This window comes from Cryptomeria japonica, chromosome 3, assembly GCF_030272615.1.
Source record: "Cryptomeria japonica chromosome 3, Sugi_1.0, whole genome shotgun sequence".
In the NCBI taxonomy this organism is placed as follows: Eukaryota; Viridiplantae; Streptophyta; class Pinopsida; order Cupressales; family Cupressaceae; genus Cryptomeria; species Cryptomeria japonica.
The window spans coordinates 645,840,104-646,089,502 of record NC_081407.1 but is presented as its reverse complement, the minus strand read 5'-3'; the positions used below and the strand labels follow the sequence as shown (position 1 = coordinate 646,089,502).

Here is a 249,399-nt window from a genome sequence, read left to right as displayed (position 1 = left end):
AAGGTGGAGAGGGAGGGAGAGAACTAGAGGGTGGACAATTAGATAAGTGAGAAACCTACAGAGGGAGAGAGAGAGAGGTGGGTTTGCACGTGTTTCAATGAAACTAAAAAAAACACCATAGTGAACTCGAGCTCTCTCTTAGCTATCCAAGCATGTAATTATTTTCTCATTTTGATTTCGTTAAGGTTTTCATCTATAATTTATTTTGTTAGTGTGTTCGTTTTTTGTCAAAAACCAACATACACTATTTTGAGTAAAATTTTTTACATGTTCATTGGATTTTGAAGAAACTTACATTTCTTGAAACTAGACTCCATTCTACACAATTAAAATAAAAAATTGATTTTGGATTAGTTTTCAATGATTTAGGGGGGAGCATGCTCAATTTTTTTTTTCAAGATGTGTCCATTTCGAAAATTAGTAAAAAATCATACACTCATTAAAAAATTAGCTGAAAAATCCGGCATAAACTACAAGGTGTTGGCTAATTTCTGACTAAAGCGTTTTTAAAAATTCAGAAAAAAAAAGTTTAACATTTTAGGGGGGCCACAACAAACGCTATGTTATGTTTTTAGCATAAAAATAGGACCACTTTTTGTGGCCCCCCTTTTTGAAGCCCTTAATCTCCACCATTTTCAAAAAAAAAATTGTAGTTTAGAAAGTAGACTCGAAGCACTCTGACTCTTATTCTTGTTGCATCTTCAAATTTGGAGTGTAACTATTTTCAATTTGTTGTTGAAGTTCAAACTTTTTGCTAATTTGAGGAAAAAAAAGTGCCATCTTAAGACCCCCTTTTGGTACTACAACTTGGTGCACATACCCTTTGTGAATAAGACTTGTACTTGTAAAAGCATATAAAATATATAAAATGTGCCTCAATGTATTATCAAGGACAAGGTTGTATTAGAAACTATCCCTATTCAAAACCTTCTTGATGGGTGTTCAGGGTCACTCTTAAGTTACCAATAAATTATAGGCCTAATAGGCAAAAAATTATTCAGATTTAACTATGAAAACCCCATTTATAAATCATCAAATAAAGTATTAGAAAAACTCTTTGAGGTAAATTATACTAGCCTTAACTAAAATTACTATCCTATGGATCTTTGTTATATTCAATAATTTGAAGACTTTAATAATGCTATAATAATTTTGGAATTAGGTAAAATTTTAATGTTGTTTTTAGTTGTGTTTGTCCCTAATTACAATTGGATGTGCTTGTCTCTAATCACATTTGTTGGGTGATAATGATTGGATATGTTTATTCTTAATCATATTTGTCGATTATGATTGGATGTGTTTGTGTCAATCATAATTACTATGAATAGAAGTGTGTCCTATTCAAAAGTAATGATAGATAGAAGTGTTTGCTCCCATCCAAAATTTGTGTATGACCTCAAATAGATGTGTTTATCCATATGCTTGGTTATATGAGTATATGTGTTCTTCTCTATCCTTGGACGAATTCCAATAAGGTCAATCCTATTAAGGAATCATAGTGAGGGTAGATCCACTATTGCTTGCCACAAGTAGTGTATTTTTAATGAACTAATGAATGTTTCATCAAGTATTGTTAGTCCACTTATCCCCATTGGAGAATGATGTAATAAGGGAGGTATTGGGAATATCACATCATTTCCATTGGTTTGTCATAAAAATATTTTTTGAGGAGTGCTTTCTTGTATTATGATTTTTAAACAACTCATCTATTTTCCTATAGTATAGGAGATAACAATTGAATAATTGAATAGGAGTACAAGATTGTTTTATGCATTAAAAAAAAATTGACTTCTATAAATTCAGCCCAAAATCTTAAACAAACTTGGGATTCATTGTTCTTTTTGGAAATATGGGTTGTGTATGCAAGAAACACCATGTTTCTAGCTAGCTTTGTAAGATATTAGTTAGGAAAATGAATAACATAATCCCACATTATTAGGATGGTATATTATCTTTCCAAGTAGGTTTAGATGTTTATTTGGAGTAGTATATGGTGAGCTTCAAAAGTGAATAGAATAAGTTTGTGGTAAAAATCAGTCATTGCATTATTCAAAATAGTGCAGAAGGCATATAGACATTGATTAGAAAACTTAAGGAACTAGAGGAGGAGCATGTTATGGAGTCCACCCTTGCTAGAAAAATAATGAGGATCGGAACATTAAGTAAAAGGGTAAACAAGTGCAATAGACTAAACAAAAAGGGTCAAGTTCTTAGACTAGAGGCCGCAAGAAGAAGAATTTTCATGAGGAGAAAAATGAGCAATTAGGCTTGGCAAATATTCCTAAAAAAACTTACCAATAGGAATTAGAGTAGAAATCTTCAATAAATGTAGTAGGGCTTCTTTTTTGTTTTTTCTTAGGTTATTTAGTCTCTTTTTGTTTTATATAGTTCAGTTACTATTTGGTTGTTCCATTTCTTTTGGTAGCATTTTGTAAAAGGGTTTCAAGTCCCTTCAAAACTCATTTTACCATTAAATAAATAATGCACAATCACATTTATTTCAAAAATATTTTATTTCTTTTTAGCTATTTGATAACATATAAACCACCTAGCAAAGGGTAGCTTACTAGACTATTGGTTTTCATACATTCTCCATGATTGTCCTACAACACAATTTGCAACAATCGTGGTCTAATTAAAATAATTATATGATCTCTAGCATATAACACAACTTGCTAACCATACCTACCTTATCAAAAACCATCTTTTAATCTTTAATCTTTTTTCACATCTACTCACTCCATGCTATCTCTTCCTAACATGTTTATCTAGAACTAAAATGTTTCTAGTGAAATACCCAACATAAAATATCAGTTTATGCATAATATCTCAGCTATTTTGTAGATTTTCTCCCTAGGGACATCTCCACCTAGATAGGAGCATTTTCTCCCTCTACAATATCCTTAGATAAAATTTTAAATGTCAAGTTAGTTTACTTTAGCTGAAATATCCAATAAGATGCATATGCTCACTAAAGTGTGGGTAAAATGTAGTGTCAAAATTACACACCCCTACAATTTCACATGACACAAAATCTCCTATTTAGCTTGGAAAAACAATAATATTGCATTTATGTTATGACGACATGAAAATGATAATTTTGTAGAAAAATATTCTCAATATGTAGTTTTTGAGTCTCATTTTCCTAGATAAAAGCACCATGTGCTTATGTCTATGTGGCACACTAACATCCCATAAAAATGTGTGGCTTAATTGACATATGCGTAGCACACTAGTGTCCCACAAAAATAGAAATATTGTATAAATTGATATTTTCAATTATAAGTCTTTAAATAGGAGATAAAGCAAATTGTCAGGTAATACTTTATTTGTTGAGCATGGAGCAAGAAGTTAAACTCCCATAGAAGAGACTGATTTAATTCACTATGCTTAGATACAATGACGTATTATAATGCTCAATGTTTATCTTTTTTTAATACAAACTAGGGAACAAAGGGGTGTTACACCCTTCTTTAGTCATTCTTTAACTTCCTAATATTAGTTCACAATTTTAAGTTGAATTTTTTAGCACCAAAATGACTTGGCATGTATTTGGCCCTCTTGTTAAACAGTAAAGTTTCTCCTGAATCTCAAGTCAATCACCTTCTAATTAATCAACATTCATCATTTGTCATGTTGAAGCATTTTAATTGTGTTTAAGTCAAGTATAAGAGGACATCAAGGTTAAGCCCAAGACAATCACACCTTATTCAACCCATCATCTACATATTTGTTTAGAGGTCAAAGTTTAATTTCTACAATTTAAAGATCATTTCAACACAAAAATCATTTAAGAGAAAATTTGATACAATTTTGAATTATATTAATTAAATCATATTAGTTGTAACATTTATACAATATAATTTTAGTAAAGACATTAAATAAAATCATTTTATTTTTTAATACAAATTAAACTTTCTCTAAATTTCCTCATACAAAATATATTTTATTTGTTATAAACTTTTTAAAATATATTCTAGTTGTTATAAATATTTAAAATTTATTAAAACACTCAAATTTCTTTAATCTAAATTCAGACTTTCACAAAATTTAACAAATAAAATATATTATTTTTTTTAAAAAGCTATTTATAAAATGAAGTAAGTTGTTTAATTGCATAACAATTGTTGTAACATTTTTGCAAACATTCAAATAGAAAAAGAAATCACAAAATTTAAGATAAATATATAAAACATATTATCAAAGATGCTATCACTATCTTTAAAAAGAAAGCCTCTTCAAATTTCTATATGATATATTTATTATGTCATTTTTTTAATAACATTTATGCTAAAATCATAACTAACAGCTAAATTATTATTAAGAAAACCTAATTCCCTAATCTTATCTACATATTTCACAGAATATAGCAACTAATATACATCGAGATTTTCAAATATTTTTAAGGCCTGCAATTTTCATAATTTAAATACTTTATATTTCATTAAAACATCACATTTCATCAGATTTGTAGTGATCTGATTTTATTACACTGACAATAAATTATTCAAACTAAAATGACAAGAAGAGAAGGCGAGTAAAATGGTGTTGTAATTTTATGGGAAGGAAAAATGACAAAGCAAACAAACATTAAAGATGAGAAAATTATAAACAGCTAATGATTTGAGAAGCCAATACTCGCTCCCTATAATTCTAAGTGAATGAGTCGCAGAAAAGGACTTGTGATTTTTTGGGTTAGTGAAAACGAGCAGAGTCGTAAAACAAACGTTATTCATGGTATAATCTGATAGACTTTGAACGAGTGCAGAAATTTACAGAACTTTAATAAACACAACAAATTTGAAAGATCCCTGATGGATCCCCTTGCTGATCTGCTGTAATTTTTAAAATAGTAAACTATATTTTCCTATGATTTTGTTGATGGTCTTACAGAATAGAGAGAAGTTGCAGAATGTTTGGTTTCTTTTTGTATTTTTTTGAATATATAAGCAAGTAATGAATAAAGAACAACAAATAAGGAAGGAAGCTGAAACAAGTAAGAGCATTCAATTAAATCAGAATTGATACAAATCATACCAGGCAGATTTCTGATTTATAATATCCAGATTATTCCCTACGCACTGGGGATGTGCTTACATCCAATAATGGCGCCAACTGAAGGGTAGATGATGAATACAAACCAAGAACACCAGCTATGGCTGAATGAAATTTTTCACCACTTCCAGCATTTACGCTGTAATGGTGGCATCGAGCTGAAACAATCACGCCCCAGCTGGGAAATTCAACCACCCTGCTGAAACCCTCGCTAAGCAATCTGAATCTCCACAAGGAATAACGCATACACTCTGACCAATAATGCCAATGCCAAAAGAATCCATTGCCAATCAATAGTTGAGGGCTACGTCCCAGCCAGTACCAATCTTGGGGTTTGCGTCCCAGATTGAAGAATTGCTCTACCAGAGCAATATCGCACCAAACAAGTTTTCAATATGTAAAAGATAATGAGAAGTTAGGTTTCCTTCTCCTTATATCTCTTTCCTTCCAAATCGAACCCTAAAGATATATGAAAAGTGTGCTTTAATATAAAGTCATATTTCCCAATATTGGGCGCCCAAGTATAGAAAAAACACCACTTTTCAATATAAAATAACTCCAAGCGCCAAAAGGACCCTGACAAGTGAAAATCATTTAGAAAAGTTCAAGACCTTTCCAACCAGCTATAACACATGGGCATACGAATCCAGATGAAGCTCCAAAATGGCTATAGACATAGCCTTATTTAAAATATTAAAACGCTAACTTAGGAAATATTTAAATATATTAAAAATATAACCCAAATAGCTACAGAAAGCTCGAAACACACCAAAAGCCTGAAACTGAACCTGTCACCTGTCTGTGTCTGATGTCGGAAATCATGGATCAACTGGCAGTCTCATCCCTAAAATCTAGGGATGCTCCTAGAAACTAGGAAACACACCCAAATCTCCTGAAACTGAAACCAAGGAATGGTCTCATGGAACCCCAACCCTAGATGTTGTCATAACCTCCTAAAAGTAGGAACAACCTCCTAAAATGTAGGAACTGCCTCCTAAAATCAAGGAACTGCTCCAAGTTGGTCTACTACTGCCAGAAATACCAAATCCAAACATTGAATATCCCGACTGAGTCTCTATCCACCATTGCTAGCCTACAAGACTCCATAATAGGCTAACTCACATGTCTTTACTAGACAGAGCTAAAGAGGGGACATGACAAAATTTGTATAACTTCATTAAACGATATTCATTGTATTATCCGATAGACTTTGAACAAGTGCGGGAATTTGGAGAAATTTAATAAACGGTATTCATTGTACTATCCAATAGACTTTGAACAAGAATGGAAATTTACAAAACTTTAATAAACATCACACATTTACATAACTTCATTAAACACCACAAATTCAAAGAAGTGTGGAAAATTGAATGGACAAGATTTCACCCCACTTTCGTCGGTAGAATAAATGTAGAATAAGTTTCGAGTCTTGGGAGTAATACTATTATAAATCAACTTTATTTTGCTCCTCTTCTTTACTGCATTCTCCGCTTATCTGCAAAATTCTTTCGTCTTCCATCTCTATTTTTACCTACTCTTTCTTCAGACCTGATAATTAAAAAAAAAAAGTTAAACCCTATCAACACAATGCAAGTGCAACGGACAAAATATAAGACTGAAAATAAAGATAGAGGAAAATATCCTAACGAAATCGCTACCTGGTAGATCAGCCTTGAAAATATGAGCATTGGCAGTCTCTTTCCAGTCGATTTGTGTATTAGCAACAACACCTGCATTCCTCGCAAATTCTAAGGAAGGAACCATTTTCTACACATCACCCATTTTTTCTACAAACATATAATTCCCCTACGATTATCATTTCCAATCTCTTTAGAAAATGTGATAAGTTGAAGAATGATGAGATAATACCTGAATTTGAGGCACCCGATTGGTGACAGTAAAGTTGCATCTTTGTATATTGGTTTTCCTTTCTCTCATGGCTTTCCTTTCATCGCTGCGGCTTGCATCACAAATGGGAGAAATATTTTGAAATAGGTTGAGCGGGAAAGGAATTTAAATTAGGAATTTCAGTGTTGTTATCTGTTGTTCCAGCTTGCCATGACCGTGAAAGCGGTCGGAAAATGTTAGCTATGTGCAAATGGTTTTCGTCAACCGCAAAATGACAATATTACTCCATGTCATCAAAATCCTGATGGTGGGTCCCAAACGTGGGTCTCATGGTATCATGCAAGGGCATGCAATTTTGGAGCCAAAATAGCTACAACCCTCGTAGAAGGCCATACATCAAAGAAAACGTTAGATCAATCCTAAGGAGAATCAAGGAGTACAATAGTGACATAAAACATGGTAGGGTGGAAAAATTGACTTTGGGTAGAATAGTCTTTTTCATAACTAGCATTATATGTACATTGACAAGGTAAAGGCATTAGCTAAAGAGGAACATTAGATAAAGAGACATAAAGTAGGCCATTAAAATTATGCAATGCAAGATAATGTTTGGAATATTAGTAATGTTTGAAGATTTGTGGATATAGTATATAGCATTAACATACATAGCTTTAAGAATTAACCGTGTGAATTTTTTGCTTAATGTTTTAGATCAAATTTCATGATCCATCATCAAGAATAATAAAGAAGAACAAGAGAAATAGAATGAATTGTATACGGAATTAAACTAAATTATTTGTACAATTGTATTTGACATCACTAACAAGTAGAATGGAACATTATACAAATTCGATTCAAGATTATTTTTATGCCAAAAGCATTCCCTATATGAAATAGACAACCTATTTACTGAAATCAATGGATCACAATCGAGAAGGATGTAAAGCGATAGACTTAATCTCATCATTATGATTATGATAAAAAAATAAAAAATACATATTTTTAATATTAATTAGGAAAATAATGCACATTAAAAGAAAAATCTATTTTTGACTATTATATTCTTTTGATAAAAATACCTTTTAATGTTATCTTCTTTTATTAGAATATTCTCTCTTGTCTTTTTTTAACTTTAAGAAAAGAAAAAGAAAAAATAATTAATAAAGATTTTTTTAATCTTTTTATGAAATTATAAATAATAATTAAGAGTTATTAGAATTGATTTAATTTAAGATTATTTTTCTTATTAAAATTTTAATTATTGTAGAATAATTATTTTTTAAATTAAATATATTTTATTGCTATCTTCTTTCGATAAGAATATACTTTAATGTAATATTATATCATTAATATATTCTATCTTGCTTTTTAAGTTTTGAAAAGAAAAATAAAATTATTAAAAAAAAGAAAGAATAGTTTTCTTCTTCTTCTTCTTTTACGATATAAGTTAATATTTTATTTTTATTATTTACGTCTTTTCATGGAATTACAAATAATAATTAAAAGATATTAGAATTAATTTAATTTATATTTTTTGTCTTATTAAATTTTTATTTATCGTAAAATAATAATTTTTGAATTTGAATTTGAATTTATATAATAAAATAAATCTAAAATTATAATCTAAATGGAAATTTTAGAGCAAGAGAGAGGGAGAACACACTTTTGATTACTCATTTCATGCCAATAATTCAAGGATAGCATGTGTCCATCGGGATTCATGCTTAGGTTAGCATGTCATTTGATTTGGATATAATAAAGATCTTTAAGACATATTCAATGTACCAATTGCACACTTAAGGAGGGAAATGTGTGTGTGTGTGTGTGTAAAGAGAGAGATGGGGGAGGGGGGAATTGAGAGAGATATGCAGAGGAAGAGAGAAGGGAAGAAAATATAGAGAGAAATAAGGGAGAGAGGAGCAAAGAGATAGAGAGATAATGAGAAATGTAAATATAGAGATGAAGACAAAGATATAAACCTCTCTCTCTCTCTCATTTGATTTGGATATAATAAAGATCTTTAAGACATATTCAATGTACCAATTGCACACTTAAGGAGGGAAGTGTGTGTGTGTGTGTGTGTGTGTGTGTGTGTGTGTGAATTGAGAGAGATATGCAGAGGAAGAGAGAAGGGAAGAAAATATAGAGAGAAATAAGGGAGAGAGGAGCAGAGAGATAGAGAGATAATGAGAAATGTAAATATAGAGATGAAGACAAAGATATAAACCTGCCTCTCTCTCTCTCTCTCTCTCTCTCTCTCTCTCTCTCTCTCTCTCTCTCTCTCTCTCTCTCTCTCTCTCTCTCTCTCTCTCTCTCACACACACACACACACACAAAAGACGGATTGTGCCCCGAATGCTGAAATCTAAAGCTCAAGCTCAACAATCTCGTGCAACATGGAAACGCCTTCAAGCCTTAGGTCGCTCATAACAAAGCTCTCTCTCTCTCTCTCTCTCTCTCTCTCTCTCTCTCTCTCTCTCTCTCTCTCTCTCTCTCAAAAGATAGATTGTGCCCCGAATGCTGAAATCTGAAGCTCAAGCTCAACAATCTCGTGCAACATGGAAACGCCTTCGAGCCTATAGGTCGCTCATAACAAAGGTCTCTGTGTTAAGACGGATTGTGCCCCGAATGCTGAAATCTGAAGCTCAAGCTCAACAATCTCGTGCAACATGGAAACGCCTTCAAGCCTATAGGTCGCTCATAACAAAGGTGAATCTCCAGATTATGGGTTAGTTCCCTTCTAAAACACCTCAAACTATTGAAGCCTTCTTGGGAAAAGGGTAGAAAGATTGATTGAATTGAAAAACTACAACTATTTGGAGGTGATGCACCTAAAATAATAAGACTTTCTTGCAACCTTGACTCACAATATTACTCAAAAGAAGGTTTAATCTCTCACAATTCAATTGGAATCATGCAACATAAATATTTCACAAGGAGGATTCAAATTTTAATGTTTGCTTGAAGGAAAACCATTTGCTTTCACAACATTCAATTCACTAAAATCAAATATTACACCTTATAACTCGTATCAAACATGATCTTTTATGTTTCAACATTGTTTTGAATGAGACAAAACCAAGGATTCATAGACAAAATCACAAGAGTTTCATCAAATCACCCATCCATAACACCAAAACAAGAAAATTCTAAAAAGGAAGACTCTTTTTCTTTATTGAAAAATAAAGGAGTTGCTATTCACCCCTTTGGTTTTCTATTTCGTCTGGAATCATTCTCCTCTAACCTGAGTAGCCTTTCTCTAGTCCATTGGTCGATCCCCTTTCTCACCATTGCACACACACCATTTCCTCCAATGGGAATCCCTATTAGCCAAGGTTTGCCATTGCAAAAATATCAACCTATTAATTCCTACTACAAAACCATGGGAGGTGGTTAAGCCATGTTGTGAATCCCCAAGGGCAACATTGAACAACCAAGGGGATGAACAATGCGCACCTTTCGAAATTCCCCACCCAGCACGACCAAGGGATTAGAACCCATGACTAGAGCTCTGGTACCATTTGTTAGCCAAGGTTTGTCGTTGTGCCAAAAGATTGACCTATTTACGCTTGATATAAACACCAAAGATAAACAAACCATGAGAGGTGGTTAAGCCATGTCGTGAATCCCCAAGGGTGGTGTTGAACGACTAAGAAGATGAAGGGTACACACCTTCCAACAATCCCAACTCCCTAATTGCCTCAACAAAATCTCCAAAACAAAAAAAGAGTGTAGGTGTGGGATGTGAGAATCTCGCCCAATGAGACTTCCGAAAACTTTGACAACATGTCAAATAAGGAAAAAGAAAGACAAGTTGACTTAGGAACTCAACAAACCAAAAAAATAAACAATACACCAAAACCAAACAAAATAAATAAAAAGAGGGTTGGTGTCGTTGCATTAGGCTCCCCATGGGACCAAAAGCATCATGATCTTTGACTCATGAGGTCATAAATGCAATGACCGTAGATATATATCTCAAGTGCAGACAACCAAGAGGCTCCCTCCAAAAGATGATTCCTCCATTTCACAAAATATATGAAATACTCTTTTCTATGGGACTTCTCTAAAAATTGTTTCTCCATAATGCATTCAATTTCTAGTGGAGTGGGCTTGGTCACTTCTTGTTCCCAGTGGATTTCAACTCTACCTCTATTGTACCTTCATCCTCAGAACCCATGTAGTGATGCAAATCAGCTACATTGAAGATAGGGGAAATAACCATGCTTGGAGGAAGGTCGATCTCGTAGGAATTCATTGAACACTTCGTGAGAATCTTATAGGGACCTATATTTTTCATTTTTAGTTTGTTGTATTCACCCATAGGAAATCTTTCTTTCCTAAGATGATCCAAAACAAGATCACCCACTTGAAAATGAACATCTCTCCACTTCTTATCAACATACAATTTGTATTACTAATTACTACTTTGAATGTCCATTTTAACCTCCTCGTGAAGATCATAATGACTTTTGTCTTCTCCATCTAAACTTCTCTTGTCTAAATCACCAAGATCTATGATTTCAAACACACCACTAGGATGCATTCCATAGACAATATAAAATGGGTCGAAACCTGTACACATGTTTGGAGAACATTATAGGAAAATTCAACCTGTGCCAAGGCCATATCCCAACTTATAGGTGTGTTCCCAACAAGACACCTTAACATATTACCCAAACTTTTGTTAACTACCTCAATTTGGCCATTTGTTAGGGGATGATAAGAAGAACTAAAAGTAAGATGTGTACCCTACTTCTTCCAGAGGGTTCTCCAAAAGTGACCCACAAACTCAGTGTCTCTATCCAACACAATACTCTTGGGTATTCCATGTAATCTCACCACCACTTTGAAAAATAAATTAGAAATATATGTTGCATCACTAGTCCTCTTGCAAGGAATTAAACGAACCATTTTAGAGAACATATCCACAACTACGACTATAGATTCATTGCCTCTTTGAGTCCTAGGATAACCCATAACAAAATCCATACTTACACAATCCCATGGTCCAGATGGAAGTGATAATAATTGGTACAAGCTAGTATTTGACTATGCCCCTTTGCATGTTGGCATACTCTACATCTCTCCACATACTTCCTGACATCAACCTACATCCTTGGCCAATAATAATGTGTGCTCAATTGTAGTTAAGTTTTATCCCATCTAAAATATCTTGCTAAGTTGCCACGATGTTTTTCCTTCAAGAGATTCTCTCTCATTTACCCTCTAGGTATGCACAATTGTTATCTTGCAACATTAAATCAATCTAGAGATCCTCTATTTTTGTTAACAAGACTGAGACAAGCTTCATATTCCTCCTTGAAATCAAGATCATCCACATTGATCCTTCAAAATGTCAGAACCAAAACTATTAGCTTGAATTTAATAAAACAATAGACTTCTTCGATTCAACACATCAACAACCTATTTTTCTTGCCCACTTTATGTTTCAAAACAAAAATAAATCTTTGAAGGTATTTTACCCATTTTGTATGTCTCTAATTCAATTTGTGTTGGTTGTTAATGAATTGCAGCTCACGGTTATCTGTGTAGACTACAAACTCTTTAGGAAGCAAGTAATGCCTCCACTTCTTCAAAAATTGTACCAATGCATCAAAATCAAGGTCATAAGCTAAATGTTTCTTATTAGCATCATTTAGTTTTTCGCTAAAGTAAGCAACTAGTTTTCCTTCCTAAGGACAACCCCTATTACTAAACCACTAGCATCACATTCAACCTAGAATACTTTGTTAACATCAAGTAACACAAGTATAGGTTGTTCAGTTACTCTTTGTTTAAGAAATTTGAAACTCCTTTCAACTTCTTGAGTTCATTCAAACTTTCCTTTTGTGACCCTTGATTATTTCAAGTATGGGAGCAACTATATGACTAAAATTCTTAATAAATTTCCTATAGAAACTCACACGCCCATGAAAACTCCTTACCCTAGATACACTCTTGGGTGTAGGTCAATCAATAATGGCCTCAATTTCTCCTTATCCATTTTTAATCCATCCTTGGATGCCACAAATCCTAGATAGACCAATTCAATCTACATAAACACACTCTTTTTGAGATTGATCAATATCCTTTCTTCATGCAATCTTGTCATTACCAACCTTAAGTGTTTTAGATGTTCTTCCTTAGACCTATGAAAAATCAAAATATCATCAAGATAGACTATAAAAAAAATTCCTTATAAATGGCTTTAAGACTTCATTCATAAGCTTCATAAAAGTGCTAGGTGCATTCATGAACCTGAAGGGAATAACCAACCATTCATAAAGTCTATCATTGGTTTTATATGTTGTCTTCCACTCATCCCCGGGTCTAATCCTAATCTGATGATAGCCACTTTTCAAATAAATCTTCAAAAATACATAGAAGCACTCAAATAATCCATCAAGTCATTTATTCTTGGACTAGGGAACTATATTTGATAGTAATCTTATTAATGGCTCTGGAATCCATGCACATTTTTCATTCACCTTTCTTCTTAGGTACTAGGAAAGTAAAAACAAAACAAGGGCTAAGACTCACTCTTATCAAACCTTTTTCAAGTAATTATTCCACTTGCTTCCAAATCTCCTCATTCTCCTTAAGAGTCAATCTATATGCAAACTTGTTTGGAAGGATAGCTTCCAGAATCAAATCCAAATGGTGACTAACACCCCTCATTGGGGGGGGGGGGGGAATCATTAGGACAATTAGCTACCACAATTTTCATGTTCTCTTCAATATATCATTTATCTTCTTTAGTAATCCATCCATCTTCGTAGACGTTAGCATGACCTTGGGCTTGAGTACCAAAGCAAATCTCACTTCTTCATCCTTCCTGGGGGGGGGGGGGGGAGGGGAATCATTAGGACAATTAGCTACCACAATTTTCATGTTCTCTTCAATATATCATGTATCTTCTTTAGTAATCCATCCATCTTTGTAGACGTTAGCATGACCTTGGGCTTGAGTACCAAAGCAAATCTCACTTCTTCATCCTTCCTGGTATGTAGATGTTGGGATCCAAGAACACTGAGAGGGGGGAGGGAGGGTGGTGAATCAATGTTTTGCCGAAATGATTAAATCTAACCTTATTAGCACAACAACTTAGCAACTGGTAAACATAAAAGCATATAACAATAAGTAACAATGCAACCATAAAGATGAACACCATAAAACCATAGATTTATACGTGGAAAACCTCAATGAGGCTATGCTTAGTCTATAGAGTAACTTCCTATTAGGTACATACAGTGATCCTTGGAAGAATGTACCTACTTATAAGAGCATACACATTATTTAATCATTTTAAAAACAACAGCTATATATCCCAATTGCACTCAAGCTACTTAAAGTATGGTGGTCCTCGCTTGAGGACAATCTTACTAAGAGATCTATAAATTGGAAAGGTTATGCCATCTACAAGGTGAGTGTAGAATCACGAGGGTCCAACCTAGACCCTTAAGTGGCAATAAAAATTTAGAAAAAATAGAGTTAAGCAACTTCACATTAAAAATTGAATATGTCATTAACATAATTTGGAAAAAATGTAGGAATAAAATTTGTAGCAAAATTAATGAAGTTTATAGGCTACTACTTATTTATTTGAAAAAAAAAAACCATTTGGTGAGAACTTAAAATTTTAGTGCACCAATTCAAAAAATTTGAAAAAGAAAATAAAAAGGTGTATGTCCAAACAACCAAAGTACAAGCAAATTTTTATTTTTTATGAAACTTTCAATATAAATAGAGGACACATCTCAGATTTGATATGTTTCTTTGTAAGTTTTTTGCAAATAAATAATTTGTTATGAATTTTTTATAAGTATTCTTTAAAATTATTAAAAACTAATTGTTTAAACACCCTAACTGTGTCAAAGATTTATGAAATTCAAATTACTTTTTTTCTCACTATATAATTTGTGAAGCATATAGTGTGATGCATCTTTTGGATTTGAAAAATGTGAAACCATTTGAAAGTTATTAATGTTTTTCAATCAATCTATCAATCAAGACTTTAGACATTATGCATGTCGCATGTCAAAAATCTATAATAATAATCTATTAAATTCAAGGAAAAAAAAAAGAAATATCTTATATTGGTAGAAAGATGACATTTCTTGAATAAACCCTTTTCATTTCATCATATTCAAATAAAAAAAGTCGTCAACACATGGTGAAATCTAGAATAGAGGATGAAACCTCTAAACACATTGGAGCCATTGACCTTTTAGGCTTAAGCCTACCAAGCTTAATTCCAAAACTTTCCCAAGGTAAAAATGGAGGGAGAAATTTATGTCAGAAAAAATGGATACCCATTAGTAACAAATGTTTGTTTTTTAAATGTCAAAACTAGATCTTTGTTTCCTATTTTTTATTTTTTTTATGTTTTCCCAAAAAGGATATCCATTTTGAAAAGCTCAAAAAAGACATTTTAATAAAATGGGCATAACTTTTGTGTTTCTTATCAAAATTTTGATTTTTACAGGCGTTGGAAAGGTGATTTGAAGCTCTACCAATGGAATAGGTAGTGTTTCTATATTATGCATAAAAAAATAGTTATAATAATTTTAAATTCATTTTTTATTTGTGAAAAATCAAATACTCACAATTTTTGCATATGACGTCTCTTTTTCATGATTTTTTTGTAGCAATCATCTCAAAATACTTGAAACATTAAAGGAGTAATCAATAATAACAAAATTAGACATTTTACAAAGGCGAGTAATACTCTCTATATATCGTCATCTCCCCTCTCACACTCTATTTCTACCTACCACTCCCTCCCTTCCTATCTCACTCTCTCCCCTATCTCTAGACATATATCTCTACCTCTCCCTTCCACCCTCCTTTCCTCTCTCTTTGTCCATGTTTAGAGCTCTTTGTATTTTAGTGAACCCAATCAATCATATACAACCTAGTCTTCTTCTAGGGTTCCTTATGCATATTAGGGTTCCTTAGATATATACTTTAATGATATTTACATCTCAATTTCATTAGAGACTCTTCGCATTACCATTTCTTAATTGATTTTATATTTATTTATTTTTTATTAATAAGTAGTGTTAACTAGGACGTCCACTCTTTAACATAGTCAAAGACTATCAACAACACATTAACAACAAAAACCTGTCTAACTATCAACAACCCAAACCCAACTCAAGGAGGGGTAGGGACACCCAAACCTTAACAAGGAGGGGTTTGGGGCACGGGGAGAACTTCCCCTTTCGCCTGTGACAAACAATAGTCCAGGCGATACTTTCATTGGGACCATCAAGAGAATGATCAAGCGGTAAGGACCCTACTTGGATACCATTCGTAGAGTCAAGAGAGTGTGGCTGCAGGGTAGGAGTCGACTGCTACAGAACAATAGGGGGCTATTGCAAAACAACAGTAGGCTACAACAAAGGAGCAGCATCAGGAGTAAAACCAGTAGGTGTAGAGCGGAGCTGCAAGTCAGAGGTGCCAAGAGTTGAATCCAAAAAAGGAGCAATAGGAAGTGAATCCTCATTGACAACAACCTGTAAAAATCATTTTGATGCTAAATGACCCGTGGTAAAGCATTTTCTGCAACGAAAGGGGATGCCCTCAAAATCCCCCAGTTGAGTCCAAGGCCTATCCCCCACATTCCCAAGGAGGGGCGAGGAGAAATCAATATCCACTAGGATACGAGAAAAGGTGGATTGGCCCATGGAAGTCTTGAGATCATCAGCCATCAAGAAATGGCCAAAAGAGTTGCTAATGGCCTCATAGCAAGAGTGCTCCCAAAAATGAAAAGGAAGATTCAAAAGTCGAACCCAAACTAGATGCACATTGAGTGGTTCAGTAAGGGGGTTGAAAGAAGTAGTCAAGGGCTTAACAGAGAGGGAGTGAACTCCCCAAGCCCACATCTTGCCCAAAATCTGGTCACAATCAGAAGAATTAGTAAAGGGTTACATCTTTTTATATTATCTTAATTGTGAAATTTATTTTACTTTATCGAAGCCCATCCTTAGCAACCACATTAAGGTTTTATTTTTAACATTTGATACAACATTGATATTTCTACTTTTTCAAGTTGAAAGCACACATTTGTTTATGTGTGTGTGTCGCTTACCCTATGTATATCTCGATATATCCCTAACACTCATACACACCCACTCCCTATTTCTCCCTCCCTTCCCTAGCAACAAAAGTTGCAAGGGAAAGCGGCCCCACACTGTTAGTTGAGAAAACATCTAAATCAAAAAGATAATCAAGCTCCATTATCGAGAGAGAGAGAGAGAGAGAGAGAGAGAGAGAGAGAGAGAGAGAGAGGAAAAATATGGAGAGATAGAGACTCTATATATATATACACACATGCGCACACACATCCCTCTCACTCACACGCCCACCCACTCCCTATTTCTCCCTATATATGTATATATATGCACATACATATATGTGTGTGTGTGTGTGTGTGTGTACATATATATAGTCTCTATCCTTTGAACCCTATCAGTCCCTCTCTCTTCATCACTTTCTTTTTATATTTCTCCACGTATCTCTCTCTCTCTCTCTCTCTCTCTCTCTCTCTCCTGCACGCACGCACACATCCCTCTCACTCACATACCCACCCACTCCCTATTTCTCCCTCCCTCCCCTAGCAACAAAAGTTGTATGGCAAAGTTGCCCCACATCCCTCATCAAGAGCTAAGATTCAAGAAAACATATAAACTAAAAAAGTAATCAAGCTCCATTATCGAGAGAGAGAGGGAGAGGGGGGGGGGAGTGGGGGGTGGGGGGAAATAGAGAGATAGAGGTATAAAAAGGGAGAGAGAGAGAGAGAGAGAGAGAGGGGGGGGGGGGGGGAAGAGAGGGAGGGAGAGAGCCTAGGATAGATAGAGAGGAGGTAAATAGAGAGATAGAGGTATAAAAAGGGAGAGAGAGAGAGAGAGAGAGATCAATACGTATAGATGGGGAGAGAGAAAGATTGGTATATATATATATATATAGAGATAGAGAGAGAGAGAGAGAGAGAGAGAGAGAGAGAGAGAGAGAGAGAGAGAGAGAGTACTACAAATGGAGGGAGAGATGGAGTTTAATTGTAACACACTTGAAATCTTTGAATCTACACAAAGTGACAAGTAATGAAAAGAAGTGAATACAAATTTGACCCTTGTATTGTTTGCTAAAAATTAAACTATATGCAATCCCTCAATTATCTCAAGCATATACAATACACATTTTTATCAATGTGAAAAGATTTAGCCCATGATGCCAATAGCCCCCTTCATTTGGTCCAAGATTAAACATGTTTTCCACTTCCTTGAACTTGTAAAAGAAAATATATATTTCATACTCTTCCAAATGAGGGCCAAAAGTGACCAATCTAACTGTTTTTACAAAACCTTGTAACCCATCATTGAAGCCACAGTTGAATGGTCTTCGAATGACTGCAAAAGAAATAGCAGCATGAAACTCGTAACACTTGGGAAATTGCTAGCCTATTCTTTCATGTCTAGCTTTCTTGAAGAGTCGCAAACTTATTAAATAATCAAAGAAAAATGGATCCAAGAAGGAATCATTGATTTCATAGAAGATAAGTTGAATGCAAGCAACAACGCCTTCTAGGGCTATTCCAAAGGTGTATCTTCATTTTTAATAAGCTGAAATGGTTATTACATTATAAACTATGCTAGAAACCAAAAGAGACTTGAGTGGTTCTCTATAGGTAGATTCTCATCTGAATTCAACGAGATGCAATGAACTCTCATCGCAGCTATAATTTTATTTCTTCAAATCCATGTTGTTGCAGCTTTGGCTGCCTTTTAATCAAATGGAGAATCATGTTGCTGTAATAAAGAGGGGCACTCAGGAAAGAATCCCTTGTAAAAATAAAGAAACTATCAATATGCTTTATATAGAAAGTGTATTTTTCGAAATTAGTAGACTCTTCAATGCATCCCTATAGTCTACACTCATAAGATAAATACTAGAAGGGTCTACAAACTGTATGATTATGCAGCCCTTCCATAGGAATAATGTGATTGTGAAGGAGCAGAAGAAACAAAAGGTCCCACAATTAGCTGATTGAAGGTTAAGAAATAAGGCCCCAAAATTTGAATAATGTATACTAGTGAAATTTGTATTTAAAACTCCCGGCTAGTAGTATATATAATGGTAAGCATGTTATAAAAACAAAAATGCTCATATCTGAGTAAAGAATGGTTATGCCAAAGCCACAAAGTAATATGACAAATAAAGAGACATGCTATAAACAAGCTCCGCTAAATGTCTCTATGGCTTCAAATTGTTAAAGTGGATCAGATTTATATATATTGGTAATATTAATTGTAATTTAATAATAATGAACAAAGAAGTCAACTGCTGTATGTGCAATGATAAGGACTGCTGAATGTTATTGCCACAATATTAATTGCTCCTGCTTATTACATCAACTGCAGATTACAATGTTTGGAGTGAACGTAATTCACACACAACTATTTCCACAGCAGTCTCTCTTTTCCACCTGTGAAAGACTATCGATATTTTTTTTATCTGTTTTCTTACATCTTACTTCCGTCGACAGCATTGTATATATAACCGATTGTGGTCCACAAAGGAGTCACTACTCCTTGTGGAACCAACATGATTCCTCAAGGAGTCGTGACTCCTATGTGGAGTCACATCGGCAGTCTATGACCAATGCAAAACCCACGATCATATCGTCGGGTTCTCTTGCAAACTAATCAGTTAACTAAATCAATAAATATATGCTATCATTTACAACGAATCGGTAAAGTAAATAATGAAATAATATGATTAATATTATGAATAATTAGTAACACAAGGTTGTTACTAATTATTCATAATGTTGATTATAATATTAATCATAATATTAACCGATCAATAAATAAATGGTTACATAGATAAATATATATCTATAAGTGATCAGAGTAATAAGGATAGATTTATGGATGAATACAAGACAAATGTAAGGCCAATTAGACATTTGGTTCATCCAACCGATGCTATTTATTTTAACACTCCCTCTTAGCAAGGGAGGACAATAGATTCATCTATGAGAGAGAGAGAGAGAGAGAGAGATATCACCTCGCTGTGATATTAGGAGATATGGCATATCCATGGATATCACGTCTCATGATATTCACGGAAATCTTTCTATCCTTCAATAAGTAATAACACCCTACACTAGTTCCATTTATTGTGTGTAATGTCCCCTTCTCAGACCTGATCTTTGACTTGGTCATTATTGGCTTCAGGGCATGATTGAAGAGTTAAGTTGATATATTTAATTAAAAGGTCACGTTTTAATATTATATTCGAACGTTGACCCCTTGGCCTAGTCTATTGACTTTATGTTGTTTTGAAAAGTGGGCTTTTTGAGGGTGGCGCCTTCATTAAAGATTATTTTATTAATTTCCAAAGTCAAAGCAAGCTTAATGTGGGCGCATTTATCAAGGTATTGAATTTAATTAAAATATCAATATTAAGCTTGAAAGGAAAAGGATGCCATCTTGGAGAAAGGATTAGGGTTTGGATATTGAAGTGGATTTTAGGGTTCGTGAAGCCAATAGGAAGTTATAAAAGGAAGACTTTGAGCATCATTTCACATCTTTGGTCTACAGTACTGTTATGTTGCCGGTTTGGCTCTGGGTTTGCTTCGAGGAATGAAGGCCTCCTAGCTCGGGCATCGCTTCTTGTTTGTAAGACAACAACTAGCGGTGATTTTAGTCTAGTTTGTGAGTTCATTGAAATTTGTGCATTGTAATCTGCATTTGTCTATTTAGGTTCAGTTTTTGCATATTAGAGGTTTCTGGTTTTTGGCATTTTAGCTTCAGTAGATTTGATGTTTTATTCATAAATCCAAAAAGACAAAAAAATTCATTGTGGGTATTGTTTATTTCCTTCCATCTTGGCTAGGCGCCCCTGTGTGCAAATTTGTAGATTTTTTGAAGAGGATCTGAATTTTAAAAAGCAAAATCGCCCCTGTGCTGGGCCGTACCATTTATGGTGTCTTGAAATTCGTGCATTTCATGTAATCTGCATTTTAAGTTTGTCTTATGCTCTTAGTTTTAGCGCCTCCCTTCTATTAGTGATTTGCAATTGATATCAAGCAGTTTGAATGAGAAAAGAGTGAGTTCCGAGCATTTCAAGGAATCCTATGTTGCTGGTTATTTGTTGAAAGGTGCAGGTCTGTTACATCAGTTTGGAGAAATCTGCACTTTCTTTATTGGATGGTGATGAGAGTTCTTTTAAAGCGATGTGGATGCTTCATTGAAGATTTGTCCAAGTCTGGAGAAAACGTTGGATCTGTTTAATGCCATTTCCGTTAATCTTACTTCTCAGCAAAGAAACTCACTAATATTGTACATCTCTATTTATATGCTGATTTGTATTGTTTGCAAGATCTCATCTTTCATAGTGTAAGCTGGCAGTAATACTGACAGCAAATTATAATCTTGCTTTATCCAATTGTAATACTCATTCTTCTTTCAGTAATTATTGTATTAGTTACATCTCCGCCCTATGGTAGCTACTTTCCCAGTTCGGGTTAGAAAGCACATTCTAGGTGTTGAGTCCCTTTCAGCAATTCAGTTATTTCATTCAAGCATTGTTATTTGTAATTACTCCGCCATATGGTCGCCCCTCACTCCACACTGGATTGGGTAGCACATACTTGGTGTCGAGTTCCCTTTCAGCATTTAGGTAGAAGATCCTCTGACCATATGCTCGCCATCACCGGCGCCATTCTTGGTTAGAGTTCTTGCATAAGCATTTTGTTTTAGATCCTCTGACCAATGCTCACACCTTGCCCACATCGGGATCCTGGTGTACATTCTGGTTAGAGTTGCTTCAGCACGTTTTGGTTTAACCTCTAACCTTAACGGGTGCATTTATTTGAGTTTGTAAATTGAAAAACCAAAAAAAAAATTTGGCTCGGAATATTTTATTGTGAGGGAAGGATATCACCTCACTATGATATCAAAAGTTATGGCATATCCATGGATATCATGTCACATGATGTCCACCATAAATATCTTAATGTAATGTCCACCATTATGGCTTGTCCACAAATATCACGTCTCATGATATCCACCGTCATGGTATATCTAAAGATATTACTTCATGGCATGTCCACGGTTTCACGTCACATGAAATCCACCATGAGTATCTCTTTATGTAATATCCACCATTATGGCTTATCTATGGATATCACGTCTCATGATATCCACCATTATGGCATATCCATAAATATTACTATAGAGATATAAACCATTATGACATGTCCATAGATATTACGTCCCATGATATTCATCATAATGGTATGAACAATCCATATCGCAAGATCGTCACCTTACAATAATGATCAGATGTACAAGTGTTCACTATTGAGAGATCGTCACCTCACAATAATGTTCACAGGGGCTCATCAAGTACTGAACCAAAATTGTCATGGAGTCACACACATGACATCCACCATGAACCATATCAGAGGGTGTAGATAAGGGCTTTCTCCTTAAGTCTCTCTCAAGGAGAAATGCAATCACAAGAGTTTACACTTTAAAACATCTTTTGAAAAGAAGAATACATTGGTGAATAGTATACATTTCCACCATGTCTCTAACATAGTGATACTTGATCTTCACATGCTTTGACCTTTCATGAAATACAAGGTTGGAGTCTGCATCACTCTTGGTGTATTCCAACCTCACCAAGTACTCATCTATCCAGGAATATCATGACCTAGAAGTCAGCATAAAGACCTTCCAGCCTACATAAATGGGACTCCATCTCATGAATCATAGTCCTTTGACTGATCACTAGAGAAACCATCTCGACATGGTTCACTCCCTCTGAACCATTATAACCAAGATCCTCAAATATCAATAGAAGCACATCCTCTTAGTTGCTCCCTCTGTCACGGAAGCATCCCCTACTCACATGGTCCCAATCATGGAAGATATCATTCTTTAGGAGACTCTCATCATCTAGTATGATCCTCATACGGTTGGAAGTGCTAGATCCAAAAACCACCATGGATCTACTCTCATAAGATCAAGCCCTAGGAAGGAATATGATCATCTTGAGATTTAGAACAAAATCCCCCTTCAGTATGCTCCCTCTCACTGAGAAAGCCCTCTTGTCTCAATCTTGGCTTTGAACCCTAGATGCTATGTGTCTCTATGACTTTGACAAGTGAACTGTTGCACCTCTGCAGGTAGATATTTGTTTTATAAAAAATGGAAATGCAAAATCTCAGAATCTTCACTAAAGTCCTCTGCATATTCCTCCTGAATTTTAATCTCTTCATCACAAATAAAACTTCAAAACTCTATAGCCTGAAAAACAACAGACTGTGATTCTAAAGATGTCCTAAATGTAAGGGACAAATTTCTCATAGTAAATTGAAGAAATTTAAAGCACAAGATATCCAAATGCAGTTGTCGTAAGCGAGCATCTACTGACAAAGTTGTTTCACAAATAACATGCATAATGTAATTACATGAATTAACAAAAAACTACATATTAAATTCATGAACATTATTCAACCAAAAACAAAGGAAAACTTATCTCTTTCAAATCAGAATATGAATCCATCTAAATCCTTTTGTGGAGGAGTTTTACCAACATTCGCAATGGAAGCTTGAGGCATAGTCCTGGTTGGACATTGCATTGCATAGTGACCATATTTGTCACATCTAAAGCATTGAATTTCTGAAATATCCTTCCTTCTTTTGAATGTAGGAGCACTATTAGATTCCTTATCTTTCTTCCTTTTAAATTGTCCTTTCTTACTTTTCATCTTTGTGGAGTGGGAGGCAAGAACATGAATATCTTCATTTATGGACCTTTGGCCAATGCCTCAGATAGCCAATCTAGACTCTTCTTGAATGCAATCTTGCTTTAATCGATCAAACTTGGGAAGTTTTGATCTTGCACTTATCCCTTGAATAAATGCCTCCCATGAGGAGGGGAGACCATTTAGTGCCAGCATTGTTAACTCTTTGCTCTCTTTTGTGTGACCTATAGTAGAGATTTGATCTTTTAATTTAGTAATCCTCATAAAGTATGAGATGATGAATTCGCCTTTTGTCATTTTGACATGATAGAGTTGTTGCTTTAGAGCAAGAACTTGGCTTGTGTTGTTTATCTCATACATGTTTTCTAAAGATTTGAACATGCCATAGGCAGTATCCATCTTGGAGATAATTGGCACAATATGATCTTTGACTGAGTCAACTAACATCTTCATGGCTTTATTGTTCTTTCTCATCCATTGAGGGTTTTCATCTTCTTCTAGTTCCAGTGTAGCTTTCTTTACGAACTCATCTAATTCGTTTTCTCTTAATGCAAGCATGATCCTAAACTTCCAAGATACAAAGTTGGAAGCTCCTTCAAGTCGATCCTCAAATCTAACACCATTCACCATTTTATGTGTAAAAGGGAGTTGAAGAAATTCGAGAAGATATAGAGCGTAATCTCACCTATATAAGTCTGATCGGATCTTTTACTTATGCTGGCTCTGATACCATGTTAAAGTGGATCACATTTATATATATTGGTAATATTAATTGTAATTTAATAATAATGAACAAAGAAGTCAACTGCTGTATGTGCAATGATAAGGACTGCTGAATGTTATTACCACAATATTAATTGCTCCTAGTTATTACATCAACTGCAGATTACAATGTTTGGAGTGAATGTAATTCACACACAAGTATTTCCACGGCAGTCTCTCTTTTCCACCTGTGAAAGACTATTGATCTTTTTTTATATGTTTTCTTATATCTTACTTCCGTCGACAGCATTGTATATATAACCGATTGTGGTCCACAAAGGAGTCACAACTCCTTGTGGAACTGACATGATTCCTCAAGGAGTCGTGACTCCTATGTGGAGTCACGTTGGCAGTCTATGACCAACGCATAACCCACAATCATACGTCGGATTCTCTTGCAAACTAATCGGTCAACTAAACCAATAAATATATGCTATCATTTACAACGAATCGGTAAAGTAAATAATGAAATAATATAATTAATATTATGAATAATTAGTAACACAAGGTTGTTACTAATTATTCATAATGTTGATTATAATATTAATCATAATATTAACCGATCAATAAATAAATGGCTACATAGATAAATATATATCTATATGTGATCAAAATAATAAGGATTGATTTACGGATGAATACAAGACAAATGTCTAAGGCCATAAGGCCAATTAGACATTTGGTTCATCCGACCGATGCTATTTATTTTAACACAAATGAACATTTCATTGACCATTTATGACAAGAAAAATTCCATCTCAAACAGCTAGTGAAAAATGCTAATTTTCCTTTGATGTTCAAGGCATTTTATTAAGAGACTATATATTTTTCGAAATACAATAAAAATCAATAGACATACCTTCCTAAAATGTTTCCTGACTCTTAGAATGGTAAGATTGTTGAAGAATCAACCCTGAAACTAGCACTACAAATGAAATTGATTAGAAGTTTTAGTTGGTCTTGGTGGCAGCAATATGAAATGCCTAAACCACAATTCCCAAGTGCAATTGCTTTTGCTTGTGGTTGTGTAACCTTTTCTTATTGAATGCTTATGGCAGTGAGTTCACTATTACAACAATGTTTAAAGAGTTTGGCTTTACGAAACATCACATATAGCAGAAGGCGGGAGAACAGATGAGAGAATGTGCATAATACAGCTGTCTACCAAGACCTCATGAGCACTGTGAATTTGAAATTCCTAACATGAACTGCAGTACTACCTAACAGAAAAAAGGCAGTAGTCTACCTCGACACAGTGACACTTGGTAAGGGAGATGGTGTGATGTGATATGAGGGGATACATTCAACCTGCCAAATAGGAAATAGTAGGGAGTACATGGTAAGAGAATTAGCTTACTATGGTGTAAATATCTAATTCATTCCACTCGACTCTTAGTCTGCCTCTATAGCTTTTATCTCAATGCATATAGATTGTGAGCACAAGGCTCAATACACTCAACCCTTGACAGAAATCTAGTTCAAAATTGTTCTTCTACTACATAAAATGTATGATAAAGCTAATGTGTCTTGATTGTCTACAACAAGGATAGTCTCTAGGTGCTTAGATTTCTGATAATATTTAGAATGAGTTGGTACATGATGATGGGTCAATTAATGCAACCCAAAACAGTGGGTTTATTAGTCTTTTGATACATTGGTCATAGCCAGAATTGAATTTATTAGCAAATGTACCAACTTAATTTGCATTTCAAATGATAAAGACTTACAGATTTTCCTGTAAGTTTTGGATGAGATGTATAGTTTTATTTTTATCTATTGTTTCATCTGAATGTATTCTCCAGTGGAAGTTTGTAAAAAAAGTCGGCATTATTTGGTGGTCTTGTTAAGAGACTACTATGATAATGCCTTTGCAAGAATTTTCTACCTAAATATTGCTTGATATTGTAAAATTATTTAATAAAATTAAACTCAATAGTACAGCCAGTAGACTTTTTCAATTAAAAATCACAATTTATCCACAGCATGGGGGAACTCTCATGACAGAGTTGAACCTGGGCCATCGCATGACCGAAACCTCTTTAGCATTAGGCCACTAACAAATGGGCAATGCGACCACTAAGCATTAACATCAAGAAACTTCAAGCTTCCAACAATTAATGAAAAAATGTTTGACAGAACACATTTTATATGCAGTCCAAAATTCCAAATCTTGGGTCCTTGTTTGCTTACCTCCAAGCTTTTTACAACAGTTGAGTTAAATTCTATCCACTTGAGTCAAATCATGGAACTAAACTCCATTTAAAAGATATTTGTTAAGAAAATGGGGTTTCAAGGAATAATTACATTGAAAAGGTTAGAATATTTCAGTCCACATTTTGTGGTTCATCATCAAGTCAAGGGAGGATTACAGATAGGAGCTCCTAATACAGATAATCCTGTTATAAAACAAGAGGTAGAGAGCCCTTAAAATAAAGATATGAAAATAATAAATACTACAAACAGACATCTTTCGGATACAGTAAAATACTTATTAAAAGTTAAAAATGCAGGTAACGGAAGGACTAGAATGTCTAAACTCTAAACACAACTATGCTAAAAACATCCTTTGATTATGAAAATGCCAACAATTTGGATGACAACAACATACAAACATGATGCACATATCTCAATCTCATGAAAAGTTAATGAAAATACTTTATCATTAAGTCATTACTGTGAAAAAATTTAAAACAAATTTGTTAACTTATGTTTTTTGTGTACAATTTAATATTGAGGAGGAACAGACGTAAATATGCTTGAAAACAAAGGTTCCCCTCCATTACTCACCATCATCCTCAATTTGGTTCACTTTATTAGAACTAAAGTCATACTTGACCTTTGCAAGATAAAGACCATGAGCAGGTGCCATAGGTGGTGCCACCATTATTGATCGTGCTTTAAGAATTCTTTCAACTGCACAAATAAGGAGGTATGTGTTTTAGACTCAAATATGGACGGTGCAAGGCTACAACCATCCCCAAAAATCAATCACAAAATCAACAAAAAAAAGAAAGTGAAAAAATTATAATATGCATCATTTGGAAAGGATGTGATTCAAATTCTGCACTAGCCATTGTCACATGCTTCCTCAAGAATATCATTTACAAGTAGAAAACTCCACTAAAAATTTAGACAATTGATAACAAAATAAGGAGAAGAACACAAACCATCTTCAACCGACAATTTTCCAGTTCCAACACACTTCAAAGCACCAACAAGTAATCGTACCTGCATTCAGACAACAAATATGTCAGCAGGTTGTGTAAGAGTAATAAATTTCCAATAAAGTGTAAAGAAACATCCAAATTTAATAGGATTCCACCCCTTGATATTCTAATTTCTAAATGCCTCACAATTTGCATGTTGAATCTACTTGGCTCCTTATATATCTTCATTTGCCATGTTTATTATAATTTGCATGCTTGAAGCTCTGTTATTCTATAAGTGACTAAATGGCATCTCAATTTTGGTTTAAACCACATGTGATAAGCTTCAAGCCTTCAACACTTCATAGAATTGTATTGTTTTTTAAGTTTAGCCATCATTGCCATCAATCTCTTCTTATCCGGCATTACTTTAATTTTTTTAATTTTTTTCTTATTGTAAACATTATTTCCAAAACCATCAAATGATGGTCTGATTCTCCACTTAAATTATGCAACTAAAGCCATAAGAATGCAATTGATTTACTTCTGGCACAATCCATTGGAATTGCAATATACAATCAAGATGTGATCCCAACCAAGATTTGTGGGATTTTGCTTCCTCCTCCACACTTCTGTTCTCCTTCACATTAATGGGCAGACTTTAGCTTGCTTTGTCAAAATATATTCAGCACGCTGTTTGTACAAAATCCATGAAGTCATGTGAAAGTTTTTTCTTTACATATAGATGCTTATTTTGTTCCTGTGTGAAAGATGGTCTCAATGCCATTAACCTTGTTAGAGACAGATCTTTGACCAGACTTAATTTTTGTTTTGGTCTGTGGCAATGTTTAGTGTTTTAATTTAGATTTTGAGCAACAGACAGGATGCAGAGGGGTTGCAGTAGGTCTGATGTAGCATCCAGAGAAACACTCTCAGGCCATTGTTTGCACCGCATTTTCAACATAAAAGATTATGTATCTTTGGCCTTTGCGAAAGAAATTTTAGGTGCTGATGGGTTGGAAAATAATGGAATTTTCAGGACCGGAACTTCTATTGCAGCAGACTTTGAATCCAAACTCACTGCTAGGGTGGAAGTTCCAATGGTTCATGAGTTGATCCTTCACTCTTTCTCTCCTTCCTCATTTGGGTATTGTTATCACAAAAGCTTGCACCCTTGCTGAGCTATCAACTCAGCAACCTTGTGAAACATGGAAACAACCCCGAAGTGTGGGACCTTGCGCAAGGGGGTTGAATCTCCGGAGAAGGCCTGCTTCCTTTCAATCCAGGTGCAAGTGTTGAACCAACTCAACATTTCAAAACTTACTCCTAAGCCTATCCTAACAACTTGCAGAGGAAAAGGCAAGAGATTGTTTCTCTCCCTACCCGAAATGACACAAAGAATCAACTAAAATGCCCAAGAGATGCACAAACTTCAGTCGTATGAGTGACCTGGATGCATGTATGCAGGTTAGAATTCACTGAATGTCAAGAGGGGAGAAGGTTTCCCACAAGTCACACCCAGAAATAGGTTAACACGACATATATGAGAGAAAAGCCACAAAACATACACCTATGATGAAAGTAAGGAAACATACACAGCATACACAAGTTGAAGAAAGGCAAGAATAGCAATTTCAATTCATTCAAAGGCCAATGGCCAAACTTACAGTGGCAAAATGCAGAATAAATACAAGAGAAGTGGGAGAGCATAGAATAGCTCAAGCCAGCAGGGAGAGAACCCTTTACAATGAGGCTTAACAACCTTTATATAGAAAATTGGTTACAAGAGTGATCATGACCCTTGTGTGTGTAGGGAAATGTTAGTCTGGGAGTGCAGGGAAGTGCTGGCACTTGACTTTCTGTACATGCAAGCAACCTAGCCCTACCCTGAAAATGCAACCCTGAGAAGGGTGGATTGACTGACCTTCCAAAGTCAGAGCATGCAGACATGACATAAGTTACCACAACAAGCATGGCCCTATACCTCTCTTGATTGAAATCCTGCCAAAATCATTAAATGCACCCCTGTGGCTCCACAAAAGAAGGTGCACAAGTCACAAAAGTCGTCGGAGCATTTAAAGCTTTGAGTGTTGATCACACCATCCGAAAGTGTTGCAAGCCGGAAAGAAGTTTGAGGAATTCGGAAACTCTAGTTCTTGAAGTGGGGAAGAGGTTCCGGAGTTCCGGGGAAGGGGAAAGAGAACTTCGGAACCTCGGGGTTCCAGAGTTTTGGGAAAGGGAAGAAAAGAATAAGCAAAAGAAAAAGGGGAGACCTAGCAAAGGAACTTCGGAACCTCGGGGTTCTGGAGTTCTGGGGAACTGAAAAAAGGTTAAGGAAGGAACTTCGGAACCTCGAGGTTCCGGAGTTCCGAAGAAGGCAAGAAAAGGGAACTTCGAAACCTCGGGGTTCCGAAGTTCCGGAGAACTCAAGAGGAGGGAGAAGGAAAAGGAGGAACTTCGGAACCTCGGGGTTCCGAAGTTCCGAGAAGAAGAAAGGAGAGGCAGCAAAGGGAAGGAACTTTGGAACCTCGAGGTTCCGGAGTTCCAAGGAAGGGAAGAAGACGAAGAGGGAACTTCGGATCCTCGAGGTTCCGGAGTTCCGGAGAGAGAGAAGAAGAGAAGGCAAAGAGGAGGCGTTCCGGAGTTCTGGGGAACATGAAAGAAAAGGAAGCAAAGGGAACTTCGGAACCTCGGGATTCCGGAGTTCCAAGGAAAGAAGAAAAGGCTAAGAAAGGAACTTCCTCCGGGCAAGACAACACCTCACACTTCATAACTCCTGTAAATGATGTTCAATTTACATTCAATATGCAAGTTATATTCTATTATCTAATTTGGTATTATTACTTTCTTATTGTATATATCTAACTATCTTCTTGCTTGTGGCAGATGAGAGGAACATTTAATATTTTCTATGTCCTATCTCAAGAATGCCACTTACTATAAGTATATGACAAATGAGGCACGGTCAAGCAATGCCTTGATCGGTCATGACCGATCAACACATTACTTGATCGTGCCTTTTTGTTTATACTAACTAACAGCATGTTACGTAAATGCCAATCGGTGTGGAGTATGACCAAAGATTATCGGTGTTTACCAAGCGCTAACACCCGATAGTATATCGGTGATTGTCAATGCTAACAGCCGCCTTGACAACCGATAACTATTGGTGTAGACTAACACACTGATAACTATCGGTGACTAACATAATACCACCCCATATGCATTCCAATATATATTACATGCACCCTGATATAATATGCAACCCGATCTAATATAATATGCAATCCGATAATATATTAATCGGTGTCATCATTAATTATGTTTAATCGATATTCATCTAAATACAAGATTCATTAGATAGATGAACATGAGGAAGATACATAGTATGATTAATCAATAGTTTGTCCATATGCAAATATAGAATAACTATCAAGGATGAATTAATTGCTTGATGGTTTTATCATAGTTATCGATATGATAAATGATTGAATGAGAGACTTCATTTATCTCTCATTCAATCATTTATCTTACCGAAGCTATTATGCATTAACACTCCCTCTTAGCTAGGTAAGATGAATGTAGACAATATATTCAAGCATCATAATTTAATTGATAGTGATCATTTAGTCATCCATGGGAATCATACCACCTAATCATTTGGTATGAAGTATCACCTAAACACATGATACTGGAGTTCATTATATCAATCTTGCAATTGACAGGATATCACCTAAGTATGTGATATCAGTATTGCCTACACGCAATACTTAAGGATAATCATATGAGAAAGATTAATTTCTCACCTTATCCTAGTTGTGATAAGTGCACTAACACTTTTATACAAATGTTTTATCACAACACAATCATGGCACATCCATGACAAACCAGAGATCCAACATGATAACTGGCTTGGACGCTATAAGATCGTCACCTTATAATGTCCCCATACAAGCGTTCACTATCTTGAGAGATCGTTACCTCTTAGATGTGAACCCAGGGGATAGAATCCAAAAATTTGTCCTAACATGACAAAGAGGTTTACACATTAAACATCTTATGGGTATTCAAATATAGATTACAAAGCAATTTACCTTTCTGTCATACCTAAACCTTTTATGAAGTGATCAACCTTCACTCTGGAAAGGGGTTTGGTTAGAATGTCTGCAGTTTGATCTCCTATACAAACATATTCCAATTGGATTGCATTCCTATCTACCATATCTCGCACATAGTGGTATGAAATCTCAATATGTTTGGATCTGTCATGAAACACTGAGTTTATTGAAAGTTTTATGCAACTCTGATTGTCACAGTGTATAACAGTGGGTTTCATAGGTTCTCCAAACAATCCTACAAGCAACTTCCTGAGCCATACTACCTCTCGGGCAGCCATAGAAGCTGCAATGTATTCTGCCTTAGTGGAACTTTGAGCTACAAAAGACTACTTCCTGCTGATCCAAGATATCATAGCTGAACCTAGACTGAAGCAACACCCTGAAGTGCTTTTCCTGTCTGTTACACTTCCAACCCAATCTGAATCTGTAAATCCATTTAAGTCTATCTCAACCTTCTTGTATTTGAGACCAAGGTTTAGAGTACCTTGTAGGTACCTCATAATGTGCTTCACTGCAACCAGGTGTATCTCCTTTGGTTCACACATAAACTGACTTAGAGCATTGACTGCATAACAGATATATGGTCTTGTATTTACCAGATACATCAGGGACCCAATCATCTGTCTGTATTGAGTAGAATCAGTGGGTTGTGACTCTGTTGCTGCTTCTTTAAGTTTATGTAAGTTGGTTTCCATAGGAGAGGTCATGGGTCTACAATTTAGCATTCCAAATCTCTTCAAAATATCCAAAGTGTACTTTCCTTGGTTTAGTATGATGTTGTCAGAATTCTGCCATACTTCTAATCCTAGGAAGTAATGAAGGAATCCTAAGTCCTCCATATCAAATTCTTTAGATAGATCATTTTTGCATTGTTTTATAAGTTGATCACTTCCTGTGATTAATAAGTCATCAACATATAAGATCAATATTAGCATATCATCTCTATTTATTTTGTAGTAGAGATTAGGGTCTTCATCATTTTTGGAAAAACCTAGTCCTAAGAGATAGGTGTCTATTCTTTCATACCATGCCCTGGGAGCCTGTTTGAGCCCATAGAGAGCTTTCTTGAGTCTACACACATGAGACTCTATGTCATAAATTTCAAAGCCTTTAGGTTGCTCTAGGTAGACTTCTTCTGAGATCTCGCCATATAGGAAAGTTGTCTTAACGTCCATTTGGTGTACCTTCCATCCCTTTGCTGCTGCAATGGCTAATATAGCTCTTACTGAGGTATACCTGGCAATTGGTGCAAAGGTTTCGTCATAATCTATTCCTTCCCTTTGTGGGAAGCCTTTAGCTACAAATCTGGCCTTGTGTTTTTCAATACTACTGTCTACGGCATGTTTGATTTTGAACAACCATTTAGATGAAACCACAGATTTCTTGGTTGGTCTAGAAACAATCTCCCAAACATCGTTCTTCATAATGGATTGATACTCTTTAGACATGGCATCCTTCCATACTTGATGTTGAAGTGCATCTGATACATTGCTTGGTTCAGCTTTAGAGAGGTCATTCATAAGGGTAACATAGCTAGCAAATTTATTAGGCCTTTTGCTTTCTCTGAAGGTTCCTAAGGGAGCAGCAAATTTCTGAGCTTCTTCTACAATTTTGGTGGCCCATAGTGGTCTTTTCTTGAGGTTTTCTCTAGGTGGACTTAAAGTTTCACTCATCAGGATTCTCCCTCTGAAGCTCAGGAGTAGGATCTCTATCTAAGTCGGGGTTAGGAATATGGACTTCAGGATCTAGAGAGCTTTGGGCTCTTTTGAAGGCTAAGTTTTCCTCAAAGATCACATCCCTACTTAGTTCAATGTTCTTTTGGTCGGGTATATATATTATGTAGGCTTTGGAGGTTTCACTGTATCCTACAAAGATTCCTCTCTTTCCAGAGGGTTCTAATTTTAATCTTTTCTCCTTAGGTACATGAATATACACTGGACATCCAAAAATCCTAAGGTGGCTTATATCTGGTTTTGATTTTGTAAAGACTTCTTCAAGGGTCTTGTCTTCAAGATGAGAGTGAGGACATCTGTTTTGAATGTATACTGCAGTGCTGGTTGCTTCTGCCCAAAGATTGATATTTAGATTCTGATCAAGAATCATAGCTTTGGCAGCTTCAACGATTGTCCTATTTTTCCTTTTTGCTATCCCATTTTGTTGAGGGTTGTAAGGTATTGTTAACTCCCTCTTAATCCCTGAATTTTTACAAAACTCTTTAAATAATTTTGATGTGTATTCCCCCCCATTATCAGTTCTAAGGGTTTTAATTTTGTTTCCGGAGTAGTTTTCTATTAATGATTTGAATTCTTTAAACCTATTAAGGATCTCTTCTGATTCTTTGCATTTCAGAAAGTAGATCCAAGTTTTCCTAGAGTAGTCATCGACAAATATCACATAATACAAAAATCCCCCCAATGAATTTACAGACATAGGTCTACATACATCAGAATGATTAATTCTAAGACTTTACTTGTTTTCCTAGTACTACTCTGAAAAGCACCCTTAGTATTTTTGCCTAGGGCACATCCTGTGCATGCCCCTGAATGATATTGCTTTAGCTTAGGAAGACCTGTGACAAGGTCTCCCATTGATGATAAAGCTCAATAATTTAGGTGGCCTAGTCTTCTATGCCAGATTTCATTGGCATCTATAGTTTCATGAATTAGGGCTAAATTGGGCTCTGTGCATAGCTCATATAGGTAGCCTTGTCTTTGACCAATTGTACTAGCTTTCTTGGTAGATGAGTTCTTTGGCCAAGCCAACACTTTGTTGTCCATGAATGTCACTCTGTATCCATTGTCCTCCAGTGCTATATTGAGACAAGATTCCTCTTAATGCCTGGAACATATAGTACTCCTTCAAGTTGTAATGATACACCTGACTTCAGTTTGATGGTGCAGTTTCCAACTCCTTTGAAAGAGTGTGTGGAGTCATCTCCGATGGTTACCTCTTCATCATTTTCCTCTCACATAAAGTCTAGTACTTCTCTAAATCCTGTGATGTGTCTAGATGAGCCATTGTCGATTACCCAGGAGTTCACTTTGTTTGATGTTTGATGTGTGAGTGTTGAATAGAGCACATACTTCTTGGAGTCCTCTTCCCTTTTCGATTTTCCTGATTTGGCAAATGTGGCTTGTTTAGCTCTTTCTAGACATTTGACAACATAGTGCCCAAATTTGTCACATCTGTAACACTGAATTTGAGAGAGGTCCTTTTTGAAAGAGTTCTTGCCGTGACGACTCTTTCTCTTCCTGAATTGCTTCTTCTTGCCTTTTCTATCTGAGTTCGTAGTTAGAACTTGAAGATCTTCATCTATATTCTTTTGTTTGATTCCTTTCTTATTTTGCCTTGATTCCTCTTGGAGACAGTCAGCCTTTAGTGTATCGAATTTTGGAAAGTTGTCCCTTGCACTGATGCCTTGGACGAACGTTTCCCAGATACTAGGTAACCCATATAAAGCAATGGGGGTTAATTCTTTGCTTTGGATCTCATATCCAAGGGTTGCTAGTTCGATATCCGCATGAAGTAGGCGTTGACTGATTCTCCTTTCATCATGGTTATATGATTTATCTCTCTTTTTAGAGCCAAGGTTCTACTGCCATTGGATATCTCAAAAGCGTCTTCAAGTGCTTTGAACATGTTGAAGGCTGATTCGTGTTTCTTTATAATGGGCATAATATTGTTCCTTACCCCATCAACTATTATTTTGATAGCCTTATCATTTCCTTCTCTCCAAATTGCTTGATCAGGTTCAGTCTCAGGTTCTTTAGATTCAGTCTTTACGAATGATTCAACTTTGTTATCTTTTAGTATAATTTGAATTCTGAATTTCCATGCGGAGAAATCGTCACCTCCTGCAAGTCTGTCTTCAAATCTAATAGTGCTGGCCATTGATAGGATTGTGATGTTGAATATATACTTGATTTGAATTTTACGTAAAATTGAACAGCCTCAGGTTCGATTTAACTATAGCTCTGATACCATGTAAATGATGTTCAATTTACATTCAATATGCAAGTTATATTCTATTATCTAATTTGGTATTATTACTTTCTTATTGTATATATCTAACTATCTTCTTGCTTGTGGCAAATGAGAGGAACATTTAATATTTTCTATGTCCTATCTCAAGAATGCCACTTACTCTAAGTTGCCGGTACGGGTACGGGTACGGGTGCGGGTACGGGTACGTGGGTACAGTACGCCGGTACGACAATTTTTGGGGGGGCTGGTTTGGGTACGTTTGGGTACGTCCGTACAAAAAAATGTTAAAATCATAAATATATACATATATGCAGCGTAAAGAGCAGAAATAAAAATTAAATTTAGAATCCCAAATATCATCCATATGCTAAACAAAACTTGGGAAAAAATTTATACAAATATATTTGGAAATTTTAAATATCCATTTGTCAAAATTTACTTACATAATAATTAATAATTTGACATTTTAAATAAATCATTAACATTTATGAATTAATTTTAAAATTAAATATTTAATATTTTAAAATTTAAAATTTATATAAATATAAATCATTAAATAAAAATAATAAAATTATATTTCAAAAATTAAAATTAAATTGTAACTTCCTAAACCAAAAAAATAAACCTAAACCATAAATGATAAAATCTAGATTTTTTAGCTTATTATAATAAATAAATAAAATAATTTAAACAAACAAACAAATAAAAAAATATATATAAATCGTAAAACTATAGCAAAACAAATTAACTCCTACATTGTCGTGACCTGTCTCTCTACTGGCGTTGAGCTTTGCCTGGGTCGTGTTGGGCTGTGCTTGGTCGTCGCTCTTTGTTCGTGGCTTCTCCCGCGTTCATCATCCTTCTTCGTGGCTTCTTCGTGCTTCTCCTGCATTCTTTTCCGCCGCCAAAGAGAACCACGCATATTAATTGTTGTTTTGCTTTTCGCCTTAAGGTTTATATTAAACCCGTTTTTCAGACTAAAAGCAAAACAAAAAAAACCCTCGAAAACGTGACGAAATCGCCACATCATTCCAAATTCGTCAGGATTCTTGGTTGGAAAACTGGATGCGTTTCCAGGGCTAAATGAAGGAACCCTATTCGATTCCACAAGGATTCCAGGACGATTCAGATTCAGAAATGAATCGTACCTGGAATCTGTAGGAAAAATGGACGTACCGGTAACTTAGCACTTACTATAAGTATATGACAAATGAGGCACGGTCAAGCAATGCCTTGATCGGTCATGACCGATCAAGACATTACTTGATCGTGCCTTTTTGTTTATACTAACAAACGACATGTTACGTAAATGCCAATCAATGTGGAGTATGACCGAAGATTATCGGTGTTTACCAAGCGCTAACACCCGATAGTATATCGGTGACTGTCAATGCTAACAGCCGATAGTTATCAGTGTGTTAGCCTTGACAACCGATAACTATCAGTGTAGACTAACACACCAATAACTATTGGTGACTAATATAATACCACCCGATATGCATTCCGATATATATTACATGCACCCCGATATGATATGCAACCCGATCTAATATAATATGCAATCCGATAATATATTAATCAGTGTCATCATTAATTATGTTTAATCGATATTCATCTAAATACAAGATTCATTAGATAGATGAACATGAGGAAGATACATAGTATGATTAATCAATAGTTTGTCCATATGCAAATATAGAATGGCTATCAAGGATGAAATAATTGCTTGATGGTTTTATCATAGTTATTGATATGATAAATGATTGAATGAGAGACTTCATTTATCTCTCATTCAATCATTTATCTTACCGAAGCTATTATGCATTAACAACTCCACTATCTTTCTCTTTGATCAACAGGGGCAGCGTTGGTCCATGGAACATATCTCTGATCGGCTCTCACTGATGGACCAAGGGTGTCATAAAATGACAACAGGTATCAGATGGAGGTATTTCAGATGAGGTGCAACAGATGTTGGGCCAGAAGCAGAATCATTTAGACAAGGTGGAAGCTTTCTTGGGGACGGCTTGTCTCAAGTGGTAATCACATGGTCAATATGGAATCATTCTGTGTGGAATTAGCTCTTTATGTTGACAACTTGAGGGTGATTTTGCACAACAGTAATTTAAAGATCTCAAGTTCATTTGCACTCCTTTCATTTTCCCAGGAAGGTGTAGTACAAGCAGTTCAAAAAGAGTTTATTGAACAAGGTGTGATGGTAGTGGATAAAGCTTAAGGGTCCACAATACTCGGCACTCTTCTAGTTTTTTCTCCATATTTTCTGGTAACTTTTTCTATATGCATGTTATAATCCGTGTTGCTTATGTTTTCCCCACGTGTGTGAGTGTGTTTAGTGCATTGCAGATAACCAGAATATGAAAATATACACAGATGTAGACAAATAGATGAACTCAATACTGCATTCTCATTGATAACATGTGCCAGTACATCAAATAACATCAAGCCTGTACTATTGTACCACAAACTAGAAACAAGGACGACTATATAGGTGTCAGCACGGTTACCCGATGCCAACTGCCGGCAACCGTCAATTAACCGCCAACCTTTAACACAAAAATTAACACATAAGTAATTACTCGACAACATCATCCCCCCCAAAAAGAAGGGTCGTCTTCGAACGACATACAACCAAAATGGGAATGATGTAACATATACAGCAAAAGAAACTCAAGACGGAGGGGGTACAGAGGACGTCTCTGATGAAGAAGGGCCCGCTGGTGTGGCTGCCATCTGCTCCCACAGCTGGTACACCTGCTGTGTACGGTGGCGAAGATCCCTCTCGGTGACCAATTGCCGCTCCCTCGACCGCTTCACCATATGGACAACCTCCATAAGCTCCTTTTGTTTCCCATCAAGCTCATCCAGGGCAAAAGTGAGTCAGGTCTCCAACAATGCTTGCTCACCCATGGCAGCTGCCAACTCCGCCTTCACCCGAGCCAACTCCTCCAAGCTATTGACCCTAGCTCGCTGTTGGGCAAGCTCCAACTCAAGAGGTGGAACATGGGTGGCCAACTCCGCTCGAGTTGCCAAGGTGGCCACCCGCGTCGTCTCTGCACAGTGCTGAGTCTTCTTGACCTGATAATAACCATCTCGAATAGACTGCTCGACTCTCCTAAGTAGGGACTGCATCCTACTCTCTCCAACCACCCCCGAGCGCTGCCACTCCTCCAACATCACAGGGAGCGCAACCTCAGGCCAACCCTTGTCCTCAAAACATCGCCCAAACGCCTTGGCGCAGCCCTGTTGTGACATATTCACACATCGCCCCATTGCAAATGGGGACCCCTACTTTTTGCTTTCTAAGGTTTGCTTTCTAGGTCTTTTAGGGTTTTGTCTGTTAGCCTTTGCATTTTGAGTGTCGTCAAGGGGATCGTTGAGATGGCAGGCTCTGCTTGAGCCAGGGTGAGTCAGTAGGTGCTCCAGGTTAGGGTTTCTTTGAAAGTCTTCCTTAGGCCTAGTTTTTCTTTTGTTGCTAATAGTGTCTTGCTTGAGTTTCAGGAGGTCAACGAAGCTTGGTGAGTGAATATCATCCTTGAAGGTCTGAGTTGAGCAAATTGGCAAAGATATGGAAGGGTATGCATCAAGGCGTGAGTCTAGGCCAAAGTCAGGTCAATTTCAAGGTGGATTAAGCCTAGAATCGGGAATTTTGCTCCTGACCCTTCCAAAGGGTCCAGAGCGAATTCCTCTTTAAGATACTCTGCATTGCCCCAGACTAAAACCTAATCCATTCCCAAGCTTGAGTAAAAGCAAAACACTTGTTTGGACAAAAGAGATGTGAAGGATGGAGTCAGGATTTGAGCCTAAGAGTGAATTTCACTCCTGACCCTTCCAAAGGGTCCAGAGCGAAATTCATGTAAAACCCTATTTGTCATAAAACCTTGAGCTATATGTCGACTTGAGGAGCAAATTTGCATGATCATGATGGAAGGAAGCCTAACAAAGTGCGTCCAAGGCACGAAAAGAAGAAAGGAAGTAATAAATTAGCACAAAATGAGAATTTCGCTCCTGACCCTTCCAAAGGGTCCAAAGCGAAATCCTCATTTGACCCTCAATTTTGGCCTAAGGCATTGAAAATGAAGATTTTGGAGCCCAGTGGATGGCAAATGGGCTTGGATGTGGCGAGAGGAGAGAAAACTTGATCAAATTTTGAAGATGGATTGGATGAAAAAGGTAGGAAATCAAGCAAAACTAGAATTTCGCTCCTGACCCTTCCAAAGGGTCCAGAGCGAAATTCTTAGAAGAGACCTTTTTCCTCTTTGTTTGCACTAAAAGTCTTGTTCCTTGGACATGGTGGAGGTAAATGATATATCTTTGCCTTTTGAAGTGATAGAATGTGAGAGAATAAAGGAGTTTTGACCAAGACAAGAAGTTCGCTCCTGACCCTTCCAAAGGGTCCAGAGCGAAATTCATATTTCCTCTATTTTGCTCTTTAGCTTGACCAAGTTTGGAGCTTCTAAGGAATGGTTTGGAGGACTTGGATGCATATTTGCCTTTGAAAGGAGGTTTGAGGTGATAAAATGATGGAAATCAACCTAGAAGATGGATTTCGCTCCTGACTTTTCCAAAGGGTCCAGAGCGAAATCCTCAATTTGACGTTCTTTTTTGCCTTAAGCCTTAGGTTGACCTTGTCTTGAACTAGTTTGATGGTGGATTCACTTAAATGTGGAGAAAGGAGCTTGAATTTGATCAAGTTTGAAGGAGAATTGGATGAAGGAAGTGGAAAACCAACCAAGAATGTAGATTTCGCTCCTGACCCTTCCAAAGGGTCCAGAGCGAAATCGCCATAGACCTCATTTTCTTCCTTGTTTTGGCCAAGTTCTTAGTTTCTAAGGCATGTTGGAAGGTGGATTGACATATTTTTGCCTTAGGGAGTGACTCAAAGTGAAAATGTGAAGGATTTTAGCCTGAAATAGAAATTTCGCTCCTAACCCTTCCAAAGGGTCCAGAGCAAAATTCTTGGAAACTCCTATTTTCTTCTTGGATGAGGTCAAGACAGTGGTTCCTATGGCATAGGTGCAAGTAGAGTGGTGTATTTTTGCCTTACAAAGAAGATTGGAGTTGAAAAGATGAAGAGTCAAGCCTAGAATGTGAATTTCGCTCCTGACCCTTCCAAAGGGTCCAAAGCGAAATTCCCCAGAACCTCTCTTTTCTCTCAATTTTATGCCAAAAAAAGTGTTGGTCAAGGTGAACTAGGATTGGAGATGTCCTTGGACATGACTTTGAGTTGCTAGTAATCAATAAATGTGAAGGAATTGAGCAAAAAGTAGGATTTCGCTCCTAACCCTTCCAAAGGGTCCAGAGCGAAATTCCTAAGATCACCTATTTTCCCTTCAAAACAAGTCAACCTTTTGGTTTTTATGGCCTAGAGAGGAATGGAGTAATGTTTCCTTGACCTTTGAGGTGAATTGAAGTGGAAGAATGAAGGAATGAGCCCAAACACAAGGATTTCGCTCTTGACCCTTCCAAAGGGTCCAGAGCAAAATTCCTAAAACCTATTCTATATTCCAAAATTTGTGTCAAAACAAGCCTTGATCAAGATGATATAAGTTGGGAGATGCCCATAGGATTGCCCTTGAATGGATTTGGCCACCAAAAATGAAGATTTTAGGCTAGGACAAGGATTTTGCTACAGACCCTTCCAAAGGGTCCAAAGCGAAATTCTAAATAGGTCATGTCCTTGGCCTAGGTCCAAAGCGAAATTCTTAAAACCTCTATTTTGCTCCAATTTTGCATCAAGCCTAGTGTTGATTGAGATTAAAGGCATCCTTAGACATGCATTTGAGCAAGTTGTGGTCATAAAATGTGAAGTTTTTTTCCTAAAATGCAAATTTTGCTCCTGACCCTTCCAAAGGGTCCAGAGCGAAATTCTAAATAGGTCATGTCCTTGGCCTAGGTCCAAAGCGAAATTTTTATAGGGCTTGTCTCTGGAGAGTATATTGAGCAAAATTCCATTTTGATGTCTTCTCATTAATGATTTAAGGTGGAAAATGCTATGTTGAAATGAATATGTCATATGTGCTTAATCATCCTTTGGTTTATTTTGCAGATGGGAGGAGACCAAGCCAGGACAAGGACGACCTATTCCAGTCCATCCTCATCAAGGACATTCCAAGAGCACAAAGATGGACTCAAGGTGTTTTGAAGCCTTGGAAAACTACAGGTGTTCAAGAAGTTGCCAAAAACCTTCACTTCGCCACGCTAAGGAGCCACATGATGACAAAGAAATGCTTTGCCAGCACTATAGGGCGAGATATGCTACTCGAGAAGGAAGACTTGACAATAAAGAAGCCTCATCAAGCAAAGGAAGTACATCATTCATCACGTCAGAAACAAAAAAGGATCAACCAAGTCACAAGCATTAGACAAGGTGGCATCCCAGTCATCATTCCTCCGGTCGGATTGGTCCACCTCAGCATGACCAGATTCAATGTACCTAATTTATCGGAGGTGGCACGAACTTCGATGTACCTACCCCTGCTTCCTATTGGTCCTCGCTCTGGGAATGTAATTTTCTAATTGGCTAAGGAAGTTTGTTGTAACAAACCCTAATTAGGGTTTCTATCCTTTAATCCTAGCCATTGATTCTAAGTCAATCAGAGCCGCCTGTTTGTAAAGGGTTCCCTGTATAAAGCCTTGGTTCCTCATTTGTAAAGGTTAATAGTTAGCTAATAGTGAATAGTCAGAGATTAGTTAATAGTTAGGAATTAGCAAAAAGAGATAGAGATAGCATTTTAGAGTAGAGTAGAAAGAGTAGAATTTGCAAAGATTGTTGCAAAAGACATGTAAACTTCATTGAAGGAATGGTGAATTCTATGTGTCAATTCTACAATTTGCATGGTCTTTATACTTCTTAAATTTAATTTCATGTTATCAGATGAATGGAAGAAATTTGTATGATCAATGGTGAAAATTGTGTATCCATACTACTAGCGGTTTGTTGATTGCAAACTTGCCTTGCGTAGTCAACTGGAATCATCCAGCTTAAGCTTAACTTCAATTATCGCTTCTTCATTGATATGCATCAACTTGACGGTGTCTATGCTTGTAGCAGTGATCTGAACATCATAAAGCTATCCTTAGAAGATCACACTAACCTTGTGGAGATGATCACAGCATGTTAAAGCAAGACTTAGTTAGAGTTTCATCAAAGGTCATCAATTGCTCCTACATTTTTAGTGTTAGAATTAGATCCTTCTCCAACCCTTATCCTTTTCCCTTTTTTAAAAATCAAGGATCAGTAAAGACCCACGTTCTAGTGATATCCAAAGCAAATCAGACGCTTAGGTCATCGAATGTAAGTCCCCTTGTGATTCTAGCAAAATCACATCATACCGCAAGAGCTTATCCACACGTAGAGAACCTACATATCAGAACCTTGGAGTTGCTCCAATTGATCCTTCGGCGAGATTTCAGCAATCGGGGAAGCTTTGTTCAAGAGAGGATAAGATACCTTAGTATTTTATTTTGTGTTCGCATGTGCATAAAAAACACATCAACAGAATTGGCGCTAGAAGGAGGGCATGATTGCAAAAAATGCCTGAACAGCTGATAGAATTAGGAGTGTATGACAGCGAATGCTAACTCTTGAATCCAAGGAAGATCAGTGGAGAGCCTTTTCTTCAATGCTCGACGAAAGTGGTACAGAGAAAGGAAGGTGATCGCTGGGTTGTCAGTTGGACTTGCGAAAAGAAGGAAGCAAGCTGGAACCAATTGAGCTTTCGAAGCTAAATTTGAGATTTCAAGATCTCTCTTATTCCAGAAAATCAAAAAAAAAGTAAAGAACCAAAAAATCAAAAAAAATGTGAAAAATATAAAATCAAAAAAAATCAAAAAATCAAGATTTCTCGATGGAGCGACAACAGTTTCACGATGAGCAACAAGTTGATTTTCCACAACTTTGGTGGAGATTGGATACACAGCTTTATCCACGTAGATTGTCTGAGTTTGCAAGGCCAGGGCAGTGTCGAGTCCATGAAACAAAGGAACATGATGAAATGCATTGTTTGAAGTACTTATCAAGGATAGAATCGACAGCGCAAGGAAAGATCTTCTTTTGGGATGTCCCCAGACCAGAGGCAGAAGAAAGCAATTTTAGTGTCCCAGAAACCAAAGATCCTCTTCTAAGCTTCTTGTGGATGATCGAGAGTCAGCTTATTTTGAATGGTGAAATGCGTTTAGAAAACATATTAATTCCATTGTGGTGTAGGATTCACAATTCACCTCACTCTGAATTTACTTGCTCGGTATGTGAAATGGCCATCAATCAAGTCAGAAATCAGTTTGGAATAACAACTTTGTCCAGAGAAGAGTGCATCGTGAACAAATCTTGGGGTGCACATCTCGCAGCTGAATTTAGGAGAACCTATGAGCAAGACATTGCTCCAGCATCTGATTGTGAGGACCAGTTGTACGTTGACGATACAAATGCACCTAATGATCAATGTATGGATAACTCACCATGCCTTGCACCTGAGGAAGAATGTCATGAAATAAAAGTTCAAGGAGCAGTTAGATATGCTCAAGTGGTGATAAAGGAAGATCCAAGAGTTGAACAAGCAATCCTTGAAGAATTCTCATTTATGCTACAAAAGGAGATCCTTCCTTGAGAATGAATTACAAGAACTTTCAAATAGCACCCTTGGAGAGCACAATCAAGTTGAGCTGTTGGACACAAAGCTACAAATCATCATAAGTGAGCCTAGAAATGAAGAACAATTTGAGGGGGCACTCAAGGACGTCCTCACTCTCATGATATTTGAAGGAGCACTGAAGGATCATATAGAGGAAGCACAAATGGAATCACTACCAAAAAAATTTCAAGATAAGCAAGTTACTATGAGTGAGGTGGTTCATCACCAACTCCAACCTCCCGAGACCATGCATGAAGGAGAAAGGCCACCAGAGATTATATTTGATCAACTAGAGGAGATGTTTGAAGCTCAATCCATCAAGGAGACTCTTATTTTTGAAGATATGCTAACAGAATTTCATGAAGATGCTTGGTTTATGCAAGATGTCTCAATGAAAACAGAGAATGTTGAGCTATTCAAAGGGGCACTAAGCTTTTCAAAGAAGAACTTGTATGTAAAGATCAACATGTTGTGGATGCTCGTGGAATGGTTCATCATCAATGGTGACCTCCTGAAGCAGCCAGTGACCTTGCTTCCGACAATGCAATCCCATCTGAGCCTGAAATATCCCAGGTTGTCTCTTTCTTAATCCTGGCCTTGAAAGTTATTATGATTTTGATTATGGGGATTTTGGGAAAACAACTTGCATCTAGATTGATCATGGTCCTAACGAATTACCTCAGTTGATCATTTTAAGTGAAAACTTGCTTGAGTATGAGAAATGCATGGTGAGAGTTTTCTTTTCTGTATTTAAGGATGAATTTGCTCGACTGAGAACCATCACTTTTGCCATGCTCCTATTGCACTACCTAAGAAACCATGTAAAGACATGTACATATTTCGCTTCCTTGAGTCGTGTTGAGTCTGGGAGTCTTGTATATAGGTTTAGAGTAGGTTTTCCTTTCGTGTGTTTTAGATTAGAGGTCTTTTGAGCCTTGTTCTTAATCTGCTTTGAGTCATTTGACTCATGATCCTGAGTGGCTCAGGTAGTTTAGTTGTTTGCTTTCTTTAGATAGTTTTCTTTTTGGTGTGCGCTTTATCTTAGTTTGCTTTTGGGTTAGTCGTCTGTTTAGTTTAGGTGTCTTGAGTAGGAGCCTCCATTCGTGAGAAAGGTATATGTGCTCACACACTGGCAACATCTTGGATCTTATATCAGACTCATTTCTTAGATATCTATTCATGAAGTGCTCGGAATCCGAGGTTGTTCCTCTCCAGCTTTATCATCTGATCAGGACCTGTATTTGACTTGGAAGGGAATCATTTTTTGTATCTTGATGCCGACATCTGTTGATTACTATATCTTTACATATTAATAGACTCTGAGTCATTATGGTTTTCAGACAAAGCTGTGATTAGTGAAAAATCCAAAATCTGGCTTCAGCGCCACCGCAATCCTCAAACCCTAGTAAGCTTCATTGCTTACAAGCCAAAGGAATTGACAGAATGACAATGCAATATCAAAAGAGAAAAAAGAGAAAATGAAAGAGAAAAATCAAAAAAAGAAAAAATGAAATGAAAATGAAATATCAAAATTGGCTAATGGGAACATGAGAGTAACTCCATCGGGGCTATGCACGCCCGGCTGGCAATGGAGCAATGTTCATGAGATTGCGGCGATAACCTCATCGGGACTATAGGCGTCTGACTGGCAGTGAGGCTCTATCTAGGATGCTTATGAAGTTTAGATATACTACATAGCCAATCACAGGGGAACCTGAAAGTCATAGTTGTCTTGTTGAGAGGAATGAATACACTTGCACACACCTGGGTAATCAAAGACTAAGTGTCTAGATCTGTTTAAGGATTTTCCTTTCGCTTTGAGTGCATTTTCTAATCTCTTGATAAGTTGGGTTGAATTTTTCGGAGGTTCTAAGTGGCAATTGAGTCTTTATCTCTGAAATGTTCAGGAATATTTATTCAAGGTGGCACTAGATGTTGTGACGTATTCACACATCGCCCCATTGCAAATGGGGACCCCTACTTTTTGCTTTCTAAGGTTTGCTTTCTAGGTCTTTTAGGGTTTTGTCTGTTAGCCTTTGCATTTTGAGTGTCGTCAAGGGGATCGTTGAGATGGCAGGCTCTGCTTGAGCCAGGGTGAGTCAGTAGGTGCTCCAGGTTAGGGTTTCTTTGAAAGTCTTCCTTAGGCCTAGTTTTGCTTTTGTTGCTAATAGTGTCTTGCTTGAGTTTCGGGAGGTCAACGAAGCTTGGTGAGTGAATATCATACTTGAAGGTCTGAGTTGAGCAAATTGGCAAACATATGGAAGGGTATGCATCAAGGCGTAAGTCTAGGCCAAAGTCAGGTCAATTTCAAGGTGGATTAAGCCTAGAATCAGGAATTTCGCTCCTGACCCTTCCAAAGGGTCCAGAGCGAATTCCTCTTTAAGACACTCTGCATTGCCCTAGATTAGAACCTAATCCATTCCTAGGCTCGAGTAAAAGCAAAACACTTGTTTGGACAAAAGAGCCTATCAATAATCAGTAGGCTCCTATCAGCATTCTCTAGCTCTCTCTATTCACTCACTTTATTTGACCCAACTTCTAGACCTATCTATCTCCCTATCACTCTTCCTCTATCCCCTCTCTCTGCCACTCTCTCCTCTCTCCCCCAAGATCTAAACCTATCTCTCTACCCCTCTCTCTCTGGCCCTCAAACCCCCACGAGGGGCGCTACCCTTAACCTCATTTTGGCGAGGTGGAGAAGCCACATTAGACTCCTAGGACTAGACCCTCTAGTTCTATCTCTCACCTAGTTTTCGCTAGAGCTGGGAAGAGAAAGATGTAAAATGTTTTAATGTAGTATTTACTCTTAGTTTTACAAAAACAATTTTCTATTTTATTTCGTTTCAGTCTATCAACCCTCAACATTCCACAAGAGGATGCTATTTTCTACCCAATTTGCATTTAAATCAATCAAATATATCTAGACTCAGCTTGTTTCTTTTGTGTACTCATTTATTGACTCATTGGATGCATCTCCTCACTGAATTTTGCAAAAAAAATGCATTTCTAATCAAATTTAAACAAATTTTTAAGTTGTTGAGTTTTTTTTCAGGCCTTGGCGAGTTTTTATTTTTGGCGAGTAGTTCAACTATGTGCATTACTATTCATCAACTCAAACAAAGTATGAAATGTCCCACTTGTTGGCCAACCTCAAAACTTAAGACCAAACCTCATGTCAAAGTGAAACAACTCAAAATGAATACCAACAAGGAAATAACTCTTAACTGAAATCGTTAATTTGCATACCCAAGTTACCTTCTAATTCCTCATGCAATAAGGAATAATGATGCCTCCTAGTGTCATATCACTCCCTATGCAAACTTCATATGTCTCCTCTTTTGTATATTTCATATCTGGTGGTCTCCCAAGAGCATAACCAATCACCTCATAAGGTGAACTTAGATCATCACCAAGCTGAAAACCATACTCCAACTTATATTCCGAATCTTCTCCTAGATCCCATAGCTTGCTATTTTCACCAAGTGTAATGCTACAACCAAGAGTTGTTCTATCATCCAACTTAAAAAGAGGGTTGTCAATTATCTTCTCGACACCCATCTCAAACAATGGGTTATCAACAGATACCACAAACTGATTTTGCAAAGAAAGTGAACTTCTGCTATGATGAATACCAAAATCAGAACTATCATGCCTATCATTAATGATTACATAGCTGTCCCAAATCTCCTGTGCATCCTCATTATTCTTTTCAGTAGTATAATGTGGATTCAAGTCTTCAAAGTCCCTAAACTTCTGCTCAAAGTCAATCCCATGCAAAGATAAAAAGATTTTTGTTTCAAGATCTTCATCAAAAAATTCATCCAATATAGAGTCCTCGTCATATTTAGGAGCTAACACACTTGGATCCCAAGTGTCAAGGAGCTGATCACCCTGTTCAGGAGAAATGTACTCACCGAACTCCTCATGAGTAGTAGACTGTGAAAGAATCACTCCCAAACTCACTAGCACTTGTTTACCTCACTGGGTAAACAGGAAGAATACAGAAATTGAACAGCAATGTACAATGCAAATATAAAAGTACCAGAATAAGCTTTCCATTAATGTCAAAGGATGTTCATATTATATCCGTCGTTAACAATACATCTGACACGACTAACATTACACACCACAACACCCAGAGGTGATACAATATATGATTGCCGAAGGGGTGCGACCCAACCGTCGCGACTCCAACTACCTACCCGTCGGCTAACTAACTATTGATAATTAACATTACTAACTATACACTTTTTCCCGATAACATCATCCCCCCCAAGAAAAGAAGTCGACTCCGACGACTTAATACAAAATAGAAATGAATGGCAGGAACTACTGACGCTAGTCGGGCCCAGATCTTATACACTTGCTGCGTCCTCGCCTGAAAACCTTTTCTGCTACCAGCCAATGCTCAAGTGCGGATTTCACCAATATGGCTTCCTTGGCCATCACAATCCTCCTGTGCCTAACCCAAACTTGTCTGCAAAACACGTTTTTCAGTCTCAGCTTCCACCCACTGCTACTCAATTGATATGGTCTCCCTAGCCAATTTGTCCTCGATAGCCACCCGTGCTGCTCTCCCGGCATCCAACTCCTGGGTACACTGAACTAAGTCTCACGCGACTATTGCCTCCAACCTGGTGGTCAGCTCCTCCCGAGCCCTCTATGCATCCACCACGGCAACCTCACGTCCCGCCGAGACATCCTCCGAGTTCCTCAAAGCGTACCAGTCATGCCTGGAGGTGACCACAATCCGCTGGCACAAATGCTAGGAGACACCTCAAATCCGCCATCACACTCCCCAAAGGCTAAAAACTGAACTGAATAACTCCCTGGTGTCATACAACTGTGCGGACCTGCAATGCCTTCCCTCAAACTCTGTTTGTTCCCAACCTCCAAATCCGTCTCCCTCTACGGCTTATGGCATTCCCGCCAATGCTTAGCTGCAGGCTTCCTTCTCACAGTACGGACAAGCACAACACTTCCCATGGTATTCTGTAGCTCCAAAATAAACTGGGGGTCTGGGGGCAACGCCCCCAGTTTTTCCCGATAACAGCACTAATGTCATCATGAACACTCCTCTCCAAAGATTGTGTATAATCATCCAACCCATATCCATTTGAACCACCATCACTGGAAATATTCAAACTCAAACCCAAGGCTGTGGTTTTTTTCTTTTCTTCATGCAAAACCTCAACCACAATAGCTGCACGCATGACCAAAGAGTCATCATGAAGCTCTGTCACAAAGTCAGGTGTCAAAGCACAATCTGCATCATTTATCTTTGGTTCTAACATCTTATTTTAAGACTCTTCCTTATGTTTGAATTTTATCACTGTTTTAAGGTACCCAGTGATGTCTGGGTCCTTCATAAGTTTTGAAAGTTCTTGCATCAACTCAGAAATAGACTTACCAACAGTACTCATCTTTTCAATTTTGTTATGCAACAATCAAGAGAGAGTTGAAAATTAAGCCACCAAAAGTGTCATGTAAATGAAGACAAGGAAAAGCAACCACAACCAACCAGCTGGCAAGAAATCCAATGCTTTGATAGCACTGTAATGTCCACCCCTGATTTATTTTGAAGTATGTGTATGCAAGTTTATGAACAATGAAGTAATTTGTTGTTTGTTTACTTTCAGATTGTAATCAAGATGAGTAACAAGCATACAAAATGAAACTTGGCAACATAACATAGAATAACAAGTGCTGAGTATGTTGGTTGAAAATTTTGTACACCTGGGGGATGTACAAAATTGTGGTTTCAGCCACAATGTGTGAGTATAAAACTCTCCTAATTTAGGGAACGCTCCCCCTTTTCTCTCTTCTTCAACAATTCAAAAATAAACTCTAACTCTAAATTTATTCTAAATCTGGGTGAAACTCTGTCTTGTTCTCTTTTTTCAGAAAAGACACTTAGTCTTTTCTCTTCTTTTAGAAAAGAATCACAGCTGAAAGCACAAACGATTAATGAAGTAAACTAAATAAAGAAGCAAAGTTTCCATAAAGGCACAAAGTCCTCCATTGCTTCTTCAGGGCGGGAAAATAGAAAGAAAACTCAAAATCTTTAACTATCTAGTCTCCTATCAACCTTTTTAGATGATTTTCTGGTAAACAAGCACAGTATGTAGCAGCTCAAAGCCTAACTACATGATGCACCTCTTATGCATAAACATAGAAAATAATAGTAGCACAAAGTCTGCAAGTTACCCCCTTTGCTTAAGCTTTCTACACTAGCTTTAAACGTGACAAGCAGCTCAAAGTTTGCAATATCAAATCTTAAAACCAGTCTAAAACTCCAAATGCAATAAGCAGCTCAAAGTCTGCAAGAATGAGCTTGAATCCCTCTTATATAACACCTCAAAACTCACAATCAATCTCCAAAAAAATGTCGTCACACAACACCTTGAATCAACACAAAGTTTGAAAGCAATTTGCCTCTTTTAATTGACTGCAATCTGATTTACAACTAAGCTCAAAGTCTTAGAGTGTACATACAAACTGGCAGAGTCTTGTTGCATTGCCAAAAGATCTCAATTACAATAGACCCCCTCAAGTATTTATAGGAGAGGAGCCTTGAGAAAAAGGTGGAAGGATCCCAACTAACTTGAGAAATTCTCTCAACCACCATGACCAAAAAATCTACAATCCTTATTTAACTCAACTTGTAGTTGTTTTACATGTAATTACATTTTACAAAAATGCAAGTAAAAGTGACACCTGCAATTACAAAACTTGTTTTTACATGTAACTTGTCAAAACAAAATTACAAATGCATAATTGAAACTATTCTCTGTGTCCAAAGACACGACTCTAACTACATCACCCTTTGTCTGTGATGATCTTCATGCTCCTTCAGGATCCTAGAACTTGAAGTATTCAAGATTGGTGAAGACAACTCGAATCGGAACGGGAATTTGCATCCTTAATGATCTTTGTGTCCTTGGCCAACAAACTTCAATCTTATCTTCTTGCTTGGGGTACTACTGGCTTTCCAGGAGGGAAGTTCTTTGCAAGGCTCAAGTAAGAAGCCTATCTCTGTCCTGAAAGCATTCTATGCTCTCAATCATTCATATCACTTATCCATCTCCTTGTGTGGCTCTGTCATGTTGTTGTCCTTTCTTTGTATCATCCCCCAATCTTGGAATCTACTTGCAAAATAAGGCCCATGACTTAATTTGTTGATTTGGTAGGTCGTATGTGCAAACAGGACTGACCTGGATGAGACAAAGGGGCTACAAAAGTGGGGTCAAAGCTCAATTTCAGGTCCTTGGAGGCTGATTGCAAGTGTGGAAAAACAAGAGCATTGACTTGCAATTGTGGAGAACAAACGTGCAACTTCATATGTGTAATGGGAAAATACAAATTTGCACTTGTAATTGGTTCCTAGAGACTCATTTTCAAGTGGTTTTTAGTGCATTTTGGACCAATTTCGGGTTTTGGGAGGCTGACTGCAAGTGCAATGTAGAGAAAAACTTTTACACTTCCACTTGTAATCAGGTCTTGAAGACCCGACTACAAGTGTGTATTGTTTGCAATCTCGTGGGAAAGCCTTCATAATCTGCCCTTGAAATCAGAACTTGGGGATTTGATAACAAATTGAACTTGAAACTTCAAAGGGGAAAATCTGCAACCACTCTTATGATGCATGATACATTCTACTTGCAATCATGAACTTGCACTCCTCTCCTTGAAACCCGAAGAGCCATATGAGAGAGTAATAAGAGGGAAGTATATCAATAAACACTTGCAGTCGGGTCTTGAGGACCTGATTGCAAGTTACATTAGCACATAACTTGAAATCCTCTACTTGGAATCAGGTTCTATGAAAGGCATAACATGTATTTTAAGAACAAAACGGGTTTCAAGAAGATGAGTCGGGTTTTTGACTTTATATGACACATAACAATCAGCAAGAGGTATAATTGGGGTTTTGGAATTTGATGGCAAGAAGACAAGTTTTACACATTTAGGAACTACTTGCAATTGGGTCTCTGAGACCCGACTGCAAGTGCACATGGTTTGCAAACAAAAGGTAGTAAAAGACTTGCAATCAGGTCCTAAACCCCCGATTACAGAGTACAGCCAGACTTCATTCAAACTTCATAGAACATTGTCAAACATTACAAATCAGATATCAATGAAGAGTGTTAGCAAAATCAGGCTTAACATTTAGTTTGCAGATCTCATATAACCTCTGTACACTGAAAATGACTACTCAGAATTGTTTCCAGCACCTAAACAAGGCATAGTATGGACTTGCGCAATTTCTTGGAATAATAGAATATGTCACTAGCTGCTCCAAGTCTACTCCAACACTCTTTATTTGTGAACAGAAGTATTAAACTCGGTTAAAGACCACTTACCAATGCTCAAAAAACTCCCTTAACCTTTCCTTACCAAACCCACGTGCTAGTAAGGAGGTGGCACCACTTCTTGGGGTGATATGGCATAATTAATTCAGTTCTTCACCAAAGATGACAAACAACCACTTAAAATGCATCACCCAGCAAGAGGAATACTCAGAAAAAATACCCAGAATGTTAGCAAGTCTGATCGCTGTAATATGAGCCAAACTTCGATTCCCAGGTACTTAGAAAAGCACACCAGCACTCAGAAAAAGAATCTAGTCACTACCAAACTTGAACAATACTATTCCAGAAAGACTCACACCACACCAAAACCAAGAAATCCACATCAAAAAACTAAGAATATCTTCATCTTCCTCAAATCCAAAATCACCCACAAAGCCAAATTCACTGTAAGTCTCAAAACAAGTACGCCAAACAGCTAGGGTGAGTCTCTCACCACCGAAACCAGCAAACAAGAAGAGGGTTTTCATCCTCAACCAGCACAAGAAAAACTCCTCGAGCTCATTCTAACAGCATTTCATTAAGTTGTCAAAGTAAGCATGTCAAATGAGAGCTCAAAACATAAATATATAGAATGAAAAGTAAATTAGAGCTACCATCCTTCAATTTGAAACCTTTTTCCTCCAAAATCGAAACCTGAAAGCAAAACCTAAAATCCTCATAGGAGTTCGAACCTTTCTGAGTTCTCAAATAAAACATTTAAAATTTACTTTTCCCCTTTTGGAAGCATAATATAAGTTCAATATAATTAATATTTCTCCTCTTCCTTAGGTGTCCATTTTGGATATCAAATGGCCCCTCTTTTAAAAACAACTTCAGGTTACTAGGCCTAGAGGGGATATTTCTAAAAACCACCATATAAAGACTTAGTGAATAAAATAAAATAAATCTCTTATGCAAGCAATATAACTCACCAAGTCCAACTGAAAACCATTGCACTAAACTGAGAGAGGAAATTAGACCATGACCAAGTGCTAAAAATAGACCTTAACTAAGAATATCAAGAATTGCCCAAACGCTAAAACTAAAGATGCTGCACACTGAAGCTGAGAGGAGACTGAAGCTATGACCAACTGCCAAAAGTAGCAGCTAATATTAACTGTTAAAAATAGCAAGTCAGCCAAAACTCCTAACTAACCAATTAGTGTCCAAACTGACACTTTCTAAAAATAGTAAGTCTCAAACAATTTGTCTGAAAACGATCTAGAAAGTGTCGTTCATCTCCATTAATCCATCTAAACACACTAGCAACATTGAAATACCCCTCTGATCCTGCTGACACCAACCTAGAAAGCCAACACCAGTTGCACTACAAGAGAATCAAAAAATGGGGACATGACAGGGGGATGCGTCCCCATGGAACACTACAGATAAAATGCTAAGACAAACGATCTAACAATTATTGCTAAAAACTTGAACTAGATAGATGAAGCATTAGAGCATATGCAGGCCCAAAACCTTCTTCGTTTCATTCCCATCTAGATAACTGTTGAGAGATCTTGTGACTATAAGCACAAGCAAATATTTGGACTCCACACTCCAAACATTTTTATTGTACTTTTTTCTTGGCACTGTGGAAAATAAAATTCTAGGCATTGATAGAAACAGTGTAGATTGTACACATATATGATTTCCACAATCCAAGGTGTTAAATGTACATAGCTTCTTGAATCAACTATGTGAGATATTTTGCTCGACATTTCAGATCAAACTCCATGATCCATCATCAGGAATAAGAGAGCAAGACGAGAAATAGTGTAATTATTTTTATAAATGACTATAAATATGAAGACCTTTAGTCATTAAGAACTCGGAAGTTTGATGTCTATTGCCTATAAGTTATAACTAAAATGGGATGAAGAAAAAATTCCTTTCAAAATCTTAAGAATCAAAATTCCAACTAAAAGTCTTAAGCTTAATTTCAAACTTGACACCGATCTTCCACAACATTCTTGACTACTAAAGCAGACCAAAGAAAATAATTCATAGGCGAATTCAATCTCAAATTGGCATGTTACAAACCCGAAATTGTCATCTTGGAGCTTGAATAGTTGTCATTTGTTATATCTCGACATAAGCTTTGGGTCAAGACACATCTTTGCAATTTAGAGTCAGACCAAATTGATCGTTTTTGACTCATATATATGTTACTGACACTACCTTGGGCTATAAACACCAAGAATCAGATTTTTATTCTTTAAACTAAAAGGAAACAGAGATAAAAATTAATTAGCCTCTCTTCATTTGATTTTCATGTCTACTTGTAAATGTACTCAAATCAAATGGAAATGAATAATCCATTACTCTTCACTATCAAAATCAAAATAAATATGAATATACCTGATGATACAAAAATGATGGTGCTCTTGCTGTCACTACATAGCCATGATGCCCCCTTCGACAACCAAATTCAATCACTTCCCCTTCATTATAATCCTCATGATCTTCAGGACAAAGTACTGGTATCTTGCGTTCCACAGGGTGTTCGCAAGAAAGAGAGATGTCCCCAACATTTTGAACAGGTTTGTCAATATTGTCCTTCCTTTCAAAACTCAAATGTGCATCCTTTCTATCTGGAGTATCTACTCTACAAACTCTCTCTGTGCTTGATGGAAAGGCAGGCCATGCTGGGATTTCAAATACATCAAGTTGAGTCAAAGATTTGATGGGGGATTTTGCCTGTAAACAATTGCACATATTCATCACATTACAAGCAAACTGTAATGAATAAAACTGTGAAACAAAGGAAAATGAAAAGATATCAAGTACAGGGTAATTGCAGTTAATAAATTACTAGTATTTTAGAATTTTAATTAAATATATCAAAGATTAATCAGAAAAGTATGTAAATAAGATTTGCAGTAGTAAATATAAGACCAGATGCTGAAGCTGTAACAAGTACAAATTTTAAAATATGGCTTGAGAGAGGAAGGGTGTTCCGTGTTCATACATTATGGAACAACCAAGAACAGAGAAAAAGAATGATCTTATGGCATTTGGCTAAGTGTTCCTTCTCTCTCTACTGTTCTCCCTGTAGCTTGCTACATTTTACCAGCCATCTTGAGCTATTAAGCAGTGTCATACAGAGAAGTAAGTTGTGCAAGACAGATGAGAGTTGCAATAATGAGTAAGTCAAAACCTGATTCCTATGCAAGACAGATGATTATATTAGGGAATTTTAATTCTAGGGTAGAACAATATTAATTTGTAAAATTAAATAGCTTATAAGCAAGCTTGAATTAGCAATACTCTGAGCTTGCATGTACTCATGTGGGGCTTGATTGATCCTTTACTATAAGTGGTTATGGATTCAAAAAGATGTAATGTATTTTTCAGAAGCCCATTAGTTAACCATAGGTTGATATTTTAATAACTCAATTATGTTCAATGTGGGTAAGTATGATGTGACTACCTCAACAAGATAGAGATCACATGAAACTGCAACCAACCACTTTACTAGAGAACTATACAGCATTAGTCTGTTTAAATCAGGAAACAAGACAAAGATTTTGCAATATCTAGATACTTGTTTTTGTAGGCTAGTTCTCTTTGAAAATCGGCAAGTGCAACGAGGATGTTCATAGGCTGTCCCTAAATAAAAACATAAGCACTCCTTAGTTCAAATAATTACTCTCCTAGATAATTGTAAGAGAACCACAATCTCAAATAAATAGTAAGCCTTGAAAGCAGATAGTGCAACCAATTAAGAAACCTAACAAAGCTAAGGCAGTTTTTACAGTGGTAATAAACATTAAAAATTCCTATCAAACTCACCAATTCTCCAACAAGCTTTGTAATACAAAGGAACAACATATCTCAATGGCACTAAAGAAAAGTTACCGTGGTATTGAAACTTCCTAGGCAACAACGCTTATATCCCAGCTATGACTTGACATACAAAATACCTATAACAAATAGTATGTAAAACAAACAGTCACTGAATCTAAAAAGATCAAGGCTTTGAATAGAAAACAGCAATTATTGCTATAAGCTTGCTAGGCCTCACATGATTCCATAAAAGATTCTTGGTTTCTAACCAACCCATGCCAAAACTGCTATAGAAGACCAAGAGGCTTGGCTAAACCTACATTCTAAATGCTGAAAAGAGTTCATCAAATGGCTTTGTCAGTTTGTGTATGATGACAAGTACTACTCCACAAAGGTTAACTTACAAAAGTGATTATCATAAATCGGGCCTCTAGTGTCCAAAATATAGTAATTATGTTTACATGGATTAAGAATTCGGTTTGTTATGGGAGTGAAGGGCTCAAAAGTCTTGTATCTCAATTCTCATGTATCAAACCAATTAGTGTAAACCTAAGCCAGCATGTGTTTGTCTGTAGATAAATATTCAGTTAAATATAGACCCAATTTACTCAAACCAAGTTTAACCACCCATATTAGTTTGAGTATGGATAGGGAATTAGCTAGTTTATCATTAACTAACTTCATTCGTAGAATCAAAGTTATGAATGAGTTGATGTTGAAAAGCTTATATTTTGATGGTGATTATTTAGAGGAACCCGTGGCCAGAATTGTAGTGTTTCTACATTAATAAAGTATACAAGACAAAGTCGGTGTCTTTTAATTTCTAGTAAGTTGTAATGTCCCCATTTTGAAATAGAATTTAATAATTAAAAAAAATTAAATTAAAATATAAAAGAATATAATTTAATATAATTAAAATTTAATTAAGTTAATGAATGGGCAAAAGACATGAAATGAATAGTTGTGACTCCCTAAAACAAGAGATATAAAAGGGAGAAGAGAATTTCATTTGAGGGGGGACAATTTGGGAATCAGAAGTGCAGATCTGGTTTAAATAAGTGCAGATCTGATTGTGAAAGGTTGTGTCCATTGTGTCCGTTTCAAAGGGCAGAAATAATGAAGAGTTGCACTCTTTCAAAGGGTGCTAATGGTGAAAGAGTGTGTCTCTTGCCGAAAGGGCATACATGATGAAGAGGTGTGACCTTTCCCTCACATCGAGAGATATAAAGGAAAGGAATCAAAAGCATCTAGGGAGATCACCATCGATAGGATCAGATCAGAACTGTTATTAAATTACAGGCAGTAACATCCTTGTTCTTAGTGGTATGCATGGGGATGTGCTTAATATATGAAGCCTGATAATGTTCTTATGCAGAATTTAATAGTAATATTAATATAGACTGCAATATGTATGACAGTCATACTTAATTAAATATTTATTCATAATACATTAGAAGTTAGTGTACTCATAGCCCAATTACTTAATCAATTCTAATTCTTCCCCCCATAAGGAGAGGCGTGGTGTTGTTAGGGAGAGGCGGAGTAAATTCATCCCAAAAATAGATGAGCACCAAGGGTGAATGGATTGATGATCCTGAAATCTGGGCTGCATTATGAGCCCCAAGGGTGAATGGACTGATGTTCCTGAAACCTGGGCTGCATCATGGAGGTGGTGTCACCGCACCCTAGACAAGTAAATCCCCATCCAAGGTTGAGAATTAGGAGAGATTAAGATTAGAGCTTGAATAAGGACAATATCAGTTGTACTCTAAGCAACCATAGTTATTTAATATGTAATCAATGTAGCATAATAAGTAGTAATGTATGTTGCTCTTTAGGAATTGGCAGCCTCTTAATAGGGGACATTACATATGTACACATCACAATATTCATAAAATGATAAAGATAAAAGAATACCTGACATCCAGAGGCCCTGAAAGAGCTAAAGTCGTGATGTCCTATAAGAACTTTGCATGCCTCCTGAACAAATTCAATAATAGAGTTAGCAAAAAGTGCATAAGCAAGGCAACTGCAATAATAGCCAGGTCATATATGAACCTTCATAAGAGAGACATTCAAGTCTTCAGGGACATGCCATGCCCGATCCTTTTCAAATGTGGACAGAGGTTCTATGCCCGAAAGAATTCTATAGTAATATCTGCATCACAAATTATTCATAAGCTTGTAATAGATTAGGAAATTCTACAACCACTGAAGTATTGTTTCACCACCCTTACCTTCAACATATTGGTTCTAATCTTACAGAAAACAGAACAAAACTATAAACCAAGGCCATAAGATATATGTAGTATTAATTTAATCAAAATTGGCCAAGCCCTATCCTGGGTAAGCATTCAAAAACAGGCAGTCATTTTGGCCTTATCCAATTTGTTGTACCTACGTGCGCTCCTGAGCTTTGAAGCGAGCATGGAAAGTTATTGGCACACATTGAACATCAACCACTGACATATCACCTGCATTTTTCTGAATTCAATGCATTAACAAGAGCAATTATTAAATTGTATTACTAATGAGAGGACTTTTAAAAAGACTGAACCTAGTGAAAACCAAAGTCAAGAAACTTAAATGTTTTATGTTTAACCTCTCAAAAGGGCTAAGACACCACTTGCTATATGAAATATCTTTGTTATGCAGATAGATAGACATGTTCTTTTATTTCAAGGCCTTGCAGCTACAGAATCTTTTCAAATTAATCTTTCTAGTCAGCTAAATATATGATAAATTGGTTAATTATGTAAAACTTAAGTTGACATGTACTTTGGGTCCAAGTATATAAGTCAATTCTTTTGGAGTAACCTTTTGCAATTAAATTATGGTCATATAAAATTACTTAATTGTTATGTCCAAGTATTAAGCAATGTTCTCCATTGCTCTTTTGCAATCACCAAAAGAGAAGAAGAGAAAAAGAGGAAAAGAGAGGAGGAAGAGTAAGGTCTTCTTGAAATCCTCATCACCAACAAAAACAAAACAAGGTATTACATAAGTTTAAACATGAATCCTTTTCCTTTGCAAATGCCAAACTCAAAGCTTGTGCTTTTTTCATTTTTTAATTTTTTTTGTTGCTTAAATTTTAAATGTTAGAATAAAAAGAGTTATTATTTTTATTATTTTGCGGCTTCAAATTTTAGATGGAAAGGATTGGTATGTTGCTGTTTAACTTTTGGGACTCAGCCTAAGTCTCTCTTTGTTTATTTATAGTTAACTTCAAAAAATGCACTTAGAATGGGATGAACATGTTGATATGAAGTAGTGCATTTTGCTGCTTTTTTTTTGGCTTATATTGCATGTTTTGATTAGCAGTGCCAAGCCATGTAACCCAGAGATGCATCCCTGGCCAAGACAGGAATGTCCCCAACAAGAAACGTTTCAGGGACACTGGGACAGGTCGAAACGTCCCCTTGCTGTCCCCAATTTTTTTTGCACTCGGAGACATCCTGGGAATGTTTGTAGGTTTCTCAGAAATGTCAAGGGACAGCTAGCCATCCTCACGAGAGACAAAAATCCCCCGACTGTCCCAAGGATGGCTATCCCCAGACCCTATGGCCTAGTAACTTTGTATTTCATTCTTTTGTCATGCCAGGCAGATTTTAATTTGTGTTCCGAGTGTTTCAGCACCAACAAGTTTGGTGCAGGCATGGCATCAACAGAGTCTATACTTATGGAACCCATGACTAAAAGAGCAGGTCTTAGTGGTGGTAGCTGGACAGGTTTGGAGTTCAAGGGAAAAAGTCAATAAGAATGTGATGTCCCCATCCAAATTCTGAGACAAAACAAGTAGCAGAATCTTGTATGGTCCATGGTGCGGCAGGCCTATGACACTTTCAAGTTAGTCAGTAGCAGAAACAATGAGTAGATTTAGCTAGAATAATAAACAAGGGAAGTTTACCAGTCTTCATTAGGTATTCTTGATAGACAGAAAACAGTGAGAAAGCTCCTTGTATTATCTTTATACATAATGATAACAGAACACAAGACCACATTGGATTATTGGCAAAGTTTATGAACAGTAATGCATATACTATGACCAACTATGGATAGCCAAATCATATGATCAACAAAGATGGCCAGCATTGCTTATGAAGACAACACTGATATTGCATCTAAGGCAGTGAACTATTATCAACAGACAAACACACAGTAGTATGTTCAAACACCATTACATACAAGCAGCCACAACGAGGAATAATGAAGTGCAGATTTAAGAAGCGACCATTATCAAAGTAGTGTCAATGTGTCATAAATATTTTTAGTGAACATGAAGAATGCAGCAGCGATTCATTGATGACATGGTGAATAAGGAATAAGGAGCAGTAACCATGAAGAATGAAATAACAATGTTCAGCAATCCATTCAAAACAATATGATTTATGTGATTGACCAATTCATAATGTTGATAAAGAAAGGTAATGCAGTGATCAGAATTAGAGATGAAAGACAGCAATATTAATGAAGACAGTGATTATATCAATGAACCAAGACAAAGACCAGTTCCACACAATATAGTCAACTCAGCATGAGATGGTGGTCGATTCATTAGTTTGTAGCAGTCAGCCAATTTCATACATTGATCAAATAAGTATTCATAAACAACAATTAAAGTCGGTTAAGATAAGACAAGTTAATACTCATCATAAGGATTCTATTGTGGGACGTGAATACAACAAATGATTAATGCGAGTGGTTATAATAACAAAGTATCTACTAACAATTCATGATAAAATAAATACAAAGGCAGCAGATATCACAAAGGGATGCGAATAGAAAAAGATGCTGCTTTAAAGGTTGTCTTTAATAACAAAGTCAAATGGAATAGATTTTGTTAGCCAATTAATAAGAGGAAAACAATCGTAGACAATAAGACATGTCTCTTCCAAAAGGCATGACCTTTAGGAGATTAAGGTATTAATAGAAACGAAGCCTATTGGTAAAAGGGAGTGTAAAGACTTTTATTTATTAATTTCCAGATTTGGATCGCTCTAGTAGAGCAGAAGTTTATAACATGGAGGCATATATTTCAAGTACATAAATCAGGCAAGGCTTCATAACAGAAATGCATAGTTATTGGGCTTTCAATCAGGTAAAGCAGTTAAGTTTCAAGGCCTATAATAGGCAGGCTTGTACAAGGTTAATGCATGGTTTTAGAGTCACAAATCAGGTTCGAGTCATAAATCAGGAGCAGCAGTATCTTATACAGGCAGAATTATACAAAATTTAATGGATGGTTGTATGGACAAGAAATCAGAAACAGCAATCGGAGTTGTATTAAAGATCACTATCACCTTCTTGTGCTAACAAATCAGATTTCATATCAGATAATCAAGAAAGTTGTGATCATTCTTATTTATCTAATATCCTATTATTCCTTTTTGGTTATTCATTTGTTCAATATATTGTAATTTAGTGAATATATTTCAATGTTCCAATAAGGGACATTACAAGGAATCTTGTAAAACCACAAGTCACATGGTAGTTTCTTGGTACCACATGTATATATATATATTTGATACATATGTTAAATTGAACATTTTATGCCTGAATGACATATGTCAAGTACTTGACTTTTATTATTCACATGTAACAACAAATAGTTGAATGTTTTTTATATCATTTTGTAATTGCAACATGGAATAGATCGGTGCATTAACTTATTTATATATATGATTTACGCAGTACCATGACTGTCTCATGTTTCAATTATCATTTTATTTATAAATTGAGGGCTTGAACCAGGCCTTCACCCTTAAGTATGAAAGCTAAACGAACATACAATCACTCCTAAATGGCACCTTGTGTCTAAATATATATACATAGCCAGTTTTTTACAGCAGCATTACCCTAGTAGGTAAAATTTTAACAACTAGAATAAATTATTAACTAGTGTGCTAACCTTGCTGCATCTTTATACCAACCACTAAAAACTAATGCTAATAATATGTCAATTGGACTCTAATATTATGTGTTAAGATTCTATGATGTATAGCTATATGATGATTGCCTTCTCAATGCTATCATATGGATGTTTTAAAATTTCTATATCTTTTAGATAGTCATCCCCTACTGTCCCCTAAAAATGGACTCTCTGTTGTCCTTGTCCCTGAAACGCGTTCCCCCATCCCCTACCATTCCCATCTCAGAAACTTCAGGTAACATTGGTGCCAACATGCGATCCCATGATGAGGGTTACAATTCAATGGAGGAAATCTGTAGTGTTGATGAGAAATTTGGAGACGGGGAAAAGGCAATACAAACATAAAAATCAGCTACAAGGGCTAAGAAATTGATTGTCCTTTTAAGTTATTGGCTTGATGGGCCAAAAGATTTATTTACAACAGTTTGCTACCATCATTGATACCTATCTTATAGAGTTTGATGCATTTTTTAAAAGACTTCAAAATACAGTGAACAATATTAAAAACCCTAAAAATTCATTTTAAAACACCAACAGATTCATATAGTTTGGAAAACAGGAAATACTTGTTGATAATTTTGTCATTGATGCCAATTGTATGCCTTTGAGTTTCATATCGTGTAATTCTTCAGTCAGCTGCTTGGCATGTGTATGATCAGTTATTGGTCAGCTGCTTCATTATAATAACTTGCCATATTGTCAATATATGTTCAAGAGTTTTTGTTTTGTGGCATATGCAGTTAGAATATTTCAGCAGATGTTGTCATTTGCGGAAGTTATGTGTTTCAGGAAGAATTGGTTTTTTTCTTCTCTGCTCAGTTGTCTTTATGTGGCTGATTTGGAGCCAACCAAATGCAAGCTTGAACTGTGTTATATATCCAATGTCACGTATTGGTGTTGGATATTTTTTTGGCACTGTGGCTGCATATGTGTAACACATTTGCAGAAGAGGAGTCAGAATCGTTTCTTGCATCGAACTAATATTCACTCAAGTTGGTGGCTTGATCTTACGTTTTTTTTTAAGCTTGGCAGATAGTCATCTTCTGATTCGAATAAGAGTGTCTGTGTGCCATTTCTGATTCAAATAAGAATGTCTGTGTGCTGTTTTTTTTTTAAAAGGAAAACGGATTAATGATTTGAGCCATGTGGTGTAGCTGCGTCAGAGTTTGGTGGTCACCGTTTCAGCTTCTTGAAATTTCGATATGATGTATTCGTGTGGTTTTTTGTAAAAAAAAGTGAATTCACTTCTTAAAAATATGAAGATATACGATATCTGCTGAAGTTTTGGTAGTGATTTTTGATATGTCGGGTTTGGGTGTATTTGAGAATTGAAGTACGTCACACATTTTTCTGTGCGTAAAAATCCATTGTTTATGTGTGATGTTGTAATCGAATTTTTAGATGAAGCCGGTTTTTGTGAAGAAGGAATTTATCATTGAGATGAGTCGTGCCAAGATATTAAGCTGAAGATGTATGTTTTTGGTGTGTGGAATTAGTAGCAAAGAGTTCGATGCCAAATGAATTTCTGGGTCAGTTCATGGTGTTCTTAAAAAACATATATAAAGCAAAGCCGTGATAGAACTCTTTTGAAACTGTTCTGATATTTGAGCGATTATTCAGAAATTTGAGGGGCTGCATTCATAGAAGAAGATATTTTTTACAGGTCTGAGAGCACACTGCAGATATACTGTGTCTTTGTTTAACTGAAAGACTGGAGATAATCGAACTTCTGATTATACAAGATGTCAAAGTCTTCTTCAGATGATAATTTACAGGTTTTGTTGCAATTTGACAGAGTTGTATTAGTCAGATATTTCTTTTTTATTTTTGCTCTCAATTTGTTAATTGTATCAATAGAGTTAGTGCTCAGATAGAGGTTGGAGCATCTGGTGTTTTGAGCCGGTGCTCTTGAGAGTTGGCGCTCTATTTTGTAACTGGGTCGGTGCCCAATTTTCTGAGATATTGTAAGCCATGGTTTTTTACCCGAAAGTGTTTTCCACATGATAAAACTTGTTCTCTGTCTCTATGTTTTAATTTTTCTGTTTTAAGGTCTTAAGCTGTTTTATCATTTAAAATACTGATTCACCCCCCACCCCACCCCCTCTCAGTATTTTCTGGTTTCTTTTCAATGCTACAGCAAGCATTCAAGGGCAACAATTTTTTTTATCAAGAAAAAGAAAATTTTGTTGAAAATTAACAAAATTCTACTCAATCTTGAAATCAATGATATGCAACCCCTTAAAATAGCAATGCAGAGAGGACTCGCACAACATATGTGCAGCTACTGTAGTGCAAATAGAGGAGTGTTGGTTCCATGTATCTAAATAGATGGCCTCACACCTACATCATCAAGAACAAGCCGAATGCTATCATGAGGATTTTCATTACATGAAACATGCTAAATTCGCTTAAAATTACAAGTTGGTATGAGAAGCGTGAGAAAACAAGCACATGTACAAATTTTCCACACTGCAACCTTTGATGCAAGATAGCAAGAAGCTCATATTGAGTGAAGTTGATTAGCACCTTGATCAATGCAAAGGGTTCAAAGTGCCTAATCCACATGACTTAAGTGGATCATTGCTCCAAAAAGTAGTGACAAATGTAGAGGCAAGTGTGGAGCAAAAGAAATATTGGCAGAAGTATGGATGCACTTTTTTGGCACAAGGGATCACACACATGTCATCTTTCTAGTGGCTTCAATTGCTGAGATGCTGTTTTTTAGGTCCATTTGTGCCTCGAATAAAGAAAAAAAATGCTAAGAATCTAAGTCTAATGTTGGAGAACGTTGTATTGGAAGTTGCCAAAGAAAATGTGGTCCAAATCGTAACAAATAATGCAACAACATACATGGCAACAAGGAGACTGCTAGAGTCACAAACCAAGAATATGCAAAAAGCCAAAATTCAAATAGGGGAGAAGTATAGTTAGTGTACAATGTCTGTTATTCTGTTTTGATAATATGGTTTATCTGACTATGTATTAATTGTTTGTCGGCTTCAGGTAGAAATAAGCATCGGTTGCTCGACAATTGTGCTCCTCTTGGCAACCATCAGGCCTATTAAATAGATTGTGTATCATCAAGGAGAGTAGCATGATCTATTCAAATCAAATTGGATCCTTGGCTGACCATCTTTGGTCTTCTTCTGTAATAATTTCATGGTCAAATAAAGATATATTTTACTCATATATCTCATATGCATTGTCATCTCTATTATTAATTATGTATTCATTTATTAGATAGAGTAGTAAACATTTGGTAGCATTGCCTTAAAAGAAACTGAGTCCAAAAGAACAAATTCATGCTCTTAGACCCCAATAAAGGCAAGAAGAGACCAAGAGATTAGGCAATCTTTAAGGATCATAAAGCAAAGGGAATGAAGAAGAAGATTACAAGAAACACTTGAGGAAAATACAATTGTACAATTCCCAAGTAGGAGCCCATTCTAAGAACAAAGTAAAAGCCGAAAAGTAATCAAAGTCATAGTCAGGAAGAGAAAAAGATTTCCATGGCAAGAAGATACACAAATAACCTATTCAGCACAATCCTTCTCTTAAAATAATAAATAATTTCCTAATAAACATGCACCCATATACAAAAAACTACCATCAAATTATGAGTATAAACGTAAAGAAGATGGTGATGAAAAAGGTATTTACAAAAATTAGAGGCAGCAGAAGTACTGTAGAATTTTTTTTAAGCAATTTCTCCACTAAATCCTTGGGAGGAATGTGTCTATTTGTTATGTCCCCTCTTTCCAGTTAGGATCAGCGATCTAAAGTTAGTCTATCAATGAGTCCTCGTAGACTAACGAGATGGCTAGAGGACATTTAGGATGGTGTTTTCCTCGGGATTCAGGTACCAGTTCAGAGTATTTTGGGATTGAGCCAGCTCTTGATTGTGTCACCTTTAGGATGCCAGCTTGAAACTACATTAAACATCATCTGAAAGTGACAAATCTTAGAAAGAGAGTGAGGTGCCTTCTTGCCAGGTACCCATGAGGAGAGAGAGAAAAGAACATATTAATAAAAGATATTTAAGTTGATGCATAGAATTTCATAATCTCTCCTTGGGTCACTTAAACATATTTATTATATTAGGTTTCACCTTTCCTATGTACCTATTCCTAGTGAGAGAGTGAATGGAGAAGAGAAAGATAAAAGGTTGGTATAAGTGGAGAATACATATAACACAAAGTGTACGTCCTAAGTGGGAGAATTGTTATGAGGATAAAGTAACTATTATTTAATTCATTAAATTTGAATGAGGTGTTAGGGTTTCAACCCTAATTAGGGCGACTTGAGGAAAGGTTTTTAAAGGTCATTGAAGACTGATTTCTTATTCATGTTTTTGCTGATAATTATTTCTGCCTCCTTGTGGAGCTTATCAACCTTAGGGTTTTGAAGACCTTGGAGACATAAACCTCCATTGTTCTTGCACATCTGCAGCTGTGAGAGACCAGCCAAGGGTGTGAGGAGGAACTCCATATTAGGGGTTTCCATTGAACTTCAAAGAAAATAAGTTTTGCTTTACAAAATCTGAAGCCACCTACTTGCTAGTGTGTGTGGCCATATTTTCTTGCTTTGGAAGGTTTTGGTACTACGTATTGAACCATCTTTGCAGAAGGGTTTAATTGGCAGCATCTGAGAATGAGTGTGTGAAGACTTGGTAGCATCTTGAAGAACCTTTGGATCAGCTGAAGAAGTTTTTATTAACTGTTTAGTGAGGTGGCTGCTTGGCAGGCCAACCCCCTCTTCAGCACTTTGAGAGATCATCCTTTCCATAAACTTCACTCAAACCAGTCCACTTTTATCAAATAATCTTCTCCAGCAGCAGCAGCTGGTTTAGAAGGGTTACAACAGTTGGAAAGGGCATCAAACACATAAAAATCAGATCTTCAATCTTCCGTACTAGCTGAGGATTTTGGAGTGGACAGCAAACTCCAACTCAAGGGGAAACTACAATCTATGTGCTACATCACTGTCACCATCAGCAAAGTCTTCTTGTGACAGCCATTTAGAAAGAAAGGAAACAGATTTCACATCTCTGTGAACATTTTCTGTGTGTGCACCTTGATTGTGTGCTACCCTCAAGTCCAACTTGTAACTTTTCAAGCTGCCGGGTATGCTGATAGCAATTTTAAGGACTTCATTTTCTCTATAGTACCACTTTATCTAAAAAATTATGTGTACTCAACTACAATAGAAATCTGATCCAAAATTAAGTTGAATGTAATTTCCAATCAGTTTTCGGTTTACTCTTTATTATTAGTAGTAACTGTAAGCATTTTTCTATTCAAAACCTCAAACACAAAAAACACACCTTCTGCAACTTCTGTCTAGCTCAGAAAGATCATACTCAAAAAAAAGACATATAGAACTATTAATTTAATTAAAGAACAAGCAGGTGTTCTTCTACTGTTCAAGCTTTCAATGTCCTAGAGAGGGTGGGACACTACATTATTCACTGTAGAGTGATGTCTGCAGTGGACTGTAAAAGTGAGTCTCCCGTTATTGAGAAGGTCCCAAAGGATGATTGATGAGAATTATTCTCACAGGGATCTCCTTTCTTCAATATATCACAATCATTTTAATTATATCAAATGCACACTTGGCACAGTTCAATGGTGTCGCAGACTGTAAATTACACAGACTTAGAGGCCTGAGGTTCACTAGATCCTCACCGACTGCATATAATCTAAGGTAGAATAACTGATATGGATTCAATTCAATGAGACTAGCTGACTGCATGTAAGTTGAACTAGATGAAATGATTTTGCCTGCCTAAATATGGGAGAGTTTGCACATGCATAGCTTTAATCCATGCTACCAAAGAATTGCATAAACATTTTTTATGGCTATTGCTTGTGCTCTGCTTTCTTATGTATATGCACTATGTTCATTTTTAGATTCTACTGTCATTTTACTCTCTGCAGCTTGCAAGGTCATAGCAATAGTTGCTGGGTATCTGGAACTCATTTATTGGGGATTTCCATTATCTGTATTTCTAGCTATCCTGGGTCTGTTATGTTGTTAACTCCAGTTCATTTGGATCTTTTGTCTGCAGGGTGTTGGAATAAGAGCGCATTGTGCTACAATATTTAACTATTTAACTGTTAATTAAGTGATCATGTGAATGACAGACAAATAAGTATCATACTTGAGCTATGCCACCTAAATTTGGAGTGTATAAAAGGATACCATGTAATAAATTCAAATTTGAGAATTAATAAAATTGTATTCATTCCATGTCTCCGTCACTCGAATATTTAAATACGTTGTCTCCTAAGAGCACTTCACTTATGGCAGAGATACAAATCATCATTAGTGGTACATGAGGATTACACTTCTTTGTTCTGGCTTTCCTAGATTATGTATGATAATGTTTGTGGAGTCTTCCTTATTTCCTTTCGTTTGTTTGGATAAGATGTGGTAGGACCAAAAAGTTAAATTTATGATACTCTGACTATATGCAGGAGATTGTGGGTTCAAATCTTCATAAGATAAAGAAACAACCTCCCTTAAACAATATATAGAATACGGTAAGAGCCATTTAAGAGACGTGTTCTTTTTCAAATAGATCTCCTTTAAGCTGCACACAATTTTAAGAATTAGAGCACAGATACCATATTTTTAGAGTAGCATTAGTACACTCCAGCCATAGTTGCTTTCAGCATTTGCAAATAAGGGAACATCCTTGCCCAGAGTAGCCGTAATTAACATACCTGTAAAAAATGGTTGACAGCACTTTTGACAACTCCAGGTTTGTGTGGAGGTAACTGCATCCAGCAAGTATTGCCTTATCAAGTTTCATTAAAAGACAGACTAATACCTTTAGGTACAGATTATTTTACCATTTAGTTTCTGATGATTGTTGTAAACAAAGAACGTGGACATGCTAGGATTACAACTAAACACTTTGTTCCCCAAGCCTAGCAAAAAACAATTAGTTGCAAAATAAGATGCTTATAGCAGCTGATTATGAACGTAATCAGGACACCTGATACAATGAATTCCTTTAAAAATTAATATATTCTAGAGAAGACAGTATATTTAAATCTTCTAGAATACAATTTATTTATTTTTTGCCAGGTAAAGTGAGGGGTTAAGTTCCTGTGTTAACCAATCAGAAAAACAGATTACATTCCAAGTGTGTCTTAGGGGCCTATAAGCCAGTTGAGAGCAGAAGCCAAATGCTCTGCCTGCATTAGAAAAATAAAGGCTAGCAGAAACATTGTTGAATGGCATATAGGAGAAACAAAAAAAACTGCCCAGCTAACAATCATTCATCCTAATCAACGCCTAGTGACCCTTAGAGAAAATATTCATACAAATTGTTCAGATCTGGAATAGTGCAATGAAAATCAACCAAAACATTCATATAGAATATTTAGATCTAAAACACCCACATAAAATAAACAAATCTGCACATAGAAACTAGCTAGAACAAAGTAATTCATTCACACATTTCATGCAAATGATTGCATAGATCTGCTGCAGCAAAGAAGTGTGCATACTTTGTTAGCCTGTCCACCACAACATAAATACAATCTTTATCTTATACCTTGGGAAAGTCTAAAATGAAAAGCATTGAAATGCTTTCCCACTTTTGATTTGGGATACACAATTACTAAAGCAAGTGTGCTGGAAAAACATGTTCTTTTTTGTTTTGCTAACAAGTCATGCATTCTCTAATACGTTTGACGACATCCTTCTTGAAGGCCTTCCATGAGAACCTTCCCTAGTTTGTTTATTGATCTTGTAAAATCTCGGTTGGCTTGCTAGCAGTGCATCATGAAAAAGGACTTAAAATCATCTCCATTCAGGATTCAAAAACTAGAAAGATTCAGTTTTTATAAAGGATGAGACCATCTACAAATCCATTTCTCTAGCATTCCCTTCAAGGAGATCACTAACAAATGCATTTTTAACATATTCCACCATGATAGTGACCTTCCAATCAGCAATAATAGCAAAAATTGAACACTGTAAGATCCCCCTCCCATTTTTTTTGTGTTTTGCCCTTCCTTAAATCCACATTTTGTCAAACAGTTTGCATATTGAAAGATGCAATTTATGTTGTGAGATTGTCTGATCAGATTCACAACGTTTTCATAACACAATGACAGCTCATATTGTAGACATCTAAAAAATGTCTAGCGAATTTTTATCTTGCCATTGCCCTCTCGTCACTTTTCTCCTATACATATTAATTAAATAATTCTATTATTTATTCGTTATCCTTAACCTCTATTAATTAAAAAAATTTATTATTTAATATATTCGTTATCTTTTTCCTTCTTTTATTAATTGTTCGATTAATTTATCATTTTCCCTCGAATATTAATTAAATAATTTTTATTCATCTTTTGGTCCTCTATAATCAAATCATTTTCAAAAATTATTTAATTAGCTAACACTTCCCTCTCAAATTAAATAAATTCAAACTAGTTATTTAATTTTCCCACCAAATAAAATTAATATTTTATTTATTTCTGCTATGCATTTACAGCTTTACCTTATCCCTCCACTTCATCAATCCATGTGCATTATAGGTCTCACGCTCTCTTAATTTTTCTCAACCGTTGATCTTGCCATTTGATATCTACCATTGATCAAATATAATATGAGGCATATAAATAAGACCTTCATTCATTCATTTTCCTCCTAGCACTTTTGAGCACCTACACTATAGTCAAATTATCAAGCATCTATCAAGCATTATCAAGCATCTTGTATTCATTATCATATCATTGTGCAATCATGGTTATGCTATTTTGAAGAGCAGCCCACATACCAAAGCATTCAAGCAAATCTCAAGTAACAATGGAGTCTCCTAAGGTCTTTGTGATGGTATTATTGTTTATCATTTGATTATGTATAGATCTTAGATTCCATTTTGTGTTTGTGTTGATAGTGAGTTTGGATCTGGAATTGCTTGTTTCCATTATTTGATTCACATTTCATATCATACATGAAATTACTCTTCAACCATTCTCTCAGATAAATATGTATAAAATTCAAACGGCCATTTGCTATTATTTCTCCATTCATAGAAAATACAAATTTATGATTTTTACTCAGTTCACAACGATTTGTTCTAGATTGAAATGTATTACAAAAAGTATAGAGATAATAGGTAATATTCTGACCTTTAGACCTGAGGATAATTTATGTGGTTTGCTGCTCACATAGGCATCACATAAGGGTCTAAACTTTGTTTCAGAAATGGCAGATTTGCAGATTTGAGTTCTCTAGTACATCAATACTGAAAATTTGAGAAATAACATTAATCCAACGGTAGCTTTCAATTCCAGATTTACAGTGAAGACAAATGGAGCTTTATTTTTCCACACTAAGGCAGATATCCTGTCACCGTATGACTGAGAAATCAGTCCACAATAACTACAGTCTAAATGCCCAGAATGAAGATGATTTGACTCCCAAACACCTTGGAATACCCAGTGAAGAGGGTGCGTCTGTTATATGTAGATGTCAACGCCTGGAATAGATCTCTTGGCCGCCAGCACTTATCTCAAACTCCCACGCACTAGCCAGCAACTCCAGTTCTTATGCCCACCATAAACTACACACAGCTAGAGACGTTAAACGGTCCAATATATTGTCCATTCCATCCTCAAAGATTCACAACTCCTCAGCATATAACAATCAACCTTTATGGTGAAAGAAATATCCAACCTAAGTGCCTTTTATCAATGAACAAATAACTAGGATGACAACAAGAATTGTTGTGTGTTGTAGTGGGACAACAACAAAGTTCAACAGGAGTTGGTGTGTCCCAATTGTCACCTTTTGTGCCATCGGCATACCTAATGGCTTGATACCATGCTGGTCGGTGCCTACTAAGTGAAATGTTGTCCAAAAAGTTGGTTTCCCAAGGCACTTCCAGGTATCTTCAGGCAATACATTGACTAATGAGCTTCCATCAACAATAATGTTTGTCACGTTCTTCCCCATGATTTCCATCTACACGATAGTCGACTCCCCCCTAATGTTCGCCATTGAAAGCATTGGATCAATGACTTGTTCACCTTCAAATGACGGCTCTACCATCATGTCCTTGCTTGGACCTTCCTATCACTGAGTTTGGTTGTCACAGACTATGTTCGTGATTGCCACTCTCAAACATGGCGGTTTGTAGAAAGTCTATCACCCTGATAGGTATGACTGTCTGTAGCTTCTATCATACGATGTTCTTTTCCAACTCCAACTATAATGTGGTACTTGTTGCTTCATTGCAGGTTCCCCTTTCTTTGGCCATGGCCTATTCTACTTCATCTTTCACCTCTCGAAGTCTTTCCTTCTTCGTGCGAGGGTCTAGATACGTTGCCTTCTTTGTTTGTAATCTTTTAGTTATCAGGACATCCTCATCTCGTTCCTCAACGTCCAGAACGTTGATACCTATTTGTTTTAGACAATCAGTATCTTTGGGATTGCCTAGTCCACACCATTTACAGAACATTCCTCCTTCGTTTTGGCTACTCTAGCATTCTCTGGCAAACTAACCTCATCTACTACATTTTCAGCACTAGATCATTGGTCTTCCTTTAGAATCATACTATATTTGCCTTCTCAGCCCACTGTTATTGTATCGATTGTTATTTCCTCTTCTGTCGTGGTACCTGCCAAGAGATGCATTATTGTTATTATTTTGTAGTTAAAGAGGTGAGTTCAGAGGGGTTGATTGTTCCCCCAATGTGAAGAGCACTTGTGTGCTTCTTGTTTTTAGGTTGTATGGGGATTCCTTGATGGAATGTCCCATTACTTGACAAATGTCAAAAAATATTTTTTCGAGCAATTAGTTTTGGTGTGACCTATTTTACAATCGATGCACCATAGTTCTTTAGTTTCTTTTAAATTTTCTTTCTCGACCTTCAATTCTTTCATCATCTACATCATATCGTACCTGAAGGCTTGGACCATCTTTGATTCTTCGTCGCTACTTTCCTCTATGCTCTCGTCGTCATTTGTCTTTTACTTCCCTGAGGATGTTTTCTTTTCACTCTCAATGTCCATCACCCAATTGTAAGCATTGGCGTACAAGGATGGAGGCACCACTCTCATCTTCTTGCGCAATGAGGGAATCAATCCCTTGACAAACCATCACTTCTTTATTCATCAATAGTTCTTTGAGCCTACGATTGTGAGCCCATACGTTTTCGTTTTTGCCTTGTTTGGTATTATAGATCTCTACCACGATCTCATTGTAATCCCGTAGCAGTTTGAATTCTGCCTCAAACGGTTTCTTAAATGCCTCCCATGAGGCTATTGCTTTTGCTTCAAGTTTCATGAACCAGTCTATGGCTATATCTCGTAGCATCATTGGAAACGTTCTCAACAAAAGCCACATGCTATTCAAATGGTTTTGTACATCTTGCAATGCCTCGTAGGATCTTCAAACCCATTCCCCATGAACTTAGAGAGCAAATGCCTCACCACATTTGGACTTGTTGGGGGAGCCACCATTTTTCTCACCTAATTTTGTCCTTGTGCATTGGACTTGGGTAGACTATTTTGACTTCTACGTTCCAATGCCTGCCCTAAACTCTTAGCCATGTACAAGTCCTCTTCATGTCCGCCTTCAACGTCCCTTGCAGTCCAGATCTCTTCAAACTCATTCCCGCACTCCCTTCATCCAAGGGTCCTCAATTTGGTTTCTTCAATTCTCAATTCCTCTAAGACGAAGAGCCTCTCAATGCAGTGTATGTTGTTCTTGAATATCTCAATCAATTCAAGGTTTCTTTCTTCATCCTTATCTGATGTTGACTGTACAGACGTATTGTCTGCATGGTCAACACGATCTTGGTGTACTTTGTCCAGAAGTGATAAGTGTCTAGCAATTTCCTCCCACTCGCCGATGTATGTTGTGTATTCTCTTCACTGGATGTATTCCTTTCTTCCTAGCTACAACTCATGCTGACGCTTCAACTCTTACTTCTCGACGAGCTTGGGCTTTCAGATTCTTTAGCAATTCTTCTCAATCGCCTTCATCATTCACTTTGTTCTCTCAATCGAAGACATCTCAACGATCCCTCTATCGCTTCATGACTACTTGGGATTCATAGCTTGTCTTTGTTTGGTTGCACAGGCAATAATTCTCAAGGGTATGTCTCCCACTGGTGTCACGTTCTTCCTGTTCTCGCTAGTTCCTTTCCCTATACCTGTTGTCATTTTATGACATCCTAGGTCCATTGGTGAGAACCGATCAAAGATATGCTCCATGGACCAGCGCTGCCCCAGTCGATCAAGGACAGAACCAATGGAATCATGAAATGTTAAGTGTTGTCTTGTTAGGAGGCAGAAGTTCTCAGCCCTTTTCTCTTCCTTGAACACGGAATCCCAGACTCCCAAAATTCCCAGTTCTCAACCCTTTTTCCTTTCTTGAACACGGAATCCCCGAATTCCGATATTCCCAGTTCTCAACCCTTTTTCCTTCCTTGAACCCAAAATCCTGAAATCCCGAAATTCCCAGTTCTCAAGCCCTTTTCCCTTCCTTGAACCCGGAATCCTAGAAACACGAAATTCTCAATTCTCAACCCTTTTCACTTCCTTAAACCCAGAATCCTGAAATTCCCAGTTCTCGACCCTTTTTCCTTCCTTGAACCCGAAATCCCAAAATCCCAAAATTCCTAGTTCTCAAGACCTTTTCCCTTCCTTGAACCCGGAATCCCAGAATCTCGAAATTCCCAGTTCTCAACCTTTTTTCCTTCCTTGAACCCATAATCCCAAAATTCCCAATTCTCAAGCCCTTTTTCCTTCCTTGAACCCGGAATCCCAAAATTCCCAGTTCTCAACCCTTTTCCCTTCCTTGAACTCGGAATCTCAAAATTCCTAGTTCTCAACCCTTTTTCCTTCCTTGAACCCGGAATCCCACAATCTCAAAATTCCCAATCCTCAACTCTTTTCCTTCCTTGAACCCGAAATCCCGAAATACCGAAATTCCCAGTTCTCAACCCTTTTTCCTTCCTTGAACCCAGAATACCGGAACCCCGAAATTCCCAGTTCTTAGCCCTTTTCCCTTCCTTGAACCCAGAATCCCAAAATTTTGGGGTTCCAGTTTCCTCTCCCCCTGCAGCAGGGCTAGATGTCTGGCCTCCAGTGAAATCTACACTTCCAGATGGCGTGATCAACACTCAAGACTCTTAATGCTCCACCAACTCCTACGACTTGTCTACTTTCATTTGTGGAGCTACAAGGGCGCATTTAATGATTTTTGCAGGATTGTCATCAAGTGAAGTCCAAGGCCATGCTTATTTATGGTTACTTGATGGCCTTCATGTCAGGTCTGTCTACCCTGACTTTGGAATGTCAAACAATCCACCTTCTAGAAGTACTTTTCTTCTTCGGATTGCCTTGTGAAGATATGGCCAAGTTACTGTTGTGCGTTGCACACGCTCCCTGTCGCCGACAGGGTCCCCTTTCCTGTTTTGAGCTCTCGATCGTTGTCCTGAGGTTCCGAGCAGAGTTTCTCGTGTCTCTTCGAGCGAGTTCGTGACCAGTCCGTAAACTGATTGACGTTGAAGTAATGAACCAATGAGTCCTCCTGACTAGTCTAGCTCTCGGGTGTAAACGCCAAGAGCTTTGTTCAAAGTTTTGAAAATCGCCTTAGATAGGCGTAAGATGGTAGGAATTGACGGATCCCACCAAGCCAGAGCTATGAGGCCGATTACATAAAGTTTGTCACCCGACCTTTGCAAGGTTTGGGCGAGCGATGATTTCCGCCTGCTGATGAAAGATCGAATTGCCCGGCCAAGTGCCTTAGTATTCTGATACCTCCCAAATCCAGATTTGTGGAACCTGGCAAAGCTAGTAGGAGGTTCGACATTCCGTGCAAGTTTCCAAAATTGTCTAAGGGGCAGATTTCGGGCCCTGGAGCGGAAATTTCAAAACAGATGCTCCCTTCTTGGTTCGAAAGCAATACAGAATTCTTTTAAAATGTTGCAAAGATAGCGCTTCAAACCCAGAGAATCACTTAAATGTTTATTTTCGGACCCCTGCGCCGAAATTTGGGAGTGCATCGATTTTGCCAAAACGTCCAAATGGTCCGAGGTCTTCTTAATATGGCAAAGTGTTTCAAGATCCGAAACTTCGGATAGAAGCTCGTAAATCTTCTTTTCGGACCCCAAATTCGGACCCCTGGGGTAAAGGCGTCAAAAAGGAAACGCAGAAAAGAAGAAAAGCGCAAAGTTTAAAACGGACGCACTAGGTCCGAAAGCCCAAAGTGTTATTTTCGGACCCCTGAGTTTAAAGTGAAGCGCAAAGTTAAAAAAGAAAAAGGAAACTTGCACTTGGTCCGAAAACACTTAAGTCCCTTTTCGGACCCTAGGTCCGAAAACGCGAAGTTTAAAAGTGCGAAATGTTATGAAGGGACGCATTAGGTCCGAAAGTCCGAAAGTCACTTGAGCAACCGATTTTCGGACCCCTGAGTTTAAAGTGAAGCGCGAAGTTAAAAAAAGAAAAAGGAAAACTCTCCTTGGTCCGAAAACGCCTCCAACCTCCGAAAGTCACTTAAGTCCTCCTTTTCGGACCCTTGAGAAGGAAAAAGATAACAAACGCAAAATGCGATTTTCGGACCCCTGGGTTTAAATTCGCGAAATGTTTTAAAGCACGTTTGAGGTCCGAAAACCCGAAATCACTAGAGCCGATTTTCGGACCCCTGATAAAAGTTTAAAAGACGCGAAATATAAAGAGGCTTTTAGGTCCGAAAATCGCCTGAAATCTCGAGTCCTCCGAAGTTTTTTCTAAAGAGAGCGCTGTGACTACAGAAGTCGTGAAAATCGCGAAGGATGGCATAGTTGGGAGTTTGGCGAAGCTTGCAGATTCACTCAAACACTCCGAGGTTTCGCTAGCATCCAAGATAGGCGGCGAGTCCTCCGAAGTTTTTCCCAAATCGCCGAAGTCTAAAGGGGCGCCATGACTCCAAGGTTTGCCAAAGTTTGCCGAACACGCTCCAGCTCCGAAGTTTGAAAAGTTGCTAGAGCATGCGAGTAGGGGCGCTCAGGTCCGAAGTTATGAAGAATCGCGAAAGTGCGTCAAGCTCCGAAAATCTCCAGCTCGCCTAAAACCCCAAGGATTTCCGAAATTCGCCAACGGGTTGAGAACCTCCAAGTTTGTAAATAACGTTCAGACTCCGAATTTCGTGCAGGCTGGGTGGAACCAAGTTTAAATTTCGAAACCTCCGAATTCGTCAAAATCCAAAGTTGGAGAGAGAATGCAATTCAAAATTTGAAAAAACTCTCCAAGGTCCGAAAATAAGAGGGTAAGACGCTGCATCAACTCCTCTCGATCATTTAAATTCAGATTGCCAAGGGTAAAACCACTTAAAATTGATAAATTCTCTTGCGTCCACCAAACCGCGAAATTTAAATCAGAGGGATAACCGTTGGGGTTCAAACTTTGCAGGATCGTCCGTTCATTTCACGCGACGAGGTCGGGTAATCTCTCGCCATCCGCTCCCATCAGGTAAGTACGCTTTATCGCGTATGATCATTTGAAAATGCTTAAATCAAGTAGACAAATGCGTGAAATTTGACCACAAGGCTTGAATTCTTGAAGTCTGCCTCTCTTTTTCATAAAACGTTGTTCAAAGCATTCGAAATTTAGAATTCACTCCCAAGGTTTAGCCAGAAATTGCATCTCTTTTCAAACTCAAGAAAGTTTCCATGCTTTGTCTCTGTTGAAAATTAATCCAAAATCCAAAGGTGATAAGTATAAATGTGTAGTCACAAATCTTCAAGAATATGCTGCGGTTAAAGTTAATCAAGTTGTTAACTAAAATGATATTGCTCCATGTCCGGGCTAAACTCTAATCCCGGCCTGGTGGAGCACTTCTTTTGTTATCTAACCCGCATTACCGTTCTTGTATCACCTTATAATCCGCGTCCGGCTGTGCAGGATAGATGCCTAAATCGGCGGTGGAATCATCAAAAACACCCGCTGCAGCCGAAACCTCACGAGCATCCAAATCAGACATCCTACGTAGGGTTGAAAAGATGAAGTGCCAGTATCAAAGGGGAGGACTGAGGGAGTCGAAGGTTCAGAGCGTCTGGGACAACATTGGTGACACCGACCTTGGCCATATTGATATTCAGGACTTCAGGAACCGGGTCTTCTCACCCAACGCATATGGCAGGCCTAGGCAGATGGTGGAAAGTGGCATTGCCCAAGCAGCAGGTTTTCCTCCAGCAATCCAGAACTATGAATTAGTAGTAGAGGCTGCTCGGCACTACGAACCAAAGTCCAGATTAGTGCTTCTGGAAAATATGACTATCGCCGACTTCTCCCCTGAGGCTATCGGTGATGCATTTGATATCCCCTTTCCAAATAATCCCACAACTACAACCATAGACGAAGCACAAGGGGCATATGATATGAATCCGGCCCGATGCAGGGCACTGATTAACGAAGAATGGTTCAAGGAGAAAAGGCCTTCGAACACCAGGATTGTGAAAAAGACCCCCAGAAGTGATTTTCATAATGAACATGGGGATATGGTCACCTTACTCAGCCGAGTCATGGGACTTCCTAAGTCCAACTACTTTGAGGAGTGGATGTTCTATTTTACAGAGCAGGTCTTCGTCGGAAAGTCTAAGTTTGACTGGGCCCAGATCATAAGCGATAGCATCCACACTCAGCTGATTGAGCTCGAAACAAAGAAGTACTTCACCATGACCTCCTATTTGGTCTATATGTTCGCAAAGAACCAGCCACTGCCAGGATTGATAATGAAAGGTGAGATCGAGGATGGGCCCGGTCAGGTAAAAGTCTATGATTGCTACCCGCAACTGCACTACCAGGATATAGCTCAAAGGGAAAAGAACAGCCCGGCTTACGCGGTTGGTCAGTATGAACACGTCAATGACGCCTTCACAATGAACTTGGTTAGGTTAATGCAGGGCGGGTTGCACATCAAGCTCTCAGAGCAAGCTACTACTTTAGTACAGAGGTACGGAGCCTGGTTCATCCAATTCCCAATGTTTTCCTACATCCGAATAGCTGGCTTCGATGGTGCTCCCCTTCGACTTCCACGGTACCCAACCGATAAAGCAATCCTTATGGAGGTGGCAAGACAATCACGCCCCGTCGGCATCTTACTTCGAGAGAGCAAGCAGGCTGGATTCACATTTCCTATGATCATAGGCAACCATGATGTCCAATTGAGAACCCCCACCCTAGCAGAGGAGTCCCTTGCGGAGTTGGCCTCGTATGGCCTCCAAGACCATTTCCCAAGAAAATACTTCGATCATGATAATCTGGCAAAAAGGGCCTATGGTCGAAGATACAGAGCAAAGGAGTCAGTTGAAGACTATTGGAAAAATTGCTCCGATGACTATGAAGTCAGGTGACGAGAATATTCTAGGTTGAGTGTGCAACAGATGCGACTCTTTGAATACCGTCAGGTCCCAGATCAGCTCACGGACTCAGGAAATTGCCTCCAAGTCTGGGAATTCGAAGCAGTAAGACACCTCTTGCCAGGCGTTGATTGGTCTCAGGACCCAGTCACAGATTTCGAAGCAGTTATGGTAGCCCCAGCAAGATACACAAATCAGTGGTTACATCATCAGACCGAGAGGCTAGTCCATGAAGGGGTCCAGTTCACTTACCATTTGATGGGCAGTCTTGACTCTCAGTCTTTCGAAGACGAAGGGACATCAACTGAGAAACCAAAAAAAAGAAAGAAAGCTAAGGCTTGCAGAGGAACTCGGACGTCCAAAAGAACAAGAAGGGAGAAGATTTCCATAAAGAGGCCGGAGGTCACTTCATCTTCAAAAGACCCCAGTTCGTCTGATGATGCCATAGAATTGGATTGCGTACCTGCTCCGCCTTCCCAGAGCGACATCAATGCATTCGAGGCCAATGATCCTCCTGCACCCGATGTACTAGACACCGAGCCAAAAGGCCTCGAGTTGACCAAACTGGGCAACCAAATAAAAGGAGGAGAAATCCCATCCACCCAGGGGGTCGAAGTGCATGAACCTACCCAGCAGAGCCGTCACGAGTTGCTACTCCTTAATACAGCCAAGGACGACTCAACCGTCGAAGGAGAACAAAGGATAGACGAAATTCATGAGCCCGAGAGAACTGAGGAGCAACCTTCACAAGAGGATGTCAGACAGTTGTTCAGCGAAATAGGGGAGAACTCAGCTGCAAGCAAGGAGCTTCCTCCCTCTTTCACTCCTCCGATGGCGGGGCAGCTACGAATTTGTGGTCAGCCGGTTGAGAGCGTAGGAGAACAGGATGCTAACTTGACCCTATCATCGACCCAGACAGTGCCTTAAGAGTGGCTGATTGCCAGAGCTCAGCGTAGGGCCGCCACCAAAGCACCCATCGATCTAGAGGATATCTTCTCACGAATGGATCAAGCAAAAGCTAAAGGGAAGAAGAAACCAAGGGCATATTCTAAAGTAACCAAGGATGAGCAAAGGAACCGCACTCTTCATATTGCCACCCCGCCCGTAGACAAGCCAGCAGATCAAATAACACTGGTAGATTATAGCATCACGACTGTCCCCATCGGACGAGCTACAAAAGAGCAGGAAAAGGAAGAATTTAAGAATTCAGTGCAGAACATACTCAGACAGCTCGAGGAGATCACAGCGGAAAAGGATATGTATCGAGCCCGTGTTGAACAAGCCGAGGGATACATCGATCAACTCCTACGGCCATTGCACAACCCCCCCGAATCCCATATTCCCCCAACGGCATTGGCACAAAGGACCACGACTGAATTTGAAGGAATTCGGGATACCGCAAAGGCCGTCAGGGAATGGATGCGGGACATCAAGAAAAAGGGAGAACAGATCCTTAGGGAGATGAAAGAAATGGCTCTCCATCGAGAGCTCACTCTAGTCAGGCTGTTGGAAGTAAAGAAGGAATCCCTTCACATGCACGAAGTGGCAGCCTCTACCCTTCCCCTCATGAGAGCTCTTTTCTGGACACATGCGCAAATTCCCACATTGTCTGACATCCTAGATCTCCATGGCATCAGTGTTCTCAAAGAATGGTACTGGACCATCACCATGAAGAACGACGCCCAGGAAATTATTGACAAAGAAAATGACGCATGTGAGGTAATTCTCGGGAACATGCAAGAACTAGGTAAGACCATCCTCCGATCGATGGTTTTAGGATGGATAAATGACCTATCTGACAGTGTAATCCGGCCAGACTGGGAAGAAAGGTTGGAAGCAGATAAGGTTTCTTATTCTGTTGGGGACTTGAGTTTTGCTGGTCAGTTCCATTCAGACATATTATGCTTCGAGCGTAATCGCTCCAGCTGGAAGGATGGTTTAAAGCACGTAGACCAGTATCTCAAGGGCATGCAGTACAAAATTCGCCACCCTCCCATGCCTCCTTTCAGTCTCCTCTTCCAGTTATGTGTCAAATTTCAGGAATACGTTCGCAAGGAACAAGCAGCAGGTCGAGATTTATGGCGGGAATACCTGCATGGCGAGGACCAGTTTCTAAAGAAGGAATGTGAAACCGAAATAGAGAAAATAGTTTCTCAAAAGTGTTTTTTCCCCTCAAAATCTTAAAATGCACTTTTTGTCCCAAAAAGGTGACAGTTGACTTTTGGTCAACAAATTGTAAACTTTTGTGTCCCCTTTTTGATTTGTTCCTAATTGTTGTAATTATCCCTTTTTGGGTAGTTATTGCCCATTTTGGGGGTAGTTGTTGATATTTGCCTCCCATTTATGGGTATGGGCAGCACTGCTTTATGGATGAATCTGGGCCATTTATTTAGACTTAATCTAGGCCATTCATCCCTTTTGAGGCCTATTTAAGGGACTGGTTTTCCCTCATTTTGTAAGAAGTTCTTGGATTGTTGCGAAAGCTCTGGAGGAATTTGCAGGAATTAATACAATGGATTAAGACTATTTTCAAGTTTCCTTGTGAGTGCATGGTCTCCTTCTTCACTTAATTTTGAAAGCTTTTAGTTATGTCTATTCATTTTGCATAGCAGCTTCTTTAATCAAGCATCTGATAGAGTCTTCATAGTCCATACCATTAGAGAATAGCTGATTGCTTTTCTTTCCGCATGGTTAATCTGGACCATTTCATGCTCAGTTCGATTATCAAATATATAGACCATGAATGTAGAAATTCTAATATCGTATTTGGTAATATGAAAATCTGGTTTCTCCTTTGAAGATTGCACTAAGTTGTGCAAGCATTGTGTCTAAATGGCTGATGATGCCTAATCTAGTTCCTTGGAGGTGTCTGTCTACTTGACTGAATCCGTTGTCTTAGTTAGCATTTACAGTTCATCTCTCTCTCTCTCTCTCTCTCTCTCTCTCTCTCTCTCTCTCTCTCTCTCTCTCTCTCTCTCTCTCTCTCTCTCTCTCTCTCTCTCTCTCTCTCTCCTTCCTTTCTTTTCTCCCTTTTTTTATCTATTCGGAAAATCTGCAGTCCTGCTAAAACAGCTTCAAATTAACCAATATCATCTGATGGAAAGATCGTAAAAGGGTCCGGGGAACTTATCCATAGAACTGTCAGTCAAACGTAAGTCCCCTTGTGTTTCCAGCATAAACACATCAAGCCACTGAGAGATCCCGCAGTCAAGACCTGACAAAAGAAACCTTGAGGTAGTCTCCTTTGATCAAACTTAGAAAACAGCATTAGAGACTTCCTTATCTCAAGAGAGAGTAGGATAATCAGTTGGCTATTCTATTCTGCGTTGGCCGTATGGAGTTTGCAGCAATGCGATTTCATCCACGTCAACAGTTACTTGCATGCAAACCATGTCAGGGTTGTGCACCTCCCTGTCGTCCCTGACTGGCTTTCCTCTGTGCACGCCAGGGTCAAGGCTTCCTCTCCTTGACCATTTGTCTCTCCTCTGCGACCAGTTTGCTATATATAGGTTGTTAAGCCTCATTGTAAAGGGTTCTCTCCCTATTGGCTTGAGCTACTCTTTGCTCTTTCACTTCTCTTGAAGACTTGTATATTTTCTTGCATTTCTGCAACTATAGGTTTGGCCATTGGCCTGAGAATGAATTGAAATTATCATACTTGCCTCTCTTCAACTTATGCATGATGTGTATGTTTCCTTACCTTCATTATAAGTGTATGTTTTGTGGCTTTTCTCTCACATATATGCTGTGTTAACTTGTTTTGAGCGTGACTTGTGGGAAATCTTCTCCCCTTTGACATTCAACAAATTCTAACCTCCATAAATGCATTTGGGGTCATTCATGCAACTGATGTTTGTGCATCTCCAGGGTATTTCAATTGATTCTTTGTGTCATTTCTGGGTGGGGATAGGAACATCTCTTATCTTGGTGCATCACCTCCTTTCATTTTAGTATTTCCTTCTTCCCTTTTCCTTTGCAAGTTGTTAAGATAGGTTTAGAAGTAGATTTTGGAATGTTGAGTTGGTTCAATACTTGCACTTGGATTGAGAAGGTGTGAGGCCCTACCCCGACTCAGTCTAGCATTTCAGTGATTTTTATGTTGAGACGTTTATGGATGCTTTATTTTTATGCATTATGGATTTAGAACTTATATGATTCCATGAGTTGGATAACATTGATATATGATGATGCTTCATTTATATGCTTTATGATATAGAACTCTATATGATTCTAGAATAGGATAAATTTGAGATGATATATGTCATTATTGGATTTGCAAGACTTTACTATGATGATAAAAATAGGATGCAAGTTTTATGTATGGGTTAAAATTATGAGAATTATGATAATTGCTTATGTGAGTTATTTGGATGTAAGATGTATTGAATTGTTTAAATGTTATATTGTATGCAGAGTGTTTGATGTGTATTCTTATTCATGTGTTTTATATTATATGAGGTTATTTGGAATTACTAATGTGTAATGGAGATGCGCAGGAAAATTATCCACGTGACCATGGAAATATTATGGAGAACCAAACCTAGACCTATGTACGTTCGTAAAACCAGGGTTTGTCTATTTGGAGAGACAACACCCCATTTGTATAGTATTTTATTTGTGAAAGTGGATGTTGCATGCGTGTTTAATTGAATTTTGTTAATTTGTGTATATCCAACAAGAGACAAAATTTCATGTGTAATTTTGTAAAAGTATTTTTATTGTGTCACTTGACACGTGTTGATTTATGTTTTGATTTTTGCATTGTCTCTTGGAGGGAGTTGTTTAACCATAGCTTTTTCAATTAATTTAATGCGGTTCTATATTTTCCATGGGTAAAGAATCTTTGGGGTGGTCAACTTAGGTTTGACCCGAAAGTTAACTTCACATGGGTTTAAAAGGGGTTAAATGGACACCTAGGGGTAGTTTAAAAGTGTTTCCTGAAGCCCATAAGGTATACCTAAGGGTTAGGAGTAATTTTTGGCATGTACCAACTCCCATGTGACCATTTAGACACCCTAAAAAGTGGGTTTCCTAAGTTGAGCGAAATTGAAAATTAGAAGGCATCATCGAAGTTGTCAACCTTCCTTTTTGGATGTGAGATCCCTTTCCCATTTCACCCTACCTTTCCTTTTCAGTTTTAGAAACCTATGAGAACTCTCACAAAGGCCTTCTTAAGCAAGAAATAGGAAATTAGTGGGTAATCACCCACTCTCCATTTTTGGAGACAATGCAATTTTTGAAAAGAATAGTTTTGGTATAGGATTTTGGCTAAGGGTAGAGGAGCAAGGAATTGTGGAATTGGGCTGCTCATCCTCAACAAATCTAGCATACCTTGGGCAGTTGAAAGTTGGTTAAATCTCTCTTTGTATTGTTTTTATATTGCATGTTATGTTGAAAGGAATTGTTTGTGTGAAAAGGGTTGTTTCTTGTGTTTTCCCCTATGAAAATTTATTTTGTGTTCTACATTTTACTCTTGTGTATATTCTATGTTTTGGGAGTAACCAAGACCACCTACTCTTGGGAGAGAGGATGGTCTTGTGGGTGGTAGAAGTTTGACAGCCCTCGAGTGAGAGGCTCTCGTTATGAGAGTGATCTCAAGGGATTCTTATGTGACCCTTGCTACATGGCTTGTTTATGCATTTGGGGGTCATAATGAGGGAAATAAGGCATGAATGCCTTGGGGGGCATAAGGTTGTGGGCTTGTTATACTTATGACTTATCATTGTTTGCCATGAGGTGGCCTTGAGTTTTACCATACTTGCAGTCTCCTCAGGGTATTTGGTCCACTACCACCCGTGTATAGACATCACATTGTGTGGTGCAGTGTAGCCCTGGGATGGGAATATGTTTGTGATTGTTTTCCCTTGTTTATTGTGTTTGCATGTGTGTAACTTGTCTAGGGCTTGGTTCTCCAAGCTCGGGGGTGGCTACTAGTTAGCCTAAGCTGGGAGGTGAGCACTCCATGGTCATAGCCTTTGGTTTATTGCAGGTTGTTGGAAGAAAGAAATAGGACAAGTAGAAGTGGCTGGAGTTATTTGATGCAGAAAAATATTTGTAAATGTAATTATTATTCTTTGAAAGTCCTCATTTATTAGAAATGACAGACCTATTTGTAAAGTGACGATAGTGTCTTTTAAAGGTACTTTAAAGAAATGAAATATTTTATTATGCTATACTGCAAAAATGAAATGAATATTTCTGGATTAGTTCCTAAAGTTCTGAAAAATAATATCTGATGTGTATATGATAATTCGAAAAGCAAGAAATTTACTTTATTCTTTATGCATTTAAAATGAAATAAAATAGGAAAGGAATGAAATAGCTTCGCATGCATGTAGTGGGCTGGAAATAAAATCTAAAATTTAGATCTGTATATGGAAGTGCATATTTAGTTTTATTTAAATCTGTCATTTATTTAATTGCAGAAAATAAAATCTAGAAAAATATTATAGCCATCTCTAAGAAATCATTTTAATATTTTCTAGATTTAAATAGTTGCTGTTCGAACAAACTTACCTCTATCAAAAAAATTAATTACTTGCAGAAAATAAATCTAAGGATTAAATGAACTATCTTATTTTAGTTTTAGTTGCAAGGCTTTTAAAATAAAAGGAAACATATGTACATGGATTTTTTTTTTAAAACTGAAGACTTTACCTTATCTGTTAAAATGGTATTAAAATTAAAAAAAAAATATCAGCATAGATTTTCATGAAAAAAAATATATGCCCTAGATTTAATACACAGTTAAAATATATTTATATATATATATATAAATAAATTTATATACATTTGTATATGTTTAAATGAATTCATTTATTTTTTAAATTTTTGTTTATTAAAAATATAATATATATATATATAATTTATTATATTTTTAATAAACAAAAATTTTAATTAAACTAAGCAATTAAAAATATATTTAAAAAGAAAATTAAAAAAAAAAAAAAAACAAGAAGAGTTTCGGCAAACCGAACCACTGTGGTTAGCACAGTGGTCAGCGCGGTCGGGGTAGCCGCCACTGTGGGCGACCACAGTGGTCGGCCGCCACTGTGGACGACCACAGTGGTCGCCGCCACTGTGGTTATCCACAGTGAGCGGCGCCCCCGGGGATGCCCGTCGCCGCCCTTAGCAACACTCTCCCCCAAACCCTCCGCCTCTTTAAAATATCTCGGCTGCTCCACCATGGCTGCGTTCGGCCCCCCTGTGTAACACAAAGAAACAAGAAAAGAATAAAACCCTAGCCCGGGTAGGGTTCAGGATTATAAAAGAAAAGAAGAGATTTAAAAAAAAAAAATAGGGTATGTTATAATATATATTCTTAAATAGGGTTTGCATGGATATTTTATAAATATGAGAAAATTATTATAATATTTCTATATATATATATATAGAGAGAGAGAGAGAGATTGAAAATATGAATGGATAGGGTAAATTTTAGATTAAATATTTTATGAAGTGTTTATAAATTATATATGTTTTTATAATCATGTGGGCAAATATTGGTTTTAATAAACCTAAGGGTATTTTAAAAGAATGATGTTTAAAATTTAATTATTATATTTGGATATAGTTTTGTTTTTTTTTGGGATTAAACCTTATAGGACGATTTTCGTTATGGATTTAATTGACCATATAATCGATTTAGTTTAATCATATTTAACTAATGTTAAAATAAAACATAGACTTTTAGAAACTAAGTGTTAGGGCTAATTTAATTAGATCCTAGAGACAATTTATGGTTTCCCTTTGGAGATTAATTTTATCTACATCAATTGATTTAATTTAGTTATCGATTAAAATCGATGAATTCATAAAATAATACTTTTAGTATTCCGCATTTGATTTAAATTATTATCACTTACTTGAGTTAGTGGTTAGAGTTAACTCACACATAGTTAAGACAAATTTGCTAGTACAATTTCATAATTGCAGATTTATATGTTTTAAGTTGTGAATTTAAAAAAAAAAATTATCTCGTTCTTGCCCAAAAGTTTGGGCATGACAGAAGGGAGCTGGCCTTCTCTAGAGATTCAACCCCATTGCGCAAGGTCCCACATTTCGGGGTTATTTCCATGTTTCACAAGGTTGCTGAGTTGATAGCTCAGCAAGGGTGCAAACTTTTGTGACAACAGTACCATTGCAATATTTGTTGCCTTCATTGCTCTCAATTTCTCTCTTCCTGAAAGTCTTGAAGGATTATGAAGTGTCATGTGATAAGCCTTGGTAGTCTTTGTAGCAGATGATCAATCTCTTGATTGATGGTGAGGTTGTCTAATATGGTGCCCTAAGTGACCTCCTGTCATGCCCCAATAAATACTCTTATAACAGAAATTGTCTTTTCAAAGACTTCACAATTGTTTGAGTCGGATTCAGTTAAACAAGAACATGGACAAGCTAGAAAGTGCATCAATCCTCTAATTCAATTGACTAATGGTTCTCCTAAAAAGAACACAAGAGGAAGAGGCATTAGGCAGCGAGCGATAACATTAATATAAACATTAACCTAGTCCCCTGTGACAATGGGAAAGAACAAATCATAATAAGAAGAAGAGAACTCAGTAATCATTTAGGAGGTTCAATGCTGGATTCTGAGTTGTAAGAAGTGTATCAAGGCATTACCAAATGTTTTGATGAAGAACATTATAGAAATAATAATCTCCAAAGTAAGGATCATGGATCATTACAGAAGGCTGGTCACTGCCTTTATAATATTAACATTAATACTCATCACCTGACACCAAGGTTAGGAAACAAGGAGCAAACAAGGGGAAATAATCAGTATCATTTAACTAAAAATCAATTAAGTGTAGTGAATGGTCAAAAGACATGAAGACGAGGGACATGTTCTTTGCAAACAGTGAGTGTGGGAAGAGACATTCCCCTTCATTCCGTGGGGAGATATAAATGTTAAGATCAACCTCCAGGGGAAGAGAAAGAAAGAGTCATCGAAGGAGGTGAAGGGATCATAATTGAATATATATATATTATCTGCAACCATCAGAAGAATCAGAAATTATTATATATAATTTGTGCTCATAAAAGGAGATCAGATTGCATCACTGGCAATCAATATCTATAACAGCAGATTGGTACGCTGTATCTACTTGAACTAGTGCTCATTTATGTTATATTATGTCTGCATCCTATTAGGAATAATGAGAAAATATATGTATAATATAAGTTATTATGTATGGTATAATATATGTATAAATACATAAGCAGTATGGTCAATAAGATTTGCATTTGTCGATAATGAGGAGATCAGATCAGAACTGTTATTAAGTTACAGGCAGTAACATCCTTGTTCTTGGTGGTATGCATGGGGATGTGCTTGATACATGAAGCCTAATAATGTTCTTATGCAGAATTTAAAAGTAATATTAATATAGACTGCAATATGTATGACAGTCATACTTAATTACATATATATTCATAATACATGAGAAGTTAGTATACTCATAGCCTAATTACGGAATCATTTCTATTGCCCCCCCATAAGGAGAGGCGTGGTGTTGTTAGGGAGAGGCGGAGTAAATCCATCCCAAATTAGGTGATCCCCAAGGGTGGTCTGGACGGATGTTCCTGAAACCTGGGCCCAATTATGGAGGTGGTGTCATGGCGCCCTAGACAAGTAAATCACCATCCAAGGTTAAGGATTAGAAAGGAAGTAAGAATTGGGGCTTGAATATAGCCACTATCAATTGTACTATGAATAAATATGCTTATTATCATGTCCCCTAGGAAATAATAGCTAAGTGGCAACGCATAAAGATATTAATTACTTTATGTCAAGTTTTCATTTTGCTTATATAAACTAATTAATATTCACGATAGTTAATCCTAACTATTATTAACTATTACAGGAATTCCTACAGGAATTTTCAAACAGACTTTTATCAATAAAATGGACATCCGAGAGGAAAGGGAATATGGATTGGGTACACAGGAAATATCGAAGCTAAGTCTGATAATCTGAGGGATATCTGACGGGAAACTGAATTCCTTTCACCAGTTTAATTGGCCTATTGGAATCGAGACACAGGTGATTCACGGGGAAAGGCATACAGAGGTAAATCTTCGCAGAGACTGTTAGAGAATCAACAGAGCGTTTCTTTCCTACCTATCGTGGAGCAGCGAGAGTATTTGGTATATGGGTTGATTCCAGTTGCGGGTGACGAAGTCTCAGTGGAGCATCGAGAGTGGTGGCAGGACCTGCCGAAGGACCATAGTTTGGCGCAGCGGAAATATTGTGCCGGAAGCCTTTGCTTGGTGTGATGGGCGTATCCTACTGGTGGCGAGACAGACGTACCGTGCGGGAAGAATCACGGGCTATCGGAAGTATCATCATCTCGAGAACCTTTGCAAGCGCAAAGATTAAACAAAGACATACAATCTATGTTCAGCAGTCACAAGGGAGAACCAAGACGTGCTATAAGCAGGAGGATTGCAAGTAATAATCAGGAGATATGTATCCGGGGAGATCAGGAACAACACCAATCACCCTCAACACGTGAAAAACATCTGCAGTGACAAGAAGAATTCACCAAGTGCATTATTACATATTCTCTCTAAAAATAATGAATGTTGTTTGTTGATGTTTAAATATAAAGCCAATGGAATGGAAACTCAGATTTCGTCTATGAAAATCACTGTTTGAATATCACTGTTGAACTTATTCATAAAATCTGCCAATAACTTACTGGCCATATTGAATTTCTGATGAAGTGGACATAAACCCTATAGATAATTAAGGGAATTTTACACTTATCTAGTTTAATAAATAAATTTAGAGCATGATAATATTAAGTAATGGATGTTGATTATAGGGAAATTGGCAGCCTCCTAGTAGGCGGCATTACACCTCCCTGGTGAGAACTTCCCTCCAAATGTACTTTCATAATGAGATATCCCAAAGATTTATCAAGTCTTGTGTTAACTGATCCTCTCATTCTTTGTTGGCTTGTACTACTTCATCAACGGGTCGTCGCATTAGATTGCCATGATTCACGTCCATGAGTTATTTTATGCTAGAGTTCGAATTCGCATAACACCAAATGTTTACTCACCTATTCTACTTTAAGATGTTTATTAAGTAAATGGAAATACAAAGCTACCGAACATAATAAATTAAATAACTTGCAACATATTCAAAAAGATATAGCTTTATTATTATTTGACAGATATGCAATGAGTATGATATCATAAGAACAGTCCTCGACTATGACTAACAAGAACGCATATATAGTAGACTGATGTTGGTTAAGGCCACCAATCATCAATAACTACTAACCAACAACTAACAACTGGTCGGGGACTAACACACATAAATACGAATCATAATTATTTATTACATATCGCTAACTATAACATATATTTTTTATTCCTTGCCAATTACAATGCCCAAGATTGGCACTCGACTTAAGAGGGTCGTCATTCTTTGGAGGGGCACAAGAATAAATAATTTTATTTATTTAAAAATCCATAAGTGCAATTTTATAATTTCCTCCTTCCATGTCTACAAAGACTCGAAAATAGTGCCATAGATTTGGCACACTCTATTCTCCAATTATTTCACCGATTTGCCTTTGACATCAATAACAATAATCCAACAGCCATTGTAAAAGAATGTGTGGCTGTAAGTTGTAAAACAAAACATGAAGGCTTTGAAAATTAAAAGAAAATATAAACCTAGAGAGTGCCATTGTTTGATCAAACAGCAATTTTATATTGATTCACACCAATCAATGGCAAAATGAAAACAAAACATAAATGTATATATCATTTGACAAAGTTACTGGAAAAGAAAAAAGAATTTCATTCAGACAAAAGATTTCCTAGCTGCTATTCAATTTCCCTGGCAGCAAAAAACATTCGCAATGGCATTGGAAGAGTTCCTTGGTGTTTTCAAGCCTAAACCCCTACAAAGAGTGAATGATATGAGAGGTGATCTTGTAATTTTTCTTTTTAGTGTGGTTTAGGGTATTTACGGGCAAGTAAGTGAAGGTGTTAGAGACAAACTAGGTTAGTGACTTTTTAATTGCTTTTTATTGTGATTTATTTTAGATCTTTTTTAAGTTGAAGAGACTTTTTGTCAAGTATGGCACTACTAAGTTGTGAAGGGCCTAGGAAATTTGGCATGTTAAGGACATTTTCAGACCATGACCATTACTAAAAATTTGTACTTGTACAGCCTATTTTTTGGAAGAGGTGGAAAGAGTTCGACAACACACAATAACCTAGTCAAAAAAAAATGGGGAAACTGTTGGCACTTTTAGAAACAAATTCCAACCAATAAGATGATGTCCTTCTACAAGGCAGTGTTTAATCCAAGTAAAGATAATGATCCTTAAAACCGTTACCAGAAAAGATGAATTGATTAATGTAGATATATTGGCTGACTTTAGAATAAACTGAGAAATTCAATTATTAATAGGGAGATTCAAGATTCAATCCCTGTAACTGGCCAATAGAGGTAGATCAGGGTCCTTTATTCAATCTGCACGATTGTTGTCCCTTTTGACGTGTGATTAAATTGTGATATGATCGTGATTCACAGCAGTAGACATTTGCAAAAGATGAATAGTTTTAGCAATATATGTGGTTAGAAGAGTCATATCGAGGCATTTTATCTATACAGCTTTTTGCTTTTTTATTTCAATTAACGCCTTAGATAGCATTATGAATCTCCAGAGTAGATGAAGAATTCAGTTCAGTTATAATAATGGTGCTTCAAAATTTGACATATTGTACAAGGGAGCACTTGAATTATCACTCAGCTGCAAAGTTTAGGAATTTGAAAAGATTAGTCCTTGCCAAAGGATAAAACTATTTTGGTGAAAATCAATCATCTTTATGCCCAAGAAAGACAATTAATGGACCACATCTTGCATAGTAATCACTTGAGGCATAATACAACATGATAAAGATAATAAAATGGATGCCTGTTAAATATTGACAAAGAAACTGTTACAAAGAATCTCGAGTTGTTTCCTTAAATAGCATCATCTGAAATCCCGATCACGTAACATCGACCAAAAAACATTGATGAAAGAAACAATTAACCACAAAGTTCATAAAATTGGTTTGGTGTGGTTTATTCGCCACCTGTAAATTTTGTTTGGAATTGTCAAGTAGTGTTTTAAGTCAAAAGTAAAGCACTAAATACAACTCTAATAAAAGAGAAAAGTTCCACATGCAGATACAATAATAATGCCAAGCATAGAAAAAGCATAAGCTCTAGTAATACCACTTCACCAGGCTTTCGCTTACTGATGCGCTCAACATCCACATGGCATACATTTGCTAATGCATGTACTCCAGCATCCTACAAAATTTTAAATAGTAATTAGACGTAAAAAGACACTTACAAAATATTAATTGAAATAATTTAGAGATTTACATGATTTAAAAAACATGAGAAAGATAGAATGTACACCACAGAGATATGTTTAAATTTATATGAATTAGTATGAAAGAAATATCAACACAAAGCATAATACCTCTTAAAAACCTGTCTAATGTGTACTATAAGGCAGGCAATCTTTCTACAGTACCTCTAATCAATCCGGTTCAGTTATCCTGAATGAAGCTAGGTATAAATGGAGTTGCTTCCTGTCCCAAATTTTCTTGTCACTTCAGGTTGATCCAACCTTTCCCAACATCCTGGAAATGATTGAACACGTGATAAGAAGGTAAGGCTTACCTCTAAGAAAGTATGGGACTGGCAAACAGGTGGCAAAGGCAGTTTGCATTTTAATGTTACCTAGAAAATCTAATACACTAATGGTCGGAGGAGATCTGGCCCTATATCCAAATGTGTCTGCAGGGCTTTGTACGAGTAATGAAGCTTGCAGGTAGCTACTGTGAAACCACAGTTTTGCAAGTACTCCGAATGGAAAAGGAATAAAAAAAGCTTGGGGCAGCATAATTTTTAAGTATTTTCTTATTACACCATAAATTAAGAAATTGATAAAACCTTTGTGGCCAACACATATGAAACAATCGTCTGTTATCAAGCCTCATCTTAAATAGATAAAGATTCATTTCGTACAAGAGGTTCCTTCAACAATCACTTGTATTCAACTCTTTTGTTGCACAAATACAAACGCATAACAAAGGATATTTGTTTTATGCCTCAAATCTGCCAAAAAAAACCTGTTTTCCACTTAACAAACAGATAACTGAAATCTATGACAAGAGTTCATGGCCAATTCAATCTTATGACAAAGACAAATTTATTAGTAACATAATTTGCATAAAATCCAAAGTCCCTATTGTTTAAGCTTGGTATCAAAACCTCTTAGCCATATAGGGGGAAATGGAGGCAAAGGATTAACAAATCCATCTTCTATTACAAAACATGAAATCATGTTTATTGCTATATCTTATAAAATAAATACATCAATTAATAATAGAGATGACAATGCATACCAGGTATAGGAGTAAACTATATCTTTATTCGCACATGAAATTATTATAGAAGAAGACCAAAGATGGTCAGCCAAGGACCAGAGTTCATCTAACTAGATCATACTGCTTTCCTTGACAATACATAATCTATTTAAAGGACCCAACTGTTGCCAAGACGAACACAACTGTCAACCGACTGACGCTTATAACTATCCGAAGCTGACAAACACTTAATAGAACAATTAATACATAGTTAGGTAACCAATATTATTGAAACATAATAATAGGCATTTTACACTAACTACATCATCCACTCCCCACCCCTCCCCCCCGCAAAAAAAAGAGAAAGTCATCTTGCAAACGACAAGTAAACATCAAGTAATATTAGTGAAGACTAATGACAATATTGTAGAAACCTTGTACATGAACTTGGAAGTGTACCTTGCAAGCTCGAACTTGTTGTGTACTTGGCAAATCAAATGAGCGCAATGTAGGTCTAGAAGCAACGCCGCTAGTGGTGTAGAGGCAGTGTCCCTTGTGGGGTCCTGGAGACATCGCCCCTATTGGAGTCGAGGCATGGCACACATCATTTTCATGATTTTTTAAGACGCAAATAGCATTGTTGACAAAGCCAAAAAATAGAGATTTTGGAGTGTTTAGCCAATGTATGATGTCCACCAAGGAAGGAAGTTGTTGTACAATGGTTGATTGTCATGCGATGGATTGTATGTGCCTAATGATGTAACTAGATAGTAGGGTGAAGGAATGATGTCGTCATACGATGAGAAGATGATGGCAGCTTCGTACAATGAGAAAAGTCACTAGTAGTACGTGGAGGAAAAACTATCATGTGTTTTAAAAAGATGGTCATACATTACCAAGGGATGATATTCATTGTACCTCACAGAGAGGGAGAGACGCCCTTCGTCGTACACTGCACAGGGTGGAGTGGAGCACATCCTATTGCCATACAATGATCCAGGCCCGATGTTGCACAATGATCCATGCCCAATAGCATATGCCCAAGCCCGACACCATACACGGTCGCTTGTTGTACGTTGTTTTCTTCATACCATACATTGTTTCCTTGATGCCACAATCTCACAACCTACTATACAATTGAAGGGATTAGCCATATGATAAGAAGTGATGTTCGTAAGGTGTGGATGGAATGTTGTTGAGGGTGAGTAAAGGGTTGTCATACGTTGGAGATAGCTAGTATGTTGCAAGAGAAACCATCTTATGTTGTGTTGATACCTTCATTGATGGTGTCAGGTGGTATGTTGAATGACCAAATTGAGTGGAAATCGTACATTGGGAGAAATGACTGGGTGCTTTTTATAATTTATTCTCCTGGCCAAATGAAACTTTGCTTTTATGTCATCATATGACTTGATAATAAGGTGGTCATACTTTACTAAATGAATGTCATCCAATGTTTATGTTGAAGGAGTGTGTGCCATAAAACTACCAATACCTTAAATTGTCGTCCTTCTTACCACCTAGTGAATGAATGGTTAGAAGCAAAGATGAAAAACTCTTACTCAGCAATAACTCTTCGCCCAAAGAATTTTAAAACTCCGGACTTCGCAAAAAATTGGGAAAAAATCAGCAAAAACTTGAGGAAATTTATCGAACATTTGAAAATATATAATTCTTAAAATATTCTTGAAAAACACACATATACACTAAATTTGTAGAACATATTACTGATTTCCATCATATATAAATCAAAGTTTTAGTTAAATACATATCATATACCAGAAAATAAGTGCAACCCCTAAATGAATTTGAGTTCAATACATATTAAAGAGGACTTGCATTCCTTGAATCTCCTTTCTATAGAATTAAAGTTCTCCTCTACTTCACATCTTCCATAAAATAATAACTTTGTTCAATAGCTGGCATTGGCATGTGCACACAAAGCCTTTCAAATTTTCAGCTCATCTCATACACATTGACGAACTTTGTCAGCCTTCACAACATACCTTCAGCTTCAAGAACATGGTTCAAGAAGCATGAGACTTCCACATGAAACTACAATATCATGCATAAACACCATACTGAAGTTTTCCTCACAAATACACCCAAAGGATTCACATTCTTCCCATAGAGATGCCACATCCCTTGAAGGCACCTATTTCTAACTTGTGGATAGGTACATAGTTACACTAATTGATTCGCAAATGGCGAGGTGCAAGGTTGTAATCAATTGCATGATAGTATTCAGTAAAAGAATACCCGACAAATCATTACTGCAGATTTATTTGAGTTTTTCTCCGGATTTTTTGCAATTTTTTCCAACTAATCGCCCTGATTTTTTCAAAAAAATTGCCCAAGAGTTCTTTGCAGATTAAATTGTTGCCACAAATGACTCGCAATAAATTCGGAGAAACCCGATTTTTTGCAGATTTTTTCATCTATGATTAGACAATACGATGAAATGAGATTTAGGAAACCATTGTGCTATATAACTTAGTCATACGACATAATCTAACCATTTGATATGGTCGAGCTATGTAATTGGGCTTCTTACATAATTGAGCCTTCTTTTATTTTCTTCTTCAAGTGCCAAATAATATTTTTGCTTGTTCCTTTCCACTATTTCTTTATTTTCTAATATTCTTTTTCCTTTTTTGTAATTGCTCTTAGTGCTATGAGAGTTTGTGACGTATCATTGGTAATTTTACATTCTTTCATCAGTTGTTCTTCAATGAGAGTTGTAGCTCCAAGAAAATTACAAGTCGATAGAAATACCTCATAATCCTCCATTTGCCAGTGAAATAGAACATGAAGAAAATTTATTTCATCCTTTAAACATGACCATAACTCCAAAAGTCCTACGGCATTTGGTTCCATCAGACCTTGACTCTCCGTCCTGTTGTGACCTAATCACACATTACCCCATTTCGAATGGGGACCCCCTACATTTTTGTCCACTTGGTCTTTTGGTCATGGTCATTTGGGTAGTTTGGCAGCAATTTCTTTGATCTCCTCAGGTCCCCAAGTGTTTTGGCACATTTTAGTTAAGTCTGGAAGCTTGTATTGTCTATTTTAGGGTTTTTACCCTTCAAACTTAGAAATGAGGTCAGTAACCTAGGGTTTTGAGAAATCTAAACAAAGAAACAAAATGAGAATCCTTCAGGGAAGCTACCAGTGAAATTTGAGCAAATTTTGAGGACTTACTATTTTTAGTAAGTTTCATTGCATCCCAGATTGGCCTCATTTTAGTAAGTTTCATTGCATCCCAGATTGAGCAAATTCTGAGGACTTACTATTTTTAGCATTGTCTATTTTTAGTGTCACCATGCCCCGGTTTGCCCTAATTTGATGATTGGAAGAACTTACTATTTTTAGTAAGTCTATTTTTGGAAAGTCTATCTATGACAATTGACAGGACATTGATAGTAGAGCATTCTTGAATATCTAGTTCTAAATCCAGAAAAGTTGAAAAGAAAGCAGATGATCATAATTTTGGCTAAGTTTGGAATCCTTCCCCGAAATGACAAGGCATGGAAAAGTCTATTTCTGGGCACAAAATATCTTCCAAAATATCCCCTATACGCCCAAGATAGAAAGAATCTTGTGAAAGGTGAGTTGGCAACATGCAAAAAGGAATATTGCACAATAATGAAGCATAACTTGGAAAATTAAGGAAGTTCCTATTTTTGAACTCAAGAATGACAAGCCGGGTCCACCGGAATGGCGAGTTGTCTCCTCATTAAGGAAACATGACACATGATTGGAATGAATTAATACAACTGCTAAATTTATCTCCTCACCAACTTAGCAATTTAGTGGACAATTTCTATTTAAACAAGGATTTGGAATTCATTCTTCACAAAACGTTTTGGAGAAATTGAAGCAAGAGTAGGGGTGAAGAAAAGCTTGGGCGAAGTTTTTTATTATTATCCAAAAGTTCTTATTTTGGAGGTTTTTATTTATTCCTAGTCTAGAATTGACAGCATGGAATTCTTCCCTTGGTGGATTTCTAGAATTCTTTTGTCAAGAATTTAATGTTAATTATTTTATTTTGTAGGAATGGCAGAATCCAGTAAGGCGGCAAATACTTCCCGGCAAGCACAGATCAAGAACGAACAAAGAGGAATTCTCCCAGAGACAAAAATCATTTCAAAATGGAGAGAAGTCAGCAATACCAACTTGGGAACTTTCAAGTTGGGAGAATTTAGAAAGAGTATTTGAAATAGACAGACATCCTCCATCAGCCACTACCAATAAATAGTCAGAAGTGGAATTGTAGCAACTGTCGGCTTCCCTCCTGCCATCCAATGCCCATAACTGATTATGGAATGTGCAAAGTGTTGGAATTATTGTCATTGATATCAAAGGTGCGAAGATATTGTCATTGACTTCATGAAAGGTTGATTTCAGAAATGTTTAACGATGATTGCTCAGGCACTTGATTAATCATCTTGAAGATGAAATCCAAATACAGGCTGAGCATTTTTCATTCTAGTTGAAGACAAATCACTGAAGAAGATATATAGATAATAAGCAGAGATGTATGAAAATTATTTGCAGTCAATGACATAGAGCAAAGGGATATTCCAAAATACAGCGGTTTAGTAATTCATAATGGTTATTAACAAAAGAAACAATGATTGGTTAAAATTAACACATCAGCAAGTGATCAGTTAGAAGACAAAAATTATTTTGTCTTATTCACAGAAAAGACAAAATAAGAATGAGACACTAATTTGTCTTATCTGTGAACAGCAACCATACAGAAGAAGTAAAAACAAAGTTAACTAAGACAAGTCAGAAAGGACAAGTTGCCACGTAACTTGTCAAAGAAAAAGCAATCTATGATTTTAAAAGAAGCAATCAGATTAGTTTGTGTTGACTGAAAAGGCAAATCATATAAGACAAACTTTTGTCTTGTTCAAATGACAACTCAGCAATTAAGACAAACTTTAATTTTAATCAAAAGACACAAACCTGCGATTCTTCTAGTATGTCAGCAATGATAAGAGACAAACAGCGAATAAAACAAATGATTGATGAATCAGCACAGGCAGATAAATATTAAAAATCCGACGTAAGAAAGGTGGTGGATTAGTAAAGGCAGTAATTTCATTAAGATTTAATACAAGCCTTAACAACTTACCAAGTCAGCCCATGAAAGAATGTGATTTGATGGAAAGGCACAAATTTTATTATAACAAACAAATATTATTCTTTATTGATTGAATCGACTCTTTAGAAGGGAAGAGGCAGCGATTAAAGACATTTAAGCATACACTAAGTTTAGTTTAAATTGGCTGTGTAAAGAGACGTGTCTTATAAAGGAGGTATGTCATTTGTAAATATAAAGTTATATATGCACCATACTTTGTGTGGTAATTAGGTAGTGGTGGTGGAGTGTGGTGCGTGTAGGTGGAGAATTGAAATAACAGATCATATCTTTGAGAATAACACATATGTGTATAGGAGTCAAATCTGATATATACCAAGGAGAAGGCATAAAGGTTGTTTGCAGATCTAAAGGAGGAGACATAAAGACTGTTGCAGATCTAAAAGAAAAGTAAGAAGAATCTATAGCAGCCTTTGAGAATAAATAAATCTGTTAAGCATAATGGATTTGTAATAAAAAGGTGTGACTGATTGGAGGAAGGTATGTCCTTTGGGAATCATTTGAAGATATAAATATTATATAGAGATCTTTTGTGTGTGTGCTGAGTATAGAAGTCTGAAGCACATCAGTGGATTCATCAGATTGAAGAGAAATATAATGTAAAGGATATGTATGTATATAGAGACTGCAGAAACATAATATTATCAGTAAAAAGGGGATATTGTCATCAGACTTCCTGAGCAAATATTAGAAAATCAATGCAGATCTTAGTGAACATCTGAAGCAGGATGCTAACAGCATTATAAAGAGAGTTGAATGATGAGTCTTTTCTGGTATAAGATATCAGATTTGTGGAAGCAGATGTATGTAGAAAGAAGTGAAAAAGAAGTTCTAATTATTAAGAGGGTGCGCTACAGCAGTAGCAAAGAAATCAAAGACTTCTCTGATTGCGTGTGAATGAGGATCAAGATACATTTTCTGACAGTTTTATGATCAAGGGTAGCCATGTATGAGAAGACTATTGCAGATCGAAGGAGGAAGACATAAAAAGAGATTATAGTAGATTGGAAGAAGAGTTAAGAGCAGACTATGAGAAAGAGATTGTGAAATGACCAGTTCCAGATTGGTGAAGATTATCTTCAGATGTATGCACAGTTTTGAAGACAAAGATCAGATTATAATCAGGCCTTTATAGCATAGTGAAGAAGCAAATTATAATAGAAGTTTGTACAGAGATTGGTGCCTCATTTTAGGTGGAGTTGGTGCTTCATCCTTGTGGGTTGGTGCTCACTAAATCAGATTCGGGAGTTGGTGTTTCCAGTGGGTTAGCGCCTACAAATTCAGTTGTGGGAGTTGCTGCTTCCAATGGGTTGGTGCCTACAAATTCAGATGTGGGAGTTGGTGCTTCCAATGGGTTGGTGCTCACAAACAAACTTAGAGGTTGGTGAGTCTAGTAGGTTTGTATTAGAATATTAAAATAATGTTAATTTTAGTATTAATCCTCAATAGTGTATATTCTATTTTAGAAAGATCTTCTACGATCTTCTCAGCAGTTTCTTATTAGAAACTTGCTATTCTTGTAAATACTCTTGTATTATTTATGAGCGTCTTGTTCATTCTGTAAATCAATCAATTCTTTGAAATCCATTGCATGTCTCGCACTGTTTTATGGTATCAGAGCCTGAATAAAGAATTTGTGAATTCTTTTCCGAGATTTTTCAAGCCTCTTAGTTTTGCTGCAGATTTTCGAAAAAAAAATTTCAAAAGTCCGTTTTGGACTGTGTTTATGTCGTGTAACGGGATTCTTCCTATTTGCGTCTGTCTAACGAGGATTTTCGGCATTTTTCGGCGCGGTACAGACCCGCCATTTTTTCTGCAACCTGCAACTTGGTCAAACCCGCATTTTTTGACTTTCGGCTAGGGTTTTGACCCTCCAGATTCAGTCGAAAAAATTTTCTGAGTACAGATTCGTAATGGGTTTTTCGAGATCTCAACTGGGTCGTCAAAATTTTTTGGGTGCCTCGATTTTCGTGCCTCGATTTTCGAGCCAGCGGATCCAGATTTCGACAGCAGATTCCTTCTGGGTTTTTCGCAAGGATTTCTGGGTTGCCTTCGGATTTTTCTAGGTCAGCCGGAAATTTTTTCTTGAAATTTGTGCCAGCTGTACTTCATTTTTTGAAGTTTGTACTTGCATCTGCCTCTGTTTCTGCAGTGGGATTCAAAATTTTTGAATTCTATGCCAGCGCCTCTTCTCAGTTTTTTTTTCGTTTTCAATGCATTGGGAAACATGCAAATGGCTTCTCTAACCACCCTGATGTTAGAAGGCAGTCAACGCTTTAATGGCAACAATTACAACATCTGGAAACAGTGTATGTTGACCATTTTCGAATATAGGCGTCTTGACCAGCTTGTTTTGGGAAAAGAGCTCAGTCCTGGTACACCTGGTGTAGATCAAGATAAGTTTAATGAACGCAATCAGGAGGCAGTTATGCTTCTCAAACTCTCCGTGACTGATGATTAGTTACCGCAGATTCCTTCCAGCAAGACAGCTTTCGACATCTAGAAGCATCTAAAGGAATTGCATGAGACATCCGACAAGAGCCGAGCATTCTTTCTAAAGAATCAGCTGTTCTCCATCATGATGGATGAACACGTGTCCTTACAGGAACACCTCACGAGGATCAAGGACATTCGAGATCAGCTCGAAGCTATTGGTCGGACTATGGAGGAAGAAGACATGGTAGTAATCACTCTGAAAAGTCTTCCGAAATCATATGAACACTTCATTGAGACCCTCAATATTACTTCAACTAATGTTGACCTAAAGTTTTCAGAATTGTGCACCAAACTTCTGCAGCAGGATCGCTGGAAACAACAGTTTGGTAGTAGTACTACGTCAGCTTCCTCGGAAAATGCCTTTACAGCCAAATCCTTTCACAAGGATAAAGGCAAATTTCAGTCCTCTCAGCCTTTTCAGCAGAAAGGCTCTTCTCAAACACGGGATGATGCTAAGAAGAAGAATGTGCAGTGCAATTACTGTCACAAGTATGGCCACATAAAGAAAGATTGCTGTCAGAGGCTCGCTTCTGAACAAAAGAAGCAGGGCAGGCCACACCAGAAGGCGCATGTTGCTGAACATTCCGAGCAGGAGGAGTCTGCCTTTTATGCCTTTATGGCTAAGAGGTCTTCAGATCATGCCAGGTCTTCTACTTGGTACATCGACTCTGGTGCGTCACGTCACTTTTCTCATCGGCGTGACTGGTTTACAGACTTCTCATTTTTCAGTGATTCCGTTGTATTCGGCGGAGGTGAGGAGTATACAGTTGTTGGTAGCGGCACTATTCAGATACAATCTGGTGGCAGGAATCTCATCTTCCTGAATGTGTACTATGTTCCTGGTATGGAACTTAATCTACTCTCTGTCAGTCAGATTATGAGGAATTCTCCTCAGCTAGATGTGGTGTTCAGTGCTCACAAGTGTTCCATCATTGATCAGGAGACTCGTCTTACTGTTGCTGTTGGTCTAGAGGATCATGGCCTATACAGGCTTCTTGACACTGGTGATTCTCCTAAAGTGGCTCTGGCAGCTCGTGTTTCCCCTCTCAGCACTTTGTGGCATCAGAGATATGGACATCTCAACATTCAGTATCTCTCTCAGCTATCTCGGGAGGGACTTGTTTCGGGGTTACCTGATATTCAGACTCAGCATCTTGGAGTATGTGGCACTTGTCAAGCAGGCAAACAGCATCGGACTTCATTCACACATGGAGAGTCTTGGCACGCATCTAAGGTACTTCAATTACTTCATGCTGATATTTGTGGTCCTATGAATACATCTTCTGTTACTGGTTGCAAATACTTTTTGCTTATTGTAGATGATTTTAGTAGAAAGATGTGGGTGTACTTTCTTAAACACAAATCCGATGTATTTAGTATCTTTCAGAAGTTTAAGACCTTAGTTGAAAAAGAGTCTGGATGTAGCATCGTTACTCTTAGGACAGATAACGGGGGGGAATTTTGTTCTTCTGCATTCTCCAACTTCTATGATACCCATGGCATCAAACGCCAATTGACTACACCCTACACTCCTCAGCAAAATAGTGTTGTCGAGCGTCGCAATCGTACGGTTGTTGAGATGGCTCGCTCAATGTTACAACACAGGAGTGTTCCGAATCAGTATTGGGCTGAAGCAGTGTTTATTGATGTCTACCTCCTTAACCGTTCCCCTACTTAGGCTGTTAAGGGGAAGACTCCAAAAGAGGTTTGGTTTGGTCGGAAGCCTAAGATCAGCCACCTGAAGGTTTTTGACTCTGTTGCCTATGTTTGGATTCCAGATGCTAAGCGCTCCAAGTTGGATTCCAAAAGTCAAAAACTCATGATGAAAGGATACAATGATCACCATAAGGCCTCCAGACTAATAGATATAGACACTGAACGTCTTCTCTTCAGTCGTGATGTTGTATTTGATGAAGACAAAGGATTCTTTCAGTCCCCTTCTTCTGAGCAGTGTTCTGAGGATCAGCCTCACAGTGTTCTTCTTTCATCAAGTTCGCCCGATGGGAGGGATGATGCAGAATCCATTTTCGATGATGCACTACCTGAGTTCCCTCCGGAGAATAATCCTCCTCCTCCTGCTCCTGTTCCTGATCCTGAGCTTCTTCCAACTCCTCCAGATGTTAGCACTTCTACTCTTCGGCATAAATGGTGGGCCAAGACCATTGGTGATCTCAGGGATACTGAGCTCAATGAGGGTAGGACCTCCCGTAATAAGAGCAAACAGCAGCATACAGTCAATTTTGCTCTCATGGCTAACATACACAGTGTTTTTGAGCCTCAGACATATACAGAGGCTAAAGGTATACCTGAGTGGGAACAAGCTATGGAAGCTGAGTTCCAAAGTCTTCAGAAGAATCACACTTGGGCCCTTTCTGATCTTCCTTCAGGGAAGAAGCCCATTAGCTGCAAATGGGTGTACAAAGTAAAATACAAAGTTGATGCAACCCTAGACAAGTATAAGGCTCATCTTGTTGCTTGTGGGTTCTCACAGAAAGAAGGCATTGACTACGAGGAGACTTTTGCTCCTACAACCAAAATGAGTACCATACGGCTCGTTCTTGCCTTGGCAGCCCAGTTCAGTTGGAAAGTCCATCAGATGGACGTCAAGAGTGCTTTTTTGAATGGTGACTTACAGGAAGATGTCTACATGACGCAACCCCTAGGATTCAAGGTTGCTGGTCAAGAACAGAAGGTTTGTAGACTAGTCAAAGCACTCTATGGTCTGAAACAAACTCCTCGAGCTTGGTACATGAAAATTGATAAGTACCTGACAGATCATGGTTTTCAGCAGAGTCCATCTGATGCAAACTTGTATATCAAGCATACTAGTAATGATGTTCTGTTTGTGGTTGTCTATGTGGATGACTTAATCATTACTGGCAGTTTAGCACATTTGATCACTGGGATCAAACGGGATTTGTGCCGCACCTTTGATATGACAGATTTGGGACTTCTATATTACTGCTTAGGAGTTGAAGTCTAGCAGACTGAGAACAGTATCTTTCTCTCTCAGTCCAAGTATGCCAGAAATCTTGTGGACAGGTTCAGAATGCAGGATTGCAAACCTGCCTCTACTCCTATGGAACCCGGGCTCAAACTTTCAGCTCAGTCATCTTCACCAGTTGTGGATGAATCTTTGTTCAGGCAACTAGTGGGCAGCCTCATCTATCTTACTGCCACTAGACCTGACATTAGCTTTGCAGTGAGCTACATTTCATGCTTCATGACAGCTCCCAAGGCTGATGATCGGATAGCAGCGAAGCGTGTGCTACGTTATGTGAGTGGCACTCCTGATTATGGACTTTTGTACACTCGGAGTTTTGATCCTACACTCAGTGGTTACACAGATTCTGACTGGGCAGGTTCGGTTGATGACCATAAATCTACAGCAGGGTATGTGTTTAGTTTGGGATCTAGTGCTGTCACATGGACTAGTAAGAAGCAGCAGGCAGTGGCTCTCTCCTCAACAGAAGCAAAGTATCGGGGAGCAGTTAAGGCATCTTGTGAGGCGGTTTGGCTTCGACGAATGCTTGCGGATATGCATGTCTCCCAGGCAGGTCCAACTCCCTTGTTCTGTGATAATCAGGGAGTGCTCAAACTCGCCAAGAATCCAGTCTTCCATGAAAGAACCAAGCATGTGGAAACTCATTGTCACTATATTCGACAGTTGATTGAAGACGGATCTATCCAGTTGCTATATGTTCCTACCTCGGAGCAGCCAGCAGACATCTTTACCAAGCACCTTGGTCCTGATAAATTTGTAAAATTCAGGGGATCTATAGGTGTAGTTAATAAATTGAGCATTAAGGGAGGGTATTAGAATATTAAAATAATGTTAACTTTAGTATTAATGCTCAATAGTGTATATTCTATTTTAGAAAGATCTTCTACGATCTTCTCAGCTGTTTCTTATTAGAAACTTGCTATTCTTGTAAATACTCTTGTTTATTTATGAGCGTCTTGCTCATTCTGTAAATCAATCAATTCTTTGAAATCCATTGCGTGTCTCGCACTGTTTTAGTTTGTGCCTACAAATATTGTAAAAGAAGATATTCATATAAGCATTTATTGCCATGGTTTTCTCCTATAAGGGTTTCCACGTATATATCTTGTGTTCTATTTGTGTTCGTAGTAGTTAGATCTCATGTGAATAATAATATACAATGAATATGCTTATAAGATAAGTTATATGATTGTGATTAAAGTTCAAGAAGTAAAAGTTTGTTAATATACTGATTAACCCCCCCCCCCTCTCAGTATATTTTTGTGCTCTTCACAAAGCATTATGATGCTGAAGAAAAGCAATTTGAGCACCTGATGGCAGGTTCGTAGCAAATCTCACTGCTCAATCAATTGGTGAAGATTTTGAAATCCCATCTTTCCAGTCTATGATGTATAAGACCAAGGAAAGAAGAACTTTAATTTATGATTCTGGCTTTGAGAGGTGCGCTAGAATAATCAATAGAACATGCATGCAGAAGTCGAAGCCTCACATTTCAAAGTTGCCCAAGCAGCTCACCACCATGGACTTCAAGCAGGAATATGTCGATCTTGTGTTGATGATGAGTCGGGTTATGGGATACCCACAGGCCTACATCTTTGAATCTTGGATGTTTTACTTCATTGGCGAAGAAATGGAAGACATAAAAGTGGTAGACTGGGCAAGAATAATTAGTAACAACCTGGATGAGCAGCTAAGGAATTTAAAGTTGTCTCAATCTTTCTACATGAGCTCGTATATTGTCTACTCGTTGGCTAGAATGGGCAAGTTCAACGGATTACCAGGCAAAGGACCCATGGGATGCGGCCCAGGACAACTGAAGGTCCATGAGTGTTATCCACAATTGCACTTATATGATCATATTTCTTTCAAGAAAGCAAGCCACACCTTCACTATACATATTACAAGAACTTTGCAAGGACCAAACCTTTGCAAGGAGGACTTCACACAAGGTTATCGCAAGAGGCAAGGAAGTTGGTAAAGAAGTATGGGGCCTAGTATATTCAATTTCCAAAATTTACTTACATCTGGGTCCAAGGATTCTCTACCCAGCCATATAAACTTCCAAGATATCCAACGGACAAGATGGTGCTATTAGAAGTAGCCAGACAGTTGACCGTCTATGACAAAATTCAGAAGAAGATGAAGTTGGGGCTCGAATTTCCAATTGTCATGGAAGATTATGAGGAAATGTGTCCATCATTGGCAGCAACAAAAAAAGTCAAAGGATGAATTAATATTCTACCACCTAGAACCTTATACCGCAAGGACATTCTTTGATCCGTATGATAAGAAAAGGATGGTAGCTGGCGTTAAGCATAGGCACAAGATTCAGGTAGAGGATTATTGGGCTAACGCCAAAGATGACTATGAAATCAAGAAGAGGATGTTTTCCAGATTGCCTCTCAAGCTAATAAGAATCTATGAAATCATATAACTGCCAGATCAAATAGAAGAGGATGTGAATGTTGTTCATCCGGAATATGAAAAAGAGAACGATAAGCTAATTCAAGCACCTAACTAGTCAAAACCAGAAGTTGATGATCTAGATGTTTTAAGCAGGCCAATTTTCAAGTTCACTAGGCATTGGGTTGAACAACACATCGTAAAATTGAAAGCAAAGAATACACATCTAACTTACAATCTAAAGGGAGACTTGGAATCCCATGACAAGGCAACTAAAGGGTCATCGGGAGCCCAGGCTAGAGAAGAGGCAATTCCACAGGAAAGGATAGAACATGGGAAGGAGAAAAGTGTTCCTAGCAATCCATAGGCAAGGAAAACGAAGAAAGTTCAACCAGAAAGAGTCAATACAAAAGAGGCCAAGGTTGGAAGAAACACAGTCGCTATTAGCTCCTCAAGCATGCATGCAGTTGATATGTTCACAGGAGAAGTAGCAAGAAATCAGCCACAAGAGGATGATTAGGACATTTCGCAAGTGCGGGATATTCTCAGTGTCAATGCCTACAAAGGCCTATTCAGCAGAAGAATCAAAGACAAGAACTCCCTTTGAATCCAGAACAGCAAATCCAGGATTGTTTCAAGGAAACAAACATGGGAGACTTAGGACCTTTTGAGGAAGTTTCACAAGAATAGGTATAGCTGGGGATGCAGGATCAACAAGCAACCACTCCAGATTGGATGAAAGAGAGAATGAGAAAAGAGCCTGAAGAAGAGATGGATCCTGTGCTAGAACTTGAAGAACTTCTAAACAGGATAATCAAGCCAGCAGAGAAGAAAGTGGTGAAGAAATTTTCCAACATTACAAGAGATGAATCAGGATCCAAGACTTTACACATAGTTGTGCCCAGAGTTGACAAGGACAAGAATGAGAATACCCCAAATGAATATGATGTCACAGCAGTCAACCAAGGGGGCGTGCCTCCAAGGCACAAGTGATAGAAGAGTTTGATGAGTCTTTCCTAGGGTTGAAGGAGCAGATGAAGAGAGTAGAAGAGAAAAATAGGAAGTTGAAGAGTGAAAACAAAGCCTTGTGTGAGTATGTGCGGCGCTTGATGCATCCATTCAGAAAGGAGGATTAGACTTTTGTTCCTCCCTCCTCTTCCGAAGGAATCCGTGGACAGGATTGAAGAAATAAAAAAAATGGCTCAATGTTCTAGGAATGGGTGGAAGACATCTTCACTACAGCTTGCAAATTCATTGAGGACTTGGCTCATTTTTACTAGAGGAACCTGGCTATCCTAGGCAGATTGAAAAGCATGGACAATTCATGGGAAGATGTGCACATTTATCAAGACTTGACAATTCCACACCTTGAGGCGCTAATGGAGACTTCCAAGCAGACATTGACCGATGGAAAGGTCATCAAGGAAAATGAGGCATATGATTTCCCTCGATGGTTCTATGCAGTAAGCACTGGAAACGAATTCTTTGAGAGGTCCGCTAGGGAGTCATCATTATTGAAAGCATCGAACAAAAAGGTTCAAGAAGAAATCATCAATGCAATGGTGGCATTGTTTGCAAGAAGATTATCTGATGAAGAGCTAACAGTGGATAACCTAAAGGATAGGCTACATGAATTCTTCTTTGTGGAATCCTTCTCGAAGGAACATTTGGAAAATGTTTCCTTGTTCTCCAGCACAATGCGCAAGACCTAGGAAGTTGTACCAAGATGGGAGAAGTTTTTCTTGAAGTGTGAAAAGGATACTGCCATGCTGGAATTCAAATTAGAGACTATGCCAAGTGTGTCTTCATAGGAGAGTTGGAGGTCGTCGTGACCAAATTCATCGCATTTGCCATAAAAGAAAGGGATAATGGTCGTCCTATTTTGGACAAAAACCTATTAAATGCATGACGGTGTGATGGGTCATTTATTGCATGGTGGACACCTTGACCAAGTGGTGGATCGTTCATTGCATGGTGGACACCATATTTAGGAGTTAGTGCGCATTTAATGCTAAGTGGGCGAGATTCTTCATTTATGACCATGCCCACTGTTGGGTGCTATATTTAGTCTTTATGGGTCAAACACTAATTAGGGTTTTGCGCAAATCTCAGCCATTGACCTTAATGTAATCTAGGTCGTCTATTTTCTTTTTGGGGCCTATAAAAGGAATTCACCCCTTCATTTGTAAAGGAGGGAGAATTTGTAAGAAATCGTTGCTTAAGACTTTAAAGATAATAAGAGCGATTAATTGATTTTGGTGATTAATTAAGTTATTTTGAGGTTGCATGGTTTTACTTCTTCACTTACATGAGATTTGCTTCCAGGTACTTAGATGAATAAGATCGATAGCATTGTCTTATGGTGAAATCATACGCTCGTACCTTTTGTAAGTAAATGATTTCTACTTGCAGTGCAAGGTTGGACTGAGCCTTTTGAATGTGTATGTTTAACTTCAATCCTCGAATGAATATTGTTCGTCTTGATGTTATTCATTGGCAATGTGAAAATCTTATGCACAACCTTTAAAGATTGGACCTCTCTTTACATAGTTGTTTAATGTTGGTGAAACAAAGGGTGGTCGATTTCACTTGAGCCTTTGTTATCTTTTGAGTTCCTTAGGTTAAATTAGAACCTTTCTAAACCCTTTTCCTATTTACTTTCTGCATTTTATTGAGAAAATATTTCCAAAAAGAGCTATCTATTGCTAAATCATTCGCAAAATTTCCTTTAAGTTTCAAATCTATTTAAGTCTTCTTCACTGCACGTAAGTCCCCTTGGATTACCAACAAACATCAAAGCCAACCTATATCCATCACAAAGCCGCAAGTCCGCAGTTGGAACCTTGCAATCACCGTATGATCTTTCGCAATCTTAGCATACACAAGATTTTGCTCAAGAGAGGATAGAGTGATGGTTGGAAACTTTATTCTGTGTTGGTGTGGTCATAAAACACCCGTCAATACATCCATTCTTCTCCAGAGTCCAAATCTAACGAATCCAAGGAAGTTGATTCCTTACTGACTATTTCATTTTACAAATCATTTATATATTTTTGAACCTTGTTCTTAATGGAGATTGTATTCTTTTTCTACTTGTGATTGGCTTTGGCTTCTACCAACCCACCCCCACCCAACAATGCATCGTATGCTTTTTCCCTTAATGAGATAACCATAAAGTTCAACAAAAATGCCTGGGTTCCAATAATTACCTTTTGTCCTATTAAAAATCCAAGTACCTTAATACCTTGTTGATCTACACCCAGTAGTTGAAAAGTTGGGGGCCAAATGGTCAACTTGCCAAGACTTCTCCAAGTGTGTTTCGCAAATACATTCACATCAGACCCACCATCAACAATTGTATTAGTGAGATTCCATCTAAGGATCTCAATATATACCATCGTTGGTTTCTTTGCCACGTTAACTATTAGTAATATTGGATCAAACACTTAGCCGCCCAACAGTGGAGGTTTGGTTTTTAGATCTTCATTCTCACCAGATTCTAATTGGATCGTAGCATGCACCATCTCATTCTCCCCTGATACAATAGCATTTTGAAATTCAAGATTATTTTATAATAAAACCACTACTTTAATTCGTACAATAGTTGGAGTACTTTACTTGTAATATTTTTCTTGGATTGTAATTGACTCATTCCTGTACTTGTGTTTGCATTTGAGTGGTGGCATTCATTATCCATAGTATCCTCCACTTCAACCCTTGCTTCACAAAACCTTTCTTTTTCTATACATGGGTATGAATACATAGCCTTCTTTGTATGGGCACAAGTAATGGCTAGAACCTCATTTTGACTATTAACATCAATTAGGTTGATGCTAGCCGTTTGCTTCGAACGTCCCATGTCTTCATGGTCTCTAGGTCCAACGATTTGCACAACAATTTTACTTTGTCCTGCTTGTTCTGGCAACCTCTTGCAAAGTGTCCCCATTCACTACATTGTCAACACTGAATGATAGGACGTCCTTTGGGGTCATATTGTGTTTGATTTTTCCATTGTCTTTGATTTTGATAATCGTCTGCAGATGCATCCTATGGCTTTGATAGAGTGGACCACTCTCCCTACATAAATAGTACTTACATACTCCTAATCTTCAAATTATATGGACACTCCTTTATTGAATGACCCATAATCTGGCAAATCTCACCAAACATCTTTCTAAGATAGTTGTTAACTTTTTGTGTGCCACTCAAATTTGCACTTAATACACGAGAGTTTCTTAATTTCTTCATTGGTTTCTTTCTCCACCTTCAATTCTTTCATCATTCAGAGCATGTCCCTTTGGAAAGCTTGTATTGTTCCCAATTCATTGTCATTGTTGTCATCAAAGGGGGGGATGAATAAATTTGGACCTCAAAAAACTTCACTACTGATCTATTAAACTTCAAACCACAGTTAATTTATTACTATAATTATGAAACATGAAAGCACAAAGCACAACATACACATGAACACTAGATTTATGTGAAAAACCCTAAACAGGGGAAAACAACGGTGAGAATCATACTTACAATATGATTAATTGATTACAATGTTTAGGCTCAAGGACAAGGGGCTCACTACCCCTAAAAGGACTTGCAAGACTAAGGCCCACAACCTTAGGGCAAGATACAAAGGACTTGCAGTACTGAAACTCACTATCTCAGGGCAAGATACAAATAAATGCATTGACTGCCAAAAGAAACAAACCTTCTTTCAGCAGGTGCAGAGGATCAACTAACTAAAATGAACAAGATCTCTTGATCATGAAATTGTCCTTGAACCACTATGTCAAGTGACCAATATCATGGCAAACACATCTAACCTCAACCACTGTCTCTAAGCTCTTCACAACTGTCTTTCGCACTTCTGCTATACCAAATCTACTTGCGCATCATTCATATCCACTTCACATCAATTCACATACATCCCATACTCAACTCATACATCCGCACTCATATATATACAAGATAATTCATTTAAACGCTAGTTGAGGATCGGCCACAGACTAAATAAATAATATTACATAAATTCGGCCCCCCAGACCTATAACATCTACTGCAGTCCACTCCAAGAGATAGAGGGGACCCAAATGAATCACAACACATCCTTTCCAAACGATTCCAACGAACCACACACGCTAACACATCCTCCAAGGTCAGCAACAAATAAAACGTGTAGATGAACAATGTAGCACACCAACCAGTTGGCCCAAAAACATCTTCCAATGCACAAAACTCAATGTTGATCCATACACACCACAATGAGACCCATATCAACATCCAAACTCAACCACCAAAGCATATTCAAACCAAAAGGGCATGATCCAGATATGATACATCACCTCAGTCAACTGGAAACCAACCCAACTGACAGTACAGAATTTAGAACACGATAACTTCACTTTCCAATCAAATCATCACCAAAAAAACTGAACTAGAACATTGCACAAACCAAATGAACATGTCCTCCAAGACGCAACACTTGAATCCACAAATCAAAGAACCGCCAAGCATTCTCTAGACCAGTTCTAACAGACAATTATTGTTAGAAACACCAACAACCAACTCTACCATCTAAGCAATAGAGGACCTATAAACTTGATAGTATAGCATACACAAATCATAAACATTATATCCAAAACTGCACTCCATAATCTTCACATACTGAAGGAATGCAAAGCATTCTTCCACTGAGACATTAAAAATTCTTCCCTACATAAATAGTGTTCCTGCATATTGAAACTTCCATTATACCAACCTTCCAAAAGCACCACAAAGTTACCCAATATCACTACAAGACCACACAACAACATTAGAACATTCATTTTTGGACCATAGCTGCAACATCCATACAACACACAGTGACATTAATGAAAACACCAAACAGGTTGGCATCAATGACAACACAACACAACAACTCAAGATTCCAACAAGTTGTTCATTGGGAGTAGCCCGCAATGGGCTAGATATATGAGGGCATGGATAGGGCCAAGGAGGCCATTAGATCCAGCCATGCAGGAGTTGAGGGTAACTAGCATCCCATTTGGGAGATGGCAATGGCACCTCCAACTTCACGAGCCCCTACACACAATCTCTTATTTCCTCAATCCGACATTCCAATACCGCCCTAATTTCAAGGCAGATCAAGAGGTTTTGAATGGGCTCTACTCAGTGATAGAGTGGACGTCGCTTGGTGTTAACACAGATAGTCCACAAGATTGAGACCTTTACTCATGAACAAAGAGAGCTCTTTTCTCATCAAATATGTAAAGAAGGTCAAACAAAATTGCAGCCCAGTAAAAATATATTTAACAGCATAATTTAAGTCTGAAAACATAATAAATTTTCATCTTTTTATATTATAATTTATTCTTAAATGTTGAAACTTAAAAGTTGGATAATGAGATTGATTTTTTTCTTTTTCTCATCTCAAACAGATTGAGGGAAATGTTTGGTGCTAATGTACCAAATCTTCAGAGCATGGTGATTTGCATATTGAGCCAACCATGCAGTGCTTCAGGTTGTGAGCACAATTGGAGTATGTTTGAGCACATACACTCCAAGAAGCGCAATAGATTGTTCGTCGAGAGGTTAAATGATCTAGTTTACATTCATTACAACCTTCATCTTCGCCACAAAGAGATTTTGGGCACTAACTCCACCCCCTTCACACTAGAGGAGGTCAATCCACGATATGAGTGGATCCCTTAGGTTGAGGATCCTATCTTAGTGATGAGAACCTCAATTGGCTTGACCAAGAGGATAGAGAGTTTGAGATTGTAGCCATGGTAGAGGAGTAGGATAGAGCACAAGTAGACACAATTGATCTTGGTGAGGGTGGCACAGAGAGAGAGGCAAAGATTGTGACTACTATTGTTTTGGTGAGGTGAAAATTAGAGCTTCACCACTTGGATTGATAAAGCCACTAATTTTGCTTAGGACCAACCTTACATTAAGAAGGGAATTGAATTTGATTGATCCAATCATAAACGGGCTGAATACTAATCAAATTACTCCTTGTTCAAGTTGAAATTGAATTTGAATTAGAGTTAAATTGCAATGCTAGACCTACGACAAACAATGAGAAATTGACATAAAATAGCAATAATCTGTAATAGAATGTTCCAAATGTCATGCAGAACTATAAAATTAGATCTAAGGAGTGAAAATAGATCAGAAACTGTGACGGAAAGTTTGGGCAGAATTGTCAGAACCAGGGGGAGTAGGTCGTCTTGGTCCGTCAAATATCAGGGGCAAACAAACTTTATGTTTTTCAAATCAGGATGATGCACAGAATCCACTATCAAAAGATCGTCAAAAAATTCCTAAGACCAAGAGCAAGCGGTATCCCGGTCCTCCACTTTTCGTGCCTAAGTCTGATTGTTGTCATCTACTCTATCGAATTCCTTGCTCATAGCTCCTGAGACAATTCCCTACATACAGAAAGGAGGAAATAGGTTTGTTGATGGGGGTTTGCTATAGGTCAAACCCCGGTTTAGGAATTAACCTTGAAATTGAAATGATAACTAAAATGGAATTGGAATAGAATACTTTCCTTTTGAGGGGAAGGCCAGAATTGCTTGAAATTGAACTTGATACCTGTTGATGTGTTTTTTATGTACTAGCAACACAGAATAAAATACTAAGTATTCTATCCTCTCTTGAACAAAATCCTCCCAAGAGCAAAACTATGTGATCAAATGGGATAAGAGCAATGGACAATCTTTGGTGAAACTCAACTAGACTTTGCTTTGCAATGCAAAGCAACAACTTCACAAAGCTTAGTGTAATCTCCTAAGGTGAGCATATGATGTTCAAATAACCACAAATGAGATGGACATCATCAAGACGATGCATATCAATGAAGAAGTAGCAATTGAAGTTAAGCTTGGCTAAGACGGATCCAATTGACTACGCAAGACACTTTACAATCAGCAAGGTGTTATTAGTATGGATGTACGAATTTTAACATTGATCATGCACAAAGTTCTTCCATTCATCTAAACAACATGGAAATTAAATGAGAAGTAGAGAACATACAAATTGTTGAATCAACATATGAAGTTCACCATATCTTCAATGAAATTTACATGCTTCTTACAACAAAGTCTCGGCAACAATCTTTGTCTTCTCCTACTCTATTCTAACAACTTGCTATCTAACATCTATCAACCATTCACTATTGCTAAACTATTAACCCTTACAAATGAAGAAGTGGAGCCTTATATAGTGCTCTCATTACAATGAGTGGCCAAGATCAAATCCACGTCACTGGCCAAGATTGAAAGATGATAACCCTAATTAGGGTTTGTTACACCCATTACAAAGCATTTAATGCTTGACAAATAACAAAATTACATTGAGTGGGACACATTGCCATCATTAAATTATTCACCAATAGATGATGAGGTAGGCGCATCAGACTTTGTGCCCACATGTGGTAGTTATCCACCTCGTCGGATGAAGCAGGTGCATTGAAACTAGACGCCTCAACTTAGAATGACGTGATTGGATAAGTGATGATTGGGCGCCACCTTAGCTAGCTCATTGTAACTCATCACCAATTGTAAATAAATGAGGCAGATCTCTTGATACTCAACATTATCCAAGCGCCTACAGTGAAGAATGGAATGATGGTATGAGATACTCCCAAACTGCATCATCTTCCTAACTTGATCATCTTCATCTATCCCGGATTATTCTTGATATACTGGCAATGATTCTTGGATTTCCGGAGGAAATTCAAGATAGTTGAAAATTTTCTTCCTCTAGCACATCCATTCTCATGTTGAATCATGTGCTTCCTTGATCTCTTCTCCTTGCCTTGTAGTGCTTTGTGTTTGATTCTTCGAGCCTTGATTCGCCCTCTTAATGTAAGTGTGATCTTCCTTCCATGCCCTGAAGTCTTGACTTTCTCACATTCCTTTGTATGTCCATCCCACTTGCATCAAGCTTGATAAACAAACATAATTTGAATCAAAACATTGTAGAAAGTACTACTATCAATTCACAAATTAAGCTTCTTAAATCTGGAAATGAATTTTTTGATCCTGGAAACATCTGATTTTAAGTCTAATTCTTTTGACGTAATTCTCATCAATTTAAGTCTGATTTTGTAACGTTTTCAAGCCTAATACATGTCTGATCTGGTTGCAAATAGGTTTTGGCTTGATTTTATAAGTCTGATTTTTCACTATTCTTGCTCTTAGCCATGGATTTAGTAACCTCAAGAAGTTAAGGCTTTTGGAGCCTCGTTGACAATCAGCATAGGCAGGTCGGACATTTGAGGTGGCAAAGGAAGTTCATGGATTAGGAACGGCAAAGGAAATTCGTGTATTTCATGGGGCAAAGGAAGTGACCTCTTCCTTTCCTTTCTCCCTTGCATCCTTTTCATCATCTGATCACTTGCATGATATGCTTGATCTATTAAATCATTCATTTCCTAACAAAATGAAAGAACATTTAAGTGTTAATTGGAAGTCTCCAAAGAAGTTTGGGGTTTTCATTAGGCAAAGGAAGTGCTCATGAGGTAGATCAGGGATTTAGGAGGACAAAAGAAATGCTCATAAGATGTCAGCTTCTCTACCTCAATTAGCTGGCTCAAGGCATTCCCATTAATTGGAGGAAGATTTGGCTTATCCCAATCATCACTATCTCCTCACTCAAAGTTCATCTTGCTGAGTATAAAGATCTCATCACCTTGATCGGGCTTTTAGCGGGTCAAAAGAAGTTCGAGCTTCCAAGGGGTCAAAGGAAGTGCCTATGAGCAGGTCGGACTTTCAAGGGGGCAATGACAATGACCCTAAGCCTGATCGGGCTTTCAAGGGATCAAAGGGAATGACATCAAATGTTCAATTTCACTCCCTCAATTGCCATGTTTTAAGCCAATTCATGATTGTTTAGGCCTTAACCAATCTTCCTTTCAAGCATTCCATTCTCCTTTGACGATTCTCCATATTCTAACTCAGCACTTCATCGCTGATTTTGCAAGCCAATGATGATGATCAAATGGAATGATCATCACAAATCATTCATTGCTGAAGGTTTGAGAGCTAACTAACCTCAATTAATCCTAAAGAGAGAAACATGACCTCATTACTTCGTGGCCACCTAAGAAACTACACTTCCTCAAGCAAAAGGATAATAGCTAAAGACACTACAACTAACCTAGAAAGCAGAGAAAAGTGAGGGTCCCCATTTGCAATGGGGCGATGTGTGAAAACGTCACAACAATACCTTGATGGAGCTTGCTTGAATACTCATACAAGGGTTTAGGATGTTATGTAGAATGTCTTCATAAAATGTTGATTATGAATGCTTGAACTTGACTTGACCTCTCCAATGCTTGATGAATTCTTGAATGCTTGCTCACATAGACTTGAATTTGCAAAAGTGTAAATGAGATCTTGATAAAGGTTCCTTGTGGTTATCAAAATGAGGGGGCTGGGCTCCCTTTTATAACTAACTGTGCATTTAGTGTTTCAATTTTCGGAGCAGGCTAACACGGAGCCAAATTTCCCGCCCACATAAAGTGACCGTTGTGAGGTCCTATTTTGGGTCCTAACTGGGTGGACCAAGGCACCTAGGGCATCCTCGTCCTGTCAATCAGGACTCAAAATTGGAAAGAGATTGGAAAATGAGTTGAAAATACAGATTTCAAGAGGGTGTGAGCAACATCAAAGCAGGCATTGATCACCGAATGTCGAAACACCAAGGTGAGGACGAAATTGTATAGGGATACAATTTACGACACTGTAACTACATCATCCACGACCTCACTCAGACGCCTTCGTTGGAAGGATGCAGGCTCCTCTAAGCCATAGACTTCTAGTTATTGTTTTGATATTTGTTTGGAACTTTTGATGTCAAGGATTTCATATTCCATGAGTTTTGTATACATTTGACAATATTTATATATCTAAGTGTGTTATTTCCTTTGCTACAATTTGCGTTCATACTTTTATGATCAATGTATACTCGTGTATGTGATCAAATAAGCTTCTATTTAATGATGTTATTGTGTCTTTAAGTTTTATTTAATAAAGTGTGCATGAAACAAGTTTTAAAACCTTAAAAATCTCTTGGGTTTTGGACATTGCCAAGTTTTTGCCCAAAAAATTCTTCGAGTCCAAGTCTGAGCCTGAAACATGCTTGCCGAGTTTGAGGCAAGTCCAACTCTCGTAACTTTGGTTATAATCCCATTTGTTGTGTTATATAATACACACCATGTCATTTGTACTTTAAGCTTTAATGTTAAGTAGCTGAATCTTGCAAACTACCATCAACATTCAAAACTTTTGCTTTGAATCTTATTTTCTTGTTAATGAATATTATCTTTGTTTGTCTTGGCAATGATTGACATTGATGAATTCGTCTCCTTTTGTCAACATTTTAGTATTTACAATTTTCACTTGGTTGCAAGTTAGTTCTTCCACTTTGCCAAGTTGACAATTTGATTGTTGATAGAAACTTCCAACAACGAAATAGAATATGATGACAGAAAAAAAAATTCACAAAATGGCAAAACAAATTCAAAAAAGAATTAGACCATCACTAATGTCCAATAAAGCTATAAGGAGTTTCTCTAGCTCATCAATGTAGATAAATCATAAAAGTAGCTAGCCCTACTTAACTCCAATGGTGCTGAATATACCATCTTTTGTGTCTATGAAACGTGTTAGCCTAAATAACAATATACATAAAAGGGCATGACCAAAGTCATAATCCCATCTAGTGCATGCAAAGTCTTTAAGAGTTTGACGATGTAAAGATGGCCAGGAATAGAATTCATTTAGTTATAACAACTGGCAGATGTATCTCCTCAAAAGTTGAACTATCAACCTTATAGTTAATAGTAAATGTCAAGCCCGAAAATTGAACTGATGTTGCCACAAAGAAAAAGAAATAATCCATACAATATGCACTACTTTCCACCAATAACCAGTACCACCATGCTTAGGGAATTTGATAATATTTAAATGGACCAAAGGAAAAGTATTCACCGGTTCCATTAAAATTCTTATAAATTCGATAAATTTTCTAGTATGATATTTTTAGAAAATAAATGCAAAAATTAGAAAAATAGCAGACCACTTTCGAGGGGGTGACCTCCAATAATCAGAAAATAATATATGAATTTAGTATTTTGAGAATATGATGATTTGGAAAATACTTATCCTCCTTATCTAGAGGTTCAAGTATGTAGGGACATTGTTAAAACATAATGTTATTAGGGGTCACACCCTTATAATATTTATATATCGTTCTAATATAAGGCTACATAACCATGTAGTATATAAAATAATTATAATCCAATAACTATTCGATTATTAATTATTTGTGAATGGGGTTATTGAAAAGTTGTGACTAGTGAAGCTACCCTTTGTGACTAGTGAATATTAGAGTAATATTAAAATATTTCTTATTTAATGGTCACTTAATATACTTTAGTAAGTTTAGCTAGTTTCTATTTTCAGTTTCAGTTAATAATTGTTTTGTTTAGTAACATCGTCTTTGTAATTGCTTTAAATGGAGCTTTGCATCTCCATTGTTTAATCAATCAATTACCATTTCATGGTATCAGAGCCAAACAAATTTTCTTGGCGAATTTTTTTAACAAAATTTGTGGTTTATCCCTAAAACAATTTTTCTGAAAATGTTTTAGAAGTTTTTTCGACTTTTTAAAAAAAATCATGTTAGTTTTTTAAAGAAAACAAATTTGTGGGTTTTCCAAATCTGTGAATCACAAGTTTCGTATTTGACTGCAACTCGTGGATCTATGTCTTTGCGTTTTTTTACACCTCACGGCGTCATTGAGGGTTGTTTTCCCAAAGTGAATCATGGACTTCATCTGAGAAAAATCACAGAAGGCATCAAACACAAATCGCAGGATCATTTTTTCAAGGGTTTTCCTGTGTTTTTCGAACGCTTAGTCATGAGTTTCTTTTGTAACCACATCGAGGGTTCCTTCTTAATCGCAACAAGGGCATTTGCTGCACGATAACAAGGTTCGTAGGATTTTGTTTTCATGCGACCTGCAGACTCTTCTAGTCAACACGTCCCAATTGTATTTGTGTTTGCTCACGCGAACATTTTTTGGGTATATGTTTTACTAGCGAACGAAGAATATTTTTTGTGATCTGGAATTGTTTTAACCTACGATAGGGTTTTCAGCAATTCATGGTTTATTTTTGTTTGTTTCTATCAAGTTTTCCCACATCCTAGGGTTTTGTACCTGATTTTTGACAAATCTGAAGTTGACGTCTTGGGATCTATGATAGGTAGTATTTTTTTTTTTTGTGCTACATTGGGATTTATACCAGTAGATGTGTTTGTATCTTGGAATCTATGCTGGTTGTTTCAATCTTTATGCTCTAACTTGATTTTAAATCAAAATCTTCTACCTCGTTTTTCATGCCTACACAAGGTTGACTAGTTTTCACCTCAGTGTTCATGATAGCATCTTTGACCAACATTATGTTGGAAAGCAGTCAAAAGTTCCACGGCCGCAATTATAACACATGGAAACAGCGCATGTTAACCATCTTCAAATATCGGTGTCTTGATGAGGTCGTTCTGGGTACTAAAACTTGACCTTCAGTAGCGGAAAAAGATCAAGACAAATATGATGAGCGCAATCGGGAAGCAATCATGCTCCTCAAATTATCCGTCACAGATGATCACCTTCCTCAAGTCCCATCTAGTAAGACCGCTCCGAAAATCTGGCAACACTTGAAGGACCTTGATGAAACGTCCGACAAAAGCCGAGTGTTCTTTCTGAAGAACATGTTGTTTTCCATGATGATGGACGATAAGATGTCTCTATAGGAGCATCTTACAAAGATCAAGGATATACGCAATTAGTTGGAAGCTATTGGTCACAAAATGGAGGAATAAGACATGGTGGTGATCACGCTCAAGAGTTTACCTCAATCCTATGACCATTTAATTGAAACGCTCAATATTACTTCCACTAGTGTTGATCTCAAGTTTCCAAACCTCTGCAACAAGCTTCTGCAGCAAGATAGATGGAAACAACAGTTTGGCAACAACACTAGCACATCCTCCACTGAACAGGCATTCACTGCCAAAGTCTCGAATAAGGACAAAGCCAAAGGCAAGTCCTTCCAGTAGAAAGGACAAGGTAAATCTCAAGAGAACTGCAAGAAGAATATTACATGCAACTACTATCATAAGTTTGGTCATATCAAGAAGGATTGCAAGAAAGGATTGGCGTTTGAGCAATTGAAACAAGGAGGGTGTCAGCCAGAAGGCCCATGTTACAGAGCATACTGAGCAGGAGTCTGCATTTTATGCTTTTATGGCCAAAAGACCAACTGATCATGTCAGATCATCTGCTTGGTACATTGACTCTGGAGCTTCTCGTCATTTAACAAATCAACGGGATTGGTTCTCAAAGTACATGGCTTTCAATGATTCTACCATTTTTCGAGGAGAAGAGTATATTGTTGTCAGCAAGGGCAACGTTCAAATTCAATCTGGAGGGAGAAGATTGTTATTTCTCGATGTATACTATGTTCCAAGTATGGAACTAAATCTTCTCTTAGTCAGTCAGATTATGCCCCATTGTTTGAAGCTAGATGTCATCTTCTGTGCACATAAGTCCAACATTGTTGACAAGGAGACTTGCACTACAGTTGTTGTTGGCCTTGAGGATCATGGTCTTTATAGACTTGTTGGCAGTGGTGATTCTCAGGAGCATGCCATGGTAACTGTTGTCACAAAATCTTGCACCCTTGCTGAGCTATCAACTCAGCGAACTTGTGAAACATGGGAAAAACCCCGAAGTGTGGGACCTTGCACAAGGGGGTTGAATCTCCGGAGAAGGTCGTCTTCCTTCTCAATCCAAGTGCAGGTGTTGAACCAACTCAACACTCCAAATCTTACTTCTAAACCTATCCTAACAACTTGCAGAGGAAAAGGGAAGAGAGAAATGCTTAAAATGAAAGGAGGTGATGCACCAAGATAAGAGTTGTTTCTCTCCCCACTCGAAATGGCACAAGGAATCAACTAAAATACCCAAGAGATGCACAAACTTCAGTTGCATGAATGAGTTCAACGCATGTATGGAGGTTAGAACTTGCTGAATGTCAAGACGGGAGAAGGTTTCCCACAAGTCACACCCAGAAACATGTTAACACGGCATATATGTGAAAGAAAGCCACAAACATACACTTACAATGAAGGTAAGAACACATACACAACATACGTAAGTTGAAGTAAGGCAAGAATGATGATTTGAATTCATTATAAGGCCAATGGCCAAACTTACAGTTGCAGAAATGCAAGATAAATACAAGTCTTTAAGAGAAGTGAAAGAGCATTGAATAGCTCAAACCAACAGGGAGAGAACCCTTTACAATGATGCTTAACAACCTTTATATAGAAAACTGGTCGCAGAGGAGAGACCATTGGTCAAGGAAGAGAAGCCTTGACCCTTGTGTGTGCAAAGAAATGTCAATCAAGGAATGCAAGGAAGTGCATGCACCTGACATTGTGTACATGCAAGCAACCCAGCCACGCCCTGACAATGCAATCCCAAGAAGGGGCTTCCAAAAGGTGGATTGCCTGACATTCCAAAGTCAAAGCATGCAGGCATGACATAAGTAACCACAAATAAGCATGGCCCTGTACTCCACTTGCAAAAATCATTAAATGCGCCCCTGTAGCTCCATGAAAGAAAGTGTACAAGTCGCAAGAGTTGTTGGAGCATTAAGAGCTTTGAATGTTGATCACGCCATATGGAAATGTTGCAAGCCGGAAGGAAGTCGGAAGAGTTGGGAAACTTGGGTTTCCGAAGTTTGGAAGACTTCGGAACACAAAGTTCCCGAAGTTTGGAAGACTTAAGCTTGGGATCTCAGGATTCCGGGATTCCGAAGAAGGGAAGGACAAGAACTCGGTGATTTCAGGATTCCGGAATTCCGGGGTCAAGGAAGGGAAGACTTGGGAAGTTCAGGGTTCCGAAGTTCTGGGGAAGAGGACTTAGGAACTTGGGAACCTGGGGGTTCCGGAGTTGAGGACTTAGGAACTTGGGAACCTGGGGATTCCGAAGTTTCGGGGTTGAGGACTTAGGAACTTGGAAACCTGGGGGTTACGAAGTTCAGGGGTCAAGGAAGAGAAGACTTAGGAACTTGGGAACCTGGGGGTTCAGAAGTTCCAAAGTTGAAGACTTAGGAACTTGGGAACCTTGGGGTTGCGGAGTTCCGAGGTTGAGGACTTAGGAACTTGGGAACCAGGGGTTTCCGGAGTTCCAGGGTTGAGAACTTAGGAACTTCCTTCTAACAAGACAACACTTCGCATTTCATGATTCCATTGTATTATCTTTGATCAACTGAGGCAGCACTGGCCCATAGAACATATCTTTGATCGGTTCTCACTGATGAACAAGGGTGTCATAAAATGACAACGGTAACAAAGAGTTCTTCCATCCGGACTCTCTTGCATCAGCAGTATGGGCACTTGAATCTTCACTATCTCTCTCAGTTGGTTCGGGAGGGTCTAGTTGTTGGTGTTTGCACAGCTTGCCAAGCAGGAAAGTAGCATCGGATTCCTTTCTCATATGACGACTCTTGGAGAGCCTCCAAGGTCTTGCAGTTGGTGCATGCAGATGTTTGTGGACCAATGAACATTATATTAACCATCGGCACCATGTATTTTATGTTATTTGTTGATGACTTCAATAGAAAAATGTTGATGTTTTTTCTTAAAAACAAATCAGACATGTTTATTGAATTCCAAGAGTTTAAGGCCTTAGTTGAAAAAGAGTCAGGATGTCCCATCAAAACTCTTAGATCAAATAATGGGGGGAAATTTTGTTCTATTGATTTCTCCAACTTCTATGCAAAACACGGCCTTAAATGCCAACTTACCATACCCTACACTCCTCAACGGAACGTTGAACGAAGAAACCGCACAATCACCAAAATGGCCTAATCTATGTTGGAACATACGAATGTTCCTAAGAAATTTTGGGCTGAAGCAGTCTATACTGCAATGTATCTTCTAAATCAGTCGCCCACACAAGCCAGTAAGAAGATAACCCCAAAAGAAGCTTGGTCTGGGAGAAAGCCCAAAATCAGCTACTTGAAAGTTTTTGGCTCTATTGCTTATGTTTGGATTCCAGATGCAAAGAGATCAAAACCGGATTCCAAAAGCCAGAAGTTGATGTTCATGGGTTATAGTGACAACCATAAGGCTTATCGGCTAATTGATGTAGACATTGATCATTTCATATTCAATAGAGATGTTGTGTTTGATGAAGGAGAGCCTTTTTATCTCTCTTCTCCTATTTTCAGTTTTGAAGGCTAAGGATTTGGGTGTTCGACTTCCCTTAGCTCCACCTGAAGGGAGGGATTCTCATGATTTTGAACTAGAGAATGTTGAATCTCCTAGGCAAGATCTTGTTCCTGTTAATTTTGTAATGTCGGTCGTACTATTTCATGCTTCCGATATATATATATATATATATATATATATATATATATATATTTGATTACATATACTAATATGTTAACGTTAACTAATGATAAATAAAACCAAAGTTAACTTATCGCGTTTGACCAACGGTTACACCATTCATGGTATCGGGTGGTAAAGCGATTCTCGAACAAGTCGCACTCCTTCCTGATCGGGTAAGTAAACGGTGACTAGTTTATATACTATGGTGAGAGGTACGTCGGGAAGAGATGTGTCTTCCCACATGGGAAGACATATCTCTTCACCACGTAACCCCTCATCCACTTATATAGCATGCTTACATTGAGGAGGATGTACACACCGAAATTGATAAGTGCGGTGCATCTTTAAAACACGCTATAGCAGATAAAATACAACTTTCAGATCATATCTCCATCTCTTCTATTTTGATCACAGAATTTTCAAAGAACTTAACATGGTATCAGAACTAGGTCCAGGCTAGGAGCCCCAAGCACACGAGAGGTGTGGCTTAAGGGGGGGTGTTGGTGTTGTAGCTAAGCCACACCCTGATTGACGATGGACTGGTCCAAGAGAGGCTAGTAGCTTAATGGTAGAGCACTCAAGCAGCGTATGGAATGTACTAGGTTCGAGTCCTAGCTGGTCCATGTCTCATCATTGTTGGTGTTGGAAATAAGCCACACCCGGATCAACGATGGACTGGTCCAAGAGGGGCTAGTAGCTCAGTGGTAGAGCACTCCAGCAACGAATGGAAGGTCCTAGGTTCGAGTCCTAGCTGGTCCATGTCTCATCATGGTATTAGAGCGAAGTTAAGGAAGATCATATTAAAATTCTGTAATGATCTCATAAACTTTCACCAGGCTCTTACTATGATCACATTCCCATAATCCTAATGGCAATCGGAGTTAGGTTTGAAGATAGATTAGATGGAGCATCAAATTTTGAATCTTGGAAATTCAGGATCATGCTTGTTTTGAAAGAAAATAAAATTGACTCCCATGTCAAAAGTGAAATTCCTGAACCCTCTGATGATACAGAGAAAATTCAGTGGAGCAAGGACTGTGAGAAGGCCCTTAAGATAATTGTGGATTCAGTAAGAGACCATATTGTACCAGTTCTTTCTAAATATGAGACGGCCTTTCAGATGTTCAAAACACTAGCTGACATTTATGAAATCAACAACACTAGCAGGGCTCTCACCCTAAAGAATCAACTACACCATATAAAGATGAATAAAGGAGAAACAGCTACATCCTATTTCTTGAGGATCACTGAGCTTAGGGATCAACTATCCACTATTGGACATCTAGTAGACAACAAAGAACTTGCTATGATGGCCCTAAATGGACTTCCTACCTCATGGGAATCGTTCATTCAAGGAATCAGTGCTCGTTCTAAATTTCCTAAGTTTGATAGATTGAAAACCGATTGCATTCAAGAGGAATCTTGGCTTGTCACAAGAGGAATAAAACAAAACAATGGTAATGAAGACATTCAAGTTCTAAACTCTAATTCCCACAAGAAAGGAAAGAAGAAGAACTTTAAGAGAAAGAGCGACAATAGCTCAAATGGGAAGAGGTCTTCAAAGAAGAAGAGAGACATTTCTGAAGTACAATGTTTCAGATGTGACCAATATGGGCACTATGCAATGAAGTGTCTAGACAGGATCAAATAACAAGCTTCAATGGCAGAAATTAAGAAAGGGAGTAATTCCAAGAAGCTAGCCTTCTACTCAACCCTCTCTAGTCAAGTCACCTCCAGTTTCAACACATGGGTGATTGACAGCAGAGCATCTCGACACATCACTGGATTTCGTGAGCACCTAGATACACTTATGGAAAGTTCAAATGAAGAAGTGACAATTGGTGATGACTCAAATTATCCAATTATGGGAATGGGAACCTGCAATATCAACCTAAAGTCAGGCATATCCCTACAGGTGACTGGAGTTCTATTTGTAACTGGTATAAAGAGAAACCTTGTCTCAGTTTCTGCACTTGAAGATATGGGTTACAAATTAACCTTTATGGAAGGAAAGGTACTTTCTTGGCCAAAGAACTCCACCATCAAGAAAGCCCACGCCATTGGAGTAAGACAAGGGAGCCTCTACAGACTTTGCACTACTTCACCTCTAGCCTTGATTCATGAGACTCGAGATTCGAATGAACTTTGACACAGAAGATTAGGGCACCTTCATTTCCATGCCCTACCTAAGATAGAGAAGATGGTCATCAGCTTACACAAGCTGAGTCAAAAATCTGAAGGAGCCTACAAAGGGTGTGCCTTGGGAAAGAATACTAAAGGGTCTTTTAATTCTCGCAACAGTAAATCCAAAAATGTATTAGAATTAGTTCATGCTGATTTATGTAGACCCATGTCTGTACCCTCATTAGGGGAATTTTTCTATTGTGTAATATTTGTAGATGATTATTCTAGGAAGACCTGGATATATTTTCAAAGGTACAAAGAGTCTGAAGAAATCCTTTCTAAATTTAAGAAATTCAAAGCTCTTGCAAAAAATATGACAATTAAGAAAATCATAACCTTAAGAACAGACAATGGGGGGAATACACTTCTGATATGTTTAAAGATTATTGTATAAATGTTGGGATTAAGAGGGAGTTAACTATACCTTATAACCCACAACAAAATGGGGTAGCTAAAAGAAAGAATAGGACTATAGTAGAAGCTGCTAGGGCTATGTTGTTTGACCAAAATATAGAAATCTCATTTTGGGCTGAAGCATCTAGGACAGCTGTGTACATTGAAAATAGATGTCCTCATTCTCTTCTTGACAATAAAACCCCTGAAGAAGCCTTTACTTGCAACAAACCTGACATAAGTCATTTCCGGATCTTTGGGTGTCCAGTCTATATTCATGTCCCCAAAGAAAAGAGGTCAAAGTTAGAACCTTCTGGAAAGAAAGGAGTATTTGTTGGGTACAGTGAAACCTCTAAAGCCTACAGAATATACATACCTGGTCAAAGACAAATTGAACTAAGCAGAGATGTCATCTTTGAGGAAGACATAGCATTCAGGAGGTCCAAAAGCTCTAATGAATTAGAACACCAAGATCCTCCTACAAGCTTGGATGAGGATTCCACCCCTGAGATTTAGAGGGAGACCCCTGAAGATGTTGAGCATGAAGTTCAAGGCTTACCTTTAGAAGAAAATTATCCCGAAACTAGGAAGAGACCACTTTGGGCTAAAAAGATGCTTCAAGAAGCTGAAAATTATGCTGCTCCAAAGGGGACCCTCAGAGAAAGTAAGAGACCTAACCTATTTTCCAGTTATACTGCCTTGATGAGTAAGATCATTGATGCAGAACCTTCCTGTGTTGGAGATGCGCTCAAGCATCAAGTTTGGAAAGATGCTATGTTAGAAGAGTATCAGTCAATTCTGAAAAATGATGTCTAGGCTATTGTGCCTAGGCCTAAAGGCAAATCTGTGGTATCTTCTAAATGGCTCTTCAAAATCAAACATGCAACAGATGGTAGCATTGAGAAGCACAAAGCAAGGTTTGTTGCCAAAGGTTTCTCACAGAAAGAAGGTATTGACTATGAAGAGACATTTGCTCCTGTTACCAGATAAACTTCTGTCCGAGCACTTTTGGCTATTGGAACATCTAAAGGATGGAAAGTCCATCAAATGGATGTCAAGACTGCATTTCTGAATGGTAAGATTGAAGAAGAAGTTTATTTGGAGCAACCTGAAGGTTTTGTGATTCATAAGGCTGAATCACATGTCTGCAGATTAAAGAAAGCTCTTTATGGACCGAAACAGGACCCCAAAGCATGGTATGAAAGAATTGATCACTATCTCTTGGAATTAGGGTTTTTCAAGAATTAAGCAGATCCAAATCTCTACTACAAGGTAATCAATGGTGAATTATTAATTCTTATTCTTTATGTTGATGATCTACTAATCACAGGAGAGGATAATTGTATTTCTCGATGTAAGAAAGAATTAGCCTCTGAGTTTGATATGAAAGATTTAGGAATTCTTCACTACTTCCTTGGATTGGAAGTTTGGCAGCAGGCAGATGGTATAATCCTTAATCAAGGAAAATACACCATTGATATACTCAAGAGATTTAGGATGTTGGATTGTAGATCCATGACCACACCTATGGAGACAAATCTGCACAAGCTAAAGGAAACAGCAGCAGAATCAGAGTTAGCAGATCCTACACTCTACAGACATATTATTGGATCTCTGATGTATTTGGTAAACACAAGACCTGATATATGTTATGTTGTAAATGCACTAAGTCAGTTCATGTGTGAACCCAGGGAAATACATCTTGTTGTTGCAAAGCATATTCTGAGATATCTTCGAGGAACTATTGGTTTTGGTTTGAAATATAAACATGTAGAACTTGACCTACATGGATTCACTGATTCTGATTGGGCTGGAAGCAAAAGTTGATCAGGATGTTGCTTCAGTTTAGGATCAAGAATGATCTCATGGATATGTAGAAAACAGTCTTTAGTTGCTTAGAGTTCTACAAAAGTTGAATACATTGCAACCTCCATGGGAGCAAGAGAAGCTATATGGCTCCGGAAATTGCTTGTAGGACTGTTTGGTCAGCCCTTAAATCCTACTGTCATCTACTATGACAATCAAAGTTGCATCAAGCTTTCAATGAATCCAGTATTTCATGACAGGTCTAAACACATTGAGATTCTTTATCACTATGTTCGAGATATGGTGGAAAGTAATGTGATCCGACTAAATTATATTAGTACAGGTGATCAGATTGCACACATTCTTACCAAGCCTCTCTCCAGGATCAAGATTGAACACTTTAGAGATAAACTTGGTATGGTTGAAATGTTATTTAATTTTGAGAGAGTCTCATTTATTCTAATATACTAATATATTTAAAGATGTTTAGTGTGTAAACTCTTTTATTTGTCATGTGTGTGACTCCATGACTGCATGGGCCTTCTGTGAACATTATTGAAGGGTGACGACTTTTCAATAATGAACACTTGTTTCAAATTGATATTGTAAGGTGACGATTTTACAATTATCAATTTAACTATCTTGATGGATATCATGTGACTTGATATATGTGGACATGTCATGATAGTATATATATCTCTAAGACATTATGGTAGATATCTGTTGGTTGATATCATTAAATAAACCATAATTATGATAGAGATCTTCATGGTGAATATTATGATCATAATATTCGTGGACATGCCATGAAATCATTATCAATATGGTAGGCATCATGTGACTTGATGCCAATGCACATACCTTACTTGATAACTATGAGTTATGGTGAGTATCATGAGACTTGATATTCATTGTTGAACCATATCTCTGAATATCACTATGGTGTGATATCTCCTCTCTTCACAATCAATGGATGAATTGTGATGTTTTCTCTAACATGAAATGTGTCCTCCCTAGTTAAGAGGGAGTGTTAATTTTGTAACGTCAGTCTTACTATTTCATGCTTCCGATATATATATATATATATATATATATATATATATATATATATATATTAATTTGATTACATATACTAATATGTTAACGTTAATTAATGATAAATAAAACCAAAGTTAACTTATCGCGTTTGACCAACGGTTACACCGTTCATGGTATCGGGTGGTAAAGCGATTCTCAAACAAGTTGCACTCCTTCCGATCGGGTAAGTAAACGGTGACTAGTTTATATACTGTGGTGAGAGGTACATAGGGAAGAGATGTGTCTTCCCACATGGGAAGACATATCTCTTCACTACGTAACCCCTCATCCACTTATATAGCATGCTTACATTGAGGAGGATGTACACACCGAAATTGATAAGTGTGGTGCATCTTTAAAACATGCTATAGCAAATAAAATACAACTTTCAAATCATATCTCCATCTCTTCTATTTTGATCACAGAATTTTGAAAGAACTTAACAGTTCCACCAGAATTTCCTCAAGAAAACCTGGATCAGCATCCCGATGAGTTTCTTCCAGACACTCTTGCTCATAATGATCCTAATGAGTTAGCTATAGGTGCTTTTGCTTGTCAGCCTAAATGGTGGGAAAAGACCATTGGTGTTGTTCATGATAATAAACTTGTTGAGGGGAGATCTTCTAGAGGCAAGAGCAAAAAGAGTACAGTAAATTTTGCTCTCATGGCAAATCTTCCTTTATTTAGCAAACACATACAACCAGAAAACACATAAAATGCTTAAAGAAGTTGCTTCCTTTATTTAGCAAAATATTAGATATCTTTCGATTTTCGAGAGTATCAAAATGGCTAACTAATTCCAAAACCTTTACAAATAATAAAAACCCAAAATAACTCAAATTTGCACAAACAATGTTTTATTAATAACTTGAGGATGTTACAATTAGAATTGGTGTCTCAATAGCGTACCCGTGTTTTGTGATCGTTTATCATGCCCAGCTTACAATCATTCAATTCGATCTTGAATGAGGCAATATTAACGATCTACTTCTAGCTTGCAAGTGTTGGAGACATACTGCAAGGTAGAAAACTCCTTCCCCAAGTTGCACCCCTCAATCTGCTTTTTGTTGAGATGCCTTGCCACTGGAACAAAATAGTGTGCTAGCCTTCTCGACCCATGCCGATAATGGCGCCGAGAGTTTCTTTATTTCCTTCAAACAGCTCCTTGTATGTGCGCTTGGTCCTCAACTTGCGACCCCATATTTAGTGGTTCTTCCTCCAATTCTTGCGATCTTCACATGGCAATGATTGACAGGAATAATTTCAGAAATGGCTATTAGCATATGCGAAGGCTTGGAAGAAAGGTGAACAAGCATAAGGGTGTCGTCTTACCTTGTTTTGGCTGTGAGATTGTCATCCCACAACCATTCGTGCACAAAGGCTAAACCAAATATCCAAGCATGTTGCTCCTGCACCAAGCACGCCTTATAAAGGCTTTGGGTGCCATAGTAAGCAAGAGCCAACCTCAGGTCAGTTAACAAAAAGCATTAAAAAACGATATAGGAAATTCAACTTATAATTTCATTTATAATAAATTTCCCATTTATTTATTTATTTATTTAACTTATGATTGCAGATTGGGATGCTCGAAAGTCTCAATTCCTTCCCATGTAGCATCCTCAGGTAGCAGCCCTTTCCACTTTACTAAGTATTCGGGAATCACTTTGTTCCTTAACTTCTTTCCCCTCACATTGAGCATTGTTTTTGGTTTGAGGACGAGTTTGCCTTCATAATCAAGGGGAGGTAACTCCAATGAAGGGGTAATCTGTTGTCCAAGGGCCTTCTTGAGACATGAAACATGGAAAGTATTGTGAATTATGTTGTTAGGCGGTAATTCTAGCTCATAAGCTACTTGCCCCACCTTCCTCAATATTGGATAAGGTCCATAAAACAAGGTTTTAACTTCTCAAGTCCATTACCCTTGATTGAGGACTGTTGGTAAGGATATAAGCATAGGAACACCAAGTTTCCTACCTCAAAAGTTCGTTTAGTACGATGTCTATCAACATATAGTTTTTGTTGATTTTGGGCTTGTTGTAAATTTTCCTTGAGAGCCTCCATAATATCTTTGCTTTGCTGCACCAAATCCTTAGCTCTTGGGACTCTAAATATATTATGTATAGTTGATATTCGCTGATCAATGCAATTGCCGTTGTTATTGATTGATTGACCAACGAAGATCAACTATATATAAGTTGAATCGATGTAAATGTCAACAGTCACGTCTTTTGAATACCGACTATTTCCTAACAAAGGACATAATAATAATATAGTCGCTGTTTTATAACCTGTCGGCATTAACCTGTCGGCATTAACTAATTGTAATAGGACTGTCACGATAGTTATCGTGACTGTTATACATGAACAGTCACGATAATACCGTGACTGTTTATGTATAACAATCACGATAGTATCGTGATACATAGTTAACTTATGAATTGTAGATTATACCATTCGATTAATATTTAGTGTTTTATATATATTATGATATATATATATATATATATATGTATAACATAATTAATTATTGATATATTATATTAGTATATATATACTATAACTCATTATATATATATATATAATAGTTTTACGTCATTTTCGTAAACACGAACGAACATATTTTAACACTCCCTCTTGAGAGAGAGTTTACCAAGTTTGTAGAATTTTCACATCAAAATATATGACTCAATTCAAAATGTCATATCATGATAATTTATCACTTATAACAATATACATATTTGAGATGTTCGGACCAATCCGGCTCAACCCCTTTCAGGAGTCTATCTTAAATAATTGTTAAACAAGTGATGATTTTGGTAACAAGATGTCCGGACCAATCCGGCTCAACCCCTTTCGGGAGTCTATCTTGAGACCTGGTTTCTATTGTCAGGATCGTCACCCTGAAATAGAAATGATAAACAGAAGATCGTCATCTTCGCACAAGTTTGAAATATTTCAAAAATTATATATATATATTTATGAATGAAATGTACATTAATAGTTCATATTTTGATCAAACCAATTTTGTTCCTGAAGAATTCTATCTTCACCCTTGCAAGGGATTTAGTGAAGATATCAGCATTTTGTTCCTCAGTGCTGATGTAGACTAGTTTAATAATTTTTCTGTCTACCATATCTCTCACATAGTGATATGGAATCTCTATGTGCTTTGACCGATTGTGAAAAACAGGATTTACAGAGATTTACTTCAAATTTGACATCTCTGCTTATTTCTACTGATTTTTGATTAGGGATATAGATTCGATATCCTTTAGAGTCTTCACTGTAGCCTAGAAAAATACCTTTCTTACCAAAAGGTTCTAATTTGGTTCTTTTCTCTTTTGGTACAAGTATATAAACTGGACATCCAAATACTCTTAAATGACTGAGATCAGGTTTAACTCCTGTAAATACTTCTTCTGGTGTGGTATTTTCAAGTATTGCATGTGGACATCTGTTTTGAATATAAACTGCAGTGTTGGCAGCTTCTGCCCAGTATGATATATGAATATTATGATCATGCATCATAGCTTTTGCTGCTTCAATGATGGTTCTGTTCTTCCTTTCTGCTACTCCATTCTGTTGAGGGTTATAAGGTACAGTATACTCCCTCTTAATCCCAACAGATTTACAATAGTTTTTGAAGTTGTCAGATGTGAATTCCCCACCATTGTCTGACCTAAGAGTTTTGATTTTCTTATTGGTTTGATTTTCTACCAATGCTTTGAATTCTTGAAATTTGGCTAATACTTCACTTGACTCTTTAAGTTTTAAAAAATATATCCATGTTTTCCTTGAATAGTCATCCACAAAGATTAGATAATATAGGGCACCTGAAAAAGGAGGAGTGGACATGGGGCCACACATATCAGTGTGAATGAGTTCTAAAACACTATTCGTCTTGTGTTCACTTGTTGGAAAAGATCCTTTAATGTTCTTTCCTAATGCACATCCCTTACAAATGCTCAAGTGTTCAGATTTTAGAGAGGGTACCCCAGAGGTGATTTTATGCAAAGTAGGAAGAGCACTATATCCAATGTGTCCTAGTCTTTTGTGCCAAATTTCATTATTCTGTTGAACATTGTGATTTAGGGCTACTTTTTGTTCATTACATAGTTTGTATAAGCTTCCATCTCTGGACCCTATGTGCATTGCATTTTTGATGTTTGTGTTTTTGGTCCAGAGAAGAACTTTTTCTTCATTAAATGTTACCCTATATCCTTGATCAGCTAACCCTGATATTGAGATTAGGTTTCTCTTTATTCCGGGCACATATAATACTTCTTTTAACTGTAGAGTGACTCCATCTCTTATCTGTATCAAACAGGTCCCAATTCCTTTTACCGGATAAGTGGAGTTGTCACCAATGGTTACTTCTTCTGTAGAGTTTCCAGAAAGGGTTTCGAACTGATCTCTGAATCCAGTGATATGTCTTGATGCACCGCTATCTATTATCCAAGTATTTTTATTGGAATTTAATTCACTTGCTAAGGCTAGATAAAAAAGAGAATTTTCTGTTCCTTTAGTTTCTGCTAAGGCTGCTTGAATTTTCTGTTTTTCTGGACAGTATTTGTGAATATGTCCAAATTTGTCACATTTATGACATTTTATTTTGGAGAGATCCCTTTTGAAGTGATGTTTTCCATTACTTGAATTGTTGAATTTTCTCTTCTTTTTCTGAGAAGTTTTAGTATGAAGGGCTTGTACTTCATTTTCATTTTTCGACCCTATTCCTCTGGATGCTAATCTCGATTCTTCTTGAGTACAATCGTTCTTTAATTGTTCGAACCTAGGTAAAGGTGGTCTTGTACTTATGCTCTGATACCATGTTAAGGAAATTGGATCAGAAGATACTAATATATAAATATATTATGTATAGTTGATATTCGCTGATCAATGCAATTGCCGTTGTTATTGATTGATTGACCAACGAAGATCAACTATATATAAGTTGAATCGATGTAAATGTCAACAGTCACGTCTTTTGAATACCGACTATTTCCTAACAAACGACATAATAATAATATAGTCGCTGTTTTATAACCTGTCGGCATTAACCTGTCGGCATTAACTAATTGTAATAGGACTGTCACGATAGTTATCGTGACTGTTATACATGAACAGTCACGATAATACCGTGACTGTTTATGTATAACAATCACGATAGTATCGTGATACATAGTTAACTTATGAATTGTAGATTATACCATTCGATTAATATTTAGTGTTTTATATATATTATGATATATATATATATATATGTATAACATAATTAATGATTGATATATTATATTAGTATATATATACTATAACTCATTATATATATATATATATATATATAATAGTTTTACGTCATTTTCGTAAACACGAACAAACATATTTTAACAAAAAGAAGTAGCATCATATCCATAGAGTGCTTTGAAAGGAAACATGCCAATCGACAGATGATAAGTTGTGTTATAACAATACTCACCTAGATGTAGCCATTTAATCCATGTTGATTGTTGGCATGTTACATAGTTCCTTAAATAAGCCTCGATCCATTTGTTTACTATCTCTATTTGGCCATCCGTTTGGGGATTATAGCTTGTACTTGGAGTTAATTTTGTCCCTATCAAATGAAATAATTATTGCCAAAACAAACTTAGAAACCTGTTGTCCCTGTCACTCACAATTGTTTTGGGTAAACCATGAAGTCTGAAAAACTCCTTAAAGAACAGATCAGCCACTTAAGGTGCTTTATAATCTAATGATATGGCATTAAAGTGTGCATGCTTCGTGAGTCTATCGACCACCACATATAAACAATCTTTGCCTTGGACCTTTGGCAAAACACTAATGAAATCCACAGGTATACTTTCCCATTTTTTATTGGGAATGGGCAGGGGCTGCAATAGGCTTGCTGGAAACACATGCTCTACTTTATTAATCTGACATTCTTTGCACTCTCTTACATATTGCATCACATCTTTCTTTAATCCCTTCCAAGACAAATGTCCCCTTACCTGTTTATATGTTTTATAGAAACCTAGATGGCTGGCCAAAGAGGTGTCATGGCAAGCTCTTAGAATCTTTTCGTTCATCTTGGATTCAGGTGTAATGAATACATGTCCTTTATAAAGTATCAACTCATTTGCTATCTTGAATCTGCCTTCCAAGATATCATTAGTGAAAGAATTCTTAACATACTCAGCTGTAATCAATGACCTCCAATCAGCAGATATTTCAGTAATAGAGTGCAAATGAGGTTTCCTAGACAAAGCATCAGCCAATACATTATTATTTCCTTTAACATACTCAATGTCAAAATCATAGACTTTGATTTTACTCACCCATTTTTGCTGCCTATCATTTAAATCCTTTTGGTTAAGGAAATACTTCAGACTATTATGATCAGTCTTAACCAAAAATTTGTTACAAACCAAGTATTGTCTAAATTTAGTCAAGGCATGCATTATAGCCAGCATTTCTTTGTCATAGATAGAGAGCTTACACTCAGCCTCTTTGAACTTCCTACTCTCAAATGCTATAGGGTGCCTATTTTGCATCAAGACAACTCTTATCCCTTCATCGGATGCATCACATTCCACGACAAAAGGTAGTGAAAAATCTGGAATTGCTAAAACCAAACATGAACTCATTACCTCCTTGAGTTTTTCAAAGGCTTTTTGTGCTGATGGATTCCATACAAATGCTCCCTTCTTAGTAAGATTGGTTAAGGGTGCAGCAAGCTGTGAAAACCTACTTACAAACCTCCTATAATAGCTGCATAACCCGACAAACCCTCTCAGCTGTGTTAAATTGCTTGGTCTAGGCCATTCGTGGATTGCTTTAATTTTGTCCTCATCTACACTCACCCCATGTTCACTGATTTTGAATCTCATAAACAAAATTTCTTGCAGACCGAACTCACACTTAGATGCTTTAGCATAAAAGGATTGCTGTTCTAAAATGCTCAACACTTCTAAGTGTTTTAAGTGCCCTTCCCATGATTTGATATAAACTAAGATGTTGTCAAAGAAGACCAAAACAAATTTTCTCAATTGATGGATAAATACCTGATTCATACATGATTAGAAAGTTGCTGGAGGTTTGTCAAACCAAAAGGCATTACCAAGAATTCATAGTGTCCATAGTGGCACCAAAATGTAGTCTTATGTACATCCTCATCCCGAACCTTGATTTAATGGTAACCTGCGCACAAATCAATCTTAGAAAAATACTTAGTTCCATGTAACTCGTCAATTAATTCATCAATTCTTGGTATAGGATAACAGTTCTTAATAGTCCTCTTATTGAGAACTCCATAATCAATGCACATCCTCATAGTTCCGTCTTTTTTCTTGACCAGCGCTATGGAAGATGCAAATTGGCTGGAGTTAGGCCTTATGTGTCCCATTTCCAGCAATTATTTGATAGCCTTTTCAGTCTCTTCCTTATAAACCTTCAGATGGTGGTAAGGACTAATCATCACAGGTTTTGCTCCTTCCTCAAGTTCAATAATGTGTTGAAATCCTCTATTAGAGGGCAGACCCGGAGGTATATCCTGGAATACCTTGTTATGCTTATCCAAAATAGTCTCAATTTACACATTTACTGCCCTCCTATCTTTGGCTGCACTTGTGTTGGTGATGAGGCATTCTGCTACCCAAACCACTTGCTTCTTATAAAAAACTCTTTCCATTCTCTTGGCTGATATTTCCATAGTTCCCTTACTGGTCAAACCATGTAACACTACCTTTTTCCCTCTATGCTAGAAAGAGATCTCCATCTTGCAGTGGTTGGTCTCATATTTGTCAATGGAATGCAGCCATTGGCATCCTAAAACCACTTCCATCTCCATATCAATCACATAGAAATCATCCTTTAATTTATATTCACCCATAGTTATTTCTATTTGTGGTACCTTCTTAGTGCAAGAAAGGGTGGTTCCGCTAGCTACCTTAACGTCAAACCCTTCAATTGGAATGGTATTCAGCCCAAGTCTACGTACCACTTCTTCATTGACATAATTATAGGTAGTGCCACTATCAATAAGAATGATTACCCACTGTCCTTTCAAAACTCTTTTAATGTGAAATCCACTGTAGCATGGTTCTCCTATGAGGGCAGCAAGGGTGCCTCCCTCCGGTGTCTCAACTTTTCTGATTCATTTTCAGAATCAGTCCCTTCACTTTGTGTCATGATCTAAAAGTACCTCAATATAGTGTATTTGACCCTTTCCTAAACATCGATGCCTAGGCTGCCATGGTTCCTTGCAAGAGAAAGACAATTTTCTTCTTCTTAATTCATTGATGCTGATGTATGAATGCTAGGATGTCGTTATTGGGATCCAGGGAGGCATCGGACTCTTTTGAAAAGGTTTTTTGGTCTGCATAGGTGGGGCTGCCCTTTTACTGCTGAAACTATCTCTGGCCACTAAATCCTCTAGGTTGAGGACTGTTGTAATGGCCTCTTGAAAGGTGGTAGGGTTTAAGGCTTTGAGTAGCCCTTTGAGTGGTTCAACTAAACCTTCTGCAAAGAGCACCATCAGCCTCCTATCACTCACATTGGGCACCATTACAGCAATCTTTTGAAATTCTAAAACATACTCCTCCACCTTGCCATCTTGTCTCAAATGAGCTAGATTTCTAAAATGCACTTCCAGATCTATTCAATCAAATCTTTCAATCAGCCTCTGACTGAACTCGTCCATGGTGGGAATTGAATCATGTCCTTGGGTCACAAGTCCGTGGTACCACCATTCATGAGCTACTCCTTCTAGATGTAAGATAGCAAACTTGATGGCTTCCTCTTCTATCATAGGGTTCAATGAATAGTAAGTGTCCAATTTTTGCAGCCATGATCTGGTTGTGGTACTACTTGTTCCATAAAAGTTTGGTATGGTGATCATCCCCAAGCGATGTTGAATGTCTTTCCTATCTTCATATCCTATTTTCCTATGTCCATTCCTTGATTTCAAGGCACAATACTCAGTATAGGACATGTGATCTCTGACTGCCTCACTCAAAGCATTGTATTCAGCTAAGAGACGGTCCATTTCTTCAGTCTAGTCTGCTTGGCCTTCTTCAACTACTTCGTTTGTCAAAAATTTAGCTCTAAATGTTTTGCCTGAACTTTTCTCACCACCACTGGCAGATTTCACCTTGATGGAATTGTTCCCTTCATCATGACCAGCTGAATTTTCCTTATCGGCAGTGCTCCCTTCACTCCTATCACCAATTTCTTCACCTTCAGCATTTTGCTTAAACCCTTTCAGCAATTGGGCCACCTCCTTAAGTGTCTCAAACACACTGAGATGTAGCTCCTCGAAACTCCTAAAGAAGGCTCTTGCTTCTTCGTCACTATCACCCATTTTAGAACCTTTCTTTTTTTCTCTTGATAGGTACCTCTGTTCTCTCTCACTTATCAAACACACCCACAGCTAGCAAGAACACTACTCTGATATCACTGAAAGATTCCAATCTCACAAAATACCAGATAACACATAAAATGTTGAAAGAAGGAGCTTCCTTTATTTAGCAAAATATTGGATATCTTTCGATTTCCAAGAGTATCAAAATGGCTAACTGATTCCAGAACATTTACAAATAATAAACACCGAGAATAACTCAAACTTGCACAAATAACACTTTATTAATAAGTTGAGGATGTTAAAATTAGAATTGGTGTCTAAATAGTGTACCCGTGTTCTGTGATCATTTATCATGGCCAACTTACAATTATCGAGTTCGAAATGAGGCAATATTAACGATCTACTTCTAGCTTGCAGGTGTCGCAAACACACTGCAAAGCAGAAAACTCCTTCCCCGAGCTGCACCCTTCGTTCAATCTGCTTTGTGTTGAGATGCCTTGCCACTGGAACAAAATAGTGTCCTAGCCTTCTTGACCCATGTCGATAATGGCACCTATGAGTGGCGCCAAGAGTTTCGTTATTTCCTTCAAACAACTCCTTGTATGTGCACTTGTTCTTTGACTTGCGACCTTGTATTTAGTGGTTGTCCCTCCAATTCTTGTGATCTTCACTTGGAAATGATCGACGGGAATAATTTCAGAAATGGCTATTAGCATATGCGAAGGCTTGGAAGAAAGGTGAACAAGCGTAAGGATGTCATCTTACCTTGTTTTGGCTATGAGATAGTCGTCCCACAACCATTCGTGCACAAAGGCTAAACCAAATATCCAAGTATGTTGCTCCTCGCACCAAGCATGCCTTATAAAGGCTTTGTGTGTCGTAGTAAGGAAGAGTTGACCTCAGGTCAATTAATAAAAAGCATTAGAAAACGATATAGGAAATTTAACTTATAATTTCATTTATAATAAATTTCCCATTTATTTATTTATGTTAGATAATATTAAATTAAACAAAATTGATACTAGGTGTTATAAAAGACCGCTATGAGGCTAGCTAGGCCCCTCAAAACGGGCTCATGACAGTTTGGTAGACTAGTGGCAATATCTTTATTTCTCAGTTGAAGTATGCCAGGAGTAAACTGGATAAGTTCAGGATGAATGACTGCAAACCTTCATCTACACCTATGGAGAAAGGGCTGAAACTATCAGCCATATCAGATTCACCTGTGGTGAATGAATCAACTTCCAGGCAACTAGTTGGCAGTTTCATCTACCTCACAGCCACTAGACCTGATCTTAGTAATGTTGTGAGCTACAGATCTCGCTTCATGACAGCCCCTAAGGTAGAACATTGGGTTGCAACGACGCATGTATTGAGATATGTGAAGGGTAAACCTGACTTTGGCATTTTGTATAGCAGAAGCAAAGATCCTCGACTAATTGGTTTTACAAACTCAGATTGGGTAGGTTCTATTGATGACATGAAGTCTACTTTTGGGTATGTTTTCAATCTGGGCATGGGTGCAGTCACATGGACTAGTAAGAAATAGCAAGCAATAGCTCTTTACTCAATTGAAGTTGAATATTAGGGAACTGCCAAAGCAGCGTGTGAGGTAGTTTGGCTTTGAAGGATGCTTTCTAACATGAAAATGTCTCAAGCAGGTCCTTCTCCCTTATTCTGTGACAATCAAGGGGTGTTGAAACTTGCCAAGAATCTTGTCTTCCACGAGGGCACCAAACATGTTGAGCTTCATAGTCACTTCATTCGACAACTTGTGAAATATGGATCTGTTCAATTGCAGCATGATCCAATTGAGGATCAAACTGCAAACATCCTCACCAAGTCTCTGAGCCCAATCAAGTTTGTAAAATTTTGGGGGCAACTTGGTGTAGTTGATAGAATGACCATTAAGGAACGGTATTAGAGTAATATTAAAATATTTCTTATTTAATGGTCACTTAATGTACTTTAGTAAGTTTAGCTAGTTTCTATTTTCAGTTTCAGTTAACGATTGTTTCGTTTAGAAACATCATCTTTGTAATTGCTTTAAATGGAGCTTTGCATCTCCATCGTTTAATCAATCAATTACCATTTCAGTGATTCATCCTTCCTTAAATCAATCAATTACCATTTCAATGAAGTCATCCTTCCTTCCTATATTTAATGAGGTTCTCACATTTGAGTGTGTAAATTTGGAGTTCTAAAGTGAATTATATTACTATGCACATAAGGTATTACCAATCATGTGGAAGTAAGGAGAAGTATCCCCAGGTTCGATCTATTTATGATAGACTATATTTTGTAGGTGTTTTAATAAAATGATGATTTATGGGGTGTTTTACCCGAAAGGGTTTTCCCCATGTATATCTTGTGTAATGTGTACATTTATGCATGTATGATTCTCATTTCACTTATTTTATATTTTGTTTATAATAATTAGTAACCTAAATCCTAAATTCTAGCATGGTATCAAAGCAAATTAGGCTATACTAATCAATTTTACAAGTTATACTACAAGATATATAGAACTTGTTGGAAAACTTCTTTATGCTCATATACAAGGCCATTTTTTAAATACATTTGGTGCTATTTTTTTTTATAGCTAATATTTTTGTTTTATTGAGTAAAATTAAAACAGTACATCATCATCCAAGATATATCTCTCAAACCACCCAAAAAGTCCCCACAAAAACCTCCAAACCACCCAAAAAAATACAACCATAAACCAGTAATCTGCACAAACCCTACCCCACAAACAAGTACGAGAATGACATATACATTTTGCCAGACAAAATTTGGCATGAGCTATTCAAGTTGTTTTAACTGTGACTTCAGGTTTTCAAGCAAACAAAAAAGAGAAATGGCACCAAGAGGTACCCTGGCCTGCAACTTCTTTTATCATCGTTACCCCGCCTCTGCATCCGATGAGCTCACAACACTCCCAGCCCTGTTCACTTCGACATTCGCATTGTTAGCTCGTGGCAAACTCTGCTTGGCCATTTCCGCCGAAAGGCGCCTGGTTATCGATTGCCTCCTCTGCACCTCCTCCACCACCACACCTTCCGCCCTCGCCTGCCTGATAGTCTCCTCCAACTCCATGATTTGAATATATATTGTCAGGCCCTCCCAACCTCTCCTCGCATTGTCCCGAAATCTAGCTTTTACCTCTTCACGGCGTCTCAGAAAGGGAATTTGCAAACGTCGGCCTCTGAGCTCGGCATGCTCCTCCGGGATGCCCTTTGAAACGTTAAAACCCCATCCCGGGACCGCCCATTCCAGCAAAGATTCCATATTGAGCAAATAATCTCTTGGCACTATCGTCGTCATCACTTTTCTCACCTCCTCACAAGGATAACCAAAATCGAGCCCCCATGCCATAATTAACGCGTAGATGTCCACCCTTGTTCCATATCTATGTCCAATAACAACCAACTCCTCACCAAGGACCAGCTGAACAGCCCTCAAGAACAGGGGGTCCTTCGGAGTGAACATATTTTGCAGCCATTTTGCAGGAACCGGCCCCCAAAAAGTAGGCATGAGTTTAGTTGTTTTAAGTGTGAAGTTGGCCTCCATATCGCACCCCCACAAAAACCACCAAACTCTACACCAAGACCACAGTAACTACCACCAAATTCACACAACTACCTCAATGAATAAGCTAAAATTCCCATTCTCGCAATAAATGGAGCTTTCCGAACTCCCGTCGCCAATGCAGAGGAATTCGGCATTAATTGCCCGTTATGCTCAAGCCAGCCTAGGCACGAGCAAAGAGTAAAAGAAATGCATTTCGCACATTCCAAGTATGACAAGATCCTGTACCAGCAGAACATCTTAACTCCATTGAATGGTACTGTCATTACCATCCCACCACCTCACTTCTCCCTTAGCAAGATCACATGCCACAACTTGAGAATCTCCCTCTAAATGGGCTTTCGAAATCTTCATATTTGCTACCAAATCAGTTACTAACAAAGCCGTTTGCACCTTTGCCTCATTATTAGTTCCATCTTACAACCTTTTTGCTCCTTTAAAAAGAATCTTCCCTTCATCTTCGCAAGCCACACATCCCGCTCCAGAAGTGCCTGGATTACCCCTTGAGGCCCTGTCAAAATTGATCTCAACCCACCTATTTCAGGTTTTGACCAAATCACCTCCTTGTCTCCCAAGATCTTACCAACAGGATTAACCCTTTGAGACCCATGAACGGGTCTTTGCTGCTATTACATGGATGGTGCAATACTTTAATAAAAAGCTATTTTCTATTGTTTCTTTAAATCAAAAGCATGAAATACAAAAGTAACTCTTGAAAAATTAATATGGCTTTGAATATTTATGGAAGAGTTCAAATTAGATAAGTGTGGAAGTACCACCTTACTAATTACAGTTATTTTACTCTTTCCAAAGAATATCATTTCTAAAGAGAGAAAAGCATGTTGAAGATCATGGACACCTCAATAAAGTGAAAGGATGTCATTATAAAAGCTCTCACTAGTTCCATCATAAAAGCACATTGAAGATCATGGGCACATGCTATGTATTGGAATCTTAGCCATCACTTATTAAAAACTCTATGCAGTGATTGACTTTTAGGTGATGCCATTCAAGGGGGGTGTACATGACACCAACTAGTGGCTAAATCCTAGATGTAAGACCTAAAAGGCATAATATAAGACCTTTAGGCATTATTGCCCCAAATTCAATTTAATGCTTGGCCATAAGGAGTTGCCATTGAGGGGAAGTGTGGCACCTCTAGATGTAAGACCTTGGGCGTAAAATAAGACCTATGGGCATTTAACACCTCAGGATGGCTACATCCTTGTTTTAAGTCCTAAGGGCAAGTTTTCTTAAGTCCTACAAGCACACAATTTAAGCCCTACGGGCATATTGTAAATCCTTCTCCTTTTAAATCTTTCACTTGTATTAAGTCCTATGGGCATCTTGTATTAAGACCTACGGGCACTATGTAATGAACCTAGGGAGAGGCTAATTTGAGGAGACTAAAGCTCCAATATATTTTTTTATAAGATTTCATAGCATCATTTTTAAAATATTAGGATTATAAATTATGACAACTTTCATATAGCCTGAGATGCACGATCTTCATGTTGGCATATATTCATGTCCATGTTTATCACTGTCAAAGAAGACCTATGTTACTGGGGTACTTCATTTTTTCTTTTATAGAAATTGGCATGTGATGTTCCCTATTAACATTAAGGAGCATTAGAACATAATGTTATTAGGGATCACAAGCTTATAACATTTATATATTGTTCTAATATAAGATTACGAAACCTTATGTATTATATGCTTTATGAAGCATATCCCATTTCAAATAATTATAATCTAATAACTATTAGGTTATTAATCATTTGTGAATGGGAGTTATTGAAACAGTGTGGTTAGTGAAGCCACCCTTTGTGACTAGTGAAGTCATCCTTCCTCCTATATTTAAGGAGGTTCTCTCTCATTTCAAAGTGTGTGAATTTGGAGTTTTATAGTGAGTTATATCACTATACACATAAGGTATTATTGTGGAAGTAAGGAAAAGTATCCCCAGGTTCAGTCTATTTACGATAGACTATATTTTGTAAGTGTTTTAATAGAATGATGCTTTATGGAGTTTTTTACCCGAAAGCGTTTTCCCCATGTATATCTTGTGTAATGTGTGCATGTGTGCATTTATGATTCTCATTTCATTTATTTTAAATTTTGTTTATAATGATTAGTATCATAAGATCCAAAATTCTAACAGACATTAACCCTCATCCTATTTTAAGAGGGCCTCAAATATTAACTGAAACTAATGTTAAGGTTAATCATGCCACAAGTGCTTCACCTTATTATAATTATAAAGATAAAATATTGGGAACCTACCATTTTCAACAGTATTTGCATTGTGAATGCAATCAAACATTGATATGCACGGTAACAATCAAGGGTAGCTAACAAGTTAAAAGTATAATGTGGATGCTTCAGAGGTGTTATAAGAGAGAAACCTCACCGTTCTGCTTGAGCATGCACTAGAAACAGGTTGGCCAATAAATTTGCTAAATGCATCCTGCATCACCAATACATTGCAAAGGGATCTGTGAGATAGAACAGTACTCCTGTAAACATAAGAACTATAGAAGGATTATTTAATGAACAAATACATTAAAAAATTAATAGCATCAAAATCACACTGTACATTATCCACAAATCCAACCATACTAAGCTACTAAAGAATATAATCATATTCTGAAAGAAATGGAATCGTGTGTCATCAATGATTGATCACTAGTCAGTCAATTCAGCTGTACCAAGCTACTGAGAAATACAGTCAAATTCTGAAAAAAAATTGAATCATGAATGATCCAAAATGGGTCACTAATCAGCCCCCATGTAGAATTTATTCAAATAACAAGACAAAATATTCGTGTATTCAGGTTTCAATTACAAATTTCGAAATTTGAGAATATGGAAAAACAAATGCAACTCCATTTATACGTGTCTGGTTGAATTTATCCCTACAGCTTAGTGTGGGCTTGGTGAATAACCAAACAGCTGAGTGTATCAAGAGATTAGAAAAGAGCCAAGAAAGTTGGAGACGTCTTATATTCAGCACTGTTCTCTCTTAAGCAATCTTTTTCCAGCAATAAGAATTGTCCATTTGATTGCTGGAGTTTTTCCTGGTTTTTTAGTTTCACCAGGTTAACTCGTTGAGCTTCCTGATGACTCTGTGCATTCAGATTTTTAGTTTCTAAATGCAAAATTTAATAATGTTGCTATTCTCTGCAATTTCCATTTGATTTTCCACTTTTATATGATATGGAGCATTTGAAACCATTACTTGCTGAAAGTAGTTTTTAATTATTCCACATCAAATCTGTGTTGGTGAATTGTCCACTAGAATCTCCAAAGCAATTACAGATCAAAGCATTATTTCTATATGCAGATAACAGTCGTTTCTTGGTGTTGGTATGTGTATCTCCAAAAGATGCTTTGATGGTTTCAGCATGTTGGGTGTGTTGAAGTACTCGGGGTTCTCCCTTTGATACATGAAGATTGAGTGTTGATGATATGATATTAGTTTATGACCACAGAGGCACTCTCAGGATAGCTAATTTCAGAGTTAGTTTTGCTAACATCTTCTATATTTGCCATTTGTCGTTGTTTGATCTGTTTCATTTCGAGACACCGTGAGGGGATATGCTGACATTTATGTTTTATGGTTGAGTAGACTATTTATTTATCCAGTTGCCCAGCATCATGTTTGTCAATGGAATTGCAGATATGGACTTCACTGAGATGCCTTGGCAAGATATTTTTCATGGTATAGATTTCAGCCCTTATAGGTATTTCAGTTTGGGTTTTGATGATGATTACTTTTTGGGGTTCTAAGAGAGGAGAGTGCAGTTGTGGCATGATAGTTTTACAGTTATGATCAAAGTGGAGTAGCATCAGCATGGTGGTTCTTTTCTGAGATTGACTTGGGACCTTGGGATCACAATGGTTTACAGTCCGGCTCAATTTGCTCTTTTTGGTTTTTTGTTAGCATTGCTTGAGGACAAAGAATCTTTGGGAAGGGAGGACTATAATGTCCCCATTTTCAGGTTCTTTTGCATTGTTGTTGACACTGACCTTCTGGGTGTGTGTCAATTTGACTAGAGTGGTAATTTTATGTTACCATTGACCAATGAGCTCAGATGGTTTAGAGGACTCATTTGACACTTTCAAATGATTATGGCTTCCAATGTTTTCTCCAGGATTCTTGGAGGGAGCATCTATTTATAGCAAGTTACCTTGTTAGATCCAATTATCATCTTTCATCATCAATATCACTCCTACATAGTCAGTTTTTTATTCTAATGCATTTCAACCATTTTCCGCAAATTGGGTGTAATATTGAGCTATATTAATTAATTTTACTAAGGTTGCCATTTTAATTAAAATAACTTATTGAGCACCTCAGTATTATAGCTAGTTGGAAATAGAATAGAAAGTTTCAAAAGTTGGGATACTGAAAAGTGACTTTTTAAGTGCCAGAAATGTTTTAGAACTTTAAGCAATTTTCGGGAAAGTTCTCAAAAAAGCTTATAAAAAGGGGTTTCAAAGCTCATTTTGTTGTTTATAATTAGGGATGGCGGATTCCAATTGCCTTGGGCAACATTGGAATCTGCCTAAGGGGGCCAGCCCCTTCTCCAACGTGTAAGGGTTGGGCCCTATACTCCACGCTACAATCAAGCCAAACACGCCATCATGATAGGGCCAACCCTATCGCATACATTTCGCATTAAATAAATTAAATAAATTAAAAGGTTTTAATTTATAAGGAAAGCTGACATGTTTAGGAGGTTTGATCCACATATAAATAAGCATAAACCTCACATCACAATTCAATCATTCAGTTTTCATTCATGAGAAATACATATGCCTGGCTAAAGCGAACTTCAGGAAGAAAGATTACATCTGCACTTACAGCAATTACCTCTGCTACATCAGCAATTTACATCTGCAGTTGAGGTGCGAAATCCATCATTAGGAATCAGCGAACTTAGTGAATACACAGCGAATTCCTTGAAGGTCTGCAATCTGGGTTAAAGGAGCAGCCAAAATAGCAGCAACCATCACTCATGTGACAGCAAGCTAATCTTGAAGGCAGCTACTTGTTGATGCGTCTTTTGTACACGACCAAACACAGAATAAAATACCTAAAGGTACCTTATCCTCTCTTGAACAAAGTTCCCGACTGCTGAAGATCTCACCGAAGGATCAATCGAGGCAACTCCAAGGTTCTTGTGTGTAGGTTCTCTACGTGTGGATAAGCTCTTCGCGATACGATGTGATTTTGCTGGAATCACAAGGGGACTTACATTCAACAACCTGAACATCTGATTTGCTTTGGATATTGCTGGAACATGAGATTTCACTGGTCCTAGATTTTGAAAAAAGGAAAAAAGAGAAGGGTTGAAACGGGATCTATTTCTAATACTAAGAATGTAAGAGCAATGAATGACCTTTGATGAAATTCTAAATAAGTCTTGCTTTGACATCCCAGGACCATCTCCACAAGGTTAGTGCGATCTTCTAAGGAAAGCTTTCTGATGTTTAGATCACCGGTACAGGCATGGACACCATCAGGCTGATGCATATCAAAGAAGAAGCGACAATTGAAGTTATGCTTAAGCTAAATGATTCCAGTTGACTACACAAGGCAAGTCTGCAATCAACAAACTACTAGTAGTATGGATATACAAATTTCACCATCAATCATACACATTTCTTCCACTCATCTAATAACATGAAATCAAATTTGAGAAGTATAGAGACCATGCAAATTGTTGAATCGACCCATAGAATTCACCATTTCTTCAATGAAGTTTACAAGTCCTTTACAACAACATCTTGGCAACAATCTTTGCCTTCTCTTTCTATTCTACTCTAACTATTTCCTACTCTGACTATTCACTACTATATATTCTCTATTAACCAACTATTAACTATTAACTAGCTATTCTCTATCAACCCGCTATTAACCTTTACCACTGAGGAGCCAGGGCTTATATAGAGAAACCCTTTACAAATAGATGGCTCTGATTGATTTAGAATCAATGGCTAGGATTACAAGATAGAAACCCTAATTAGGGTTTGTTACAACAAACTTCCTTAGCCAATTAGAAAATTACATTCCAAGGGTGAGGACCAATAGGAAGCAGGGGTAGGTTCCTCGAAGTTTGTGTTGTCCCCGATGAGTCAGGTACATTGAATCTGGACATGCTGAGGTGGACCAATCCAACTAGAGGAATGATGACTGGGATGCCACCTTGTGTGACACTTGTAACTTCGTTGATGTTCAATTTGATGAAGCTGAGAAGCTAACTTTGACTAACTCTTTTGAAACTATCTGCTTCTTCAACATACCCCGGTACCAACCTTGGTTGATTCTCCTCTATCTTTGATGTGTTTGATGAATGGAGTACCTCTCCTTGACTCCCATGTGTCTAATGAAGTTTCCTGATTCTCAAGTCATCCTTCTCCGGAAGTACACCTCCGCCTGGGAGTGCTGGCAAAGCCTTTCTTGGTCATCTTGTGATTCCTTAGTGTGGCGAAGTGAAGGGCTTTGGAGATAGCAGGCAATTCCTTGAACACCTTGAGTCTTCCAATGCTTCAAAGCACCTTGAGTCTTCCCTTTTGCCTGTGGAACGTCCTTCACGATGATGGATTGGAAGAGGTCGTCCTTGATAATGCTGAACTGGAAGTGGTCGTCCTTGATGATGTTGGACTGGTTTTCTCCATCTGCAAAATAAACCAAAACATGATTAAGTACATATGACATATTCATTTCAACAAAGCATTTTCACCTTAAATCATCAACAAGAAGACTTTAAAATAGAGTTCGTTCAAAATCCTTCCCAGGGACAGGCCCTATAAGAATTTCGCCCTGGACCCTTTGGAAGGGTCAGGAGCGAATTTTGCATTCCTGGCTCAAATTCTTCTCACTTTGTGACCATACTTGCTTAGATACATGTACAAGGATGCCCTCATTCTTAACCAACACCAAGCTTGATGTAAATTTGGGGGAAAATAGAGGTTTTAAGAATTTCACTCTAGACCCTTTGGAAGGGTCAGGAGCGAAATTTGCATTTTAGGACAAAATCTATCATGTCTCTACTCCAACATGCCTTCCAAGGCAAGCATGCACTAGTCTTCTCTCCTCTAAAGCCTAGGAATCCACAACATGACCTTCATCATGAGCAAATTAGGTGAAATTGAGGATTTCGCCCTGGACCCTTTGGAAGGGTCGGGAGCGAATTTCTTGATCTTGGACAAAACACTCACTTCTTTCACTCACAACCCCCTCTAAGGCATGCTTGAGGCAATCTTTTAAGCCCAGTCACCCTCACAAATGATTTGACCTAAAACAATTTTGAAGGAAAAAAGAGATTTTGTGAATTTCGCCCTGGACCCTTTCAAAGGGTTAGGAGCGAAATTCAAGTTTTAGGCTTGATCTTACACTTCCTTTACCTCAATTCACTTTACAAGGCAAGAATACCTCACTCCACCTTCAACCATGCCATAGGCATTAAAGTTTTAGCTTCACTCAAGGAGGAAAAGGGTGGTTTGAAGAATTTCGCTCTGGACCCTTTGGAAGGGTCGGGAGTGAAATTCATGATTTGCTTGTTTTCCTTCACCAAGGTCCATCTTTTTCACTTTCTATACTTGGACTCTCATCCTTGGATCCCTCTCCCATGCTTGCAACATTTTGCTTGACCTCAAAATGACTAGAAAAGAGAATTTCGCTAGAAATCATGGCCAGGGACGGGACCCATAATGGATTTCGCCCTGGACCCTTTGGAAGGGTCAGGAGCGAATTTCTTCCTCTAGCCTAGAATCATCATTTTTAGAGGCAACAATCCATTCAAGAAAGGGTCCAGGGCGAAATTCTTCCTCTAGCCTAAAATCATCATTTTTAGAGGCAACAATCCATTCAAGGGCAATCCTAAGGGCTTCTATCACCTTGGTCTAGGCCTGGCTTGGCACAAATACGAAAGGAATAGGTGGATTTTGGGAATTTCACTATGGACCCTTTCGAAGGGTTAGGAGCGAAATTCTTGTTTTGAGTTTATTTCCTCATTCTTTCAACTCCAATCCACCTCCAAGACCAAGGACACATCGCCTCACTCCTATCTAGGCCATAAAAACCAAAAACTTGACTTGATTTGCAAGGGAAAGAAAGGTGATCTTAGGAATTTCGCTTTGGACCCTTTGGAAGGGTCAGGAGCGAAATTCATGTTTTTGCTCAATTCCTTCAAGTTTGAAGTCACCAACAAGTCAAAGTCATGCTCAAGGACGCCTCCAATCCTATCTCATCCTGACCCACACTTGACTTAGCATAAAATTGAGAAAAAAGGTGGTTTTGTGAAATTTCACCCTGGACCCTTTGGAAGGGTCAGGAGCGAATTTCTCATTCTTGACTTGATTCTTCATCCTTTCAATCTCATTCTTCATTACAAGATAAAATTTCATCGTTTTTCACCCAAGGAACAAAGTTTTAAGCCCAAGCAAGGTTAAAAAATAGGTTTGTAAGGAATTTCGCTCTGGACCCTTTGGAAGGGTCAGAAGCGAAATTCATGTTCTAGGCTAAAATCCTTCACATTCTTACATCCCATCACTTCAAAACTAGAATGTAGGTCCAAACAAGGAAGGAAATGAGGTCTATGGGAAATTTCGCTCTGGACCCTTTGGAAGGGTCAGGAACGAAATTTCCATTCTTGGACAAAATCCTCACTTTTCAACGCTTTCAATCATCCCCCAAGGCAAGAACACATCAATCCACCTTCCAACATGCCTTAGAGACCAACACTTAGCCAAAATTAGGAAGGAAATGAGGGTTATGAGGATTTTCGCTCTGGACCCTTTGGAAGGGTCAGGAGCAAAAATCTTGATTTATCCAATTCTCTCTCAAACTTGATCAATTTCAAGGTCCTTTCAAACTCTATTCATCATTTTAGGCAATATAGAAGGTAAAATGGAAGATTTCGCTCTGGACCCTTTGGAAGGGTCAGTAGCGAAATTTCCATTCTAGGTTGATTTTCACCATTTCATCTAATCCATTTTTAAACTTGATCAAATTTGCCTCTCCTTAACACCATCAAGTCCATTTGCCACTCACTTGGCTCAAAGCAAGGTCTTTCCAATGTCCTACGCAAAATAGAGGGTCAGATGAGGATTTCGCTCTGGACCCTTTGCAAGGGTCAGGAGCGAAATTCCTACTTTAGGCTAATTTCCATCATTTTGTAGTCTGTTAGCCGCAATATTCTACGCAAACAAAACTAGTTAATTAAGTCGTAAGTTGTAATTGTCTTTGTTAGTCGGCAGCTGAGGGATGGTAGTTACCGTGCGACGGTTGGCACTCGCACCCCCTCGGTATCTTTATATACTTCTGAATGTAACTTGTGACACACAATTATGAATGGAATAACATCTCTTATATTTTATCTGATGTCTATGGCATTATTATTCTGCATTACGTGGTAAACATTTGGCGTCGTTGCCTAGACATACTCGGGAACGGAAGGAGCAAATAGCGCACGGACACGATGGGCCTACCCGTTGGTGAGATAAACCTAGAGGCTGACGACGCGCAAACAGAGCTCTACCACGGAGAAGACACTGCAATGAGGGAAATCTCAATCCTCCTTCAGGTAACCATTGAGACCTACGTCCGAAGGGAGGCCACGAAGGCTGAAATCCCAACAAGTGTCGTGTGGACAGCACTAGAAGTTAGCCCGACAGTAAATAGGTTGATGAACCACCTCCCCCGGTTGCTTGCACAGGCATCACTAGCACAACAAACTCGCCTGAAGGAGATTGCCTGGGAAGAGCGACGCCAACAAATCCTCCAACAGTATGAAGGAAGCAGTCGTCGGGAAGCGGAGCGTGATGGCACGAGGCCAAGAGGAAATTGAACCCTGAATCCCAGAGGGATAAAAGAACATTCTATATTTGAATAAAGGTGTCATAATATTGACACAAGTTGTATCTGATGAGATGAATTAATAAAGGAGTGTTCTGTTTTTATGTGTTGTTATTTATGCAAATGTACGGGAATTAATGCCCAACCTATTAAACAAAGATACAAATAAGAAAGCACAAATGGAGGAGTGGGAGGCCGCACAAAGGGCCTTGATTCTGGAGCAACAAGTAGAATGTAGACGACGGCTGACGCAACTTGCCGAAGGACAACCTGCTGAAGGCTTGCCCCGAAGGGAACCAAGGAGGTATCACGGAGGGGGCAGAAGCCGAGGGAAATTTCTACGCGTCGCCAGAACACCATATGCTGAGAAGCCACGAAGAGTTTTTGGAGGAAACAAGGTTACGGAAGAATCTAGTCGAAGAGACCCAGGATCAGTTCAGAAACTTATCCCTTACGCCGCGAAGTGAGGACCAACAAAGGGAGTCAGTAGCAAGCGCGGGTGAGAACGAAGGGGAGGACAACTGTACGGATGTAGGTGCGACACACGGCAGGCAAAACACCGTACCCCCAGTCACCCAAGCAAGACACACCACCGGCACCGGAGGGAGTGGCACAGGGGCACAGACACAGCCACAGCCACCTCTGGAGAGACGACCCCCATCAATGGCGAGTAAACAGAAACTGTCGAAGTTCAACGGCAACGGCAAGGAAGATCTCATCCACCATTGCCGCACTTGCGAAACCATATGGTCAGCGAACGGTGTTACCGACCAAGACGAATGGGTAACACAATTTCCAACAACCTTAAGGGGAGTGGCCATCGACTGGTACTCAGATATGGATAAGACCAAAGTCGGCACATGGCCCGATCTGAAGAAGGAATTCGGGGTAGAGTTCCTCCTTCTCAAAGACGACAATGAAATAGTAGCCAAAATCTATGGCACAAAGCAGAACAAGAATGAGACTGTTCGAGCCTATAGTCGGCGGCTCAAGGAACTGTTGGGGAAAATGGAGAGTCAACCAGCTTACGGGTTGAAAAAGAGATGGTTCGTGGAGGGACTGAAACACTCCCTCCGGAAGAAGATGAAAATTGTCCCACCGACCTCGAACAAAGATGCATACAACAGAGCGATGGATCTCGAGAGCGAGACCAAGACATCCATGAAAAAAAAGAAGGATAGCTCGTCCGAGGATGATGACTATTCTGAGGGAAGCAGTAGCGATGGCGAGGCTGGCAAAAAAGTGCAAGCACTCCAGAAAGACATGGAGCGAATGAGGAGGGAATTTAAAACAATGAGAAACACTGGTCGGACAGAAGGGGACATATGGTGCACTGAATGCAAAGAGGAAGGACATACGAAGGGTAGTTGCCCGAAGAAGGCCTTCTGCGAGATTTGCCAAGTGATGGGACACTCCATCAAGGAGTGCCCATACAACATGAAAACCCAAAGTATGCAAATGAACCAAGTGTTGTTCACTGAGCAGGCCACAACATCCACACCAGCGGGTACGGCCCAACAAACCAACACAACGGCATCACCTGGAGGTTACAGGGACAACAGACGTGGCGGCGGAAGGAATAACAATAACAATAACAGAAGTCGTATCCAATATGACGCCAAGGGCCGGCCAATGATCCAGTGTAGGGCCTGCACCTGCAATCAGTGGGGGCACTTCGCCCGTGATTGCACGAAGGAAGCCACCCCTCAGCACCTCTCGATGGTGTGGGCCAGCCGACCATGAGGACGCAAATTGCCCTAAGTCAGGGGTTAGTCTCCTCAACATTGAGAAGTGGTGCGGGAGCACCTAGTTGAGTAAAACTCCCATTTTTTTTTGAGTATTTAATGCTTTTATGTTTGTAAAGTCTTGTGTTAGGTTGATTATGCTGTTTTAGGTTGTTTTGTGTCATGTTGAGTGGTTTTGATCTCATTTTGGGCTCTAGAGATCAAGTTTTGCCTTTTAGGCCTTGAGTTGACAATTTTTGGAAAAATTGTGCAAAATTGCCAAAAATGTCTTCTAATGCCTTCAAGAGCATTGAAACATGTTTGTTAAGTGTTTTTAAGCATGTCTAAGTTGTTTAGACAAGTTGATAAGGCTAGATTGTCAAAATGCCTTCTTGAGCAAGAAAAGTTGTCATTTTGGCTTGAAAAGTTGTCAAAAGTGTCATTTTCTTGCAAAATGAAGTTATGGAAGCCTCATGTCCGTACTAGGGCTTGAAAACCAACTGGAGAAACTATATAAGGCCTCCATTTGCCTTGAAAAGGGTTGGAAAGTGTATAAGCAAGAGCTTTTGAATAAAAACATGAAATTTTGGCTTTATTGACTGGTTAATCCTTTCCTTTGCAAAACAGTCCGTACTGTAGCTGTACAAATCCATACTGTACCTTCTTGGATATAGAAATGTTGATATTATAAAGCTCCGCATGTAATTGTTTCATTGGTTTTTCATTTGCAAGGTGGTTGTATAAAATAATTTGCTTTCTGTGTAGTTGCTGTCCTAACAAGGACTCTGGGTTTTAAAATGCATCAACTTGGTTGATCCAGGTTTGGGATCCCTCCAATGGATTTTGCCAAGTTGATTCATGTGTATATAGTGTACATAAATTTCTTTTTGTGCCAGAGAAGTGTTTTGAAGATGCATTTGAGTGAGAACTAGGCAAGTTGGAGCAACTCGGCTAGTTCATGATTAATACTCAAAACTTGCACCCAAAACCAATGGGAATGAGTAAACAGAGTGTGGCAGAGGCATGGTTATGTCCCCAAGGGAGTTGAGAGTCTCCTTGGTGTGTTTGAGCAGTATGTACTGAGTAGACATTTTCAGTTTGCAAACAAAACAGTGTGTTCACTGTTTTTCTGAATTTTGTTGTAAATTTGCTTATGGAATGCTTCTAAAGCATCATCCAAGCCGTGTAACTGAGAAGGCATTGCAATAGGAGATAAAGCTATGTTTGAAGACCTCATTGAGGTGTTTGTCCAATTCAAAACTCTTCATTTTGCAAGTCCTAAAGTGCAATGTTTGCTGACTGGTAAAAGGGCAGTGATTTGACTGTCACAGTGACAGTTTTCTGATTTTTCAGTTGCTTGCCAAGTGTTTGGCATTATGCTTGCATGGCAGAGGCAGGGGAAGCATGTTAGAGACATGACAGAGGTCTCATGAAGGTCCAGGCACTTGAAGAGGTGCATAAGGATGCAAACCCTGTGGTTTCACTTCAAACCCCTATCAAACCCTCCAAATATGCCACAAAAGGTGGACAGTCCTAAATCTGCACTAACAGTGGACTAAACCTTGAAAATCTTTGAGCATACACCCCTAAGACATCATCCAAAACAAGCTTGAGGGAGGAAATGACCATCGTTGGGCAGCATGAGCAAAATATGGCCAATTAGGCCTCCACGGGCTAGTAGCCCTTTGTTGCATAACACACAAAAATGACAGTTTTTGAAAGAATGCCCAAACCCGATTGTAAGGAGGAGTTGGGGGCTAGTGAAACTTTGCAAGAACATTAGCAAACAGTCAACAAGTGACATTTGGAGCCTTGGGCAGTGTGCAACCCCTTTTGGAGGTTTTTGACCCTTGGTTGGAGGTTGAGTAGCTAAGGAAGGACTATAAGCCTAAAACCAAATTGTGAGTAACAAACTTTGAAGAAAACTTTGCTGCCCTTACTTGTCCTTGCAAATGATTCCTAAAGCTCTCTGAAATAGAGGGTGGAATGCCTAAGAACAGAGATTAAGGGTGTGTAGATGGGTGGAGTAAGAAACTTGAGTAGATTTGAGCATGGGTATGAGCCAACACCTTAAGGGGAGTTTGTTAGGAAGGTGACACTGGAAGTACTTGACACTATAACCATCAAGACTGATCTTGTAAACACAAAATAGCAGACTCAAACATGTTTTTGGGTAGCAAATTGAACTTTTGAGCAAATTAGCCTTTTGAACACTTTCTGGACAATCTCCCTATCAAGAAGACTGGTGAGAAAGAAGTACTGGCGATCACCCATGCTCAGACAAAAAAGGCCACTTATCCCGACCCCCGTACGGAGAAGGAGAGATTGCAAGAGGCAAAAGCCAATATTGAACGTGAGATGACGGTCGAACGACGGAACAACGAGGTGGTGAATATATCATCCCGTACAGAAGCTGAAAATAACATCATTGGGCAAGTACTACAAATGGAAGTACCTATAAGGGTAAAGGACCTTCTAGAAACAATGCCACAGTTGAGAACCGCCATTTTTAGTTCAATACAAACCACTGTGCAGGCACCTTTGCGTGCCACATGGGCAGAAGTTTCGGTCAGCCCCTCGGCTGACCCAATGTTGTTGGCCGTAAATAGTGGTCAGCATCCTGTTGTAGTAGAGATGGGAATTCTCGGGGCTATCCTCAAAGACACCATCGTGGACGGAGGTTTGGGGGTGAATGTACTGCCAGAGGATACGTGGAAGAAGCTCAGGAAGCCAACACTGTGGCTACCCACGTTCAACTTGGTAAGTGTGGACCAGCACGACATCAAGCCACTAAGCACCCAGATGGCCCAGCCGGTCACCATCGGCACGCAACCCTTCATACTAGATTTTGTGGTAATCCCACTCAAGAAGAAGGGGTACGACGCCATCTTGGGCAGAGGCTGGTTGGTTACAGCAAAGGTGAACCACGACTGGAAAAAGAACACCCTTTCTATGGAGAAAGGGGGGCGGAAGTATACCATTGATCTGAGGACCCAAGTTGTCGGCGAGGAACTGATGTCATCTAACTTGAATTAGGAAGATTCAAACAGATGGGAGTGGGACTCCTATGAAGGTAAAGATGAGAGGGAACCAAACGAGGAAGGAGTGTTGGAACTTGGCGGATGTTCAGAAGATGACACTTCCTCCTTGAATGGACTCTTCCACTGGCAAATGGAAGACTATGAAGTGTTTCATCCGGCTTGTCACATGCTACAGATTGAGGACGAGTCAGGCGAGGAGGAGGACTTTCCGCCAGAATACACAAAGTACAAGGAGGGAGACACCAAAATAAATGATGTCTCGGCATACGAATTTTCGAAAGATAGGCCAATGCGGTACGAAGACCCCACCGTGAAGGAAACAAACCTAGGGGACACTACCAATCCCCGAAATATCTAGGTAGGCGACGATTGGAGCCCAGTGCTGAAGGCTGCAGCATTCAAAATCTTCCTGGAATACAAGGACGTATTCACGTGTTCCTACCAGGATCTGAAGGGGGTTCTGCCAAAAATGTGTGTCCACCGAATACCATTGGTCCCAGGAGCTAGACCGGTACGGAAGAGGCCGTACCGAATGAACAAAAACTATGCTGCCAAGGTCGACGAGGAAATCGAATGGATGCTGGGGGCCGGCATCATATTTCGAGTGGAGACAAGTGAGTGGGTCTCGCCGATTGTGATTTCACTAAAGAACGAGGCCAACGAGATCCACATCTGCGTGAATTTCCGATGCCTCAATGCCGTCACCATCAAGGACCCGTTTCCCATACCCTTCACAGATAGTATCCTAGAGGAGGTGGTTGGCCATGAAATGTACTCATTTCCCGACAACTTCTCAGGGTACAACCAAATTTCGATAGCTGAGGAGAACAAGCTGAAGACCACCTTTGTGGTGGAAGATGGAGTCTATGCGTACAACCGGATGCCTTTCGGCTTGTGCAACGCTCCAGCAACCTTCTAGAGGATAGTTCTTCACATCTTTGATAAGATGTCGGTGGGAAATTTTAAAGCCTTTTTGGATGACTAGTCGATTTTCAGTAGCGAAGACACTCACTTGGTGGCGCTGAGAGAGTGCATGGAGCGGTGCCGAAGGGCGAGGTTCACCTTAAATCCACGGAAATGCCGGTTTATGGTACCACAGGGGAAGTTGTTGGGCAATATCATTTGTAAAGTTGGACTGAAAAATGACCCACATAGGTACGAGTAATTGTGGAAATGGAGGCTCCCACTGATGTGACAGAAGTCAAGTCCTTCTTGGGACACATTGGATACTACCGGAAGTTCATCAAGAACTTTGCCCAACTTTCATTTCCACTCGACAAACTAACTCGAAAGGGCGAACCATTCATATGGGAATCAGCACAAAGGGAAGCATTCCAGGAACTCAAGACGAGACTGGTGGCGGCACCCATTCTGGCCTATCCAAACTGGGACCGAGAATTCCACGTACACGTGGATGCCTTGAACTCTGCCATTGGTGCTACGCTAGCGCAGGAAGGGGCACACGGGTTGGATCACCCCATCTATTTTGCGAGTAGGTTGATGTCGAAAGCCGAGAGGAACTACAGTACCACCAAGAGGGAGGCCCTCGGGATGGTCTATGTCGTACAGAAATTTCAACACTACCTGCTAGTGACACCCTTCTATGTGGACCATCAGGCCTTGATTTACCTGGTAAACAAACCCATCATCCAAGGCAGGATAAGCGAATGGCTACTGCTACTTCAGGAGTTTACGTTCACAACAATTGTACGGCTAGGCAAGAGCCATATCATTGCTGACCAATTGTCCTGAATCAAGTCCGGAGAGCCGCCAGAAGGGGTAAATGACGACTTCCCAGACGCCCACCTATTCAAGATCGCAATACTACCACCATGGTATACTGCCATCAGGGAATACCTCTCCACCTCCATATTTCCTCAAGGCATGCCATCGGGAGAACGAGGAAAACTTGTGTTGAGAAGCCGCACGTTCCAGCTGATTAATGGTTTACAGTATAAGATGGGGCCCGACAAGGTGTTACGTCAGTGTGTGATGGAGGAAGAAGTGCCAAGCGTCATGAGAGAAGCACATGAGGGGCTCACGGGAGGCCATATGGGACCGGACACTACGGCAAGGAAGGTATTACTAGCAGGCCTGTGGTGGCCCACATTGTATAATGATGCGAGAGAATGGGTAGTAGGTTGCGATACCTGTCAAAGAGCGGGGAGGCCACTGAAAAGGGATTTCATGCTCCTCAACCCTTCGCATGCCCAAGAACTATTCAAGCGATGGGGGCTGGATTTTATCGGGCCGCTCAAGGTGAGCCGCACTAGGAGGGGTCGCTACATCGCAGTAGCCACTGAATATTTAACCAAGTGGGTTGAAGCACAGGCCCTACCTGACAACTCGGCTGTAAGTACAACAAGATTCATCTACGAGCAAATTATTACACGGTATGGGATCCCTATGCAGTTGACAAGCAACAAGGGTGGACATTTTGTGAACCACATTATTGAACTCCTTACTACAGAATTCAAGATTTTCCATTCACTGTCTAGCCCCTATTACCCACGAGCCAATGGGCAGGCCGAGGCTACCAACAAGATTCTCGTGGGCGTGATTTACAAGTCGTGCAGTGTCAAGGGAGAAGACTGGGAAGAAAAATTACCCTCGGTCTTGTGGGCCTACCGTACAACCTACAAGGTGACCACCGGCCAGACTCCGTTCCAACTCATGTACGGGCAAGAAGCTATGGTGCCAGCGGAATTCATGGTGCCAAGCCTTCGCATTGCAGTAGAGAACAGACATGGGGATATGGAGAGCCTAAGGGCGAGATTGTATGCCTTAAGCAAGTTGGACAAAAAAAGAATGATGGCACAATGGGCCATAGAGGCAGCCCAGCAAAGACGGAAGGTCTGGCACGACAAGCATCTTCGGCAAATGAAGTTTACTCTGGGGCAATTAGTGTTGAAATTCAATGGGAGGAACGAAATCAAACCAGGAAAATTTAAAGTGCGATGGCTAGGCCCCTTCAAGGTCCGCAAGGTCAATGCCAACGGGGAGATTAAGTTGTGGACACTCGACGGGAAGGAGATACCTAACACCGTCAATGGGTCGAAATTAAAACAGTACCACGAAAGACGGGCGACCGACCCGAAATCCTCTAGAAGGAATGACAATTAAAAAAATTTTAAAAAAAGTACGGTCGTACGGGTCCGTACAAGGATTGATCATACGACGGGGAAAAATAAAATAAAATAAATAAATTTAAAAAAAAAAAAAAAAGAGAACACGGTGGAATCGCCGTACAGTGGGACCACCGTGCGGTGGAAACCTCCGCAAGCATAAAAGTCCCGCACAAACACATAGCGGCATAAAACAAACACGCAGCCCGGCCCAGCCCACACACACAACCCACACCGACAGAGCAGTGAACCGCACGAGGGCCACATAACGCATGAGCAGAATATTAACGGTACGGCAACGAAAGGACACAACATTACCGTACAGCTACAGCAGTCGGGTGTAGGTACAGGGAAAGAGAAAGAGGCACGTGCTTATTATTTTAACCCTATTCTTTTTTAAAAAGAGGGCACAAACGACAAAGGAAGCATTATTTAATGGACGCCAGTGGGAAAAGTTGGCAAAAGCAGTTACCTGGTGCAGTGCTGTCAACCTCAGGGAACAAGGGCGTGGTCCGGATTCTGCCTTCGGGTGTAAAGGTAAGAGGCGGCATGGCTGACAGCAACCAAAAGAAAGGGAAGAAGGTACGCTCCAAAGTGCAATAGACTCCAACAAAGAGTGACGTGACGATGGACACAATCACTTTTGAGGGTTTAACTAGCACAAATTGCAGAAGATGGTGGAATGAGACTCCGAATGATGACCCTATGAAGACACAGCTGCGACTTGCACAGGTACAGTGGGCCATCCAAATGCCAATTTTTTGCATCAAGGACTTCGAGGTGGTGTTGCGTGCCATGATTGGTACCTACGACTCGCACAGGCGGCAATCAATATTTGATTACGACCATCAGCAGATTACCGTATCGTTCGCTTCGACCGAATTTACCAGAGTTTTCGGTATTCCAGGGGTGCACGGAAAGAAAGTGGATAAGGCACAAAAAATAGCCCGAGACTTCAAAGACATACTTCTGAAACTAATGTGTAGCGACGACCTCACACAAGTGGAACTTGCTAGCCTTCAGCACACAAGCAAGAGTCGCGGTCTGAAGAAGTCGTTTTTAAGAGCAGGAATATGGCGGTGCCTGGTGGATGTATTGAAGAGCCGGTTGATGGGAGCAAGTCGAGCTTCAAATATTGCCATGGCACAGGTGGTGCTCGTGAATGGCATCCATAACGGTATAGTATATGACTGGGCATCTGTATTAGCAAATAGGATGGAGGAATTCATGACTCTCCGGCACAAAACTTTCTACATGCCCTACCACGCTATCGGGCTCTTTCTAGATGCAGTACACCTTCGGGGCTCACCGGACCAGGACCAGTACTTGGCACCACAAGGTCGTGTACACCCTGGACAGCCCCCCTTGGACACCATGGCGCCAAGCGGAGATATCCACTCTGGAACGAAACGGAAGAGGAGGGTAGTGGTTTCAGCGTCAGCAATAGAATCGAAGTCTGCCAGTAGTGACCCGAGTGAGGAGGCGGAGGACTCCAATGATTCTGCCACGGAGACTAGTTTCAGGATGGTAGGTTAGGGTAGGCAACATGTAGAGGAGGACATGGGGGCAACATCAGCAGCGGTCACGTAGCCTCTGGATGAGCAGACGACTCCCACAGGTACCATGTTGCCTCCTCCAAGTGCGGTAGTGATGATCGTGCCCGTTCCTGGTTTTGGGCAAGGCCGGACACCCGTGATTATGGCCCCCCCACCTAACGCCGCGACATTGGTAGAACCTCTGGTGGTCGACGAGAGTCATCCCACGACAGTAGTAGAGTTTGGAGAGACAACAGCTAGGAGATGACGGTACCAGCGGAACTTCCCGGAGAGAGTGGTCGCCCTTCTCAGCAGGATATGAATGCATGGCTGAGCCGCTTCAAGTTGGCACCAATAGCCCCGGTTGGAACAGTAGTCCTTTCTCCAAGGCGTGAGCAAAGTCCTCACGAGGTTGTGGACCTCATTGGAGATGGTTCGCCAGAGCCTACGTGGAGTGTACCGAGGGACCACTCACCCATCCATGAGTTGATGTTGAGCCCTACGCAGGAGGAGTTCACCCTGAGTTTCCCTCAGACTTCCGATGGGGCTATGGAGGAGCAAGGTATAGTAGCATCTCTGAGAGGGGATGGCGACAGGGAATTAGAGTGGCTGTAGAAGCCAGACGGGTGGTAGCCTCAGTGCGGTCTCAGGGCGAGGCTCGGGCAGACGAGGAGTTGCAGCGGCTACTGGAGTTTATGAGGGACAGGTGCAGGACCCACTTTACTCAAAGCTTTGAGTCTAGTGGATGGCCTACCACAGAGACCTTATAGATGTTGGAGAAATGGGGCCTCCAAGAGCAGGTTGGTGAAACCAACTGAGAGGCATTGTTGAGGCAAATAGAGCAGTCCTTTCGAGAAACTTACTATGAGTTGCGGAGGATGCAATATATTGCCGACAATACAGAGACCCAGTGCAAGGAGGCCGTGTTGGCACAGGACATGTTGGTTACTAGGTTCCAGCAAACAGAGGAGCTCCACAGAGAGCAATTGGCCTGGGCGACGGCCACGTGGGATGAAGAACACGCTACCTTGGAGACAGTGTTAGCCGGAGAGAGGACGGCTAGGGTTGCCTTGGAGGCACGGCTGGCGGAAGTGCAGGAAGACAAGACTATGTTGGAGAACCGATTGAGTAGCGCTTTGGAGCAGGTGGACCAAAAAGACAAGGAAGTCTTGGAGGCAGCATTGATGGTGAAAACAGCGCTGGAACGCCAGATGGTGGCGGAGCGGGACCTCAAGCTGCATACTGAACAGGTCTACGAGTTACGCGCTCGCCTGAGCGCTGCCCCCTCTCCACCAGGGACGCTTCCTCCACCCCCTTCTCAATCTTGACTTTTATGTTCTAATTCAGTCATCAGGGGACGACCTTGTTTTTTGGGGGGGGGATGATGTTAGCCGCAATATTCTACGCAAATAAAACTAGTTAATTAAGTCGTAAGTTGTAATTGTCTTTGTTAGTCGGCAACCAAGGGATGGTAGTTACCATGCGACGGTTGGCACTCGCACCCACTCGGTATCTTTATATACTTCCGAATGTAACTTGTGACACACGATTATGAATGGAATAACATCTCTTATATTTTATCTAATGTCTATGGCATTATTATTCTGCATTACGTGTTTTATTTGTGTACTTTAATCTATTCACCCGAGAGGGTAAACATAGTCTTAAACCTCCTCTCCAAGGCAAACATGCATCCAAGCCTCCTCAACTATGCCTCAAAAATCCAAAACTTGGCCATATGAAAGAGCAAAATAGAGGAAAAGGTGAATTTCGCACTTATTTTCTCCTCTTCATACCTTGGACAAACTTCGTTAGGCTTCCTTCCATCATGATCACATGAATTTGCTCTTCAAGTTGACATCTAGCCCAAGAATTTGGTGAAAAATAGGGTTTTACATGAATTTCGCTCTGGACCCTTTGGAAGGGTCAAGAGCGAAATTCTTCCTTGGGCTCAAATCCTGACTTCATTTTCACATTTCTTCACTCCAAATAAGTGTTTTGCCTTCACAAATGCCTGGGAATGAGCTAGTTCATGACTTTGGGCAATGTAAAGTGTCTTACAAAGGAATTCGCTCTGGACCCTTTGGAAGGGTCAGGAGCGAAATTCCTATTCTAGGCTTGATTTACTTTGGAATTGAGTTGACTTTGGCCTAGACTCGCACCTTGATGCATATCCTTCCATATCGTTGCCCATTCGCTCAACCACTCTTTGACTTAGTTGAGATCCTGAGTCCTTGGTGAATTTTCGCTCTGGACCCTTTGGAAGGGTCAGGAGCGAAATTTGACATTTTAGCCTCTCTGTCAGGATTCATTTATGGAATATAACATTTAAGTATAAGAAAGAAGAATGTCACTTATACTTTAAGTTATATTCCATATATACTGTCAGGATGTTTCAGAGTGGTTTCGGACCTCCAGGAGTTATAATGCAAAATCTAGTTTTTGGAAGATTCTTCAATTTTCCAAACTTAGCCAAATTTTAGGATCAGGATGAGGTTCCAGACTCAGCCAAATTTCAGGACATTTGAAGATTAGGATGACATTCCAGACTTCATCACTCACCAACTTGACCTAACTCAGACCTTCAAAGAGGATATTCACTCACCAACTAAGACACAATTAGCAACAAGAGCAAAACCAGGCCCTAAGGAAGACTTTCAAAGAAACCCTAACCCGGAGCATCCACTGACTCACCTTTAGCTAAAGCAGAGCCTGCTCTCTTAATAATCCCTCTGGCAACACTCAGAATGCAAAGGCTAACAGACAAAACCCTAAAAGACCTAGAAAAACAAACCCCAGAAAGCAAAAGGTAGGGGTCCCCATTTGCAATGGGGCGATGTGTGAATACGTCACAACACTACCTCAATCTGCCATCCTTCCTGTGACAGCAACATCTGCATCTACAAGTACTTGAGATAAGTGTTGTAATGATTACATAACTATAATCCATAATCAGATCTGAGGATCTTTTCTTGCTGGGTTTTTTCCTCCTAGGAGGTATTACCAATCAAGCTTGCACCCTCTGCTAAAGCTGTGAACTTCAGTTGCCTATTGAAACATGGGAACACTTCGAGGTTGTGGGTAACCTGAAGACTGAAGTGGACCTCCAGAGCAAGCTGGTTCTTTTCAAATTCTTCACCTAAACTAACAATTTCTTCAGGGAAAAGAGTGAGGAGGAGGACATATGAAACTAAAATCTAACCCTAAGGTGATGCACCAAATGATATGTTGAAAAACTTAAAAGCAAGAAAGAGTTACACACAAAATGACAGTAATAATAAAGCTCTCCTACACAATCCAATTAATCATAACACTTGCATCAGTGATTCGTGAGAAGGCTAAAAATTACAACCCTAGGAGGAGAAAACACTCTTTTTCACAACCCAAGATTGCTATTTCACACACAGCCCATGACCTGCAAAAAATTACCAGAAAGAAAGGAAAGGTATGAACTCTTAGTACTGCTGAAAGGTGTTACAAATCTGTATGCTTCTGAAAATTTGTTACAAAAATATCCACTTCTGTAGAAAGAACTCTAAAATTACAGTCTACCAAGAGATGAATAATTAAGAACCATTACAAAAGAGAAGGAAAGCAGTATACATGCTGCTTCCAACAACTGCATCCCACAAGGCAAACCCTAACCACCTGATCGAATTTTCCCCAAAAAGCCCACTTTTAGGGTCAAAAGCAAGTGTAAAACTGCAAGGACTTGAATCAAAGTCAAGCCAGCCCATGCTGCTACCATAAAAGCTCTTAAATGCATCATAAATGGCCCCAAAATATCACTGACAGGCCTGCAAGCCTTCATTAAATGCAAAAAATATCTCCTTGACTTTATAATTAAATGAAAGTAAATATCTCTTAAAGTGATTTTAAAAAATTCATTACTTAATTTGAACATTTGTTTAATTTATTTTTTATATTTTAAGTCAAAATTTATTAACATGAGAATAATAAGGTTATTTATTAAAGTGATTAAATTCACCTTAACAAGTAATTTATCATTTCTATTTATTAAAATTTTATAAATGTGATAAGAAAACACATTTAATAAAGTGATGAAATTTGAATCACTTTAGTAAATAACCTTTTCTTACTCTATTTATACAATTTTTTGACATTAAATATATAAATAAAATAAAACAAAGGCATTAAATAATAAATATTTAAATCATTTTAATAAATATTTGTTTTCATTTAAATATAAAACCTATACCTTCATGCCTTTGAAAAAAAAAACCATATTTATTAAGTGACTTATTTTTATCACTAAATCAATATTTACATCATTTTAAAAACAAATATTAAGTGACAAAAATTAGTCACTTAATAAATATGAGCAAGGGGGATATAAAATAAAGAAAATCGATCCCTTGCATTTCACAATGGCATAAGCATTAAGAAAAGTAAACAAAATATCTCAAGGCAAGTCGATACATTTAGGGAGAAGAAAAACCTAAAATGTCATTTCTTTCTTCATCGATATTATTCTATCCTCTTTTTGCTATGGCGTGAAATGGCCGACATGAGGGTTTGAGGCTGAAACTGTAATTTCTGGTGATTCCTGTGTACATACTGGGGCTGCCGTGGAGATTTTTTTGTACATTCCTTGCATTGGGCGTGATTCTTCCTCTTGCTTCATTCTGTCTGGGTTCCACCTTTGAAGGAAATCGCAAAGTTCTTAGCAGACTCTTTTCACATTTTTTATGATTCCTGTGTGCACACTTTCTTTGGCCGCGATGTTTGAACTTCTTCAAACTGAGGGTTTCAAACGAGTTCTCCAGAAAAGCTCCATAGATTTTACCCCATTAATGGTCACTTCAGGTAAGCCATTAAACTGGAAATCCCGACCTCCATTTTGCTGATAGAAGGGAGATTTTGGGTCATTTTTGGTTTATTGCTTTGATTGGTTTTTATTGCATATTTTCATTTCTGAAAGTCAATTTTCCTCAAAAATATCTTCCATAAAACTGAAGAATATTTAAGACTTTCTGCACTCAAAAATCTCTGAAAGAAAAACCCCAACTGCAACACATATAAAAAAACCTGTATGCCATAATTTTGCAGTCATATTCTCAAAAATTTGTTTCGGAGTTAAAAGCTGAAACCTCGCACTTTCTTTTTTCTTTTTCCTTAGCAAAGCGTCAGAGCTATGAATGAAAGAAAAAATAAAAACCTGTAACTGTATTTGGCCTTCATTTGTATACTGCTGTTCATAATTTTTACTTTTTTTAAAATGCCTGGCCGCTATGTGAAATGCATTTCTGCTGTAGTGTGAAGGAGTTTGCAAGGTTTTTTCCTTTGTTTCCGAGGCCCCTTTATAGTTGATTTTTCCTCAGAAGATGATTGCTTGCATTTATCTGCTATAGACTGGGTCTGCACCTTGTAAGATGTAATTATGGTCTATCTGCTCTGTTTCCAGGAAGCTACCAAAGTGCACCGTATACCATATGCTCATGCTATGAGTCTGCAAAAAACTATCATGAGGGGTCCTATGCTTTGAGATGATCCTTTTGTTGATACTAACTGCTCAAACTGGAGCCTTAATTTGAATAAAATTAAAGAAGAAAAGGCTGCTGATGTAATTCTATTTTTTATGAACTAGATGTCACTGCTTTTCCTCTTCATGTTGTTAAAAGACTATCTGATTTTGTATTAACCCGATAATGCTTGACTGTTACATTGAAATTCTTTGTGCATATGGTGCAAAAGGAAATTTATGACTTTGAAAATGCCCATGGTTGTTTTGCAACGAAAACTATCTGGACTGCATATTACCATTACTGTCTTTTGAGTCTGAAATTGAATGTTACATTAAGGTCTTTATGGACAGCTCCTATAAACCTTGCGTCTCTTGTGGACATGCTTTGCTGTGTGTGCAGCAGTGAGTATCAGCATTCTCTTGTTAATATCTGGTAGATCATTACAACTTTATCACTGCTGTGTGACTGCATTTTTTGTATGATGCACTCCTCCATTTAGTAATACTGACCCTACATTGGCTGCAAATCTTTTTATTCCCTAGCATGCTTAGCTATCTTTGTCCTTTTATGACAGCCATTAATCTTTGATTGTGAACTTCACATGGTAGGCCTATTGTATCCATTGTTATTTGTCTTAAAACCTTTACTTGATTGCTTTACCCATGCTAATGGATTTGCACATCTCCGCTGCACTATGTGCCTCACTGGTATCTCTGTATTACTCTAGGAAGGACTGTAGCCACCCCTACTGTGATCAGGACTCCTTTTTGATGTTACTATGTTATCTCCTTATATGACTGCTGCTTTTGAAAATTGATCACTGTGATTGTATCTTTGATTATATGCATCCCTTCTATAACCGTGTTTAATGGTATCATGCATTGTGTTAGAAATTGTCTTCGTTATTATTCTGAAAAATGCACTGTGTTCCTTACTATTTGCTGCCCACTGAGTCTGAAAGACTGAATGTTGCATTTTCCTATACTTAGTCTAGCAGCTTCATGTATGCACTGCATATCTCATTATCATGCATAAATACCCTTGTCCACATCCTTTAGAAAGGGCAGCCTTCATTCATGCTTACTGTGTTGATCATAGCGATCGCATACTTACGTTTTGTTATTCTTTCTTTTGTCATCAGCTCTGATATAACTTAATTGAATGAGACCTCACTATTGTGTTTCATATGAGCTGGCTCAACCCTTGTGGGAGCCTCATTTACCCCCACTTCATTTCTGAAGTTTATGACCAGCAAGCTACCTTTTCCTAGTCCCTGCACATGAAGCAAACATGTTAGAAATAATATGCATATGTATGATGATTTTCTTCTGATCTGATATTTGTTTTTCCTGAGCTCCTCTGTGATGCTGACTATATGCACCTGATGCATCTAGGGGACTATATATACATGCATGTGTTAGTATACATGTTAGGAATGTAATCAACCATTGCTTAGAACGAAATGTTCTAACTCATTGCAATATTTAATCCTTTTGCAGATACCGGAAGGAAGGCAGATGCAAACAAGGACGAAGCAGCAAGATGAAGGCAACATCAAGGCTACTCCAACCGTTCCAGTCATTCAAGCAATGACTGGTTCCATTCTCAACGTGCCTCTCTTCCATTTTGGTACTCATGTATACATGTTTATGTATTTTCTTCCTGCACCTGATGTATGTAAGCTAGTCTCACAGCTCTTTGTGTGGGGACGCATGTTTGAATATCAATAAAAATAATTCTCTTTTTTTTTTATCAGGATGTCTCCCTCTTTTGCCTCTACAAACTAGAAGTATTAAAAAATAAAATCTTTGGTTCATTCTTTCCTTAGCGCAGTTGGATTGCAATACAGCAGAAGTAATATGTACTTGTTTCATTTTGTAAAAACAAGCATAACTTACCTATTTTTCAACTCGAAGAAAAATAGGTAACAGGAGGTTTTCCCAGGGTAACTGTGTCTTGTGCTCAATTTGTTCATTTCTATGTTGTCACTAATTCCAAATTCTTTCAGCTAATCAAACTAATTAGAAACTAAATATAAATTCTGAGTTTATATCAATCTGAAAGTGTTAAAACTAACATGGTATCAGAGCTATAGGCTAGATCAACTTTTAGATTTCAAAATTTAGTACTCCTTTATTTCCAGATTGTTCTCATTAAAAGTTGAAGATAGGCTTGATGGGAATCTCAATTTTACTACATGGAAGGTTCGAATCAGGTTGGCTCTAGAGGAAGAAGATCTTCTTCAATTCATAGAAGCGAAAGAGCTAACTGAACCTACGGATGCAGCTAAGCTAAAACAATTCAAAAAGGATGTTGTCAAGGCCAGAAAGATTCTCATTGATTTAGTCAAAGACCACCTAGTCACCTCTATTGCCTCATTTACTACTGCAAGGGAAATGTTCAGCCATTTACAAGGTACATATGAAATTAACAATCTCAGTAGGGCAATTACTTTAAGACAGCAACTACTTAATATCAAAATGGCAAAAGAAGATTTTGTTATTTCCTACTTTATGAGAATTTCAGAACTAAAGAATCAGCTAGGTTTAATTGGACATAACATGGAAGACAAAGACCTTGTCATGATTGCTCTAAATGGTTTACCTTGTTATCAGGAAAAAGTGTATAGTTTAGTAATGTTAATTATTGATAGTTAGTTAGCCGACGGGTAGGTAGTTGGAGTCGCGACGGTTGTGTCGCACCCCTTCGGCTGTCATATATTGTACCACCTCCGGGTGTTGGAGGACATGTAATATTGATGACAGATTATAATATGAACATCCTGTGACATTCATGGCAAGCTTATTCTGGTACTTCTCTTGTATTTGCATTGTGCATTACTGTTCAATTTCATCACAACGCCGAAGGGAAGAAACACACCATTTGAGAGAAAGATTAAGGCATTGGTGGTGGACACGGGTAAAATATTGCACGTAGAATACATCCCATTTTCGCCTGTTACGTCAAAGGACTCTGAAGAACATGAACATCATGACCACGCAAAGGATATAGGTGCTCCTCATTTGCAGACAACCAGAGAACTGGTCTATAGGAGGAACCTCCGTAAGCAGTGGAGTGGAGATGGGAGTCAGGCTAGCATACATCGTGGAGTGTTAGAACAACGTAAGTCCCCGACAACACATACTTATGCCGTGATGGGGTGAGATGATTCGGATGCAGAGGAAACGATACTGTCAACTTGTGCAAAGGCCCAATATCAGGATATAATACCCTCTGCATAAGAATAGAAAACCACAGAATCAAAGTTCGGGAGCAGAAGTCTTTCACACAGCCAATTAGTGAGTACACGATGACGTTCCAGGAGGATCACAACGACAAAATTGGCATTGTCAGCACTGCGAATTAACAAGTGCAAACACATCCCAAAACCACCGCACTGCACACGTTAAAGGAAAAACACCACACGTAACGCAGCCGAAGGGAAAGGAAGGGCGCGGAAGCTACCGTGCGGTGCAAGGTAGGAAATTCAATTTTGTGCGAACACCATGCGGTCAAAAAAAAAAACACCGCACAGAGGCATATCACCGTGTCTACCGCACGCCCAACACACAGGCACATCACCTCCGCACAGTCTTAGCTGCCCGGAGGCAGTTAGCCGTTTTTTTCAACACGACAGCTAAAATCAAGAATCAGTTACAGGAAGCTAATGGAGTCCGCAGGAAAAAGAAACTAGAAAAAACAGTTGCAGGATAGCAGCCATAGGAAGCTGGATGCACGTATTCTTCCTTCAGGTGTTCAAATAGCAGGTGGCACAATGGAAGCCAGGCAGAAGAAAAAGACACCACAACAGCCCACTGCACGAGGGAAGAACACCTGCACTTCACAGAGTATCACCTTTGAGGGATTGAATGGGGTGGAATGTCGGAAATGGTGGCAAGAAACGCCGGATGATAATTTGGTGAAGACAAGTCTTCGCAAAGCAGTGGTAGAATGGGCTATCCGGATGCCTGTGTTCGCCATTCGCGAGTACGTGGGAGCATTGCGATATATGGTTGATACCTTTGATAGCCACTCACGGACGAGCACATTTGAGTACCTTGGGAAGGATATCTCCATATCCTTCAAACCTGTAGATTTCACGAGAGTATTTGGCATCCCAGGCATACATGGCAAGAAAGTGGACTTGAAGGCGAAGAAGATGACACGGGAAGAAAAGGAACATTGGATTACGCGAGTGTCCCGAGACTTGACCCCAGCAGAGTTGGCGAGCATCGTAGACGCCACGAAGGGTCGTGGGATGCGTAGGTCCTTTGTCGCAGAGGGTCATTGGCGATGCATTATGGACGTCATCAAAAGCAAGTTGACAGGGTCGGGTAGGGCATCAGACATCGCTCTACCACAGATCGTATTGATGAACGGGTTGATGAACGGAGTCGTGTATGATTGGGCTACCTTGTTATCAGAGCGGATGTGCGCATTCTTGATGATGGAGCAGCGCACCTTTTACATGCCCCACTATGCCATTGGACTGTTTTTGGAGGCTACGCGGGAAGCAGTGCCAGAGGCTGAGTTGGAGGTACGGCCACAGGGACCTTTGGCGGAGGGTGAGCCTCTTATCATGCATTGACGCCACCTGGACATTGGCCACTCTTCCGCGAAGCGGAAAAAGATATTAGAGACCACCACAGCAGAACCGGATAGTGGGCGAGAAACTTCTAGCAGTGCAGAGGATTCCGAGGATTCGGAGGATGAGGATGACAGTAGCAGTCGGGCCACAGACGAGGGGAGGATGGAGCCCGCCGGAGAGCGAGTGTTGTTTGCACCACCCACACTTCCACTTGGCACACTTGTGGGGTCCTCAGTGGGCAGTACTTCGATTCCGGCATTTGGGCAGAGCCGCACGCCCATTGCACTCGGTCCCATGCAGCCGGCGGCATCACCTTCAGCCACATCACCGCAGCAGGCTCGTGCACCAGCCGCAGGACCGACTCCCGCAGAGGCATGTACTGACAGCAGGGCGGAGTTGTGTGGTCCACCGCAGGGAGGCGTGGCAGGGGAGATGGTTGAGACGGAGCCTCGGGTGCGACTGGACGTTGTGGGATCCGACGCAGTGGTGACGGTTGCTGCCTCCTTGTTGGAGGAGCCCATTGCAGGACATGTTTCCGAAGGGGAGAGAGGGTCGGAGGTGTTGAGTGCAGCTCCATCGGTGGCGGCTATGGGGAGTTGGCTGACCCGGAGATTCCAGATGACAGTGATGCCACCCGTAGGAGCAGCTGTACTCTCACCTCGGCGAGAGCCTCCCACTGAGGTAGTGGATCTGGAGGATTCCTCGGCGGAGACGCAGGCACCAGCAGAGGGACAGGTCACTTGAGAGGGTGTTCCTACTGGCCCAGAGCAGGCGACTGCTACACTTGAGGGGGCGGGGGAGACACCATTGTGCCAGCAGGATGCAGCAGGTGTGGTTGAGGAGACTTTTGAGTTACCACGTGGGCTTCTTGTACCTACATCGGGGCTGGATGGGGAGGATATTGAGGTTTACATGGCAGATATGGTGACGAGGGGTCGGCGAGTGGTGGCCGCGGCTCAGACACGAGCTCTGCAGCAGGTTGTGGAGGAATTAGAGCAGGTCCTCCAATTTATGCGAGACGGCTGTCCCGTAGCTTTCACTTCATGTTTTGAGGCACGAGGGTGGCCAGTTATCCAGACGGATGCGATGTTGGAGGCTTGGAGTGTGCCTCAGCCCGTCGTGGAGAGTAGGGTGACGACTCTCGTCCGGGAGATTGAGCAGGTTTACAGGGAGGCCTACTATGCCTTACGCCAGACGCAGCATGAGTCTACGGTTCGCGAGGCTGCTCGAGTTGAGTTAGAGCAGGACATGGCCAGACAACAAGCCTCGTGGGCAGCCGAGAGATCAGAGTTGGTAGCACAACTTGAGACGGCCCGCGCAGAGAAGGTTGCGGTGGACACCCGTCTTTCGGAGGAGCAGAGTGCGCGGAGTCTCGTCCAGCAGGAGTTAGATGTTGCTCAGGCTCAGGCTCAGTTGGTTCGCATGACAGAGTCCGCCGATACCAAGGAGAAGGAGCTACTGGAGGCTGCGCTTATGGTGAAGACGGCCTTAGAGAAGGTGTTGGTGGCAGAGCGGGATGTGGCAGCACGCACCCAGCAGGTCTATGAGCTCCGCGCCCGCCTGGCGGCCCAGACACCCGCATATCACCCTTCGACTTCAGGGACACTTCCTCAGCCCCCTCCTTGACTTTATCTTGGTTGTATATCTATATTACATTGTCTCCATTTTGTTGTTAGTCGTCGGAGACGACTTCTTTTCTGGGGGGGGATGATGTTATCGGGAAAAAGTGTATAGTTTAGTAATGTTAATTATTGATAGTTAGTTAGCCGACGGGTAGGTAGTTGGAGTCGCGACGATTGTGTCGCACCCCTTTGGCTGTCATATATTGTACCACCTCCGGGTGTTGGAGGACATGTAATATTGACGACAGATTATAATATGAACATCCTGTGACATTCATGGCAAGCTTATTCTGGTACTTCTCTTGTATTTGCATTGTGCATTACTGTTCAGTTTCTGTATTCTTCCTGTTTACCCAGTGAGGTAAACATACCTCACTCATGGGAGTCCTTTATTCAACCCATAAGTGGTAGAACTGAGTTACCTACTCTTGATCGCCTTGAGAATGATTGCATTCAAGAAGAGTCTTGCCTTATTACAAGAGGGCAAACCAAAAGTCCTCATGTAGATGACCAACACATGCTTGTTGCCCAATGCAAGAAAGGAGGAAATTGGAAGAAGCATTATCTAAAGAGAAATAGGGAATTCAAACCATCTAGCTCTCAGCACCCTTGGAAGAAACCAAGAGATATATCTCGGGTTCGATGTTTCAGATGTGACAAATTTGGTCACTATGTTAAAGAATGTCAGAATGATCCTACTCAAAGAGAAGCCAACCTAAATGAAGTCTCAGAACAAAATGATGACTTCTTATTTATCTCTACCCTGTCAAGCAGCATACCTACAGACTGTAATACGTGGCTGATTGACAATGGTGCTTCCAGACACATCACAGGCTACCGTGATCATCTTTCAGACTTAGTAGAAAAGGACTCCAGCCTCCACGTGGTAATTGGTGATGATGCTCGATATTCGGTAAGAGGTTCTGGTAGTACTTCTATAAATTTAGACTCTGGTATTTCACTACACCTTAGTGACATCTTGTTTGTTCCTGGAATTAAAAGAAACTTAATTTCCATTTCTGCTCTAGAAGATAAAGGTTATCAAATTGTATTTTCTGAGGGAAAAGTACTTGCTTGGCCTAAGAAATCTAGTTTTAAATCTGCTCGTGTAATCGATAATAGATATGATAGTTTTTATAAGCTCTCTACTAGCCCTATTCAAGTCCTCAGTAATGAGGCTCCCGAATCCTGTGAGCTATGGCATAGAAAACTTGGACACCTACACTATCAAGCTCTTCCCTCTCTTGAAAAGTTAGTCAAAGGTATGCCAAAACTCAGTCAAATTCATGATAATACTTACAAACATTGTGCTATCGGTAAAAATGTTAAAAGTCCTTTTCATAAAAGTGAAAATAGAGCTAAAGATAAACTAGAACTTGTTCACTCTGATTTATGTGGTCCTATGTCTATAGCATCTCCTAGTGGATTTCTTTACTACGTAATCTTCATAGATGATTTCTCTAGGAAAACTTGGATTTACTTCTTGAAATCTAAAGAATCTGATGAAGTCTTAAGTAAATTTAAAGAGTTTAAGGCATTAACTGAAAACTCCTCTGGTAAAAGAATTAAATGTTTAAGAACTGACAATGGAGGTGAGTACACCTCCAGTAGCTTTTATGATTTGTGTTGAGTCAGGAATTAAGAGGGAATTTTGTGTTCCATACAACCCTCAGCAAAATGGAGTTGTTGAAAGAAAGAATAGGACTATTATTCAGGTTGCAAAGGCTATGATTTATGATCAAGATTTGCAAACCTTTCTATCAGCTGTAGCTTCTAGAACAGCCGTATATATCCAAAATAGATGTCCTCACCGTGTTCTAAAGAACATGACCCCTCAAGAAGCCTTCACAGGATCCAAACCGGACATCAATCACCTCAGAATTTTTGGAAGTCATGTTTATCTTCATGTGCCCAAAGAAAAGCGAACCAAGTTGGAGCCCTCTGGGAAGAAAGGCATGCTAGTCGAATACAGTGAATCCTCCAAAGCCTTCAGGATCTATATCCCTGGTCAAAGGTATGTCGAGGTAAGTAGGGATGTTACATTTGAAGAAGATATTGCTTTTAAGAAATTAAAAGGTTCTTCTGTTATTGATGAAGCTAATGACAATCAAGATATGAATGTTGATACTAACCCTGAGATTCAGAGGGAGCCTGTTGAACCTCCACCTCAAGAAGAACATAATGATCCACCAGAGCCCATGAATCCCACTGATATTCCTAGTGACATTGCCGTTACCAAAAAGAGGCCTCTTTGGGTAAGAAACACCATTCAAGAAGCTGAAAGATTTGTAGCTCCCAGTGGCACCTTTCGTGAAACCAAGAGACCTCAAGTATTCTCCAATTACGTTGCATTGATGTGCAAGCTCATTGAAACTGAACCTTGCAATGTTGAAGAAGCCTTGAACCATCATGCCTTGAAGCTTGCTATGGATGAAGAGTATCAGTCAATCATCAAGAATCATGTTTGGGATATTGTCCCCAAACCCAAAGGAAAACCTGTTGTTTCCTCTAAATGGTTATTTAAAATTAAACATAATGCTGATGGTGGTATTGAAAAATATAAGGCTAGATTTGTAGCTCGTGGTTTTTCTCAAAAGGAAGGCATAGACTATGAAGAAACATTTGCTCTTGTTGCTAGATATACTTCTATTAGAACTATAATAGCTATTGCTGCTGCTAGAAGTTGGAAGCTATATCAGATGGATGTTAAGACTGCCTTTCTTAATGGTGTCATTGAGGAAGAGTTCTATATTGAGCAACCTGAGGGTTATGAGATTTAGGATAGAATAACTCATGTGAGTAGGTTGAAGAAAGCTTTGTATGGCCTTAAACAGGCTCCTCGTGCTTGGTATGAAAGAATTGATAAATACTTGTTAAGTCTAGGTTTTTGTAAAAATGGTGCTGACTCTAACATCTACTTTAAGTTATCCAATGATGAAATGCTAATTCTAGTTTTGTATGTGGATGATTTATTTCTTACTGGTAAAGATGAACTTATCATTAGATGCAAGAAAGAACTAGCTTCAGAATTTAAAATGAAAGACTTAGGTCTAATGCATTATTTTCTAGGTCTAGAAGTATGGCAAAGATCTAACAAAATTTTTCTAAGTCAAGGAAAGTTTACTATTGACATTTTGAAAAGATTTAGAATGATGGATTGTAAACCCATGTCTACTCCTATGGAATCTAACTTAAAGAAGTTAAGTGTTTCTGCACCTAACTCTGATTTTGCAGATCCATTAGAGTACCTGTAGTTGATTGGATCACTGATGTATCTAGTTAACACTAGACCAGACATATGTTTTGCTGTGAATGCTCTCAGCCAGTTTATGAGCATGCCCAAACATGTTCATCTTGTTGCAGCCAAGCACATCCTAAGATACTTGCGAGGCATAGTTGGTTATGGGCTGAAGTATCCACTTAACACTTCAATAACCTTGGAAGGTTATTCAGATGCTAACTGGGCTGGAAGCGTCAAAGACGGGAAAAGCACCTCCGGTATTTGTTTCAGCTTGGGATCTGCAGTGATCTCTTGGGCTTGCAAAAAACAATCCTCAGTGGCACTGAGTACTGTTGAAGCTGAGTATATTGCAGCAAGTGTAGCTTCTAGAGAAGCAGTGTGGCTTCGTAAGCTTCTTGCTGGGCTGTTTGGTCAGCCTTGGGATCCTACAGTTATTAATTGTGATAATCAGAGTTGCATCAAAATGTCTATCAATCCAGTGTTTCATGACAGGTCAAAACATGTGGAAACTCATTATCACTTCATTCGAGATATGGTGCAGAGAGGCGCCATTCAGTTGAAGTATGTCAGAACTAATGAGCAGGTTGCAGATATTCTTACCAAGCCTTTGTCCAAAGTGAAGTTTGTGTACTTCAGGGATAGACTCGGTGTTGTGGAAAATGAAACCCTGATTGAGAGGGAGTCTCAACCTCAGTGATACATTGTGTTGTATCAAACCACCCTCTACGGGCAATGTAAGGTGGTATTGTGTGATACATGGTGTTGCATCAAACCACCCTCTGCGGGCAATGTAAGGTGGTATTGTAATCTTCTCAGGGAGAAGTGTAATTGTTAACCATCCTCTGTGAGCAATGTAAGATGGTAGAAAAGATCCTCTCCACCCTCTGTGGGCAACGTAAGATGGTAGAAAAGATCCTCTCCACCCTCTGCGGGCAATGTAAGGTTCATCCAGTCTATGCTTGTGTGTGAGCTGGAAGATTATATTATGTAGTTCCATTATATGCTTGTGTGCAAGATGGAAGATGACAATATTCTGATTATGTAATCCATTCTCTGCTTGTGTGCAAGATGGAAGATTATGGTTATGTTTTCTCCTCCCTAATTAAGAGGGAGTGTTGTTTATAATTAGGGATGGCGGATTCCAATTGCCTTGGGCAACATTGGAATCCACCTAAGGGGGCCAGCCCCTTCTCCAACGTGTAAGGGCTGGGCACTATACTCCACGCTACATCTTTGTGCTACATTCAAGCCAAACATGCCATCATGATAGGGCCAACCCTATCCCATACATCTCGAATTAAATAAATTAAAAGGTTTTAATTTATAAGGAAAGTCGACATGTTTAGGAGGTTTGATCCACATATAAATAAGCATAAACCTCACATCACAATTCAATCATTCAGTTTTCATTCATGCGAAATACATATGCCTGGCTAATGCGAACTTCAAGAAGAAAGATTACATCTGCACTTACAGCAATTACCTCTGCTACATCAGCAATTTACATCTGTTGTTGAGGTGCGAAATCCATCATTAGGAATCAGCGAACTTAGTGAATACACAGCGAATTCCTTGAAGGTCTACAATCTGGGTTAAAGGAGCAGCCAAAATAGCAGCAACCATCACTCATGTGACAGCAAGCTAATCTTGAAGGCAGCTACCTCAATCTGTCATCCTTCCTATGACAGCAACATCTGCATCTACAAGTACTTGAGATAAGTGTTGTAATGATTACATAACTATAATCCATAATCAGATCTGAGGATCTTTTCTGGCTGGCTTTTTTCCTCCTAGGAGGTTTTCCCAAGGTATCTGTGTCTTGTGCTCAATTTGTTCATTTCTATGTTGTCACTAATTCCAAATTCTTTCAGCTAATCAAACTAATTAGAAACTAAATATAAATTCTAAGTTTATATTAATCTGAAAGTGTTAAAACTAACAATTTGGTATTACACAGTTTATTCTATCTCTTTGATTGAAAACCTTGTGGTTTTGGATATCAAACTTGGTTCATTTTGGCCTCTAGAGGATGAAAACCCTCTTGGGAAGATCAGTTTTGATGGTGAAAGATTCCTCCCTAGTTGGTGATTTGGCAAAATCCCTCATGTTTTGTAGCTGGATTCAACGATTTAAGTATTTAAGAAATTTGTTAAATCCTTTGAAAGACAAATTTTAGTGTTGTAAGATTTTGAAGAAATTGCCAAGAAAGTTCAATGTGGATTGTTTGTTTGAAGTTTACCTATGGTTTGGATACCAAGATCAAATATATTTTTTCTAGTCAAAAGGAAGAGTTTGGACGCCATCTTTGTATACTTTGCTTACTCTTTGGGACTCCAAAGGAAATATACTGTGTTGCATGGGTACCTGTACCGAACCCCCTAGAACGCGTACCGGAGACTGGTACGCGTCTCCCGTACCGGAGACTAGTCAGGAGACGTCTCTACACATAGGAGACTCCATGTCAACAAACCCTCCCATCTCCACCCTAAATAACACGTGTAAAAGTCAAAAAGTTTGGCACGATACATGGGCAGAAGCAAAAACCACCGACGTGAGCCCCATTTTTAGACATTTGTATGACATTTTGATTTGACTCATTTCACATTTGTGTACTTAAACTTCAAAGTGAATGTTAATTCTTGTTTTGAAAGTTCAATGCCATTATATTTTCAGATTTTCTATAAATTATTAAATTATATTAAAAAAAAAAATTGGCATCTCCAAGTACCCGTCTCCTATTTTGAAAAATTAACCGTACCGGTACCAGTACCAGTCTCCAACGTCTCCGAGTACCCCAGTACCCATGCAACCTTGGAAATATATGATTTGTCATGCTAGGCGATTTGGGGTTTCAAATTAAATATTATCTATATTGCTTGGCATGGGTTTGTTCTTGCTATAGTTGTGGAAGTTCTTGCAAGACGTTGAAGACTAAGATCTGAATGTTGAGTCAAAACCAAGATAGCCGCAGCTATTTGGCATTCATAAATCTTTCCTAAAGGCATCATGGGTATATGGAGTTTGTGAATAAAACAATTAGGGCAAATATAGAACATTTTATTAAGGTGATTTCCCTTATAACCTTCAGCAACTGAGCCGCCTTTAGTTTTGCTATTCCATGGCTTCATTTCTGCTATGCATGGAAGATATTTGCAGGTTCAAGTCTGCTGTTCTTTTAGGTGTGAGGATTGATGCCCACTCGGGGAGCTCCAATTTGGAGTGAGGACACCAGTCTTTGACTCTTTACTACCATTAATTCATGTCTTATTTGTTTTTGCTGCTGCACGAGTGATCTGAGCATTCTGGAAATTGCTATGTATTATGTGAAGAGCTGCTAAGTCACTTGTAGATGGAATATGTAAATGTTTGAACAGCATAGAGTAATTCCAGTTGGGTCCCCGCAACAAAATTTTGCTTGTAACTTGTCTTCTCTGCTGTTGTATATTTCTGAGCACTGCCACCGTATTTTCAGATTGATATATGTATAATAAATTGCTGCTTGTCTTCCCAAACACAACTAAAATCGTTTCAGATTGGTTGAAGTAATGAAAGGACAGAAAATTAGGACTTTGATTTGTAATCTCATTTCAGTTATCGAAAAATAAAGATTATATCTTTTCAGTCCTTTTTGCAAATACAAATCTGTTTGTTTCTCCAATGCCATAATCCTTGTGATCCTGAAACAATACATTCCTCTATCAAGCAAACTGTTAGACAAAATTACTCAGAGGATGAAGGTGAAAAATTTGGGCAAAATCAATAGGGGATCTTACAGAAAGCTCACTTATGTACCATCCCTTTACAAGGAATAAAAGCTTGTAACAAGCCAAATAAAAAAGGTTTTCCACGGGATCTAATATTGGCTTATACTTAAGAACAAAAGGATGTCAACACGAGAAGTCACAAATCAAAGAGTCTTGTACATCCTCTTGCCAAGAAAAGCTCACAGAAACCTCCTAGTGGCTTCACAAAACCAGCTAGCCCACATCTTTTCATGCCAATACCACCATCTTTTGAAGAAGAGAATGTTTCAGTTTCACGAAAAAGAGGCCCATTGGACAAGGCCTTCAAAAATGAAATCAGAGAGGTTGCAGATCAGAGCATTGCTCGTCGCATTTATGGCAATGGGCTTCCTTTCAACATTGTTAAATCACCTTATTGGCAGAATATGGTGAATACCCTTTGCAATACACCTCCTGATTATGTTAATCCACCGTATGAAAAGGCGCGAATCGCCTTATTGGCGAAGGAGAAAACTTCAGTAGAGGCATCACTAGGAGTGATCAAAGGTAAATGGACAGAAACAAGTGTGTCCATCATTTATGATGGATGGAAAGATTGCAAAAATAGACCATTGATCAATGTTATAGCAATGTCACATTTTTTGGACACCATGTGCAATTCACTCACACAATTTAATATTGCAAAATATTGGCACGCAAATTGAATGAGTCAAACAAATCTACACAAAGGCCAAGGAGATTCAAATGTTTGTGACTAGTCATCATATATCACAAGTCATATTTAGGACCTTCTCCAAGTTGGAGTTGTTGGAAGTAATTTAAATTTTATTTCTTAATATATTTTTTAAAGTTTTTAATTTTTTTTTTATTGTTGATGTATGATGTGTATTTTTTTATACATTGTTAGGTTGCCGAAACACAATTTGCATCTCACACAATCATCTTAAAATGACTTGTGAAGGTGTGCGGGGCCTTGAATTCTATAGTTATCAACAACTTGTGGAGTGTATGGAGGAAGTCAAGCATAGAAAAAGCCCAAAAAGTAAAAGCATTGATCCTAGATGATGAGTGGTGGGTTTTGTTGACTTGTTTTTTATGACGACATCTAACACAGAATAAAGTTTCCAATGGTCACTTCACTCTCTTGTTTAAAATCAGGCCGTATGCTAAGATTGCAAAGAAAGATCAAACGGCTAATCTCAAGGTTTCTTTTGTGCGTGGACGTGACTCAGTTAGTTGATGGGTTTGTTGTTAACCCAAGGGGCCTTACGCATTCACTTGAAGAGGACAACGAATTTATACAAGTCCAAGGATTTCTATACGAATGATTTGCAATGAAAGATCTATTTTTTGGACCTTTGGATTTAAGATATGCGGAAAACTAAATGAGGAAAGGTTTAGAGAACTAGGCTAAGGCTAATCTAATCCTATGAACACGGAGACGGGATTACTTATGCAAAATCCAACCACACTTTGCTTCGCCAGCAATGCACAACTACACGAAGGCAGTGCAATCTTCAAAGGGTGTGTTAAAGATTTTCAAATCATCAATAGAAACCATCAAATCGAACAATCTCTATTGATAATCAAAGTTAAACATACACAAATAACGGAGGCTCGAGCTAACTTTGCACAGTATGCAACAATCAACTGCACACCAAAAGTATGAGCGTGAATCTTGCAACAAGCAATCCTATCAAATCCAGTCCATCTAATACCATGAAAGCAAATCTAATCTATGAAGATAGTGAGACCATGCGAGCTCCAAAACAACACAAGAACACACCAACAATAGAACAATGTATTAAGTGTTTGCTTCAAAAACTCTTAGCAACAATCTCAGACAATAATCTCTCCTCTCTTACAAATGAGGGGGGTCACCCCTTTATATAGGCTCTTGGTCTTGTCTACATGCAAACCCTAAAGATTCCCCACTCAAGATGCAACAAGGTGAGCATCAACTATTAATGCCCACTAAGCCCATATACAATTATTTCGAAAGCCCAAAAATGGCATCCATTAGTGCATTAAATGCACTTCATTACATTGAACATGCCCAAAATACAACAAACATTCTCATGCAAGAAATAAATGCCCATCATTCCCCATGTGATGGCCACATGCGTAGAGAATCTGTCATAAAATCATTAATAAGACGGCTGCATGCAAGAAGATTCCTCATGCATTCATCATGCATTGACGGGGCCATCACTAAGTCAAAAATATTCCAGCAGTAAATGTGTCGCCACTATTTAGCCAAAAGATTCTCATCCAAGAATGGACGACCATTATCCCGCTCATTAATTGCATAGGCGATGAACTTGCTGATGACGGCCTCCAACTCTCCGATGGAGATACTTGGCACATTTTCAATATCAAAATCCATCAAAGTAATTTCCTCCTCGCTCTTGGAAAAGAAGCTTTCCCATTCCATCATGATTTCCTGTGTCCTCTTCATTGTACTAGAAAATGAAGAAACATTTGCCAAATGTTCCTTAGTGAATGAACCTACGAAGAAGAACTCGTGCAACTGAGATTTCAAGGAGTTTACTGTTACTCCATTTTCATTGAACTCTTTTGCGAACAATGCTTCAATTGCATTGATGATTTCTTCATGTACCTTTCTGATTGAGTCCTTCAAAGTTAAAGACTCCATACTGAATTTATCAAAGGTAATCTTTCCTGAGCAAACGGTGCAAAACCATCGGGGAATGTCATAAGCCTCGTTCTCCTTAATTACTTTCCCATCAATTAATGTTCGCCTCGGAATCTTTGTTAGAGCCCTGAGCCGCGGAATGGTCAAGTCCTAATATATGTGAGCATCTTCTCATGATCCTTGTGCTACCTCCAATATGTTTAAAAGGGCCACGAACCTTAAATGAAGATGAGCCAAATCCTTGATGAATTTTCCTGCTTCGGTGTAAACATCCTCTATCCACTCCCTGGAATTTTGTGCCATTTCTCTAATTACTTTTGCATCATCAACAACTTCCTTAGGAAGGGAAGAAGGAAGAATGAATAAAGGACTTGCCTCCCTGATTGGCCGTTTAAAACTTCTGATGTACTTGCATAAAGCTCTATTTTCTTCCCTCAACCTTTTACATTTTGCCTTCGTCTTCAATATCTTTTCCTTCATGGCTGAAGAAGATTCTTCAAAGTCTCCAATTACTTGCCCCGTGGAAGCAGGACCAAGATCAACCTGTCTGATAACATAATCTTATCCACTGCAGGCTCAGCAATGTGCAAGGTCCGAGATCCAGATTCATCCCTCACGACCTTAGAAAATTTTCGGGAAGCCTTCCTTTCTGCTGGCTGATCCATCCTCTTCAACAAATCTTCTAATTCCCGAGCTAGATCAATTTCCTTTTTTGGTTCCTTCCCCAGCCTCTCTATCATCTAATCAGGAGCGGGAATGGAGTGACTATGGATTTCCATGTGCTCCTGCTCCTGTGATTCTTCCTCCATTTCGCCAATGATGGCCTCCATGAAACTATCCTAACAAGTCTCTTCTTGGTGTGGAGGACTTTCTTGTCTTTGACCTCTTGGCTGATTGGGTCTGTGTGAAGCACTAATGCTGAGTATATCTGGTGCTGGAGTATTACCTGGAGGTGGATCTATTGGATGTGCAAACATCTCTACCTCATGTACACAAGAAGAACTTGCTGGTGACTGCACCCTTTCTACCCTTGCTCTCTTTTGCGGAGGTTCTTCCTGTTGAACCTCTTGTTGAACTTCCTGTGGAACTTCCTGCTGGATATCTTTCTTCCTTGCCGTCCTTGGTCTCTTCGGAGCACTTTTCCCTTTATCAATCCGGACTTCCCCTTCTGCCTAGGCCTGTGAAGATCCTTTAGTTGTTTCACTATGGAAATCTAGACTTCCCATTAGCTGATATGTCAAATGAACATTTCCTTTCGTCAACTTCCTTATCTGCCGATCAACCCAGTGCTTAGTGAATTTTAGCACTGATCTAGCCAAGACATTCAAATCATCAATTTCGAGCTCCGACCAATCTAGCAATTGAATGGGTTGATCTTTCACTTTCTCAAATTCAAGTTGCGTTAAATCCGAATCCTCTTTCACCTTATCCGGCACTTGGTAAATTTCGCTTATCCTGATGGTGTCAAGGGGCAATGTGGAATGCATTTTCCTCTGGACTTCAAGGTCATCCTCGACACTTGCCCAATAATCTTCTAAGTGAAATTTGTGTATGAATTTCACACCAGCAACCTTCCTGATTTGGCGGTAAGGATCATACTAAGCTCTGGATGTATAAAATGGCAGGCGATAGAATGCTAATTCCTCCGCTGCACTCTCAGTCGCTTCCAAACCTAGGCACATTTCCATGAGATCACCTAGGACAATTGGGAATTCAATAGACTGCTTCTTCTTCTTCTTCTATAATTGATCATAGGCTATTAACTACCTCATGAGTTCCAGCAATATGAATTTGTCTAATGGATACCTTGGCAACTTGTATGATTGGAATGAAAATCCTTGCGTCCTGATGTAGGTGAATTTTGGAAACTGTAAGAATGTGGCTCCATACTTTTGAACCAAGGCCCTCGCTTGCAGCGAAACCCTTACATGCAATTGTTTCTACATGAGCCGCGTCAAGTACATAGTGAAGGTGTCATTCGCCAGCCTATAAGAACTAACATTGTGAAGATGCAGCTGGGGATAACAATCCTGCACTTTCAGCTGTGCTGGTCCGCAACCCATGATTCCACTCGCTGGCAGACCATCAAATCCTCCCCTTCATGCAAGCATATAGATTATGTAGGAGCTCATGAAGAAGGATTGAGACTTTCTTTCTTTCAAGTTCCTCAGTTGTTCGTGCAAGTAATGACTAATCAATCTGGCCCAGTCAACTAGCCCATTTGCATTCATGATCTTGCCAATGTAGAAGAACATCCATGTTTCAAAATTCACAGTATGTGAACATCCCATTACCCTGCTCGACATCTTTATCAAGTCCACATATTCCTGTTTGAACTCAAAGATAGTGAGAGTCTTTGGCATTTTGGAGACATGTGGCCTGGGCTTCAGCAACCATTGTTTGTTGATCATGTCAACACACCTGGCAGGACCTGCGCCATACACTGCTTGAGCTCCGTTGATAGTCCTATACGTCATGGAATGGTGTGAAGGAATTCCGAAAACTTCACTAATTGACTTTGGAGTCAATGTCGCCAACAGCCTACCATCTGGCGTTGAAATTGTCTTCCGCTCCGAATTATAATGCTTTGCACACTCCAGAATCAATTCTGGACATTGAATAGCAGGAGCAAAACCAGCTGCCGCAACAACTCCGCTCTTGACAAACTTGACAGTCGTTCGTGATGGATTATGTCCTACTGTCCTGAACATTCTGAACTTAAAGGCAGCCAGATTGAATGTGCCCAAATTTGTATCGCTGATTTCCTTCCATCTGGAATTCATCTGGGAACTAGGAAGGAAGCCTTTCATCTCTGTCTTGATCAATGCTTGCCTGGTGATGGTAGTTGTCTTGCTTGATTCCGCCATCCTGAAAAGCACCGTGAAAATGATGAAAAATCGACTAAGTATGACCTTTCTTCACTTCTCCAATTCTTCTTTCTCAAAACCTGCACGTGAGAAATGAAATGCTTCTCCATGCTTATATAGAATTCTTCAAATCATACTACTAAGTTAAGAGGCATTAATTTGGCAACTAAATTTATTATGCGTCATACTTTCCCAATCACTACGCCATGCCAATGGAACTTCCCTTGTAATTGAGTTCGAATTTGGAAGTTTCACTTAATGCACTAAGTTATGCGTCATACTTAAAATTTTCCCTTTGCCAACTCATTAACTTTCCATTCTTTCAAATTTCGGAGGGAAATTGGAAGATTTTTCAAGATTCGCTTGATTCTCCATCTTAGCTTGACTTTTCCTACTTCGGAGGGAATTTTCCATGCTTCTTCAACATCCCCTATTTTTTAGGGATCCTCCTAAAATTTAGGAGCTGAGTCCATTAGAGATCAATTCCGAATCTATAAAAAATTCCAGATTCTGATAAGATTCAATGTCTAAAAATGGAAAAAAATTTCCCGAGGGGATTGTTGCTTTTCATTCCTCCTTGACCCTTGGATTTTTATGTCTTAGACAAATGTTCATGTTTTCAAGCTTAAGCATGGAATTCATGATGGAATTCATCACTTCCTTGATTCTCCTTGACTTAGCCATTTCAATCATTCTTTTCTTAGCCAAGGTGCAATTCTCCTAAGGCAAGGAACTTGCAACTTCTTCAATTCTCCTTGCATATTTCATTTTGGTGCCTTACCTGAGTGTTGGGCAGAATTTTCACCTGGACATGGATTCTTGCAAATTTCCAATTCCTCCATCCACACTCCATTATAGCACCCTTCCTTGTCTTAGGGCGGAAATTCTTCATGGAGGAGGAATTCATGATCTTGCTTATCCTTCCTTAACCCTTCCATTCCGGCGCCCTCCATCATTCCTAGGCGGCATTTGTCACTGGGAAGGAATTCACTCATTTTGCAATATTTTCCCTTACCCCCCTTGTTTGGCACCCTCCATCATGCTAGGGCGCAAATCCACCTAAGGGAAGGAATTCACTATTTTTTTCCTCCTTCCATGACACTTGAGTTTTGGGGCCCTTCATCGCCCTAGGGCGGCATTTTTGCTTGAGGAAGGAATTCATCAAATTTCCATGCATTCCAAGGAGACTCCATTTTGGCGCCTTCACCTGGCTTTGGGCGGATTTTGACCATGAAGGAGGAATTCAACATTTTTCTCCATTCTCCATGAGCATGCCATTTTGGCGCCCTCCTTCACTCCTAGGCGGCATTTTGACTTGGTCAAGGATTCATCAAATTTCCATCTCCACCTGAGTTTGGCGCCTTGGATTCTTCATGGGCACAATTTGGCAAAGGTGAGGGAATTTCACTTGTCTTGGATTCTTTATGAACTTAGATGAATTTACGAGCCTCTTCTGGATCAAGCTACCATATGCGGACTTGATGTGATTTCTGGGACGTAGATAAATTTCTCGAGCTTTCTACTTCAGGAATGGACTTTCAACACTTAGCCATTTTTTTACTCTCTCTGTCTACTTTCTGACTTTCCAAAATTAGAAGTAGTCGTAAATGCTTGGCCTTCATCACTTTGCCTGAATGGTCCTGCCAAAAATGAATTTCCAAAAATAGAAACATTCAGAACGTTAGTGTTAGAATCCTAGAACAAGACACAGAATGACTTTCTATAAATAGAAACTTACTAAAAAAGAAATTACTAAAAATAGTAAGTTTCATTTTTGGCAAAATAACGACATTCCGGGACTTAGTAAAATCCCTAAAAAATAGGAACTTTCTAAAAATAGAAAGTCGCTCCGTTTCGGCTCACATTTTACTGGGAGGTTCCTTGAAGGGTCCTGATTCTAATTATATGCTCGGTTTTTCCAAAACCCTAACAAAAACCCCTAAAATCTAGGACTAAAGGGAGAAACCGCAAAATTGACAAAACAGGCCCTAGACCTCATCAAATTCACTCGAACGAAAAGCAGACTTAACCAATTTGACCCTCGAACACTCGCAAAGCTGAGAGACTGACGAAACTACCACCAAAAGACCACGAAAAACAAAACCAAACGACCAAAAGGGCCTAAAAAGTAGGGGGTCCCCATCTGGGATGGGGCGATGTGTGATTAGGTCACAACAGGTTCATGTGGAATATGTTTTGAATTCACTGACCCATCATGAGCATGATTAGGTATGTTGATACTGATCACCCATGTTTGGGTGAAATTTATGATGGCATGGACTCCATGGTGGGGAAAATAAGAGCAATAATAAAGGCCAAGGAACATGACCCAACGGAAGCATTTTTCAAAATTGTGCACTCTTGGAACAAGATGACCACCCCCTTAAATCTCTTAGCATTTGCTTTGTTGCCAAAGTACTATAGCAAAGAGGTACTTTAATTGTTGAGGAAGGTGGCACCATAGAAAGATGAGGACGTTGTTGTTGGCTATACGGCTGCATTTAGAAAGATATATATAGATGAATAAATCCAAAGTATTGTCGTGAGCAAGTTTCCACTCTTCGCGACAAATATAGGTGACAAATATATGATAAGTGCTAATGAGTAGTGGTATCTAAATGGTTAAGGCTCCATTTTCTTGCAGCCTCTTGCAATTAAAATTTTCTTCCAAGTATGTATCTTTTTTATTTTATATTTTTATCATTTTTCATTTGATCCTATCATGTTATATATTATATTGAAATATAGTTTTAATTCTTGAATTGTAAAATTAAGTACTAAATGTCGTATGCGAACTCAATAGGTTGCAAGTTATTCTTCAGCTGAGCGGAATCAGAGTAAATAATCCATCCACTCAGTCAAGCGCAATCATTTGGATGCAAAAAAAAAAGGATTTGGTCTACATACACTCCAACATTCATCCCTTGTCACCTAAGAAACCTAAATACAATAAGCATGTGACAAAGAATTGGGATCTACCTGTTGTGAGGTATTCACACATCGCCCCATTGCAAATGGGGACCCCTACTTTTTGCTTTTTAGGGTTAGTTTTCTTGGTCTTTTAGGTTCTTGGCTATTAGCCTTTGCATTGAAGGGTCGCCAAGGGGTTCATTAGGATAGCAGGCTCTACTTGAGTTGAGGTGGGTCAGTAGGTGGTCCAGATCACGATCTCTTTGAAAGCCTTCCCTAGGTCACGCTTTGCTCTTGTTGCTAGGTTATGTCTTGTTTGAGTTTGAGGAAGTCAATGAGGCTTTGTGAAGAATTTTCCCTTTGAGGTTTTGAGATTGGTCCAGTTGATGAATGATGAAGTTCTAGGCATTGATTGATGTGAAGCTGACCTATTTATCCTTGAAAAATGCCTAACAACCAAGTCCACACTTGAAAATTTGGAGAAAGGTCAAGAATTTGAGCATTTTTGCAAATTTCGCTCCTGACCCTTCCAAAGGTTCCAGAGCGAAATCTTCCTTAGCTCCCTTTTGACTCCCTATTCTAGACAAAACTTTCACTTTAAGGCATAGATTTGGGGAAATAAGCTTGAGTTCACCTTTGGATAAGCTTGGATATGGAAAATTGAAGAAATTGAACCTAAAAGACAAATTTCGCTCCTGACCCTTCCAAAGGGTCCAGAGCGAAATTCCTGGATAGGTCCTGTCCTTCCAGGGGTACCTATGCAAAATGGTTAAAATGCACGCTTCATCCAACTTTGAGCCAAGAACTCCTTTAAGGTGGTTTGTTAGCATGTCTTGAGGTCAGGACAATGTAAGGGTAAAGTTTGAATTTTTGAGTGATATTTAAGGCTAAAGCAAAATTTTGCTCCTGACCCTTCCAAAAGGTCCAGAGCGAATTCCTTCATAAAGCATTCTACCTTGCTCAAACCTATGAACTAATCCTTTTCCCATGCATTTTTGAAAGCAAAGCACCTTGTTTTGATAGGGAAAGGTTGGAAATGAAGTCAATTTGAGCCTAAAACATCAATTTCGCTCTTGACCCTTCCAAAGGGTCCAGAGCAAAATTCTTAGAAAACCTTTTTTCCTCACCACTTTGATAGCAAGTTGACTTGAATATGACAAGACAAAGGGGAAATGGAGAGGTACCTAGGCAACTTGAATGAGAATTAAGCCTGAAAATGCAATTTTCGCTCCTGACCCTTCCAAAGGGTCTAGAGCGAAATCCTTAACTAGACTCTCTATTTTGCCTAATGCACTAAGAGGACCTTGTTTTCAGCTAAATAGATGGCAAATTGAATTGATTATGGTAAGAGATTTGATAAGTCAAGTTTGAGGTGAGTTGGGAGGAAAAGAAGTGTGAAATGAGCCTAAGGAAGAATTTCGCTCCTGACCCTTCCAAAGGGTCCAGAGCGAAATTTCTTAAACACCTATTTTCTCCTTGTTTGAGGTCAAAATCTTAGTTCCTAAGGCATGGTTGAGAGGAGATGGATATATTCTTGCCCTAAGAAGTGAATTGAAGTGGAGGAAATGATGGATTTAAGCCTAAAAAACAAAATTCGCTCTTGACCCTTCCAAAGGGTCCAAAGCGAATTTTCCTAAGACCCTCCCTTTTGCTTCAAAATTGGACTAATTTCATGCCTTGGGACCTCAACTAGGACGTTATCATGCTTTGGAAACAATTGAAGTAAAGAAAATGATGAGAAAGTGACGCAAAATTGAGCAAAATAGCTAATTCGCTCCTGACCCTTCCAAAGGGTCCAGAGCGAAATTCCTAAAAACTCCTTTTGCTCCCAATTTTGTATCAAGCCTAGTGTTGATTGAGGTGGATTGAACTTAGAGGCATCCTTAGGCATGCATTTGAGTAAGTGGTGGTCACAAAATGTGAAGAATTTGTCCTAAATCACAAATTTTGCTCCTAACCCTTCCAAAGGGTCCAGAGCAAAATTTCCTAAAACCTCTATTTGCTCCTTGTTCAAGCCAAGATCTTGATTTCTAAGGAATGGTTGGGAAGGAATTGATATGTACTTGCCTTTGAAAGGTGATTTAAGGCAATGAAGTGATAGAATTGAAGCCAAATCACCAATTTCGCTTCTGACCCTTCCAAAGGGTCCAGAGCGAAATTCCTTATAGGTCTTGTCCTTGGCCAAAGTCCAAAGCGAAATTTATTAAGACACTATTTTGCCCCTTGTTTGAAGCCTATATTTTGTTCCTATGGCGTAAGATTAATGTATTCTTGCCTTGAGAAGAGATTTGAGGCAAAGAAATAATGAAAATTGAGCTAAAATGCAAATTTCGCTCCTGACCCTACCAAAGGGTCCAGAGCGAAATTCCTAGGAGGTCTAATGATTTGATCTTGGTCCTATTGAGCAACTTTGTCCAATTTCGCTCCTAACCCTTCCAAAGGGTCCAAAGCGAATTTCACTATAGGGAATGTCCCTAGAAAGGATCTTGAGCAAATTTCATTCTAATGCCCTCTTGTTGATGATTTAAGGTGAGAAATATCAAGTTAGAACAAATATATCATGTATACTTAATCATCCTTTGTTTATTTTGCAGATTAACAAAATCAAGATGGAGGAGGATCAAGCCAGGACAAGGAAGACCTACTCAAGTTCCATCATCATCAAGGACACTTCAAATGCATGGAGGAGGACTCAAGGTGCTCCTAAAGTGTTGGAAGACTTCAAGTGTTCAAGGAGTTGCAAGCCATCCTCAAGATCTTCATTTTACCACATGAAAAATCACAAGATGACAAAGAAGAAGGATCTTACAAGCACTTCAAGGCGAAGTATGCTACCAGAGGAGGAGTGACTTGACCGTGAAGAGGCCTCATCAAACACATGGGAGTCAAGGAGGTACATCATTCATCACATCAAAGACAGAGGAGGATCAACCAAGGCACAAACGCCAGACAAGGTGGCATCCCAGTCACTATTCCTCCAGTTAGATAGGTTCACCTCAACATGTCCAGATTCAATGTACTTGACTCACCAGTGATGGCACAAACTTCGAGGCACCTACCCCGATTTCCTATTGGTTCTCAAATTTTGAATGTAATTATTTCAGTGGCTAAAGGAGTTTGTTGTAACAAACCCTAATTAGGGGGTTCTATCTTGTAATCCTAGCCATCCATTGTAAATCAATCAGAGCCATTGCAATGTAAGGAGCTCTCTATATAAGGCTTTGGCTCTTCATTTGTAAGGGTTAATAGTTAGAGATCAGTTAATAGCTAAGAATTAGTAGCTAGAATAGTAAATAGAATAGCAATTAGAGTAGATTAGGAAGAGAAGGCAAGAAATTGTTGCCTTGATTGTAAATGAACTCCATTTTCATTGAAGTTATGGTGAAGGATGTTGTTTCTTTGCAATACGCATGGTCTCTTGTTGAATCTTCATTCTAGATGATAGATAATTAGATTGAATGAAGGAAGTTATTGAATGCACTCGGACATGGAATCCGCCTAGTCCAAACCACTAGCCTCTTGTTGATTGTAAGTGCGCCCTACGTGGTAAACTAGCATAGAATGAGCTTAATCTCGAGTCGTTACACGTCTATTGTTCATGCATTATCTTGAATGGTGATCAACGTCTGATGGTGTGCGATTTGAACATATTCGAAGCATCCCTTAGAAGATCGCACTGAGTTGGTGTTGAATTGTTCAGCCTGATGGTGAGACCCAGCCCAGTAGGACTCCAACTAGTCATTCATCCATCTTCTCGCATTCTAGGTCTTAGAGCAGACTTTCTGAGCCCTGTATCTTTCGATATTTCTTTATCTTTCAGCTAGTAGATAAGACTTGAGTTCCAACAAATCAGACGCTCAAGCATTCGAATGTAAGTCCCCTTGTGATTCCAACATAATCACATCAGACCAAATCGAGTTTATCCACACGTAGAGACCCTACATACAAGAACCTTGGAGTCTCCTCGAATGATCCTTAGGCGAAATCTTAAGCATTCGGGTAAACTTTGTTCAAGAGAGGATAAGATACCTTGGTTTTTTATTCTGTGTTCACATGTGCATAAAAAAGACATCAACACTACCTCCTAAGCGTGCTGATTTAGATGCTACAATTGCACAGCTTGCCCAATTTTCTATAGGCAAGGCAGCTTTTGCACTTAACATAGTTAGTGGGAGTAGCAATTTAATGGATTGTGGTTCAAATCAAGTTGAACCAAATGTTCACCTTGATGCTTCTACTGAAAAAAGAATATGAATATTAAATATTGATTGTAATTTGAATTTTCATTGTGTAATAAGCATTTTGAAACTTGAATATTATCATTTTTGCCAATTATGAATATGAAATTATGAGGCATTGAAATATTCTATTTATTGGCAATTATGGATTTAAATTTTACGAGTATCACTATTCTTATAAGTTGTAATTTTGAACACACAAACCCACACATATTCCCGTAACCATACCCAGGGGAAAAAAATTGTTGTACGGCCATAATCAGTTCCAATCCTGTACCCGCACTCGTAGCTAAATCAGCAACTTAGCTTTAACTCATCTAGAAGGAATGCATCAATCAATATAAGCTCCAATAGCAAAGCAGTAGGATTCATAGCAGAGTTCAAATCTCCAAAAGAAATACAAAGTAGAAAGTAGAAAGACCAATGTGCTTGTATTGTGCCACTACTATTGAGACCAAGTGCAACCATATACACCCCTTTGGATTTAACTATGTCATCTAAGCCAAATGTAAATATTGAATAAATTTGCACATTCAATACTAAGATTGGTGTGACTCAACTAATGAAACCATAAATAGATTACCATTGGCCATTGCATCCAAGCAAAAAGTAACTTTTGTTTTTCACATTGCTAATCATTTACAAATATTATGTTTATATATGCATCAAGATGAGACCAATACAAGCTCTTGCAGGCACAACAATGAGACGAGTATCAGCTTCTTTCAAACAACCACACTAAAAAGCACCTATAGAAGGCAATGAGTCACAAATTAGAAATCGCGTTATTTGAAAACCACATCCCAACTAGAAGTCAACTAAGGAGGAGCAAGAATCACAAGTTGAAATTCATATTAAATGTCCCTTTGGAATTCGAACTTGGGTCTCCACAATGAAACTCGATGCTTTGACCAATTAAACTCAACCCCTTAAACAAAAAAATAAATCTTTATATATTGACGCACACAATTAAAGATTGGGATATGTCAACAAACTAGGTCAGTTACAAGCCCTGGGTGAACTGGACGTTATAGATAAATCTCTGCTATTGCATCCAGTCCCATCTCAAATTTTGTAAACTAACACATACAATTGAGATTACCATGCCAGTTACAAGCCTGGTTCAATTTCACAGAATGAATCAATCTGTGTTATTGTATCCAAGGCCAGAATTATTTTTTGTAAATAGACATCCAACTGAGATTAGGATACCATGTTGACAGTATCACGTAGAAGTCTTGGGTGAATTCGACAGATCACTTTAAAGCAAAAACTATGCTCCCGTATTTAGCAAGGAAACAATTTGAACATAAAGCAAAAACTATTAATGGGATCATATGTTCTAATTAAGTATTACTATTAATGGGATCATTAGTTACAACTAAGTATTCTTACTTCGAGCATGCCTTGAACTGTCCTGCCATTAGGTTGTTTCTGGAAACCAACAAAGTTTGTGCCAATGTATTCGACTGCAACGAGGTATCTCTGAACCCCAGGCGACCTCTGGCTCATCTTTTTATTTGCCTGCTCTGTTTCTGCTTCTTCCTGCAATAATTTTGGGGTATTCATGCTTTGCAAATCACTCTCGAGAGACCGCTTCCTATTACTAATGATGGCATTTATTTGTGTGTTTTATTTAGACATATAGAAGAACTCTATTCTGATCTGGGTTGGGCAGTAAGTATACAGTATAACATCTCAGAAAGCCTAGTAGCTTCCTTGAAATCCTATTTAAACCTTCTTCACGGGCCTACATTTGAGGATCAACCCTGCCTGTCAAGTGAATTTTTTTCGGTTAGTCGTTCAAAGTTGTCCTTAGGTCATCATCGCTAGGTCTGGAGAAGGTTTAGAGGCGGGAGAGAATGCTTTTAAAAGTGATGTTCATGTCGTTAATCCAGTCCTTTAAGTTTCATGCTACCTTCTTTTAATTATGGGAAGAAATTAATTTAAAATTGTCCTTAGGTCATCATGGCTAGGTTTGGAGAAGGTTTGGAGACGAGGAGGATGCTTTAAAAGTGATGTTCATGTCATTAATCCAATTCTTTAGTTTCATGCTACTGTCTTTTAATTATGGGAAGAAATTAAGATATTTGTTGTGAATAAGTTTCATCAAATTTATGTTTGGCAAAGGATTTATTTTAGGTTAATATTTTTTAATTTTTCTTTGGAGAGCAAAGGTTCTCAAGTTTAATAGAAGACTAACTCACATCACTTTCGATTTGAAATAAGTAGATGAAAAGTGTCAAAATCAATAAAGAGATCTTGTGTTTCATTCTTTTAATTGAGACTTAATCAAATGTTGTGCTTTTTCTTATTATTTGTCTACTTTTGAAATGAATGGGATCCACACAAGTTGTAATGCCCCGCCAGGAACCCCAAAGGAAAACCCACAACAAGGGTGAAACAATTTTATTTTTTTTATAAAAAGTATAAACATATCAAGTGCATTAATAACAACGGTGCACAATAATAACACAAGCGGAAGACTTACACCGGAATTCCTTAAAGGGTTACCAACGAAGAATTAAACTAACAGTTAAATTTCACAGTTATGATTAATCCAATAATCCATCAAAACTCAAATAACATAATAAGCCATATGCAATAACAGTTACACCATTGTAAGATTGAAAGGATAAAACATAATTTCTCTTCAATACGCATTTACACAAATCATAAAGAAAGTTGATAAACAACATCCCACACTAGGATTACATTGATCTTCCAATACATGGCTCTCAATATACATATAAAGATAACATCTTAACCAAATACAAGGTTACATAAATTCAAATGCAATTGACCACATAGGTCTCCAAAGAATAAAAATAATCTCCAAACATGAGATAGAGCATGAGTCACGAACCACAGAAACACCTGCAAAGCCAATCCTCGCATGAAGGTACGAACAAGAACATCCAATGGGAAGTGGCACTACCACCCGACCATGTGATCCCAAACTGGAAATCACCCCACCGTGCTAGGAGATAGCAAAGGACCCTCAAGCAAGCAAAGCATGACATGGTCGACAGAACAATACGACTCCATGACAGCACAATATGACTCCACAATAATCCAGGCGACTCGACATCACAATACACAAGTGAACCTAAAGAGAGAGTGTCATCGCATCGCTTATGATGGTTACCATGGTCGGCCTCCATAGGTCTCGGCCCCCATCCTGGGTTATCCTAGTAATCTTTCCCGAACCTCCGACTCCAACTAAGTCTCATGCGGACCCTACCAGCGATTCATGAAGACAAGGTGGTCGGTTTGCCATTTCAGGCCTTCTCACTACACCATGAGTCCTTTACAAGCACTCACTCATGCGCGAGGTACAATATCTTATATAATGTTATAAACTACCCACCTAGTCAATTTATTATATTATCACTTATTATCTGACTTTCGATGGGTTATCCTGCCATCCAGTTTGGGCGCGGCCCCCACTCGAAAGCCACTCTCTCAAAGGACACTAAACAAACATGGTCACTCCACGATGACCCTATGGCAAAGCAGACAGCCATAACACCACTATCCAAAAACAAGTGGTCAAAACAAGGACATACTAACTCTTGGTTAACCATAAGGCAAAGACACTACATGGTTAAGACAACAAGGTCATCATATATCACTTGGTCAAAGGTACCAAATACGCCACAACAGGACGACTGAACCAAAGACGAGAAATAACACAAATATAACTCTTTGCAAGGAAAGCTAATTTCACTAAGTCCGCACTCAGACAATCTTTGAGAAAATCAACATCATAAGCACTTGCAACTTCATTTATTGAAAATTAAATAAAAACACCCTTTCATTCAGAAACTTCATTCATCTCTATATAATTTCCAATTCAATATTCCAACAAGAATAAAATCCACATTAAATATTCAACCGAATAAAGTATGAATTAATAATAGGCATTTAATCCATTTTCAGAATACATCCAAATTTACCAATTTGAATTAATAATTCATGTCTTGATTTCAATAAATAAATTTACTAAATCAACATAATAAAAATCACTTTATACCACCATTGATATTTAACATTAAAACCAACTTTGAAATATTGCGTTTAATAAAAATTAAATTAACAGCACATAAAAATTTGTACCGCGAAGGGTACAAGGGCATGCGGGGGCCAAAGCCTACCAACGGTAGTGCTGCTGCCGAAGCAGCGGGCACTACCTGCCAGTAGTATTGTTGTCGACCAGTAGCAGTCCTACCGACCGGTAGTGCTGCTACCTGCGGGTAGTCAGACACTACTGACCCGCGTAGTGGGGCTAGCCCACCACAGGGTAAGGTCGAACCATAGAAATAATAAATTTCTACTTCCTTTGCATAATTAAATCGATTAACATGAAATCAATTCATTCCCTATTCATTTCATGGGCACGCATACACAGTGCCAAACTCTAGAATACAAAGGGATATTTACCAATGAGGTAAATGGTGAATTAAAATCACACAAGAGCCCAATGAATAAAGACTATGGGCAACATAGAAGAATCTAAGAGATAGGAGAAGGATTGAGACAAATTTCCTCACTTCCATTACACAGGAATAATTCCTTACAACTATCAAGAGGTAAACAACCAATTCTTGCCATCATAAGCCCCAAATCTTGGGCAAATAGATACTAGAAAACACACAGCAAACTAAATCTATTCCTTTCTATTCCAAATAGAAGAGATAATTCAAGAATTTGATTTTCAAGAACAATTAACAAACAACAAATAGAAATATAAACCATTTCTTTCCCATATGCAAACATTTGATATGAATTCCACAAAATCAACAATAATAGTCACTCTTCCTTTCATTTGAACCATTCAACAAGAATTTACAAGGATATTTTCATTTTTCAACACACAGTAAGCAACTAAAACATTCAAAAAAAAATTTCAAAACAAGAAGAGACTATCCAACCTTCCAGCAAACTAGGAAGCAAAATGATGGAAGAATCTCAATTCTTGCAAACCAAAACCAATTCCAGGTCCTCTTCCATAATAGTTTTCCAAATTTCTCCTTCAAAAATCCTACCTCCTCATTCTCATGAACTCCCAGGAATATATGGGAAAATAATTTCAACCTAAACTTTCTAGGTTAAAAATTTCCTCCACCAATCAAATTAAATTATTTAAAAAGTAAAAAGCAATCAGATTTACCCTTTTTCCAAAAACAATTCTTTTCCAACAAATAAAATATTAAAGTCAAATGGATAGGTAAAAAGGAAAGCTTTTATTAATTTTCTATTTCCATTTTCACAATACTTTCTTTCAACATAAGCATTTAAAATTTAAATGGCTTGGCAATTATTTATTTCCTTCCACCATATATTAATACAATTTTACACAATAAAATAAGCCAATTTAACCATTTAATTCTAGCAAATCATTTATTTAATTAAATCAATAGACTTATGAGCATAAAAATCAACTAATTACGTCAGCATAAAAATAGCATCATTCACTCAATTAAATAACCATTCAAATGAACAAAAGCACGCAAAATGAAGAATGATCAAATGACGACTCACAAATGACCAAACCAAAGCACTATGACTCGCATACCGGCCAAACGGGAAAGACAACCAATTGACAACACTCACACGAGTGTAACTGTGGGTCAAGTTAGGGTCCAACAACTATCTCCTCCACTCCCATGAGACAAATAAGGCACGCTCAGACATGTGAAACCAAGTGGAGTCAATACCCCGTACCTACCCAGTACCAGTACCTGCAATGTCCTGCACCAAAGAACCACACGTGCATATAGACAAATATATATAACAGACATGACACGCACATCGATGAAGGATAATCGTGACGTTCCCTATCTCACCAGAGTCAGTGAAGGAAAAACATCCCCTCACATCCCATACACATGCAAACACGCAACATATAAATAACGCATCGCACATATAAGGTAAAAGTGTCAGTCCATGATAATGATCCATAAAAATAACATTAATCATAAGCACTGAGACACTGCATAAAAGCATACACCACAAATCTAGATAAAGCATGAAATAACATCGCATAAAGTCTGAATCAATATACAATAATGTTCCACTGAACAGTCAACTAAAGTCAAACAAAATACAAAAAGAGTCTGATCGAAGAGGGGTACTACATAAGCCCAAAATAAAAAAAAGATATAATTATTCACGAACACATCACTTTTCATGCATGAACCCTCTCTTGATCATATCTAATATATTTAAAAAAAATTCACCTTCAAACGGGTGGTGTGGCTAGATTATTCAATGGGTTGATGCTCTCACATGCACAACTCACTTCATAAAGTACTTGTTATTGATGAAGTATGCGGTCCTCCACAACTTGAACTCTCGGTGACACCCTTAATGATAATGTGATGGAAGGAAGGAAGATATCCATATAGTGCCATAAAAAGACATTTTTTATGAGATATGGAAGGAAGTGTTATATGGACCATTTTGTTAGTGGTAGCCAATCTAGCCATTGTGATTGCTTCTTTGAAGTGAAACAACGTAGATATCCTTCCAAACACTATTAACAACCTTATTTTTCTTGTCAGTTTGAGGATGGTATGAAGAACTATGACCCAATTGTGTTTTCAAACAGGAGAATAAATCTATCCAAAAATTACTAGTAATGATAATACAATAATCTTAGGTGTACCATGTATCTTTTCTATATTCTCCAAATATGCTTTTTCCACTATACTCATTGTAAAAGTATGTGATAATGTAATAAAATTGGCATATTTAGTGAGGCGGTTCACAACTGTCATGATGACATTCTCCTTTAGATCTTGGGAGACCTATGATGAAATCCATTGAGACCTCTCCCCGATGTTGGCTAGGAAAACCAAGGGCTGCAAGAGACCCTTTGTCTTAATTGTCTCTTCTTTATTTCTTTGATAGACCAAACATTCAACCACAAATTTTTGCACATCCCCTTTTAGTCATTCCCAAAAGAAGTCTTGCTTGACTCGATGATATGTCTTCAAAAATAAGGCAAGATAAACTTGACCAATTCACTCAAGTGTATGCTTATGTTTCTCAACAACAAAACTAGCATGTTGGCAATCAACAAAATGAATAAAACATGCATAACCAACAAGTGTCCAATCAATAAAGAATCTTTTGCATCAAAATATATATAAAAAATGGAGAGTCGGGGTCTGCAACGGGTACATTTCCCTGCTTGTGGTCAAGATCAACAGAAGGGATGATTCCTCCCATGGCGCCCACCCCGAAAGGTTTGGGAGGAACAACCTCCACGATCAATCTTCAATGAACGACGATGGAGGTGCCCAAAAAAGTTCAACAGTCTATGGGGTCCAACAGTTAAGAAGAAATCTCTAGACCATGTTCAGAAACAAACAAGTTGGGCAAACCCCTTCACAAAGCAAATCTGGAAACCAAATTATACGGGGTGTGAAACCATTTCTATTTAGGGCAGACGGGTGTCGTTGCATATTGAAGATGATGAATGGAAACTAGCGCTCAATACACTCAGAGAATCGGGGATTTTTGTAAAGTGGGTTGGTGATTGATCGACTTTGCCAAAGGTAATGAAGTGCGAGCAGGTTTGGGGTATTGGTTGCATTATTAAATCTTTATCAAATGCCTTTTTTTTAATCATATGCAAAGACTCTGCAATGAAAGAAAGAATCCTAAATGGAGGACCTTGTTTAATGGGAGGAAGGGGAGCATTCATTAAAATTGGGAACCCAACTTTGATCCTTTAACAACCAAGATAAAATAAGTCCCTTTGTGGATTAAGTTGTATAACCTACCAAGAGAATATTGGGAGGAAGATACTCTGCACTTGATAGGGAACAAGCTTGGTAGTTATATCAAATCGGAAGAAGCCAGAGATGTGATAGAATCTAGCATCTATACGAGAATCTACATTATGTGAAGACCTATTCCTCCACTCCCACAACAGATTGAGGTCATCTCCAGTGAAGGAATTTGGGTTCAGAGGATAAAGGTGGATAACTCCATTGAAAAGTGCAGTATCTATAAATGCAATGGCCATTTGGAAGAGGATTCCACTAAGATGGGTAAAGGTGAGCAAAAAGTTAGTGTTTTAGGATTTGAGCCTTTCTTTGAATAACCGGAAAGAGAGTGCATGTCCCCAGCTCAAGATATCAATGGTATTCTAGAAGAACTACAAATCCCTCAAGAGAGATAGAAAAAAGATAATGGGGTAGACGAGCTCCCATAATCTAGTACGAAGGATAAAGTTAGTGTGGAGGATGAACATGCAATGAGACTAGAAAAAGAGCCAGAAGGGGTGTCCCTGTTAGCAAAGAAGAGGAAAGACGTTTCCATCTCTATGACAGAGGAGGATATAAGCTACCTTTAAGCAACCGACAATATGGGCTTACGTTTAGACAACTCGACAGTGGGTCTTACTCCGGCCATAGTTGCTAGAGATACTCTGAACACAAAGGCTAAGACTGTAAAAGAGATCCCGAGTAAGGTATGAGAGACGGACACCTTCAAAAAGGTCTAGAGGGGATTCAGAAGGGAAGCGTGTTGAAGAGGTGAATATGGTCTCCCTGGGGGTGAGTATATCTCATGCAGTCAAGGTAGGGATATCCAATGAAGGACATCCCATCCTTGCAGCCTAACATAAACATCATGCAAGATATATCAGTAATCGGTAACACAACACATGACAAAGTAGAAAGAGAAACCAGTAACACGACAAAATACATAACTAGTAAACATTATGAACAATTCTTATAACAAATCAATGAATTACACATGCCACGTGATGGACCGTAGCGCAAGATTAAAAACAATGCTTACAATACCAATATAAGATCCGCATATCATCTACACATAAATTCGGCCTCCGGTAATAGTCTGTCGGTTCAACCTTGATTCGGACCTCAACCCTTCCGACTTTAGTCCTACTGGATTAGAATCTCGTCGGTATCTACATCTTTACTCAATCCCTTCTTTCTCTAACTTTTGTCTCCTATCTCATATCTTATGTCTCCTAAAATTATTCGCAAAACTTCTCTTTATACCGTCTGCAAATAATAATAACTCGATCAAGTCGGCCCAAAGACCAATCGGTTCATAATGAAACGTGTAAACAATAACAAGTCGGCTCAAATCACTAAGAACATCTCCAAAATGCATAAGACATCACGCGATTCTCTAGGAACATCGGACAAGGCACAAGAAACATAACTCAATGATCTGCAAGTCACGAAAATCAACTGCAACCCGATTCAACTTTGCTCAACACTTTGCAAGACTAACCGATAAGAACACATCAACACCAGGCCAATACCGGAATCGATATCTCACCAGAATTAAATTCAAATGCCATGAATCTTGAACATGATAAAGACAACGAACTCAAGGTGATAAATCCAAATCCACAACGCTAAATTACCAAACATGAAGAAATGCCACGATCTCCAAGCAATTCCACTGCTAATTGCTCAAACCGGTAAGAACTACATCGATGCTCCTACATCAAACGCTCGAGGTTAATTCAAAAGTGAGTCTCGTCACTTGATCCGATTTGGAGATCTATTACTAGGTACTTGCAACTGCCTCAGGGGTTTGGCGGTCTAACTACAGCTTATGGTTGCCTCTCGACAACAATCTACCGATCCAAACTGCAGCCTGCCTCAATCGACGATATGTTCAAGTCTCCACCCACTAACTACCTCAAGCTCAAGATCTATGATCGGTGATCTACCTGCAAACCTTTCTTTGCCTCACATTCGATAATCTAAACAAGTCTACAAGTTGCCTCAACTTTTTCTCCAGCCAACAGGTGCACACTTAGAATTTTGTCCAACAAAAAGTTCACAAACCAACTCTAATACCATTTGATGCAGTCAAGGTAGGGAGATCCAATAAAGGACATCCCATCCTTGCATCCTAACACAAACGCCATGCAAGATATACCAGTGATCGGTAACACAACACCAAACAACGCAAAAAGAGCAACTGGTAACACCACAAAATACATAATCGGTAAACAGTATGAACAATTCTTATAACAGATCAATGAATTACATATGCCACATGTTGGACCGTAGCCCATGATTACAAACAATGCTTACAACATCAATATAAGATCTTAATATCATCTACACCTTAATTCGGCCTCCAGTAACAATCTGTCAATTCAACCATGATCCAGACCTCAGCCCTTCCGGCTTTAGTCCTATCAGACCAAAATCTCTCCAATATCTACATCTTCACTCAATTCCTTCTTTCTCTAACTTCTATCTTCTATCTCCTATCTTATGTCTCCTAAAATTATTCACAAAACTTCTCTTTATATCGTCCGCAAATAATAATAACTCGATCAAGTCGGCCCAAAGACTAGTTGGTTCATAATGAAACGTGTAAACAATAACAAGTCGACTCAAAACACTAAGAACATCTCCAAAATGCATAAGACATCATGTGGTTCTTTGGGAACATCGAACAAGGCACAAGAAGCATAACTCAATGATCCGCAAGTCATGGAAATCAATCACAACCCGATTCAACTTCGCTCAACACTCTACAAGACTAACTGGTAAGAACACATCAACATCGGGCCAATACCGAAATCGATATCTCACTGGAATTAAATCCAAATGCCATGAATCTCGAACATGATAAATATAACAAAATCAAGGTGATAAATCCAAATCCACAATTCTAAATTCCCAAACATGAAGAAATGCCACGATCTCCAAGCAATTCCACTACTAATTGCTCAAACCGATAAGAACTACATTGGTGCTCCTGCATCAATATCCTTTGAAGAGGACAATAGGAAATATTCAAAATGTTATCTCTTTGTAAGTCAGGAAGACATAGAGTCGGAGGAAGAGGACCTCTTTGGTGAAGAGGATGAAGAAGACATCTTAGAGAAAAGGACCATCATCCAGTCTGAATCTCAAGTTTCAAAGCCTATGAATGGAGAGAATAAAAAGAGGGGGAAACAATCAAACAGAGAACTTCTCATTAAGGCAGGGAGTGCTAAGGGGTAGATAGCATTGAGTACCAGGAAGGGAACCACCCTTCTTGGGAACCAATGAAGATCATTTCCTGGAATGCAATGGCCTTGACAGGATTCGTCTAATTAAACAAGGGGTTTGGCAGACGAAACCTAAAATTTTGATGTTTCAAGAGACTAAAATTAAAGAGGTGGATCTAGAGAGGTTTAAGTTGTCTTAGAAAGATTGGGATGGCTTCTTCATGGCAGTTGACGGAGCTTCAAGGGGCCTATGCACTTTATGGAAACTCAGTTTGGTGAGGGGCGTGCTGCTTGTGGAAGGAAAATGGTGAACTACTACCAAGATCAATTCTCTGTTGGTCGGGATTAAATTTATTCTGATCAATGATTTCGGCGAAAAAATTGATGTTTGGTCCCAAATTTCTTCTTTTTTGTCACAACGTGATAAATTATATGTTGTTATTGGGGGAGATTTTAATGTTATTAGATGGCCATAGGAGAAAATGGGAGGGATCAACAGATCTAACATAGTTCAAAAATCATTTGATGACTTCATCTCTAAAAAACATTTGATGGATCTTGAGTTTAAAAATGGATCCTTTACTTGGTCAAATCGCCAGGGTGGAGATAAAGGGATAGCTCAGAAATTCGATAGATTTCTATTGTCTGAAAAATTGGAGCAACTCACAAGTTACTTGGGAATGTTTTGTATGTCCTATCACTACATCCGATCATTTCCCCATTTCAATGACTTTGTAGCGTGATTCAATCCCTCTGAGATGTCCCTTGAAATTTGAGAAAATGTGGCTCAGAGACAAAGTTTGTATGAGAATATTGATTGATGATGGCAAGAACCAAGATTATCGGGCTCTACAAAGGCTTTCATTGTTTTCTAAAAGCTTCATTATATCAAAGAAAAGCTGAAATTATGGATCAGGATTAACTTTGGCAATATATTTTCAAAAAAAGCTAGAATTGAGGCGGCTTTGGAGGTATTGAACAATAAGATTGTGGGGAAAGGTATGACTGACATTGAATTTCAGCAGGAGAAGGAGCTTCACACAAAACTATCTGAGGTCTTGGTCAGGGAAGAAGTTTACTGGAGAAAAAAATCCAAAGAAAATTGGCTAAAAACGGCGACCGTAATACTAGCTTCTTCCATAAATCAATTAAAGTTAGGAGAAGTCACAATCGAATTAATAAGATTTTTGATAAGCATGGCACGATCCTAGAATCCCTAGAGCATATCAATAATGAGGCGATTGCCTACTTCACTGAGTTGCTAAATGATGCCAATAATAATGTTCAAGGGATAGTTGAGTTAGGTGTAGAATGCATCCCCAAATCCATAACAAAGGAGAAAAACTCTTAGTTGATGTAGAGTATTACCTTAGAGGATGTTAAGACTACAGTCTTCTCATTGGGTGGGGATAAAGCACCAAGGCCTGACGGCTTTCCCCCCTTCTTTTTTCAAAACATTTCGGAGATTGTGAAGGACAACTTACTAGCAATGGTGGAAGAATCGAGAGTAAAAAGATACATGTCCAAAGAGTTGAATAATACTTTCATCACTCTTATTCCTAAAAATTCAAAGGTACTTTAGTTTGATGATGTTTGGTCGATATCTCTTTGTAATATTGTGTACAAGATCATTACAAAAGTAATGGAAAACAAACTGAAAATGATCCTACCAGTGATTATATCGGAGGAGCAAATCATTTTTACCCCTAATCGCTCTATTGCTGAAGGAATTATTATTGCACACAAAGCTATACATTCTATTAGGCTAGCTAAGGTTGACATGATGTTGATTAAAATTGATGTTAGGAAGGCTTATGACCATGTCAACAGGGATTTTCTGGTGCAAGTTCTTTAGAAGTTTGGTTTTCACCCCCATTGGATCGAATGGGTCCACAATTATATCTCAACATCTAGATGCTCTGTTATGGTCAATGATTATCCATAAAGTTTTTTTTACTAAATCGAGGGGAATTCGTTAAGGAGACCCCCTTTCTGCATTCCTCTTTATTATCATGGTAGAGGCTCTGGGACGTATGATAAACAAGTGCAAGGAAGAAGGCCGATGGAAAGGAATTAAGGTTGCAAATGGTTTGGATGTTGTGACCCACACTCAATTTGCAGATGATACTTTGCTATTTGGGGAGGCATCGTTGATTGAAACAAGAACTATCAGATCGATTTTGGACAAATATTGTCAAGTTTTGGGATAGGTTGTTAATTGGCATAAATCTGAGCTTTATTGTTTCAATGCATCACTGAGGGTCCGAAGGGATATTGCCAAGATTCTTGGTATCAACTTGGGGAACTTCCCAAGTAAATTATTAGGGATACCCTTGTTTAGGGGTGCTAATAAAGCCTATTTGTGAGAGAAATTGGTGTTGAATTACATGAGAAAAATGGAGAGTTAGAGAGGGAAGTGGTTATCTTCAACCGAAAGAATCATTATGTTGAAATCAGTGGTCTCGGCTATGCCACTATATGTAATGCAGTGTTTTAAAATTCCCCACAAAGTTGTGAAAAGTGTTGAGAGATTCATGAGGAAGTTTTTTTGGAATGGTATAGGTCAGAAAGACAAAATTCCACTTCTTGCATGGGACAAGGTGTGCAAATCGAAAGAGACAGGAGGTGCAAGTTTAAGAAAATGGAATAGTTTGAATATTACCATGGGAGCAAAGTTGGTATGGCAAATGTTCTCCCAACCAAATCAGAAAAGGGCAAGGATTTTATCTCTTAAATATCTAGATAATCAAGAGGCGGAGAGGATTCTTACAATCAGGAACCCGTGCAATGGTTTGACTATTTGGCAGTTCCTTTTGGAATGTAGAAGACTCATCGTGGATCACCTTTCATGGAAGATTGGGAATGGTTGTAAAGCTCTCTTTTGGTCAGATTCCTGGGATGGACACCCTACTCTGGGAGAAGATGAGGATTGGCAAGAGATAAGAAGAACATTGGAAATTAAATGGGGTATAGAAAAAGGATAATCAAGGTATTGAGTGTTGGAGATGGCACAATGTAGCAGAGTTGAATCTTCCCAGAGAACAAGACGCTAAATTGAGAACAATGCTTAAAAGTAGGCCTATCAAATTATCAAATAAGGAAGACTCTATTATTTGGTTTGGAGCAAAAAGTAGATAATATTCAATCAAAGTGGGATATCATATTATGGAGACCAATTTGGTCAGGGAAGAGTGGCCTATGAAGCTCTGTGGAACAATAGATGTTTTCCAAAGGCAGGCTTCTTTAATTGGTTGGCCATGAGGGGAAGGATCTTAACAGGAGATAGATTGAAAAAACTAGGTTTTATGGGATCGTATCGATGTGTTATGTGCAAGGAGGAGGAGGAGACAATAGTCCACCTCTTTCTTCATTGTTTGGGCACGTATGAGTAAATTGGATTGGTGTACCACATTACCGAGCAATCTAAAGTCTTGGCTTCAATGTTGGAGTAGAGGCCAGACTAAATCGGTCTACTCTAGTATTTGGGACATCACCCCGTCAACAGTTTTATGGGAGGTTTGGAAGGATCACAACAGACATATCTTTTAGGGAGCAAAATAATGTAGTTTGTTTATAACACCATATCTAGAGATCGATCTCAAAGTTAGCAAATTCATTTTCATGTCGAGTAAACATTGGTAAGCATCCTTACACTTTGTGGGATAGTAAAATGCAATCTCAATGGCTTGTGTTAATATTCCCACCCGTTAAGGGGCTTGTTCGGGTTGATCCAATAAATCAAGGGTTGTGAGAAGTGTTGTCCTCGATTTCAGTATGGCCAAAATCGTGAGGCAACCCTATGAAACTGGTCTGTTTCGTACCTTATGGTCTCCGGAAGAGCTTAATTGACTCGGTCGGTTAGTTCATTTTATTCTTTTCCTTTCATTTTTATTGTTTTCCTTGTTTCTTAGTTTTGCAGTTTTTCCTGCAGTTCGGACTTTAAAGTCCGAACTGCAGGGATCCTTGTTATCAATACACTTTGGACTTTAAAGTCCGGTATGTATTTGTAGTTTTTTGCTTGCAGTTCGAACTTTAAAGTTCGAACTGCAGGTTGTCTTTGTCTATAGTTCGGACTTTAAAGTCCGCACTGCAGGTGTTTCGCTTCTTCAGTTGCATGTCGGACTTTAAAGTCCGACATGCACATGTCCCTGGCTTGCATGTCGGACTTTAAAACCCGACATGCAACAGCGGGTTGTAATTAATGGCGCATTAATTGTTATTAGGGTTTGTTTAGAAGTGCTCTATAATTTAATTTTATGCATTTTAATTTTCATTATGCTTTGTTTTCTTCCTCCGCGTGCCCTCTTCTTCTCCTGCTCGTCGTGATTCAGATTTCCCTTGCCCGATTGTCGGATCTTTTTCATCGGCAGATTGGAAGAGGTAGGGTTTTTGTTTTCAGGTTTTTACTGTTTGCATGTTTTTGTTTTTTCTCCTTTTCTTTTTGTTTTTATTTGTTGTGTTTTTCAAATTTCTATCTGGAGGACAATCGGATTTTGAAGTCCGATTGCCTCCTTTGATCCGGAGAGCAATCTAACTTTAAAATCCGATTGTTCTCTGAATCCCCCTCTCTTCCCTGCACAACGAACTTTAAACTTCGGCGTGCAGCCCAAAGGTTGTCCCTCCGCATATCGGATTTTAAAGTCCGATATGCGGTTTATTAACCTCTGCATATCGGACTTTAAAATCCGATATGCGGAGGGTTATGGGTTGACATGTCGGGTTTTAAAACTCAACATGTCAACCAGATCCTTCTTGATTTAAAGCACATCGGACTTTAAAGCCCAATGTGCCTTTAATTTGTTTTAGATTGCACATCGGACTTTAAAGTCCGATGTGATTATCATATTTTCCCCTGCACATCGGGTTTTAAACTCCGATGTGCTGATGTTTTTCCCTACTTTGCACATCGGGTTTTAAACTCCAGTGTGCATGTTGTTTTTCCAAATTTGCACACCGGAGTTTAAACTCTGATGTGCTATTAATATTCCCTAGAATTGCACATCATACTTTAAACCCCGACGTGCAAACTTTTTGTTTGTAAAAGAAGCAGATCGGACTTTTTTCTCCGACCTGCTATTTTGGCAGTTTTTACTCCTAAGCCTGTTCTAAGTCCCTTTTTCCGATCCATTTGAGAAAATGAGATTTTTGATAATGATGAATGGCTAATCATTAGTGTTCAATGCATTCATTGTGCACGAATGTCAAATCTCTCTCACAACAAGCCCGAGTCTTCCTCAGGACAACCTTCTCCGAGTAAAGCATCACCAAAAAAGATGAAATACAAGTATGACAGGTACTTGAATATATACCCTGAGAGTTCAGTGGACTCAAACATTAAGAAGATCAGGGACACCAAAATTGGGCATGTTGACATGCAAGAGTTTCTTGACCAGGTTCAGAAGGCTCCTGCACTCTTGACCAGTTTAATCAAATCTGAGCTACATAAGTATGCATCCTTCCCAGTCGCGGCTCACGATCCTGAATTTGTACTAGCAGTGGCTGATCACTTTGATCCAAGCACAAGGCAGGTAAAAGATGATGATCAAAAGGTCATAATGACTCTAGACAATGTATTCTTCAATAGTGTTTTCAAAGGCTCATCAGCTGAAGAAGTGGCTGATATTTCTCAAGAGAGTGCTCAAGAGTACTACGAGAAACATGAGGATAAATACAAAAAGGTGATTACTATTGTTTATCTCTCTACTGCTAGATCTTCCCTCACCTCACGATGGCCTAAGTCTTTCCACAAGAGTCATTTTAATGAGGAATATAATGACACAGTCACCATGTTATCCAGAGTGAGAGGATTAAAAGACTCTCATTATTTCCAAAGCTGGATGATTTACTATATGAATATAATCAGAAAGGGAGCTGCAAGGATTGATTGGGGAGAGAAAATCAGTGATGCACTTTGCGCCCAATTGAAAGAGGTCAAGGTAAAACTGAAGTTTTATATGACCTCATACATGGTTTACGCAGCTGCTTCAACGAGGCAATATCCAGGCTTGTCTACCAAGGGTGACATAAGAGTGGTGCCCGTTTCGGAGTACTATGACCGGCCAACTATCCAAAATCAAGGTAGTCATTACAGGAGGGTTAATGATGCCTTCTTTGTTGTATGGAAGTGCATTTTTTATAAAGGCCTGCAAAAGAGGAGAATATCAAAGGCTGCTTACAACAGGGTATCTCATTTTGGGTGTGTGTTTCTACAATTTCCCACATTCACCTATATCCGAATTGGATGTTTCTCAGGTGAGCCCTTCATCCTTCCAAGGTTTCCTTCAGATAAAATCATCCTCATGGAGCTATGCAGACAATTGATTAGTGTGCATGAGAAACAATCACAAGCACATAAGACAGGGCTAAAATTCCCAGAGTCAATTGGCAGTTATTTCATGCTAACCAATCCCAATGCCAAAAACATGGAGGAGGAAATGCAGTGGAACACCATGAGAAGATTCAAGGCCCGATTCGATTTTGATTTTTGGGGTATAAAGAGCAAACTCAAAAGGACATACACTCATGTTTATAGGTTTGAGGATGTTTGGGCGGATTGTGAGAATGAGGAGGATATAAGAAGGATGGATTTCAGCCACCTTACTCTAGAACAAATTGAAAATCTGGATCTAGCTAAGATCCCAATGACTATGGAGGACACATATGACATTGTGGATCCTGTTTATTATGAGAAGAAGATTGTTGATTCCCCACTTCCACTTGTGCAATGGTCAAAGAAGGAAAGCAAGTCCATTACGCAAAGGATCTCTCCCATCTTAGCAAACACAAATGCTTGGTTGCTAAAGAAGAATCTCAGGATGAAACAACTTCCCACTAGTTCAGGAGATGATGAAAACATTGATGGTCCATTGGAAAAGACAGCGACAACTGAAACAAGAACCAAGAGCAGGGCAGACCCACAAGCACTATCTTCAACTCCTGTGGTACAATCAAAGGTTAAAGGGCCCAAAATCAAATTTACAGTTAAAGGGGCAAAGAAGGGCGAATCATCATCAACATCGAAGGAAGCAGTGACGAAAGAGTCAGAACAACCGCCTGCCAGTGAAGCTGGAAAGGGAAAAGAGGTCGAAGAAGGTGAAATTCCTCAACAAGAGGAAGTGCAGGCAGAAGAAGTATCATGCCCAGCTGAAGTCGATGTCCCGGTTGTCTCACAAGTAGTCGTTCACTCTATTGATTCTGACTCTGACTCTAATCAAGAGGACGAAGATGTTCATGAAGATGGAGATCTAAGTATGGGCATGCTGCAATCAGAGACCGCTGGTCAATTTTTTACAATAACCAACTTCTCTACTTTAGATGATATCCCTTCATCTACTTTTGAGTCTACCATGATGGATTTTAATGAAACCTTGCAAGATGCACTTACAGAACAGGTTTCAGTAGATTTACCCACCATTACTACCACCGTCACAACAATCCCTTCATTGGTAAGTGCTGAAGTTACACTCACAGTACCCTCAACTCTCCCACCTGTAACTGAAGAGGTAGCAACAACAAATGTTCCACTAGATGCTTCAATATCGGCACCATTAGTTACACTTACAACTGCTCCAAGTTCCAGTCAACCTACTCCAGAATCTTCAACCCCAAGTCAGCAAGGAGCTACTACTCCATCATTTAATATAGAACTACCCCCTTGGATGGAAGTAGTGGCCCTTAAGAGGAAAAAACAGGTAATATTTCCTGATGAATTTGACTTCGAACTTTTGGTTCCTCCAAAGCCTAAAGGACCGAAGAAGCTAAAGACAGTATCTTGGGTGGTAGTAGACCCAACTTCCAAAAGAAAATACGCTGAAGTTATGGTGCCATTGTCAGACAAGGACAAAGGCAACATACGATCAGAAGATTATACCATGCAGGTTGTGGAGCTCGGAGTGGAGACACATGAAAGTGTGAAATTAGATTCTCAGACAGCCCTTAATTCTTTGTTAAGAAGACTGGATCAGGAGAGGGATGAGAAAAATAACTCGAAGCAGAAGTGTGAGCAGTTGACCAACGTCCTCTTAAAGGTAACACAATCTTCTCAAGAGGTTGAACCTATAGGGTCATCAATAGACACCGAATCTCTCAAAAAGATTGAACAGGTAGAAGCTAAAGGTCGGGTCATGGATGAATGGATCTCACGGTTAAGGTCAGAAGGCTCTCATCTTCTGAGCTCAATAGTGGAACTATTGTCTGATTATGAAGTGGTCCAGAGTCGGATGCAAAGACTCAAAACCTCTTTATCATAGGAAATTGAGGAAGTTGTGAAAAGCACTACCCTTTGGAGCAAAATGGAGGATTTCAGGATAGATGTTCTGGTTGAGAACAAGGTAATTCCCACAAGGGATAAGTATATTCAGATCTTGTCATTATTGTCTCATAAACAAGAGACAGTGAAATTAATGATTGCAGAGCTGGATCATGAAAAGAAAGAAGGTGATGATGAGGTTGACCTTATTTTTGCTAAATTAGGTGATCTCCCTTGCTATTTGTATGATGGTGATCAAAATCTCATCACTGTTGAATTCGTCACCCAAGAATTTCTTTCCTTGATGGACCAGTGCACGGGACAAGACTTCTCACTTGATACATTTGATAAATTGTTAGAAATTCAAGTCAGCTTTGAAGTACTCGCATCCATGCTAAAGGATGTTAAGAAGAAGCACGTGAAGATCCAAGATGTAATGTCCCATGTTCAAATCATCACAAGTTCTACCTTGATGCCGAATGAATCAGAGGTCAAAGCCATCCTCGCTAAGTTCGAAGGTTTTCAAAAATCCAACGAAGAAGAGAATCAAGAATGAAGTTCCCCCTTTTGGCACTGTTTCTTCATGCAGTTGCACCAATAGATGTTGTAAATTTTTGTGGAGCTGCATAATTTCTTTATGTAGTAGTTGTAGTAAAATGGGACTGTGCGGTTGAATAAGTCAACTGTGCCCACCTTTTTCTCAACTTCTTTTCCTATATAAGGAGGACCTTTTTGTAAATATTGGGATCTTTTTCATGCTTAGCGAAACTCTGCTGGATTTTTATCCCAATTAAGACTTTGGGATTTTGTGGTGAGAATTCAATCAAACAAATAAAGAAAACAGTTTTGTTGATTGCAAACTTTGTGTTGTATCAATAAATTTGTTTATATTATTTAATGTTCCTATGTCCATTGAATACATATTATCTTTACTTATTTGATATTTAAGATATTGCTACATGGTTAAAGAGCTCTCAAATATTGCCAATAGACTTTGTGCTCTTAGCATACTTGAGAAATCTGCTGATAAAGGAAGTAACTTGTAGTAGGCTTTGTATTATTGCGATTATTAGTAGTTTAATGGATTAGAAATATATACTTGAAGACTTTGTGCTTTAAGTTAAGTTTCTAATCGTTTGATTTGTAATGATCGGTGTGGATTAGTGTTACCGTAAAGGAGACTTTGTGCTGCTTAAAAGTAACTCTTTATGTAGTTTGTTAGATTAATAGTTCTTTTCTTTAAGTATCTGAAGAGGTAGAGAAATTGTAACTAGGTGAAGGGAGAATACATAAACTTTGAAAAAAAAGAGTTATATGCCCAACACCAACCCACAAATTTAATTTCTTGTTAATTAGAGGAGAAATTTCATAGGGAACCTCCCCTCGATGAGAGGAGAGATTAATTTCTTAGCATAGCATTGTGTGAATTCTATGTTTTGTCATTAGTATGCTGGTGACAAAATATTCACCCAACAAGAAGTAGATTGGAAGCCACCAGATCCAGATTGGATCAAAGTTAACTTTAATGGTGCATCTAGAGGAAACCCAAGACCTTTAAGTGTAGGATGTGTGGCTAAGAATATTCAAAGCCATCGAGTGGTTGTAGGGAGACAACATCTACCATTTGGGACTAATAATGAAGCTGAGGTGAAGGAAGCTTTGATTGCCACCCAGTTGGCGAAAAACATTGGAGTAGCGAAATTAAATTTTGAAGGTGATTACCAACTGATCATCAATGCTATCATTCGTGGAAGCTCTCAATGCTAGAAGGTGGACTGGGGTATAGAAGACATCAAACCAACGATCTCTTCCTTCGAAGATTTTAAGATTTCTCATGTCTATCGAAGTGCCAACATGGAAGCAGACGGGTGTGTGAATAAATCTTTTGATTTATAGATTGGAGAAATAAGGATTGTGGCATCTTAATGACCCATTTTTATTCAAATTTAATCTACCGTTGCATATGCCTATTGGGGAAGATGGTAGGTGGGAGTAATTGTGGATGATTGGCTAAGTTTTTGCGGCAATACGAGGTGGCAGGGAGGATATCTTCCCATATCCTTTGTCTTCACGAAGTGACTCCTTGAGCAGGGTGATGGGAATGTTTGGCACAACCTAGAGGTTGTCGATTGGGAACATACTTGTATTTATGGTGCCATGACTCTCTATGCGAGCTACACCTTGTCTTGCATTGTCTCCTTAATGCGAGAGTGGTTGCCTTGGCTTCCTTGTTAAAAATCCAAAATTTGTCTTCTGAATGAGACAAAGTTTCATTTTGATTTCTCTCATAAAGGTGGTGCTTGGGTAGAGAGGTTGTGTGCAGGCTCAGTTGCGGCCATGGAACCAAACTTTTCGTTGCAGGCACCAAGGCCAATGGTGGCCTTTTGGGGTGCCATCTCGAATGAACGTTTTATGTTTCAAATACCGAGACTTCCTTACCCGGGTGAAGATCGTGTTGGGAGAAGAGTATTTGCGAGCGGAGTATAAGTATCGCTCGAATGTGGAGATTACTTCAAAGTTCACTGCGTTGTGCTTCAAACTTGTGGGGGTGGATAAAGTTTGATGGATAGTTACAAACAATGTGTTGGAGAAATGGAGGAGAGGTTTGGAGAGTTTTATTAGAATGGCTAGGGATGGTGAAGGGTTTATGTGCCCGAATGGAGTATGGTACTACCAAATGAATTTCGCCCTCCAATACATCCATTCTTCTTGTGGAGTGTTGACTATAGTAAGGAAGGTTAGAGGGCCTTGGCTCAAATTGGAATGCATGGTGTGCAATAATACATCCTCTAATTGGAGAGGAGGGAAGTACAAAGGGAATTGGAGAGATGGGGCCCAACGGATGCAAAATCGATTAAGGAAGACTCTGGTTCTAGTTCTTCCACAAGAAGGAAGAGAGGGCAATGTCGAGGATCAAAGAAGAAACCACAACGTCCATCCTTGTGGATTAGCTTTCCATCAGAAGACCATGATGAACAAGATGGCAATGCAAGCCAAGAAGAGGACTCCAAAGGCGGGGGAGGAAAAGGCAAGGAGTTGGTTATTGCTTGTGGGTCTTAGCCTAGGTCTTTTAGTTGGTTCTTTGTTTATCTGTGTTTCTTTGTTTCGGGGGGCATGCTTGTAACTTTTTGTATGCATAGGAGGTGTTTTGTATATGTGGATCTTCTGTTGGTTTGTAGACTACATGGAGAGCAATAACTCCTTTGATATCTATGTAATATTTTGAATATCAATACAAATCATTAATTACCGATAAAAGAAAATAAGTGCCCTATCAGTAAAAAAATCAACAAGTACCTCAATAACATGATATACCTCAAAATGTAGGAGGTAATCAACGAAGTAAAGCTCAGAGGTTTCAACATGTTAGGCAGCAATTGGGAACTAAAAGACAAAGGTTTTTGGATTTATTTAGAATCCCAAGTTATCCCAATCCCATTCTTATAGACATAAAAGGGAAGCTCCCAAAATTCCATAGAAACAACATTGTGATAGGGGAGAAAAAATTAAGATACTTCACCAACATCACCAATGGGTATGAGATTGAAGATGAGTTTGTTATGATGTCGTTGTTTGCTCATTCCTTGGAATAAAGTGATAGGAAATGGTTTAGAAATTTGTTTGATAAGAGTGTATATTCTTGGGAAGATTTCCTTTTCATTTTTAGAATGCAATATGGGGATAAAATTGACTCAAAGTTCACCATCCATGAGCTTACTACCATAAAAAAACGAATCAATGAAACACTAACTAACTTCAATAGTTGGTTCATCCTCACTATGAGAAAGGTACTTTATCATCTTAAACCTATTGAATCAATGTGTCGGGTGATTTATTGTGATGTTTTTAATTCTAAAATAGGACATTGTTTTAGAAGCATATTCTACAACCATAGACATTGAAATTAACACGAGGGCATTTGGAAAGCAATTGAAAAGGGCAATATGTGAAGTTCTCAAACCCAAATAAGGTTGCTAAAAATAAACAACTCTCAACTAAAGACAAATTAGACAAGCTAATGGGTTCCATGAAAGACATATTATACAAAGTAGCATAAAACAAGAACGGGTTACCACATCAAGGTACACTCATGGAATTAATGAGGGATAGAGGTTGCACAATAGGCCATATAACATTGATTAGTCTAGAAGACCACAAGAACATAAGAGAAGGGATTCTTAGAGAAATGCAAACTCTAAATAGAATGATAAGGATGTACCTGATTCATTAACCAAAGAGATCGTTGATTACCAAGATGATAATATGTGATGTGATTCTTGTTTCCTCCCATATGATCCTGTCAATTGTTATGTTGCTCTTTCTTTGAGCAAATATGAAGAATTATTGAATAATTAAGGAGGTCCAAAATACTATGAATATAACATCAACCAATTTGATGAGTTGGTTTATGATTATATAAAAAATACATATGTCACAACAAATCAAATTTTAGTGACCATGTTTTCCAACATGATGACAAGACCAATTCCCAACCTTATCAATTACTAGTTCATGATTTTGAGCATATGAGGTCTCTTATAAAACATGGTATAAGAGGAGTACACCTTTAATTAAGTATATAAAGGCCCTCATTGATGCAACTATGGTGCATTCTCAAAATGGCATTCAAATGAGGAAAAAGGATTACTTTAGTGCTAACATAAAAGGCTAATAATTTAGATGTAGTGACACAAAAGGTTGTCACTAGCAAGATAAAAAGTGAATGTTGATAAAAAACAACATGTTATAGATAATAAAGTTTTTAATAAAAGGAAAATCCTTGGAACAACAACAAAATAACAAGGAAGGCATCCCTGAGGTCAGATGCTAGCATGTGCCAACAAATGGTGCTAATATTAGTGGAAACAAGGCTTCAAATGCAGAGGAGTCCAAAATTACGAGGGTACAAAATTAAGTCAAATTCTTCCAAGAGCCCAAGGTGTAAAAGAAATAAGACATGATCTAATTTTTCTTTCTTCCATTCAAGTGGTTTCATCCATAGAAAATGCAAATTTGGTAACCATAACACCAAGCACTCCTTTGCCCAAACTGATATGGGGTTGATTTTGATATAGAAAATAGATTATGTGCTTTTTTCCAAAGCTCTTAGAATCTTAAAATATAGTGCACATGTTATGTCTTTCATTTCAAAGGTTGCACAAGAACCACCAACTATAATTTTGATTTAAGGAGAAAGGAAAGTGGAATACACTGTGGATGTATACCTTAGTGCTTATGTTCTTAACAATCAAATAGGCATTGATACCTTCTATGCCACATTGATTATCAATGTCTAGCTTTTTCATACTTCTATTCTTGATTTGGGTGCATCAACAATATCACGCCACTTGAGGTAATGAATTATCTTAGTTTGCAAGTGAAAATTTCCCATGGTAATTGTTTTACTGTGGACTCTAGAGAGGTGGAAATCATTTTATTGTTGAATGATGTAGAATTTAAACTTGTTGCTTGTATTGGTGAAAGAATATAGATGGATTTATCTGTCACTGTTTAATTACATGGTGAAAATATAAAGTTGGATAGGGAGCCAAGGGTTGAATACAACATTAAGGATAGGTATGAGTTATTGATGAGTCTCCACACATCACTCATTCTATCACTTTTATATGATCTTAATTTTCATTCTCTCTTTTTGGGAGGAGTTTTTTACCAAGTGGTTTTTCTCCTTTTCTCTATTTATGAGTGATATTTGTGCACGGGTATCTAACATGGCCTATAGTAGAGCTCCATATTTCATCTTGCATTCATTTGCATAATAATTTCATCTCTCTTAGAAGTTGCACTTAAGGGGGGTGTTAGAGTGAATAATGTCTAGTACCTAGTCAAGGTCTTGTACCTTGTAATTTCCTAGCTAATGACATATTCACATGTTAATTTAAATTTAGGAGGCATTTTAGAAGTTAGTTATAATGGGGCCATGTTCGCCTCATTTACTTTTAATTTCCTAAGCATTTACTATTTGCGTCATGCATTTAATTTTTGTATCAAATGTAGTTTATCATACCACATCACATCTTGTTTATATAATCACCATTTGTACAATATGCCATATCTCGATATTCAATAAAGCTTATTATCTTGCATACTCTCTTGTGGAAGGCATCTTTGATTTGTTGGAGATCTTGAAGTTTTCATCTTCATCACGAGTATCATTATCACTTGGTAAACCTATTTGATATTAATATTGATCTTATGATTAGGTTATGCAATGAGGTGGACCCCCATGTTCTACTAGACACTGATAAAAAGTTGGAAGTTGTTCTTTGGATCATGATTTTTATGGAGTTTTCTTGATAGAAGTCAATGTCGTTGGTGTGGTTTTAATATCTCTAAATTATAGGAAGCATAGTTTTCAAGCTAACTTTCCCATGTACTAATAATATATTTGAATATGAAACCCTATTGTTGGGGTTGAATATTGATCACAAACATGGAGTTAGATGCCTTAAATTAGTGGTTCAAACTCTGAGTTGATAGTACAAAAAAAAAAAAAAGGTATATGTGCAACCAAAGAAAGTAAACTTAGAATGCACAAAAATTCCATTCGACACATTACATAATTTTTTGACACCATTAGCATTGAATGGCTAGATAGAAGTGAAAATATCGAGGACAATGCTCTTGTTGTTGTAACATAAAGTACAATTTGAATGCAGATTCCCCTTTGTTTGCATCAGAGCATTGAAGTCTTATCAAGAACCACCATATCAGACAATATATACAACTAGCAATTATTTAATGACAAACAAAAAAAATTTATAGGTTCTTGAATGGTATGAATGATTTTGATAACCAACTCATTGATAGATAACCGATGGCTGAAATTGAAGATTGGAAAGAGACCTTATATGGGAATAAGATCAAGTGTAGCTCTAGATAACACTATTCCTATGGTTGTATTAAATAAAATATTTGATATTGGAGACCACTATAGGGACAACAAAAAATCAACTCACAAGGAAGATGTTGTTCGAGTGTCTAGATGAGTGTTTAAGGATGGACACCCGCACACTATTGTTTTGATAGAGGGACCACTTATAGTTCTTATCTTCTCCATTGTTCATTCCGATCTAATATATTATAAATGGCTATCCACCCTTTTTTTATCCTCTTTAACTCATTTTCAAACTATTGTCCATCAATTCTATGAGTTTAAGGGTAATCATTCTCTTGGAAAACTATGAATTATGAAGATATCTCTATTATTTAGCTTTGTGAACTACCAACAATTTTTTTAGTGTGAAAAATATCTTAAGCTTAAAAAATTAATCAACAACCTCAAATTTTCCCCTTTGGATCTCTTCAATGTACGAGGTGTTATTATTTTGTATTGTTTCTCCAACTTCTCATTTTCTCATTATAATTACATTTGAATACCTTTGTGCTTTTACCTTTGGCATTGTGAGATCACACTCTTTCATACTAGGATTATCATTTTTATTCTATTGTACTTCTTGTAGTAATTTTATTCTATTTGGATTGTATCTTGCATTTTCAAAACTATTGTAAAATGTGATATTTATATGGGTTAATAAACCTATATTGGGGTTTGACTTGAAGGCAAGATCCTATACAACCATCAAAAACATTTTCATTTGTTCGCTTAAGCTATATGATCCAACTAGGAGGAAGATATTAAGTCTTTTGTGAACTTGGTGATATCTTTCCCCTTTGTTATCTTTCTTTTTTTGTCAATTCCTTTGCATTAGATTAATTTTTAAGGGTGCCTACAAGAAGTTGAGTCCACTTTTTGGCCAAAAAGTGGAAGTGTTTTCCTCGTTTTTTAGAATCCATCCCGTTTGACCTAAAAATTTGAAGCACTTAAAGAATGAATCCTAAAAAAAGTCAGTACAAGAAAATATAGTTCTCAAAATCTAGTTTCCAAATATGTAATTTATTTTAATACCCAGATTTTAAAAATTATGTTTGAATAGGCATTGCTAAAACTTATAGTTTAAAAGTCACTTTTTCAGGACTATACCATGCCCATGTACAACAAGCATAATTTGACCTAAATGAAAGTATTTTTCTGAATCCTACAGATTTGAAACTCACTCACCTTTGATGAGGGTTTTTTTTGTAATTTTTTCTGCATTTTTTTTGTTTTTGTTCATTTTTTATTGGAAATAATTGTTTTTTGAAAAACCCTTGTGTACAACAAGCATAATTTGACCTAAAATTAACTTTTTTTTCTTTTCTTTTTTAATTGTATAGAATTGTCTCTAGTTTGATGTCATATAATTTATTTTTCAAAAAACTTAAAGACAAAAAAGTTATTAAAAAACTAAAAAACCCTATTATTTCAAGTTTATGGACCTCTTTCATTAGAAATTATTTTAAAAATAGAAAAATTGATCCAATTTTTTTTTAAATTACATATTTGGAATCTAGACACTCTCTACTGTAATGGATTTTCATTGTTTAAAAAAAACTCTAAAAATTTGGTGTTCAGATATATTTTGAAGTCATTATTTTGTAAGGAGATTGATTTGGCCTTCAAGTTGCAAGTCAAACCAGGTCCAAGACAAAGGATTGACACTCGAAGCCATTTCCCAAACCAAAACCCGAAGGAGAAACTAGGCCAAAATTTATTTTTTTTACAAACGAGATCCCATTTTGATCCCGTTTAGGATATGGGATCTCGTTTTGTTTTTTAAAATAATTAAAAATACATTTAGCAAACGGGATCCCGTTTCTTTTTTTTCTTTTTTTTTCTTTTTTAAATTTTTTTAATTAAAAATAACCTATAGATACAAGAATCTAACATTTAAGTATAATAAAGGACAAAGACAAAGGGAAATGTGACTTATACTTTTAAGTTATATTTCATGTATATATTGGCAGGATGTTTGAGAGTGGTTTAAGATCTCTAGGAGTTATAATGCAAATTCTAAATTTTATAAGATCTTATAAATTTTCAGACTTAGTCAAACTTCAGCAATCAATAGGCTCCTATCAACATTTTCTTGTCCTCTCTATATCAATCTCTTTATCCTCCTCAAGTTCTAGACCTATCTCTCTCCATATTACTCTTCCTTTATCCCCTCTTTATCTATCTCCTCTTTCTCCCAAAATCTAGATCTATCTTTCTACCTCCCTCACACATCCTTAACTCTCTCTCTCTCTCTCTCTCTCTCTCTCTCTCTCTCTCTCTCTCTCTCTCTCTCTCTCTCTCTCTCTCTCTCTCTCTCTCTATTCACCTCCCCCCACTCCTTTTGTACCTTTATTTCTCTACATATACCTCTCTCTCTCTCTCTAGTTAGATGTTTAAATTTATTTTTGATATGTTTAAATATTATCTAGATGTTTTAAATGTTACATATAAATGTTATACATGTATAGTTAGATGTTAAAATGTTATTATAGAACCCCTTAGTACATCATAGGACCTCTTAAGACACCTAGGGCCCCTTAAGACACTTAGGATCCCTTAGTATATCCTAGGACCTATTAAGACATTACAGGAACCCTTAGTACATGTTAGGACATCTTTTGACCCCTTAAGACACCTAGGACCCCTTAGTACATCCTAAGAGCTCTCAAGACATCATATGACCCCTTAGTACATCCTATGAGCTATTAAGACTTGTTAGGGGTCAAAACGTATGTTAGTATGAATAATATTTATAAGTGTGTTATGTTGTGTTATGTTTATGGCTGTCGCCGAGAGGTTCCCATCGGGTAGTTGGGAGTTGGTGACGGTTGGCAACTTGACCAACTGTCGGGTCTATATAGTGTTTGGTTGGAACCTTGGCAGGGAGAGATTATGTATGGACAATTCTGGACATTGGAATAAAGATATAACTTTCTGGTCTACTTATTATTATTCGTCATTTATGTTATGATTGTTATGTCCCATGAATACTTGGTACGTGTAGGGAATACTGTGTTATCCGATCATTCACCAACTATACATTTAGGACTAAACATTTTGGCGTCATTGAATGAACGAACCTGGAGATAACTATGGCGGCAGGCGGAAGCAAGTAATGGGCCGACTGTTTAACCAATAATTAATTATCGTGGACAACGACACGCACAAAGAGAGTATCGCGAAAGAGGAATGAGAGGATCAGTTGACGACATACTTGCTGGAGCTGTGGGACGTGTCGGTCATGCAGTACGTGCAACGAGAGGCTCAGGAGAGAGTCATCTTAGAAGGCAAGGTACGTGGTGAACTCATCGTCAACACCCTCGTCTTTGACCTACTCGAGAGTATTCTAAGGTTACTCGCCAGAAATTTGATTGCATGCCAAGACCAAAGGGAGGAAACGACAAAGGAACTTCGGTGGCAAAAAGTTCTCCGATGGTATGAAGAACAGAGGCGTAAGGAGGAAGAGGAGAGGGAGGCTAGTCGGCATCTTACCTCTGGCACTTGATGCTCCTACAGCTGAACAAAGATAGACGTACCACTGCTACCGAAGGAGTAAATGAAAGAACTGTACGGAGACCTCTCCGTATAAAAGAGCAAGTCGACAGAAGAAGACGACTAAGAGAGGTTGCTGACTCAAGGAGTTCGAAGAAACACAATAGAATTCAGAGTATGAGTCGGAGTCGTAGTCGAGAGAGGCAAAAATCGTGTACGTGGAAGGAGTTGGCCGAGGTCGCCAGGAACCTGACACTTCCAGACGTAGCAGAGGAAGATCTCGCCGACCAGGCCCCACACTCGATGTCAAGTGAAGAAGACTCCAGAATTGAATCACAAAGCACCCAATCATAATTTTCCAAACAAGGAGAGGAGGTGGTACGAGACTTGCATGAGGAAATCCCCACTATTTTTGAAGCAACGTTGTCCAACATTAAAAACTTGTCCTTGTCGGAGGGCATCAAAATAGGAAGATTGGACCCAGAAACCCCGGGAAGGAGGGACTATAGAAGTGAAGGTGACCAAAGCCCCATTGGCAGGGGCCCAACCAGACAAGGAGCGTACGGTACCCTCCGAATACATAGTACCTTTCTGACATATAGCCATTTCCAGGCACTGCATAAAACCACACAGAAAAGAACGATGGCACACACCTCAGAGAAACAAAAACTTCCAAAATTCATGGGTGATGGGTCAGAGGACCTCGTACGACATTGCAAGACATACGTCACCATCTGGGAAGAAAATGGCCAGGACGATCGAGACTACTAGGTGAAGACATTTCCCGCCACTCTACGAGGAATAACTATTGACTAGTACATATACCTTGATGCTCAGCATAAAAAATCCTTGAGCAATCTAAAGAAGGCCTTCGAGGAAGAGTTCAAACTCCTACGGGATGACAACGAGATTGTGGTGGAAATTTACAACACCAAACAGGGAAAAAACAAAAGTGTGCGCGCATATAACAGAAGGCTGAGGGAACTACTTAACAAAATGGAGAATTAGTTGACAGATGGCCTCAAGAAGTGATGGTTCGTGGAAGGATTGGCACCATCCCTAAGAAGGATGATGAAAGTGGTCCCTCTGCCATTGTACGATGAAGCATACAACTGCGTCATGGATATTGAAAGTGAAAATAAGACATCCCGGGGGAAGCGACGGACCAGCGATGGTGACAGCACGGATGACGACAGCGACGAGGGATCTAAAACTGTGCAAGCACTCCAGAAGAATATGATGAGGATTATGAAGGAGTTAAAAGGCGACAAAGAAAGTGGTAGGGAAGGAAAAGAACTATGGCGTACTCATTGCAAGACTGAAGGACACACTAAAGGAAGTTGTCCCCGTAAATTTTTTTGTGACATCTGCCAAGTAACGGGACATTCTACTAAGGCATGCCCATACAACTTGAAAGCACGAAGCACACAAGATCTCTACGCCCAACTCGACCAAACCGCACCACCGGCGACATTGCCGAAGCCAACAACAAACTCTGAAGGCTCACCTGGAGGGTACAGAAACAATTGGCGAGGTAACAACAAATCCAATAATAACACACTGAGGAGCAGAATTCAATATGACAGGAAGGGGCGACCCATGATTGAGTACAGGAAGTGCAACGAATGGGGTCACTTTGCCCAAGAATGCCAAAATGAAGGTGATGTAGGAAGTTTGTTGTGCAGATGGTGCGGTCTAGGAAATCACAAGGACATAGATTGTCCAAAACAAAAAGGGGTGAACATGCTCGATGTGGAGGGATCAAGAGAAGACGTACTAGAAATCACAAGGTTGCAAAACAAGAAAGCCATGTACCCAGACCCTCACACAGAAAAATAAAGACTCCAAGAGGCAAGGGCGGATATCTAGCGGGCGATGGCCGGAGACTGAAGGGCCTCGCACCTGGCTGCCAATACACCATGCCGGTCGAAACCAGAGAAGACTATCATCAAGCAGATGTTACAAACCACAATACCCATACGCGTGTATGACCTTCTACAGACCATGCCACAGTTAAGGATGGCTCTGACAAATGTAACCATGGACACTACCCTCGGTCAGGAATACCAAGCGATGGCGGAACCATGTAGTACGGACCCGGTGAGGGAATCTTGTACAGATTCCATGAATCTTATGCTACTCGCGGTGGGTGTCAAATGGAAATTGACAGTAGTAGAGATGGATATAATGGGACAAAAGCTTACAAACATCATTGTTGATGGTGGATCCGGAGTCAACGTACTGCCGGAGGAAACTTGGCAAAGCCTCAACAAGCCTACACTCTGGCCACCAACCTTCCACCTGGTCGGTGCCGATCAATACGGTATCAAACCCCTCGGTGTCCTCATGGCACAAAAGGTGGTAATTAGGATGCAACAATTCCTTCTGGATTTTGTAGTCATTCCGCTGGAAAGGAAAGCGTACAACGCTCTTCTAGGAAGGGGGTGGCTGATCATGGCCAAAGCTAATCATAACTCGAAAAGGAATACACTCTCAATTGAGAGTGACGGTCATAAGTATGTAATTGATCTCAAGAACCAGTCCGTTAGCAAAGAGCTCACGTCATCGGACTTCGACTCAGAAGATTCCAATTGATGGGAGTGGAGCTCTGAAGGAGACAGAGAAGGGAAAGAGCCCGATGAGGAAGGAGTGTTGGAATTGGACGGGTGTTCGAAGGATGGAGCCAGTTCACTGGCGGGACTTTTTCATTGGAAAATGGAGGACTATGAGGTCTTCCATCCAGAATCTCACATGCTACAAATATGTGAGATAGGAGAATCAAGTGGCGAGACATAAGGACAATCCTTTCCCCCAAAGTACGGTAGATATCAAGAGGGAATGGCAAGAGTGGATGACACGCCAACACACCAGTTTGAAAGGGACAAACCCATCAAGTACGAGGAACAAGATGTGGAGAAAATTAATCTGGGCAATGAAGTAGAACCATGGGTGATACTAGTAGGAGATGACTGGAACCCTGTGTTGAAGGCAACAACCTTCAAGATATTCCTGGAATATAAAGATGTCTTTGTCTGGACCTACAAAGATTTGAAGTGGGTACCGTTGGAGCTATGCGTGCATCGCATAACCCTCATACCAGGAGCCCAACCAGTACGAAGAGGCCATACAGGATGAACAAAAACTACGCAGCCAAAGTCAATGAGGAGATCAATAAAATGTTGGAAGCAGGGATTATATTCAAAGTGGAAACAAGTGACTGGGTTTCTCCAATAGTCATCTCCCTTAAAAAAGAGGCTAATTAGATAAGGATATGTGTGGATTTTAGGTACCTAAATGTAGTAACCATCAAGGATCCATTTCCGATCCCATTCACTGACAGTATCCTGGAAGAAGTCATCGGGCACGAAATATACACATTTCTGGATGGATTCTTCGGGTACAACCAGATAAGTATTGTGGAAGAAGATAAGATGAAGACCACATTCATGGTGGAGGAAGGAGTGTATGCCTATAATCACATGCCGTTCGGGCTATGCAATGCGCCCATGACCTTCCAGCAAATAATTTTGCATATTTTTGACAAGATATCAGTAGGGAATTTCAGAGCATTTCTGGATGATTGGTCGATTTTAGCGATCAGGACACCCATTTGAAGGCTTTGGGAGAATGTATGGAAAGATGTCAAAAGGCTAGGTTAGCCTCGAATCCAAAGAAGTGCAGGTTTATGGTACCACAAGGGAAACTCCTAGGCCACATCGTCTGTAAAGAAGGATTGAAGATAGACCCAGACAAGATAGGAGTAATTGTCAACATGGAAAGCCCAACAAACGTAACAGGGGTGAAATCATTCCTCGGCCATGTCGGCTACTACCGGAGATTCATCAAAGGCTTTGCGTATGTGTCTTGGCCATTAGATAAGTTGACAAGGAAGGGAGAGTCATTTGTGTGGGGTACGGAGCAAGAAGAAGCCTTCAAGGAATTGAAAGATCAGCTGGTGAGTGCACTGATATTAGTGTACCCAGACTAGAACAAGGAATTTCACGTACACGTCGACGCCTCCAACTTTGCAATTGGTGCTACTCTCGCCCAGGTAGGGACGCAAGGAATAGACCATTCCATCTTCTTTGCAAGCCAACTTCTGTCAAAGGCCGAACGGAACTATAGCACAACGGAGTGAGAAGCATTGGGGATGGGGTACGCAGTATAGAAGTTCTAGCACTACTTGTTGGCTACGTCGTTCACATTTTATGTGGACCATTAGGCACTAATGTACCTAGTGAATAAATCAATCATTCAAGGGAGGGTAAGCCGGTGGCTACTACTCTTATAGGAATTCACTTTCACCATTGTCGTACGACCAAGGAAGTCCCATGTAATAGTCGACCAACTATCAAGGATCAGATCATCGGAACCGATTGAGGGAGTAAATGAAGATTTTCCAGACACACACTTGTTTCAAATTGCAATACTACCAACCTGGTATGAAAAGATAGGCCAGTACCTATCTACTTCCACATTTCCAAGCGAGATGCCTTCAGGAGAATGGAGAAAGTTGGCACTAAAGAGAAAAACCTTCCAACTAATCAATGGGCTTTTATATAAGATGGGTCCTGACCAGATCTTGAGGAGGTGTGTCATGGGGGAGGAAATTCGCGGTGTACTAAAGGAGGAACACGACGGATTGGCAAGTGGACATATGGGACCAGATGCAACTGCTAGGAAAGTGCTTCCGGCAGGTCTATGGTGGCCAACCCTACACACCAACGCCTGAGAGTGGGTGATGGGATGCGACACTTGCCAACGAGCGGGAAAACCTCGCAAAAGGGACTTCATGCCTCTCTTCCCTTCGCAGCCACATGAACTGTTCGAATGATGGGGTTTGGCCTTTGTGGGACCTCTCAAGCCAAGTAACCTACATCGGTGCAAATATATTGTAGTTGCCACAAAATATCTCACCAAGTGGGGAGAAGCTAGGGCATTGCCGGATAACACGACTCTTAGTACGACACGGTTCTTGTACGAACAGATTGTCACCAGGTACGAGATACCACTCCAAATAACCAGTGACAGAGGAGTGCACTTTGTCAATCAAGTAATCCGTACCATGGCCATGGAATTTAAATTATTCCATAACCTATCCAGTTCGTACTATCCCCGCGCTAATGGTTAGACAGAAGCAACCAACAAGGTGTTGGTATCAATAATCTATAAATCGTGTGGGGTGAAACACGAAGACTGGGATGAAAGTCTACCAGCTATGCTATGGCCCTACCGAACAACATACAAAGTCACTACCGGGCATACACCGTTTCAGCTCATGTACAGACAAGAGGCAGTGGTACCAGCAGAGTACATCGTACCAAGTCTTCGAGTGGCGGTGGAAAATTGACTGGGGGACATAGAAAGCATGAATGCAAGGCTTGACGGTTTGATAAAGCTGGATGAACAAAGGTTGATGGCACAATGGGCAACTAAGGTGGCACAACATCAGCAGAAGCATTGGTACGACCAACATCTGCGAAAGACCAACTTCCGGCCGGGATAGTTAGTTTTGAAGTATAACAGTCGGAACGAACTTCGACCAGGGAAGTTCAAGGTCCGTTGGCTTGGACCCTGTAAAATCAGAGAGGTCGGTAGGAACGGAGCAGTAAAGCTCGCGACTCTGGATAGCAATCCGATCAGGGACCCCATGAATGGTTTCAAGCTAAAAATCTACTGGGAAAGAAATAAACCTGTGATTGGGATTAACATGCTAGTATATGCCACAAAAGAGCATTAGACCATTGGTCGAAGCAAGCAGGTCGAAGAAGACCCAGTGGTAAAGGGAGAACCCTATCGAAGGGATGATGACTAGGCGGCCATGGAAGAATGACTTGTACGAAAAAGGATGGAAGGTGTGGCGGTTCCTAGGATTCACAAAAACCTCACGAATGTGTACTTCAAGGACCCAACTGTGTGGGTACGAGTTTCCAGATATTGGAAAAAATGGGCCCCATACGAAGGAGCTCGGGAGGGATACATAGCATATGACATTGATGAAGAAGCAGAAGCCAGGAGGAGAGCTGAGAACATAATTAAAGAGGAGGAACCAGTGGAGCTAGAGGAAGAGCTCAACCTGGAAGAATACGAGGAAACCCTAGGCCCATGTTTAAAAATGGTATTGAAGACGGGACCTATTCGTCATCGCTTCTAAAGTAGGCAAAGTAGAGGCCGAACCTAACTCATTGTATCGGGTTATCCCCAACCCGGCTGGACCACCAACGATCATTGATGGAGAAAGAGTAAAATGATAGCACCAATACGGGGATCGGTACATTGACGACCGCTACAAGGGTGTGGGACCCGCCCCACTGGTGGACAAGATATGGGACCTGGAATACATAGGGACATGCTTTGCACAAGAATGCTACAAAAGACTACCACATGTGTGTATGTGGCTACATGACTCAGAAATAAAAATGAGGACACCCAACAATACCTCAGGAGTAAAAAGGAGGAACAGTGGGGATGGAGACTCCGAACAAGAACCAAACAAGAAATGGAAGGAGGACAAGGCAAGGAACGACGAACCTAAGAAGAAATGGAGGAAAAAGCAAAGTAAAAGGCCAATGAGAAGGAAACAAAGGAGACAAAAAATTCTTGTGTGCATAAACAAACACAATAAACTCGCCAGTGGCCTACATAAGGCCAGCGAGAGGGCACAATCAAGCCAAGGGGTACCGGGGTAAATTAAAGGCAAGGAAACTAATATTGAAAAAGTCATGTCAGACAAAAGAAGTAAGATGACTGGCAAAACAAGGGGTCCTAAGGGGTGAGGAGGAGAAATACTGGAAAAAAGCAAGTAAGTCCAAATTGACAGGTATTAAAAAATTAAAATATGAGGCAAGTACAAGTAAAAACAATAAAGAAAAAGTAAGACTGTCGAGGAAACAATTATTTGATGTTAAGTTGATAAAGCATTTTTTCCTAACCCTATCAAAAGAAAAGGCTTATAAAAACCCCCACGAGACCCCATTAGACACAACTTAGGAGGATGAACCTGGCAGCCAGCCAAAACTGAGCGAAGGAAAGGAAGGCACATACTGTACGGACGGACACACAGATAATTTCGTATGGTGTACGGATCAAATAGAAGGGAGAGCACAACGAAGTCTTACCGTACGACGTATGAATCACAAGGAGGCATAACAAGATACCGTACGACGTACGGGTTGACATCAAACCCCACTGTATGATATACAAAGTTCCTATCAATTACACCATACAACATACGGACAAGCAACAATATTCACTGTACGTCGTACAGATTCAATAGGACAAAATCTGTATGGGGCACGTATGACTTACAACAGGAAGAGATCATCGTACGGAACCAGGCGGGCGAATTCCAATGTATGGCATACGACATTACCGTACAGATAAAGGAATGATGACAACGTCATATGGTGTACAACATAACTGTACGGGCAAGTGCAGTGGAGTTCATGCAAGGAAAAAAAGGCAAAATGTGTACAACATACGGTTCCTGAAAGGCAATCAGGGATATCCGTACGACGGGAACAGGTAGCACGCAAGTATAAAAGGCAAAGGGTATGTCTAGCAGAACACAAGCAAGAAGCTGTACAACAGGGAAACTGAGTAGGATATAATGGGCCATACAAACTGGCGAGACAATCTGTCAAGCAGTTATAATAACGACTCAGGAAGGAGTATGGAAAGAAGAACGAAGAAAGGCAGTTGCAGTGTAGCCACAACCATGACTGCCACAAAGCCCGCCAGCAGTAAGAAAACCAAGAGCAGATCGAAGGCAACAAAGGACTTAGAGGAACTCATGGCAGCAAATGTAGCATTCGAGAATGTGACTGGTAGTGAATGTTGTACCTGGTGGGAGGAAAACCCTCTGGACCATGTGATGAAGGAATCTCTCAGGAGGGCACAAGTTGACCATGTTGTGCAGATGCCCACATTCAACATTAAAGAGTTCGAGCCAGTCTTGTGGACTATGGTATCCGGCTATAATCCGCACGAACGAGCTTTTGTCATCCAGTTTCAAGGGCACACAATGCGGGTTTCATTCAAACCTGAGGATTTCAGGCAAGTATTTGGCATACCGAAGAAAGGAGCATCTGCTGCTAAGCCAACCAAAAAACTCACCAGAGAAAAGAAAAAATGGTTGATGGAATTGATGTGCAGAGACGACCTCATAGAAGAACAGTGGAAGAGTGCCTCAGCTGACAGCAGAGGAATGAAGTGTACCTTTATTGCACCGGGAGAATGGAGGATGTTAATGGACCTAGTCAAAAGCCGCCTGACAGGGGCCAGCCACACCTCTGACATTGCCATATGGATGATTGGATTAATGAACGGGATCAGATGTGAGAAGGTGTACAACTAGGGGCAAATCTTGGCATAACGCATCCACGACTTCCTGAGATTGGAACACAAAGTGTTCTACATGTGTCATCATGCTATCAACTTGATCCTAGATGTCATACGCCTACAGGTACCGCTAGAGGTTTGGGGGACATTTGAACCTCGCAGACGGGTTGAACCAAATAAACCCACCATGTACTACTACATTCACCTGGACATCCTTGGCAACACAACGCAACCCACATGGAAGATGAGGAAACTAGACACATCTATAGAAATTTAAGAGGTTAGCAGTGCCGAGGATTCAAAGGAGGTGGAAGAAATAGAAGAACAGGAAAGTGGGGATGAAGGGGTCCACCTGTCAGTACACACCGCTGTAGAGGAGGAAGAGGAAACAGAGTCATGGCAGTAGGAATAATTTGAAGAAGAGGAGCAACAGGGAGGATTGCGGGCACAATAGAAGAGTACGAGGGTAAAATTTACACCCTCAAAACTAGCCTCGGCACACTTGGTACCTCAAGAGGCACTTGCAGTAGCTAGCCCAGTGGGAGATGTACGACAAGTGGGGGTACTGTTCCAAAAGATTGGAGAGGGGGAGTTGTCGGCACAACGACGGGTATCATTGCCACAGATCAGTTTGGTCGTACTAGCAGCAGGAGCAGAAACTGGTACGATGGTGGCAGGAACTGGTAAAACGGCAAAAAAATTGGTACAGCGACAACAGAAACTAGTATGATGGTAGTAGAAACTGGTACAGTGTCAGCAGGAACCGGTACAGTACTAGCTAACTTAGAGGCATCCTTGGATACTATGATAGATGAGGATATAGACGCCTCGTTGGATGGATGGCTAGGGCAGTTCACACTCACCCCACACCTTCCCCCCTCCCTTGCACCATATAACATGGCCATTGGGCCAGGCATGACCACAGATAGAGAGATCGTTGTCCTGGACGTGGAGAGATCCACTAATCAGGAGCAACAAGGAAGGGACGAGCAGAGTAGTGGCCCGAAGGGAGCTCTCACTAGACTCCATATCACACCACCTGACTCGAATGACCCAACAAGCTCACTCAGACGATTCCTATAGGAGCTACAAGGGCTCTCTGATGTGGCACGCAACATGGTTCAGCTTACTGGATAGATGGAGGCCGACAATTCAGTCGACGCTACACAATTGTGTCACTTCATGATCCAGAGGTGCAAAGATGAGTTCACACAACACTTTGAGTAGCAGAGGTGGTCGGATAATAGTACACCTGAGATGATTCAAAACTAGACCCACAGGCACTTAATAGGAGGCTCAGTCACCTTAGGCACCAGCTTCTGGAACGTGGAGGGGGCTTTCAGAGAGGTGTACTTACAGATGCGGCAACATCAAGTGGAGGCTCAACAGATGTACATAATAACCCTGGAAAAGGAGAGTAAGAAGCAGGCAAAGTTAGCCACAGTAGAGAAGAGTTTGAGGAAGGAGATGGAAATGAAGATGACTACCTGTGAGGCCGGTTGCAACATATAGGAGAAGGAGGCACATGCATTAGCAACCCAGGTGGTGGCACTCACTTCCCAGCTGGAACAAAAGGATGGAAAACTACTGGAAGTTGCTCACATGGTAAAGAAAGCTCGCGAACAATAGTTGATGGCAAAAAAGAACCTAAAACTCCAAGTCGTCAGCAGCCTCCTACAACAACCACTAGAGGGATGCCTCCTCCCTCTTCTCGGTCTTAGCTACGTTTTTCATTTCAGTTTCTCTTGTCTGAGTTGTCTGGAAGACAACTACGTTTTGGGGGGGGGCTAATGTTTGGGGTCAAAACGTATGTTAGTATGAATAATATTTATAAGTGTGTTATGTTGTGTTATGTTTATGGTTGTCGTCGAGAGGTTCCCGTCAGGTAGTTGGGAGTTGGTGACGGTTGGCAACTTGACCAACTGTCAGGTCCATATAGTGTTTGGTTGGAACCTCGACCGGGGGAGATTATGTATGGACAATTCTGGACATTGGAATAAAGATATAACTTTCTGGTCTACTTATTATCATTCATCATTTATGTTATGATTGTTCAGTCCCATGAATACTTGGTACGTGCAGGGAATACTATGTTATTTGATCATTCACCAACTATACATTTAGGACTAAACAAGACTCATACGACCCCTTAATACATCCTAGGACATCTTTTGACCCCTCAAGCCACCTAGGACTTGAAGTAGTACATCTTAATACTTCATATCACCCCTTGTGACATCTTATTACATCCTAGGACCCCTTAGTGCATTCCAGGGCCTCTTAGGATATCCTATGACATAAGACGGGCCCTTAGTAGGACCTATTATGACATTATACCCCTTGGTAGGACCTGTTAAGGGGTACTATGTCATAATAGGTCCTTTTAAGGGTATTGTGGCCTAATGGGACCTATTTCCACATAAGATCACACAGTAGGACCTATTATGACATAAGACCCCACAATAGGACCTATTATGATACATAAGACATGCCTTAAAATTACCTATTATAACATAAGACCCCTCAGTACCTTACTACTATTACATAAGACCCCTTAAGATGACCTATTATGTCATAAGACCCTTTAAGGGGACCTATTATGACATTATACCCCTTAGTAGGACCTATTATGACATAAGACCCCTTAGTAGGACTGATTGTGACATAACAGGACCTATTATGTCATAATAGATCCGATTATGTCATAATAGGACCTATTATGTCAATAATAGGTCCCATTATGTCACAAGACCCCTTGGTAGGACTTATTATGACATAAGACCCCTTAGTAGGACCTATTATGACATAAAACCCCTTACTTAGTAGGACTCATTATGACATAATAGGACCGCTTATGGCATAACAGGATCTATTATGACATAATTGTATCTATTACCTATTTTGAAATAATAGGATCTATTACGTCGTAATAGGTCCTATTATGAAATAAGAAGACCTATCATGTCATAACACCCCTTAAGAAGACCTATTATGTCATAATAGGTCCTATTGTGACATAAGACCCCTCAAGAGGACCTATTATGACATTATACCCCTTAGTAGGACCTGTTAATGGGAATTGTGTCATAATAGGACCAATTATCACATAATAGGACCAATTATCACATAATAGAACCTATTGTGACATAATAGAACCTATTATGACATAATAGATACTATTATGACATAATAGATACTATTATGTCACAATAGATACTATTATGTCATAATAGATACTATTATGTCATAATAGGACTTATTATGACATGATGGGTCCTCTTAAGGGGTCTTGTGACATAATAGGACATATTATGTCATGAGAGCCCTTAAGAGGACCTACAATGTCATAACAGGTCATATTATGTCATAAGACCCCTTAAGAGGACCTATTATGATATTATAGCCCTTAGTAGGACCTGTTAAGGGGTATTATGTCATAATAGGACCAATTATGACATAATAGGACCTATGATGACATAATAGGACCAATTATCACATAATAGGACCTATTGTGACATAACTTAAAGTATAGAAAGCAAAACAACAAAGGGAAATGTGACTTATACTTAAATCTTATATTTCATGTATATGTGTGTTAATTTTAATATTTAAAAAAAGAAAGAAACGAGATCCCATTTCTTAGATTTAGGCTCAAGATCCCGACACAAAATGGGATCTCGTTTTAAATTTTGGCTTGGGACTACGAACCATAACAAGATCCCGTTTCATTTCCCATGCACTCCGTACAATTTGCCATTTTTTTCTAAGTGTAAAACTTCCACACTAAGTGGACTCAACTTCTTGCACTTACCCTTAACTCGTTATTTTATACATCTCATCATCAAGTTATCTTCTCCATTTTTAGTTTCATTTCAATGTTAGTAGGATAAATTTTTCAAATACTATTATCACTATGGTGTTTCTACCATATGGGACTTTAGAAAGTCATGTAGACATCCATGCTTACCATTGGCATCTAGTGCAATTGAGTTAGAAACTTTTGAAGCAAGTTTCTTATAATTTTTATTTATAGTTTTTATTTCCACTTGTTGATTTTGGCATTCATTTTCTAGTACATAATGGTTCACTTTCATTTAAGTGTTTGAATTGTTTATATTCTTTCATTGGTGAACCCAACATTCCTACACTCCCATTTTTTTATTTTTGTGTGAAGACCAACAACCCAACAATTTCCCTTTTTATTTTTCTTTCATCATCTTTCCACTCTCTTTCACCTTCAACTAACCTGATCCTAGATCCCATTCACCTACTTGTGACCACTCTTTTCCATTTTAATCTTCAATATTTGATTTGTAAGCCCCCTCTTTCATATCCAACCCACATTGTACCTCTTCCGAAAAATCTCATGTCATAACTCTAACCCATGTCCACTTGTTTTTGACACCCAATATACCTATTTCATAGTATTCCCTAGCCTCTATCTTGACCCATCACTAATTTACCCTTTTCCCAAAACTTCTAATTAGCTTTAGTTTATCCTTCTATCTAGTGTTCCCACCCCCATGATTTCTTCAAAAAACTCTTTTACCTTACCACAACAGTCTCATTTTTATTTCCAACACCTATTTTTTCCAATTTTCATGCTAGCATTATTTCTCCTTATCATAACAACACTATCCCAAAGTTTTACAATGCTCTTACTTTTACTTACCCACACTTCACTACACTTATTTAATCCTTCACAATAACACACTTTCTTTGACATAACACTTGGTATATCTCTCCTTATAGCCTATTCCTTGCCATGGTTCACTTTCCTTAATCCCTACTAATCATCCCTATAAATGTCCCCATTTCCTTCTTTTTAGCTTTATATTTTCCATGACATTCATGATACTTTTAAGGCATTATCTAAGTTTTCCTAGCTATTTTAAGCATTTAAGCATAGTGGATGGTATGTATCATGCTGGTGAATGAATGTGTGACTTTTTGAATGTTAATAAAATATTATGGAGTTTTATGTTAATAATGATGATTAATGTTGATAAGATGCTTTTCAAAGAAAACTAACCTACAACAAAGCACGACTATCAGTTCGTGACCAAAGGATGACCACCAATAGCATGTTCAGACTTCTACAGTTGAAGGAGATGATGATTGAAGAATGTGGGAATGGTTTAGCTATGAATTTCCATCCTTTTTGATGTTGTTGTTAGGAGTAATCATATTGTAAAGGGGAAAATTAGGTGACTTGGCAATTTGCAACATAGAAGGGGAAATCACCAAATCACCTATTTTTGCTTGAATGGGGAGATGCCTTTACATTCAAAAAAGGGGGAAAATCTACCAGATTTAATCACTAATCAGATTAGGACTGAATACTAAGTAGATTGATTGAAATGAAATGTGTTTGACCCTAGTTTGTAAGTTGATTAGTTGAATTAAAACTAAGTGCAAGAAATAAAGACAAAATTGAGAAAAATGTGAGTTATAAATTCGGGATTGTGTTGTGCACCTAGATCTGAGAAGTATGAGATGATTCAGAACTGTTCTGTGAAAACTACCAAAAATAGCAAGAATTGTGTGTAGGGACTAGGACGCTCTCCTCTTGGTCCTCCAAAATTTTCAATCATCGAAAAGGGTTTTTCCGTCTTTGTGTCTGAAGCTTATCCCGAGAGTTACAACTACACACATCTTTTCTACACACAGATGGAAAGGGAAATATGTTGGGGATAGGGGCTTGCCTTTAGGTCGAAACCCAGTTTTGGAATTAACCAAGTGGTTGAAAAATTGTAATTGAAATGACTGAAAGTAGAAATCCTCCTCTTTGAGGGGATGTTGAATTGATTGAAAATGAAATGCTTATACCTTGTTGTGGAGTTTTGATTGCCTCCACATGGATTTAGGACTTCATGAATTAGGATGATGATCTCGTCTTCAGTGCTTGATGTTGGCATTGCATGAAGATTGCATTCATGAAGTATAGTATTGTCATTGATGTCAATAGTAAGTGGTAATGAAGTTGTATTGCAACCGATAATGATGCAACAAAGCAACTGGTAGTAAAGCAGTGAAGGCAACCAGTAGTATTAGTAAAGCATAGATCTACTGGTAACCCTAACCAGTTGATAAGTAAAACCATAACCGATGGAGCTTGGAGAATCGGTTGTGATAATCTATGACTGAATGGTGACCGAAGATGAAGATGCCATGTATGCACGTTGTACGTGATGAGTTTTGAAGTAGATTTGGCGCATAGAGATAACCGTTTATCTTGGGAATGATCAAATGCATAGCATGAAGTGAATAACGTGTGATGAGCTACAGGATCCAATATATGGTGATCCAGGAATGGTTGAAGTTGTCTAGAATAATGTGTAGTTGATTGCTATGTAATCTAACAGTCAAGATTGAACCGATATGTTTTTAATCTCTATGAGATTTGTAGGTTTTGTGTTGTGTTACTGACCTATTGTATTTGCTTATAAGGTCGATGATTTGTTTCAATATTGTGTTGGCAAATTTGGTTAAGTGATTGTTGCCGAACCAGAAGGTGTGTCTGCAGAATGTTGTGGAGGCAGATAGGAGCATAAAAGGATCTAATTAAGCAAGGAAGTGTTATTACCAGATCAACAAAGAACCTATTGTTATCTAACCATTACTACAGTTAAATCCCTTAACTAGGTAAGCTTTAACATGATTGTTGTTGAAATCCTCTAACAAAGTGATCCATTAGCTTGGATTTGAAATCCTCCACCGAGGTTGCCTCTAACAGGGTATTGCCTTTAACGGGGTATTGTAGTCAATCCCTTAACCGGATCTATTCTTAACAGGACATTATTGTATAAGCTTCTAATAAGGCTTGGCTCCTAACAGGGGGAACTTCAGAAGAGTTCAGAATACTTGTGGGTATTCATCCCCACCGTGGTTTTTCCCATTTGGGTTTCCACGTGAAAAATCATTGTGTCAAGTGGTGAATGATTTTGTGGATTTGTTTTGATATGGTTGATTTGAATGACTAGTAAATCCACTTAGATATGTTTAGATGACCGAAAATGATTTGAAATGAGCTATTACTGATATTAGTGAAGTGGTTTAATGTTTTGGTTAGATGGTATTTGAGTTTTAGATCTTTGGCATTGTATCATTGATGTTTTGGTCAACCGGTAAAGTTTGACAGTGCAGTTGCAATTTTTGATACAGTGACTAAACCAGTTAGTTTAGTGATTGGATTTTGAGTTGAAAGTTTGTTTGGTGAAAGTTTAGTTTATTTTCTATCTACTAATTCACTCCCTCCCTCTTAGTAGTTGACTGGATCCTTATAGTTTCATCATATTATCACTTGAAATCTTGACTCTATTGTTGCTCCAAAGCTTGAAGGAAGACTAAAAATGCTCAATTTCTCTTGAATGCTCAATGCTTGCTTATGAATTTAATCGAATAATCAAATGAGAGGGGAAATCTCCTTATATACTTTCTCGAAGGGATAATGAATTAATTTTGCGATATGAGCCAACATGGAGGGGGTTTTTCCCGCTCAAATTTGAGATAGGCGAGGGGGTCCAAAATCCATTAGGGAGGATTAGAGCGTCATGCCCTGGTCCTGGCCTATTTTGGGGCAAGATCAAGGTGGCAATGAGGTGCATCTTTGAGCTAGATGGTGTTTCTGACATGTATGAACATAATCAGGGATCTGATTAGGCCAAGGGGTGCAAACACTAAGGCAAAGACTCAAATGTGATAAAAAATTTGCATGGGGTGCAATTTTAGGATGCTACACATATGAATATGGAAGAATATGTGAAGATAGTAGGATATGATTCATAAATTCTTATACGCTATTTTTGCATGTTTTCGAGTATAATTGTCTCTATAATGATGTAAAGCTCCATAAAAAAACGTGACACACTCTCTTTGCATACTTATATTTTGATTATTGTTTAGGGTAAAATAAATCTTCTCCCTATGTTTTTGGGAGGATTGACATTTTTCACAATGTGTTTAGAGTCTACAAATAATCAAACTCTTTGGAATCTGTGTGTATATGTTGGATCATATCAAAGTCAAGGGTGAGTTACTAGTTAGTTGTTAGATTTTGTTATACGTGTCTTTGTTAAAATTAACAAGTTTGTTGTCATTTTATGTACTCTCTTCAATTTGGGTGTGTGCAAGAAGTTGAGTCCACTATTTGGCCAAAAAGTGAAAGTGTTTTCTCTATTTTTAAAAAATCATCCCAATTGACCTAAAAAAATTGAAGCACTTCAAGAATTAATTTTGAAAAAAGTCAGGAATAGAAAATGTAGTGCTCGAAGTTTAGTTTCCAAATATGTAATTTATTTTAATACCTAGATGATAGAAATTAAGTTTCAATATGCATTTCTAAAACCAATACTTTAAAAATCACTTCTATAGGACCATAACATGCTCGTGTACAACAAGCATAATTTGACCTAAACATAAGTATTTTTCCGAATGTTTTTGTGAAAAGATTTGTAACACACTAACCTTTGATGAAGATTATTTTTTGTAATTTTTTTCTGAATTTTTTTGTTAATTTTTTATTGGGCATAATTGTTATTTTAAAAAACCCTTGTGTATGGCAAGCATAACTTGACCTAAACTTATCATTATATTTTATTTTAAATTTTATAGAATTGTCTCTAGTTTGATGCCATATAATTTGTTTTTCGAAAAACTTAGAAATGAAAAAGTTATTAAAAAAAATCAAAAACCCTGTTATTTCAAGTTTATGGACCCCTTTCAAATTATTTTAAAAATAAAAAAGTAACCCAATTTTTTAAAAACTACTCATTTGGAATCTAGACAATCTCTTCTCTAATGGATTTTCATTTTTTGAAAAAATTCTGAAAAAAAAGGTCTTCAGATATATGTCCAAAGCGAGTATTTTGTATGGACATTGATATGGCCTTCAAGTTGCAGGTCAAACCAGGTCCAAGACTAAGAGTTGACTTTCCAAGCCATTTCTTGAATCGAAATCCAAAGGGGAAAATCAAACCAAAAATTTAAACTTTAGGAAATTGGATCTCGTTTAAAAAAAAAAAACTAAACGGACAAAAAGCAAACAGAATCCCATTTACAATATGGGATCCCAATTCAAAAAAATAAACGGGATCCCAATTAGTAATTGAGATCCCATTTCCTTTTTTACCATTTTTTTTTCTAAATGACTTGTACTTCTAGCAATCATTTTCTACAACTTCACATGTTCTATTATATGACTGGCAACCACTTGCATTATTTTATGATTCTTGTCTTGTTAACGCTCTTTTCTTGCAATTTTCTATCCATTTTTGGAAGGAGTCAATCATTGGATACATTTGAAGTGGAATAATATGCATGTGATGATCTGTTTTGAGGAGGAAGATTAATTGAATCATTTTTTAATTTTTGAACTCAATTAAGATACATTTGAAGTGGAATAATATGCATGTGATGATTCATTTTGAGGAGGAAGATTAATTGAATCATTTTTTTATTTTTGAACTCAATTAAGTAGAAGCCATGATTTGTTCATCATGGGATCTGAACAATGTCAAAAAAGGAAAGAGAGGGACATGACGCCTGAGGAAATTCAAGCACAAAGAGAGGAGGCAAAACAATAAAGAGATTGAAGAATGAGGATTTGAGAAATGAATAATACTAGAATGTTTTTGGATCCACGACAATGGAATAGAAAAGCATTCAAGATGATCCCATGGGGGATAAGATGGACCTAGATGATGCAAACATGGAAGATGTTCATGTGGAAGATAATATGATTATAGAGACTAATCCTACTACATCCTCAAATCTATGTGCATCTTAAGATTATCTAAGTACATCTTCAAATTCACCTTTGAAAGATATGGAAAATGTGATTATAGATGATATTTGTGCTAACGATTTATTAGAAGCTAGATATAGCAATGCTGAGATTGATGTTGTTCTTGACAAAATGGTAGAAAGAGACATTGAAAATGAAATCCCTTGTGTTGGTGAAGATGAAAATCCTTTAAATGTTAAAAATGAAAATCCTTACGACCATGGTGCAAATGAAAATCCTCCAATTGCCGAAGATGAAAATATTTTTTTGAAAATTGAAAATAATGCTTTGGATAATCTTCCTATTAAGATTTCCGGGAGACAGATAAGAACTTATGCCTTTGTAGAATATACAAAGAATATTTTTATCAAAAAAAATTATCACTTCAATGTCAACTGATGATGCAATTGATGAGAATGTGGAAAATAAGAAAAGTAATGAAAAAATTAGGCATTTTTTGTGAAACCAACAAAAAAAGATGAATCAGTTAAGCATGCTATGTCTATTGTTGCAAGTGCCATTGAGTCTATTGGAAAAAAAAGTTGATCTAAAGATAATAATGCGGCATGATGAGCTATAACATTTGTTATAGTGAACAAAACAACTTTAAATAAAAGGATGTTAAGCAACATTAGTGGAATTATTAAGATGCATCCTAAAACAATGGTGAGAGTAGCAAAGAGAAGAGAAAGTATTGAAAATGATCCAATCAACCAATGTTGTCTTTTTAGTGGTCGACTCCCAAGGTCTAATATGAAATTGAATATTGAAGTGAAATCTTTGGTTGAAAGGTATTGGCATGATAATACAAGGGTATCATCTAATGCTAGAGATGTTTTGAAACTAAGAGTGGAGTCGAAAATTCGTGATCCTCATCCAAAACACCTATTAGACACAACTCAAACTGAACTTTATAGAATTTTTTTGGATGATGTTTTGTTATCTAGAAATATCACCATAAGTCAAAGATCATTTGAGAAATTAAAGCCTTGGTATGTGAAAATTAATAAGAAACAAATTTCTTGTTGTTGTAAATTGCATGTGCAATTTCATTATTATTATGATGTTTTTCGATATATAAGTTGTGTTTTTCATACTAGCATACTTATGCAAGAATGTGGTATTGATATGCCACCTAAAACAATCAAGGAATTTGTAGCAGGTTTATTTTGTGAAAGATCTAATGGGCAATTATTTTATTTAAGCTCATGTATTTTTGGACAATGTACTAGTTGTGGCAATTTTCATTATTAGTAGAATGTATGCACGAGAGTAGTGAAAATGGTTTTGGAAAATAACTAGTGGATGTTAAAAGATACAAGAATATTGAGTATCCTTTAAAGGATGAGAAAATGGGAAAGTGTGTTGATTTGATCATAGAAAAATTTAGTGTGCATGCATTCATGTCAGAATTTAAGAGTATGATTGTACCAAAATATGTGAAACACTCACAACATGCCATATGGATTTATGGTCAATTCTGCACATGCAAAAATTTATTTCCAGTTAGAAGTATACTATCAATGGTGGACTTTATAGAAAACTATACTCTTTTTCCACAAGAGGAAATTCAATCGCAGTACTACAATTCAATGCAGATGGTTATTTTTGTTCATATAGTTTATAGGCATGCAGATGATATTACAGAGGATGATATAATTTTTTTTAAGGGAGTACCGTTTATATGTGAGTGATAACTAAATGCACTTGTCAGAGTTTGTTCAATATTGTTTCAACATATTTTATACAAATTTAAGAGAAAGAGAAATCCAGATGACAAAACATCTTAAATGGTGAGATAATTGCACGAGATAATTCAAGAATGCTCAAATGTTTTATTGGTTAAGTAGGGCTCACAAGGAATACAATATCCAACATATATGGATCTATTTTGAATTTGGACATGGTAAAGGAGAACATGATGGAGTTGGTGCATGTGTTAAATGAATTCTTGGTAGAGAGAAATTAAAATTTGAGGATAACGTAAAATTTAAAGATGAACATGTAATTATGGATTAGTACAATACAACATTATCTATTAGATCAAGCGCAAACTCTACAATTCAATGATTCCTTTGGTTAGTTGAAGAAGAGAATATTGTGCCTAGACTTGATTGTGAGATAATTAGTGGATCAAAAAAATGACATTCATTTAAGAGTTCAAATGCAAGCACATTAACTAATTAGATAAGGGAGATTATATGTTTTTGTTAGTTTTGTATTTCAGGTGATTTAGATGTATGTGAGAATACTGAATGGGTTGAAGAGTGGAATCAAATACTGTTTACACTTACTCAAACACATGATCAATATGAAACAACAATTGAAGATAATGATCAACTGTTTGCATTAGATGATTGTGATCGTGTTTCAAACCTTGTACAAAAAGTTAATTTAATTAAATTTCAATTTTTTTAATTTATTTTTTGCTTTGTTACTACACCATGTGTACATATACATGTAGATTGGTGAAATGTTATATGTCTCTTTAGTCATTGATTTTAATTTTATTTGTGGGACATGCATATGTTGTTGTTGCACCCAAGGACAATAAAGAGGAAACCAAATACTAGTTGGCTCGATGCATTGAGACTAATCACAAATTAATTAAACATCAAGACGACGATGATGTATATCATTATCCAATTGGTTCGGTGATGGTTGTTGGAACTTGGCTAAGGAAATATCTGACAAGGAAGATGATTTGCCTACTTTCAAAGATTATAAAACACATAAGAAGATTATACACTACTCACATTTGATTGTTGCAACAAATATACAACTAGTGAGATATCATGGGAGACTTACTAATAAAGGGTTATGGACAATTTATTTTCAATGATATTGATATTGCTTTGCATAGTTAAAATTCATTTATTATCATTTTGTACTTTGATAGATTCTAATTGTAGATCCCCTTAAGGCATCTTAATGAGATGTCCCCTTGAGCCATCCTAATTAGGATCATCTCCTTATAAGTCATCCTAATAATATGTCCCCTTAAGCCATCCTAATGAGATATCCCCTTAAGCCATCCTAATTAGGTCCATTCCCTTAATCCATCCTAATGAGATGTCCCCTTAAACCATCATATTTAGGTCCATCCCTTTAAAGCATCCTAATTAGCTCCATCCCCTTAAACTATCCTAATTGGGTCTTGTTAGCAGCAGTCAAGAAGGAAGACTGAGAGGGGGGGGTGATTCAGTCTTCACCGGATCTAAGCAAATTAAACTTTAAAACATAAACTAGTAAACTGCAGCAATGAATTAGATAAGCAAATTAACAACACAACACCAAGATTTTGACATGGAAAACCTGGTTAAGAGAAAAACCACCATGGGAACCTACCCACAGCAAGATGACACTCTATAGTAGTATGTGAAAATGTTACAATGGGGAATGCACATGCATTCAGGCACACTACCTAGAGGTCACTGCTCAAAATATATATGCCCAGAAGACTACAAACCTCAGGGAAGTCTCACTGACTTGCAAAATGATTCAGACTACAATATGGAAGAAATGAACTGCAATGAAAGCATCTACAAATGCCCGATGATAGTTTTGGTTAAGCACAATTGTCTACTCTGCAACACCAATCTCACCTCAATACTACACTGAATGATAATTCTCTTGTTCGCACAATCACCTTTGTATGATAATGAAGACACAATACTAACACCTAAATTACATAAGCATCTCACCTATAAATACAAATCATCAACCTTGATAACAAGGTTGACTAAACCCTCAACCCTCAACTCATAATTACAAAAAATATATTACATGATACAAAGATCGATCACCAGACCAATATAATGATTTACATTACATAACATGGACCTAATTCAAATTCCCAAAAGATTGCATCCACTGGAAATTATGCCAAGATCAACCACAACACGCTACACCGCCAGAAATACCGCATAACACAAAAAAACATCACCGGTTCATAGAAATCACCAAAAACTCACACAATGATCAATGCAGATCACCAAAAAAGATAGAAAATGAATAAGAAACACCATCAAGCACGTTAGAACCATCTGGAACAGTTGCACCAATACCACTTTTCAAATCTTCATCGATCAACATCTCAAAGTTCAAGAACACAGCCAATCAACAATTGTCACGAAGAAAGATGATTTGCGGAGAACCAAATGATGAACCATCTGAAATGAAGTCACACAAGATCATCCCAAACCATATCCCAAAGTATTAGCACACGATCTGATCACATTGAAATATATCAGAGGAAATACTGGATTATGCAAAACAGTGATCAACAAAACCAAACTTCAAAATCGAATCAGAAACTCTTCACAAAATCACTGGAATAAATCACAAGAATATGTTGACATCAATGACAACAACATATCCTAGCAGCAACAATTACCACAACCAAATCCAACAATCTCCTTAACAATCCAACAGGTCTATCCCCTAAAACCATGCTCTTAATCCATCCTAATGAGGTGTCCCCTTAAACCATCCTAACTAAGTCCATCCCCTTAAAGTATCCTAATTAGGTTCATCCCCTCAAGCCCTCCTAATGAGATGTTATTGTTTGATATGTGTGTGTGTGTGTTGATATAGTTTTATTATTGTTTGACATGGGTCCATCCCCTTACTTGCTTAAGATGGTACAATGGTATAAGTTAATAGAGGTATGTATAATTTTTTAGATACACATTTTTCAATGATATTGATATTTCTTTAATGCATAGTTAAAATTCATTTATTATCATTTTGTACTTTCATAGATTATAATTATATATCCCCTTAAGCCATCCTAATTAGGTCCATCCCCTTAAGTTGTCCTAATTAGGTCCCCTTAAGCCATTCTAATTAGGTCCATCCCTTTAAGCTGTCCTAATTAGGTCCTCTTAAGCCATCCTAATTGAGTCCATTCCCTTAAGCCATCCTAATGAGATGTCCCCTTAAGCCATCTTAATAAAGTCCCCTTAAGCCATCCTAATTAGGTCCATCCCCTTAAGCCATCCAAAGCAGGTCCATCCCCTTAAGCCATCACATTCTAATTTAAATAAATATTTTTATTTATGTCCTAATTAGGTTCATCCCATTAAGCCATCCTAATCAAGCCCATCCACTCAGGCCATCCTAATTATGTCCATCCCCTTAAGCCATGTCCTACTTAGGTCCATCCCCTTAAGTCGTCCTAATTAGGTCCCCTTAAGATGTATCCTATTTTTATATATCTAACTATTTTTTTGTTGTTGTAGATAGATCCTAGTTTTTGTTGTAGGCGTGTTAATGAGTACCACGGATCTAGATATGCATTTGAAAGTTTGTGACAAATTAATGAATTTTCATATTATGGTAAGCATCAAATGTTCAACATTTGTGTCATTTTTTAATCTATTTATAATATCAAGTTCATATATTTAATTTATAATTTGATATTTTGTGTTATTATTGTTTGATATATAGGTCCATCCCATTGAACTTTAGATGGTACAATGGATTTTAAGTAAATAGAGACATGTATATATAGTTTTATATAAATTTAAATACACATTAAAATTCAGTTATTGTCATTTTTTACTTTGATGTCTATTCTAGAATTAGACATATCCCCTTAATCCATGTCCTAGTTCTAGATCCCCTTAGTATGTATCATATTTTAATATCTAACTAAGTTTTGTTGTAGGTGGTGTTAATGAGTTTGTGAAAATTTAACTCAAGAATTCCCACAATATGGTAAGCATCAATTGTTGAATGTTTAATTAATTTCTATTATTAGTACATACATACATAGTGCAATTTTGAAATTTTTTTGTGTATTCAATTAAATGTTTTAAATTTAATGAACTTGACTCAATTTTTACTGAGTTGGTCTCCTAGAAGGATATATATATCTTGAACCTAATTGTCTCCACAAGCTCATTGCAATTGAATACCAATGAATTGGATCAATTGTGTATATATTATTGAAGTTCTATATTGATTTTAAAGTGGATCAATTTTAATGTTATTTCTTAGACAAATTGAACATTTTAACAATGTTTATGAATTTTAAACATTAAGAACTTTATTTTTAACGTGTGGAACAAATTTTTAATGTTAAATTTCTAAGATGTATAATTTATTGCCTCATTTGTAATGTTAATGTGTATATTATAATTTATTGCTTCATTTGTAATGTGAATATGTGTATATTATAGTTTATTACTTCATTTGTAACGTTAATATGTGTATATTATTTAAGTTCCTAATTATGAATGAGATTTGTTACATGTGTGTGTTTATTAAATAAATATTTGATTTAAAAATATGTTATATAAGTTCCTAAATCACAAAAACATGTAAGGAATCATATTATAAAGTCCATACACATGTACAACTAAGTACTAGAAAGCATATAATAATGTCCATGAAATATTGTTCAACATATACATATGTAAAGAGATCTAGTCCATGAAACAAGTGTAGTAAAATAAGTATGTAAAAATATATATCTAGTCCCTAAAATCAAGAGTACTCCCTAAAATCCAGACTCCTCTTCAATCCATAGAAACCAGGACAAACAAAATCATGTTGTAGGAGAAAAATGAACTTGCAATCATTTTTTTTTTCTTTAAAATGATTTAAAAAATTTAATTCACTTTTTTAATTTAAATAAATCAGATCTAAATTAAATACCATATGAGTTTGGTCGTCTCCTCCCTCATCCAGGTGCTCTGCACCTCTAGGTGTTATGGGTCTTGTTTCCCCTGTCTCATGCTATAGAAGAAAATAAAATCAAGTATATTTACTTAATAATTTAATTTGTGCTTTAATTTAGAAAATCATATATAAACTACCGTACATGATCATCTCTTCCTGGCACACCCACATGCTTTGCATCTCTACGTGTAGGTGTTATGGCCATGGTCGCACATGTTTGAGCTTGTAGTTCAGAAATTAAGTATACATAAACAATGTATGCATGTTTACACTAAAAATAAAGTGAAATATTTAATTGATTTTAAATACATAATCAAAATTAAAAAATACCATTGCTTGTTGTTCATCTCGTGACATGGTCTAAGTGGCTATATTAGGAACAAAAGTGGTATTAACAACGTCCTACAAGGTCAAATAAAGCACATGTATGTCAAGGTTTATAAATTGATATTGATCCATTTAAAATATATGTACAAATTAAATTCATACATGTTCATATGAAAATAAAATTGTTCACCTGAAATGCAATCGACAACTCCTAAAATTGATTGAGATCATATGGGTGTGTTATATATAACTTTATTCATAAATGCAAAATTGTTCAACATACATTGATTGCCTCATCTACAACAACTGGTACAAGAGGAGCACCCACCTTAACCTCAGATGGATGATCCGATGTGGAAGTCGGTGTCACTCCCTAAAAATGTACCAACATTAATATATAATTTAGAAATTTATTGTATGATGAACAACGTTGTGACTTAAAATCAAATTATATACCCCAAAAGTTGTGCTAAGTTGGACAGGTGTCGACAAAAAAACAAAATTGATCAAAAGAAAAAGTCGATGTGCCCCCAACCATTGTCTAGACACAAAAAATTGAAGTTATTAAATAGTTTATAAAATATATAATTTATGTGACCTATAATAAATTAAAATTATATAACAAAAATTTACAAATTCAACATGTATCTATCTATGGTGATCCATTGAATAATCATCAACACATATAAAATCTACATATGAACCAATATCATGATCTAATGCTCCATGTGCAGATGAAGTGGATGAACCACATGCACCTGAAGTGGATGTACCATCACTAGGGCCATAGGATATTCAATTACAACTTGTGCAAAAATGGGGTGCCGACACATGT

General features: G+C 38.4%; 1 protein-coding gene across 3 annotated transcripts; it reads right to left on the bottom strand.

Moving 5' to 3' along the window:
* Nucleotides 1-26,374: 26,374 nt before the first annotated feature.
* On the bottom strand, nt 26,375-195,740 carry LOC131027806 (uncharacterized). 3 transcript variants are annotated; one of them, XM_057957900.2, is made up of 11 exons: nt 195,179-195,740; nt 145,553-145,658; nt 93,038-93,115; nt 69,142-69,195; nt 58,889-58,971; nt 58,546-58,645; nt 58,405-58,467; nt 55,060-55,398; nt 27,619-27,679; nt 27,239-27,364; nt 26,375-26,847 (listed from the first exon to the last, which is right to left on the bottom strand). In XM_057957900.2, the coding sequence occupies exons 1-11, from the start codon at nt 195,205-195,207 to the stop codon at nt 26,801-26,803; spliced, it is 1,086 nt and encodes a 361-aa protein (XP_057813883.2). In that variant the 5' UTR covers nt 195,208-195,740; the 3' UTR covers nt 26,375-26,800. The 3 variants fall into 3 exon arrangements, with proteins under 3 accessions (XP_057813883.2, XP_057813881.2, XP_057813882.2); XM_057957898.2 differs by having other exon boundaries at nt 145,553-145,609; nt 195,179-195,738; XM_057957899.2 differs by lacking the exon at nt 69,142-69,195 and having other exon boundaries at nt 145,553-145,609; nt 195,179-195,739.
* Nucleotides 195,741-249,399: the final 53,659 nt, after the last annotated feature.

What these genes read in the sequence shown, in the direction of transcription:
- LOC131027806 (XM_057957898.2), bottom strand. Translation starts at nt 195,352, where the DNA reads ATGAATACCCCAAAATTATTGCAGGAAGAAGCAGAAACAGAGCAGGCA. An exon ending in CTGTCAACCATTTTTTACAG is followed by an intron (nt 58,972 to 69,141) that starts GTATGTTAATTA and finishes CATTGAATTCAG; the next exon opens with AAAAATGCAGGTGATATGTC. An exon ending in AAAATTGTCGGTTGAAGATG is followed by an intron (nt 27,365 to 27,618) that starts GTTTGTGTTCTT and finishes TTATTTGTGCAG; the next exon opens with TTGAAAGAATTCTTAAAGCA.